Source organism: Diceros bicornis, chromosome 5 (genome assembly GCF_020826845.1).
Source record: "Diceros bicornis minor isolate mBicDic1 chromosome 5, mDicBic1.mat.cur, whole genome shotgun sequence".
Classification (NCBI taxonomy): Eukaryota; Metazoa; Chordata; class Mammalia; order Perissodactyla; family Rhinocerotidae; genus Diceros; species Diceros bicornis.
The window spans coordinates 93,777,739-94,056,118 of NC_080744.1; the positions used below are offsets into that span (position 1 = coordinate 93,777,739).

Genomic DNA, 278,380 nt, shown 5'->3' on the forward strand with positions numbered 1-278,380 from the left:
TGTCAGCTCTGTTCTTTAAAGATTCCAGATTCTCCTTTATCTCCTCCATTGTGTTCTTCATCTCCATCAGCCCTGATAGGTTTTTCTTTATGATTTCAATCTCTTTTGTGAAGAAACTCCTAATCTCATTTAATTGTTTGTCTGTGTTGTCTCGTATTTCGTTGAGTGTTTTTATGATAGCTATTTTGAAATCTCTGTCATTTAGTTTATGGATTTCTGTGTCTTCGGGGTTGATTTCTGGGTGCTTGTCATTTTGTTTCTGGTCTGGTGATTTCATATATTTTTGCATTGTGGTTCCTGTGTTGGTTTGGATTTTCCTCATCCTGGAAGTCTCTGGTTGCAATTTCCACCTGCCGCCACTGTGTGGTGGTAAAGGGCTGTGTAGTCTAAGCCCCCTGCGCTCTGCCCCAGTTTTTCTGCTGCGATCCGCAGTTTTGTTTTGTTTTGTTTTGTTTCTTTTCCCCACTGCGATCCACGGGTCCAGTCCAGTTTATTCAGGTCTGCCTCGGACCGCTAGATCTGGTCGAGCTGCAGACTCCGGGTTGCGGGGAGGGGGGAGCTCTCTCTTTTGCCCTCTGGGTCCCTGACGTGGGAGGCTTCTCGTTTGCCCCTCTTTATCCGCTCTCTGGGTTGCGCAGATGTTGATGGTAGCCCTGTGGCTCCTCTGAGCCCTCTGTGCAGGAGTTTCCCACTGGCTGAGAGCGCCCGAAGAGCTACAGTTTCCCGCCGAGGGCCGCCCCTCCCCCCTCTCTGGGAGCCGCGCGGACCGGATCGCTGATCTGATGGGGAGGGAGCGGAGTTCTCCTTACCTCTCCCCACTTCCTCTGGGGGCCCAGCACGTTCCGCTCTCAGATGTGCGGCAGTGTGGATCCCTCCGCTCCAGCTTTTGACTGTCTGGGATTCCGTTGTTGGTCTGTGGCTGTTACTTTTGTTGTATTTTGTGGGGGAAGAATTCACGGGAAAGCTCACTCCGCCATGATGCTGACGTCACTCCTCTGGAGTTGATTTTTGATATACCCTTATTTCAGATAGGTTAAAATGTGAAAAACCAAATGTATCCAAGAATTGATAAAATATGGTTACTTTTTAACTGTCGTTTTTTTACTTAATACTTTGCGGCATTTTTCTCTGCTATTAAACATTCTTCTACAAGATGTTTTTTTTAATAGCCACCTAATAGTCATCATGTGCCTCCCCCTAGAGCAGGGGCTCTGGAATGAGGCAAGCCTGATTCATATCCTGTCTTCTCCACCTACATCACCTTCACACCGTGTTGTGTAACTTTCAACAAGTTGTTTAAACACTCTGGGCTTTAGCCCTACTGGGAGGTGCCTAGGTCTGGAACTGAGTTGGATACATAGTTGGATTTCAGACCCTAGTTAATAATTAAAGCATTACATCAACTGAAACAGTGGATCATTAACTCAAGAGCAGTGTTATTTATTCATTAGTCTCCCACAGACCTGGGATAGGCCATATTTTGTGAGTCCACAGTTTGATTGCATGTGTCTAAGAACAATAAAACTACATTAAAATGAATGCCCTGTGGTAGTTGAAAGCTGACGTCAGGGTTGGCAGAATGAAGGAGTGGCATTTGAACCACTTAATCATATTCCCTTATCAGATGTCAGATTATTCTTTATCTCGTAGAGGTAGTGGTTAAGAAAGGATTCCACCCTTGTCTTAGCTGGTTGCCTTGGGTGAGAATTGCTTAATTTCTCTGTGGCCCACTTTATCATCTGTAAAATAGGTAGAGTAAAAGTTAGATACCCACCTCATGGTGATGGTTAAATGAATACTTACCTGAGGAAGGGTGTGACAAGTATTAAGTGATTGATAATGGCCACCATTATTCTCACCCTGGGTGGGGTATAGACCAGTGTGATTTGGACACATGAGGCTGTTCACTGCAATACTGAAGTGGGGAAACCCAAAAGGCTGGAATGGGACCTGGGTCCTGTTTATCTGGGCAGATGAGGAACACCGAAACAAAATTCCCAACCTCAGCTTGTCCAGTGAGGTACTGGTAAATGTTTTTAACAGGCAGCTCTATGTGGGTGTGGGTGTGTGTGGCTGTGTGCTGATTTCCTGAGGTAAATACTTCACCATGGCTGATTTCAAACTACCAAAGTAACATCACTGAACACAGAGTTGTACAGTATTTCCATTCTATGGTATTTCCACCATATAGATACAATGGATGTGAATATCCTCAAGAGAAAAGAGAGTAGGAAAATATAGTAAAATAAATAGGAAGTGATAAGTTTTGAGTCTTTTAATATAATTTACTTAATTGTAAGTTTATATAACTTAATTTTTAATAATGGCTCTATTTAACAACTGGCTTGTAAAATTCCTGAAAATTTAACAATTTAGTCTCATAAGCCTATATAAGCTGTCTCCAACCACGACTGAATTAGTTCTCACGAGTCCTCATTTGGAGCCTCTAATCCTGGACAAAGAGTAGCATTCATGTTTAGTTCAGGCTCTGGCAACCGGCCAGTGCTAAGTAAGGACAGGTTCAATACACCTCTAAGGACTAGTGCCAGTTCCCCTGGTAGCTGTGTCCTCTCCCCCAAGACACAGCCCAAAAGGTGACCTTTTCCTTCCCTGGCTCTAAGCTGTTTATCATTCTGATCTGCCAGCACCTCCCCCCGCTTCGGGATAGACTATCACGAGAATGCCCAGGACGTGCACGGAGGGCATTCAGCCACTTGCTGAGCTCGTGTCTGGTGCTCACAAGGTCATCCAGATGGCCAGAAGGTGAAGAGCAGCCTTGGGAAGGAGCCACCTGCTCCTTGGCTCTCAGCCCCATGACCTCTGTATTTGGGGGTTGGGAATGCCATTGGCAAATAGACCCCACTAGTCCACTGCCCTCATGTGTTTCAAAACATGGATCCAAACTACCATTTTTTAGTTTAACCTCATGTCTCCCCATTGCTTCTCTACCCCTGCAAATAACAGAGATGGTCATAACAGACTCCATGCACTGGGTGCTTGCTCTAGAATTATCCCACTTAAGCCTCATAACAACCCTAGGAAGTAGATACTCTCCTTATCCCAGTTCTGTGGATGAGAAATCCAGGACTTGTGGTGGTGTGCTAACCTACCCACAGTCGTATGGGGAGGACGCAGTATTTTTCCTTCCTCCCTCAACTGTCTTCCTTCACGTGGTATCCTCAGTTCATGCAGGATTATTTTGCATTTTTCAACATGTTGCTTACTACTGAGTGTTCTCATCACTGACACGGTTGTGGAAGCCATGGGTCTGAAAAGATGGCTCAAGGAGAGAGTGTGCTGTCAGGATGGAGGAGGGGAGGAGAGGAGGGATCATTGATGAGATCCTGGGGGACACTACCACCTAAGGGCCCCTGAGGAAGAGGAGACCCAGAAGGGCTGTCACAGAAGGTGCGACACGTCCAGGAGATGGTCTGCAGTGGGGAAGCTACAAAGTGGACAAGTAAATGAGCACCAAAAGGTGTCCCGTGGATTTAGCAATCCAGAGGCCATCAGTGACCTTGGTGGCAGCCTTGTTTTATTTCTTTACCAGGTGGTGAGGAGGCTGGAGCAAGGAAGGCAGGAATCCAAGAGCAGTGGGTTGAAGGAAGGCTGGGAGGTAGCAAAGTTGGGTCAGCCGGTGTAGACTTCTCTTCCAAGAATAAGAAAGCAGGGGGGGAGATGCTACATGGAAGGATGGCTTTTGGGATTTGGGTTTTAGGTTTTTGTTGTTATTTTTTTTTAAACTGGGAATATCCTTAGCAAATTTATATGCTGAGGAAAAGTAGTTGGCAGAGGTGAGGCTGAAGATGCCAGTGAGAGAGGAGGGTAAAGGCAAGAGGTGGCTGAGACCACACCCTGAGGGGTCCAAGCTACAGACTGGAGAACACCCACCTCCTCTCCTGGGGAGGAGGGAGCTGTGATGGGTGCTGCATAGTGGCCTCTATTTCCCCTGACAAGTAGGAGACAGAGAGTGAGGGGGATGAAGAGTTGGGGGCACTGAGGAGAGTGGTAGACTTTGCATCAATCAGTCTGGGAGAGCAGGAGAAGGAGGATGCCAAGAGACACAGCGAAGGAGGAAGTAATACACGTGCAGTGGGACAGGCCCCCACGATGTCATTGTCCCAGCAGCTATAGACTGAGACTTCTTTGTGAATGCTGGTTACGTCTATAGCCCCTAAGCTCATTAAGCTCATTCATCATCTCCTTTCTTACTGCCTTCACCACCAGGAGGTGACACTCTCTCCAGGTTCTAAGGACACCTCATCATGGTCCCCCAGTAAAAACTGCATGAGGGTATCTCTGGATTTCTTTCCACCACATAGGTTCCAAGATGCAGTTGGCTGTCCGCAACCTGGAAAAGGGCTCTCACCAAACACGGAATCAGCCAGCGCCTTGATCTTGGACCACTCAGCCTCCAGAACCATGAGAAATAAACGTTGTTTAAGCCATTCATTCTATGGTAATTTGTTATAGCAGCCTGAGCTAACTGAAAAAACATGCATAGTAATTCCATGTGCAGAATGAGGAAGTTAGTCGTTTTGCCCAGAGCAGAGCAGGACTTCCAGCTCCAGGTCAGCAATCTTTCCACTGCGTCACGGGAGGTACCACAAGGTGCTGTGGCCTCCTGAGGTCACCCTTCACTTGATCAAATAGAAAATACGTGCCTGGAACTGGCCTCCCTGGACTCAGCTCAGTTGTAGGAATTCATTGCAAGCCTTGGCCCTTTTCCTTTGAACCAGATTTACCTCTTCAATAATTTAGACCTGAGTTTCATTAGGAGGCAGACAGGTTTCCTCTCTGATCTAGGATAGGGGTCATACAGAGCCCACCTGGAAGGAATTCTGTGTTCAATTAGCCAGGTCTGCCAAGGCAAGGCAGGGGGAGAGTTAAGACCTGTGTGCTAAATATTTGCCCAAGCTGGTAGGAGGTGGGGTGGGTGATAATCATAAGGATTAGTTTTGCAGAAAAGCTTGGAAAAGGATGAGATTAAAGATTCTACAGAAGACTTGGTGTTTCAGTCTCCTCGCTGAGTAGTTTAGAGGGGCATGGCTGCTGACTGAGAATGTTTGTGTCTATTTGGGGGAGTCGAGGCAGGGGGTATGCAGAAGGGAAAAGGACAAGCAGCAGTTCTTGGATTGTGTCCGCCCCCACCCAGTTGAATCCCAAGCACAGTGAGCAGGGCAGTTACCACGACTCCCGGGCAGGCTGCCTCTTGGCACCCAGGCCTGAAAAAATTGGAGGCCCAGAGCCTGTTGAAATAGCCTGGCAGAAGGAATGCTGAGTTTGTCTTCCCACCAGAGGCACAGGAGGTACTACATGCAGCCTAGTCCTTTGCTCTGGGTACAAATGGATTTAGATTCTGCGGGGCCTGCAGCTTACACAGTGAGGCTGGCCAGACGGGGGGTTCCTTTTTAAGAAAAGAATATAAAATTAGATAGTCATCCTTGGAAGGGGCTTCTGCAAGTGAGGGTCCTTGAAGCTTAAGCTTCAGGAAAGGTCATGTGCGGAGAAGAAAATAAAATAGGAGGAGGGGAGAGCACGTAAAGGAAAGGAGAGGCTCTTCTAGGTTGGAATGGTCAGAGAACGTTGTCTTTTGAGCGGCAAACCAAATGACACAGAGCTGGTTATGGGGAGATCTATGTGAAAAGCATTCTGAGCAGAAGGAACAGCAAGTGCAAATGCCCTGAGGCCGAAACAGGCTTGGAATGCCAGAACCCGGAGAAATCAGTGTGCCTGGAGTGCGGTGAGCCAGGGAGAGGGACAGGCGGTGAGTTCAGAGCAGTGGGCGGGGGCCAGTTCACATTGGGCCTCGAAGGCCTGGTAACAACATCATTATTCCAGGATCTGTGGGAAGCCATTGAAGACCTTTAAGCGAGGCTAAATGTGAAAAGAGCATTGTGGTGGTGTGGCACGAAATCTCTCAAAGAGGGTGGCAAGTGGAGGTGGGGGGTGTCAGCAGGACCTGGTCCTCCTAGGTCTGACAGTCAAGAGGACAGTCACTGGGACTGAGGGCAGTTCCTCCCATTTCCTACAGAGGCTCCCTCTGAGAAATTCCCCCATTATTCATGGTCACCTCGCAGAGTACATCGGGAACAAAAGAGTTAATCCCTATCCGCGCTGCTGGACTTCACGGGTCTGGACAGCTTCAGAAGTTCTGGGTCAAACCCGTAGGAGAGAACCTCAAGGCACCCTTAGCAACCCCTAGGGACGCTAGGAGTGAGCACCCTTGTTTCCAGAATATCTGACAGCCACGTTTTGGGGGGAAGCAAGGTGAGCCCTCTGAGCACCTGCTGCGGTCCAGCTGGGGCAGCGGCCGTGCTCCCTCCTCAGGCTGCATAGTCCTTGGCCTCCCGAAGACGGACCGCCCTGGGAACCTCTGAGGGCCTCCTGTCTCCAGAGGGAAGCGTGTGGCACTGGGGGAAGAGGATGAGGGAGGAACAGTATTGCCCTGTGGACAGGGGGAGAGGAATGTGGAGTGGTTAAGAGGGCCTTCGAGCCGGGGAAGGGGAGCAGGTCAGGCCCTGTGGAGGATGAGCGCGGGCCAGGCTGGGATGTGGCCTCTCCACCATGTCCCCCCACCTCCTGGCTGAATCCGCGGGGACTATGGGCCTCCCTGGACAAGGCCAGGACAACGCCTCTGCAGCCCCTGGAGTCGAAGGCAAGAAACCACTCAACATGGTAGCCCAAGTGTGCGTCCCTGTCTGGGGCTTGGGAATGGGGAGATCCGGGGGGGGGAGCAGAGCTAGGGTCCCGCCGCTACCTGTCGTGGGAGGATTTGGGTTTCAGCACTAAGTCTGAGGCATGAAAACAAAGGGATTTGGCCTAGTGAGAGTGGTTCGGTTGGCGGGGGCGGGGGCAGGAGGAAAGCGTTTGCCCACAGTTCAGGTAATGCGAGAGAAAGAGAGAGGGTAACAAATTGTAAAAGGGAAACGAATTGTAAAAGGGAGGGAGAAAAACACCTCGAGAAACTTGAGAACCTGGTTAACTGGTTCCAGGGATCCCGGCAGGCCTGCAGAGAGGGAACAACAGTTGGGGAGGTGCTGGGGTATTCCCAGCACAAAACAACCACCCAACTGCCAAACAAAGGGACAGTGGGGACGGACCGGAAACTGGTTCCTACTAGCAATGGTGGCAGTCCACAGGGAGGCTCTGCCCCCAATCAACTGAAAACAGAGGCAAGTAAAGCTATCTTTGGAGAGGTAGAGCAGTGAGGGTTGTGTTAAGTCATCAGTGAGAGGAGACCAAAAGACTTGAAAGGTTGGGAACAGCCAGACTCTAATGTGGGTGACTTGGGTGGGGCCCCAGGAAGAAAGGACTGTAAGCAAGTAAAGTAAACTTCATCCCATCTCTTGTTTCTTAGGAGAAAGCTCTTCTTGGGAAGGGGTGGGACAGTCAGTCAACAAAGAGCCAGAAGGTGGCAGTGTCTACCCAGGGAGGGGCATCGGGCAGGGCCCCTGGCTGAGATGTCCCTCACCCACCAAAGCCAGAGTCACCAGGGGTGTAGCCCCATATCGCCCTCACCATGATCCAAGCTTGTGGGGCCTTCTTCCCGTGGCCTGGTCGGCCTATGAGGTAAGGCCAGGCAGGGACAAAGTGTCCAGGCAACGACCTGTGTGCCAGATGGGGTGGCCCTGGACTTTGAGATCTAAATAGAATCTCCTCTGACTCCCTTCCCGCAGGCAGTGCGACCCCCAGCATCCTCCTCACTGTTTCCAGGATTCAAGAGGGCTTGTTTTCTAGTCCCCTGGCTGGAGTCCTGCACTGCTGACCTCCTGAGCCCCTGCCTCTCACTTCCCGTCCCTTCTCTTCCCTCTGCTGTGTGCCCATCCTAGACTTGGAGTCAGTTTCGTATCTACGATTTCTCCTCACACAAGATACAGCTTGGGGCAATAGAAGAGTATGCCTGACAGGAAAACAAACAGTTTACAATGGAATATTACAGATCCTGGTCTTAAAAGTCCTATGGTATCAAAATCCCAATGATATTTTTTGCAGAAATAGAAAAATCCATCCTAAAATTCCTATGGATTCTCAAGGGACCCTGAATAGCCAAAACAATTTTGAAAAAGAACAATGTTGGAGGTCTTGCACTTCCTGATTTCAAAACTTACTACAAAGCTACAGTAATCCAAAGAGCGTGGTATTGGCATAAAGACAGACATATAGATTAATGGAATGGAATAGAGGCCAGAAATATACAGTCAAATGATCTTCAACAACGGTGCCGGGACCACTCACTTAATAGAGAAAGAACAGTATTTTCAACAAACGGTGCTGGGAAAACTGGATATCCACGTGCAAAAGAATGAAGTTGGACCCTTATTTTACACCATATACAAAAATTAACTCAAAATGGATCAAAGACCTAAATATAAGAGATAAAACTATAAAACTCTTAGAAAAAAACATAGTGGAAAATCTTCATGATGTTGGATTTGGTAATGATTTCTTGGATATGACAGGCAACAAAAGAAAAAATAGATAAATTGGACTTCATCAAAATTAAAAACTTCTCAGGGGCCAGCCCACGCTCTGCTTCGGTGGCCCAGGGTTTAAGGATTCAGATCCCGGGTGTGGACCTAGGCACCGCTTATCAAGCCATGCTGTGGCAGGCATCCCACATATAAAGTGGAGGAAGATAGGCACGGATGTTAGCCCAGGGCCAATCTTCCTCAGCAAAAAGAGGAGGATTGACAACGGATGTTAACTCAGGGCTAATCTTCCTCACCAAATAAAAACAAAAAAACTTCTGTGCATTAAAGGAAACAATTAACAGACTGAGAAGGCAGAGAATGGAAGAAAATATTTAGAAATCATAGATCTGATATGGGGTTAATAACCAAAGAATATAAATAACTCCTACAAACAACCAACCAATTAAAAAATGGGCAAAGGGCTTGAATAGACATTTCTCCAAAGATGATACATAAAGGTCCAAAAAGCACATAAAAAGTTGACCAACATAAATAATCTCTAGGGAAATGCAAATCTGAATCACAATGAGATACCACTTCACATACATTAGGGTGACTACTATTAAAAAAAGAAAAAAAGAACAGAAAATAACAAATGTTGACAAGGATGTGGAGAAATTGGAAGCCTTGTGCATTGTAATTGAGAATTTAAAATGGTGTAGCCACTGTGGAAAACAGTATGGCAGTCCTTCAAAAATTAAAAATAGAGGGCCGGCCCTGTGGCATAGTGGTTAAGTGCGCACGCTCCACTGCTGGTGGCCCCGGGTTCGGATCCCGGGTGCGCACCAATGCACCGCTTATCAAGCCATGCTGTGGCAGCGTCCCACATAAAGTAGAGGAAGATGGGCACGGATGTTAGCTCAGGGCCAGTCTTCCTCAGCAAAAAGAGGAGGATTGGCATGGATGTTAGCTTAGGGCTGATCTTTCTCACAAAAAAAAAAAAAAAATTAGAACCACCATATGATCCAGCAACTCCACTTCTGGGTGGATACCTAACAAAACTGAAAGCAGGGTTTCAAAGAGATATTTGTACACCCATGTCAGAGTAGTATTATTCACAATAGCCAAAATGTGGAAGCAACCAAGTATCTGCCAATGGATGAATGGATAAACAAAATGTGGTATATACATACAACGGAATATTATTTGGCCTTAAGAAAGAAGGAAATTCTGTCACATGCTACAACATAGATGAAGCTTCAGGACATTATGCTAAGTGAAATAAGCCAGACACTAAAGGAAAAATACTGTAATGATTCCACTTATATGAGAGGTCAAATTCATAGATTCAGAAAGTAGAATGGGAGCCAGCCCTGGTGGTCTAGTGGTTAAAGTTCAGTGCGCTGGGCTGGCCCAGTGGCTTAGCTGTTAAGTGCTCGTGCTCCGCTACTGGCGGCCCGGGTTCGGATCCCGGGCGCGCACTGACGCACCGCTTATCCAGCCATGCTGAGGCTGCGTTCCACATACAGCAACTAGAAGGATGTGCAACTATGACATACAACTATCTACTGGGGCTTTGGGGGGGGCGGAAAGTTCAGTGCACTCTGCTTCAGAGGCCCAGGTTCAGTTCCCGGGCATGGAACCACAGCACTCGTCTGTCAGTAGCCATGCTGTGACAGCAGCTCACACAGAAGAACCAAAAGAACTTAACAACTATACACAACTATGTACTGGGGCTTTGGAGGGGGAGGAGGAAGAAAAAAGGAGGAAGATTGGCAACAGATGTTAGCTTAGGGCGAATCTTCCCCTGCAAAAAAAAAAGAAAGCAGAATGGTGGTTGCCAGGGGCTGGGAAATGGAGAGTTATTATTTAATGGGTACATGGTGTCAGTTTGGGAAGATGAAAAAATTTCTGGAGATGGATGGTGGTGATGGTTGCACAACAAGGAGAATGTACTTAATGCCACTGAACTGCACACCTAGAAATGATTAAGATGGTAAATTTTATGTGTATTTTTTCTTTTTATAATTTTATTTCTCCCCCCCAAAGCCCCAGTAGATAGTTGTATGTCATAGCTGCACTTCCTTCTAGTTGCTGCATGCGGGACGTGGTCTCAGCATGGCCGGAGAAGCAGTGCGCCGGTGCGCGCCCGGGATCCGAACCCGGGCCGCCAGCAGCGGAGCGCACGCACTTAACCGCTAAGCCACCGGGCCGACCCCTGTTATGTGTATTTTACCACAATTTTTTTTAAAGTCCTCTGGTGTCCCTGCCACTGGAAACGTCTCACTGGAATTTCTCCCAGGCTGTGGCTCCTGCCATTTTGTTCTGTGCTGCACCCCAATCTTTCATTTCTCTGACCTTCTCCTCTGTCTTCTCTCTTCTGGGGGTCCTTTTCCCCCAAGTTCCTGTTAACGATCCCTGCAAAGCTATTTAGTTCCTCATGTGTTTAACCATCTCCCTTTAGCCGTGTCCCTGGCACCTCCCCTTCCTCAACCAAAGGGGCTGATGGAGATATTTTCCTAAACAAAACTGTTCACCCTGATAAATGCATTGAAAACTTGCCATCTGGTGTATACATCGGTCTCCTGAGAAATCAAGGAGTCCAAGTCCGCAGCTGAGACTCGGATCTCCTCTCCACCAGCTGCCAGGCTGACGGTAGATCTAGGGACCTCAGGAATTAATTTATCAGGGTAAAGGCCTCTTTGGGCAGCCTCTGGGCAGCCTGCCAACAGCGCCTTCTGGCAACGTTCCATCTGTCTGAGCATCACAGATCAAGCCTCAGATGTGCAGGGCCTAAAGAGAAAACAGAGAATGATGATGGCAGAGTGATCACCAAGCCGAGGTGAGGTGAAGTCAGCGTGGAACACAGAGGTGCTCGGGGGTCCAGAGAGCCACTGGGAAGATGGGAGGTGATGGAGGATTGGACGTAAAGAAAGTCTGCACCGGCATAGAAATCCTGAGAAGTGCGTGTGGGGTGTGTGTGTGTGTGTGTGTGTGTGTGTGTGTGTGTGTGTGTGTGTGTGTGTAGTCGCCCCTGGAGAGGTCTTGGGGGTGAGGAAGATTACAGGAAAGACCGGGAGCTCTTACCGTGGGTGAAGACAACTTCCCAGCAGAGATCTCTAAAGCAGAGGCGAGCGCGGGCAGGGTGAGAAGTCTTCAGAACCAAAACTGCCACTTGATGAGCACTGACCGTGGGCCGGGCACTAAACACTGATGGTGGCTACAGTTACTCTTGCTGTGTGCTATGGGCATGGGTCTAAAGCCAGCGCTGTCTGATAAACATGCAATGCAAGCCACATATGTAATTTTAAATATTCTAGTAGCCGCATTTTATTTATTTAAAAAAACAAACAGAAGTTTATTAACATGTATACCTAATGTATACATGAGAGAAACCAGGGGAAAATGAGTACCTCCTCTGCATTTTAAAAAGTTTTTTAAAAATGAAATTAATTGTAAAATATATTCTATTTAACCCAATAGATAAAAAAAATTATCACTTCAACACATAATCAATATAAGAAATTATTAGTGAGATATTTTACATTCTCTTTTCGTATTAAGTCTTCAGAATCCAATGTGCATTTACACTCACAGCACATCTCAGCTTGGACAAGCTTCATCTCAAATGCTCCATAGGTGCATGTGGCTAACGGCTACTCTATTGACAGAGTAGTTTAGATATATCAATTCTAAATGTAAGCACTTTAGATATATTAATTCATTTAGTCCCCATAACCATGCTTTTGTTGTGCTCATTTTACAGATGAGAAAAGTTAACCACAGAAAGAAAATGGCTGAGCTGGGATCTGAACCGCCAACCTTAGCCAATCCTGGGTCTGGAATCTGGGCTCCTAAGCACTGTGCTATGCTGTCACCATTATATGGCTCATCTCCTTTAGGACTTAAAGAAAAAGGCTGCCTGCTATTATTACCTCTGTTTTACAGAGGAGGAACTGAGGACTGGAGAGGCTAAAAGATCTTGCCCTTTAGGTGGCCCCATTGGGATCTGAACACATGTAGAGTGAAAACCTGGGAGACGTCATCTCACACTTGAGTGAGGGCCAGGGAAGGAAAGGACGGGCCTGGCCACCTGCATCCTACACTTAAGGTTAGGTCCACTTTGACAAGTTCAAAGGAAAAATGACCCCTGGCTTGAATGGGAGGGAAAAAGGTGTTTGCACCATCTTCTACACCATCATTTTAGATGGCTACCTAACAGTCTATCAAACAACGCACTGTAATTTATTTCAGCAGTCCCTATTTGGGGGCAGTTTTTCACTAATAGAAATAGCCCTGCAATGAACATTCTTGTAAGTTATATTTTCTAATAATCCATTGGACAGGCAAGAAGTTTCTATTCTCCACTACTTCCTTGTCTGGTGTTCAGAGTGTAGGCGAGAGCTCAGCAAACTCCCCAAACCTGGCATAACCGCTGCATGGAGTTGTCCTCGAACTTGGCCACTGAAAACCCTGGTGCTGTGTGTTCATAATTTCATTTTCTTGTCATCGAGACCCGTTTCATCTGTGTCCAGCACTTGCTTCCATCTCTCTTTCTGCTCTCCAATGAGCTCCAGCTCAACAGGAAATGTTTTTGGGGCCACAAGGTTGGCCGTGGCTGCCTCTCCTCTTGGCACATCATGCAAAAAGACGCTTCTTCAGGGCCTCCATTCAGCCCCTGCTCTCAGGAGAGTCAGGTGTAGAGCCACGGGGAGGCTTCCGCCCCTGCTTTGTGGAAATCTTGAGGCAGGTTCCTGGCTTCCTCCTGGTTTACATCTGACTACCCTTTTACCTGTCAGTCCGGGCTTATCTCTTACTTGGTGCCAGTTTTTACTCTGGCAGAAGTCTGAAAGAGTTCTGCAAATTGCGTTTTTATGTTTTTAACTAGAGCAGAGGTTTTTAATTAGGGTACATGAATGTTGGAGGGGGGAGGACACAAACCTCTTGAAGTAGTCTGCAAAATCTATACGTGTGCATCTTTCTAGGGAGAGGTTGCTTATTTTCATTTGATATCCAAGGGGGTCTGGGACCCATCGAAGGGTCACAACCATGCCTGGAGTATGTGGTGGGCCTGAGTGGCCACCAGACTGGACGTTGCCCTGTCTGTCCTTTTGAAGAGTTTTCTGGTCAAGGATCACCACTTCCCGACTCCTCCCTTTCTCTTACCCACCCCAGTAGCAGGCTTTCCATTCAGGACCATGCATCACAGACAGATCTACTTTTAGGGCTCTGTGAGCCTGAGTGTGTGTGAGTGGTGGCTGGTGGCAGCTCGTAGTGGAGACACGTCGCCTTTGCTCTGCTGGATCCTCTGCTTGCTCCCTGCCCCATGGGCTGAGGCTCAAACTCTAGCCACAAAAAAAAAAAAAAAGTTACAAATTACTTCCTGAACTCCTGGGTTTCTCATGACCAGCAAAAACTTTCAGTGTGAAAACTCGAAATAGCAATAGCTTGCTGTATCGCTTGCCTTCTCTCTCTCTTTAATTACATAGTGTATTCGTTGGCTGGGGCTTAAACAACAGAGGTCTAAAGTCTAAAGTACCTTAGACTAGGGGGCTTAAACAACAGAAATTTATTTTCTCACAGTTCTGGATGCTAGAAGTCCAAGATCATGGTGTCGGCAGGGTTGGTTCCTTCTGGGGCCTCTCTCCCTGGCTTGTAGATGGCCGACTTCTCCCTGTGTCCTCACATGGTCTTCCTCTGTGCGTGTCTGCGTCCTAATCTCTTCTCATAAGGACACCAGTCATACTCGATTAGGGCCCACCTTAATGACCTCATTTTAACTTAATCACCTCTTTAAAGACCCTATCTCCAAATACAGACACATTCTGAGGTACTGGAGGTTAGGTCTGCACCATACGAATTTTGAGGGACACAATTCAGTCTATAACACATATGTTACATTTTTATCATTACAAAAACAATATACGTTCCCCATAGAAAATTTGGAAACTACAAAAATAAAGAAACTAAGGTAGGAGTCTCTGCAGAAATCATTATTTTTCTGTTTGTTTTTTAAGTGTATAAAGTAAAAGTGAAAGAATACCCCTCTGTCTCCACTTCCACCCCCTCCTCCCCAGAGAACACCTGTATTGATATTCTGTAATAATGGGTTTGTGTCCTTCAAACCTTTCCTGCACCTGCACAAGCTGCTTCTAGGAACGTCCTTGTCCCTGCACGTCCACCTGTTCATGCTGGTGTCCTGGAGAACACACCCCTTGTGCTAGGGTTGCTGTGGATTAAATCTTTGTGCACATTCACATTGCCTCTAGAATTGATTTGTTGAAGGGTACACAAAAAATTAGACCTCAGATTTAAAAGGAAATTTTTAAAAGAAGGCACATAAAGACAAATGAGACCTCGGGCCGGCCCCGTGGCTTAGCGGTTGAGTGCGTGCGCTCCACTGCTGGTGGCCCGGGTTCAGATCCCGGGCGCCCACCGACGCACCGCTTCTCCGGCCATGCTGAGGCCGCGTCCCACATACAGCAACTAGAAGGATGTGCAGCTATGACGTACAGCTATCTACTGGGGCTCTGGGGGGAAATAAATAAATAAATAAAATCTTTAAAAAAACAAAAGACAAATGAGACCTGTCACAATAGCTTCCACAAGGCACTGAAATGTGAACTGAGCTTGAGTTTAGGTAATGGGGCAGCAAGTTATTTTTTCTTGCTTCATCTTCCCACTTAGCTAGATTTCCTACATTTTCTTTAATGAGCTTATATTACTTTTTATAATGGGGAAATAAACAACTGTAATAAAATACTGCCAGGAAGGACAATTAAAAGGAACTTTTAGTTCTGTTCAGAGCCAGAAGATGAAAGAAAGAGCAGGCCGCTGCTAGGAGCAGAGGGAGGAATGCTGGTGGAGGCCACAAGGGAAGATGGGAACCCGTCGGGCGACGGGGCCTTTGCCTTTCAGACCTGGCAGGGAAGAGTGTGTGTGAGCATTGCCAGGGAGGAACCGGCTCTTGGCTAGTCCAAGATGGGTTGAAGAGTTTGTAAATGAGCTCCTGGCTGCTTGAAATAAGGTCCTTTGGCCTGGACTAATTATATCCTGGCAACCGAGACATGGGATGCTGAGTCACTGCCAGTGGTCTTTGAAAAATTACAGCGGAAAATGACTGGAAGGTCGGCGAGGATCAAAAGGCCATTCCCATTTTTTGAAAGGGAAGAAAGTGGAGGCTTCAAATGTTGGGCCAGAGGGCTGAGCAAAATTAAAGGGGTGACTTGGGAAGCCTTCAAAAAAGAAGTGATGATACCTGGGAACCAGAATAGGTTCATCAGCCCCAGCTGCAGACCAGCCTTGGCTCATGATGGTAGATGCAGACATCCCGCATTTAGCAGGTCTCCTAACAAACCTCTTGTTATAGTCTCAGGGTCGAGATGGGGAAATAGGGAGCAAATCCTTACACAATTCGGTCAGATGGTAGCAGGTTGAGTGATCATAGCCCCCAAATCAGTGGATTGACGTCAAGGTGAGGGAGGTCTCTAGGGCTGTGTTGAAAGGCTCTGTCCCACTTAATGTTTTTTATCAATTGCTAGGGGTTAGGGATACAGCAGAAAACAAGAAAGTTATACCCCTGCCCTCATGGAGCTTATAGACTAGTGTAATCTATTCATTTATTAAAGAAAGTTTGTTTTTGTTTTAAGGAAATATAATTATTTCTTTGACCTCATTGAGAGAGGCTTAGCTCATGTAACTAACTGTTCATTCGTGGTTTAAATGACTGTTGCCCCACAGGTGGGATGTATTGCAAAGCTCTGCACACAGGTAGAGTCCAGTAGTGCCCCACAGCAGGGTGACTGGGCAACTGGTCGATGCAGCTGAGCCACAGATCTCTCCCCAAGACCCACACCTGAGCTGATGCCAGGCTCTCACTCTCTCACCACAGGAGCCCCTGCTGGCTCCTACCCAGCAGCCATTTCTCACTTCTTCCTTTCTAAAAGTGCCACAGCTCCCCACCCCTCCCCAGTTACCACCTCTCTTCCTTGCATCCATATGCCTCAGGGAATGCTGACTCCTGCATCCCAGGAGTCACCACATTCGCCTAAGGGGAATCCCATTCCCCTTGAGGGTAATTGGTTCAGGAAAGGGCATGTGACCCACTGTGACCAGTATCCTGAAGAGAAGTCCAGGGGGAGGGGAAGATGACTTCTGGGGAGTTTTCTCCCTCCTAAGAAAGCAATAGTCTATCGCTTAGAAATGCTTTTATCAGCAAGTAACAGAACCCCCACCCCCTCAACTACCACACCCTGACAAACAACGGTTTAAGAGTGAAGATATTTGATGAGCTCAGTACAAAAGTCTGGAGGTGGGTGGTTCCTGACATTGGTTTGGTGGCTCAAATAATATTAGGACCAACATCTCTGTGATTCTCTTTGTCTTTCATTTATGGTCTCAAGAAGGCTGCCACTCCAACCATTCTGTCCATGTTAAGGCAGGGAGAAAGGGACTATGCCAGTGACACCTGTCCCTTTTTTTTTTTTTCGCTGAGGAAGATTGGCCCTGGGCTAACATCCGTGCCCATCTTCCTCTACTTTATATGGGACGCCGCCACAACATGGCTTGATAAACGGTGCGTTGGTGCATGCCCCGGATCCGAATCTGTGAATCTAGGGCCACCAAAGCAGAGCAGGCGGACTTAACGATTACGCCACTGGGCCGGCCCCACGCCTGTCCCTTTTGGAACTGAAGCTTTTCCAGAAACTCCCTAGCACTCTTCCACTTTCATCTCATTGGGCAGGACTGTATCACGTGGCCACTCCTAGCTGCAAGGCAGACTGGGAAAGTGAGTGTTTAGCTCTTTTTGCCTGTAGAAGAAACAGGAAAGGGAGAAGGGGGCTGGGAACTGAAACTAGGTTAGCTACAGACAGGAAACGACACTCCTAATTTCTGGACATCTCAGTGTCTGGAACTGCTGCTGTCATCTTGGTTCCAGCCTGAGCACTGAAAATGTCAGAGCAGAAAGATGGAAGGAATCTGCATCCAAGACCAACAACGCAATGAAAAGAGAGCAAAGTAGGTGAAGACAGAGTTCACAGAAAAGGAAAAACGAGTAGCCCTTAAGCATATGAATAAATGCTCAACTTCACTCATAATAAGAGGAATTAAAATTGAAATAACATTGTGATACCACTTTTTACCTAACAGATTGGCAAAAATCCAAATGTTTGACAACACATTCTGTTGGTAAGGCTGTGGGACAACAGGCACTCTGGTGCATGTAGGGCAAAATGGCACAATCTGCTATGGCCGGGAAAGAGTAAACAAAGGGACATATGCACTAGGGTCTATATGTCCTCACTGAGATGCCATATCAACTGACGTGGAGCCCACCCTCCCACGGGACTGCCTATTAAATGACACAGTAGGGCCGGCCCCGTGGCTTAGCTGTTAAGTGCGCGCGCTCCGCTGCTGGCGACCTGGGTTCCGATCCCAGGCGCGCACCGATGCACCGCTTCTCCGGCCATGCTGAGGCCGCGTCCCACATACAGCACCTAGAAGGATGTGCAGCTATGACATACAACTATCTACTGGGGCTTTGGGGGAAAAAATAAATAAATAAAATTAAATGACACAGTAAATGTCCTCACTAATCAAGGCAATTTGAGTAGGGCTTCTGTTACCTAGAACCAGAAATATCCTAAGTGATGTCCCTAACCCCCACCCTAAGCCCAGGAGCAAAGTTGTTCTGTCCAGAAGCCAGATCACTTAGTAGAACTGGGTCATCCAGTGACTAGCCAAATCCAGACAGGTACATGTCCAAAAGCTGAGATCATTGCTGACAGAAGAATCCCTCCCAGAGAATGGGCCATGAGCCCATTCCAAAAGCAGTGGGTGGGCAACTGCCTAGGGTAATATTCAATCCTCGTGGTCATGAGAGAAGCTATATCTTGAGTGGTTAAAAGCCCTAATGGAATCCAAATGGAGAGATGAGCCTAAGGAGTTAAAGCTTGGGGTGGTAAGATGGCCACCTTGGTCTTTCTTGACCTGCTGTCCTGGTGTCTTGAGCTATTTGGTTCCCCTAATTGTCTTTAGTTGGATTTCTTATTCACTGAGCAACTTTCCGGTTCCTGCGTACTCCCAAACTGTGTGGCAATTGCATACCCCACTGGAAATGAGTAAATTGGTATTCTGGTTTGTTTTTGTTTTTGCTTTTTTGTGAGGAAGATCAGCCCTGAGCTAACATCCACACCATTCCTCCTCTTTTTGCTGAGGAAGACTGGCCCTGGGCTAACACCTGTGTCCATCTTCCTCCACTTTATGTGGGACGCCGCCACAGCATGGCCTGACAAGCAGTGCGTTGGTGCGCACCTGGGATCCGGGCCCGGGCCACCACCAGCGGAGTGCGCGCACTTAACTGCTACGCCACGGGGCCGGCCCTGGTATTCTGTTTGTCTTTTGAAAAATTACTAGTGAAGAATGGACAGGCCCCGTGGAATTCTTCAATTCCTGCACCCAACATTCCTCACTAATGACCTTCCTTCTCTGAGATGTCGTTAAAGACAATTGGCCCCTGCCCTCAAGCTATGCTGCTTCATGTACTGCATTTCCTAATCCAGGCCCTCTATGCTGAAGCCAATGACCAGGACAAACTTCCAGGCTATTCACAGTCAGAGTGAATGGCTGCCACTTGGAGGGTACTGCAGCTTCATCCACGTGTAGGCCTGCACCAATCCCACCCGAGTGTTGTCTGCAGCGGGAGTGAGTATAGCCAGCTGCTGGGGTTGGGAGCCTTCATGGCTCTGGAAATCCAAAGGACTTGGTTTGCTCCCTTCTAAGATGGAGGTAGGGCCAGGACAAAGGCATAACCAGTAGAACCTCAATGAGGTTGTACTGGCAAGTGGTACTCTGATGCCCCCAGGTACAGCCTTAGGTCTGCTAGGGGCAGTAAGAGGTGTACAAGTAGGTCAGGTATCACTGGTAGTGGTTCATGTTTGATCATAGAGTTATGTGGCAGCCCAATGGTGGGAGCAGGAAGGTAGGAAGAAGCGTGGGGTCTTTGGCCAGGGCAGAACAGTAAGAGGAGGTGCCAGGTGGGCTACAACGCCTTGGGGGCATAATGGTTGTATCTCCAAAGATGTGTAGATGCTGGCCTCCTCCTTGACATCTATCCAGCTCCCAGAAGGCCTGAATCTGTGGGCCTGGCATTCTTCCAGACTCCTCTCAAACCGTATTTCCAGCAAGTGTCCTGCCATCAGCCTTACACTCATTTTGATTACTGCTCTCAGCATGTGTATGTGTAGTTTATACTCTGCTGTTAATTTGTGATTGTTGGGGTTGTGTCATGTGTGTACATTGTGTCTAAGGTTGATATAGGCCCCTGAGATCAGGGTCTGACTTCTAGTCTTTTTTTGAATCATCATCCTCCTCCACAAACACCACCACCGACAATAACAACCAGCACCTAACACAGGGCGTTACGCAACACAGACAAAAATGCTTGTAAATGAGTTAACATCACTGACGCTCAGAGGTTTGCCCCCACTGTAAACAAACACTATGTAGGTGAAAAGCTGAGTTTTCAAAGCTGAGGAATGTTTAGAGAAGAGCTCTTTACGTTTACAGTTCATTGAACAGACCAAGTATTTGCCCTGAGAGGGCTGTGGAATTACAAAAGAAGTGGGAGGCATATTCCATAACCTCACGGAACACATTCACCTGGAAAGACTCTTCATAGAGCTGGCAAATAATTAGAACAACAATTTTCAGACGTCATATCCTCCTGCCTTAGCAGATAAATGTGAACAGAAATCAGAGTCAGAAAAATTTGCTTTGGCTTCGGAAAATCTAAAACAGGTTTTTTCAAAAGTCTTTACTATGAGATTCCTTGAGACGTCAACCTGTCTAACTTAAAGGATTTATTTGTGTTCTCAGCTTTTCAGAAATGTATTTTCTTTTAAAAAATAAAAAAATTAGGGGCCAGCCCTGTGGCACAGCGGTTAAGTGTGCGCGCTCCAGTGCAGTGGCCCAGGGTTCGCCAGTTCGGATCCCAGGCGCGCACCGACGCACCACTTATCAGGCCAGGCTGTGGCAGCGTCCCATGTAAAGTGGAGGAAGATGGGCATGGATGTCAGCCCAGGGCCAGTCTTCCTCAGCAAAAAGAGGAGGACTGGCAGATGTTAGCTCAGGGCTGATCTTCCTCATACACACACACACAAAAATTAAAGCGAAGGTATAAATTCTCGGTGTCCTGGAAGACAAGGGTGCTGGGTGGTTCCTGGCTGCGAGGGGGCGTGGTCTCCCTAGTCCTGGGCTAAGGAGCCAACTAAGGCGACTCCAGCTGTGCCCAGTCTCAGCCTGGAAGAGACTTTAGCCCCCTCTCTGTAGCCCTGGGTCCAGGGGTTCCGGTGGACATCACACCTCTTCTCCTATTTGGGCAGCTCCTGCCGTGGGTGCATGTCTGGGGTGCAGAAGGCCATGAGCGGTCAGGCTGGGGAGGAGGTCATGTTTAAATTACAGACTGGGCAGGAGTGCTGTGCTGGCAGCTTCGCCCAGGAGCCAGGAGGGCGGTGGTGTCTGGGGCATGACCTGGGGTGGCTGCGGTGCTGGTTAGGTGCTGGGCGGAGCCTGGCTGGCGAGGCCAGGAGAGCGTGGGTGTGGCAACCACAACAGAGATGGGGGCCACACAGGGCCTGTGGGATCCACTCTGTTCTCCGGCTAGCTCCTCCCAGCCCTGCCAGAATTGGGATAGTGTGGTGTGGCCCAGGCAAAGTCCACACTTTTCAGTGAGGTCCTCTGCGGTCTGGGTTCAATCTCCCTTCCTCAGCATTACCTTCTCTAAAAGTAGCTCTCCTCCAGCCCAGCTGACTGACCTGCCCTTCCCCCAAATGACTTGCACTTTTGTTCATTCATTCATTCACTTATTCATACACACAATAAACACTTACCGAGTGCCCATTGTAGCTAGGCATTATGGAGATACAAGACACTGACTGTGCCTTCATGGATACAATGGTCTTATCTTTATTCATGCTTTTCTCCCCACCCTTCTCTGCATGGCCAGATTTTACCATCCCTCAGTGACCTCCTCAAGCCTCACCAGCTCTAGGAAGTTCCTTCTGATAACTCCAAAGTGAGGACAGAGCCCTCATCTGTTATATTCTGAGTGCCTAATACTGTGCCTGGCACAAGTTGGGGCTCGGTAAATATTTGCTGACTTGAATGATTGAGGTGATTTTGTCTGTCTCTGATTTCAAAGCCTGGATTGCCTAAAACTTTCACTTGGCAAATCATTAAGTCCTGGCTGTGACATCTCTCCTACTGAACTGTCGTGATTACTACACTCGATGCTTGGTGATTGGGTTAGGCAGCGCTCTTGAGTTGCATGGGATGGAAAGGAATTTATGCGCTCACTGAACCACACCACCAGGAAATGGGCAGGAAGAGTTGAGCCTGCCTTAGGGAGACAGGAATCAGGGATTAGAATGTCAAGACACTGGGCTGGCCCTGTGGCTTAGCGGTTAAGTGTGTGCGCTCCGCTAGTGGCAGCCTGGGTTCGGATCCCGGGGGCGCACCAACGCGCGGCTTCTCCGGTGATGCTGAGGCCGCGTCCCACATACAGCAACTAGAAGGATGTGCCACTATGACATACAACTATCAACTGGGGCTTTGGGGAACAAAAAAAAGGAGGAGGATTGGCGATAGATGTTAGCTCAGAGCCGGTCTTCCTCAGCAAAAAGAAGAGGATTAGCATGGATGTTAGCTCAGGGCTGATCTTCCTCACAAAAAAATAAATAAATAAATAAACTATAACTTAAAAAAAATAGAATGTCAAGACACTCTGCCACTCATCATGCCCTCTCTCTTTGATGTCTTCATCTTCTGCTTCTGCAAACAAGCTTTCTCCACTCAGAAAATGTCTGTCAGCCAGTCCAGACTCACATCCTTCAAGCTCAGCAATCTAAGAGGAATAGGATTTTCCTCTCCAGCTCCAATTTTAAATTCCCGGTAAAAGCTCTGATAGGCTTGGTTTTTCCATATCACATATTCTTTCCCTGGCCCAATCACTGCAGCCAGGGGCAGCGATGTAGGATGATTGGCAGCCCCTACTTGAATTGGACTAGAGAAGGAGTGGTTGATCTCCCAAAGATGGATGAGAGAAACAGTCATGGCCATTGGGAAGAGCTGGGGCCACCACCCTGATGTATATCTACAACAGATGTGGTGCTTATGTTTTCATGTTTATTCTCTGTTATTGGGGACAGGGACCAAACATGCCCATAGTGCCTATATTGACAACAAGAACGATAAATATTGGCTGATTTATAGGAAACAGATTTTTTTTTTCTGGCTGAAATCTCTGGTGGATCTTCCCTACACTTTGCACGAGCCTACAACTGTCCATCTTGTTGCTGCGGTTGTGGGTGGGGTCATTGGTCTTGTGTCAAGGTGTGGAACTAGAGAGAATCCTGGTCGCCATGTTGTGACTTGACCTGTCACTCCTGGTTTTCCTTCTGAGAAAATCTTCTGAGCCCAGCAGGATGAGTAACACTGGCTTTTTGTCTCAAATGGGGACTGGGTCTAAGACTGGTTTTTCTATTTGTGTTTCTTTGTTTATTTTGGTAGAAGGCAAAGAGGGCAATTTTGTAAAATGGCATCTTCTCTGGATAGTCCCAGGAGAGTGGCCATTTCAAAAGATGGGGCATTCCTTTCAGAAGAGCTTCAGGCTTTCAACAGCTTTATGAGGTGATATTATTGTGCCTATTTCTTTGATGAGGAAACTGAGGCTTAGCAGTGGTAACGTGTCCAAGGTCACAGAGCTGTGGGAAGTGGCCAGGAGAACAGCGAGCTGTATCTGGGTTGGGAGCTGTGCACCAGAGGCTTTGCATGCCTCTGATCATTTAATCTACACGGCAGTCCTGAGAGGCCAGAATCAGATGACAGGCTTCGTAAAATCCAAATGCCTTGCCCAAGGTCATAGAGGCAAGTAGGGCTGGGATTTGCTGATTTCAAAACCCATGCTGTTTTCCCTTCCTTAGATTGTGTGATCTTGCACAGGTCACTTTACCTCTGTGTGCCTCCATTTCCTAATTTGTAAAATGGGGATGATAATAGTCCACATCTCCTGGGTTTGTTGTGAGGGTTAAATGAAATGACACCTGGCACGTAATAAGAGCTCCCTAAGTGGATGCTGTTGTTGTTGTTGTTGTTGTTATTATTGTACCACGAGACCTCCCTCAGGGTCACGGGTTGGGCCACTCCCTGTGGCAGGAGAACCAGATCCCGTGGGAGGCCCTAGCTGGCCCAGGTGCTCCTGAGGCCTGGCTGCAGGTGCCTGGGAAAGTTTGCAGTGGGAATAAAGGGAACAAAGGCTCCAGGTGCTGGGCTGATGCTTTGTCTGGCTGAAGGCCCGTTTCCTGCTCGATCAGGTTGCTCTTGGCTGGCTGGGCTCGTGGAGCTGATCCCTCCTCCTGCGCCTACCAGCTGAGGGCTGAGGGCTGCGCCTGGTGACGCAGGGCCAGGCCCAGTGCAGTTCCTCTGTGGAGCCTGGCCCTGGGTCTCACTGGCTGAAGCAGGAAGCCTTGGGGTACTGAGCCTCCCTTCCAGTTCTGTGGCCTCAGTGAACCCCTCCCAGCCTCCTGTGGTGGGATGGCCTTGGGGGCAGAGCCTGGGTTTCAGGGTCCAGGATCGGAGACCTGGGCTTGAGTGCCGGTCCAGGAATGGAGCAGCAGGGTGACCCTAGGCAAGCCTAGCCTTTCTCTCTGCGCCTCAGTTTTGCTAGTATGTAGGCTCAGGTGGTAGGGTTGGTGCATGGATAAAGCTCTTACAAGCCCTAAGAGTTCCCTGGGGCTCCCAACATAGCCTGTACGAGACGGAACTTCAAACAGTGGAGGGTGGTCTTAGTACAACACAAACTAGAGCCTGTCTCGTCTCTCCTCCAAAGCGCGGAGCACGGCTGCCTCCCGCCCGCCCTCTCCTGCTGTGTCCGAGCCAGCAGCTCCTTGCAGCTCCTTGAGCAGGAGTGTGTTCTTGCCTCGGGGGTTTGCATGTGCTGTCCGCAGCGCTGGAACACTTTGTGCTCCAGGTCTCCGCAAGGCTGTCCTTGTCACTCAGGTCTTAGTTCTCAGGGGTTACCCCCTCAGAGAAGCCTTCTGTGGTCACCCCTACACCAGCCTCTGCCTTGTCCCTCTCCATCAACCTCATCCTGTTTCGTTTCACTCAGAGCATTCACCTCTCTTGGAAGTTTTCTTGTTTTAATTTGTCCCCCTTTTTATTGTCTGCCCCTCCCTGGAATCTCAGCTCCGGGAGAAAAGAGACTTGTCTGTCTTTTTTTCCACTGGCTCCCCAGCCACAGAGCAGTCCCTGGTGCTCAGGAGTTCTCTGTGGATCTCCCCCGGTAAGGCCCACCTTCGAACGAACAAGGTCCTGGTGTTGGCTCCGGTCATGCCTCTCGGCTCTGGACAGGACTGGAGCTGTGACGAGGCTGCTCTGTGACATGAAAACACTGTAGATTTCCAAAACACTTTCACATGCTGTGCGTCGTATGTGCCTCATGTCACACCTACCTGTATGACAGGTAAGGCAAGATCAGGATCCCTGCTTTATAGATGAGAAAATTGAGGCACTTGCCTAAGGTCGTACTCGTCACAGGTGCAGAACCAGGACTAGCACTCGAGTCTCAGGAAGCTCTTTCCAGGTCTCCAGGCCAGACGTGGGAATGCCTTCAAAGAGAAAATCCACATTTCAAACTCATGCTTCCAATAGGTCATGTTTCAGACATAGAGATATTGAAAATTACTGCATGGGGAGATGTTACTCTGATCGCTGTGGTTCTTCTTTGTTCTATATTTTTCTAGGGCTCTATGATATATATGTTACCTTTAAGTCTCAGGGAAACTAAAATTCTTGCCCTCTTCCATGGCTGAGAAATCCCAGTTGCTTCCATGTTCCTCTTCCATGGCGTTACAGCAGTGCTTCTACATAGTACATAATACTTAGTACTCTGCATAGTCATAGTCACACATGGTTTTACAGATATTCAACTGCAGACGAGGTTCAGAGAGGTGAAGGCACTTGCTCACCAGGAAAGTGGCAAAGGCAGGTCTAGAGCTCAGCTGTCGAACCAGCCTGTCTGACTCCAACAGGTGTTCTTCCCACCACGCTCATCTGCATGTGAATTCACTTTCAGCTGCACGGAAAATGGAGTTCTTCATGGCATAAACTGTTAAAATCATAACACCATCTTTAGATGCCTTTATGAAGCTCATTAAGGGCTCATTAAGGCTTGCCTGGCCTTCTGCTAGATCCTGCAGCAGGAGAGGGAGGAAAGGAGAGACTCAGGGCTGCACCCTATGATGAAACACCCGGCAGCGCCTCCAAAGGAGAGCCGAGATTATACTCATTGGTAACTTTGTAAATGTGTGCCTGTGTGAGTGTGCAGGCATACACAGAGATGGTCTGGAAGGATGTGCTTCAAAATGCCAACAGTGGCATCTCTGGGGGTGGCCTTCAGGTAGTTTTCATTCTCTTTATGTTTTTTGGTATTGTCTGAAATTGTTTTTTTTTACAATGAGCAAGCATTTCCTTTGTATTCAGAAACAAATAATTAAAGCCATTTTCATCTTGAAAAGGAATAGAAAAAAGCCATTGAATAGAAATAAAGGAATGGGAAGAGGCCCTGATGCGTGTGTGACCAGCGTTTTCAGTCAAATTGCCCTGGGAATGTAATGCAGGTAGAGTCTGCGTCAGCCTCTGAGGGACCCTCTACTCGGGGGGGCATTCAAAGTATTAATTTACATTAATATTTTGGATTAATGTATTAATACATTAATAAGGGCTAACTGGACATCTTCCTAGGAATGAGGCCAACAATTACAATCCTCCTGGCACTCTCTTTGAACAGCTCTCAACTTTCTCAGGATCCTAATGATTAATGTCACAGGCCCTTCCCAAAGACTGTGGTGGTGCTGGAAGGAAAAGGAGAGGGGAGACGACCTGTGTATGGATGACTGTCCATGAGTCAGAGCTCATTCAGAGCTCTGGAGTTTCCAGGCCGTTACCTTATCTGCCTGAACCTGTGAGTCAGGGTCATCCAGCCTGAGGTGTGTGTGTACGTGCTTGCCCGCCCTGCTTTTCCGGGGCCAGCTCCCGGCCTTCTCGCATGCACCAGCCTCCTCATCCGTATCTCCTGGGAAGGGTGCAGGCATGCTCAGCTTATTCATCTGTCCACAGGAGGTGCACACAGCCCTCTTGAGTGCTGAGCTCAGGCTGTAAACTGCCAGACATGAATCAAAAAAGGGAAAACAAATATTAGTACTTCCTTTCCCATAAATGTTGCAACAGTCTAGCCATAGCTCAGAGCATGTATTTTGTGAGTAACCAGAAACAACCTACATGTCTGACAATAGTGGTCAGTTATAGCACATTATGGTATGTCCAGAGAATAGAATACTGGCAGCTGTTAAAAAGAATGAAGTAGATCTACGTAAAGTGACACAGGAAATGGATGGTCAGTTCTAAGAATAAGAGGGAAGTTGCATAGCAGTGTGTATATTATGCTCCCATTTGTGGGAATGTGTATTATGACTCTTTTTTGAAGAAGAAGAAGAAGATTGGCCCCGAGCTAACATCTGTTGCCAATCTTCCTCTTTTTCTTGTTTTTCCTCCCCAAAGCCCCAGTACATAGTTGTATATCCTAGTTGCAGGTCCTTCTAGTTCTTCTGTGTGGGACACCACCTCAGCATGTCTTGATGAGCGGTGCATAGGTCCACGGCCAGGATCCGAACAAGCAAACCCCTAGCCACCGAAGTGCAACACATGAAATTAACCTCTAGGCCACTGGGCCAGCCCCTATTATGATTCATTTTTTAAATTATAAATGGATATCTTCTCATTGTAAAAGGATAAAAACTACAGAAAAATTTAGGCTAAGACGTGAAACTGTCCCATCACAGTGGGGACATTGTGCTCTCCCATCAATGCTCCCCCATTGCATCAGCCAGGACAGGCCAGGTTATGCTGTGGTCACAAACACCTCTAAACATCTCAGTGGCTTAAAACAACAAAGATTTGTTTCTTGCCCATGCTCTGTTCCCAGCATAGCTCGCAAGGGCTCAGCTCACTGTAGTCAGCACTCAGTCACACAGCCCCACGGCCATCACATGACGCCACCCTCCCAACACGAGACCTCAGAGCCACCACTGTGAGGGGAGTAAGCACGAGAACCCCACACTGGTTCTCCGAGGCTTCCCACAGAAGGAACACAGGCCACATTTCCTCGCGTTTCACTGGCAAAAGCAAGTCACACGGCTACACCTAACTCCAGAGAGGGTGGAAGTATAACCCTCCCACGTACACAGAAAGGGAAGAGAGCTGGAAACTGAGCCCTGGTCACGGCTACCACCCATCCCAGACCCATCAGATCCTCCCAGGCCTTTTCGTTTACATTGATATACATAGTAGTTTTATAGTAATTTAAAAATATAGCACAGGTTTTGTAGTCAGACCTGGTTTTGAATCCCAAATAGGTCATTTACCTGCTGTGTCCCCTTAGGAACGTTGCTCCATCTGCCCAAGACTCAGTTTTCTCATCTGCACCTGCTTCCTGGGCGAATGTAGGGATTAAATGTGATAGTGTAAATGAAATCCTTAATAAACAGTAGTAACGTCTACATAGGAAATAGAGGGCTGGAGGGTGGTTGTTGAGAGGGCTGGAGGGGGTGGTGTACAAAGAAAGATGAAAAAAAGAGAACAAAGCCCCTTTCCTTCTATCAGCGTTTTCTAGGGCAATTTCTGGACCAGTTTCCCTTGTATCCCATGGCCTTGGTTGTGCTGTGGGCTGGGAGAGAGGGCATCTTTAGGGCCAGGCAGTAGGAGCTGCTGGTGAGATGGAATGGCGGGTCAGGTGCAAAACAGCTGCCCTGCGTCAACTGGCACCCGGGGGCTCTGCTCCTTCCCACCCTTTGTCTTCCCCAAGCTGAGTGTCCAGTCGAAGAGAACAGCTTTCTAGTTAAAGGAGGAGCAGTCTTCATATATAAATACGTTGTTTCAAGAAGTAACAATTATCTCAATATTTCTAGAGGACGATCTGGCAGCATGTGTCAGAAGCCTTAAAAATATACAGACCTTTTGATCTGACAGTCTACAGAGAGGAATTTATTCTAAGAAAATAATAGAACAAATGAATAGAGATAAATTTTTATTGCTCATAATGAGAAATTGAAAAGAACCTAAATGCTTAGCCATAGGGGATTAAACAAATGACAGAAGGCTATGTTTATCTAACTACATCTAGACTTGAAAGGATGTAAATGTCCACTGAAATGTCATAGAAAGAAGGAAAAAGCACTGTGTATATAGAGTATATACATGTACACGTATGTATATGTCTCCTGTGATCTCATTGTTGAAAAAGTGTATAAATATATACTTTATATATATTTTGAAAATACGAAATGAAGAATGCCAGACTATTGTGTTATTAACTCCAGAGGACAAGAATATCAATTTTTTTCTTAGTGCTTATCAGAATTTTCTAATTATTTTTCTACAAGAAAATGATTAAGTAATAAAAGACGTATGTTATTTAAATGTGTCTTCAGCTACTTTTGATTATTTACCAGTGCTCGAGGTAATCTGCTCACCTCTAGAGGGGACTGGGCCGGTAGCTGGGAGTCAGGAAACCTTGGTTTGTGCTGTGTGTGACCTTGGGCAAGCTGCCTGGGGTGGGAAGTGTCTGTATCCACTTTGCACAGATGGATACTGCTGCACAAGAAGGACCCACACGGTGCCCAAGATCCCATAGCTCATGGCGCCAGAGCTGGATTTTGAACCCAAGTTTCCTGATTCTGTGTCTGGGCTTTTCTACACTACGTCACAGCCACCCCACTCTGAGCCTCATCTCTAGAATGACAGGGTCAGAATACCGTACCTTCCAGCTGAAAATATTCAATGTCCACAGGAATTTGCCCCCTGGCCCCCATCATTCCTGGTGCATCACAGGCCCAAGCAGTTGGTGTGTGTGCCCCGTTTGTCGGAGCCAGCCTTCTCCAGGCCCGTGGGATTCAAGGCTGGGGTTCGGAGAACTCTGGCCTGCCCAGAGCCATCAAGAGGGTGGTGGCGCTCTTTGGCCCAGCATCTGGCTGGGTGCCTGCAGAACCAGGCGAGAGCTGCCCACGAGGGCTGGCTGGCTGGGGGCCCAGAACTCCTTGTCTTTCCCTTTAAACAGACACAGCCTGTCTGTTGAGATTCTGGAAACATCTGACCTTTTGCAGAGCATCTCGAGAGTCGTCAGGGAGGGCGGGAGAGAGGTCTCTGGCTTTCTGTAAATGCTTTAACTCTTTCCACACAACCCTTAACCACCACAAGAAAAAAAGGGATCAGTTTCTAAGGAACGAGAAAAATTTGTTGCACCTGTTTTCCTGCAGGTAGTCTGGGGACATGGATCACGCCTGGGGGCACAGAAGAGACTTTTAGCCCAGATGCCTCCTGCATCATTTTCTTAGTTCCTGGTCTCAGGGGTAGGAGGCCTGGGCAACCGGACAGAGGGCCCAGAGAGACGGGAGGGCTGAAAGGAGACAAAGGGGCCGCTCGCCAGCCCTGAGCAGAGGCCCTCCTGGAGGACGGGGTCTTCAGGGCGGAGCGAGAACTGCTCCTTTGACTGAACGAGCAATGTATTCCTCACTTATCCCGCAAATGTCTAGAGGGCACCTACTATGTGCTAGGCCCTGTGAGGTGCTGGCGACACTAATGGCAAGCAAACCCAGACAGATATGTCCCACGTGTTCCAGAACGCTCGTTTTATGGGATGGTAGATTGTGATCAAATAATCACAAGCACAAATGTCAATACCATCGGGTCAAGAGCTGGGAAGGAGAGACCAGCGGTGCCGAGAGTGCTGGATAGGCGTTAATGTGGGAACGTCCGGGGAGTCTGAGCACAGATCTAAAGCTTTGCTGCTTGAAGACTGAGCACAACATCTGCCTTGCATGGAAGCTTATTAAAATGCAGAATCTTCGTCCCCACTCCATACCTGCAGGATCTAAATCTGCATTTTAACAAGCTCCCCTATGTGATCTGTATACACATTAAGGTTGACGAGCAGTGCTAAGGGGTGAACTGGAGTTACCAGTCTAGGTACAGCTGGAAACTGGAGGAGAACCTTCCAGCTAAGAGCTCTGGGGTGTGGAGAAGCTTGCAGTAGGATGTGGAAATCAAGGGATATTTGTGTGTGTATGTAAATTTTTTTTTAAGTGGGAGAGATTTGAGCATGTTTAAAAGCTTTTAGGAATAAACCAGCAGAGAGGGAGGGAGTGGGAGACAAAGTACAGGGGAGGGATGGACCGGAGGACGTGCAGTTCCTACAGGGCAGCCTTCTCAGCCTCTGCTGCAAGCTGCAATCACCTGGGGAGCTAAAAAAGATACCGCTATCTGGGCCTCCCCCCAGAGACTAGGATATAAATGATCTGCAGGTGCAGCCAGCTCCCCTAAGTGATCCCAATGTGCAGCCAGAGTGGAACCACAACTGTGATGGGAAAATGGCTAGCAGGAAAGGGTGAAGGATTGGCAGTGGGTGGGGACTATCAGGGGCCCAGGAGGGCCCTGGGAGCTGGGTTTCACATTCGGGAAGGGCCTCAGATTGAGACTTTGGATGTTACTGGCGAATGTGTTTATACCAATAGCCATTGTATTTGTGTGGGCGTGTTAAAAAGCACTAATTTGTTGTGTCTAAACATTTAAAATAACTGCATTTTTTGTAACCTGGTTTTGGCATACTCTCTATCCCAAAACCACTACCGTTTTCATGCAAGTAGCCTGGGTCTCTCTTAATGCAAATAGAAAAAAGATAAGAAAGACCCCATTTGATCTTCTACTTTGTATGTGAAGTAAAGGGAGGGTGTTGGAAGGTTGAGGAGAAGGGAGAAGGTTTAAGGGAGTTGTTACAGACAGTGGTACAGGGAAGTGACCAGAGAAATGAGCAGGACAGGCAGGTGGTGTGGACGGTCTGTCTGAGACTGGTGACCTGGATTTGAGTGGAATCTTCCATCCTGAGTGACACTCCCCAGCCACCGCTCAGAAAGAGGTACGGAGAAGGTGGATCACAGAGCTCATCCAGAGTTTTTGACAGACAGTGAAAATACAGTGGCAAGAGAGTTCAGGGAATTGAGGCAGTAAGGTTGTTGGAATGGTGAATCATGGACTCTAAGTTAGGTTAGGAGGGAATGAAGAAAGGGAAAGGCTAATGGATGGGGAGAAGGTGGAGATGTTGGGGAGGTCCAAGGAGGGTCAGAGAGGGCGTGTTAAATCAGAAGCTGGAAGGAAAAGAGACTGTGGCCAGAGAGAGGGATGCTTGAATTTGGGATCTTGGTGAGGGAGCCATTCTTGGTGGTAAAATGGCAGGGCTTTAGATGGAAAGAAGGACTGGGAGCCATGTGCCAATGTCTCCAGTGATTACAGGGGAGTGGCCAGGAGGTGGGTGGACAACCTTAGGGTTTTTACCAGAGGATGGAAGAGCGTGGTTCAGGAGCGGCATGGGGATGTGATCATAGAATGTGGAGATGGAGCCCCAGGTCCAGGGAGACTTGGGGAAGGTGAGGGAAGGGGGGAGCAGAGCCAGGAACTACAGGGTATTAGGAAACATGCCAATGAGGTAGAGAAAAAAATCAATAAGGTTAAAGGTTTTTAGTTTATGGCAGTTGTTCTCCAAGTGCACTTTCTCCACCTGCATCAGTGGCATCACCGCATCACCTGGGAACTTATTAGATATGCAAATTTTCAGGTCCCACCCAGACCTACTGACTCAGCTGAGTGGGGCCCAACAATCTGTGCTTTAACAAGCTCTCTGGTGATTCTGATAGAGGCTCAAGTTTGAGACCCACAGGAATATGGTATTGGGAAAAGTGGTTCGTTTTATGGAAAAAATAAAACTGAATCCAAAACTTATCATCACATGAAAAAATGCACTCCATACAGATTAAAAACCTAAGTGTGTCCAGAAAACTATGACGTTAATAAGGTAAAATGTTGAAGAATATCTTTGTGACCTTGGGGCAGGAATTAACTTCTTAAAATTTCAAAAGCACAAACCATAAGGCAAAAAAATCGATCACTTTGATTAATCAGAAGTAAAGATTTCTGCCCAAGGAGCATACATTGACAAGGTTAACAGATGACAAGATTGGGAGACTATATTTGTGACATCTAAAGCCGACAAAGGACTAATATCTAGATTCAGAATATACTAGGAACTCCTGAAAATCAATAAGAAAAAGATGGGACTCAAATGGGGAAAAAATGGGAAAAGATATAAATAGGTGATTTACAGAAGGAGAAATTTAAAAGCTAATAAATATAACAGGAGATGTTAAGATGTACTAGAAATCAGAGAAACATAAATTAAAACAACAGTCATCAGCACCTTTAGTCATAGTAGCTCCAAACTTCCCGCACTGGAAACAATCCAAATGTCCATCAATAGATGAAACAAATTGATATTCATTAGTAAATACTACTTAATGATAAAAAGAATGACCTATTGATACAACTCTCCAAAACATTACAGTTAGTGAAAGCAGCCAGACACAAAAGAGTACAGACTGTATGATTCCATGCGTACAGATCTCTAGAAGAGGCAGAAGTAATTTATAGAGATAGAGATAGTGAAAGAAATCAGATCAGTGGTTGAGGGGGACAGAAAGGGGAGATGGAGGGCAAAGGGCACAGGGAAATTTTTGGGGTGATGGAAATATTTCATATCTTAATTTGTGTTGTGTTTATAGGTGTACATATTTGTCAAAGTGTGCATGTAAAATGCGTTAATATTATTTTATGTAAATAACACCTTGGTAATGGTGATTAAAAATAACAATGTTATAACTTAATATCATTTAAATTGGAAAAATTAGCTAAATAATGCCAGGAGTTGGCAGGCTGCAGGGGTCCACGGTTGGCGGGCATGTGGACACAGTGGCCTGTGACTCAGAGTAGTCATATCCTGCAAATAATCTCTGAGAAATTCTCACATGGCCCATAAGGCAGAGAGGCAGGAAGACACTCACTGCAGGGTTAGTTATGGGGGTGGGGAGCTGTAGGGAGTTGGGGCATCCATTCCCAGGGAGCAGGTGGATAAAATGTGGTGGATGCACACCTTGGAGTACCCTGCAGCAGCTAGAAGTAGCGGATTAGATGTACCCAGAGCAGCAAAGATGGGTCTGCGGAATAAAAAACTAAGAAATAGAAAGAGGTATGTAACAAAATGCCATTTATATACATTAAAAATACAAAACAATCCAGTTGGAAAATGGGCCAAAGACAAGAACAGACATTTCACCAAAGAGGAGATACGGATGGCAGATAGCACGTGAAAAGATGTTCAACATCATTAGCTATCAAGGAAATTCAGGGCCGGCCCCGTGGCTTAGCGGTTAAGTGCACGCGCTCCGCTGCTGGCGGCCGGGGTTCGGATCCCGGGCGCGCACCGACGCACCGCTTCTCTGGCCATGCTGAGGCCGAATTCCACATACAGCAAGTAGAAGGATGTGCAGCTATGACATACACCTATCTACTGGGGCTTTGGGGGAAAAAATAAATAAATAAAATTAAAAAAAAAAGGAAATTCAAATTAAAACCAGAAGATATCACTAAATACCTATTAGAAAGGCCAAAATATGAAACAGTGAAAACACCAAATGCTGGTGAGGCTGCAGAGAAACTGGATCTTTTATACATTCCTGATGGGAATGCAAAGTGGAACAGCCACTCTGGAAAACAGTGTGGCAATTTCTTATAAAACTAAACATGCACTTATCATTAAGACCTAGCAATGGCACTCTTGGGGCATATATCCCAAAGAAATGAAAACTTATGTTCATACAAAACGTGTACATGAATGTTCATATGAGCTCTATTCGCAATAGCTCAAAACTGGAAACAACCCAAATATCCTTCAATGAGTGAATAGTTAAACTCTGGTAAACCCATACCATGGAATACTACTCAGCAATAAAAAGGAAAGAACTACTGATACACACAACAACCTGGAGGTATCTCAAGGGCGCCATGGTTAGTGAGAAAAGTCAATCTCCAAAGGTTCCATTTATGTAACATTCTCGAAATGACAAAACTACAGAGATAGGGAAGAGTTTAGTGGTTGCCAGGGCACAGGGACTTGAGTGGAGTGTGTCTATAAAAGGTACCACAAGGGAGATCCTCCGTGGTGATGGTACAGTTCCGTATCTCAATCGTGGTGCTGGTTACACAACTCTATCCGTGGGATGGAATAGCATAGAAGTATACACACACACACAACTGGTGAAAACTGAATGATAAGGTCTGTAGTCTATTTAATAGTATTATACTAATATATCAATGTCTTGGTTTTGCTCTTGTACTACAGTTATATAATGTCATCGTTGGGCGAAGCTAGGGGAAGCATTCACGGGACACCACATACTATTTTTGTAACTTTCTGTGAGTCTATAATTATGTCAAAAAAAGTTTTAAAAAGGTACATATATACAATTCTACAATACACGTTTTAGAAGAACGCATATGAACAAAAGCATGTATATTAAACACCTTAGAATGGTAGCCTATGGGGGGAGGGAGTGGGAGGAGTGGAAAGGATAAAAGGAAATCCTACGGTAAGCAAGGAACCCTATGCACACCAATGGTGATAATGTGCTATGACCTGAGAAGGTGATTAACTCCAGCCTCTCTGCACCTGAGGTCCCACAGCCAGGAAAGAGTGTGGGGGTCGGCGTGGGGGATCAATAACATTAAAGGTAAGGCCTTTATTCTTTTCTTTTTTGTGTGAGGAAGATCAACCCTGAGCTAACATCCAATGGCAATACTCCTCTTTTTTTTTTGCTGAGGAAGATTGGCCCTGGGCTAACATCCATGCTCATCTTCCTCTACTTTATATGGGACGCTGCCACAGCACCGCTTTGTGCGTCACTGTGTGCCTGGGATCCTAACCTGCAAACCCTCCAGCCGCCAAAGCTAGCAGGCGCACTTAACCGCTACACCACTGGGCTGCCCCAGGCCTTTTTTCAATACATTAAAGAATTTTCCCCTATTTCATTAGAGGGCCAGAAGGTTGGAGAAGGAGGAGAAGCTGGAAAAGGGGGCAGGGAGAAGGGGAAGAAAAGAAAGGAGGGAGAAGAGAGAAGAAAGGATGACAGGGAGAGAGAAGGAGGGGAGGTGGGGGTGTGGATAGCATTCTTTTCCTGAGGGCTTGGGGCTGGTCTGGGGATGGAATAGGTCAAGGTTGCCTAAACCCTCTGGAGCCCTGAGGCCCCACAGGGCGGGCCTAGATTCCAGGAGCTCCATGCTGCTCAGCAGGACACAATGTGCTCTGTGTCCCGGGAACTTGGAAGTGCTGAATTTTAGCATCTCCTCCTGCCCCCAGTCCCCCCAGCACTGTTTGGAAGGCAGAGCCCATAAAATGATTGTACAAGTTTTAAAGCCATTTGTACAAGTGAAGGGCACTACCCTAGCTATAAACATAGTATGTTTTACTACTAATTGGATGACTATGAGGAGGAAGGAAGAATACAAGGAACAAAAGGAAATAATTGAGGAAATATGTAAAAGCTTATTGATAAGGACGCTCATCTGTACATTACTTACCATAAGGAACAACTAGCAACAAGTTAAATGTCCAACAGTAGAGACTTGGTTAAAAATGTATGCTACATTCACACGATAGAATACATTAAAAATGAAGGTATGTGAGAATTTTTAATGTTATGGAGAAATGTCTGTGATATATTGCTGTCCTAAGGAAAAGTTATAAAAGTATGTACTGAATAATCCTTTTTCTAAAAGATATAAATGTATAAGTATGCATAGAAAAGCGACATGAGGATGTTTACCAAAATATTAACACCAGTAGACTTAAGATTTGTGTGCTTTACTGCATGTAAATTATACCTCAAAAAACAGTTTTAGAGACTATTAACACTGGTGGTCTCTGGGTAAGGTGAAACTATAGGTGCTATTTTTCATTGTGTTTCTTTGTTTTCCAACTTTCTTGTAGTAAACATGTATTCAACTTTTGTAGACAGACAACAAAATAACCACTTTTTTCTTTTTATGGGGGAGCAGTCTCTTGGGGAGTCGAGCAGGACCGTACCCAACCCTGCGGTAGAGGAAAAGTGTGCACTTAAGCCCAGCCTGGCCGGGGAAGAGGCTGACACTTGGCCTCCGGTTTCTCCAGCCCCTTGACCAGCCAGCTCTGGCCAGCTCAGCCCCTGACACGCCCAGGACTGGTTGTTTCAGGAACTGCTCTGAGAGCCGCTGTTGCTTTCCTGGAAGATAGGAGAGCCACGGCGTAAGGGCCAGAGAGGGACGAGCCAAGGTCACTTGATAAATGCTAGATATTTGTAACCATCTCTCACCCCGCCTGCAGGTCTCCTTGTTTCGCCTCCCTCGCCCAGAGCGGCCCTTTGCAGGTTAAGGGGCGCGGTGAGTAGCGTTTACCGCAGACGGAGACGTGGGTGGTTTCGTGGAGGGTGCCTCTGCGCTCCGCTCTCATTTGCCTCTACTGTAAACAATACTGCCATTATTGAGAGCTGAGCATGCGCCAGGTGTGTGTCTGCATGATTCATTTCTCAGCACAGCCCTGTGAGGTCCCTACTGTTCTGATGCCCACTTTGCAGATGAAGAACTCGAGGCTCAGACAGGTTAAGGAACTCGTCCTAGGTAACACAGCCAGTTAGGTGGTAGTAGATCTAGGATCTCAACGCCGGCAGGCTGGACTCCAGCTAGTGAGACTGCCCCCCTGCGGGGCCCAGATCCGCCGAGGCCGAGCCTCCTAAGGTCTGGGAGGGCGCAGCCCCACAGACCCCGCAGCCTACTGGGGCCGCAGAGCCGTCATGGGGGCAGGTCCTGACGGAGGAGGGGGGAGAGCAGCGAGTTTAGAGTCGCCATCCACGCGGGGGGTGGGTGGTAGTGGCGGGAGGGCCCCTCGGGACAATTCCCTTAACCGCGGGCGGGGGGGGCGGGGCTTGGCCGCGGCCCCGCATTTCCGGGGACGCCGCGCCGGATCGAGGGTGTTCGCGGGGACACTCCGGGTCCCCAGGGAGGGCGTCGGGCAGGTCTGGCAGCCGGGACGAGCCTGTGGACGGTCCAGAAAGACAGACCGTGCCGCAGAAGTGGCCCTGCCGTGGGCAGTGGTCGCGCGCGGGCCGTGACACTCAGGTAGGCTCAGGGGGCAGGGCGGGCGGGAGCCTCGGCCGGGGGAGGAGGCGGACCACGGCGAGGCCAAGGAGGCAGCCCCTGTCCCCACCCCCACCCCCATCTCCACCCCCGCTCCAGCCAGGCCCCTCTCTAGAGAGGGCGCCGCAGGCGTGCTCTGATGGGCACCGGCGTCTGCCGCCGGGGGAGCCTGTTGCCATGGCAGCGGAGGAGGCTGGGCCCACGTTCCCATGGCCACTCGGGACCTCTGCTCTGAATCCTTTTGGCGGTGTCCTACACCACCCCTACTCCCAAACCTGGAACTGAGAGGTAGGAATCCTGGCCCGAGAGGGAAATCATTTAGAATTTGGGAAAGGCCTGGGCCCCTCCTCAGAATGGTCATGGGTGTGACCTTTGAGATCGGCTGTTTGTCATGGCTTCTCTCTGAATGACAAGGTGGATGTAGGGGTTAGCAGGGAAAGGACGTTGGGGTCCTGGAAAGGGGACTGCTCTAGTGGCCTCTCTGGAGCCATTCCGGTCTGGCAAACAACCTCAGGAGCCCTGGGTTGCCTGGGGAAGGTCATCAACCTCTGCTCACATTTCCTCACCTGTAATGTATGTCATTTGACTTATGAATCACAGGATTCTTGTAAGGATCAAATGCCTTAAGGACAGGGAAGCACACAATTAAAAAACTTGTTTTTTTCCGGAGATGCTTTAGAACTGGATGAAATTTAGAAATCCACCTGATCCCACCCCCTCATTTTCATAGGAGAAACTGGACCCAGAGAGGTTAAATTACTTCCTAAGATGGCACAGTGAGTTGGTGGGAAAGGTCAGGATTTGAACCCAGTCCCCTGACTTCCAGGCCATGGCTGTTTCCTTTGGTGATTATTCCTGGTGAAGCACAGGGAAATCTGGCATGTGTCTCCTTGCAACCGGGGCTCAAACTTTTGGTGACAGGTGATCTAAAGATGAGGACATTGGCAACAGGTGAACTAAAGATGGAGCATGGAGGCTGAAGCCTTGGGGAGAGTGAAAAGAGCCTTTCTCTCTGGATGTGTAGGTCCCGTGCCTTGGGGCTCTTGCTTTAACGTAGTGTCTGACAGTGCCCTAAATAAATCCCCAGGAGCCAAGCATTCAGCAGCTCTCCAGAATAGCATCTCTTCTGAAGCCAACAAATCTGTTGAGACAGTATGAGCAAGAAACCCTTTGGCTGCCCTAAAGCAGGGAAGCGGGACTTCCCACAGCAGTGAGGTGCCCTTTCCTTTGAAAAGGATAAGAGGAAGGTGGGAAAAGAAATCCAGGAAAGAAAACTTGAATGAATCATTCGGAAATGATTTGAGACAGTCAGCTAGAGCAGAAAACTCACTTATTCATTTAGTAATTCATTTACTGGGTACTTGCTATTTGCAAGCTCTGCACTGAGGCTGGAGATTAAAAACCTGAGTTAGGCAGGCCTGGTCTTTGCACTTGAAAAGCTTGTAGAAGAGATGGGAAGAGAGGGATGTGATGTGCAAATGAGTATTTCACTACAGCGTTAGAGGGCCTTAATGGTAATCTGAGCAGAGTGCAGAGGGAGCCCAGAGAAGCAACTCCGGAAATTGGTTGAAACCAGCCCGCTTCTAGCCTGCATGGTCTGGGAGCACTTCTGGGGCTCTGCCAGGTTGGCCCTGGCTGCTACCCTTGTTGGAGACAGAGGAATGAGTGAGTGAGTGTCTAGAGAAAGGTGGATGAGGCTAGGTATTCTCTGAAAAGAAGAGTTTAAGGAATCCTGATGCACTGTAAGCTCTGTGAAGGCAGCGGTCACATCCGTGTCCTTCGATTTCAGCAAGGCTTAGAAGCAGCAAGAGCACAAGAAATATTTGTTGAGTGAATGAAAGAAGGAAGGAAGGAAGGGAAGAAGGGAGGGAGGGAGGGAAAGAGGGAGGAGAGGAGAAGGAGAAGAAGAGAGGGAGGGAAGGGGGGGAGGAAAAAGGAAGGAAGGAAGGGGGGAGGAAAGGGACAGCAGCTTCTATTATCAAGAGGAGGATGGCTATAACCTGAGACAAAACCCTGGCTGAAACTGTAACTCTAGGTAGAGTGTCTCTGTGGGTTCTGGTCCTAGCCCTGAATTACCACTGTGCCGCGGCTTCTCATCTGTGCAGTTGGAATATAATCATTCCTATCGCACTCTGTTGTGAGAAGCACGTGAATGATGGACTGTAAAAAGCTCAGATCAGTGCTCACTTACAGTAAGTCTCAATAAATGTGAGCCTCATAGATGTCAGCTCTACTTTAGGTGGAATAGTTTGCCAAATAATTCGTGTCAAGGTTATATAACTACCCCAAAATGAGGTATAATTTCTTTTTACCTGATAAAGGCTAATTGTGAAAGTTTCCTGTGTCTGCAGATTGGCATACCTCAAAGAAATGGTGCTTCACCTTTTAGCGGGGGGAGGGGGCAACAATCTTTTTGAAATCAGGTGAAAGCTCTGCTCCCTCTCACCAGAAATGGCATATCATTCTTGGGGTTCACAGCTCGCTGAAGCCCACTCTGGGGGTTCAGAGGCTCCCTGCTCTGCTCTGCTGTTCACAGGCTGTAATAAAAGAACTAAGGCAGCAGTGGCAGAAGAGTCTAGGAGGAGCAAGGTGGGTCTCCTCCCTTTCAAGGGGTTTGTGTGGTCCCTATGGAAACCACAAAGTGGAGAAGCTGGAGATAAGCCTGTGCAGCTGCTGGGGGCCGGTCCGGTGGCATAGTGGTTAAGTGCGCCCGCTCCACTTCAGTGGCCCAAGGGTTTGCAGGTTCGGATCCCTGGCGCGCACCGACACACCACTTGTCAAGCCATGCTGTGGCGGCGTCCCATATAAAGTAGAGGAAGATGGGCATGGATGTTAGCCCAGGGTCAATCTTCCTCGGCAAAAAAACAAAGAGGAGGATTGGCATTGGATGTTAGCTCGGGGCTGATCATGCTCAGAAAAAACAAAAAAATAAAACAAAACAAAAAGCCTGTGCAGCTGGGTGGATCAGGCCCCAGGTGGGTCTGAGCCCCCTCCTCTGCTAGGGGCAAGCTGGGCCCACTCAGAACCTCATGGCATCCTCCAGCCCGATGCTCACTCACAGCATGTAAACAGTGCTGCCAGGAGTCACAGGAGTCTCGGGCCTGGGTGCCTGATGTGCAAGATCCCCATCCAAGCATGGATCTTTGGTGCCACCAACACACAGGCTTTCTTCGAGTATTGTCTCCTGATGTCACTGCTTTAGGATGGCAACTGGGCATACGGCCACAGATAGTAACTGGGCATACGGCCACAGATAGTATATTCCTCCCTGTACCCTGACAAAGCAGAGTGACAGTGCAGTCTTTGGAGCTGTGGGAAATCAGTGGAGCCCCCCGTCCATCCCCCAGCACCCGGATGAGCTCACCTGTCTTGGCCCACTCTCTGTGGGCAGCGCTGGAATCGAGAGCAAGGCTCTCTGTCTGAGAAAAAGAGTGGCAGCCACCAGCTGACCTCCCGTGAATGGGAAACTACGGGGGTCAAAAAGCCCCTCCTCTTTTGGAGGGGAGAGGCTTGGGCCTCTGGAAAGGAAGGTTTGTTCCTTAGAGTGGAGGAAGGGCCCTGGGCTGGGCCTTCTTTCCCTTCATGGGGCAATGGCTGGGGATCTGGGGCTCAGAGTGGGATTCAAGGAAGAAGAAGTTGGTGGCAAATGGGCAGACAGATTCCTGATTTCTTGAGACCTTCCAATGGAGGGCCCTCAGGTCTGATAAGCCAAACTGGAAACCAAAACTCTCTCCTAGACCCTTACACTTCTTGCTCCCCACCTTCACCTGGCCTAGAACACCTGCCTCCCACCTGTGAGTGGCTGCGGTGGTTTCAGAGGAAAGAGAGTCGCTGAGCAGTCATTGTGCGCCTTTGGCGTGACAGGTGCTAGGCATCAACCAGGCCAATTACCCATGCCCACGGGCCCCCTAGGTGAGCAGGCCTGCAGGCACGGGCAGACAGCCCCTCCTGAACTTGTGTTGGGGCAGGGGAGGGACAGTGGCAACTTGGTGTTCTGCCATGTGGGGGCAGGGACAGGCTGAGCCCTGCTGGTTGCACCACAGCCCTGTGGGGCAGGGGGATCGCCTCCCAGGGAGTGGCCCGCTCAGGTCCCAACAGGCCCCAGCGGGGGTGGCACTGAGGAGGGTGGCGGGCTCTCCGCCACAGCTGGTGCGCCTGGGGCCTGGGCTGGGCGGGGCGGTTCCTTCTCCCTGTGAGAGTTGCAGCCTCAGCACTGGGTTTTCAGGAGGCAGCTTAACATGAGGGACGAGCCCAGAAGGGGGTCCTCAGGGTTGGGCATCTAAGATGGTTAAGTTATTGAGGTTGTGGCAGCTTTCAGACAGGTGAGGTGAAGTGATAACAAGTCTGGTTTTGTCCATGGAGCATCACGACATGCCAGCGCTGCCCATCGCTTTGTACGCCCTCTCTCATCGGTTCTCCTAACGGCCCCATGAAGTGCTGTTAGTGTTCCCATCTCACAGATGAGGAAGCCGAGGTTCAGAGAGATTGTGTAGCGTGCTCACAGTCCACAAAATAACGGATGGGGCTGAGAGACCCCTTCTGACAGAAGAACTGGTGTGTGTAACCGCTGAATTCTACCATTTAACAGAGCAAGAAACACAAGGGACCCGTGCAGGGGAATAGAGTTTGGGGAACAGAGATGAGGCCATTGACATTTATTGCCAGACCCTAGTTAAAAGCTGCCTGTGAGATCTGAAGGCAGTATTCGTGCTGGCCCTGTGAGTGCCCTCTGCCGCAGAGGGCACTGCCCCAAGGAAGCTCCCAGCCCCCAGGATCTGGAAGTCATTGGCTGATTTAAAAGCACACACAGGGTGTGCCAGCTGGTGTCGCTTCCTCATCAAAATGTATTGATGCTGCAGCTGAGCCGCTGCCCAGCCCCTGGGGAGGAGACACCAGGAGTGTGCCCAGCTAGGGCAGGGTGGGGAGCTGCAGCTGCAGGTTGGCATGGGAGGAGGGCTCAGGGCTACGAGGGGATGGTGGCAGGGGGCCAAGGCCTGGGGAGCTGAGCCACAGCCAGTGCATGTCTGCGAGGCCTTGTTGGGCAGCCTGCCAGCCAGAACCCAGGACAGGGAGGAGTTTGGGTGCTACTCCAGGAGGGGGCGGGCGGGACCTTTGGGTTCAAGCCCCACTGGGCTTGGCAGGAGGCCCCTCCCCCATGGCCAGCAAACAAAGCAGTGACTCCCAGAGTAGAATTGTGGGATCGGAGAGCCAGGTTCCCTGGGGTGGGAATGAAAGCAGGCAGGCCTTGCTGGGGGCCACCTGACAGGAGCCATCCGTGCCCAAGGACATGGCCGGCTGGCCTGCACCTGGGCAGACGCTATATCTATAGATGATTAATGAGTATTGATTGCTCTAGAGGCCAACCATGGCCTGGACTGAGCAGTCCACCACCAGCACTGCCTTTTCCCTCTGTGAAGAGCAGGTTGGAGAGGCAGCGGCTGCGTGTGTCCATTTGCCCTATATTTTTAGCCATGCTTCCCTCTATTTTCTCTTTCTCTTATAGCCTTTCTTATTTCTCTTCATTCTCTCCCTCCTCTATAGCTCTTTTCATTTTTTTCTTCTTCCACCTGATCCTACAGGTGAGTTTTTTTTTTTACCTTTTGGCCTCTTTGCTTTTTTTCCCTCATGATAACAGATGTAAGGTATAAATTGATATACAGGAAAATGCACAAATCTTAACTGTTCAGCTCGAAACATTTTAACATTTGTATACACTTGGGAAACCAACACCTAGACTAAGATACAGAACATTCTGGTCATCCCTAGAGTTTCCTTGTCTGCCTACGAGACATGTGCCCCTAGTCTGACTTCTCTCACCAGAGAGAAGTTTGGTTTGGCCTCTTTGTATGTATTCCTGTGCACATTTTACCTCCTATTCTTGCATTTTTGTCCTTCTTGTGTGTGTGTCTGTGGACATGAGAGAGAGAACCTGAGAGAGAGAGGGGAGGTGGGTGAGGATGGGAGGAAGGGCAAGGACTGTGTGAGTGTGCATGCAGAGAGGGCCCGGCTCAAGGATGACTTCGTCTTGCGGCCGGGGGCACGGAGGAAGCGGAGGAAGCGTTGCTTTTCTCTTGTCTCTTTTTATCCTCTTTCCAAGCCGCCCCCTGGGCTCTTTATAAACACTGACATTCTGGCTGAGAAAGACTTGCCAACATCCAAGAGTAGCAAAGGGGAGCAGGAGACACAGCATTGGCATGGGAACCTCTCTCTAGCCCACAGGAAGTCAGCTCAAATGAGGTTTTTCTCAGTCATCCTGTTTTGTCCAGTCTGGGGAGAACAAATTAGCGCACTAACGGAAGACAGTGGAGCCCACAAGGGCCGAGGCCGCCATGCTGGGGGCATGGACGGGAGGGCTCTTTTCCAGGCCAACAGTCGGGTCTCTCGTTTTGTCAGCCCTGTGGAGCTCCTCTTGGAGTGCCAGGCCAGGCAGTGGGGGTTCCAAAGACAAGACCTGTCACTGTCTTCAATGGGCTTGCCACCCGGTTGGCATTAAGACATACTTGAAGCATTTGAGCAGCCATGAGCAGGACATAATTAACCACCAAGTGAGGCTGCATCAGCCCTGCCTCCTCTCCTCAGGGAGGAGCCCAGCAGTCAGACAACACGTGTGTGGCCAAGACATGAGGGCCAACCAGCCTTCCTGCCATTGAGGAGCTGCCTGGTGTGGAGGTTCGGGCACTCCACAGATACTAGTTGAGCATGTGCCACTCATCAGGCTCTGTTCTGAGTAAGAGCGGCAAGCAGAAGATAGAAGGAAATGCTGTAGTTAATACCTTGATTTGAACAAGATTCCTTGTCATTTTGTTATAATGTTCTTATGGATAATGTGGAGAAGTAGGGGCTGAATGGTGCAGTTAGCAGGACACACAGCTAGTCATTCAACCTACAAAGGATAGTGATCAGTGTCAACCCTGATGGAAGTCCCTAGTGGCACTGGGCTCTGTTTTTGGCCCTGTCTCACTCAGTTTTCCCCCACAAATTTATAAAACACCAACGGAAAAACACCCATAACTTTTCTATATTAACCAATTGTTAAGACTTTGCCACAGTCGCACCCACACCCTTTCTTTCTAACACACACATTTGTTTCTGCTGAAACGTTTGAAAGTAAGTTGCAGGCATCATGACAGCTCACTCTGCAACCCTCAGCAGGCATCTCTGAGGGACAGGACATTCTCCTAAGACCACACCATTATCATACCTAAGAAAAGGAACAGTAATGCCATAATATCATCTAATACACAGTGCATGTTAAATTTTTCCCAATTGTTCTATGGCTTTTTTTCTTCAGGATTCAATCAAGGTTCACATATTGCATTTGATTATCATGTCTTCTTAGTTTCTTAACCTCAAACAGTTCCCCTGTCTTTTTTCCACCAGATTGACCTTTGTGAAGAGTCCAGGCTAGTTGTCTTAGAGAAAGCTGGATGTGTCTGGTTGTGTCCTCATTATTAGATCTGGGTTGAACACTTTTGACAAGAATGCTACAAGGACTGATGATGTTGTATATTTCCTATTGCATCATTTTAGGAGGTAGATGACTTAGGTGGTTCCACTACTGGTGATGCTACTTTCGACCACTTGCTTAAGATGGGGGCCATCAGAGCTCTCTCTTAGAGATACATTTTCCCGCTGGTAATTAGTAAGTCATCTGTGGGACAGACTTGGAGACCTTGTTAATATATAGTTTCCTAACAATCTTCCACCCAACGGTTTAGCATGCATTGATTATCCTTGCTCGAATCTAGATTTTCTAAGTCTACCATTTCTTCTGCATTTATCAGCGAGCATTTTTCTAGAAAGAAAAGCTTCCTCTCTACCCCTTCTCTTTCTCTCACTGTGTTTCTCTGAGTTTCACTGCGGACTGATGGATTATTTTATTTTGATGCATTAGAATCCATTACTTCATTTTTGATGCTCATATTGTCCCAAGTTTGGCATCAAGCTGGCCCTTTGTCCTTTTGACATGACCCCATTAGTTTTTAATTGCTTCCTTGTTTTCTGGCCCAACAAAATGTCCCGGCCTCACCTTGTACTTTCCTTTTCGTTTTCCCAGGGAGTCCTGGTACTTTTTATTGAAGAGTGGTATTTAGAAACCAAGAACTGGGTGCTAGGTCTGCTCAGCCAATAATTTTATCAATGACTTGAATAGAGGCTAAGGAAAGCTTACAAATTTACAGATAACTCAAAACTGGGAGGAGAAGCGAAATGAATGATAATAGAATCAATATTCAAAATGACCTCAATAGGATGAAATCTGGACCAGAACCAATAGATTTAAAAGCGATCAATATGAAGTCCTGTGCTGAGGTTGAAAAAGTGAATTGCATAATTTCAGGTTTGGGGGAACTCTTTACTAGACCACAGTCAATATCAAAAAGCAGGTCTGATTGTTAGTTGACATGAGCCAGCAGTATTTGGTGAGCCAGCAGTATTCAGTGACTCTTAGGTTGTGTTCTTTCATTCATTCATTCAGCCAGTACTTACTGAGGGCCTATCACGTGCCAGACACTGTTCTAGAGGCTTCGGATATGTTCCTTAACAAGCCCAGTAAGCAAAAATCCCTGCCCTCCGCAGTCAACATTCTTGGAGGTGTGGGGGCCTGTGGGGAGTTCAGACAATAAAGAAAATCCACAACAAATAAGCAAATCACATAGTATGTTAGAAGGTGATGAGTGCTTAAAAAAATATCTCAGGGTCGGGCCGGCCCCAAGGCATAGCGGTTAAGTGCGCACACTCAGCTGTTGGCGGCCTGGTTCGGATCCCAGGCGCCCACAGATGCACCGCTTGTCAGGCCATGCTGTGGCAGCGTCCCATATAAAGTAGAGGAAGATGGGCATGGATGTTAGCCCAGGGCCAGTCTTCCTCAGCAAAAAGAGGAGGATTGGCATGGATGTTAGCTCAGAGCTGATCTTCCTCACAAAAAAAAATCTCAGGGTAAGGGGAATGTTGCGGAAGTTCAGATTCTTCTAGAAGGTGATCTTTGAGCAAAGGTTTGAAGGAAACATGGGACTCAATCATTTGGCTATCTGGGGGAAGAATGCTCCAGGCAGAGGGAGGAGCCAGGGCAAAGGTCCTAACGCAGCAGTGCCTGGGGTAGAGTGAGGGGGGAGGGGCAGTAGAGGATGCATTGGTGGCGCGTGCATGCATGTGTGTGTCACATAGGCCTTGCCGACCACTGTGAGGTCTTGGCTTTTATTCTGAGTGAGACGGAACCACTGGAGGGTCTGCGCAGAGGAGTGCTGTGACCCAACTTTGGTTTTGACTCACTCTGGCTGCTAAGTTGAGAACAGACTGCAGGGGAGCCCAGGTGGATGCAGGGAGACCAATAAGGAGGCCTTTGCAGTAAATAGGAGAAAGAGGGTGGTCACTGGGACCCTGGGAAGTGGTGAGTGGTCAGATTATGGATTTGCTAGTGGATTGGATGTGAGGAGTGAGAGAAAAGAAAGGAGTTCAAGTTTTTAACTTGAGCAACTTAAAGATGGACTTGCCATGAAATCACACGAGGAAGGCTCACACAGAGCACATTTTGGGGAGTGAGAGGGGAGCGATCAGGAGCTTAGTTTGGGACATGTTGTATTTGAGATGCCTGTCAGACAAGACAGCCTGGTAGAAATGTGGAGGCCATTTGGAGTTCAGGACAGAGGTCCTGGCTGCAGATAGAAGCTTGGGCATCGTTGGCTAAAGATGGATTGACACCATTAATAGAGGTGAGTGTCCAAGGCCTGGGCAATGCTAGAACTACAGGTGGTTGGTGCTGCCCACATCCCATGTGGAATTCTGTGTCCAGTGCTGGGTGCCCCTTTAAAAGGGGTGCTGCTAGCCTGAACCACGCCCATAGAAGGGTGTCAGGATGGTGGAGGGGCAGAAATCATGGAGCATGAGGAAACTTGGCTGCAAGAGAGGAGACCTAGGATGATGTGAGCACTGTGCCCACCCCCGACACCCACTCTATGGGAGAGGATGTGGCAGGCCCAGGGGTGGGATGAGAGCAAAAGGTGGTGGCTCTGAGCACGCTAATTTTTGCTGGGAGTGAAGGGCATCTTTCCAGCCATTGCAGCTAATTCCTGGAGAAACTGTCCCCACTGCCATGGAAATGACTAGCAGAGGTTTTCCAACTCCTTTTGACTCGAACCACAGGAAGAATTACATTTTACTGTGATCCTGTGCACACTTAGGAAAAGTTGAAACAGGTTTCCCAAAGCTTGCTTATCCTTTCTGTGATCATTGCACTTTGATATTGTCTATTCTGTTTCTTTTTTAATGCTGATGGGGATCCAGTAAATTGATTTCAGGACCCACTGAGGGGTCTGCATTTTGATACCCCTGGTCCCCGCAGAACTGAGCTCCCCCTCTGGGGATCTTAGGAGCTAGGAGGACTAGGGGTGAGTGCCTCTGGGATTCTCGTCCAGCCTGAGGGAGTCCTCTCCCCGGCACGTGCAGGTTGTGTGTACGTTAAATCCTATTATCCCACTTAAGCTAATCTTGCCCCGCGCTCCCACCCGAGGTTCGGCTTCGCGTGGACAGAATTGTAGACTAAGCGCCGAGCCTGCAGTGAACGGCGGCCAAGCCCTAAAGTGGGCTGTCCCATGCAGAAATGAGACTCAGAAGTACCGAGCCCCGGCGTCAGCACGAGCTCGGCCGAGTTCATTGGTCATGGACAAGTGGGTATCAGGAGCATTAGTAGGGGAGGCGGGGGGAGAAGCCCAAAACCTGACCCTCACCAGGCGCACAGTGGAGACACCCCCCACGTTTTCCCAAACGAACGCGCTCAGAGGGTCGCAGAGGAGCCGGAAGGGGCTGGGACGGCAATGGGAGGGTCTGAGGAGTGGGGGCGGGGAAGTAGGGGTCTGCTTTCCTCCGCGCCCCCGCGGCCTCGGCCGTTACTGATCACGGGGTTTGGTCCCCTGAAGGCGCGCCCCGAGCTAGGTGCACCGAGCGGGCACCCCTTGTGCCTCCCGCGCCCGGGAAGGAGGAAGGGGGAAGGGGCGGGTTGGGCAAGGAGCGGAGCAGGGAGAGGCAGGATTAACCGCCCAACTTCCTCCTTCGGCCCCTCCTTTTCTCCCTCCCACCTTCCCTCCCGCGCTCGCGGGCGAGCTTCGTCGGAGCTGGGCGGCCAGGAGGATTGCGCGGCTGGGGGCGGAGGGGCCAGCGCTCGCGGCGCCCACGTGACCCCGTTTCCCATCCCGACCCCCCCAGGTCCGGAGGCGGGGGTCCGCCGAGCGACTTCGGGGCCGGACTTCGGGGCGGAGCCGCCGCTCGAGAGTCAAGTTGAGCCACCTGAGCCGGAGGACGCCGCCGCTCCCGCTGTCCGAGTCAGGCGCGCCGCGATGGGCCAGGGGAGCCGGCCGGCCGCCCTGCCGCACCGGCCGCCACTCCTGCTGCTGCTCCTGCTGCTGCTGCCGCCGCCGCCTCCGACGCGGGCGCTCGCCCCTCGGATCAGCCTGCCGCTGGGTGAGTGCTGGGGCGACCCCGCGGGGGCGCGGGCTGGGGTCGGGGGGAGGGGAGGCGGGCGGAGAGGTGCCTCGCGCGGAGGTAGCGGTGACAAAGGAGGGAAGGAGGGAGCAAGCATGTCGGAGGGATGGGTTCTATTAGGACCCCTCCTCCTTTCAAAGCGCTGCAGGCAGGGAGGGAGAGGAGAGGGGAGCGCTGGGGCCGCGGGCCCCTTTTTTCCGTTCTTTTAATGGGCGGGGAGGGGGTCTCTCGCCCGCTCTGTGGCCCCTGCTCGCCCCTTGGTAGGGCGCCCTTTCGGCGGCGGCGGCCCCCCCGGGCTGGCTACTCGCCGGTCCGCCTGCCCATCTGCTTGTCTTTGATGCTCACCAGAGCCAGCCGCGGTGCCGCCCCCGAGGGCGGCGCGGGGTGGAGGGGCCGTGCTTGCAGTCCCGTAAACACTGGGGTTCTGGTATCCAGCAAGTCGCAGCAGGACTCCGGAGCCGCGGCCGCCCGGTGCCCAGCCTCCCTCCCCACCCCTTCACCTTGGCAGGCTGGCGCAACCCCCGGCCCGGACGTGGTGGGATTCCCCCCAGGACCTGGGAACGAGCATACTAGGGATAGGGGCAGCTCTGGGCGCCGAGACTGCCAGGCCTTGGAAGGGACTCCGTCTCGGAGTGACCTGGGAGTTCCGTCCCCATTGGCCGGGCCGCTCCCTGGTGCTCACAGCTGCTTCTGTGGCTCCTCGCTTTCCAGCCCTTAGCTCTCCCCTCTCCTTACCCCCTTTAATTTGGTTGCTTCTCCAACTTTTTGAAATCAGAGGGACCTGGATTCTAAGCCCATTTCTACTACTGGGCAAGTAAGTCCCTTCTCTCCGTGCCCCAGTTTGCTCATCTCTAAAATGGGCACAGTCATAGATAACCTTACAAGGCTCTCTGGGAGATTTCATGAAAGTAGGTGTAATATGTGGGCACCGTATATGGGTGCCCAATAGATGTTGTTTCTCCAGGTCCTTTTAACTTGTTGGTTGTCACGCTGTACGAATTAGAATAAAGGATGTATAAATCAGAGGTTGCAGACTAAAACTGTACCAGCCTTCCTTCTCTTTTACAGCATCGCCAGCCCTAAAATCATTCTATTTACAAAAGGAAAGAGTAGCAGAATTAGCACTTAATAAGTCAGGGCCTTAGTGGCCCTGAGAAACCCCATTTGAAACACTGCAGGATAGTACTGAGAAGATGGCTTGGGTTCAGATCCTGCCTCAGCCACTAGCTAGCCAGGTGGCCTTGAGCAAGCTGCTTAACCTCTCTGGGTCTTGATTTCTTCATCTGTAAAATAGGGATAATAATAGCACCTACCTCAAGGTTGTGAGGATTAAATCAGTTTATGTTTGAAAAGTCCTTGGGACGGTGCTTGATGCACAGAAACTGCTCAGTAAGTGTCAGCTGTCCTTGTTGTTATGTTAAGCACATGTTATGTTATGTTAAGGCTTCATTGTGGCACATCCTGCGCAGAGCTGGGGTGATTCTGCTTGGGTGGGGGCGGTACTGGTGTGTTAGTTTGACCTCAGCCCCTTGGGTGCTCCAGCTTGTTAAGTGAGGGTAAACAGGTGTTTCCGGACCAGGCCTGTTGCCTTGCTGCTTTTTCTCTTGTGGCCACGACTCCCTTTGCCCTTAGACCCTCTCAGCTTTGGGAGAAGGTGGTGTGAGGTGGGGGCACATGCTCCCATGGACTTCACGTGTGCCCCTGGGAAGGCTGGGCTAGCTCACGGGGCCATGTCAAATGCAGCAGGTCTTGTGTCCAGCTCTGAAACCGGACGGGGACCGCTCATAGGGTGACTAAAAGGCAGAGTTGGGGAGCTGCGAGGAGGAACCGAGAAGCCCTGCTTCGTGAGAGCAGCAAGAACACTGGTTGTTATTACCCACACAGCTGCAAGACCTGTCCTGCTTCCACAAATTCGTGACCATTGCCGGGCCGTTGTACAGGCTTCTGTCACACACCAGCACCCCCTGCACAGGTCACTTGGTGCTGTGGTTTTGGTGTGTGTCCCCCCAAAATTCATATGTTAAAATCCTGACCCCCGAAGGACTAAGACACTCGGGTTCACCTGTTAGGATGGCCATGGACAGCACACATTTTGCACACTGTGCAGAGGTGCGTAGCTGGGGGGTTGAGAGGACATGAAATGCAGTCCGTACTCTGCTCTCCAAGCTGTGGGTCCCAGAGAAAAAGACCTTCCCGCTGTGTTCTTGAGGCTGGGTCTGCCCAGAGGGGACCCCTTTTTCCAGTCCCACCAAAGCCCTGGAATAATTTAGTAGCACCCCAACTCCTGGACTTGTGAGCATATATCCATACTTCGCTGAGCTGCACCACACCCCGCAGTGCTCGCCTCACTGGGCTGCCTCCTGGCCCTGGTACCCACCGCAGGTCCTCCCAGCAGGCTGGGAGTCCCAGGGAGGAATACCCTGGTGACTGAACAGGCTCACTCTCCAAGTGTGGCTTGAGGCGGTTTCCTGCCTCATCCCTGGGGGCTTGTTAGATGTTCTGGCAGTGTGCCCATTCTGGGCGGGCCGGTGGTGACTATGGGATGCTGGGCATGAGGCACCAGGGCCCCTCCCTCACAGAACAGGGAGAGGCATGGAACTGGAGACTATACCCCTCTTTCCTGCCACCTGCCCTCCCCTGGTGAATTCCCACTCGAGCCCCCCCAGGGCCTGGATGCCTAGGGACTCTGGGCTATGTCTGTGGTTTAAGACAAAATCTGTGGAAGTGGAGTGTCCAATTTGTGCCTGGGGTCCTTTCTACGGAACCCTCATCATTGTTGATCAGCAGATTCATGGGGCCATCAGGAGGGGGTATCCCACTTGTGGTCTCACCCAGTGGCCAGGATGGGGAGGAGGACTGGGGCTCCAGGGTCAGCTGGACAAACAGCGGCCTTAAGAGGAAGTTACTTGTCTCTATGAAAGGAGTGCTTCAAAGAAGTGTGTGGAATTTTGGTTGTGTTGTATGGGAAGCTGCGGTCTGGAGTTCCAGGACCCTCTGCCGTGGTCAGGAGTGGGAGAGGTGCTGAGTGGAGATAATGGCCCCGGGTGGATGAGCTGCAAGGCCCACTGCCTCCCAGCCCACCGTGTGGAAAGAAACAGAAACCTGCTCATGAAAGTCTTATTGGGTCACCTTAAAAGGCATTACGAATTTCCCCCTGCCCCAGAAGTGCCCATCTGGAGAGCCCTGGACACAGTGTTTTCAAACCAGACTGGAAATAAATCTCTAGGCCTGCAAACTGTAGTCGACAAAAGCCCATTGAGCTGAGAGAACGGGGCCTTGGTGCGAATCAGCTGCTTGTCCTCTGACCCCGGAGTGGGCACCCAGGGTCGTGGCTGCCCTGAGAAGCTCCCAGTGCAGGCCGCTTTCAAAGCCTTTTCCTGGCTGGTTACTGGCCTCCCTCGTTGATGTGGCCTCAGTTGGACGGAGCGTTTGTCTGCAGCTCTGTCCTGTGGGCCAGTGTCTTCATGGCCCTCCAGAGCCGGGTGGAAAGAGCGGTGACTGTGGGAGCTAACCTCCTCCAGGGCTGTTCTCAACAGTGCCAAGATGGGAATGATGGCAGGACCATCTCACGGGTTCTGAGAGGGTTACGTGGAATAATGTATGTAAGTGTTTGGCACGGTGCCCAGCTCGTGCTCTGTCCCCAGTGAAAGGTAGTGGCTTCTGTTCTCTGTGGTGGAAATTCCCTGCCTTCCTTGCTTGGAGACGTTATTTGCATCAATTTGGTAGACACGGTCTGAGCACTGGCTGTATGCAGGCCCTCTGCTAGGTCCCAAGACCAGAGAATGAAGTGGGGCAGACCTCACCCCCTGCCCTGGGGTGGAAGACAAAGCTAGTCCCCCAAGGGCTGATTGGAGGTCATCCCCAGGGTCCTGCTTCGTTTAGTCCACTTTTCAACTGCTCCTGGTTCAGCCCTTTCAAAGTCCCCTGCCCCAGGAGCCGCCTCTGCCTGGGGCTGGATGGCACCTCTCCTTCCCTGCCCCTCGCCGGTTCCACTCTGCCCTCTGCATAACCCACATTCAGCTGGGTGTTGAATGCCTGTGTGCCAGCCCAGCAAAACTCTAAGCTTGCACAACTTTTGTGGCACATCTGGATATACCTGCATGTTCATCCTCCAGATAAGGTAGATGGGGAGGATGGCACCGGGCCTGGAGAAAAGGCTGGACTCAGGTCATGTTGTCAATCACTCCTTCCTGTGGCCCCACCCCCCACCCCTATGGGTGCTCAGGATGGGTGGAGAGCCTATATGTCGCCCTGGGAGCAAGGGGGAAGAGGAGGAACAGAACATGCGACTCCCATGGTCTAGCATGCCCCCTCTGCTTTGCCCCCCTAGCTCTCCCTGCCCCTCCTCCTTGCACGCCCACCTCCCTGTCCTGGCAGGGCTCTACTGTGTCCAGGATGGACAGTGGCTTATAGAGTTAACTGTCTTGGGACAAACACCCAAGGTCCCATAAGGGCCCCACTCCATCTGCTGCCATTCGCAAGCCTTTCCTCTGCTCCTAACCCTGCTCTCCCTAGTCACTCTTAGCCACCACTCCCATGTGACCAGCTCCGCTACAGGACAGGAGCCAACCCTCCAGCCCTTAGGTTGCACAGCTGGTGTCCTTATGTTTGTGTTCCAGTGTTCAGTGCCTAGAAGAAGGTAGAAGGTGAGGGAACAGATACAGAGCTACTGTGGGTACCAGACTTTGTTGTTGTGTTTCCACCTACATGGTAGATGGAGTTATCCCCATTTTACAGATAAGATAGCTGAGGTTCAGAGAGCTGAAGTATTTTGTCGAAGTCATATAGCTCTGCCTCCCAAGCCTGTGACCTGACCTGTTCTCCATGGGAGCTCTCTGGTCTGCCCTCATGGGTCCATCTGAGAAGCCCATCCTGAAAGCGTAGTGGGGTTCAAGGCAGGGGGCACTGTGGCAAGGAGGTTTCAGTGGGGACAGTAGATAGTAGACAGAAATGTGTTTTTTATCGTAACTCCTAGAGAGGGGCCAAGTGGACCCACTCTCTGCCTCTTTTTTGGCCTCCCCTGACCCGTCCTCCGAGAGAGGTGCTAGCAGGAAGAAGGAAGAAGACCACCCAGGATGAAGCACCCCTTGTGTGGCAAGCGCTGCTTTTGGGTGTGGAGGTAGTGTTATTCCATCTTGTACAGTTGCAGGAGCCGAGGCGCAGAGAAGCTGACTCATATTGTCAGGTTAGACAATATGGTTTGAAAGGTTTGGGGCCAAGCCTTGGACCACAAACTCTGACTCAAGAACCACGTTCTTGCCATTAGAACAGCTGCCTCCTGCTTCACCTGTGAAATGTGTAGAAGCAGCAAAACGACCCAGCTCAGCCCTTAGATAATTGATAGGTTATATACTCCATCTGGTAAAGAAATCTGTTGAGGTCACTCCCTGGACAGGACAAGGGATCCAGCTGAGGCTCCTGATGACACGGCCACGGTTGGAAGCAGGGCAGACCGGGTCAGGAAGGGGGTGCGCTGGAGACTGGGGACTAATGTCTCAGACAGAGGTTTGCAAATGAGAGAGCAGCGGGCCAGAGCCAGCCTGGAGGTATATTTTGTTTGGCCTCCAAGTGTTTTAGAAAAATTTTAATTAGTTGCTGATATTTATTTATTTATTTGTTTGTGAGGAAGATCAGCCCTGAGCTAATATCCATGCTAATCCTCCTCTTTTTGCTGAGGAAGACCAGCCCTGAGCTAACATCTATTGCCAATCCCCCCCCCCCTTTTTTTCCCCCAAAGCCCCAGTAGATAGTTGTATGTCATAGTTGCACATCCTTCTAGCTGCTGTATGTGGGACACGGCCTCAGCATGGCCGGAGAAGCGGTGCGTCGGTGTGCACCTGGGATCCGAACCCGGGCCGCCAGTAGCAGAGTGCGCACACTTAACTGCTAAGCCACGGGGCCGGCCCAGTTGCTGATATTTAAAACTCAGGAAATTTCATATAAAAATCTAGGTTTCCAGCTCTTCTGAAGAATGAAATGGCCCTTGTTCCATTTAGCAGCAAGCGTCTGGGGCTAAGTAGCAGCTACCTCTTCAGAGGGGCTCCTGCCTCCAGGCGGCTGCACTCGCCCCTGCCCTTGTCCCCTCTTCCCTGCACAAATGGGCTTCTGGTGTGGCCAGGGTGCTGGGTGTTTACTCAGAGCAAGGGTGGGGAGGAAGGAAGGCACGAGGAGTCGGGGTGCATGGGAGGGCCAATCCTGATTGTTGGTGACCCCCTAACCTGGGAGCGTGGCTTGGCACTTCCACATGCTGTGTTTTACTTGGTCTTCTCAGCAACCCTGTGAGGGCACTCTCTCAGAGATGGCAGGTACGTTGTCCAGGGTTGCACAGCTGGTCAGTGACAAAAGTCGGGGCTCATACACAAGCCTGTGACTCCCCTTTCTGGTCCCTGTGGCCTCTGTCCTGTCTCCTTCAGCACTTTCAGCTGTCACACTTCTGTCTGGGCCCTGGGGTTCTAGGACTGAGCGGTCAGAGCTTGCGGGCGGCGGGTGCAGAGCAGGGCGGTGCTTCTCAGAGTCACTCTTGCGAGCACGAGGCTTCAGGACCTCCAGACTGCCCCCTTTGAATCTGGGGCCCCCTCTGGACCAGAGCACCCCGAACCAGAACGTAGGACTCTCTCAGTCATTCATTCAATCAACAAATGTTCGTTGAACAATTTCTTGACAGTCACCTGGCCAGGTGATACAAATATGGGATATGATACGGATAAGACAGTCTTGATCCTCAGGGCGCTCTCAGGCTGTGGAAGAGACAGGCACTGAAAGCCCATCATCATCAAACAGTGTGGCCAGTGCACTGCGGGAGGTGTGACCGGGACATGATGGGTGCACAGAGGAGGGCCCTCGCCCAGCTGGGGGTTCAGGAAGTCCTCCTGGAGGAGGTGAAACCAAGTTGAGTCTCAAAGAACGAGTAGGAGTTAGTCAAAAGGAAGGGCATTCCGGGCAGAGGCCTGCCTGAGCAGACTGGAGATGAGAAGTAGGACCTTGGGTTGCAGTTCATTGTCACTCGGTTGAAATGGGAAGGGGATGTGGCAGGGGCTGGTGAGTTAGGGGCTTGGACAGTGGGGCACAATTGAGGGTTTCTACGGGACAGTGAGTCCCCAGAGAGCCCTCTGCTGCAGCACAGCAGCTGGGCTGGGGTGGGGCGGTTGGGAGGCTGCTACTGTGGCCCGTGTGAGAGGATGAACCAGGTGGCTGGTTCAGGACTATGGTAGCCAGGATAGTGAGGGGAATGAACTTGGAAAATATTGAGGAGGAAAAATCAGAGGGATTTGGTTATAGATTGGGTGTTCATGGTTGAGGGAGAGGGAGGAAGAAAGTATGATGTCCAGGTTTTTATCCAGGTGAGTGGTGCCACACAGACCTGCAACATCCCGAGCCGAGGAGTGGGGTCTGGAGGAGGCAGTGGTGGGAGGCACCACGGAGGGTCCCCTGCAGAGTGGGGTCTGGCATGTTAGAGGAAGATCTGTGCTGGATGAAGAGATTTGGGGGTTGCCAGCATCCGGATCACTGGAGTGCTGGGCGTGAATGTGCGACCCAAGGGCAGACCCCAGGGAACAAGAACATTCAAGAGCAAACCCTGGAGAGGCTGAAGGGTGGTTGATAACAAGACCCTGGAGCTGGTACCCCAGGTTCAAATCCCACTCCACCACGCTTCTTGGCTGGGTAGCCACGGGCAAGCTACTCCACTTGTGCCTTGGTTCTCTTACCTGAAGAATGAAGGTGGTGATGTCTACCTCACAACAACCTGGCTGGGATTACATGCGTGAATCTATGTAAAGTGCTTCGTAAGTGTTATAGCACCGTTAGCTTTTGGAGGGATGGAGGCCTGGGAGTGGGAGGAAGACATGAAGTGACCCTTGAGACCAGTGTGGCAGCCGCCTAGAGAGGACAGGGGACCTCCACAAGGCCGCCTGTGGCACAGGCCATGCCCCTTGGTGCCTGGGGTTTGGCAGTGAGGCAATGCCTAGGCCCTAGCGAGCGTGGGGCTGGTCAGCCTGACTCCCAGTGGAGGAGTGAGTGGGAGGCGAGGAATGGAGACGGCACCGGGCGGCTCTTCTCTTCAGGAGGTTGGCTGAGGAGGGGAGGAGGGAGGCGCACGAATTTCTAGGATGAATATTGAATGAAGAAACTGCTTTCTGAGAGGCAGAGGTTGATGACATGGGACTTGGTCTCTGAGGAACTGGGGGGCAGTGGGAAGTTGAGGTTGTTTATGCCTGATGGCCCCAATTTTCTCAGAAAAAGGAGAGACATCTGTGAGAGGAGGAGGTGGGCCCTAGGGCAGAGGCCTCAGAGAGAGGTCATTGGGGAACAGCCAGTCCCTGAGCAGAGGGCCAGAGGAGCTGACCTTGGTCCTGGGTGGGGCGGGTGGAGTTCAGGTTCCCAAGGTGATGGCAGCTCATGACAGGTCCCGGGTTAGAGCTCTGCTGGCAGGATGGGCACAAGGGAGAGGTTCTTTGAGGGGCTGGGGGACACCTGGTGATTCTGGCAGGGGCTCTTGGCCTGCTCGCTTGGAGCCGTGGCAGCAGACAGTGGGGAAGTGGGCTTTCCTGAGGGTGCCTGCCCCAGGAACACGGGATGCTTCTGGGCTGGGTTCCCTTGCCTTCTTGCCTCTGCCTTGTTTCCCTCAGTGTATAGAGAGGACTTTTGGCACAAAGCCCCTCTTCCCCCGCTGAGAGTGACCCTTACCCGGTCAGGGACTCTGCCCTGGCACTGGCTTGGTGACGGCAGGGTTTGTCCCGCTGCTTCCGGCACATCAGGCTGCCGTGCCCCAGCGCTTGGGCTGCGTGGAGGGAGGGTGTGCATCCAGGTCAACTGTGCCCTAGTTGGTTGCTGAGTCAGCACTCGTGTCATGGGGGTGGTGCTCCTGCCGGTACAAGTGGGTCCAAGGGTCCGGTGTGACTCCCTGGGGAAGAGGTGCCCCAGCAGAGCCTCCTGGGAGGCTTGTAGGTAGGGACTCCTCTGAGGCCCAGAGCCCTCTAGGGACTTCGTGATTCGAGCTGAGGGGCAGCCACTGCCTCCCCCACTGGAGACACCTTCCCGGCTCCGACTGTGAAGGGAAGCTGGTGTTTTCTGGTCTAATCCTGCTGGGGCCTGCGCCTGTAGAGGGCGGGATGTTGGGGCCAGGTCAGCGTCTGCTGTAGCGCCGGCAGCCACAGTGGAGAGAAGGGTGGGGTGGGGCTCTGAGTCATGGCCCTGCCACAGCTCGCTGGCTGGCCTGGGTGGGGACTGCCCCGGGTGTGGACAGTGCTGAGCCCTATTCCCATCTCACCCCAGAGAGCGCCAAGCTTCCGGCTGAGTCAGAGGGAAGGGGAGAAACTCTAGATGAGGCTGGGGGCTGAGTTGTTCCCGAATCACTTCCTGCTGAGAGCCCCAGCCCCGGGGGTGGGGGAGTGTGGCCCTGCCGTGGCTCTGACAGGCCCAGCCCAACTTGCCCTCTCCCAGGAGGCTTGATGCTGGACAGCCCCAGGCCAGCGCCCCACCCTGCCTTCTTGGAGCCGTGGAGAAGCCACTGGCTCAGGCCTGTCCAGGGCGGATAGAAAGGTTTCATCCCACCTGGGAGAACTGGCCACAGCCTCAGGCAGCCCTACTCTCTCCGTGCTGGACTCACCCGCCCGGCAGAGGACACGCAGGATGTCTGAGCAGCACAGGCAGCCCAGGAGCCCCCACGAGACACCCTCTGCCACAGAGCCACACAGAGAGCAGCGGAGAAGCTAAGATTGACCGTAAGGGGAGGCAGTACTCACAGGGAGCAGAGTGTACCAACACCCCTTCCCAGTCACTTCTACACAAATAGCACCCCAGAGCGAACACACAGGCATGGACAAGCCCTTGGGTAGGAGAGAGAGAGACACACACACACACACACAGTCCCTGTGGTAGGACGGACACACACACGCACACACATACGCACACACGCAAGCTCAGGCAGGGTCCGCACAGACGTCTGTGCAGTGACTCTGGAGGAGACCCCAGGCATCCGGGCGCTCAGGCAGGAACAGCACTCAGAATACCGCTGAACAGGGACCAGCTCATGCACACAATGCGTGCCTGTGACACCCGTCCCGGCTCTGAGCTGATGCTCTCTGATTGGCCATGAGACCTGTGTGACCAGGTGCAGGCGTGAGTTAGAATCGCCCAGGATGTGATTTTTAACCATGAGGACGAGGGAGGCCCAGCTCTTCTAAACAGCCCTGCTCCTCTGGCAGCTCTCACCGGCCTGGATTTTCCTATAGGGCCTTTGGATTTTATTTTTGATCCGCTCGAGTTTTGATCGCGTGCCAGACACTATGCCAACGCGGGGATAACGTGTGCAAAGTTGTTTTGAGTAAAGCTCTCAGTAAATGTGGGTTATTATGTATATTATTATTTACATACGTAATCTCATTTCTTCTCATAAAAACCCTGTGAGGCAAGGTGCTATTATCCCCATTTTACAGATAAGGAAAGTGAGGCTCCAAGATGTTAAGTGCCTTGTCCTGGTGACAAATGGCTAGTGAGTGACAGAGGCAGGATTGAACCAGAGTGTGCATTCTTAATCTGTCTCATCGAGACTCCTAGTTGGGAAGTCAGCCACACTGACTGTCCCCGGTGAAGTCCACAGGGCAAGGGGGATCGTGGGGTGCAAGGCCTTCAGGACACCATGGCTTTGAGCAGCTCAGGGCAGGGGGCCAGAGGAGGAGAGTCCCCAGAATGGGAATGCATGGTGTAAGGGGCCCCTCGCCCATTTCTCTGAGGTGTGTTGTCCCTCTGCCGTTTCATTGACGGTACTCCCAATATGACTGGAGGAGATGTGGGGAGTTCTTGAGCAGCTGGCTTATTTGGAGGGCTGGGCTGGCATCCTGGCTGCCGCCCCAGCCTGGCTATGCTCTATCTGCGTGACCCTTGTAGGTTTCCACCCCCTCCCAGGCCTGAGTGGGGCTGAGCTGCCACCTGGACTTCAGCTTATCTCTGACCTTTGGCATTTCTGTATCTGGACAGATTCCAAGGGCCACCTCCTGCCCAGACTTACAGGACCCGCCCTGGGGTGGAAACGCCCCTCTTCCGCAGGCCTATAAGCATTGGCAAATTTGAACCAGCCCTTGCTCTCAGAAAACTGTGGAGCGATGCAAAAGATAAGGAGGGACCGCAGTAGTTATCGCCCCGGTCTCAGTGACTCCTCATGAGGCCCCTGTGCGTTTTTTTTTTTTTTTTTTTTTCATTATCCCCGTGATAAACATAAGGGGAAACTACAGCTCAGTGAGATGACGTCTACACTGCCCTACAGGAGGGCCTACGCGGTGCTTCTCAAAGTGTGGTCCTTGGACGTCCTTCTTCAGAATCCCCTGGGAGCTCGTAACATTGCACATCCTCAGGCCCCGTCCCAGGTCAGCAGCATCAGAACCTCTAGGGGCAGGCCCTGGATCTGGACTTTAGATTTCCAGGTGATTTTGCTGCATCCTGCGGTTTGCAGAGCATGGGTTCAGGAAGGAGACCTCCTGAGCCGGCTTCCCACTGCACCTTCTTTTTTGCTGTGGGGCTTCGTGTAAGTTGCTTCATCTCTATGAGCTCTGACTTCTTCATTTGTAAACTGGGGATCCCACAGTACCTGCCTTGTAGGGTTATCATAGGCATGCAGGCAGTTGATATCCACAACATGTTTAGCCCAGCACCGTCCCAGGAGGTCCTATGGTGGCCAACGGGATGGGTCTCTTCCGGGTGGTGGTTCTTCCCAGGAGCAGAGGACCAGAAGGTCGGGCTGCTTGTTCCAGAAGTCTCCTTAGTACATTGGCACAAAGTACAAGCAACGTAATTGGGCCCAGTGTGCTGGGAAATTTTCTGCTTGGGAAGAGTGGAGGATGAGTGACGGAAACTTTCCTTGGGCCTCCCAGTGTGTAGAGTGCCAACAGGAAGTGGTGAGGATTTGGGAATTGGAGGCAAAAGACCTAGAGTCTGGTGTGATTCTGGACTTCATAGTTCAGAGAGGCCTTAACTTCTGCAACCACAGCTGCCCTGTATGGTTTCAGGAGCAGAGTGTGGGCTCTGGACGTGAGGCAGGACTGTCCCCTGTGAATTCTCAGTGCAGCCCCAGTTCTAACTCTGGTTCTAGAGTGACAAGCCTCCCAGCTGCAGAGCCACACACATTCCCCCATAGATTCCTGTACTGGTGACTTTATGTCACCGCCTTCCCTCACCAGGAGACAGTGTGAGGAATGGCCTTGGGAACTCCATCATCCTGTTTGCTGGTGGGATGCTATCCATCCCATATCCCATATATTTGCCAGGAATTCCCACCTGAGGGTTTCTTTCAGCATGAGAGGCTAGGTAAAAAGCTTAGCTTCCCCGGAAAGGCTGGTATGTGTTCGTCCTCTTGGACAATAAGGACAAGGTAACTTCATTTCCCTTTTCTCTTTGGCCACTGGGAGGCTGAGAACTACATGTGCAGCCCGTCTCTACTAGCTGTGTGAGGACCTTATGACCTGCTTGTGCAAATCTGTCCTTCCCTTCTGGTTTAGATGTTTTCTTCAGATTTGGTTTTTTTCTGTACTCCTGACTTTGGTGTTTCTATTTCACTACCTTTTGCTTGTGTTTCCTCACCGTTTGTGGAACCGGGCTGGGGTATGCAAACACACTCGCTGTGTGAACACGCGAGCCGTCTTCACAGCTGTTTTGTTGGCCCCTTGCGCTTTTTGCTTCCTCCGCGTCGTGACTGTTTGCTTGCGTGGCTGTCTTTCACTGGTCAGTCAGGGGCTGGGCGGCTGCTTTCTGCTTGATTTTCTTTTCTTATCAGCTGCTTAGAATTTTTAAAATAATTTCTCTCCAAATCCATTAGTCACTCAAAGCACAGACGGTGCCCTGGTGGATAGATCTGTGTGTTTCTTTCTTTTTTCTTCTTCTTCCTCTCCTTCTCTCTAATTTATTTCTTTAGCATTACACAAGTATAACCTGTAGAATCCAAAAATGATAACAAATGAAAAGGGAAAAAACCCCCTACAATCCCACCAGGGATACCCCTTTTCAGCGTTTTGTGATTCATCTTTCTGGATTTTTTTTCTATATTTTTATTTTTCCCTCAAAAAATTAGAATCTAACTATACATACTTTTTTTTATAACCTTCATTTTCACTTAGTGGTAGATAATTAGTATCTTTCCTTGTTACTACAACAAGGAAAGATATTTAAAATTTATATCAAGGATACATGCACATAATTTTTTTTTTTGAGTATAGAAGGACTTATGAAAAGCAACAACTGCCTCAGTTTCCCCAGCCCCAGGCCTGGTTAAAAGGGGCAACTTTTTATTTATTTATTTATTTCTTATTGATGTTTTAATGGTTTATAACATTGTGAAATTTTCAGTTGTACATTTTTGTTTGTCCATCACCATATATATGTCTCAAAAGCGGCAACTTTTAATCATTTAGACTTCTTGCTATACAGTGGTTTATTCTGTATTTAAGTAAATATTTAAGTAAAATGCTTATTTCTTGGCTATTTCTTTGCTTACCTGACTTACTGATTTGCTGCTGAGAAAAATAAGGCTTTCTATCACTTATATCACCCTTCCCCACCTCCTCCTGACATTTTCTGCCACTATATTTGGTTGCCTTTGCAATTTAAAATAATACACTGAAACCTCAGTTTCTTGTTCCATTAACCATTGACAGTATCTTGTGGCCCTCTTTGCTCTCAGAGGAAAATACGGAGACTCCACTGTTGCCTTAACTCCCCTCGCCCCCAGCATCGCAGTATCTGTCTCATACATTCAGGTTTCCGAGGTCAGGGTTGATAACATTTACATCCTGTTTAATACCCATAAATCTCCTGTGAGTGACTGTGGTGGTGCTGAGAGTTGAAGACCAGTGCCCTTTGTTTGCATTCCGCCGCCAATGGAAAGCGTGTTCGTGGCAGGGCTGAGGCTTGCTTGCAAGTCCTCCTCTTTGAGTCTAATGCCACTCAAAGGAGAGTGTTAAATGTACTTTCCTTTCTAATGTTCTGTTATGTGCTCAAAAACCATCTCTTCATATTTTGAGTGTGCCTTTCTTATATAACTTTGTTTGCTTGTTTTTCTGGGGTTTCTAGTACCACATTTTTACCAGCTGCATAGTATTCCATCAGATGAAGTATTAGGTTTTGTTTTCACCCAGTCCCCTGTGGTTGAACATTTAGGTTGTTTCAATTTTTCATTAATATGAATGGTGCTATAATTAATGTTCTTTTACATTCATCTTTGTGCATTTGTTCCTTATGTAGTGTTTGAGAGTCCAGGAACGCTGCTGCCCATTAAGCCTGAACCCTTGTCCCCAGCTCCTTGCCATCCACTGCCTTGCTGATCTACCTTCAGTCGGATTGGCCCATTCTAGAGATTGGTGTAAGAGGGTTCTTGTGGGAGGGGTGGTCCCCATGTAATGTCCATCTTCCTCTCCCCAGGCTCTGAAGAGCGGCCATTTCTCAGATTTGAAGCTGAAAACATCTCCAACTACACGGCCCTTCTGCTGAGCAGGGATGGCAAGACTCTGTATGTGGGTGCCCGAGAGGCCCTCTTTGCGCTCAACAGCAGCAGCAGCTTCCTGCCAGGTGGAGGGTACCAGCAGGTGAGAGATGAAGACCAGGGCTGGCTAGGCTGGGCAGAGGATGGCAGAGGGAAGGTGGACAGGAAGTTGACCTTCTGGGTCCGAGGATGATGCAGACGGGAGAAGGGAGAGGAGAGACTCGGCGTGTCCTCCGTTCCCCCTTGCACATTTACTTTCCCCTCTCTCATTCCCAGCTGCTGTGGAGCGCAGATGCGGAGAGGAAACAGCAATGCAGCTTCAAGGGCAAGGACCCGCAGGTGAGCGAGCACCTGGAGGTAAACTGGGCTGAAGGAGGGATGAGGGGTATAGACCTGAACCCAGGACGGAGGCAGGAGGGTGGGAGTGGATGCAGCCAGCCGTTATGGAAAGGGTGTAGGCTTCTAAGATGGCCAGACGTGAGTTTGAATCTCAGCCCTATACTCATCATCTCTGTGACCTTGGACTAGCAGTTTTGCCTCTCTGAACCTTAGTATCCCCACCTGTAAAATGGGAAAAATGATGCCTCTCTCACTGGGCTTACCCTAAGGATTCAAAAAACTAACAGGTATAAGGCACCTGGTACATAATAAGTTCCAAATAAGCGTCAGCTTCCAGCAGGAGCAGTGACCTGGTGGGCTGAGAGTCGAATCCCTCTGCCGATGGTGCCTGTCCTGGCCGGTCTGACGGATTCTCGTTGGGTTTTGGCCAGACCGTTAGGTGGGGTCTGGTCCAGCCTGAGGTTCTCCTGGAGGATTCCCTACCATCCCCAGGGGCCCCCTGGTCCTGAGTGCAGCGAGTGGTGGCTAAGGTGAAGGCAGAAGAGCACCAGACTTCGGGTCAGGACACAGGTTCAAGTCCTGGCTGTCCCTGGCTTCTTTTATTCGGCAAATGTTTGTTAAGCACTTGCTCTGTGCCCGGATGCTTTTAGACACTGGAGATATAATTGTGAAAAAGAAGAAACGACAGGCAAAACTGTCAGTTTAAAAAGTTGTCAGGTTACACTTCATTAAAAAGGTGACATTTGAGCCAAGATTAGAAGGAGGTGAGGCAGTTGACGGTGGGATACCTAGAGAAGGAGCAGGACTCTGGATTTTACTCTGAGTGAGGCAGTTGGGAGCCCCTGGAGGGCTGAGCAGAGGAGTGACATGTTCTGGCGTGTGTTTTAAAGGGGTCACTCTGGCCGTAACGGTGGAGAGCGGCCTCCGTGGGGCGAGAACAGAGGGAGGGAGACCGGGGAGGGGTGAGAGGGGATGGTGGCTCAGGTCAGGGTGGTGCCAATAAAGGGAGTGAGAAATGGCTGGATTCTGGAGGTATTGTGAAGATAAGGCCACCAGGATTTCCTGATGGAAAAGTGGGGGAGTGAGAGATAGGAGTTGATGCTGACTGTGAGGTTTGGGGCCTCAGCAACTGAGAAGATGGAGTTGCCGTTAATGGAAGGGGAAAGATCTCGGGGGGGAGAAGGTTTTGGGGGACGATCAGAAGCTCGGTTGGAGATGCCTGTGAGACACCCTCGCGGAGGTGGTACATGAGTCTGGGGCTTGGGGGTCAGGGCTGAGCATTTCTCCCTGCTCTGGGCTGGGCTCCCTCACCAGGCGAGTTTCCACCGAGGACCCAAAGAGGACCTTCGGGGGGCCAAGAGGGAGGGATTCTGTGCCTTCACCTCCCAACTGAAGGAAGGTTTGCCAACCACAGAACTGACTGAGCCCCAAGGTCCTCCTGTACACACTCTGTGGTCCTCGGTCTGCTCTGCCCCGGGAGGCTCCTGGCTTCTCATTTGTTCCTGGACTTGAGTCCACAACAGCAGAGGCCTCACCCCCGGGATTGGCCTTGGGTCTGGTGGCATGCTTGGCCTGACGTCTTCCTCTCTCCTTCCCCAGCGTGACTGTCAAAACTATGTCAAGATCCTCCTGCCACTCAACAGCAGCCACCTGTTCACCTGTGGCACAGCGGCCTTCAGCCCCGTGTGTACCTACATCGTGAGTGCCTGTCCTCGGCCCCAGGCTCACCTGCAGCTGGCCTGGGAACTGCCCCACTTTCTGCCCCAGGGAGCTGTTCTCTAGCACCAGTGCCTGGTGGAGGGCAGGACCAGGGGGTGGCTTCTTGGTAGCATTGGGCTCTGAGGGCCTAAGGCCCAGCTTCAGCCCTGATGCCAGATTGCCCTGCAGGGGAAAGGAGGGGCCTGTGATCATCCAGGCACAGAGATCCTGGCTGACCCACGACTCGTGCCCACTTGCTTCCTCCAGCTCCCTCCCCTGCTCTCACCCAGTTCCTGCTAGCCCACCTCGTACACCCCCTCCTCGACGCCTTCTACCCTCGCGTTTATGCCCTACACACACCTTAGCAAAGGGCAGTGTTTTGAGGCTGTGGGTTGGAGCACAGCGTTGGAGTAGACATACCTGGGTTTAAGTCATGTTGCTGCCCCTTCCTGGCTCACATCACCTTTCTCAGCCTTGTCTCTTCTCTGCCAACAGGGGCTAATAGTGCCACCGCATAGGGTGCCAGCACTGTGCCCTGGGTGCTGGGGTGGGGACGGCCTGCCCGACACCTCCTTTCTCTCTGGCACACCTTCCTCCTTTCCTGCTGTGCCGACTTGTTGCCTGGTATGCCCCTGAGCTTGCCTGTCTGCTCCCCTGCAGAGCATGGAGAACTTCACTCTGGCGCAGGACGAGGCGGGGAACATCTTCCTGGAAGATGGCAAGGGCCGCTGTCCCTTTGACCCCAATTTCAAGTCCACAGCCCTGGTGGTTGGTGAGTGTTGGGAGCAGGGTGGCAGGATGGATTCACTGAGGCTCCATGTGGGGGCGGGCAAGGTGGGCCCCAGGCCTGAGCTGGTGCATCCATGCCATGCTGATTCCCAGGGGGTGTGGAGTGACCCTGGGCTGCCCTTGGTTTTGGCTTTTCCCAGTTCCCACTTCCTCCTCTGCCCACTTCAAGCGAGATGGACAGCACTGGGGTCACTCCAGGTCCTGAGTCGGGAGAAGGGACCATTCCCATGGGAACGCTCTCTTGGCAGATGGCGAGCTCTACACTGGAACAGTCAGCAGCTTCCAAGGGAATGACCCGGCAATCTCCCGGAGCCAAAGCCTCCGCCCCACCAAGACCGAGAGCTCCCTCAACTGGCTACAAGGTGAAGTCCTCCCACCACCCACCCAGTGGGCAGTCACTGGAGCCCTAGGGAGGCACCCTCCCCCAGCAGAGCCTGAGAACAGTCTCGCCAGTCCAATCCCTGGGCTGACTCTGTACTCTCCACCGGCCCCACAGACCCAGCGTTTGTGGCTTCGGCCTACATTCCCGAGAGCCTGGGCAGCTTGCAAGGGGACGACGACAAGATCTACTTCTTCTTCAGCGAGACTGGCCAGGAGTTTGAGTTCTTTGAGAACACCATCGTGTCCCGCATCGCCCGCATCTGCAAGGTGAGGGGGTGGGCCACCCCAGAGACCCCGAAGCTCCATGGGCACAGAATCAGGACACGCCAGGAGGCCCCGCATCACTGCCCTCCTCATGTCCTCCAGGAGGATCAGCTTGGCTGATGGCTTTTCTCTCTCTTCTTTTAAGTTAAAATATCTCATCATTTTTTCTTATTTAAAAAATGTGAAAGTGCTGAAAAGTACACAGAAAAAACACTTATAAGATAAAGAGGCGGTATAGCATTGTGATTGAAAGTGTAGAGTCTGGGCTGGAACCCTGCTGGCGTGTGATCTTGGGCAAGTCCTTTCCCCCTCAGTCACAGCTTCCTCATCTGTTCAGGAGGAATAGTAACAAAACCTCCCTCTGAGTTGTTACGTGGATTAAATTAATCCACGTCAAGCTTTTAGAAATGTGGTAGACAACAGCTAAATGTTAACTCTTAGTGTTACGATCCTGCCCCCCTACCACAAGAAGTGACACTTAACATTTTACAATGTTCTTTGCTAATCTTTTTTTGCATGTGTGTAAATGTATATTTATATTATTTAAAAATTATTTACAAGCAAGAGTTGTATTGTAATGCAGTCCTTTAGCTTCTCTTCTTGTTCAGCAGTGAATGATATCTTCCCGTATTTGTAGACAGACTTCCCTTTCTCCTTTTTTCTGGCATTCCGCATAGGAATGGGCCCTGTACGCCACCTCCAAGTCTTCTTGATTTTAAATGGAACTCAGTCCTGGCTTTGCCTTGCTGTTCCTTCCTGGTGTCCGTCTCAGCTGCTGCTGGGGAGGGGACAGCGAGGGGCACCAAGCTTCCCCCCGGCCTGGCTCGTGCCTGGGCCCAGCCTCTCTCTCCCTCTGCCAGGGTGATGAGGGTGGCGAGCGGGTCCTGCAGCAGCGCTGGACGTCCTTCCTGAAGGCCCAGCTGCTGTGCTCACGGCCTGACGACGGCTTCCCATTCAACGTGCTGCAGGATGTCTTCACCCTGAGCCCCAGCCCCCAGGACTGGCGTGACACCCTTTTCTATGGGGTCTTCACTTCCCAGTGGTAGGACCCCCAGGACCTAGCTGGGATGGGAGGGTGAGGGGCAGCTGGGCCTTTGGGCCCAGCTGGCCTCGTCCTGAGCTCCAGGGCTCTTGGGTTAATCTGGCTATTTCCTTTGTAGGCACAGGGGGACCACAGAGGGCTCTGCCATCTGTGTCTTCACTATGAAGGATGTGCAGAGGGCCTTCGATGGCCTCTACAAGGAGGTGAACCGTGAGACGCAGCAGTGGTACACCGTGACCCACCTGGTGCCCACACCCCGTCCTGGGGCGGTGAGTCCCATTCCCTGCTGCAGGGCAGGGTGCTGGGACGATGGGTCCCCACACCGTGTGGTGGTCACTTAGCTTCTTCAAGTCTGTCTTCTCATCTTGAGTGTGGGGACAGAAGCTCAGGCCTGCTTGTCCTGCTGGGTTGGATGTGAGCCTGAGTGTCGGGATGCCTTCGGACCTGCCTCGGGGGGGCAGGTGTGTCCCCATCAGGGCACTCACTGCACACGTTTGTAACTGTCTGTTCCCTCATGCCTCCCCCACTGGGCTGTGAGCTCCTCATTTAGTTGTCTAGTGACCGCGTGGCCAGGCAGTGGGGAAATAGTCCTTTCTTCCTTCCATTCAGTCTAATGCTCCCCCCAAAGCAGACCTTGAGACAAGGATGTGAGGCCAGCGGTTGATTCGGGAGGGATCCCAGGAAGCCGCTTGAGGGAACTAGAAAGAGAGAAGGCGGGAGCAGAGCTAAGACATGGTGTGTTGGTGAGCCCTTACTGCTGTGGGCGCCCTAGGCCCTGAGAGGCTGTGCAGAGCACATCTCAGAATTGTCCCGCAGGAGTGTTTATCACTGCCCCCCGTGCCTCACTGGTTGAGGGTCACTGCAGGCCATTAACTCTCAGGCTCTTACAGAGAGCAGCCCCGGGCACTGTGGGAGCTAACTGCAGGCACCTTCATGCTCCTCCACTGGGAAACCTTGGTCAGCCAGGGCCTCCTGGGGGCACCGGTGAGAGGATGCTCTAGAGCAGGACGTGTGGTCGTGCTTCTTGAGGCCTGTGTGAGGGCAAGGGGGCGGGCAGGGAGGAGGCACAGTGAGGAAACGCTGCCAGCAGGGCCCTTGGGTGCCCCACACCTGGAGCTTTGCTCTTGGGCCTCCAGATCAGGGTTGGCTCTCTCCAGAACTGCAGGTGATGTGCCATGCCTGCAGAGGGCGGGGCAGATACCCCTGCCATCCACTGGGGAGGCAGGGCCGGCAGTCCCCCCAGGATCCTCAGGGCCCCTGTCCTGCTTGCCACCCTGATGTCGCTCACCTCCCACTGCCACCTTCTCCTTCAGTGCATCACCAACAGTGCCCGGGAGAGGAAGATCAGCTCGTCCCTGCAGCTCCCCGACCGTGTGCTGAACTTCCTCAAGGACCACTTCCTGATGGATGGGCAGGTCCGCAGCCAGCTGCTGCTGCTGCAGCCTGAGACCCGCTACCAGCGCATGGCTGTACACCGTGTCCCTGGCCTGCACCGCACCTATGATGTCCTCTTCCTGGGCACCGGTGAGTGCCTGCAGCAGGACAGGCTTGGAGTCAAGGGGGCATGGCTGTTGGGTCATGGGCAGCGGCTCTGCCCAGGGCCTGAGTGCTGTCCATGCTCCAGGTGATGGCCGGCTGCACAAGGCAGTGGGCGTGGGCCCCAGGATGCACATCATCGAGGAGCTCCAGATCTTCTCACCAGGACAGCCTGTGCAGAACCTGCTCCTGGACACCGACAGGGTGAGGAGGCAGAGGAGGAGTCCAGGCAGCCTGCTGTTATTGACAAGCAGTCCCCACCCAGGTTTTCCTCCCTTGCCCATCAGGATGGAAAGATCCAGGCTCATGGCATGAGCTATCAGAAAGTGGGGTGCCTGGGAACGTGAGAGGAGGCCCCTTGGGGAGTGGCTTTGTGGGCACGTGAGCCAAGTGCAGCTATGGGTGGTGGCTCTGGCTGCCCATGCCTGCCCCTCATTGCCTGGTGTCTGCGCAGGGACTGTTGTATGCTGCCTCACACTCGGGTGTAGTCCAGGTGCCCATGGCCAACTGCAGCCTGTACCAGAGCTGTGGGGACTGCCTACTCGCCCGGGACCCCTACTGCGCTTGGAGTGGCTCCAGCTGCAGGCACACCAGCCTCTACCAGCCTGATGTGGCCTCCAGGTGGGAGCTCCTGAAGGCCCCGCACCTCCACTCGTCTACCCTTGTGCACTTGGCCTCAGCACCTTCCCTGGGCCCTTGTAGAATCACCACGCAGCCTTGTTTGCATCCACTGTCTCAGCATAATTATTAATTAGCTCCCCTTCGGAGTCTCAAAAGTGTTGTAGTTCAGACAATAAATTATGTTTGCTTTACCCATCTGTAAAGAGGGACAAGACCTGGTAAAGTATGAAATGTCACAGCTACGAAAAACCTTGCAGGAGAATGTGGGTTGGCACATGAGTGTTTTCATTCAAAAAATAGTAACAAAAATTAAGGGCAGCACAACAGTCCATTAACAAACCCATTAACAAGTGTTTTCAGGGCCTGGCCCCATGGCATAGCGGTTAAGTGCACGCGCTCCCCTGCTGGCGGCCCGGGTTCAGATCCCGGGCATGCACTGACGCACCACTTATCAGGCCATGCTGTGGCGGCGTCCCACATAAAGTGGAGGAAGATCGGCACGGATGTTAGCTCAGGGCCAGTCTTCCTCAGCAAAAAGAGGAGGATCAGCATGGATGTTAGCTCAGGGCTGATCTTCCTCACAAAAAAAATAAATAAATAAAATGCTATTCATCTTTAAAAAAAAAAAAAAACAACAATTTTTTTTTCAGAATAACCTATTTGGATTATAAAATGTTCATTTAGAAAATAGAGATAAGGGGACCAGCCCGGTGGCGCAGCAGTTAAGTGTGTGTGCTCCGCTTCGGCGGCCCGGGGTTCGCAGGTTCAGGTCTCGGGCATGCACGACGCACCGCTTGTCAAACCATGCTGTGGCAGCGTCCCATATAAAGTAGAGGAAGATGGGCAAGGATGTTAGCCTGGGGCCAATCTTCCTCAGCAAAAAAAGAGGAGGATTGGCATTGGATGTTAGTTCAGGGCTGGTCTTCCTCACAAAAAAAAAAAAGAAAAGAAAATAGAGATAAGCACAAACAAAATAAAAACTATCCCCAATCCTACCACTTAGAGAGAATCTCTGAGATTTTGATATATGTATATCATCCCAGATTTTTCTAAATATGTGTAAAATAAATATTCACATATTTTAAGTAAAAATGAGATCTGTCCCATTTGTAATGTCCTTGCTTCACATAGAGGGACCCCTGGTGCTAGTTTTATATTTCAAAAAAGCACATATGAGTACACATATGTACACCTGGAGGGACACACTCCAAATTCTACCTGTGACGGTCGCTAGATGGTTGATTGTGTGTGATTTCTGTAGTGTCTTTAGCCTTTGTCTTGGTTGAGATTTTCAGGTTTTCTGAGTGTATCAAGAATTACTTTTCTTCCTTATTATGTTTTATTAAACAAGTCAGTGCATGTGCATTGCTTTAAAAGAGACGGATACGTACATATAGATCCAGCTGTCCTTCCAGACTTTTTAAAGGCTCATACTGCTTTTGTAATCAGGGAAGTATTATAGTAACTTTTATTGAAGTAAATACTGTGTAGAAAGAGACGCTGGCTCAAACCCTGTGAGGGTGGGGAATCAGCCTGGGGAAACTCTGCTTCTTACCCTGCTTCAGGCCTGGTGTCCCTGAGCCCCAGACCCCTCCCCAGGAAGCCCTGTGTCTGCAGGACTGCATGAGGGCCTGTGCTGTGCTGAGAGTGGGGGGATACGGGCTCACGGGGGGTTCCTGGCCTATCTCACATTCTCTTTGGTCCTCAGGCCATGGATCCAGGACATCGAGGGGGCTAACGCCAGGGACCTCTGCAACACCTCCTCGGCCAGGCCCCGGTCTTCTGCACCAGCAGGTAAGGTGCCCCATCAAAGATGGAGGCGAGGTGGGAGCCAAGTCTGCTTGGAAGGTTCCTGCAGGCACTGGTGGGTGTAAATGCCTTTCCTCACATCTTCATCCCTCCAGCCCTACAAGCAGGACCCTGGGAAGTGAGCCTCACAGTCCCTGAAGTCCCCAGAGTTGCCTGTCATGGCATAAGGAGCACAGTCCAGAGGGAGGTGGGTGAGCCTGGGGCTGCTATGGACACCAGCCCCCCTTTACCCTGTGCCTCTTCTGCCCACAGGCGAGAAGCCATGTGAGCAAGTCCAGTTCCAGCCCAACACGGTGAACACCTTGACCTGCCCCCTTCTCTCCAACCTGGCGGCCCGGCTCTGGCTGCACAATGGGGCCCCTGTCAATGCCTCAGCCTCCCGCCGTGTGTTGCCCACTGGGGACCTGCTGCTGGTGGGCAGCCAGCAGGAGCTGGGGGTGTTCGAGTGCTGGTCGCTGGAGGAGGGCTTCCGGCAGTTAGTAACCAGCTACTGCCCAAAGGTGGTAGAGGAGGTGGCAGACCGAGGGGACCACAGTGGCAGCGTGCCTGTCATTATCAACACGTCGCGGGTGAGTGCTCCAGCCAGCGACGAGGTCAGCTGGGGTGAGGACAAGTCCTACTGGACCGAGTTCCTGGTGATGTGCACGCTGTTTGTGTTCGCCGTGGTGCTCCTAATTTTATTCTTCCTGTACCGGCACCGGGGTGGCATGAAAGTCTTCCTGAAGCAGGGGGAGTGTGCCAGTGTGCACCCCAAGACCCGCCCTGTGGTGCTGCCACCTGAGACCCGGCCACTCAACGGCATGGGCCCCCCTAGCACCCCACTTGATCACCGAGGCTATCAAGCCCTGTCAGATAGCCCCCCAGAGCCCCGGGTCTTCACTGAGTCAGAGAAGAGGCCACTCAGCATCCAGGACAGCTTCGTGGAGGTGTCCCCGGTGTGCCCCCGGCCCCGGGTCCGCCTGGGCTCTGAGATCCGGGACTCTGTGGTATGAGAGCAGACTTCTAGAGGAGGCCACCCTGGCTTCAAGGGCCGGGAGTCCTCAGAGGGGGTCGGCTGGACCTCTGCTCCTCGTGGAACACAGCCATGGTGCCCAGCCCTTGGGATCGATGGGGCCAGCTGGCCTGCTGCTTTTCAGCCAAGTAGCGAGGTCCTCTCCAACCGAGATAGCCATGGTCCCGGAGGTCCTGGCTGAAGATGGGGGCCTGCCCAGGTGGGCAGAACAGTGCTCCTTATGTAAACTGAGCCCTTTGTTTAAAAGACAATTGAAAATGTGAATTACGAGTGAGAAGAGTGAGAGACAACACAATGCCAAGCAAACAGCCGCTCCAGTTCACGGCCCCCCAGCAAGGCCCTGCAGGGGCGTTGGAGACTCATCCAAAGTGGGTGTTTGAGACAGTTGGAAATCCCCCCCAGCTAGTCTCTTCCACCTTCTGCCTTCCCCGCAGAGCCAGGGCCAGCTCTGGCGCTGTGAGTCCTGCCTTGCTGACTGGCCAAGTTGTTACCGCCATCATCCTGTCACCTCAGGGACCAGGGAGCTACGCCAGTGCTGCAGCCCTCACCGGCCCCGGGGCTCGGACCCACCCGCTGGGCCTTTCCAGCCTATATCAGGCTGTGGCTACATGACAGAGAGGGCAGCGCATGAGCCCAGGAGAGAGTTGATGACAATTAGACCTTTCCCTCGGAACCCAAGGAAGGAACTGTTGCCTGCCTTCCTCCATCACAGCCGAGAGAACCTGTGTGTCCCTCTTCCCCACATCTACCCTAGCCTTGTCTTCAGGCCCAGTCCCCAGTTCACCCCCTACACATCACCTGCCTCCATCTAAGGGATACTGACACTGCCCAGCACAGGGGTCTTGAGTTGATGTGGGTTTTATATTTTTTAAACAAGACGCACTTTACTTTTTTTTTTTTTTTTTAATAAAATCTAAAGAATTGAAATTGAATTGTGGCCCTTCCTTTTAGAGGACTGTTGCTCTTTGAAGTTGGTCTAGTTCTCTGAGATCTGGGAGGTTCTGAGCCTCCTCTTTGAGGGGTTAGTGGGCCAGAGCCAGCCTAGCCTGGCTGACTGACTGTCTCCCCTGTGGAGCACGGTTCTTAAGGTGGTGAGTTAACGCACTATGGGGCAGGGGTGGGGGATTGTTCAGTTTACTTCAGCCCCTTTACTTTGCTTCTCTAGTTCAGTTCAGGGGTAGGGGCACAGGTGACAGGGTGGTTTGTTTTTTTTTAACTCTTCAAAAAATGTTCGTTGTGAAAATTATCACAGTAAAATTGATTTTTTTCTTATGGTATACAGTTCTATAAAGTTTAACACATGTAGGAATTCATGTAACCACCACCACCACCACCAGGATACAGAAGAGTTCTGTCCTGATGCTACCCTTCAGCTGCACATCCTCACGAGAGGGTGGGAGGGGTGGGTACAGTTTGACTTCCTGCTGGCCCTTTCTTTAGGTCCTACTTTTTCTCAATATGACCAAAGGCTGCTAGAAGTCCAGTCCTTCTTCATACCAGTGTTTGTAGTGTCACACACAGAGTCAAAACTTCTAAACCTTTATTATTGATTAGTAGAAACAAACAGTGATGACATTGGCAGTGAGAAGGGGAGAGGCCTTGACATGGAGGCCCCTCCCCTGCCCGGGGCAAGACTGTGCAGTGCCAGCTCTAGGCTGGGCCAGCTTGGCCAGCCGTGGCGACACAGGCATAACCTTGGCCACAGCTCAGGAGTGAAAAGGTTCTTCAACAGGGTGCTGGGACACATGCTGTGGCTCCTGTCACAGGACAATCTTAAAGGAGCTGACGAGAAGAGAGGGTTGGGTTTTTTGCTGGAAGAGAATAGAGACTAAACCCAAACTTACCCACCTCTCCCCTAAGACCCTTTGGAAGGGGCTGTGTCCCACACCTGGCAGTCCCCTGTAGAAGAAGAGCTACCGTGATACATTCAGAGGAAGCAGGAGGCTTTCTCTCAGACCGGGCACCACCTCCCATAATAACATCCAAGACAGAGATGCAGCAGATGGGAACCACTGTCATACCTGGCAAAGTCTGGTGAACGGGAGATGACATGCTGGAACTCAGAGAGATTGATGGTCCCATCCCTATCAATGTCAGACTCTTCCAGGATCTGGGAAAGGGAGAGCTTCAGGCCAAAGCCCCAACCTTTCCCTCCTGCTCCCTGGCCCGGCCCAGCCCCTCACATTATCAATGAGCTGCTTCATCTCTGAAGCACTGAGCCGGGTGTCCTCGCCATCTCCCGTGAGGCAGTTCACGAGCTGGCTCAGGTCTTCTCTGTTCAAGGTTCCATCATCATCAAAGTCTAAAGAGCAGACAGGAAGCCAAAAAGGATATGGTCAAGATGAGCTTCAAGGCTCCATGAATGACTCCCAGCTCCCAAGCGGTACCACTGCAAAGACCACGTGGGAAGGGGCGGTGTTCCACCAGGCTCCGCCTGGTCCTTACCAAAGATGCGGAAGGCATAGTGGGACTTGATGTCTGGGGTTGCTGTGTCACTGAACACACTGAGGAGGTCCAGGAAGTCCTCGAAACTCAGGCTGTCCCTGGTTGGGGATGTGGAGAAGACCCTGCAGATTCGCTCCTTGAAGGGGTTGGCCTAGGCAAGAGAGCATTCTGTGAACGCCACAGGACGCAGCCCAGGTCGCACACTCATCAAACCCTACCAGGAACTGGAGGGAGCAGGTCACGGTACTCGCACCATGAGCTCAGGCTCACGAGGGAGAACCTCAGTACTTTGGGGCCAGCATGGAGGGCAGAAGGACCAATGACCCAGCTGGGGATGGGACAGGATGGCTTCCTGGGAGTCGGAGTTTAACCCAAAGGCAGGCTGGGGGACAGAGAAGGAAGAGGAAGACATCCTAAGCAAAGAGAACAGGATAGGCTGGTTATTTTAAAAGACAGACATCAGGGCCAGCCCCGGGCCTTAGCAGTTACTGGCGGCCCGGGTTCGGATCCTGGGCGCGCACGGACACACCGCTTCTCCGGCCATGCTGAGGCCGCGTCCCACATACAGCAACTAGAAGGATGTGCAACTATGACACATAACTATCTACTGGGGCTTTGGGGGAAAAAAAAAGAAAGAGGAGGAGGATTGGTGATAGATGTTAGCTCAGAGCTGGTCTTCCTCAGCAAAAAGAGAAGGATTAGCACGGATGTTAGCTCAGGGCTGATCTTCCTCACAAAAAAATAAATAAATAAAACTGTTTAAAAAAATAAATAAATAAAATAAAAAAATAAAAGACAGACATCTACTTAACACTTACTGTTGGAAGTGCTAGCCCAGGCCCTTTGCATGGAAATTTTCACAGCAGCCCTATGGAAAGGCAATCTGCCTCTGGAATAGAGTTTCTCAAATTTTAACAAGGTAACTCCTCTTAAAGGACAAAACTTTGAACCTCCAAGAATATGTCCCAGAACCCCAGTTTGAAAAACACCATTCTAGATAATTCCATCAGGCGATTTTGGTAAAGCCCTTGCCCTCAGGAAATTAGGGATACACAGAGAAAAGACCAGAATGGGGAGCAATGAGTAGCAGAGGGAGGGTGGGGGGCTAGCACCTTGAGCTCTGGAAGGCTGAGGATCTGCTCCAAGGACACCCGTATCTGCAGTGACTCCTCCACAGTCCGGTGCTCCAGGGGAAGCAGCTCACAAAACCGCCTGTGGGCTCTGGCAGAAGGAGGGGAACCTGTTGGTGCGCCTTCTCGTGGGTGTTGCATCCCCACTCCTTGCCTTGCTACCCACTGCAAACCAGGTGAGGAGCTAAGCCACCTAAACAGAACTTCTGAGTCATCAGGCATGATAAGCCGAAGGGAGGGACATCACAAGACAGTACAGGCTGGGAGTCCATTCTTGCAATGGGTATGTACTGAGTGCCTGCTGTGTGTCAGGCACTGTGCTGGGCCCTCATTCCAGAGCTCCCTGAGGGGTGGAAAGTTTGGGGAAGGAGTCAGAAGTTGGCCCTGAAGAACAGGGAGAAAAGAGCAAAATCGAAATCTCCTTCTCATTTCACTCCAGGGATTTCCTGCTCCTCAAAGCCTCCCTCTTTTTAGCAGCTGCCCTGAACTATCTCCTCCTCAGCCCCCCACCTCCTTCCCACTGAGGTTATTTTTGCCAAGGGAAGCCCAGGAATCTCCTTACTCAAGTGCCCTGGCCACAAAAAGCTGGCACACGACTAGGAATAGGGTTCCAGCCTCAGTTCAAATCCTCTTACTAGGAGTGTAGTCTTAGGCAGGCGACCAAACTTCTCTGAACCTGTTTCATTGTCCCCGTACCTCTCCCATGAGAATTAAATTACGTAATGTAGGCAAACCACTTAGCACAGTTCCTGGGCAGGGTAAGTACTCAGTGAGCGTTAACGGTTACTGAATTATTCAGGTAAAGTTGGGAGGAGGAGCCAGGTTCCCCAAGGCTTCTGCGGCTTTGCCAGTAGGCGAGGTCGTCCGAGAGCCACAGCAGTTCCTGCCGGACTGGGGCGGAAGTTCGGTTTTGCAGAAGCCAGTGGAGCACAGGGTCAAAGAGCGCCTAACTTGGGCCGGAGGCTACGAAGTGGCTCCGCGGTGCAGAGCTGGAGCCCCGGGCGCGAGTGGGGAGGGCGTGCCGGGAAGAGGGCACACAGCCCAGGGCTCGGGGCCCTGGACTCCAGTTCCGGCTCAGCTGCTGACCTCAGGCAGGCCCCTGACCCTCCCTGTGGGGGGCCTCAGTTTGCCCATCTGTAAGAGCCCCCCCGAAGCCGCCTCTAGGGGGTCCTGGAGGTGAGGATCGAGACAGCACTTACAGGAGGATCTCCTGCTTCGTAAGGAACGTCAAGTCCTGGAAGGCAAACGAGAGCGGAGCTCAGCGGGCCGCCCGGAGGCCGCGCCGCCCTGCCCCCGGCTCGGGGATCCCGCTCCGGAGCGCAGGCCCGCGCGCAAGCTCCCTGGGGCCCGGCGTCCCGCGCACCTGGTACTCGGCCAGCAGGTCCTTGGACAGGCGACTGCCCGAGCCCCCCATCGCAGCGCCGCGCGCACAGCTCTGCCAACTCGCCTCGGGACGCCGGCAACTTTCTCACTTCCGCTCTCGGGCCGCGTCCCCGCCCCGTCCCCGCGGCAACCGCCCCTGGGGCCACGGCCCCGGCGCCCGCCCCCTCCTTAAAGCGCCCAGGCGCTCTCCGCCGGGCTCAGCAGGCCGGCTCCCGACTCCAGGCGGTCCCCGGCGAGCTGGAGGCGGGGCCGGGGCGGAGCCGGACGCTCCGGGGCGGAGCCCGGGCCGCACGGCCCCGCCTCCGAGGTGGGCGTGTCGGGTCGCGCCCCGTGCGTGCTTGCAGGCTGCGCATGCGTGGACGGCGCCGCGACCTCGCTATGGCCCTGGTGGGAGCTTGGGCGCGCTCGCGTGGTGAGTCCTCCTCACCTGCTGAAGGTGGCCGCGGATGCGGCGGCTTTGGGCGGGGTCCGGTAAGGGGCATCAGGGAAGTCTCTGGAATTAGGGTAACCGGGAAACTCGAGACTAACTGAGTGGCCAGAGGCGGTCGGCTGCCCCTCTGCCCGGCGAGGGCTTTTCCATCCTGGCGTTACCACCCGGCATTCGCCGCACGTGTTACAGCCCTAGTGCCGCCTCTCCAGAAGTCACCATAACCCTGCGGCCAGCTGAGGCCTTCTGCTGAGGGCCAGCTGTATGCCAAGCGCTGTGCCTAGTTATCTCCGGTTCTTACAACAGGCCTGCAAGGTCGGTTCCCATTTTACAAGTGTGGAAACGTTACAAGTGTCCAGAAGGGCTTGGTGAGTTGTCTAGGCTCGGGCATTGTGAAAGCGGTCGCTCCAGTGTGAGGCTCTTTTCGAGCCTCCCAACTGCTGTACTCCTCACTCCTGCCTGCATGCTCTCCTCTGACCCCCACCCTGCGCCCAGACTTGCGTGCTTCGGGGCGATAGGGACTGAGGCTGACCTGTTTGCTCCACCCCTACAACAATGCTTGGCACATAGGCGGCTCTCAGTAAATATTTACTGGATGCATGCATGAATGAATGAACCTACGTTATTTCAAAAGGAGAGGATTCCAAGCTGCTGAGAGGAGGAGGTGGAGGTGAGATTCTTTTTTTTGTTTTTTTTTCAGCTTCATTGAAGTATAATTGACAAAATTGTAGGGATTAGTTTTGGATTCTTCCAAGTCATTCTACTTGCTGATCTTTGTAAAGTCTAAAGCTGAGCATTTCGGTCTTAACCATTTAACCATTAAGTGGTAAAAACCCAAATTCTAGCCCCCTGTACTCTAACTCTGGCGTCTCCCTCTACTGGTTCCTCAGGCTCTCTGTTTTCAGCCACTCTGGGCTCTCAGTGCCTCTTCCGTCTTATCCTCAGGGAAGCCTTTCCCGATTCCCCAGACTAGATTGAGAATCTGTCTCACAATTGCTTCTTGACAGCATGTATCATGTTTGCACTTTATGTTTACTTGGGTGATGATTGAGTGAATGTCTGTTTCCCTCACTAGACTGGAAGCCCCATGAGCTTTGAGAATCATGATCTCCAGGACCTGCTATGTGGCAGTTGTTGAGTAAATGTTTGCTGAGTGACTAGATTTCCCAGCACTCAATAATAAAGTGATCATCCGAGAGTGACGTTAGTAAGATTCAATATATCAACATTGAGTCCCACCGTTGTGGAAATATTCCATTCCAAGAAGTGGAGGCTGCAGGGCAGTGGAAACACCAAAACCAGTCAAAGTGACTGGAGTATAGTGCTGTCCCAACATGATCATTTTTCTCTTGATAGTGGTCTCTTTCTGTCCAAGAAAAGGTTGGTCTTCAGTTGGTAAAAGGGTAGGCAAAGAGCAAGAAGCTGTTACTGTGTCTTCTGTACTAGACTGAGGAGAGGGAGCACTGGCCAGCCAAGGCAGATCCCTGGACTTCGAGGTGAGACTGTATCTCTTCACGGGAAGATGTGGGAGTCGGCCTTGTGCCGTGGTGACCAGCTGTGATCTAGATCTCCCAGCCACCTCACTTGGCTCTGAACCCTTCTTCATTGAGGATAATTTTGCTTCCTGGTAGATTTTTGTACAGAGGAGGGACTATACTGAGCAGCCAATAAGAACATTTTGTGCTGTTTGGCATGTTTCTCACTGTAAATTATTAAATAGGCATTCTGAGTCACCCAGCAGTCCCTGGCGAGTCTGGTTAGCATATTGTGCTTCTTGTGTGTGATCAACTCTTGATGCAGTGATAAAACTGAATTGCTGATAAACTTTTAAAAATAGCTTCTAGTGCTGCTTATTGTAACATTTTGTTTCTTAGGTTTTTCAAAGGCTTGTTTGTAGATCATATTTTTGGCAATGTACCAACTCTTGGATTTATGTATTCTCCTTTTTTCTTGTTTTCCAAGACATTTTTTTCCCTGCTTATAATATTGTTTCCTTCTCTCTGTTTTCCTTGGGTCATTAAATAGGGTGGCCACAGAAGATTTCTCTGAGGCAGTGACATTTGGTCTGAGACCTCAAGGACCCAGCCATGTGAAGAAAATCTGGGTAAAGGGTATTTTAGGCAGACAGAATAGTAAGTGCTGAGGCCATGAGCAGGAACAAGCTTAGTGAGAGTGAGGGAGCAGAGTAGGGAAGGGGAAGAGTGGTAGGAGATGAGGTGAGAGAGGGAGGCAGAGCTAAGCCTTGAGTGCCCAGAGGCCGTGCTAAGGAAATGAACTTTATTCTAGGGGTTCAAGGTCGCATCAATGAATGATAGAGGTAGAATTCAAACACCTTGTCAGCCTCTAAAACTAGTCTCTCACTCTTTTCCTGGGATGTTACCCACCTTACAGGCTTGTTGTCAGGGTCACCTGAGTGGACTTGGAAACCCCGCAGCCCATGCCTGGTATGAGATAGACATGCAACTAGTGTTCCCTTTCTCCTGGTTTTCCTATAAAGGTTGAATTCTGTCACATGGTCACTACTGATTTGTCACTCTAAAGTATTCCTCTTTATCCCTAGGTAATGCTTTTTGTGTACTAGTTCATTTTAATATAAATATGCCCATACCCACTTTTTATTGATTCTGTTGATTGATATGTCTTTACTCATATTTTTAGCCTTTTGGTGTCGTCTTGGTCCTGGGTCTTTGGTCCTAGCCCCTGGCTTTAAATGTTACTCCAATTTATATCTAGCCCAGACCTTACCCTTGACCTCCAAGTTTAACTATCCAACTGCCTACACCACTTCTCTTCTTGGATGCCCAGCTGCATCTCAACTCAATACGGTCATGCCCCATGATGACGTTCTGGTCAACGACGGACCACATACCTGACGGTGGTCCCGTGAGATTAGCACCATAGAGCCTAAGTGTGTACTGGGCTTTACCATCTAGGTTTGTGTAAGTACACTCTATGATGTTCACACAACGACGAAATCGCCTGATGACACATGTCTCAGAACATATGCCCATCATTCAACTACGCATGACTGTAATCAAAATTAAACCCTTGATTCCCCCCTTCCTCTAGTCAACCTCTTCCCACCCACCTTCCCAGCCTCTTCATCTCTGTAAATGCCAGTGCATTGTATCTAGTTCCTGGAGCCAAGTCGCTCCCAGTTCTTCCCTCTCCTTCAGTCCCCACAGCCAGCATGTCAGCAGACCCTTTTGGTTCAGCCTTCAAAACATGACCCACATTCCCTGCTCCTCTCTATCTCTATTGCCTACGATGCTGTCCAGTTGCCCTCATTGCTCACCTGGCTACCAGAGTGGCCTCTGAAATGGTCTCTCTCCTTCCTCTTTGCTCCCCTACAATCCATTTTCTACACAGCGGTTAGAAAAAGATATATAAAATATCAGATAGTCCTGCTTAGAACCTGCCAGTGATTTCTTATTCCATTTAGAATAAAATCCAAGCTCTTTGGGTTTTTTGTTTTTGTTTTTGTTTTTGTTAGGAGGACTAGCCCTGAGCTAACATCCATTGCCAGTCCTCCTCTTTTTGCTGAGGAAGACTGGCCCTGGGCTAACATCCGTGCCCATCCTCCTCTACTTTATATGGGACGCCACCACAGCATGGCTTAGCAAGCAGTGCATCAGTGCGCGCCCGGGATCCAAACCTGTGAACCCCGGGCCGCTGCAGCGGAGCGCACACGCTTGACCGCTACCCCACCAGGCCGGCCCCGCTCCTTGGGTTTTAAATAAATCCTTAACACAAGCATATTGTAGCTGGACTTGACTGCGTTGCACAAGGCCCTGCAGCTAACCTGGCTCCTGCCTCCTCTCCAGCCTCACCTGGGGCCCTGTTCCCCTTGTTGTCCATGCTCTGATGACACTGGCCTCCTTTCTGTTTCTCAAACAGGCCAAGTGCCTGCCTGGCTCAGGGCCTTGGACTTGCAGTTAGCTTTGTCTAGAACACACGTTCCTCAGCTCTTCACTGCAGGCTTCTTCTTACCCTTCATGTCTTAGCTCAGCTGTCATCTCAGAGAGCCCTGCCCTGCCCTCTTATTGAAGTAGGATGTCCTGATCCCACCTCTTAGTTACCCTCTATTGTATCACTAGTTTATTTCCCACAGAATGCTATAACCATGGGTGGTTAACATGTTCATTTTGGTAGTCGTCTGACTCCACCACAGGGTGTAAGTTCCATGAGGATAGGAACCTTGTTTGCCTTATTTGCCACTGTGTCTTCATTGTCTCATACGCAACAGTTACGTCATAAATACATGGGTTTTGTGGCTCAGCTGAACATGCAGCAGAGGGCACAGAAGAGTTGCTGCCAGAACATCAGGAGTGGGCCCGAGGTAGGCATTGACGCTGAATGAATGAATGAATTAATGAGAGAGTAATGAATACTGTCTTAAGTATAGCTCAGCAAATTGTTGGATTTCTCAAATCTATCATGAGACTTGCTTAAAAGAAAAAAATGTTTTTAATTGTGGTAAAATATACATAACGTAAAATTTACCATCTTGACCGTTTTTCATTGTGGTAAAAAACACATAACATAAATTTTGACATCTTAACCATTTCTAAGTGTACACTTCAGTAGTGTTAAGTATATTCACATTGTTGTGCAGCCAATCTCCGGAACTCTTTCATCATGCAAAATTGAAACTCTGTACCCATTAAACAACAAACAAGTCCTCATTCTTCACTCCCCCCAGCCTCTGGGAACCACCATTCTACTTTCTGTCTCTATGAATTGGACCACTCTAAGTACCTTATTTAAGTGGAATCATACAATATTTGTCCTTTCGTGTCTGGCTTATTTCACTTAACATACATATGTTCAAGGTTCACCCACGTTGTAGCATGTGTCAGCATTTCCTTCCTTTTTAAGGCTGAATAATATTCCTTTGTATGTATGTATCACATTTTGTTTATCCATTCATCTATTGATGGATACTTGGGTTACATCCACATTTTGGCTATTATGAATAATGCTGCTGTGAACATGAGGGTACAACTATCTCTTTGAAACCCTGCTTTCAGTTCTTTTGCATATGTACTCAGAAGTGGAATTGCTGAATCACATAGTAATTCTGTTTTTACTTTTTTGAGGAATTTTCATGTTCTCCATTGTGGCTGCATCATTTATATTCCTACCAACAGTGCACAATGGTTCCAATTTCTCTGTACAGTCATGTGTCACTTAACATGGGGATACGGTCTAAGAAATGCATCCTTAGGCGATTTTGTAGTTGTGTGAACATCATAGAGTATACTTACACAAATCTGGATGGTATAGCCTACTACACACCTAAGCTATATGGTACTAATCTTATTTTTTATTTTGTTGTGAGGAAGATCAGCCCTGAGCTGATATCCATGTCAATCCTCTTTTTTGCTGAGGAAGACCAGCCCTCAGCTAACATCTATTGCCAATCTTCCTCCTTTTTTTTTCCCTTTTTTTCCCCCAAAGCCCCAGTAGATAGTTGTATGTCGTAGTTGCACATCCTGCTAGTTGCTGTATGTGGGACACCTCCTCAGCGTGTCCAGACAAGCGGTGCATCAGTGTGTGCCCGGGATCCGAACCCGGGCGGCCAGTCTCAGAGCGCGCACTTAACCGCTAAGCCATGGGGCCGGCCCCGGTACTAATCTTATTGGACCACTGTCGTATGTGTGGTCCATCGTTGACTGAAATGTTACGTGGCACATGACTGTATCCTCACCAACCCTGTATTTTCTGGTTTTTTGATAGTAGCCATCCTGATGGCTATGAGGTGATATCTCACTGTGTTTTTGATTTGCGTTTCCCTGATGATTAGAGATGTCGAACATCTTTCATGTGCTTGTTGGCCATTTGTGTATCTTCTCTGGAGAAATGTCTGAGACTCACTTTTAATAGAATAATTTAAGACTTTGCATTTTATTGTCAAAATTATGCATAGCTTGACTTTTAAAAAACTTTTTTATTGTGGTAAAAAACTCATATAATTCATCATCTTAACTATTTCTAAGTGTGCAGTTTAGTGGTGTTAAGTCTATTCACATTGTTGTTCAACCAATCTCTAGAACTTTTTCATTTTGCAAAACTGAAACTCTATACCCATTAAACTCAACTTATGATATGTCATTTTGTATGTTTGTCATGTTTCCTTTCTGTTTTATTAATGTGAAGTTTCTGGACCAGCAGAGCTGAGGGAACGCAAATTTGGACTGAAGCGACTCTCCTGAGGTAAGCCACCTTCTGAAGTCTTATCTTGGCTAACAGTAGGACCCTCTCCCTGACACCTCTGGGTCCACAGGGCTCCAGGGGCTCAGTGGGAGATGAAGACAGGTACCGACTTCCCCCTGAAGGATTGGCCCTGGGCATGTATGCACACATTGGGCCATTCTCACCCAGATGGCTCCATGCTTGGCCATTTGGAATCACTATCAGTGGAAAAGCTATTCCCACACAGGAGTGGTCAGCTTTGAAACCCTGGCCATTCTCATACACTGAAACCCTGGTACAGTTTTCTGGAGGGCAGTTTGATAGAGTGTCCATCAAAAGCCTGAGCTATGAGCCTTCTCTGACCCAGTGGTCTACTAGGATTTTATTTTAAAGGAATATAAAAACACCTCTGCAAAGATAAATACACAGAATGTTCATCACAACATTGTGTATAATAATATGAACTTGGCAACAACTTATGTGTCCAACAGTTAAAGACTGGTTGAAAAAATCAAGATCCATCTGTACAGTCATGTGCCACATGACATTTCGCTTAACAACATATATGACGGTGCATATATGACGGTGGCTCCATAAGATTAGTACCACATAGCCTAGGTGTGTAGCAGGCTATACCATCTAGGTCTGTGTAAGTACACTCTATGATGTTCGCACAACAACAGAATTGCCTAAGGATACATTTCTCAGAATGTATTCCCGTCATTAAGCGACACATGACTGTATATGAAAATGAAGCTAAATGTAAATTGTTTATTTTCCCTGGGCATTGAAATAAGGATTGTAGTTTATTTTTTCTCCATTAAGAAAGTTTACTCAATATATATAATTTTTAGAAAGAAAAAAATTTGATATATACTTTTAATTCAGCAAAAACGTAGACTAATCTGCAGGTGACGGAATTATGAGTGATTTCCGTGTTTTCAAAATGGTTTACCAACAGCATACATTACTTTTGTAATAAGATCAAAAAGTAAAAGGTAATTGAAAATAAAAATAAAATCTCTGGAAATGGGATAGCATCGTGTGTTTTTCACCTCTATGATTGTTTCAGGTCAACCCCATGGCTATTCCATGTGATTCAAATGAAACTTCCTATTTGCTACCTCCAAACAGTGAGGACTGGGAAGGGCATGGCATTCCTGACTTTGTGTATCGGCAGGAGGAGCTCAGGCTGGAAGGGATTCAGTGGCCGGGGAAAGCACCCAGCCTCCCGGGCACGCCACCGCTGTCCCGCTTCGACTCTGCACTCTGCTCTGCCTGGAGGCAGCGGATGGAGCTGGGCTTGTTCCGCTACCACCTGGGGGAGCTGCAGACCAAAACCCTCCCGGGTGCTGTGGGGTTTGTGGCTCAGCTGAACGTGGAGCGAGGTGTGCAGAGGAGGCGCCCCCAGAACATCAGGAGCGTGAGGCAGGCGTTCGACCCTGAACAGTTTAACTTCAGCAAGATCCAGCCAGGAGAAGTCCTCTTCCGATTGCACCGGGAGCCCCATCTCCCTGGTGCCCTCCAGCAGGAGGACATCCTCGTGGTGATCAACGTCAGCCCTTTGGAGTGGGGCCACGTGCTGCTGGTGCCCGAGCCCGCTTGCGGGCTCCCCCAGCGCCTGCTGCCAGGGGCACTGCAGGCCGGGGTTGAGGCTGTGCTGCTGAGCTCACACCCGGGCTTCCGTGTCGGCTTCAACAGCCTGGGGGGCTTGGCCTCGGTGAACCACCTCCACCTGCATGGCTACTACCTGGCCCACAGACTGCCCGTGGAGGGGGCACCCAGCGAGCCCCTGGACCCTGGGGGTCATTTGCATCTGCTCCAGGCTCTTCCAGCTCCTGGCTTCCTCTTTTACACTAGCGGGCCAGGGCCTGAATTGGAAGCCTTGATAAGCAGGGTATGTCGGGCTACTGACTACCTGACTGACCATGAGATTGCACATAACTTGTTTGTGACTCGGGGGGCCCTACCAGGAAACACATCACCTTCCTCAGCCCTCACGGGGGTCCGAGTAATTCTGTGGGCCCGGAAGTCCAGCTTTGGGATAAAGGAAGGTGAGGCATTCAATGTTGCCCTCTGTGAACTAGCTGGGCACCTCCCTGTCAAAACATCCCAAGACTTCAGCAGCCTGACAGAGGCAGCCGCTCTGGCCCTCATCCAGGACTGTCTGCTGCCCCCAGCCCAGGCAGAAGAGGTGCAGGCAGCACTGGTGGCCTTGACAGCCCAGGAGGAGCAGTAATCCTTCCAGAAGTATTTATTTTCTAACTGATCTAAGTCCCTTTCCAGAGAGCTGTGTGTAATGGTCATTTTCATAACTGCCTTCTCATCTATCTCAGCCTAAGGGGAAGGATAAAGATCTGATAAGCGGTCTCTTAAAGAGGAGAAACCTTGGAATAAATCGAATGAATGAGCACTCATGGATGTATCTCCTGCTTCTCACCTGTCTTCCTGGACAAGCCCCAGGGACGTCAAACCTATTAAGAAGGGAGTGTGCACAAGAGTTACATACTCCTGACTTTATGTCTGGCCTTTTCTCTTCCTTTCTTATCAAATCTTAGCAAAATGATAGTTTATGTGCCTCTGGCATTGTGCCCCCCTTCCTCTGTTCTCCCCTCTGCTCTCTCTGCCTTTGCCCACCAGAGTTTTATTTCTTCATCTCTCCCCTACATTTGGCCCTGCTCCAGATGCCTGTTTATAGCACATTCTTCACCTACCTGGCCACCTTGAAGTTTCCTCCAGCCCCCAACACTGAGCTCAGTGTTCTTCACATATGTCATCTCATGTGAAAACAAGGTGTCCTCACAACTTCGAAGGTGCGGGTCCTCTTCATACTCCATTTAACAGATGAAGAGACCCAGACTGACAGAGATTTAAGAGCTTGTCCAAGGTCAGACAGCTCCTACATAGTAGCACAGGCAGGCAGACACCAGAAGCTGAGTTGGGTCTGTGCACTTGTGACTGTCTATCCAGGCAGTGGCTCCCATAGCAGTGGTGCAGTCCCTAACAGTTCTCGGGCCCTGAGCTGAGGCCCAGCTCCCCGGGTAGTTGGCTTTCTCTGCCCAGGCCTCTATGAAGCTCGTATATATAGGATTTTAGAGGTTTAGTATCCCAAAAGACATTATAAAGTCTCGTTGGGATAAAGTAGAATATGCACCATGACACATTTCATAAGAAAAACAGTTTAACATTTAAATGTAAATTTATATGTTTAATATTTAAATTTCTCTCCAAAAAACTGTCACCCTCGTGTTTTTGGCAATTGCAGTAATTTTAGCTTAATGCCACTTTCTGCACCCCTTTGCATATACAAGCTCCAATAACATCACTTGCTTTTGCTTGCTCACTCTCTGAAGGGAGTGCAGATGACCATTACAGCAGAGTGGATTTTGTGTCCAAGGTGATGAGCCCAAATATCAGGATTTCCTAGTTTTTCCCTAGGACTGATGTTCAGAGTAAAGCCTCATCTGGCCCAAATAAGTTTTCATAAAAAAGAGGAAAAAAGTCAAATAGGTTTTCTTTATGGTGGTACTTCTCAGCCATTTATATACTCTGTGAATCACCAACAAGGGGATTTAGACGGAAGCTTGAGTATGGAACACTGAGGGGACCCTTTGTTCTCCGAGCCCTGGGCTTTGAGCCTGGTCAGAAGGGCCGATCCTGTCCAGAGCCTCTGCAGCTCTTCGCTTACGTTTTGATGGAGGGCCTCATGTACTAAGGGGTTTTGGACTTGATCTAATGGAAAACCTTGAAGAGTTTTAAATTGGGGAGTAACAGATTTGCATTTTAGGAAGAATGCTTAAGCTGCCATGGATGGATGGATGGAGGGAAGAATTGAATCAGGGAGACCAATTAAGAGGTTGCTGAATGGTGGTAATTCAGGCAAGAAATGATGGTTCAGGTCCTAGAACAGTGCCTGGAACACTAAATATTTGTCAAAAGAATGAGAAAAATGAGTATCCTAGAAGCCAAGGGACTCCAAAGCATTTCAAGGAGGAGGTAATTGAGAGTATCGTGCTGAAGAAAGATCAAGAAGTCTGAATCAGAAAATGTCCATGTCTTTTCAAAGGAGGGAAATTTTTAGTGTCCCATAGGTTGAGCCACATGGTACTCTTAAGGTGACAAGTTGGGCTGAGTTTGGTGGAGGCGGCGATCAGAAGTCAGACAAAGTGGATGGACGTCAGGAAGAGGAGGCGTCAATGTTACCACAATAAACTGAAAAAAAAAAAGAAGAGGAGATAGTGAAGGAGCCTCTGATAAGACGGTTCTGTTATTCCTTAGTGGAGCTGGGTGAGCGCCTGGCGAGCATGTGTGCTAATCACGGCTGTCCCCAATGCAAGGACTGTGCTCAAGGTATGGTTACTAAAAAAATTAAAGGCAAGCAGATATTTTTCCCTAACACAGAGTTGGCCAAATTCTGGGCTTGGCCTGCGGGTTCAAGGAAGGATGAGGGTAGGGCTTGTGCGAACTGACCTCAAAGCGGAAGGACTACAAGTCCCATGATGCCGCCTGTCAGCTGCTGCTGGGCTGGCTTGCGCTTCTGCCGCCAGCCCAGGGCGAACGATTCCGGGCCCCGCCCAAGACGGCCTCAGCGGACGCCCGAGTGGGTGCGGTTCCCGGGGAGGCCCCGCCCCCAGAGCGCTTCTCCAATGGGGGCCGCCCTCGTGTCCATGGCGACGGCGGCGGCGGCGGCGGCTGCTGCCGGCTTGCGGGAGGAGGCGCCGCCGCCGCCGGGATCTTCCAGCCAGGAGTGAACCTCGGGTGGGGCGCGGGCTCCCCCTCGCAATCGGCGGTGACAGCCAGTCCTGCGGAACAAGGAGGCGGTCCCCTAGCCCCTGCAACGACCGAGAAGGAGCAGGAGGCGGGCTGAAGGCGGCCATGAGTGACTAGCTGAGTCCAGCCCCAGGACGCTAGAGGCGGACCCAGCAGCCCCTCCTCTCCTCCGAACCTCGGGTGGGCAGTGTCCGCCGGAGGCTCCCCTTCCGCCGTTAGAGCCCAAGGGGTCTTAGCCATCGGGTGCCTGGCCCCAGTCTGTACACATGGAGAAACTGAGTCATGAGACAGGGAAAGGGCCAGCCTAGGGGACCTTTGGTCTTCAGCTGTATCTGAAAAGCGAAGGTTCCCCCAGCGCTCCCAGCCATCCCCCATCCCGTTCAAGAAGAAAAAAGCTATGTTCATGGCCCTTGCCGGCTCTCTTCAGCTCCTGCATGCACCCCAGTGGGTTGTATGGAGTGATCTTGGATGATTGGGACTTGTCAGTAAATCCAACATCTCATTGGCATCCCATGGCCCCCATTACCTACTTGGGAACATCCCATTCTGCAGTGGGATTGTTCTGTTCTGAAGGAGCAGCAACGCTCTCTTATAGCACCGTGAAGGTCCTTTGGGTGGATTCCTGCAGGCCTTCGTGGGCCTGGAGGGAGGTCTGATATACATTTCACTCCCATTCCTCTTCCCTCAGAATCTACAAGGATGGAACCAAGTACCTGTAAGACCAGTGAATCTGAGGAAGAATATGCTGAAGAACAGGAATCGGAGGAGGAGTGTGTTAAAGGGGAAGCTACCATCCCTTCTAACCTTTCTCAGCAGGCACTCTCAAAGGCTGACTGTAAGGCATTTGGGAATGGAGTTCCCTTATCCATTGTAGCCAAGAAAATTCCCAAGAAAATCATAGCTCCAACTGACTCAGATGGCTTAGAAGTTGGGAGGAGAAAGAGAAGGCGGAAACACAGGTAACCATTCCCTGGACCCCCTCACCTGCCTGGCTCCAGAGAGTTGCCCCCTGGCTTCCCTTCAGCAGTTTGGGGTGCTGGGATCCAAAAGAGGACAGGGAATATGGGAGCATCATTAACCTTTTGGTAAACAAACAAACAAAATTCCAAACCATTTGGGCTGGCTTAGTTTGGCATTTCAGCACATTTATATCATCCTGGTCTTTCCTTTAGTGGCTTCTAGAGAAAATGAATTGTACTGTGAATTTGTTGGGTATCTCTTCATCTGGGTGTCTGGCAGCCCAGGGTCTGTCCTCTCCCACTCTGCCTGATTTCTGCTATTCCTCCATTCCAGACCCCTGGCCATCAACCTGACCAACTGCAAGTATGAGAGTGGTAAGCACCTGGCTCGTCACTCACACTACTGCATAAGAGGGCACCTACAGTTGTTGCTTTTCCTTTGGGAATGGTCCCCTAATCGGGCTCCCACCCCCTGGATCTAGTTAGGCTGGCCTGTCATCTGCACTGAGCCCCTTGGCTCAGCTCCTGGCAGCTGAGACATCACTGTTCCAGTTAGTCTTAGTGGTAGGGTGGGAGTCTCCACAATTAGCTAACAAGACAAAAAATGACTGGAAGTCACCATTGCCCCACTCTTCCCAGATTTTACCAGAGATAAGACAAGACCAAGTTAAAAGTTTTTTTCAAGGAAGCTTTTGAGGGAGCTTCAGCAATTTTTTAAAAAATTCACCAGCTAGGTCAGCCATCTCTTCTTCCCCTCTTATCCCCACTGGCATCTATGCAAGGGCCCACCCAGAGTGTGAGGTGCCAGTGTGACCCCTAACAAGGGTCAGCTCTGCAGGCCAGAAACTGTCCTAATTGAGAGAGAAGACTGACAGGAGCAGACAGCCAGGCTCTAGTTTGCTGTCACAAATTTTGGAAGGGCCCCAACAGCCTTGTGAACTTGGAATTTGTCATGTGGTAATTAAACTGCAGAGCTAAGAACCGCCTCGCTCGTCAAGCCACTCTCTGGTCAGGTCTGTTCCTTACCTGGCCCAGCTACGGTCCCAAGGCTTGCTGCTGGAGCCCAGGCTGGCACCACTGACCTCCCTCTCTCACAGTGCGTCAGGCAGCCCAAATGTGTGGCCTGAAGGAAGTGGGGGAGGACGAAGAGTGGACTGTGTACTGGACAGACTGCTCTGTCTCACTGGAACGAGTCATGGACATGAAGAGGTTTCAGGTACAACCTCCTGACCCAAGATCCTAAAGGGGCTGTAGCCTCAGAATGACTACTCCCGCCCTTCTGTCCAGGCACCTGAGGCTGCCGCCTTTGTGGCTATACCCCTGTGCAGAGCAGGAAAGGCCATGGCCAGGGGCTTCTGCTCCGATGGAAATATTCTCCTCTTGGGTCTCTGGAACTTCTATTATCTGAAGGAAGTGTCTGCTGGGCACATCCTATCTCAATATTTGCTGTTTGCCTTGAGGCGTCTGTGCCCAGCTGGCCCCCTCCAGGGCAGGTGATCCCATTTTAGGGGATCACCTAAGACTGAGAGGCAGCTTTGGCGCTAACAGCAGAGCCAGCTGAATGATCCAGCCTTCTAAGCAGTTTAGCCTAGCACCCCACACCCATTAAGAGTCAATGTGGGGTCCTGCATGGCAGCAAGAAAGTCAAGAAAGATGGACCAGGGTCTACAAGAAGAACATAACTTCTTCACAGTATCTTTGTTATCCTCTAATTGGGTCTTTGTGATAATAATTTTAAAGAGTCTGCAGGGTTATTGTGAGGGGAAGCTAGGAAGGGAGTTGGGGAGACTGTAACCCGTCCCACAAGTCATGGGCTGGGGGGACGGGAGAGAGAGAGACAGAGACAGAGACAGAGAGGGAGGGAGAGGGAGGGAGGGAGAGGGAGGGAGGGAGAGAGAGACATAGAGACAGAGAGACAGAGACAGAGAGAGAGACAGAGAGAGAAGAGCTCAAGAAGCTCCAAAGGGGCATGCAGGGAGCAGTTATGAGTGTAACAATTAACAGCATTTATTGAGGGCTTACTATATGTCAGACAATATGTTAAATGCATTTACATTCTTACCTCATTAAATCCTCAAAAACATCCTTGAGAGTGGGCCAGCCTGGTGGCGTAAGCAGCTGAGTGCGCGCGCTCCACTGCAGCGGCCAGGGGTTCGCCGGTTCAGATCCTGGGCGCGCACTGATGCACCACTTGTCAAGCCATGCTGTGGCAGCATCCCATATAAAGTGGAGGAAGATGGGCATGGATGTTAGCCCAGGGCCAGTCTTCCTCAGCAAAAAGAGGAGGATTGGCAGATGTTAGCTTAGGGCCGATCTTCCTCACAAAACAAAACAAAAAAACAACAACCACAACCCTGAATGGCAGACACCCCTTTATTAAGAAAATACCAAGGCTCAGAAATACTAGGTTCACACAGCTAGCAAGTGGGAACGCCAGTGAGAGAGCACTGAACCATGGGGAGATGCTGCCTCCCAGCACTGTGGACAGTCACGGAGGTTTCCAGCAGGCCGTGTGGCAATGCCACGCCCTTTGGGGCTGCCATGGCCATGCATTCCCTGGGGCAGGTTCCTAGTTTTTTCTTTTGGGAAATGTTTTCTCATTGGCTTTGCGCTATCAGGCACAAATTATTCTCATAGGACTAGTCTCTGGTGGTCTGAGGGATGTTATAAGGTGGCCAGAAGGCCCAAAGTCCTGGCTAGCCCTTCTCACTGCCCCTAACCTTGGTGTATGTGTGTGTTTGGGGAGAGGCCAAGGAGGGGTCTCACCTGCCTTAGGTAACCTTCCTTTACTCCCTTGGGGCACTAGGTACAGTGTTTACCTCCACTGTGACTTCCACTTGACCTTCCCAGTCCTTCTCTACTGCTTCCTGGGATTCCCAGGCCCCCGGAACTGCTGCTTGCTCTGGGGGATAGTATAACCAATTGGCTCTGTTTCAGAAAATCAACCACTTCCCTGGCATGACAGAAATCTGCCGCAAAGATCTGCTGGCTCGGAACCTCAACCGCATGCAGAAACTCTATCCTACTGAGTACAACATCTTCCCCCACACCTGGTGCCTCCCTGCAGAGTGAGTGAGCCTGGCTCCCGGGCTGAGGTACTGGGGGAGGAAAGAGTTCACCATCTCAGTTCCCTCTAGTCTCTGGCCTTGTTACCTAGAATGTCTCAGGGGGATGGCAGCGGAAGGAGAGTTTCAGCTAGTCAAAGAAAAGTAGGTCTGAGACTGAGTGCTCCAGGAAGAGCATGGACTAGATAGCAGGAAGAACTCCATGGGGCCGTGGGACAGCCATGATGCACAGAAACCTTCTGACCAGCCCCTCTCTACACACAGCTATGGGGATTTCCAGTCCTATGGTCGTAAACAAAAAACCCGCACTTATATCTGCAAGCCAGACAGTGGCTGTCAGGGACGTGGCATCTTCATCACCCGAAATCCCCGGGAGATCAAGCCCGGAGAGCATATGATCTGCCAGCAATACATCTCCAAGGTAAAGGGTGCCTCAGGACCACCAGGCCCCTCAGCCAGCACTGGGGTGCCTCCTCTCTCCTGAAGCCAGGGAGGAAGCCAGTTGTAGGCTCCTGCCCTTTCTGCTATCCCTGTTATCTTGGAGGCAGTATGCAGCCAGGGTTCAGAGGCAGCCTGCCTGGGTTTGAATCTGAGTTTTTCCATATCCTAGATATGTGATTTTGAGCAAATTTCTTACCCTTTCTGTGCCTCAGTTTCCTCATTTGTTAATAAGAATGACAGCAGTAACTACTTTATACGGTTATTGTGAAAATTAAATGAGTTATTATGTATTTGAAGCACTTACAAAAATAGTACGTGGTACATAGTAAGCACTTCAAAAGTATTGCTATTTTGACCTGGCGGGTTTGCATGCTCTCAGCCCTTCCTCATTGACGGCTTCAAGTTTGATATGCGAATCTACGTCCTGATCACATCCTGTGACCCTCTTCGGATCTTCATGTATGAGGAGGGCCTGGCCCGCTTTGCCACCATGCCCTATGTGGAGCCCAGCCATAGCAACCTGGTAAGGGGCCAGCCAGCGGCCCTGGGGGGCAGGGTGGCACCCTCTTCCCTTCCACCGCCATGAGGCTGAGGTTCTATGGAGAAACCAGGGAGAGAGGCTGTCACACAGCTAGCCTGTCACCCATGAACAAGGAATGAAGCCAGTGAGCGCCTCAGCACCTGGCTGGGAGGAGAGCATCTGGTGGGTAGTGATGGTGGAAGGTCAGAGCTGGAGGAACGGCATACCCTCTTCCCCAGGAGCTTACAGGACAGTCCTCGGGTGAAGAGGGACAGGAGATGAGCAGTCCTGGGGAGGGGTGGGTAATCAAAAGGCAGTGAAGGGCTGGAGAGGAGAGCTGCATGGAAGCAATCTGAGACCACAGGGCCGCTCTCCTCACAGGATGATGTCTGCATGCACCTGACCAACTATGCGATCAACAAACACAACGAGAATTTTGTCCGGGATGATGCTGTGGGCAGTAAGAGGTACTCTCTACTCTGTTTTCTCCTGCTGCTTCTGCCCCTTAGCCCCACAGTCTCAGCAGCCCATGAAAATGAGCTGGCTCTTGGGATGCTAGTTACTCAGGAAGACTCAACCTTTACAGATCCCCGTTCTGCGCCTGAGCTCTAAGCGTAGCCCCAAACCCCACTCTGAAGACAAAGCCCTGCTCCAAGCTGTTAGCAGCCCTTTAAAGCACAGGGGCCTAGGCAGGGAATTAGGGTTAGTGTTAGGGAGTCTCCTGCAGCCCGGCCCCACTGGCAGAGAAACTGGTCTTCCTCTGAGCACTGGGCCTCACAGGAAGCTGTCAACACTCAACGCCTGGCTGCGAGAGCACAGGTACGACCCCCGAGAGCTGTGGGGAGACATCGAGGACATCATCATCAAAACCATCATCTCAGCCCATTCTGTTCTTCGCCACAACTACCGAACCTGTTTTCCCCAATACCTGAGTGGAGGTGCATGTGCCTGTTTTGAGATCCTTGGTTTTGACATCTTGCTGGACCACAAGCTGAAGCCCTGGCTGCTGGAGGTGAGCATTATCTCCTGGGCTTTGCATAACCAAGGTCGAGGCCTCCTTGAACAGGACACCTGGGATAGGAGTGCACTCAGGTGGTGGAACAGAGTGGGGGACGCGGCAGCACTGGGGTGGGTGGGACCCAGCAGAAGGCATGTGATCTCTACACTTCTGACTTGCTGAGTCAAATCTTGGTGGTCTCTGGCCTCCACCATAGGAATCCAGGTTTTGGATACCAAGTGCTCTTCATGTAAGCCTTGCCTTTAAGGACACTATACCTGTAGAGTCAGGCTGTCTGGTTTGCTCTCACCAGCCTGTGCATTGGAGGGATCTCTGTGGCAGAGTCTGTGGCCTTGGACGTCAGAACATCCAGCCTCACTGGCTGAGGCCTCTGGAGGGGGATGTCTCTCCTAGACCCTCCAGTTAGCTCTGCAAGAGACCACCACCTGCTCAGGTGGTCTAGGAAGGGGGTGGATAATGACTCCTCCTGGCAGGTAAACCACTCTCCAAGCTTCACCACGGACTCACGCCTTGATCGAGAAGTGAAGGATGCACTTCTCTGTGATGCCATGAACCTTGTTAACCTCCGGGGCTGTGACAAAAGGAAGGTGATAGAGGAGGACAAGCGGCGAGTCAAGGAACGGCTTTTTCAGTGCCACCAACAGCCACGAGAAGCCAGGTGCTCCAGGTGTCTGACATGTGTTTAGTTGTGCACCTTGTCTTCTTTGTTATTACTTTCCTGAGAGTAAAAGTCCTCCTCTAGATGGAGAAGGCAGCCTGGGGCTGGTGAGCTATTAAAAACATTTTTTTTTGCATAGATAAAATATCACATATCATAGATAATATGTTCAAAATTCAAAAAAATACAGTGAATAGTCTCTCTCCTACTCTTCTCCAGCTACTCAGTCTTCCCCCCTGGAGCCAATCAATGTTCCTAGGGTCATGTGTATACTTTCACAAACATTTAATATACACGTACTTAAACAAATTGTTTTTCTCCTTTTATCTACCCAGACAGTAGCATAACTTTCATACACTGTGCACCCTGCTTAGCAATGTATTTTAGAGCTATTTCATATTGGCACATAAAACGCTTACTGTGGTTTGATTCCCTGTTTTTTTTTAACAAAGCTCCTCTAGAAACCATTTCCTAAGAAAGTTTATAAAAATGAAACACAGAAAACTGGTTAGTCATTCAATAGGGGATTGTTTAAATCAGTATTGTTCACTTACTGTTGTCTTAATTGTAAGATGGGTCACAAACATGGTAGTTTGTCCTGATACTAAATTACAATTTGTTAATGATACATAAAAATGAATTGGTTTAGGATTATTCCTATAATAACATCACTCTTCCCCATCTGCATTGCAATATGCAGGGCCAGTGTGTATTTGATCTGCCATGATATTTTGAGGGCCTGGCACACAGTAGGCACTCAAATGTTTGTTCGAATGGAAATGAAGCAGAACTGTAAATACCCTGGGGATTCCCACGAGATAGGACCATGCACATGGCTGGTATGAATCATGTCTTTCAATGGGGAAGAAAGGTTGAAAACTACTGGACTTAATAAACAAAAGTACAATCATACACTAGAATACTAGGCAGCCATTTAAAATGTTGTTGTATGACCCCATTTTCATCTAGAACAAGACAGGCAGGAATAAAGCAAGAGCAAGGTAGTGAGTGGCAAAGCCAGGATTCAAACTCAGGAGGTGCTGCCTGCAGGCCCTGCTCATAACCACTAGGCTAACTGCACAGTAAGATTAGCGGAAGTTTTATCTTCTTTTTGCTCTTCTAAATTTTCTATAATTAACATATATTCCTTTATAATCAGAAAGATTATAGATAAAAGATTATGATAAGTTGGAATGCTAGCTTACAAGTCGACCCCTTTGCCCTTAAGATGAAAACTAGACTTCTGGAAGTCTAGCGTATTTTCATGTCTACACACAGGTGGGACTGGCCACAGATGGGCTTGGCAGCTTTCACCACACGGGCAGGAGCCTGAAAGGCCATGCAGCTGGTGGGAGGTTCTCAAAGCCTTAGCTAGCCCTCACAGTCCTCCCCTGACTCACACTGACCTTGGTTTCAATAGGCAAGAACAAACTGAGTTGTCCCATGCAGCAATGCTGGACGAGGAACGCTATGAGGATACCCACCTGGGCGGGTACCGGCGGATCTACCCTGGCCCTGACACGGAGAAGTATGCACCCTTCTTCAAGCACAATGGCTCCCTCTTCCAGGAGACTGCTGCTTCCAAGGCCAGAGAGGAGTGTGCCAGGTACTTTGCCCTGCATTCTCCTCTGTCCACGTGGGTGGCGGCAACTCCTGAAGCTGAACTGCTCCCCAGCAGGGTGGAGAGAAAGCCAGACACTTGAGGAAAGAGGAATGGAGTTATAAATTCTATCAGACTCTTAATGACTCAGTTTAGTAGGTTTCCCATCTACCCCCTCATTCCTCTCCCATTAGTCCCCAAAACAGATCATAATTTCCTACTTGTTCCCCATCCCCATTTTTCCCTTACTCCCCTTCTCCCCCAAACAATTTCTTCAGTGTCTGAAGCTGCTGTGTCTTGTCAGGCAACAATTGGAAGAGATCCGCCTGAAGCAGGAACAGCAGGAGACCTTGGGCAATAAGAGGCGAAAGGAAAACAAAGACCAGAACCAGGGTGAATCAGCAGGGGAGAAGAGCCGGTCCAGGCCCAGGCTCCGGGGCTTTTCCTCCCACTTGGCGTACAGGATCCGGAACCGGGAGAAAGAGGTGTCAGGGCTTTTGTAGCTCTTGCCTTTCTGCAGGAAAATGGGTTGGGACTACTAGAGAAGGGAATCTCTGCTTTCCTCTCCTCTTCTTGCATAAGAGAGAGATGAGTTCCTCATGAGTACACTGACTCTGACCTTTTGGAACTGGAGGTGAGAGAATGGATAGCAAAGGTTCCCTTCCACTAGGGTCAGGGAAGGGATGGAGGTAGAGTGGGCAGGAGACCCACAGCCATCCTTGTTGATTGTTTGGGATTCATCCTAGGAGAGTTTCCCTTCATCTCTCATGTACCTTGTAGCTGCTACCGGTACACCTGGACACCATGCAGCCTCAAGAAATTGTGGAAGAGGAGGAGCTGGGGCGGATGAAGGCCCTGCTACAAAGGGAGAATCTCATCCGAAGCCTGGGTATTGTAGAGCAGCTCACCCACATGCTGCACCCTAACCACCAGGGCCAGAGAAAACTTCACGAGTATCGGGTAAGGGTCCCTACACAGCCTCTCACAGAACGGGGGAACAAGGGCTGTACTGGCACATGGTGGTGGCCACAGCACAGGAAGCTAATGTGATGGTATCTGGCAGTGAAGCCTGGGAAAGCAGTGTATGCTGGGCCTTGGGAAAGGGTCTGTTGGTTCCTTTTGCATCTGTTTCCAAGCTTCCATGTTTTTAGTAATGACATCCAGCAAAGTGCAGCTCCCAACCTTCTCACTTACAAGAGACTTCTTCTCTGTATTCCTGTCTTGCAATAACTCCAAACTCATGACTGACAAATAACAAGGCCACCACCCTCAGTGGCTTCTGTGTAATCTCTCCCTAGCCCTGCCAGTGCTGTAGCTCTAGCAGGAGATAAGTAAAAAGTCTTGGGCCAACAAAACAGCTGCCACATTCAATATTCCCTGGGCTAGTAGCAAACCTGTTGGGCCCTCTGTTTTTGTTGAGCCCCAAAGGAGTAACTGGTTAAACAGTGGTTATGGCCTAGATTTTTCAGTTATCTATTTCTTTTACAACTCCATCCAGTCTCACAAGAAATGTGGTAAGGGGCTGCTTTTCTCCTCTAGCCTAGATTTCACCAGGACAGGCTGGGCAGTCAAGAACTGCAATCTGTGAATCTGGTCCCATTGGTCCTCCTGAGGGGGACCACCAAAGAGCAGGGCCCTCCTCATTTCCTGCATCCAGTTCGGCCCCACGAATTGATCCCCAGGATCTTAGGGCCACTGCCAAGCATGAATGCTGCAGTTCCACATCATTCTCAGTGCCATCTACAGCCCAAGAACTTCAACTGGATAAGAGATCCAGCAGCCATCGGCCGTTGTTCATTGTCAGTGAAGAAATCTGGAAGGCGCTATTTTCCCAGCGCCAGAGTCAGGCTCACTAGTCGTAAGTATGCAAAACTAGCTTTGGTCATGCTGACTTGTGTAAATTCCCACTGGCAAATATTACACCTGGGATGCTTCCCAAATATAATATGGCACTTCCACCAGTGTGGGAATGGGGGAGGTAGTGGACACATTTATTTACTACCTCCTATGTACTAGACCCTGGTGACAGAAATGGCAAATACAGTCCCAGCACTCAACAAACCTAACAGGGAAATGGACAAGTAAACACACAAATTACAATACAGTGTGGTAAAGACGCTGGAGGGAAGCATGGGACGCCATTCCTCTGTGTTGGTAATTGGGCAACAGTTGGGAAAGAGGTGAGCAAATCTCTTCCACGAGTACCAGCTCAGGGGGACCCATGTTTCCACTGCAGAAGGCCACTCCAGCAGAAGGCTAGAAGCCATAAACCGAGCCCTGGCAGGATCAGTGCCATCCTCTTTAACTGCAAAGCAGGGCTATCTTCTGCAACCAGAAAGAGCGGCAAGTGGCTCATGGACCGAACGCGCCTTGCCCTCCATGGTAGACTCTGAACCCAAAGCAGCCAAGGCCCAGAGCCTCACCCTCTGCCCTGCCTCCGCACCCCTGCTGCAGCGTACCACTGCACTCCTCGACATCAGCCACCACAGGTAAATGCAGGAAGGAAGCCCAGCGCTCACCCTCTCCTGGAGGACCCCGTTTGGTTTCCAAAGGGGCAAAGGGCCTCCAATCTTTGCTAAATGAAAGACTGCCAGCAAGCTTGTTTGAAAATCCCTGGCCAGGAACCCTGTATGCATGAAGCAAAACACAAAGACACCAAGAATTCCTCAATACCCTAAGATTATTTTTGGATCGGTCAAGACTAGAAGATGAAGAGCAACCAGGGCCGGCCGTGTACTCATCTTCGCCTTCAAACTTCAGCCTGGATTTACCGCTAGGTGATGGGTCTGAACCCTGGGTGCGGCTCGGGGCTGGTCGTCATTCCGGCGGCCAAGAGCCCCTTACCCAGAGGAGCCGAGTGCCCAAGGCACGGGGCTGTCGCCGTCCGAGGACCGCCGAGGGGCCGTCCTTCCCGCCTGGACACGCCGGCCTGGGAAGCCGTTGGGGCGGGAGGGCAGCTCTTGGCAACTGACTCCATCTTTTTATTAAAGTTTATGCCGTTTTGCAGGAGCGTCTAGTCCCTCATTCCAGCCCTGGCGTGTCGGGAAAGCCCTCTCCACAGTCACAGCCGGAAAGAGGGGGCCCCGGAGGCGTTCAAGCCCGGACATCCCGCCCTCGGCCGGAAGCCGGGAAGACGAGCGACCCCTGCTTCCTGCCCGCCCCTTCCACCTCCGGCCCCGCCCTCCGGCTTCCGGTGTGGCCGCATGTCGGGCGTTTGAGGGTTGTTTGTCGACATGACCATGACTCTGGGCTTGTTGCTGGGCGGGCGTATCCGTGCTGCCGTCGCTCGCTGTGGGTTCGCGACCCGGGGGGTGGCGGGCCCGGGCTCTGTCGGCCGCGAGCCGGACCCCGATTCCGACTGGGAGCCGGAGGAGCGGGAGCTACAGGAAGTGGAGAGGTACCGGCTCCCTCCCGGGCCCTCGGCCTGAAGCAGGGCTTCGCTCTCCGGCGCTCCAGGCCGCGCCCCCTTGGCGCCGGGCGTCCCGCCGCCGCACCTGCCGCGGCCTTTGTTTCTTAGCCCTGGTCAGGGGCGCAGGGCAGGTGTTCAGCTCCCTTGGGATCACGGGTCCCTTCACCAGTGACGTGTTGCGTCCCCCGTTTAGAGAGTTCAGCATGTCTACGGGCTGTTGTTCTAGGTGTTAGGCTCCTGGGGCGGTGTACAGAGCAGGTCAAAGAGAAGGGGGCTGTGCGCTCCATGATTTAGCCCGAGGCTCCTCAACCACCCATCTGGCTTCCACGCATGGCTTCTGCTGTTGGTTTTCTCCTCCAGCACCCTGAAACGACAGAAAAAAGCCGCCCGGTTCCAGAAAATTCGGAGGCAAATGGAGGCGCCGGGTGCCCCGCCCAGGACCCTGACGTGGGAAGCCATGGAGCAGATCCGGTAAGACTCACGGTGGTTTGGGTCTGCTGTGATGAGACGTGGATAGTGGGACCTAGAATATTGCTTTTATATTTTCTTTTACTTTTTATCGCTTAAGATTTTTGAAAGAAAAGTAGAATAATATAGCGAACTTGTATAAGCCCATCATCTAGATTTAATAGTTTTTAGCATTATGACACAGTTGGCTCATTTTTGCTGAAATTTTACAATAGTAAATTGCAGGCATCAGACATTTAGCCCCTAAATAGTAGATCATGATACTCTTAACCTAAGGTCCAGGGATGGGGGCTTCCATGGTTATGTACATTTTTCTGAAGAGAGGATCAATATCTTAGAAAATCTGAAAGTGATCCTTTTTAAAATTTTGTTTTTTGTTTTGAATAGATAATACATTACATATGGCTCAAAATTAGAACAGTATAAGGTGGTATACAAATTGAGAAGTATTAATCCCAGCCAGTCTCCTATAGGTACTATTTTTAATACTTTTTTGTGCCTTTTCCCAGGTTTCCTTATGCAAAAAGGAGCAAATACGAATATAGATTTTTATTTTCACCTCCTTAATCACAAACAGTAGAATACTATAAATATTGTTCTACATTTGTTTCACTTAATGTATTCTATAGATCTTTCCACTTCAAAAGGGAAAGCTTCTCATTCTTTTTTATAGAAATCATAGTAAATCCTAGTTTATTTAACCAGTCTTTTATGATGAGTACTTGGGTTGTTTCCCCTCACTTGCTATCACAAATAATGCTCTATTTACTTTTATTTTTATTTCATTATTTTTTTAGGAAGACTGGCTCTGAGCTAACATCTGTTGCCAATCTTCCTCCTTTTTTTCTTTTTTCTCCCCAAGGCCCCAGTAGATAGTTGTATGTTGTAGTTGTACATCCTTCTAGTTGGAATGCTGCCACCGCATGGCTTGACAAGCGGTGCGTTGGTCCATGCCCAGGATCTGAACCTGTGAACCCTGGGCCGCCTCAGTGGAGCGTGTGCACTTAACCACTACACCACCAGGCCGGCCCCCCAACAAATATCATTCCACATATCTGCCAGGTGTATTTGTTTTGTTTTGTTTTTTTATTTACTTTTTTCCCCCAAAGCCCCAGTAGATAGTTGTATGTCATAGCTGTACATCCTTCTAGTTGCTGTATGTGGGACGCGGCCTCAGCATGGCCAGAGAAGTGGTGCGTCAGTGCGCGCCCGGGATCTGAACCCAGGCCGCCAGCAGCGCAGCGCGCGCACTTAACCGCTAAGCCACGGGGCTGGCCCTGCCAGGTGTATTGGTTGTATGCATTCCCAGAAGTAGTGTTGCTGGGTCCAAGGGCAAATGGATTTGTATTTTGATAAATATTGCTAAATAGCCCTCCAGAGGTTATGTACCATTTTCCCTTCCCGTCAGAGTGACTCTGGAGTTGAGAACTAGAATAATGGGGATTCTGTAGAGCTGATCGAGCTGATCAAGAAGATTTTGTGAGCCTGTAGCACCTGTCTCGTGTCAGCTTCCTCTCCTGTCTTGAACAACAGCTTTTTCAAACCTTCTAGCTTGCTAGCTGTCACCTCTCCTTTTGTGGTTAGTAAATATCCTTTCACTTCAAAGAAAAAACAGGCCATTAGGTAAGAACCCTCTAAAACTTCTTGGTCTTCCTCTTTACCTTCCATTCTCAATCTTATACTCTATTTACATCTCAGGGGAAGTGGTAGCTTCCCTTCCCCTTCACTTGTCTAGGACCAGTTGTCTGTGTGCTCTAGGTCAAATCCCTACCTAATTCCTCAGGGACCTACATCTGTCAACTTAAGGGTCTCCTTCATCCCTTTGTTCCCAGCTGGCTCCTCGGCTGCTTACCCTCGTTTGTTTGTTTGTTTGATCACTACAGTGAAACTGTTCTCCACAAATCCATCAGTGACTTCCCCAGTGCTAGGCATAACTGACACTCTACTCTTGAGCCTTCCTAACATTTCTGCAGCATTTGACCCCTTGTAGTCTGCTTCCTTGAAATTCTCTTCTCCCTTGACCCAGGATACCACTCACTTGTATTTCTAGGACCGCTTTTCTCAATTTTCTTCCTGGACCCCCCTTCTTCTTTCTGTATCTTAAGTATTGCTGTTTTTTTTGTGTGTGTGAGGAAGATTAGCACTGAGCTAACATCTGATGCCAACCCTCCTCTTTTTGCTGAGGAAGATTGGCCCTGAGCTAACATCCGTGCCCATCCTCCTCTACCTTATGTAGGACGCCGCCACAGCATGGCTCTACAAGCAGTGCGTTGGTGCGCACCCGGGATCCGAACTGGAGAACCCCGGGCCGCCGCAGCAGAGTGTGCACACTTAACCACTTGCGCCACCGGGCTGGCCTCAAGAATTGCTGTTTTTCAGAGTTGTGGCCTTCGTCATTTTCTCTCACTGCATATTTCCCTGCCTAATGCCAGTCACTTGCATGGCTTTAACCACCTGTGCTGTTGGCTTATGACTTCCAGATCTGTCATCTCCAGTCCATGTTTTTCTTCTGAACTCTGTATTCAGCTGTGCTCTAGACATCTCTGTTTGGATGTCACACAGGTTCTTCAAACTCAACGTGGACAAAATAGAATTCATCCTTGTTCCTTGACAACTTGATTCTGCTCCTATTTTTGCTATAACCCTGAATGGTCCCAACAGTCACCAAGCTAAAATCCTGAATCTTGGCCTACTTCTTCCCCTAATATTTAGTCTCTTACCAAGATCTACCATTAGGCTTTCCTAAAATATTTTTCAAATCTGTTACCTCCTCTGCTCTCATTGCCACTCAGTTCAGACTGCCTGGATTACTGTGACAGCCTCTTGCCCTATCTTTCCACCTCTAGTCTTGCCACTGAAAACTACCACTGAATTGAACTTCAAAATGAAAATTTGCTCATGACATTCCACTGCTTAAAATCCTTCCTTGGTTTGCTGTTGCTTTGGGATAAACTGCAGAACCCTAAGCATGACATGATCTTGCTCCTGCCTTCGCTGTCAGACAAGTTGAGCTGTTCCCCACAAAGGTGATGTGCTTCTGCATTGCACGTGCTGCTCACTCTGCGGTCAGTACCTTTGATCTCTTCTTCCTCTCCCCTCTCTGCCAGCTTATTACTCCTTTCCATCCTTTCAGACCAGCTCTAGTGTGGACTTCCTGAACAGTTCCTGGGCCATGCCGCAAGTGTTGTGATAGCCTGTCCCTGGGTCTCCCTCCTGGGTGCTCTCACAGCATCCTCTGCTTTGAGACTTGTCACAATGTTATAGTATGTTAAAGTATCTGTTTTCATCACCAGATTGTATGTTCTTTGAGGGGAAGCGCAGTCTTCATGCATCCCCAGGATCTAACTGCGGCATGGTGTGCAGTGGGAAGAGTTCAGCTGATGTGAAATAAGAGTTCAGCTGATGTGACCTAAGAGTGGCTGGGTGTTGCTGTCGGCACACAGGAATGGGACACGGCCATTTAGTGGCACAAGATAGAGACTATGTTTGCAGTTTTTCTAAGCCTTGTTCTTTTCACATATTTATCACTAGTATTATCAGTTAGCTATTCTGATAGACTTCTTCAAAACTTGAAAACCTGCTCCTTTTTCCCATAGGTATTTACATAAGGAATTTGCAGAGTCCTGGTCAGTTCCCAGATTGGCTGAAGGTTTTGATGTCAGCACTGATGTGATCCGAAGGGTTTTAAAAAGCAAGTTTGTACCCACGTTGGAGCAGAAACTGAAGCAGGATCGAAAAGTTCTTAAGAAAGCTGGGCTTGCCCACTCGCTCCGGCAGCTCCCCAGCTCTGGGGAGACTTTGAAGCTGCTTTCTGCAGGCCACTCTGTGTCAGGCTCTTTGCTGACTCCAAGGGATGAAGCCTCATCCAAAGGCCAGGGTCACAGCACAGCTTTGTTCACAGAATTGAACAGTCACAGTACAAATACACCAAGGAGACAGAAGGGAAGGAATAAAGGAATCCAGGTCCTGAAGGAGGAGAGCTTTGTGCCTGTTGCGGCAGCCCTAGGTCATTGGAGGGAGCTGCAGAAGTGCTCCACCAGTGATTGTGAGGGCACCAGAGGAACTGACAGTGATGGATTGCTAAGTGACAAGAAGCTGGAAGAATTGAAGGCAGGGGAGCCCAGTGACCAGAACTTCAGCAGCAAAGTAGTGCAGAGGGGGCGAGAGTTCTTTGACAACAATGGGAACTTCTTGTACAGAATTTAGCTGGAGCCTGGCTTGTGGAGATGCCACGTGAAACAGCGGGGCAAGTATGCTCGGAGCTGCCTGGATTTCTGTATGGATTATCCACCTTGGAATAGGAGAAAATGATGAGCCTGGAATGTGGGAGGAAAGAACTGTTTGGATTTGAATCTGACAAAGGGCAGTGAACTTCACAGGGCAGATGTGTACGGAGACAGGGTGAATGATGAGCTGGGTAGGTTCTAGTTTCCTGGAGCAGCTCCTGTCTGACCCATATGGATCTTCAGTACTCACCCTTCTTGCCTGGGCTCTCTGTAGTTTGAAACCAGCCCATGTTGCATGTGTTGTGAGGAGTTGCTGTGATACTCGCAATGTATGTTGGGAGGAAATGAAAAGTTTGCCTTCTGATCTCGTATACTTTTTGATTAACGAACACTAACGGTTCTGGAACTGCTTAAGTCAGTTGATTGTTTTCATTATGTGCAAAATAAAGTTAAATGTAGCAATCTCTGTTGATTGGTGCTCTCTGGGGTTAGAGGGTTTACCTGTGAACCTGGAGAGTGAGGGAAGGGAAGAGGCAAAGGATCCCTTATTAAACATTGGGAGAGAGATGGGGCCAGAGGAATCCCCAACAAAGGGCTCTGCAGATCACCCTGCTCAGTGGCGGATTTTGACAGCTAGAAACTGGACGTTAGGCCTTTATCACCTGGTGTAAAGCTGCTTCTTTTTCTGTTAGTTGCTAGGGTTCTGAAAAGAGATTGGGGTGTGGAGGTTTGACCAAAAAAAAAAGCAGGCAAAGGCTTTAGGGCCCTCAACATAATCTCCAGCCACTTTCAAAAGCTTAAATAGTATCTTATTTTATAGTTTTACAAGGGTGTTGTAATATAGGTAAGAACAGATAATAGGTCCCTTTTACAAATAAGGAGACAGTCTCAAAAGTTTCTGGATATGGTCAAGGCCACAGGGCTGCTAGTGAGTGACAGCACTGGGACTTGGACCCAGGTGTGACCCTTAATCCAAGGCTTCTAAAATTCCAGGAATTGAGCATTTTAACAATTTACCAGCAAAAATTGATTATTCAGAATTTAAATATATGCAGGATGTTTAATGAAAACATTGATATTCCAGCCCTGTCATTGACAGTCTGTTCATGAGTCTTGTTGCTATTTCAGATGTCAGTAGCAATTTACAGTATCATTGGTTACTGTTAAATTGAGTATTTGTTCAGTATAAATGGCAAGGCCCTCACATGCCAATCAAAGTTAGGGAATCCAGGGCTGGCCCTGTGGCTTAGTGGTTAAGTGCGTGCGCTCCGCTGCTGGCGGCCCGGGTTTGGATGCCGGGTACGCACCGATGCACCACTTCTCCGGCCATGCTGAGGCCGCATCCCACATACAGCAAGTAGAAGGATGTGCAGCAATGACATGCAACAATCTACTGGGGCTCTGGGGGGAAAATAAATAAATAAAATCTTTAAAAAAAAAAAAAGGGAATCCAGATTCTGGTAATACAGAAGTGGGCAGATAAGGCCCTTGTTCTCACTGCTCTGTCACTATCATGTAGTTTATAGTAAAAGCTAATCAGTACTTTTATGATTTAAAAAAATTTGGTAATTTGGCTTTAGAACCTTTTAGTTGTATAAGAGGTGCAAGATGCTATTTGACTATTTAAATTTGCATTTCTAACTCCTGCAAATCATTTGACCATGCTCTTTCCCCAGTGGTCTATGGGAAACTAGAAGCTGTTACAAACTTGGATATGTTTTCCATTTACCTCATGCTCTACCATCCTATTGCTCACTCAGCTTAAACCTTTTTATCATGGAAATGCTAGTCTAAGGCTTTTGCATTTACTAATTCTTTGTCCCCAGATTTTCATGTGGCTAGCTCCTTGTCATTCAGGTCTCAGATCAAATATTTTCTTAGGCCTTCTCTAATCACCTGATCTATCTAAAGCAGCTCCCTTCATGTTCCCACTATCACCACACCCTGTTTAATTTTCCCCAGTATTTGAAATATATTACTACTGTATTGTTGTCATCTCCTATTTTGCACCCATTAGAATGTAGATCCCATGAGGGCAAGAGACCTGTCTATTCATTGCTGTAGTTCCAGCTGCCAAAGTAGATTTCAGTTTTGGTTGCATGAGTGAAGAAATGTTGGGGAACCTCATACGAGTCAGCCAGTCCGCAATGGCAGAAAGCCCTGCCTTTTACCTTTGCCAGCCTACCCATCCAGACCTCAGCCAACAACAAGGCCTAAGCTTCCTCCAGGTTGACCTGTTCCTGCTCTATCCTATCAGTGTGTCTTGGGTCCTAACCCACCGACATCGAGGTGTTTCAGGAAACTGCTCTGCCCACCCAGACCAAGGTGGGAGGCTGGAAAGGGGGATGGGGGACTCATTTAGCCTGTGTTCCTTTGGTCTGGGGGTCATAGGACTCCGTAGTGCCCTATCCCCAGGCAGTCCTGTTTCAGGACATGATGAAGGACTTGGACACCACACTGCATGAATTGGAGCTGCACTTTAGGGCACAGGTGCAGCATCTGGTGGAGGAGGCAACAGATAACAAGGCTCTGCCCCAAGTAGAGAGAAAGTGGCTGTGGGTGGAATGAGCACCTCAGCAACTTTGGGGCCAAGCCCGAGAGGCTGGCAAACTGTACAACAGAAGGGACTTAAGTCCCTGAGCCCTGGAGGGAATATGTGTCATTCATTTGCTCAGGGCAGCCTCCACCTCTCTGCAGATTTGATCTAACTAAGGGAGAGTGGGGGAAAAAAGCTCAGTATAAAATACCAGATGAGCTCTTGAAAGCCAATGGGAGCACAAAGTTTGTTTTTGCTTAATCTTGTATTATAGAATTTTTCAAACATATGAAAATAGAATATTGTAATGCAATGAGCCCCTGTGTACTCATCACCCAACTTCAACATTTAACAAATGGCCAATCTTTTTTCATTATTCTGCATACTTCCTCACATCTCCCCCTGGCTTATTTTAAAGCAAATCCCGAACAACATATTATTTCATCTGTAAGTACTTAAGTATGTATCTCAAAGAGATAAGGACTCCTTTTTAACATAGACATAATCCATTACTATACCTTAAAAGTTTTAGCAATTCCTTAATATCAGCTAATATTCTGATAGTATTCTGATTGTTTCATAAGTGACTTTTACAGTTGATTTCTTTGAATTAGGATCCAAACAAGCTCCACACATTGCAACACTGCATTGTGTTTTGTCCCAGAAGTCTCTTTTATTCCAAAGTGGTTTCCCCTTCAACTTTACTCTCCTCGCTGTTTGACAGGTTATTTGACCCATATAATTTCCTGCATTTTGGATTTGGTTGATTTCACCCTTATGAGGTCTTTTATCATGTTCCTACTACCCTCTATATTTCCTATGAACGGGTGGTTAGATCTTGAGGCTTGATCGGGTTCAATTTTTGGCAATGGATGATGCTCTGTACTTCCTATGCATCTCACCAGGAAATGAAGATGTGATGTTACTGAAACCGAGGATGGAGTTCAAATCTCCCCAGATTAGAATGAAACTGTGCCTGCACCCACAAGGTTAATGTGGGAAACAAAGTAACCAAACTTTCTGAGCTTGCCTCCCAGAACAGCAGGAGGACTGCTGATAAGAGAGAGTAGCTTGCTGACAGCCTTCTGCCTGACTAAGCAGCACGCAGGAACGTTGAGAAGCTAAAATGACTGACTGTAAACTTTACACGTCATAAACTAAAGATCCATCACATGCAACACATAGAATCCCCCCGAATTTGCACAGGTGGCCCATGAAGAAATAGAAAAGACAACTGCCCCTGCACAGAGGACTCTTAGAACTTCAGCCCCCAAGGCCACATGCTCCCCTCCCCATCTCATTCTCACAATATGCTTTGGAAAAATGCTTAGAACTGTATGTAGACAAGCTAATCTGTGATGGGTAGAAAGAATAGCTTGTTAGCAGAAAATTTATGTCCTCTGCCCAAACTGTTCCTTCTGTCCCAGATAAGGAAAGAAGTGAGGTTTTCTTAAATTCCTCAGGAATGTTTCATTCAGCAGATCCACTATGGAGAGGCGTCAGATGATCTGTGGTCATCCATGACGTGACATTTCTGAGCCTCCTCCCCACTCCCGTTCGCTTTATGATTCGCATTTCCAAATCAGTTCCCTTTAAGATGGGTTTTTTAGAACGATAGTCCACCATCTTCCGATATGCTAGTTTATTGCTTATTAAAGTTCTTTGTCCACCACGCCTGCTTGGCCTCTTATCTTGCAGTGGGCAGATCAAGCCCTTGCTTGGTATCATTATGATTGATTAGTGAGTTCAGCTTTTGTCAGCTGGATCTATTCATTATAATGTCTCTCATAAGCTTTTTTTTTTAAACAAGGTAGATATAGATCAATACCATCACCCCTGAAAATTTCCTAATTTCTCTTCCCAGTCAATTCTCATCCCCAAAGTCAATCACTTTTCTGAAATGTTTTCACCATGGATTAGTTTTTCCTATTCTAGAACCTTATATAAATGGCACCACACAGATGCCACTCTCTTGTCTGGATTCTTCCACTTATTCAGTTTTTATTGTATGAATGTGCCATAGTTTATTTATCCATTTTCCCACAAAGGGCATTAATGAGTCAAAACTCCGGTATCCAAAGGTCACAGCGGGCGCGTCTTAGCTTCCATTGGCTTCTTCCACGTTCCTCTTCTCTCCTCTCACCATTTACCGCCCCTCCCTACCCCCTCTCTCCCCTAGGCTCTCCCCCCGCCGCCCATCTCTACGCGTCTCGCCTCCCGCAGCTGGGAAGCCAGAACGCTCCTAGCTCGCAGCTAAATGTGTGGAGCGGATTTGATCGACAGCCAAGATTCCCAGTGATCAGTGCCCTCCGGACTCCGAGTTGCTTTCGCTCATTTTACGAAGTTCTGAAAATCGAGCAAGTGCCCAATTCTCCCTTGAGTGAGCTAGGAGAATTCGGTGTTCGCTTAAAATTAGTTTAAGGTATAATTCTTTCATCCAAAGAACACCGCCTGTGGCCAGCAACGAGACTGGAACGTTGACGCGTTGCCTCCCGGTTTCAAACGTCCCTTCCGGGACGCCGTCCCCTTCCCGGTATGCTGAGCGCTGGGCGAGTGAACGGGCCTTCCGGGAGGTCTAGGAAGTCGCTTCTCTGTCTGGCAGGGGGCGGGGTTTTCCCTCAGGCTGCGCAGTCTGCGGGTGTAGACCAGAATCCTGCTGACCGGCAGAGTGGCACAGGGAGGGGCGGGTCTGGACACGGTGGCTGCAGGCCTGAGGCGAGGGCCGCTCAAGGCTGCGGCTCTCTGGCCGGGAGGTGGCCCTTCATTCCTCGAGTGTAGCTGAGGACCGAGGGCCTCTTCGGGGGCTCTTTGGAAGTCAGTGCCCAGGCCTGCAGGAGAGCCACCCTGCGCTGACCCAGCGCTGCTGCCGGCCTTCTCAGAGCAAGGAGCGTCCCCCTTCTTCCACCCCGCGGCTCAGGGGACCGCTGCCATGGCTTTTCCCCATCGGCCGGACGCCCCGGAGCTGCCTGACTTCTCCATGCTCAAGAGGCTGGCCCGAGACCAGCTCATCTATCTGCTAGAGCAGGTCAGTGCCCGCCATGCCTGGGGCCTTTAGTGCATCAGCAGTTCAACAATCACTGGACGCATAGTTCTTCTTTGCGGAGACGTCTTGATCTTATTCCTGGCCCTTGGTGGTGTCCTTGGAGCTTCTGCAGCAGGTCCAAAAAGCAGCACTCAGGGAGGAAAATCAGAGGGCAGTAAGAGCTGCTTGGGACCTGGCCTGAGAGCTAGTGGAAATCACTTTTTTTCATACAGGGAAGGGAAACACCACTAGTGCCAGCCATCACTGGGGATGGAAAGATGCTTAGGACGTCTTTGTCATTATGGATCTTACACTCCATTAGTAGCTGTGTGGAACACAAATTCCCACACCGGGTATCATGTGGTAAATGAGTGACAGCTAGGGTGCCTGAATCATTCAGAATAAGCCATCATTTCTGGCTAGAGTTATTTAGGAGTTTCAAGGAGCTGGAGTGTGAAGAAGAAGAATATTTTTCTGGGCCGGCCCCCGTGGCTCAGCGGTTAAGTGCGCGTGCTCCACTACTGGCGGCCCGGGTTCGGATCCCCGGCGCGCACAGAGGCACCGCTTCTCCCGCTATGCTGAGGCCGCGTCCCACATACAGCAACTAGAAGGATATGCAACTATGACATACAACTGTCTGCTGGGGCTTTGGGGGAGAAGAAAAAAAAGGAGGAGGATTGGCAATAGATGTTAACTCAGAGCTGGTCTTCCTCAGCAAAAAGAGGAGGATTAGCATGGATGTTAGCTCAGGGCTGATCTTCCTCACAAAAAAAAAAAAAGCATATTTTCCTTAGAGATGGGAGAGTGTGTTCCAGGCAGATGGACTGATAGGAGCAAAGTTGAGGAATAGGGAAGGGAAAGGCATGTTCAGGGACGAGAGCGATCAGAAGTTACACAGTAGGCATTAGGCAGCCACTGAAGATTTTTTCCCGTTTGTCGCATGGAGCAATACTCGCAGTACTTGAAGATGATTCTAATAGCCATGTGTGGAGTGGGGAAATGGGTGATAAGAAGGCCAGTTAGGGGGCCGGCCTGGTGGTGTAGCTCTTCAGTGCACGCACTCTGCTTTGGTGGCCTGGGGTTCACAGGTTCGGATCCTGGGCGCGCACTGACGCACCACTTGTGAAGCCATGCTGTGGCGGCGTCCCATATAAAGTGGAGGAAGATGGGCACAGATGTTAGCCCAGGGCCAGTCTTCCTCGGCAAAAAAAAAAGAGGAGGATTGGCATTGGATGTTAGCTCAGAGCTGATCTTCCTCACACACACATAAAAAAGGCCAGTTAGGAGGCCATAGATCAGACTGAACTAAGAAAGGCCCACACAAAATTAGTGGCAGTGGGAATGAAGGGAAGTGATGGATTTTTAAGTCATGGTGAAAGAAGACTCAAAGACTTATTGATTGGTTGTGAAGGTTGAGAGAGAAGCAAAGCTGAGTTTGAAATTTTGACTTAGGTTAATGGAAAAATAATGCTGTTACTATAATCGTAGTGGATTACATGTATAGTTATTTGTTTCACGTCCATCTTCCCCAATAGATTGGAAGGTCCTTGGGGACAAGGAGCATGTCTGTTTTGTTCAACACTGAACAAACTAAGCTAGGTACCCAGTGAGTACCTAGCTTAGAGTCGGGCATGTAGCATGTGCTTAATAAATATTTGTTGCATAAACATTGAAGAAAGAATTAGAAAGAGCAACGGGTTTGGTGGGGGAAGTTGATTAGTTTGGGTTTTGATAGGGTGAAATTAAGATACTGGTAGGAAATACTGCTGTAACATCCAGCAGATAGAAATGTAGAGCTGCAGCTGGGATGAAGATGGGGACTTGGGAGAACCTCAGAGAACCTCAGGAGATCTGGGACTATATTTTGTTTCTCTTTTATATGCCTCATAGTGGTAGCACAATGGTTTGCACATAAGAGACACTCAACAAATGTCTGAGGAACTGAAGAGAGATGCTAGTTAAAGCCACTAGTTCATGTGAGAATCACATGAAAAAGAGTAAATGAGACCAAGGATAGAAACTTATAAATGAAGTGTAGGTGAAGAAAAGCTTCCCACAAGGGTGACTCAATATGGACAAAGTGGATTTCCATGCAATAATATCCTCTTCAAACTAACTTCTTTTGACTTAATTCTTGTTAATGGTCACTGCTATTCACACTTGAAACCTCAGAATCATCTTTGAATCTCCTTTCTCCCCTCATACTTACTGAGCCAGTTGCTGCATCCTATGGATATTTCATTACACCTGACTTTTTAAATAGTGATTATAAAATAATACATGTTATAGAAAATATAGAAGATAAAGGAAAGTGTAAAGAAAAAAATCATTTATAATCTTACCATCAGATACAAGCACTGTTAATACTGTTAATTTCTTTCAAGTATTTTAAAAATTCTGGGGCCAGCCCCTTGGCCTATTGATTAAGTTTGGCATGCTCTGCTTCAGCAGCCCACGTTCGGATCCTGGGCATGGACCTACACCGCTTGTCAGCCATGCTGTGGTGGCAACTCACATACAGAATAGAGGAAGATTGGCACAGATGTTAGCTCACAGCAAATCTTCCTCGGCAAAATAAACTAAAAAATTCTGTTACATATTTCCATGTATCTCTTAAATAACCTATTTTTGTTCAGAGCACCACCAGCCTAAATCAGGTCCTCATTTAGTTGCCACATGCTTGGGCTGCTTGGACTGTTGCATTAACCACATAAGTGGACTCCTTGCCTCCAGTTTCTCATGTCTCCAATCTGTTTTACCCACAGTTCCCAGATTTACCTAACTAAAATTCCCAGCTGATTGGATGCTTCAGTGCACACAAGCTTTCTGTTTTTCCTTTTTCCATAGAAGATCAACTCCAAACTCCCTAACCTGGCATTTGGGGCCTTCATGCTCCATTTCTAGTCACTGGTTTCTGTCTTATTTCCCACCATTCCTCTACAGCAAGATTTCTCAACCTTGGTTCTATTGACATTTTGGGCTGGATAATTCTTTGTTGTGGGTCTGTCCTGTGCATTGTAGGATGTTTAGCAGCATCCCTAACCTCTACCTACTAGATGCCGGTAACATCCTCTGCCCAAGTCAGACAACCAAAAATGGCTCCAGATTTTGCCAGATGTCCCCTGTGGGGCAAAATCATCCCTGGTTGAGAACCACTGCCCTATATAAACCTTATGCATTAGCCAAACTGAATTACTTGTTCTGTCCTTACCATTCAGCCTGTTCTCTTTCCCTGGCCTTTGCTGGATTGCCATCTTAATACGTCACTGCCAACACCCTAGCCATGTGTCAAGGCCTAGTTGAGAGGAAACTTTCAATGACTTCCCCCTCTCTGCCACTCAGTGTGACCTCTCCTTCCTCTGGACAGATGAGAGAGCAGCGTTAGGAGTGGTGATGCAGGAATCAGATGACAGAGATTTGGGGTAGGAGAGTGGGTGGGTGTGTGAGGACTGTCCTGGGCTAGCTTTTCTGCATTGAACATAGGTTATTTTTGTAATTAGAAGAAAAATGCTACTTAAAAAGATATTTGGCAGTTAGTTGAGGGGTTGCAGGAATGCAAGGTGGGGTTTGGTTTGGTTTGGTTCAGCAGGAGATCAGGGTTATTGGGAGACAGAGTAGAGGAGGCAGTGGAGAAGAGGAGCAGTGTGCAGAACAAGGTCACAGGAGAGTAGAAGAGTCGAGTGACAAGGACTTAACCTTAGAAAGATGGTGAAATATCTTTCCACTGTTACGGAAAATGAGAAGAAGACAAAATAGGTGAATATATAGAGAAATGTCAACTGTGGATATAGACAATGAATAAGGTGCTGGGGTTGGTTATGTCTAGCATCTGGAGTTTCCATCACCTGAGCACATCACAGCCTAATAGAAGGACATAGTAAACATATACTCCAGCTCAGAAGCTGTGCTTCTATTAAACGAATGGCTGGATGAGCTCTCAGCCGAGGGAGTTTGTGTGACCTATGAGTGACCCAAGATACTGTGTCTCCTTCAGCTTCCAGGAAAAAAGGACTTGTTCATTGAGGCGGATCTCATGAGCCCTTTGGATCGAATTGCCAATGTCTCCATCCTAAAGGTATATACCCCTTTTCCCAGGTGGATGCAGGCCCCTCTTTCCTCATTAAGCAGTTTTTCTTTTGATGAACAATACAAATTACTAAAGAGTGACTATCCTTATAGGGTAAATATAGGATCGCTGAATCAGGTGGACAAAGGGGGACTGATGCTCTTGTTTGTATTGTTTTTGAATTGTTTTACTTTTGGTTTTTCTATTGACAGTTTGAGGAAGGTTCAGTGGGGTGGTTGTCAGGGAGGCAATTTGATTCCTAGAATTAGCATAAATAGGAGCCCTTCTAGAAGTCCCCTGTCTTTGTATCATGCTTTGTGGTTTCCAAGCACTCTTATGTCCATTGTCTTGTTGGATTTTCTCTATAGCAACACGAAGTAGACAAGCTGTACAAGGTGGAGAACAAGCCAGCCCTCAGCTCCAGTGAACAGTGAGTGTCTGGGAGAGTCCAGCTCGGCTCCAAGCTGGAGAAGGTCCCCGTACATTTGCCTTTGCTCTGTCCTTGGCTGAGATCTGGCACCATGTTTGTGATATGGTTCACCTGCCTGCACCTTCAGATTCATGCCTACTTTATGCTTTAGCTTCTTCATGGGTCTCCCTTTCTGCAGCTTCTTCCTCCTTTGGCTTCTTCTCTCTCTAACCCAGTCTACCATCTCTAACCAGATTGATTAATCTTTCAAAAATATTTTCATCATGGTCTTCTCAATAACTTTCAGGCTTTCCCATTACTTACTGGTAAAGTCCAAACCACTCATCATAGATTCCCAGGCTCTCTCCAGGGAGGCTCTTTCCAGACTGGTCTCTCACGTGTCCCCTCAAGCCTCTACATTTTTTTTTTTTGTGAGGAAGATCAGCCCTGAGCTAACATGCCAATCCTCCTCTTTTTGCTGAGGAAGACTGGCCCTGGGCTAACATCTGTGCCTATCTTCCTCTACTTTAAATGGGACGCCACCACAGCATGGCCTGACAAGCAGTGCATTGGTGCGCACCCAGGATCTGAACCCCGGCCGCCAGCATTGGAGCGCACGCACTTAACCGCTACGCCAAGGGACCGGCCCCTCAAGCCTCTACTTGACATGCAGCTCCATGCACTTCCCAACTATCTGCGTGTGCCTTCGCCCCTTTGGCCACTCCATTCACTCTGCCTGAGATTCTCTTCTGTCCTCGCTCCCCGTGTAAAAACTACGCAGTCTCCAGAGCCCTGGCCCACCTTCTCCGTGAAGCTCTCTGTTGCCATTCCCGTCCAGGGTGATTCCCTCCTCCTCTGGATTTCCATGGTGTTTAGTATTTGTCCTATTCCCTTGGCACACAGTCTATACTGCCTGTTGTCTGGTGGGGTTTTTTGTGTTGTTTTGTTTTAATATTTCTCAAACTTAAGTATTGTACACCCTGCCTTAGAGGAACAAATTCTCCTGGATATATGAAGAATACATCCATGGACCCCAATTTGAAAAACATTTTTTTCTTTAAAAATATTATATCAATTTATTTAAATTTATTTCTGTTGGTATACACTCTGAGTTGAGGAGGTTTCATGCTCCTTGTGATTGGGTTTCGCTGCTTAAATGCCTTCACAGATCTCCATGCTTTCCTCACTCTTCAGCCATCAATCGTAGACTGCAGGCTTGTGAATGGATGAAAAACATTATTTTATATTACTATTTCTTGTATTTTTTTTTGGCACTTGACTGTTAATATACTCCATACATATGTGCATCTTATTTTGCCCAATAGATTATAAATTACTTGAGAGCAGGGACTCTGGGTCCACCATAGGGCCGATAAGTGCCCCCAGCTCACCACAGTACACCTGTTGTATCTAGGGGAGTCTTCTGTGATCAGTATGTGGTAGGCCAAGAGAGCTGGCATAGCTTTGGCTAGGATGAGAACAGTAGGCCTGTCAAGAAGGGCAAATGGGGAAAGAGTTGGTATTGTTTCAGTTTCTTCTAAGCTGCTATCACCAACTTCATGATTTTTCTTTACTGAGTTGTTTTTTTTCCCCCTTCTCTCCCACAGATTGTGCTTCTTGGTCAGACCACGCATCAAGAATATGCGATACATTGCCAGTGAGTATGCCATGGTACTGCCTGTAACTAAGCCCTGGGAAAGGGTGGGCAAGGTCTAAGGGTCTTGGCCCTAAGGACTCATTAATAAGAAAAGAATTGTTGGAGTTGGCCATGCCACTTGTAGGGGATATCTGCTTCCTTGCTTCTAGTCTAACAAATGGACTGGGCCTTTCTGGGTTGCATTCCTTCTGTCTGTAGATCTTGTCAATGCTGACAAATTGGCTGGCCGAACTCGAAAATACAAAGTGATCTTCAGCCCTCAGAAGGTGAGTTTGGATTCTGGAGGGAGTGGGATAAGGTAGAACAGGATTGAGGACTAGGGAGGGGTAAGGAGTCAACATTTGTATCTCCCTCAAAGCAAATTGTATATAACTGAACAAAATACCCTTCACTGTCTTTTCGTTAGTGTAGCTCTGATTGTTTCACAGAGGGTTGGTCATCAAACTGCCCCGAATAAAGATTGTAGAATTGTGAGAGGTAGCGTCTACATAGATTTCTTTAAATGAAAAGATTCACACTTTTGAAGTAGAACTTGCTATATGTCCCTTCTAACACTAATTGCTATATAGTAATGGTGCACGATATTATGGCTTTTCAGTGACTTTATCCCTATATCTCTTTAATAATAAGTACAATAAATCATCACCTCCCAGGCTTATCCAAGGCATGTGGCTAGGCTGCCCCTGAGTTACTAGAACCATACCAGCATTCCTTGGAAGAGCCTTTTCTTACACAGGAAAGGAACCTTAGAGACCATTTTACTCCACCTCAGCTTTGAGCAAATGTGGGAATTGAAGCCCATGGTCACATGGTGAATTAGCATAGCCAGGCTAGGTCTCTTCCTTGTTTACCTCAGTAATTGCAGTAAGTATTCCGTGATCTGTATAGTATTCATTTCTTGATTATACCCAGCTCCTCTCTCCCCTCCACGTCAGCGAGGTGCATCTGCAGTCTCACTGATTGGAGGGAACAACGTACCAGGCCTTGACATTGCCAGCTGTCGGCCTGTAAAGCTATACCAAGTAGTGCATGCCACACTGAGAGCAGGCAGAAATTAAAGTTGAAAGGACAGGGGTTTATTCTTTTTCAATTTTTCTAAGAAAATTCTAGAGAAAATAGAAGCAGTAGCTAAAACTAAAGACGCTGATGTCAAACTGTCTGGATGTGAATCCTTGCTTTAGCACTTATTACCTGTGTGATCTTGGTAAGTTACTTAATTGTTCTGTGTCTCAATTTTGTCATCTGTCAAATGAAGTTGATAATAGTACTTATCTCTTTTAATTTAAATGAGATGACTTTCAGACTCTGTTAAGAAATCTAGTGGAATCATAGGCTTATGTTGTTTTCTCATCATGTAAAAGGAATAAAAGGAAAGAGCCAGTGACCTTCCTTTGAAGATCATTTGAAGATTGATAGCACAGTCTTACAGCCATTTATCCTTTTTAGGAATACAAATATATCAAGTATAACATTATTACTAGGACAAGAAATTATCGAGTAAGACAACCAATCAGAATTATATGTTACTTTTATTTTTTATTCAAGTATAATTGACATACAATATCCTATTAGTTTCAGCACAGGTTACTTTTGAATGTTATTAAAGGAGCTATGGCAAGAATTTCTAGTTTTTAGAGTTTTTAGCCTTTTTTTCAAATTACCCCTTCCAAGGACAGATTTGTTTAAACAGGGAATAGAACAAGTTGGTAACAGTTTCAAATAAGCTTCTGTATTACACAGAAAACCAAAATTGTTATTTTTATGAATTTTCTCCGTTTAACACCCTATCTAATAAAATTCTTTGACCTTAATTTTATATCATAGGAAGATCTCTCCCTCAGTAGCGGTAGGGAAGAGAAAATCACTATCTCTTCCTGAGACTCCCTTTGTTAATTGGGAAGATTGGCAGTTTTCAAACTGGGCTCTAGAATTCCATTAGTTGGCATTAAAAATTAAAAGTAGGCCTGTAGAGGGGCCAGCCCAGTGGTGTAGTGGTTAAGTTTGCACGCTCCACTTTGGTGCCCAGGGTTCACAGGTTTGGATCCTGGGCGTGGACCTGCACGCCATTAATCAAGCCGTGCTGTGGCAGGCATCCCGCGTATAAAGTGGAGGAAGATAGGCACGATGTTAGCCTAGGGCCAGTCTTCCTCAGCAAGGAAGGAGGATTGGCAACAGATGTTAGCTCAGGGCTAATCTTCCTCACCAAAAAAAAAAAAAAAAAAGTAGGCCTATAGATTTCAGTTTTACTGGCAGAAATGAGTGAGGGATGAGTCAGACTCTTCTTTGTAACAGTAAAATAAGCACATAGCATTAATCTTCCTCATAGAGTTAACCTCATAGAGATATTACGAGGATTAAGACAAGTAATCCTTGTAAAACACTAAGAACAGTGCCTAGCACCTGTTAAATGCTTAATGTACATCCACTATTATTATTGTCATCATCATTATCCAATGGGATGTGCTCAGCTTTCTTCCTCATTACCTCCAAATATTTCATCCTTTCCCCACTTGTCTCGAAGGAGGAAGAGACGCTGACCTTGCCTCATCTGAGATAGCCGATTCACCCTTGTTCTTGGCACTATCCTTGCATTCCTTCTCTACTCTTGCTTCATCAGGTAGACTCTTTCTCTTGTCTTCAACATGTCTAACCCTTCTAAACAATTCTCCCCGTTTCATCGCTTCAATCAGGGGATCTCCCTTCTTTCATGGCCAGACTTCTGTGAAGAATTATCTACTGCCACTGTTTCTGCTTTCTCCCTTCCACCTTCATCTTTTAATCTAGTCCCCTAAGACCTCTGTTGTCAAATCCAGGAATGTCTGTTTCATGCTCATCCTACTTAACTTCTCTGGCATTTGACACCATTGCCCATTCTTTGAAACTCTGACCTTCCCTGCTCTTAGAGCTGCTGTTTTCTCCTATTCCCGCCTCTCTGTGTATCATTTCTCAGTCTTTTCTGCCAGGTCTCACACTGTGTGTCCCTTTAATTTTGATGTTCCCTAGAGTCCTGTCCTTAGCTCTCTTCTCCTTCTGTGTTCTTTTCTCTTAGACAAACCACCCACTTTAAATACAGCGTGTGTGCCGCTGACCCCAAGGCTGTATCTCCAGACCTCCCTCAGTGTCTCCAGAGGTCCCATGGACATCTAACCAGAAACCCCTCTCTCCACACCCCTGCTCTTTACCTCCCACATGCTCCTCCTCCACTACTTCTATAGCACTGTCATGCCCCTCCTCCCATCTCTGCCTGCAGGACTCACCTGCAGTGACAGCTGAATACCTTCTCCTTTGTAAAGCTCTTCCACTCTCTCAGGGAGAAAAAAGCAATTAACTTAATAAATAAATTAAATGGATGAAAGAGAAGCAGTGTTGGGCTAGATGATTCCAGTGTTCCTTTCTAGATCTAACAGTCTAGAGTCTCTTGTCTTTTTCACTGGATTCACTAAGTATTGTCCTCCTCAGTGACCGTAGAGAAACTCTAGAGAAATGGAAAGAATAGAGGGGAAGGTAGTTACAATCAGCTTCCTTTTCTCTTTCAGTTTTATGCATGTGAGATGGTGCTTGAGGAAGAAGGAATTTATGGAGGTGAGAGGAGATGAATGTGAGTGGAAAGGGGGAGAACATATAGAAGAAGGAAATAATTGTTGCTCCCCCTGCCCCATCTCCTCCTTTTCCTTGTCTCAGTCCTGTTGGCCTAGTGGGAAGAGAGGTTCCTGAGAAGGGAATGGGAGTGGGACGCCCAGTTAGAGCACTAGCGGGATAGTGGGAAGGGGACTTATAGTTGGAAATCACCAACTGCTCTAGTCTTACCTTCCAAGACACCAGCAAGGAAAAATCGTGCCTTCCCTCTTCTGTGTTTTCCTCACTCCATTCACCGTGCAACACAAACTCAATCACAGGACTCCCTGCTGCAAGTCCTGCAGTGGCTCAGTATAAAGCCCAGAATCCTTGAGATGGCCCCCTGTGCCTTCACAATCTGGCCCCTTAGCCTCATCACGTGCCTCTCCTTTCTCCTAACTCACTACCTTCCAGCCTTGGTTACCTTGCCCATGCTTTTCCTGTTGCCTAGAATATTCTCTACCCTGCAACTTTTTGCCTACCCAAATCTTACTCAAATTTTAAGCCTAGGGGGCCGGCCCGGTGGCATAGTGGTTGTTTGCGTGCTCCGCTTTGGCGGCCCAGGGTTTGCAGGTTCAGATCCTGGGTGTGGACCTACGCACCGCTCGTCAAGCCATACTGTGGCGGCATCCCACATACAAAATAGCAGAGGATGGGCATGGATGTTAGCTCAGGGCCAATCTACCTCACCAAAAAATAAATAAATAAATCTAAGCCTAAATATCACTTCTTTAGGGAAGTCTTTTCTCATACCCCTGGTTGAGGGTGATCCCTGAAATATTTGTGCTCATGGACAGCTGTTTTACTTCTTTGGAGCACAACTATAATTAAATTTGTCTGGTGCACGTCTCTCCTACTAGACTGTAAGCTCCGGAAGGTTGGGAGTGTGTCTGTTTTGTTCACTACTGTCTCCCCATTGCTTCGCCTAGTGCCTGCCTATGTGCAGCTTCAGTCAATATTTGTCTGATAATGAATGAATGTTTCCTCAGCACTTTTGGTCAGCCCTCTAATGGAAACACACCCCTTATCACACTGTATTACAAGCTGTCGTATACAGGTCTCCTTTCGTTACCAGACTGTGAGCTCCTTCAGGGCACAGACTATGTCATTCATCATTGAGTATCCAGTGCTTAGTACTGTACCCGGCATGTGGCAGGCACAAGGAAATTTTTGCATGACTATGGTGGACCTTCCCTCTTAACGTGGAACTAAGTGCCTTCTGCAGGGAGGCTGATGCTCTCTGTACCCACAGATGTGAGCTGTGACGAATGGGCCTTCTCTTTGCTGCCTCTTGATGTAGATCTGTTGAGCATGGAACTACCAGAATTTTTCAGGGACTACTTCCTGGTAAATGTGGGGCCCTTGGTCTTGGCATCGATGGGTGGGGACAAACATGGGGTCCACTGGGCTAGACATAGATGTAACCTTCATCCAACTCAAATAATTTATTATGAGTGATGGTGATTTGGAGCTCGAGTGCTACTGATTGATGTCCATGGGGCTTCCTTTGGGGCCAATCAAAATGAACTTTCAAGCATTCCCCAGACCCTGCCTTCCTGCTCTAGGGCTTCTAGGGCTAGCCACTTTCCAGATGGATCTGTCGGGTTGATCCATATCTTTGTGCCCCATATGGTCCCTGCAGGAAGGAGATCAGCGTTGGATTAACACTGTGGCACAGGCCTTGCACCTTCTCAGCACACTCTATGGACCCTTTCCTAACTGCTATGGAATTGGCAGATGTGCCAAGGTGAGCACTAGCAGTACTGTTGTCCCGATAGCCCCTATTTCACCTGTTCTTGACCCACCAAGGATTGTCCATGGGCATCTGTGATATGAGGTATATTCTCTACTCTCCTTTTATTGCCCTAGAATAGTTCCTCAGAGAGGAGAATTTGTGTGGCTAACAGAAAGGCAAAAGCCAGGACCTCCTGGGTAGCATTCCTAAATCTCTTGATCTGTGGGGGTGGAGATACTCCTTCATTGGTATGGGGAGGGGCAGGGAGGGATAGGAACAGATGGGAGTAGAAGAGGTAATATTGTTAATAATCAGCTCCCCTCATGGGGTCAAGGAGAAGTGTCATATGGAAAGGGGTTGGCTTCTAAAGGTGTGGGGCTGCAGTAGGGACCTGGATACAAGATCGAGAACATCTTGGGCCCTGGCAGATGTCACATGAATTGTGGAGGAAACTGGAGGAGGAGGAGGATGGTGAAACCAAGGGCCGAAGGCCAGAAATTGGACATGTCTTTCTCTTGGACAGAGGTACATTATGCTCAGCACTCCTCTCGTCTTTGGACCCTAGAAGACATGGGAATATGGAAAACAGGGTGGCACAGTTAGGATCCTCAAGTTGGGGCTGTGAATGCCAGCCTTAATTGGAGCATGGGCACTTGGGCCTGTGGAAGGCACTTGAGCTAATACTGAGCAAATTGGGTAGAAGGCTGCATCAGGGAGGACCCTCATGGTCGGAGATCTTGGTTTCAGACATGGACTTCGTGACGGCACTTTGCTCCCAGGTGGTTTATGAGGGTCTGGTGGATGACACCTTCCGCATCAAGTGTGGTAAGTGGCATCTTGCAAGATGGAGGTGGTCCTCCTGGGCCTCCTGCAGGAGGGCAGGGCTTGTGGGAGAGACGCAGACTCTGAGTGAACTGCTGCTGGCTTCCGAATAGTTTGGGGGACCTTTAACAGAAGGTCAGGAAGGCATTGGAGAAGGAAGGACTCATTGGAGATCCTCATAGCTGTCCCCTCTGCTCTCAAAGGGAGTGTCGACTTTGGCCCAGAAGTCACATCCTCTGACAAGAGCCTGAAGGTGTTACTCAATGCTGAGGACAAGGTGAGGGTGTGGGAGCTGGCAGTGGATTTCCCCAGGGCCACTGCTCCCATGAGGCTGGGAGGGGAGGCTGAGTCCACGGGAGAGAGGGATGCCCCATCAGTGAAGAGCATATCCCAGAGAACGTAGCAGGTATTTGACATAGACTTATTGATACCAGCTCAGCGTTCTTTGTACTTTTGCTAGAATAAGTCTGAGCACTCCTCCTGCGCTATCATTACACTAATGAGGTAGGAAGGCACAAGTTATGGTTCTATGTAGTAAGTTGTTCCTGTCTTGTTCTCCTCACAGGTGTTTAATGAGATTCGTAATGAGCACTTCTCCAATGTCTTTGGCTTTTTGAGCCAGAAGGCCCGGAACTTGCAGGCCCAGTATGATGTGAGGCTCCAAGCCTGGGCTCCTCTGTTTTGTTTCCTCATTGGTTTCGCAAGGCTGCTGCCCTTCGGCTCCCCTTCTGATCTACGGCAGGCTCCCTGTCTTTCTCTTGGATGGGTGGCAACTGAGGGAGTGTAGTGGTTTCTCCTGTCTGAGGGCAGGGAGAGGCTGACCTTGTGGGGACTTCCCCATAGCGCCGGAGGGGCATGGACATCAAGCAGATGAAGAACTTTGTGTCCCAGGAGCTCAAGGGACTGAAACAGGAGCACCGCCTGTTGAGTCTCCGTAAGTTTCAGCTTAAGGGGAGGGTGAGGGGAATGCTACAGAGGAGCATTGCCTCTGGAGAGGAGATCCTCTTGTCTGCCAAATAATAATCTTATTTGGTCTAAAATGGGAAGAAGTGCTTCTGCATTTTGCTTTAGGAGGTTTTTACTCTTCTGGATAATAAAAAGATATCCTTCTAAAACCAGGACTATGTCAGCTCCCTTTTCATCCTGTCTTCAGATATTGGGGCCTGTGAATCCATCATGAAGAAGAAAACCAAGCAGGACTTCCAGGAGCTCATCAAGACTGAGCATGGTAATAGCCTTGCTCCGTTACTTCTCACGCTTCTGCTTCCCTGGCTCCCAGCCCCATCCCACCCTGAAAAGATGCTCTCTGGCTCTTTCCAGCTGAGGCTGGCTGTGTGGAATGCTGGTTCATGCCAGAAGTCCTGGGGGTCCCTTAACCCACCCCAAGGATGGAGGAAGAGATGGGGAGACAGGCACCTGTTAGCATAGATGGCAAGAGCTGAGCTGCTCCCAGTAACAGGCTCTCCTCTGATTATTCACAGCGCTGCTGGAGGGCTTCAGCATCCGGGAGAGCACCAGCTACATTGAAGAACACATAGACCGGCAGGTGAGCAGGAGGCGGGGGATGCTGGGAATGGTGTTTAGAGGTGGGGTCAGCCTCCAGCAAGAGGAAGAGAAGAGAAGAACGTGCCTTATGAAACTTGAATTCTCCCTGACTCTTTCTTCAGGTGTCACCGATAGAAAGCCTTCGCCTCATGTGCCTTTTGTCCATCACTGAGAATGGTAAGCCCCAGGGCCCAAAGATGCCAGATTGAAAAACTATACCCTGGGGATAGAAGAAATCATTCTGAAAGAAAGAAATAGCAGACAGAACGTTTCCCTATAATTTTGTGAATTCTTTTCCCTTTCGGAAACATCCCTAGGTCTTAGGGTAATTTACCATCCCTGCCCTAAGCAGGACCACATCCAGTCACCCCAGAACAAGGCCTGCCACATCTTAGGACTGCAGAGGGTTGGAGCTCAGTGGCCTTTCTTTCATCATTCCATTTCGCCTCCTACCTTCAACAAGATTTCATAATAAAGATACAGTCTAGGAAAAAGGGACAGCTAACCAATTTCATCAACATTTTAAAAGCCCAGATTCTGCAACCTTTTATGGCAACTTGTTTTTACTATTGAAGTCTTCCAGTTGGTGAATATTCTTTAAGGTTGCTTTCTGCCCAGAGAAGTAGTTCACTTATTCTAAATCTCCTTTATTGTAGTTGATTACCTCTGTGGAGAAAAACATTTAAGACTGCACTTTTGGAACTCATTTGAATACTCTTCCTGTTCCTCAGTAGCTGTAAAGCAGTTCCCAGTAGAATTGGCACATAGCCAGGAAGAAGTGCACAGGAAGTCCCTTCTCCTGCTGCATTCCACCCCAGCCCCTACTACAGTTAGTAGTTGTTTCAGTGTCCTTTCCTCAGCACCCTTATGGTTCAGGGCTCTTCCTTGGAACTCTCAGAACCAGGCTTTATCTTTCAATAAGCAAGCTTGAATTTAGGAGTCAGTTTAGAATCCACTGTATAGGATGCAAGGTTAACATCATTTACTGAATCCTTCTCATTAAGGTTTTTCTGTGGGGATAAGAGGGTTGGTTGCTTGGTTGGTTGGTTTGTCTCTACATTTCAGGGCACCACAACTCGCTCATGAACCTGTTCTCATGAACCTGTATCTTCCTTACCCTCAGGATTGATCCCCAAGGATTACCGATCCCTGAAAACACAGTATCTGCAGGTAAGGGCAGGAGAATGTATTCTTGAAGGAACTTGGTGGAGGGAAGTCGTTGGGCATTTTTGAAAGAGGCAAAAGAAGAAATGGCCCCTTTCCTGTCCCTGTCACTGTCCTGTTCCCATCTGGCCTCCCTCCTAGAGGTTCTAGGGATAGTTACCTTTCAGCACGCAGAGGCCCTTCCCACTGCCCTGTTCACTCTGCTCCCCTCACGTGGGTGGCCAGTGCTGAGAGAGTTTGAACAATTTAGATGTTGGACCAGTTCATGAGTTCTTACCCCTGGGATTCGCCCTCACTTGAGCACCTTGTGAGGCATTGATACGGCTTTCCTTCAGGTCTTTCTCAAGTCTTTCCTCATCTGTGAAGCCTTCCCCACCATCCTTACATCAGTAGCTTGCTCTGTTCTCTAATAGTTTCGTACTGCTTTTATTCTTCTCTTTGGTGTTTGGTTATTTCTGATGAAAATCTTTCACACATACAGTGTGAGCTCTTCAGAGCAAGACTGCATAATCCTCCTCTCCCTCACCTCCGTATTACTTAACAGTGCCAGACCCTTGGTGGACACTCAGTAAATAGCCGAATTGCATTTTCTTCAGAGCTATGGCCCTGAGCACCTGCTGACCTTCTCCAATCTGCGGCGAGCTGGGCTCCTAACGGAGCAAGCCCCGGGGGACACCCTCACAGCTGTAGAGAGCAAAGTGAGCAAGCTGGTGACAGACAAGGCTGCAGGTGAGCAGGGAGCACAGGTAACCCTTCTCCCTCCCTGGCTATTGTTCCCTCTTCTCTCAACAGGCAGAGCACCTGGGAGAGAGAGAGAATGAGCTGGGGGAGGAGAATGTGATTCCCTACTACTACTGTCATTACTACTACTGCTGCTAGTTTCCCTTTATTGAACACTTACCATGTGCTAGCCCTTTAGATATAGTTTCTCATTTGATCCTCACAAAGGTAAGTTTTATTATCTCCACTTTACAGATGAGGAAACTGAGGCTTAGAGAGGTTAAATGACTTGTTCAAGGTCCCTCAGTTAGTAAGTCAGATTTGAACCCAGGTCATTTTGACTCCAAAGCCTATACACTTAACCAGTAAACTAGGGTCACCCTGTAGATTGCATTTTGTAGATAGCTGGTACCCTGAAGGAGGGGAAGAAGCTATCTCCTGTGGGTGGGGAGAAGGATGGTGAATGTCTTGATCAGTTCCAGGGAATTGTAGGTGAACAGCTCTGTGGAGGGTCTTCAGATGTGATAGGTCCTGCTATTTGAGAAGAGGCGGTCCTGTCACTTCATGAATGGTATCGCCTGTGGCAGTGTCCTGAATCCCTAGACCTTAGATGAAACCTAGCACAGATTTCTTCCCCAGGAAAGATTACCGATGCCTTCAGTTCTCTGGCCAAGAGGAGCAATTTTCGTGCCATCAGCAAGAAGCTGAATTTGGTATGTAGAACAGGGATGGATAAGGGAAGCAGCGGGTTCAGTCCTTTGTGGAGGACACTGAATCCACAAAAACCTTTTTATCGTTTTGTTTTTATAAAAATCCTTTCACTTGGTAGCATTATAGCATAAGCTTAATTTAATAATGAGACAAGACACAAAGATTCATTCATTTAATAAACATGGAGCAAGCACTTACCAATGCCAGGGAATAGGCTCAGTGCTGCTTCAGTGACAGACATGTCCCCTGTCACTGAGGGGACAAATGGGCACCCTTCCCTCCAGCCCTTCAGTAGGGAGCATGGGGAACTCATTCAAGAGAATCGGCAGGTACTGAACAGAAGCTTTCCTCTTTGGTTACAGAGTCGTTTTGTTTTTCCAGGGCTATTGCTCGTTCTCTCTTTAGTTGAAATAAGAACTGTTCTCTGGGATACGGAGTAAAGGACTGGAGAGATGAGTTGTCACTTGCCTCATGTATTCTCTTTGCCCTCTAGATCCCACGTGTGGATGGCGAGTATGATCTGAAAGTGCCACGGGACATGGCGTATGTCTTCAGCGGTGCTTATGTGCCCCTTAGCTGCCGAATCATTGAGCAGGTGAGAACAAGTGACTCTCGTCACTCCCATTCATATTTCACTCTCTCTTGGTCCCTGGCCTATCCCAATTTTTAACTACCCTAGTAACTAGCAAGAAAGGTGACAGTCTGGCTGCTGTGACCTTCCTTTCCTAAGCCTGATACAGTCTTAGACTTGAAACTAGAGCTTGCGCCTTCCCAGGTGCTGGAGCGCCGAAGCTGGCAGGGTCTGGACGAAGTGGTGCGGCTGCTCAACTGCAGTGAGCTGGCATTCACAGGTGTGTGGCATTGACAAGTAGGGGCAGGGTGGAAGGAGAGGAGGGCTTGATGAATCATCCAGTACTCGTGTGTCAGTGAAGAGCTGAGTCTGGTCTGATCTTCGCAGACATGACCAAGGAAGACAAGGCTTCCAGCGAGTCCCTGCGCCTCATCTTGGTGGTGTTCTTGGGTGGTTGCACATTCTCTGAGATCTCAGCCCTCCGGTTCCTGGGTAGAGAGAAAGGTAAGAGAGAACAGAAAGGTGAGAACAGGCCTCCGTGGGATTTGGGGGACAAAGGGCAGCACTCAGGAAGGCTTCTCTACTGGCTTCTGGGTACCACTTGCCGTAGTCTTGCTGTGGGCTGAATAGCAGGGAGCCCAGTTCTACCAGGCGTGGCAACTCACTGTGCCCAAGAGCATGGCATGAATGCATCTATGTCTATAAACTGGTGCTCTGATCCAGCCAGGGCTATGGAACTGGAGGGGCTTTACATGCTAGTGTTGGGAGCCTGTGATCCACTCTGTCACGTATGCTAGTGCTTTTGATTCCTTAGGGTACAGGTTCATTTTTCTGACGACAGCAGTCACCAACAGTGCTCGCCTTATGGAGGCCATGAGTGAGGTGAAAGCCTGAATCTTCCCTGGACACGTTCCCCAGTGGGATGCAGGAGTTTGGCTCCCAGCTGCTAACAACATGTCCACCAACTACCCAACTAAGAGCTGGGGAGCATGGAAATTATTTGGGATTTAGAGAACATGTCTGAGGAGAGATTTCACTTCCTGCCCCCAGGTATTTCTCTTGTTTATGAAGTACAGCCCATGCTGATAAGATATGAGCAGGAAGAGGTATCTTTTGCTAAATCCTGTTTGAGTATCATTGTAAATAAAGCCTCTCCTCTCAAATGTAATATGTTTAGTTCTGGACATGCACTTCCACCTTGATGAGTGAAGCACAGGGGCTTTCCTGTGCTCCGTGGCCTGGACTCTGTCTTAGCTCTGGGCCTGGTCTGGTTCTTCCTTGAAGGTTGCCCTGTACCAGAGTTTCCTCAACCATAAAATGAGGGGGATGGATTAGACAGATGATCAGCAAGCACCCTCCCAATTATAAAATTCTGTGATTCATTACACTTTAGAAAAAATGAGTTTATTATTGTTTTAACTTAAGGAGGCACTTCAATTTTAAGTGTTTGTTTCTTATTGGAGAATGAAAGACTGTGTCCCGTTAGAGCAATTTCAGGCATCAGCAAACGGTGCTCCTATAAAGGTCACCAGTGCCCTCCTAACTGCTGATTCTAGTGGCCTTTCTCTCCCCCTTTACCTTTTAAAAATTGTGAACTATAACCACATCTATTAGTGGTCTCATTTTAGACCTCTTCTAACTTGATCTCACTGATAACCACCCTTTTCCTTGAAATTCTCGTATTCAGCTTCCAGGACACTCTTTTTTTGTCCTCCTGCAGTCTCCTAGGTTGTACTTCTATCTCTTTTGATTACTCCTCTCTGCCTATCCACATTTGTTGACATCTCCCCTCTCTCTGTCCTTGTCATCCACTTTCAGATCCCAGGCTTTTGTCTCACTGCTTAGCTTTACACTAGCATTTCCAACCTGTTTGTCCCACAGGCACTTCAAACTCAACATGTCTAAATAAACTCTCAACCCGAACCTCCTGTTCCCAGTTTGAATCCCTAAGCCTGCTCCTCTTCCTGTATTTCCTTACTTGACATTCTCATCATCTACCCAAGTTTTGTTTGTGCAAGAAATTATATCCTTGATCTCAGATTTTTTTCTCTTTATCCCCTACGTTCAGCTGGTCCCCCTACCCATTATTTCTATTTTTATTTATTTTTTAATTTTTTTCCCCCAAAGCCCCAGTAGATAGTTGTATGTCATAGTTGCACATCCTTCTAGTTGCTGTATGTGGGACGCGGCCTCAGCATGGCTGGAGAAGCGGTGCGTCGGTGCGCGCCCAGGATCCGAACCCGGGCCGCCAGCAGCAGAGTGCGCGCACTTAACCGCTAAGCCACGGGGCCGGCCCTCCCTATCCATTATTTCTAAATGCTTCTGGTTCATCCTCTCCTCACCCTCCCAATGGCAGAGGTACTTACTGGTTTTTGCCTGGGTTTTTGCAATATTGTCCCTCCCTGTTGCTCTGCCTATCTATTTCCCAATCCACAGTGCTGCAACTTGTCAAAAGACAGACCCAAACCTGTGTTGTTGGATCATCAAAAGTATTCTTTCCAAAGATGAATGGTAATGCTGTATCAGTGCTTATTCCAAAAAAAATGCATACCTTAAGTATCTAGCTAGAATTTTCACAGTGCTATGTCAAGCTAGTGTGCAAGATCAAAGACGGTGCTGATAGGGCTCTTAGTTTGTATAAAGAATATGTGGCAGTCAGAAAAAGATTCTATGGCCAAGTGAATAAACAGGCAGTGCATTGCACTTACATTCTAGAACGCTGTCCAATGGAAATATAATATGACCCTGTAAAAGGGTCATATACTTATACACACATTACACAGTGTTTTACGTGATGAGTATATGCTCTGAATGGTTATCTTCGAAAGATTCTATGACTTTGTTAGCTTCAGAACTACAGTGTAAAGGGCATGATAGCAAAATTGTGTCATCTCTGGATACTTACAATGCTGGCTCTGGGAACATGTCTGAAGATCACAAATGTTTGAAGCTTTCTGAAAACCTCTCACGTTAACAAAGAATGCAAGTACATTTAAAAAGTGGTGCCTGTGGTCCACTGTATTAGTGGTGCAGATGTTTGGCACCCTGCTGACAAGCTAAAGGATGTTGAAAGCACCAATGAAGTTCTTCTGAAAATGAAAAAAACTTGGTCCCGAAGGTGAAGCAAACAAGCATCCTTTACTTTTCCTTCATGGAAATGGCAAATGAAGAGAATTCACATAAGTTACAGTTGGCCAGTACACACGGGGAAAATGTACAATTTCAGTAGTAATCAAGCAAGTGCAAATCAAACAAGGAAATGCCACTTTTTGCCTATGAAACTAGCAGAAGTTTAAAAGGACAGTAGTACTCTGCCTGTTGAGGGTAAGAGGAGGGTACTCTTCAGTGAGGCTTCCTTGGTGGGAGGGCAAATTAATAAATACAGCCCCCCTGGGAAAGGAGCGTTCAGCAAGTGCACTTCTAGGAATCAACCCTAAGAAGACAATGCAAGATACAAAGATTTATGTATGAAAACATTTATTTGTAAAAATTATAAGCTATATATCTATCAATACCAAAATAGTTGAATTATGAGATATCTACAAGCCAGGACATTACACAACCATGAATTACTGAAAAAAAAAGTGATATATAAGCATTTAGGGATGTAGAATATTCAGTGAAAAAACGATACGAAAGTACTTTGATGTCGATTTTGAGTTTTAAAATTTTCAGAGAATAATTACATAAACCCTTGTAATTTAAAGGGAAGCCACGCCCAGGTGATCTCCATTTATTTACCAATCGTGTGCCTCAGGCAAGTCACTCCACCTTTTAGAGACAGTTCCCTCCTCTGTAAAATGGCGGTAATACTCACCTAACAAGACTGTGGCGATCAAATGGGATCAGTCTGGAAAGGCACCAGGCTCGTGAGCAGGGTCCTCTGTTCCGTCCCTTCCCATTAGGGTATGATTTCCTACATCTGGGGCAGATTGCCACGAAAGAGCAGTTCCCAGGCTCGCTACCTAGATGAGCGAGCGGAACAAGTTAAGGCGCCAGGCTTCTCTATTAAACCCGCTCCTGCCGCCCGGCCGGCTGCGGGCAGCGAGGCGGCTTCCGGGGAGGCCGGGCGGCCGTGGCTTTCTCACCCTTCCCGGCGGGCTCGGGGCGGCGGCGCGCGCTTCGAATCAAAACTGCGGCCGGGCGGGGTGGGGCTCCGACGACGTGGATAGCTGGCCAGTGGGGCGGGGTAATGTCCCTCCCCGCTGCGGCAAAGCGAGGAAAGCGACCCTCGCTCGGGCCCTGACTTAGCGCACGCGCAGACAGCGGCCACAGCCCCCACCGGCGAGCGAGCGCTTCCCACGCCCAGCGCGCGAGCCCCGCCCCGAACCCCGGCGCGCCGAGACCCGAGCGCGCGCTCGCGACCTGCCGCCTGGGGTCGAGGGGGCGGGGCTTCGCGAGGAGCGACGGGACGGGGCACCAATCGCGGGGCTGCTCCGCCCCCGGGTTCCGTTTGAAATTCCGCGGGGGCTTAACGGCTCGCGGAGCTGCGACCTGGAGCAAGATCGCTGCTGGTTGCGCTTGGTTACTACGCTCGGGTCCCCGTGGAGCAGGTCGGGGGCACCCGACGCCGGCTGCTTGGAGCGTCCGCCATGAGGAGAAGGTGCGGGTCGCGGGAGAGTCGATGGGGCGCGGGAGGGAGCGACGCCTGTCCCGGGTGCGGGGCCATGGCGGGGTCCGAGAGGCCCCCCTCGGCCTGGGGCTTGGGTGTCGTGTCAACCCGCGGCCGGGCAGGGCCGGGGAGCGGGTAGCCGGCGCACGGGCGGCCGGCCCCGGCGGGGCGGAGGCCTGGCTGGACCGCACCTTCCCGGCGGCCGCGGGCTCCCGCAGGCCCCCACGTCCGCCTGGGCCGGGGCCGAGCGCAGGTGCTCAGATTCGCGGCGGGCGGTGAGGCCAGTCGGGCCCGGGCGCCCCCGGTGCCCGCAGCGCCCCCCTGCCGGATCAGCGCCGGCGTCCGGGAGCCCCACCCTCCCGCCCGCCGCTCCTCAGGTGCTGCCTCTTGGCACCGACGGCTTATTCTAAGTCCTGAATCTTTTATGGTCAGGGCTTCTCGTTTCTCTCTAAGTTAAGCCGTGAAGCTTTTTTATTTATTATTGTTTTCCCATGTATCTGGACTCCAGTGTTAACATTTTACTTGAATTAGAAAGATAGCTTGTGATCCAGCTATTCCACTGTTGGGTATTTATCCAAAGAACTTGAAAACACCAATTTGTAAAGGTACATGCACCCCTGTGTTCATTGCAGCGTTATTCACAATAGCCAAGACTTGGAAGCAACCTAAGTGCCCATCAAGGGATGAATGGATAAAGAAGCTGTGGTGTATATATACACAATGGAATACTACTCAGCCATAAGAAACGATGAAATCCAGCCATTTGTGACAACATGGATGGACATTGAGGGTATAATGCAAAGTGAAATAAGTCAGAGGGAGAAGGTCAAATACTGTATGATTTCCTTCATTAAGTAGTGGATAATAACAACAATAAACAAACACATAGGGACAGAGATTGGATTGGTGGTTACCAGAGGGGAAGGGGGTAGGGAGGAGGGTGAAAAGGATAATTCGGTACATGTGTGTGAAAGGGATAATTCGGTACATGTGTGTGGTGATGGGTTGTAATTAGTATTTGGTGAACATGATGTAATCTATGCAGAAATAGAAGTACAATGATGTACACCTGAAATTTTTACAATGTCATAAACCAATGTTACTGCAAGAAAGATAGCTTGGTTTCCTTGCAAGTTAAGAAACTCCTATTAAGGAGTTTTTTTCCGAGCATCTTAACTCCTTCAGCCGTGCTGGGGAAGGAGTGTCCGACTTGATGTCGGGACCAGACTTGTCACACTGCAGCTTACCAGCCTTGTGACTTTGGGCAAGATGTTGCATGTCAGTTTTTCTCATCTCTAAAATGAGAATAGGGCCGGCCCTGTGGCTTAGCGGTTAAGTGCTCGCACTTCGATGCTGGCGGCCCGGGTTCGGATCCCGGGCGCGCACCGCTTCTCCGGCCATGCTGAGGCCGCGTCCCACATACAGCAACTAGAAGGATGTGCAACTATGACATACAACTATCTACTGGGGCTTTGGGGGAAAAATAAATAAAATTATAAAAAAATAAAGTAAAATGAGAATAATATCAGTGCATAGGACTTTTGTGTTAAGAGTGATACAAATGTTAACCTTAATTTCTGAAAGTAGTGGGTGAAGCATTGTGATGATGCATTACTAAATAATTTGTACTTATTGGTCAAACTGATTCCTGTATAGCTTTGTAAGGGTCATCGTTTCATGATTACTAATTCAGACCGTTTTTTCCCAAATGCTTACCTTCGGGAGAATGGGAATTGAGTACCAATCACTGGTACCATTGGAGAAACAGATCTTGGTGTAGGGTTGTGGATTACAAATATCTTATTATCTAAAGGACAGCATATTTAAGCTGCTGTGCATTTAAAGTAATCATGCATTCTGAGGACTAGTAAAACCTTAAATGACATTTTACAGGAAACTTATTCCAAATCCATTAACAGTTTTAAGATTGTTCAGGCACCTTCTGCTTTCAAGAGAGTGAATGAACGGGAGAAAAAGTTACCAATATATCAACAGATATAATTAGGCTTTAAAACAGCAACTGGAATTACTAACAAAACCAGACTTTTGGGTAATCTGGATTTCAGGTATTCATATTTAGAAAGGACTGTGAGAAATAAGCCTGAGAAACATAATGGTTATCAGACTGGTCACTGAATTAACTATTGGTTATTGACTTCTGAAACAGGTTGTACAGAAGGAGCTTAACAAAGCTCCTTTGGAGGGCTGTTTAGAAAAAAATAGGACAGTGGATCAGTGAATGCCACCCAAAGGTTGGGAATCATTTAGAGGACCATTTGAGAACTTTTCCAGTCCAGTGACTTAGGTTCAAGGGACTGGAAAAATTGGCCCTTTTTACAACCTTTATGTCCTTGGGCCATATTCTTGTAAGCACCCTCAGTTTTCCAGTGATGTCTTATAAGAAAGAAAGTTGCACCTTTTTGGGAATTACCTGATACCATTTAGCAAGGCAGTATATATAATTGTACCATGATAATTATTATTCACTGTGATTGTGCTGAGGCATCTTATGATCATACAACTTTTTTGAATTGTCAAGTTATTCATTCAAAAATACTTCTTGAATGTTTAATATATATATATATAAGGTGCCATGCTAAGTGTTGGGGGTTCAGCAGTGAACAAAACTGACATCTCTGCCCTTTTGGAGTTTACATTCTAATAGCAAAAGAAAGGTAATAAATAAGCAAATCTTACATTAAATGGTAATGAGTGCTATGGAGAGAAATCAAGCAGAGAAAGGGGATAAAGACTACTGAAGGTGTAGGGAAGGGGAATTGTATTTTTAAAGAGATTGGTCAGGAAAGGCCTCCCTGAGAAGGTGATCTTTGAGCAAAGACCTCAAGGAGGTAAGGGGACAAGCCGTGGGACATGTTGGGGAAGAGAGTTCTAGATAGAGGAAACAGCGAATGCTAATACTTGAGGTAAGACAGTGCCTGGTAGGTTCCAAAAAGAGCAAAGCAGTCCAGTGTGACTGGAGTAGAGTGTAATAGGGCTCCAGAGGCCTTTGTAAAGGCAGACAGGCAATCATTGGAGGATTTTGAATAGAAGATAGGATATGAAGCCTTGTGGCTCCTGTGTTGACACTAAGCTTAAGGAGGCCAAGGCAGAAGTAGGGAGATCAGTTAAAAGGCCACTGCAGTACAGGCAAGAGATGATGCCACTACTACCTGGACCAGGGCGGTAGCGGCAGGGCTAAGATTCTGGCTGTCTTTTGAAAGTAAGGCTAATGGCAGGAATGTAAGAAAGAGGTGTTAAGATGATATAAGAATTAAGTTCATACAGTTTGAATGTTGTGAAGAGTGGAACATTTTATTTTTTCTTTGAAAATTGTACTCTCACGAGAACTGTCTCTAACTTGAAGATTGGTAATTCCAAACACCTATTTTCCAACAGGCCAAATAAGATTTGTTAAAGTAATCAACTCCAAGGGATGGTTAACTTTTTCATTATAACAAATTATGTGCGGGCCGGCCCCGTGGCTTGGCGGTTGGGTGCGCGCGCTCCGCTGCTGGCGGCCCAGGTTCAGATCCTGGGCGAGCACTGACGCGCCGCTTCTCCGGCCATGCTGAGGCGGCGTCCCACATACAGCAACTAGAAGGATGTGCAACTACGACATACAACTATGTATTGGGGCTTTGGGGGAAAAATAAATAAATAAAATCTTTAAAAAAAAAAAACAAATTATGTGCATACTGCTTTCAGTTAGTGGCCCATCTGCTGGAGTTTAGAGGACCATTCAAATGTATAGCAGTCCATTTGCTATACAGATGCTTGTCTTGATTTTGATTGGATTTGCGATCTGCACATTTTGTCCCAATCTCATGTCGTTTTATTTTGTATAAGTAATTTGTTTGACTAAATTAATTAGTAAACATATCATACACATGATATATAACATAACATAGTCACAAATAAAAAAAAACTTCAAATTATGTGTCAGACTTTTAAAAATAACAGCCTTATTGAGATATAATCCCCATACCATACAATTCACCTACTCAAAGTTGACAATTTAACGATTTTTAGTATAGTCACAGAGTTGTGCAGAGTTGCTGCAATCAATTTTGGAACATTTTCATCATCCCTTCAAAAAACCCATACCTATTAGTAGTCAATCCCCTTTTCCCACCCTCCTCCCTCCCCCTACCACACCCCTAGGCAACTACTAATCTACTTCTGTCCATAGATTTGCCTATTCTGGATATTTCATATATACCTTTTTTTGTGTGTGTGTGTTGAGGAAGATCAGCCCTGAGCTAACATCCATGCCAATCCTCCTCTTTTTGCTGAGGAAGACTGGCTCTGAGCTGACATCTATTGCCAGTCCTCTTCCTTTTTTCCCCCAAAGCCCCAGTAGATAGTTGTATGTCATAGTTGCACATATGTGGGACGCGGCCTCAGCATGGCCGGACAAGCGGTGCGTCGATGTGCGCCAGGGATCCGAACCCGGGCCACCAGTAGCGGAGCGCGCGCACTTCACCGCCAAGCCACGGGGCTGGCCCCTCATATAAATGGAATCATATGATATGTTGTCTTTTGTGACTGGTTTCTTTCACTTGGCATAATGTTTTCGAGGTTTATTGCCAAATACTATTCCATTGTATAGATAAATCACATTTATTTATTCATTAGTTGATGGCCATTTGGGTTGTTTCCACTTTTTGGCTATTATAAATAATGCCACTATAAACATTCATATACAAGTTTTGTGTGGACATAAGTTTTCATTTCTCTTGGGTAAATACCTAGGAATGGAATTGCTGGCTTGTATGGTAACTCTAAGTTTAACCGAGGACTGCCAGATTTTTTCCAAAGTAGCTATAGCATTTTATATTTGCACCAGCAGTAGTTGGCAGGAATTCAAGGCCATTCATTTTACATTTATTGAACAATTACTGTGCATTAGGATCTGGTAAAATGAAGATAGATAACATGTGGTAGTCCCTACCCTTGAGGTTATGGTCTCCTGGGTTGGGGTGGGGGAATGACTGCGAGAAATCCCCAGCTGTCCAAAGGAGGTGGTAGCAAGTGGCAGATAATGTGCAGAAGCATGATGGCATCAAAAACTGAGAGCTACACATGGTTGAGTGAGGGGCACTGTGCAGGGAATGCTCAGGAAGTTCAGTTGCTGGAGTCTTAGGGAGTGAGGGGTGGGAGGGATTAAGAGACAAACCTGGAGAGAGGTTTTAGAAGTCCTTTCCTTTGAAAGTGGTTGAACTGTGTTTCCTGAGGGCAGTGGGAAGCTTTGAGGGGAGTAGTTAAGCAGGGGCCTGATTGGATTTTGTTTTCAGGTGAATTTAGCTGTCCTGTGGAGATTGGCTAGGATGGGATGGGCCAGCCAGATGGAGGAGACTGGAGAGCACTCTGAAGTCGTGACCCTCAGAGCGGTGCCCCAGGCTGGTCTGGCTTAACACCAGGGTTCTGTATTCAGATTGAATGTTGACCAGAGATTAGATCCTGTAGCTTATTTTTAATGAAATGCAAAAAAAAATTAGGATTTTGATTTGTGCATTCTTTTGTCTTAAAATTGAAGTGCAAAGAGATTATTCGCCTGGGGAAGCTCTTCAGTTGAGCTTTAGTTAATTGAGATTATATTAAATAAATGCCTTAATTACCTGTTAATATTTCTAAAATGAATGGAGTACAGTAAATTCTTTTAAACACTATTCATTATCTGGGTATTGATATCGGCCATTGGTATAGGCAACTGGTATTTGTGCAAAAGCTGTTCTTCAACGAGCACAGGCAACCTTTAAATTGGGGTTTCTTGGCTATGTGAATATATTAAAACCTCTGGAGAAACTGATGTTGGACATCTAGGCTGGTTGGTGACTGACAGAACCAGTGAACACACTGAGAAAGAAAGGGGGCCAGTGAGAGCCTCCAGCCCCATCATTTGTAGACAGCACACGAAGAGCTTAAGTGACTTGTTCCAGGCCTCACGGCTGACTGGTGGCAAAACACTAGATTGTAGTTTGTCTGGTGTCAGAGCAGTCTCTTTGTTATTCAGTTGTACCAAAGAAAGGAGAGAAAGTCTCTGTTCTTTAAATGTTACATGAAGCAGACTAATGGTTATCATTTTTAAAGTAAACTTTTTTTAAGATAAAAAACAAAGTGCCCGGTTAACTTTGTATTTCAGATAAACAATGAATAATTTTTTAAATAAACTTTTTGTAATTGAATAATAACATACATACAGAAATGTGCACAAATCAAGTTCGAATTCAGTGGATTTTCACAAAGTCAGCACACACCTGTGTAACCAGCCCTCCTCATGCCCTCTCCCAGTTACCGCGTCCCAGGACAATGGCAACCACTGTCCTGACTTCTGACAGCATAGCTTAGTTTTGCCTGCTTTTGAACTTTATATGAATGGAATCACATTGTGATATACGCTTGCTTGCCTGGCTTCCTTTCCTCAGACGATTTTTCCTCCTCTTCGCCAACTTTTTTTTTTGTTTTTCCACATTAGTTATTTCTCTTCCCTCCCCCTCCTTTTTTCTTTTAGATTTGAGGTATAATTTACATACAGTGAAACTGACTCATTTTACATGTACAGTTTGAATTTTGGTCATTGTATACAGTTATGTAATCACCATCACCATCAAGATCTAGAATCATTCAATCACCCGAAAAAAAAGTTTCCTTGAGGGGCCGGCCTGGTGGCGCAAGCTGTTAAGTGTGTGCACTCTGCTGTGACAGCCGGAGGTTCGCCGGTTCAGATCCTGGGCGTGCACCGACGCCCTGCTTGTCGAGTCATGCTGTGGTGGCGTCCCATATAAAGTAGAGGAAGATGGGCACGGGTGTTAGCTCAGGGCCAGTCTTCCTGAGAAAAAAGAGGAGGATTGGCATCAGATGTTAGCTCAGGGCTGATCTTTCTCACAAAAAAAAAAAGTTTCCTTTTGCCCTTTTACAGTTGATCCCCTGCGCTGATGCCAGGCAACTAATTTGCTTTCTTTCACTATAGTTTTGCCTTTTTTGGAATTTCATAAAATGGAATCATATAGAATGTAGCCTTTTTGTGTTTGACCTCTTTCACTTAGCATAGTTCGACATGATGGTTGTGAGATTTATCCACGTTGCGTCTTCATTGCTGTATTATTCCACTGTAGGAATGTACTGTTTATCCATTCTGTTGATGGACATCTAGATTGTTTCTACCGTTATGCTATTATGAGTGGTGCTGCTCTGATCCTTCTTGTACATGTCTTTGGTGTATATGTGCACGTTTCTGCTGGGTACATGTGTAGAAGTGGAACTGCTGGTTTCAGCTTAGTAGATACTGCCAACAGTCTTTAAAGTCGTTCCAATTTACACTCCAAACCAGTAGTATATGAAAGTTCTCGCTTTTCTGTATCCTCACCAACACTTGATATTTGTCTTTTTAATTTTAGCCATTCTGTAAGTTAGTAGTTGTAGTTTAAGAATGTAGGGGAGGAAGACCTATCCCCTACCCGCTCTGGGTCCTTTCTGGCTGGGCTACAAATTAAATTGACATGAGACAGAATAACAGGAGAAAATCAAACAAAGCTTTATCACATGTATACATGGGAGAGACCCAGGAAAAGCTGGGTAACTCTCCAAAATGGCGAAGCTGCCAGGTTAAATAGCATCTTCAGCTAAAGACAAAGGAGGATGTTGGGGGTAGTGGTTTGGGACTTCAGAGGGGAGGAAGGCAATTCACATGGAAATGGAAAAGCAAATGTTTGAGAATGTGGCCCAGAGAGACAGAATTTCGGTAAGATGGGCTTGTTGTTGCCTTTCTTATGACACCTATTTTACATTATACCATAGTTATCTCCTGGTATTAGCTCCTTTCTGGAACAAGCCTTCTATCTTAAATTCTTTTAGGCAGTTAGGGGGAAGGCTAAAGTTTCTTTCAGAGTCTTTTGAGCCTTTATTGTCTTCAGTTCGAAATAATCCACATACCAGAATGGCACATCTTGGGGCCACCTGCCCTGAGCCCCATCAAGAACAGCAGTAAAATTGTGGTAAATTGCCAGCTATTATATAGGAGCTTCTCACTAGCAAACTCCTTTGTTAGGTGGGAGTTTATTTTACTGACATTTTTGTCAGTGTTTTTTTTCTTTTTTGTGTGTGTGTGAGGAAGATTGACCCTGAGCTAACATCTGTGCCAATCTTCCTCTATTTTTTTATATGTGGGATGCTGCCACAGCATGGCTTGACGAGCAGTGTGTTGGTCCGCACCCGGGATTGAACCCATGAACCCCAGGCCACTGAAGCAGAGCACGGGAACTTAACCACTATGCCACTGGATGGCCCCTGTGGTTTTTTTTTGTTTTTTTGTTTTTTTTAATAAAGGGACTTATAATTCTGTGTTATACTACCACAGGTAGAATTGTTGATGAAAGTTCAGATTCTGAGTATTCAGAAGATTGAATTTCCATGATGTAATATGACACTGAATTTTGCTTTGCCAGTGTTATGGTGTTTTGGGAGAGAAGTGTAGGGCGTGGTTAGATGAATTAAGCTGAATGCTTGTTTTCTCCTTGAGGCCACTGAGAAACTAGTTTATTAAGTTCCTTTATTATTTTTTTTTTGTGAGGAAGATCAGCCCTGAGCTAACATCCATGCCAATCCTCCTCTTTTTGCTGAGGAAGACTGGCCCTGGGCTAACGTCTGTGTCCATCTTCTTCCACTTTATATGCGACACCACCACAGCATGGCCTGACAAGCGATGCATCGGTGTGTGCCTGGGATCCGAACCTGTGCCGCCAGCAGTGGAGCGTGAACCCGGGCCACCAGCCTCGGAGCACGCACTTAACCGCTACGCCATGGGGCCGGGCCCTATTAAGTTCCTTTAAATGCTGCTTTTAGTCTGGAGGCAGTGGCTCATGTAACTGGCTTCTCTTTTGCTTTTCAGTGAGGTGCTGGCGGAGGAGTCCGTAGTATGTCTCCAGAAAGCCCTTAATCACCTTCGGGAAATATGGGAATTAATTGGGATTCCAGAGGACCAGCGGTTACAAAGAACTGAGGTTGTAAAGAAGCATATCAAGGTGAGTTGAGTAGTGCTGGTCTTTTGCAGTGGGACAGGAATAAGACTGCTGGTGTCTCATCAGAGATAGCATATAGAAGTGACACTAGGATGTCAGAGGCTCTTCCTGGTTTTGTTTGTTCTTAAGTCCTTTCTTAAAAATTTGAAATTATGAAGGTTTTTGTGTTATTTGTTGGTTTGGGTTTTTATTTCCCATTGGCCCCCAATTTTTATGGGACTGTTTTCTCTCTTGTAGGACCTCCTGGATATGATGATTGCTGAGGAGGAAAGCCTGAAGGAAAGGCTCATCAAAAGCATATCTGTCTGTCAAAAAGAGCTGAATACCCTGTGCAGCGAGTTACATGTCGAACCATTTCAGGTACCTAGTAGGGTCTCGGGATCCTGCTTGGGTCTGAGATTTAGGAGGAACTTTGATTTGGGGCTGCAGGTGGAAGGCTTTCTTGTAGGGTAGGGGGCTGCTAGACATGAGAAGTGGGGGAAATGAGCTGCCTAGTTCATTAGTTCCAGCAAAGTAATTTTCACTTATGTAAAGAGTTGCCTGCCCTGTTGAGAGGTGAAGAAGCTAATAAGTGTTGCAATGCTTTTATCAAAAACAAGCTTTCTTTTGCTTTCAATTCAATTTGTAGGGCATATAGAAATTTTTTAACTCTGAGGAGAAGCTAGGCAAGATGGTACTATGCTATTCTTTCTTTGAAAGAAAATGAAAAGAACTACCTAGGAAGCAAAAATAATTAGTGATACAAAGGAAAGTTACCCCCAAACCTGCCTTTGTGGGTTTTTTCATACCCAGAAACTGCACATCACTGAACCAGCCAAAATGGCTACTTGAGAAGAAATGTCTCAAAAGCTGGATATCAGGAGAACGTGGTCAAGTTCAGAGCATGCCATGATTATCGTGTACCTAGCTGAGAGGCTGCTGTGTTGTGGTCCAGTGCAAGTCAGGGGCTTGAATGAGGACACCAACAAGGATGAAATGAATAACAGATGGGGCCCCAAAACATATCCCTGGTTAGAATCGGTAAAAATAGTATTGGGATAAAAAAAATAAAGACGTATGTGGAGCTTGGGAAGGTAATTAGAATAGATGTGAGTGCAGGGACAGCACACTAGGGCTGATGTGGTACTGATCAAGTTCTTAGGTCCCTCTCCCTGTTACAGGAAGAACTGCCTGGATATCTAGGTGGAGTCAGCCTAGGAGGGAGACTGCTTTTAAAGGGTTAAGGATAGTTCATACCTGGCAGCCAAGAGCAACCAGGCAGACCATGACATCAGTAGAGTTCCTGGAATTAACAGAAATGGCATAAATATCATTGATTTTGGACAAATAGTTTCTTTCTTTAGACTTTTTTTTTTTTAATTTCAATGTGAAATTTGGTGAGAAGTTAGGTGTCTATACAGTAGTCCCTCTCCCTTAAATTACATGATAGTTCTTAGTTCATCAATGTTGAATAGGACATATAATTGCCACTTTTTTTTTCTGTTTATTGTTAGGAGTAGAGCAAGGACTATTAAATTTTTACTGGTTAGGTGATGTTCTTAGGATTATTAGGTTGAGCATTTAGTTATGAGCTAAATATACCAACCACCCTATAGCTGATTTAGAGCAAGCTTTCCAACCAATTTTCTCCTCTTGCAAAAGTGCCCTGGTACCTTTCCTTATTGGAGACCTTCCTTAGGGGACCCTCTTTGTGCCATATTCTGTTGGCCATGAGTTGACTTACTTGTAAGTTTAACTAAAAGTCCGTCATCCTAGCCTTCTTCCATTGTCCTTCTCTTCCTTGGAAGAAATCCACTTGGAATCTTAGAACAATGGTACACTGTCTTATACAGGAAGAAGGAGAGACGACCATCTTGCAACTAGAAAAGGATTTGCGCACTCAAGTAGAACTGATGCGAAAACAGAAAAAGGAGAGAAAACAGGAACTCAAACTACTTCAAGAACAAGATCGAGAACTGTGTGAAATTCTTTGCATGCCCCACTATGACATTGACACTGCTGCAGTTCCCAGCTTAGAAGAGCTGAAGCAGTTCCAACAACACGTGGTGACTTTGAGGGAAACGAAGGTATACCGCTTGCATTCATACTTACTAAAAGTCAATCTGACTTGCCTCTGGGTATCTCGTAATCATTTTGTTTTATAGGCATCTAGGCATGAGGAGTTTGTCAACTTAAAGAGACAGATCATACTGTGTATGGAGGAATTAGATCACACCCCAGACACAAGCTTTGAAAGAGATGTGGTGTGTGAAGATGAAGATGCCTTTTGTCTATCTTTGGAGAATATTGCAACACTACAAAAGTTGCTGCGGCAGGTAAAGTCTACTCAGATTATGGCCTGGGATCTCCATAGTATCCAGCAATTTGAAAAAATGGACAGTTTTTTTCCTTCAGTCTTTTTTTTGTTTATTTTTTGTTTTTTTTGCTGAGGAAGATTCACCCTGACCTAATATCTATGCTAATCCTCCTCTATTTTATATGTGAGTCACCGCCACAGCATGGCTGACAAGTGGTGTAGGTTCGTCCCCAGGGTCTGAACCCACGAACCCCGGCCACCAAAGTGGAGTGCGCCGAACTTAACCACTAGGCCTTGGGGCCAGCCCCCAAAAAATCTTTTTTAATTCAAAATTTGAATCCTGATTCTTGGAGTTTGAGATCCTACCATAAAGATAGCCTTATAGTTTGTGGTCAGAAGTCATGAAAACACACCTCTTCACGATCTTGTAAAAGTGCTTATTCTCCATGTGGATCCAGACATTTCCTTGTGGGAGGCTGGAAGCCTAGGCTTTTTTGTGCTCCTGTCTTTGCTATAACCACTGGCTTTCCTTGCTACAGCTAGAAATGCGAAAATCACAAAACGAAGCAGTTTGTGAGAGTCTGCGAACTCAGATCCGAGAGCTCTGGGACAGATTGCAAATACCTTCAGAAGAGAGAGAAGCTGTGGCCACGATTATGACTGGGTCAAAGGCCAAGGTCAGGAAAGCGGTAAGAAACCCAGTGGCACTGAGTCAGCAGTCTCTGAGAGCAGAGTTTCTGTGTCAAGTCTGTCTTTACTGTTTCTGCCTTGAGCGAGCCTATTTTTAAGACAAGCGTCAGAAAAGGATGGCAGTAACCTGCTCATCTTCTGTCTTTTGTGTACATTTCTTAGATTTCTGGCTCCTATAGTATCATTATTATAGAGTATTGATTTACCTCTGTGGCTTTGTGTTATAATTTTATTTAAAAAGGGGGAAACTTTTGCAAACCTATGTGAATGTAAAAGTATGATGAGCACCTTTAACAGGTCTCTTTGTTTCAGCTGCAATTAGAGGTGGATCGGTTGGAAGAACTCAAGATGCAAAACATGAAGAAAGTGATTGAGGCTATTCGAGTGGAGCTGGCTCAATACTGGGACCAGTGTTTTTACAGCCAGGAGCAGAGACAAGCTTTTACCCCTTACTATTCTGGTTAGTATAGAAGCGGTGGTCTTCATGTGGCCTGCTCACTTGTCTTTTACAAGTGCAGACACACTCACTAGGAAGTATTTCCTCTACTGAACAGATATAGCTACCTTTTCAAGCCATTCAGCATAAATTGCCATTCCTGTACAAATAAGCATTTGCAAATGCTGTTAGGAAACAAGGGCTCTCTTGATTTCTGAAGTAGTATGTCACTGTAGCCTGTAGTTGTGAAGCTTAAGTTTATTAGGTGCTTACTGTATGCCAGATGCAATTTCAAATCCTTAGCAATATTATCTCACTTAATCCTCATGTCAGGGCCGGCCCCCTGGCTTAGCGGTTAAGTGCGCGTGCTCCGCTGCTGGCGGCCCGGGTTCGGATCCCGGGCGTGCACTGACGCACCACTTGTCCAGCCGTGCTGATGCCGCGTCCCACATACAGCAACTAGAAGGATGTGCAGCTATGACATACAGCTATCTACTGGGGCTTTGGGGGGGAAAAAAAAATAAAATTAAGAAAAAAAAATCCTCATATCAACAGATGAGGACACTAAGGCACATAAATGTTGAGCACCTGAGCCCAGAGGCACACAGCAGGTCATTGGCAGAGCCCACGTTTGAGCCCGCAGTCTGAGCCCAGAGCCCAACAGAATTCTAGTCTGACCTGAACTGAATATAAAGATAAGGCTGTCTTTACTAAATTCAACAAGTGTTTTTGGACATTATCTGTGACCCAGCCCTCTATTGGGCAGGATAGAAAGGAATAATATGAAAGAAACTAAGACAAGGCAAGAGATGACACAGTTTTGAGAATCTTAATCATTTTAGTCCACACCCTAGTCCCTTAGTCCCTAGTGCTCCCAGGCTGATGATGACAAACCTGGCTTTTACTATCCATGATGTATACTTATTTATTGTACCATTTTTACTATGAGGAAGAAAAATATTTCCATTTTAGGGGAAGAAGGATTAGTAAATTGGGATACTAAACACTAGAGGAATTTTTTAAAATGACTGGGCTTATATCTTGCAGAGGACTACACAGAAAATGTGCTCCAGCTCCATGATGTCGAGATTGTGCGGTTAAAAAACTACTATGAGGTTCACAAAGAACTCTTTGAAGGTGTCCAGAAGTGGAAAGAAAGCTGGAGGCTTTTCTTAGAGTTTGAGGTAGTGTCCTAGTTTTTGTTTTCCTTAGAGTACAATAAAGTGTTAAGAAAGCATGCCCTGTTTCAAGTCCGAGTCCAGTTTCCTTTACTCTTTACCAGGTTTCTAATACCCTGTCGTCATCATTAAGTCTCTGAATTACTGCTAACCTATCTGTATTTGTTAAGCTTATATGCGGGAACATATAAGAGAGAGACCCAAAATTAATGGCTTAAATAAGGCAGAAGTTTCTTGCATGAAGAAAGTCCAGAGATAAGCAGTGCAGGGCAGGTATGGCAGTTCCACAGTCAGTGGGGTCCCAGGTTTCTTCATCTCATGGCTCCCCTACCACTAAGGGGTGGGCCTTACCTCAGGTCCAGGATGGCTCTAGAGCTCCCACCTTAGCATTTCAGGCGGTGTGGTAGAGGGAAGAACACAGAAGGCATTGCCCCTCCAGCCACTCGAAAGGCTCTTCCTAGGCTCTCCTCATAGCACCTCTGCTTATATGCCACACCAGCTGCTGGCAAAGCTGGGAGAATTGCTGCCACAGGTAAATTTGGGTTCTGTTACTAAGGAAGGAGAAAGAATGGATGTTGGGGAGGCAACTAACATTCTCTAACACTCCAACTTTGTCTGTTTTCTTAGAAAATTGCCTGGGTATTGGGGCACATTTTTATACTCTGAATTCCTTTTCTTCTGATAGACTTAGTACAGACAGGTTCCCACAGCATTTTAGAGCTCAGGGCTGGGACTAGGATGAGGCAAGCGAGGCACATAGGGCACAGAATTCAAGGAGACTCATTCTTGGGTTCATGCTGGTTCTGATAGAGCTTGAAGGGGCCTTCAGAGAACCCTGAGTTCAACTCCTCCAAGTTCACAGGCAGGAAACTAGGACTCAGAAGTGGCGAGAACTGTGTGAGATCTTACAGCTGTTTAATAACAGATGTCCTAGTCCTAAGTTACTCCTTACTTCTGATTGACAGCAAGAAAGAGTAGAAGTAAGTATCAGTCAAGAGCCAAATAAGCAACTGTTGTAGACATGGCAATATTTAAGAAAAAATGAGAAAGTAATTACCATCCCCTTTAGTTATCATTTATAAGCAGTCACCAGTCAGGCAGTCTGGAAGGGAAATAGAATTTTTTTACAAGCTTGGCTCCCAAATTGTCAAGATTGTTTCTAAACTTTTCTGATTATCTCCCTCTATTTTTGAGTGTATACACCTAATTTATATTTACAAGCTATATACTTATATTACTGCTCTGATATACTGTATACATGTTAGAATAACAAAAAATAGAAAAGAAGAATAAGAAGCCTAACATTACATTTTTTCCTTGTCCATTTTGATGGTTAATTTCATAAAAACCAGATTATCTATAAACCCCTTAACTGGGCAAACGCCTTAATTTAAGCTGCATTGTCTCAATATGCCAGAAGTAAGTGGGCAAGTAGGGGTGCCACCACCAAGCCCTCCGAGTGTGGACCCCCTCTTGTCCCTCTGCGTACCTCATTTCCTGTAGGTGACACGTAGTCTTTTGACATCCAAACTAGGGAAGGGAGCCAGTGACGTTGTGCATTAAATAGTGAAGCCTTTCTTAGACTTGTTAGATTAAAAAGGAAACAAGTAGTTTTCCCGCACCCCTGTGGATAGTCTTGCGTATTCCCGGGATGCTCACCCACCACTCCCCTGCCTTAGAGTGCCACCATTTCTCATTGCTTAGAGTGGATGGGAATGCAAAGCTCTTGGAAAGTCTCCTTAATGATACTTATCAGTTTATGAGAGCAAGGAATCATAGCAGAAGTTCTCTCTAGGGGTTTATGCTAATTAAAATGTATTTTTCACAGAGAAAAGCTTCAGATCCAAGTCGATTTACGAACCGTGGAGGAAATCTTCTAAAAGAAGAAAAGCAACGAGCCAAGCTCCAAAAAACACTCCCTAAGGTAATCTTGTTGCTAAGAGTTTTTGGTGCTTGGCTACAAAATACCTCACTTGTTGTATACCTTTTGCTTTGAATCATTTTGCCCCAAAACTCTTTCAAAGCTTAGGCAAAGGTCTATACAGGGCCTTCCTAGTATAAGCAACTGAATATCAAGGTTTATTAGCTTTCTAGGGCTGCCATGACAATGTAGCACAGACTGGGTGGCTTAAACAACAAAAATTCATTTTTTCACAATTCTGGAGGCTAGAAGTCTGAGATCAAGGTGTCAGCAGGGTTGGATTCTTCTGAGGCCCCTCTCCTTGGCTGGCAGGTAGTTATCTTTTTGCTGTGTCTTCACATGATCTTCCTTCTGTATGTGTCTATGTCCAAATTTTCTCTTATAAGGCCACCAGTCATGTGGATTAGGACCTACCCTAATGACCTAATTTTAACTTTACCTCTGTGTCCAAGTAAAGCTGCTTTCTGAGATACTAGGGGTTAGGACTTCCACATACGACTTTGGGGGCACACAGTTCACATAAGGCAAGCTTTTAAGAAAGTGCTGTGGGCTTCATTACTGTCCTCTATTTTAGTAATAATAGCATTTATTGAATTAAGTGCCACAAACTATTTCAAAGTGCTTTCCATTTATTTATTTAATCGTCACATCATCCTTATGAGGTTGGTGTTATTTCCATTTTTACAGATGAGGAAGCTGAGGCACTGAGAACTTAAGTAACTTGCCCACCTTTTCATAGCCAGTAAGAGGTAGATTCTAGATTGGAACCCAGACAGTGCTGCTCTTTTTTTTTTTTTTTTTTTTTTTTTTTTTTATAATTTTATTTATTTTTTTCCCCCAAAGCCCCAGTAGATAGCTGTATGTCATAGCTGCACATCCTTCTAGTTGCTGTATGTGGGACACGGCCTCAGCATGGCTGGAGAAGCAGTGCGTCGGTGCGCGCCCGGGGTCCGAACCCGGGCTGCCAGCAGCGGAGCGCACACACTTAACCACTAAGCCACGGGGCCGGCCCAGACAGTGCTGCTCTTAATGTACACTGCCCATTTAATGTTGCTGATCTTCCCCAGTGCTGCCTCCAGCTTAGTGGTCAGAGTCTGAGTTCTTGCCTTTTCCCACCTTGATGTGTATTGTGAATGAACCATCCCTAGGCTTTGATTTCTGGCCACTCTAACCTGTACCCACGTGGGTCCAGCTACCTGAAGTTAGGCTAATGATGCTCTGAGGAGGGTGGGGTCATTCTTTGGGAGAATCATTTCATTTGGGCTTCACACCAAAGATTTGAAGTAATTAACATGTCCTTGTTTCTGGTCTCAGCTGGAAGAGGAGTTGAAGGCACGGATTGAAATGTGGGAAGAGGAGCATTCAAAGGCATTTGTGGTGAATGGGCAGAAATTCATGGAGTATGTGACAGAACAATGGGAGATGCATCAATTAGAGAAAGAGCGAGCCAAGCAGGAAAGAGTAAGTGAACACAATTTGGGAAGAGGGGCGAAGATAGTAATGTGAGCAGCCCAGAATCTGCCAGGGATTAAAGCAGCAGCCCATGGCAGCTCTTTTTAGCTCTGGGTGCAGAGACTTGGCACTAGATTTCTGGCCTTGCTTCTGTTCCCGTCTCAGACTTGTTCTCTTATTGTGATTTATCACTGTGGTTTCTGACTTTCACATAGCAACTAAAGAACAAGAAGCAGACAGAGACAGAGATGCTCTATGGCAGTGCTCCCCGAACACCCAACAAGCGGCGAGGCCTGGCACCCAACACACCAGGCAAAGTGCGCAAGGTAAACGTGAGGCTTTGTGAACCACTGCTGATGAGGGGTTGTTGAGGCTAGGGCTCTGGGCTGTCTCTTGCCTTCTCTCCTGCAGAGATGGGAAAGGGCTTTTCTGGCCTTCCAGGTTGAGTCCAGTTGAGAGGGTGAATGGAAGAGTGCAGTTTAATCCTGAGTAGAGACTTGATAGCAGTCTCTACAGTCAAGGAGTGGCCAGCTTTGATGTGTGCCAGTTGTTGAGTCCTTGGATTAAACTTAGGGGGGGCCAATACTTGTCAACATTCTGCAATGGTAAACCTTCAGAGGTTCATCCTATAATTCTGACAAGTGACTATGGTACTATGTGAAAGAGGACTTGCATGTTTTGTAAGTGGAATACTTAATACTCCTTAGTCTCTAGAAAAGGAAATTGGGAGTTTTTTCTTTCTTCTTTTTTTTAGTTTTTTCTTTGATAAATGAAGTGAAGCATTATTTCCCTTTTCCCTCCTCAACTCATGTTTTGTAACATATAAAATGCTTAAAAAATCATCTGTAATATAACTCTAAGAGAACCATTGAGAATATTTTTCTTTTTAAAAAAGTTTTTCAAAATAATGTATTTTTACAAAATAGAGATCATATTATAAGTTTGATTTCTGCCTTTTTGGTATTGGTTGTGAGTTTTTTGGGTTTTTTTTTAATTTTTTATTTATTTTTTCCCCCAAAGCCCCAGTAGATAGTTGTATGTCATAGTTGCACATCCTTCTAGTTGCTGTATGTGGGACGCGGCCTCAGCATGGCCGGACAAGCGGTGCATTGGTGCGCGCCCTAGATCCGAACCCGGGCCGCCAGCAGCGGAGCGTGCGCACTTAATTGCTAACCCACAGGGCAGGCCCTGTGAGGGTTTGGTTTTGTTTTGTTTTGTTTTATTATTTATTTATTTATTTTTTCCCCAAAGCCCCAGTAGATAGTTGTATGTCATAGTTGCACATCCTTCTAGTTGCTGTATGTGGGACGCGGCCTCAGCATGGCCGGACAAGTGGTGCAACGGTGCGCGCCCGGGATCTGAACCCGGGCCGCCAGCAGCGGAGTGCGGGCACTTAACTGCTAAGCCACGGGGCCGGCCCTGTGAGTTTTTTTTTAATAGCAGCAAACTTTCTTCAAATACCTGCTTATTATTAGCTGTAGAGTCGATCCTCTTGACACACTGTCATTCATTAAACTAGTTCCCTGTTGTTTGATGTTAGGTAGTTTGTCACATAATTTTTTATTACGAAAATAAACTTTTAAAAACATAACACTAAAATTCAATTCTAGAAAGGTTTGTTTTAATTAAAAGTTTGGGAATGTCTGCTAGACGCTGAGAATACAGAGATAAGTGAGCCAGCCCTTGCTCTCAAGAGGGCTGTATTCAGACACTTCTGAAGTCCTGGCTGCACTCATCTTTCAGTCTGTGCACCCAATGGGTTGTAATAATGTCTGCTTCCAGTGGCAGTGCCTCTTGTTAGGGTGGCTCCCGTCCTTGCCAAAACGTGATAGAAATCTTGACTTTTAAATTTTTGTCTTTTTGATGGGTATGAAGTAATGTCTCATGATTTTAGTTTCTATTTCCCTAATTACTAATGAAGTTGAACCTTTTGCCATATTCATTGGCAGTTATTTGTGTCTCTTGTGTAGCTTGTCTTTTTACTCTTTATTGTGTTTTGTTAATGAACAGAAAGTTCTTAATTTTTAATATAGTAAAAATGTTTTCAATCTGTTTTCTATATGGCTTGTGCTTCTTGTACCTTGTCATTAAGCCATCCATGACCTGAAGCCATACAAACATTTTCCTATGTTGTATTTCCTAGTTTGTGTCTTGTATTTTAATAGTTTTGCCATTCCATTTAAGGCTTTTAATCCACCTCGAGTTTTTTTTTTTTTTTTTTTAATTTTTATTTTATTTCCCCCCAAAGGGGGAACCCGGGCCGCCAACAGCAGAGCGCGCACACTTAACCGCTAAGCCACAGGGCCGGCCCCACCTCAAGTTTTTTTAATTAAAAAAATGTTTATAGCTTTATTGAGTAAAATTGACACAATATTTAAAGTGTATGCTTTAATAGGTTTGGTATATGTATACACCATGAAATCATCACTACAATGGGTGCAAGCAGATTAAGCAAACAATGATCATATCCATCGCACCCAAAGTTTCCTCCTGCCCCTTTGTATTCCCGTCCTCTTCCCTTCCCCCACCCCTTCCCTTTCCTCCTTCCCCCTTATCCCCTGGCAACCACAGATTTGCTCTGTCGCTATTGGTTTGCATTTTCTAACATTTTACATAAATAGAATCATACATTACATATTCTTTTTTGTCTGGCTTCTTTCATTTAGCATAATTTTTTTTTGAGATTCATCCATGTTGTTGCACGTATCAGTAGGTCAAGACTTTTTATCGTTGAACAGTATTCCATTGTATGACTATACCACAATTTGCTTATCCATTTGCCTGCTGATGGATATTTGGCTTATTTCTAGTTTTTTGGCTTTTTTCTATTTTTTTGGCTATTTCAGATAAAGCTGCTAGAAATATATATATATTTTTTTTTGTGAGGAAGATCAGCCCTGTGCTAACATCTGCCAGTCCTCCTCTTTTTTTGCTGAGGAAGACTGGCCCTGGGCTAACATCTGTGCCCATCTTCCTCCACTTTATATGGGACGCCACCAGAGCATGGCCTGCCAAGCGGTGCATCGGTGCATGCCCAGGATCCGAACTGGCGAACCCCGAGCCGCCGCAGCGGAGCGTGTGCACTTAACTGCTTGCGCCACCGGGCTGGCCCCAAAGCTGCTATAAATATTTATGTATTTGTATGGATATATGCTTTCATTTCTCTTGGGTAAATACCTAAGAGTGATATGGCTGGGTCATATGATAAGTGTCTGTCTAACTTTGAGAAACAAAATGGTTGTACCAATTCACAGTTCATCTGCTGGACAGAAACAGGCTTTGAACACTTTTCACAGGTTTCCTCAAAGCTATTCACCATGTAAACCCATCTTTCTTAGACTGCTTTCCCTTCTCGTTTCTCTGTAGTGTAGGGATGGGTTGCTGAGCACATTCTCACATCAGTCGTCTCTGTTCTTCTTAGCTGAACACCACCACCATGTCCAATGCTACGGCCAACAGTAGTATTCGGCCCATCTTTGGGGGGACGATCTACCGCTCCCCTGTGTCTCGACTTCCACCTTCTGGCAGCAAGGTTAGTATGCTCTGTGTGCAAGCAGATCCCTGACACTGTCCCAGCCTGTTTACCCAGGGCCCCCACCTATCTGTTCCAGTTTCTAAGATCCCTGGATTCAGTTATCACCAAGATGCTGAGTTGACAGACGTAAGCTAGCTAATCTGTCAAAAAACTACATGAGAAAGAAGAGAATGGTCATTCTAAGCCCCACTAGCATCATGGGAAGCACTGAGATGTGACTGGGAAGCTGAAGATCAGGTGATGGTGTCCGTAGGCTCAGTTTAAAGCCTAGTCTTCAGTTGCTGCAGAGCAAGGTCCCTGCATGTGGGTTCCATCCAGCCCAGTGACACTGGATCACTAGACACAGTTGGGTACTCTTGAATAGGTGGGGAGTATGTGCTAAAATGTGTTCAGTCTTTGAAGTATTTTACAAACTCTGCTCAAGATAGGTGTTCTGCAGATCATTTAGAATTTGTATTTTTTTAAACCAGAAGTATAGGATTACATACACATAAATAATATAAAGATGGTATCAGCCTTTGACAATTTTCATTTTTGTGTGTGTGTGTGTGGTCATTATAAGGATGATACATTGATCTATCTTTCCTTTCTCTACAGTCAGTCATCACTACCACCTGTTCAGGGAAAAAAACACCCCATGCTGGTAGGCATGGAGCCAACAAGGAGAACTTGGAGCTCAATGACAGCATCCTGAGTGGTGGGTACCCCAACTCGGCCCCCCTCCAGCGCAACTTCAGCACTAATTCTGTTGCCAGCACCTATGCTGAGTTTGCGGTAATTCACCTTTTCTAATATCTACCAGTCTCTGGGGAGCACACAGTTGGGGCAGAGTGGGTGTCTTCCCAAGGGCACCCAGGCTGTTAGTTAGGATGGTCCTTTGGAGGCTGAGAATCCCTTTCCTGCCTTGACCATGGCATGGGGTGAGGGGGGTTTAAGGGGAGTATATAGGAAGGATGTTGGCAGCAGCAACTAGACATTTAACTTGGATCCTTCTGCTTAAGAAATACCATTCCCTGGCTGCAGGAGGTGACCCTTCTAATCAACTGCCCTGGTGCTCTCTTGGTGGAGTTCTTGGTAATTGTCTTAATTCTTTGTTCTTAGAAGGATCCGTCCCTCTCTGACAGCTCCACTGTTGGGCTTCAGGTCTGTATGGCAACCCCTGCATGTCCCGTGTCCCTTTTCCAAACTGATCTGTCATCTGCTGGCTTCATTCCCATCTGGGCACAGGGCTACACTAACCAATAATCTCAGCTATACTATCATAGAACCTTTTTTACAAAGGAAGCAGAAAATCCTAATACAGACTTCAAAAATAATAAATATCTGGCTTAAGTTCCAACAGACTGACTAATTTGCTGATTAACAAGAAAACTTGTTCAGACTTGAATTGGATTCTCAGCCCCACCTAAAGTCAGGCAAAGTTTTTTTTATCATGTTATTTGACAGCTGAAAACCTTCACCCTCCCCGATTGTGACATCAAAGGCCTCCAATGTGCTGGAAAGAAGAGGCCCATCACGTGGGGAGGGGTGCCCCAGCTGTGTGCTGCCTGTGAGGTCCTTGGCCTGTGTGCTGATTATTTCCTGGAGTATACCCCTTACTAACTCTTCGGGGCTGAATCACCAACTTTATGTCTACTCTGAGCTAGCCAACACTCATCTCCTTGCCTTTGCCTATTTCTACCACATTGAGCTGTGAAAGCAGATATGAGGCACTGGAAGAAAGGAATTTTTCCAGAATGTTCTTCAGTGCCTAGTAACCTACTCCATATTTACTAACACTTAACTGTAGTGCCCTTTACTTAACCATGTGTGTTCCCTCTTCCCTCAGTATCTTCCTGTTGAGAGGTAAGGCTGCTCCTTACCCTTGGGGGGCTATTGAGTTAAAGCCTAGGGCGCCAATTCTCCTGTTGCTGCAGTGATAGAGAATGGGACAGTTGCTCATGGCTACAGCTCGTTTTGAGCATTGAAGCTAGCTTCATATGCTGGCACTTTTTTCAAATTACATGACTGATGTGGTTCTACCTATAGAAGTGAGTGCATGTCACTCTGGCTAGCTGATTGCTGGACAGAGAGTCCAGCTTTCTCTTTTTTGCTTGCTCACCCAAGCCCTGTTTCATCCACTTGGGGCTTAAATGTATCTGCTTGTCTCTCTGGGTAGGCCTAGAGAGGTTCATCTGGTTTTGGTTGCTATGACTCCACCAGGCAGCACCAAAGCCAGTAGACTAACTGCTACTAACAGCTATCTTTCTCACAGGTCATTCATGCTCTATCTTCTGCTTCTATACCATGTGCTCCAGCATGAGATCAAATCACCAGCAGGTTACAAGGCCCTCAGCCCCAGGGATTGGTAGATACATAGTCTGGCCCACTGTTTTATAAAGGGCTTAAAAGACCAAAGTTTGTTGCCTACCTAGCTTGACAACTCAGAGTATTTTGTGAAGTATAAGGGATTTCTCTTCTGTGAGGTTTTGACAGGATGGACTGGCTGAGGAAAGGAGTCAAGGGTATATGTGCACATGCTTAATCTGTGACTAATAGAATGGTGTTCAGAGTCCCTCACCTTCTGTTCCTAACACAGCTTGTGCTGGGCTAGGGACCTCTGTCTCAGAGAAACAGCCCTCAGGGGACCTTATGCTGACACTTACCCATGCTTACAAGGGCGGGGCATGCATGAGAGGGCAGTATTGCCACTGATGTTATTTATTTTTCAACAGCGAGAACTTTCAAAGGCTTCCAAATCTGATGCTACTTCTCGAATCCTCAATTCGACCAACATTCAGTCCTGAGAAGCCCTGATCAGCCAGCTGTGGCTTCCTGTGCCTAGACTGGACCTAATTTTGTGGGGGTGGTTTTAATTTTTCTTCAGTTTAGGTGTCCTTGAAACCCTGGAGAGGTCCCATTACCATGGGCCTAACTTACAGAAGTAAATGTGTTACAGATGCAAGTCCATCGTAGGCTTAGTGGGTCCTTAGAGACTTGGTTTTATTTTGATTCAGGAAACACATTAAAACTTATTTCATAGCAGTAAGTGCAAATTTTAGCATATGGAACCTAATTTCTTTCTCTACCCCATAATTCCACTTGCTAAAGCACAATCAAGGGCTTGTTCTATTTCACCATTGTATAGTAAAATGATTGACTATGCCCATCCTTGGGGTATGGGACATGAAGTAATTTTGGCTTGTACACTTATTAGCAATTAATATCTTTTTTGTTTAGGGATGTTCAATTAATGCTATAGCTATGATAGCTTTGCTCTCACCTAAAGGCCTGTCCCTACTACACAGGACAGCCTTCCACCTGATGAGATGTCTGTGTGTCACAAGTTGAGATGGCCTGACGTACTGCCAAAGAGGTGATGGGGAGGCTGAGAGCTCCTGTGTTACATTGTGTACAGTTCTGTTATATAGTGCAATGCCCTTGGTGGGGGTATGTGTATTTGAACACACATGCTTGTCTGAACTCTGTTTCTTCAGTTTTTCTCTGGTTCCAGTCCCCCCATCCCTGTACCCATTTTGCCTGAGTTCATCTACCCCCTGCAGTTGCCAGCCAGGTTGGGACGCTGTTTGGATGGGTTGGGCCATTTCTGTCGTGGAGATCTGGAACTTTGCACATGTCAGTACTGGGGAGTTGTTCCTGCTGTAGCATCCACGATGAGGCTCCTTTACCTATCCTGTCGATCACTACTGCTCTCCCCAAAGCACTATTTATTCTTACTCTGTCTGCGCCAGTACTACTGTCGGCACATTAAATGGTTCTCAAAAGCTTACCAGTGTGGACTTGATCTGTGTCAGCCATGCTGCTTAGTCATACGTATACAGGTCCTGTTTTTAAAATATAACTATATTCTTAAAAATAAAGTGTGTATTTACATTTCAAAAAGATACATTGTGGCGTTTGGTTTTTTTCCCCAAATCACTGTTTGGTTGGTTTGGTCTGTGGAAAACAGAATAGACTAAAAGAACATATGAGAAATTTTTAGTCAGGGGTCTGTTTTGTATATTCTTTTGTGCATTTCTTCATTTAAGAACATCTTTTATTCTGAGAGAAGTTTTTTGTGAGAAATAAAAAACCTAATTCCTAATGTATAAAGGAGCTGAGGTAATATTAGGAACTTCTGGTTTCATTGCTATTTATCATTAATAGGACTAGCTCCAATGGGGTGTGGCTGCCTGGCTTTTTAACGGCCTTTATTTTTATTATAAAATAAACATATTTAAAGTGTATACTTTGATACATTTTGACATAGTTACACCTGTGAAACCATCACCACAATCAAGTTACTGAACATACCTGTCACCCCCAGAAGTTTCCTTCTGCCCTTGATAGGTCTTTCCTCCCAGCCGCCCCCCAGCAACCACTGATTTGCCTGTCACTATAGAGGAATTGGCATTTTCTAGAGTTGTGTAAATAGAATCATATAGTACGTATGCTTTTTTGGTCTGGCTCTTTGACTATTTCATTATTTTGAGACTCATCCACATTGTTGCTTGTCTCCATAGTTCATTTCTTTTTATTGTTGAGTCATTCCATGGTATGGATACACCAGTTTATTCACTTAAGTTTATTCACATTTGGGTTGTTTGCAGTTTTTGGCTATTAAAAATAGAGCTGCGGGCCAGCCCAGCGCTGTAGCAGTTAAGTGCACGTGTTTTGCTGTGGTAGCCCAGGGTTCGCAGGTTCGAATCCTGGGCACACACGGATGCACCGCTTGTCAGGCCAGGCTGTGCCAGCATCCCATGTAAAGCAGAGGAAGATGGGCACAGATGTTAGCCCAGGGCCAGTCTTCCTCAGCAAAAAGAGGAGGATTGGTATCAAATGTTAGCTCAGGGCTAATCTTCCTCACACAAAAACAAATAGAGCTGCTATGAACATTCATATACAAGAGATATATGTATATTTTTTCTTTTGAGTAAATACCTAGGAGAATGGCTAGATCATATGTATGGTAAGTGTATGTTTAACTTTCTAAGAAACTGCCAAACTGTTTTCTGAAGTTGTTGGACTATTTTACAATTATTTATTTATTTTTCCCCAAAGCCCCAGTAGACAGTTTTCTGTCATAGCTGCACATCCTTCTAGTTGCTGTATGTGGGACGCGGCCTCAGCATGGCCAGAGAAGCCAGCGTCAGTGCGCGCCCGGGATCCGAACCAGGGCTGCCAGCAGCAGAGTGCGTGCACTTAACCGCTAAGCCACGGGGCCGGCCCATGGACTATTTTACATTCCCATCAGTAATGTGTATGAATGTTTCAGTTTCTCCACATTTTCTCCAACACTTGGCATGGTCAGTCTATACAATTTTAGCCATTTTAGGAAATTTGAAGTGGTATCTTGTGGTTTTAATTTGCATTTCCCTAATGGCTAATCATGTTGAGCATCTTTTCACATGCTTATTTGCCATCCTTTGGTGAAGTACCTGTTCACTATTTTTGCCCATTTTAAAAATTAGGTTGTGTTGAGTTTGAGAGCTCTCTATTCTGGATACAAATCCTTTTATCAGATATATGTTTTGGAAAGATCTCCTAGTCTTGGCTTTTCCTTTCATTCTTTTAACTGTCTGAAGAGCAGAGGCTTAATTTTGATGAAGTCTATTTATTCTTTGGATTGTGCTTTTGTTCTTCTAAGAAATCTTGAACCCAAAATGATAAAGGTTTTCTCCTATAAGTTTATTAGGTTTTACATTTATGTCTGGGATCCATTTGGCTCTATGTGTCTGTATCTATCTATATGGCTTCAGGTATGGCTTTAAGTTATTCTTTTTGCATACAGCTGTCCAGTTGTCCAGCACCATTAGTTGAAGAGGGTGTTCTTTCTCCACGCATTGCCTTTGCACCTTTGTCAAAAATCAGTTGTCCATGTACGAGTGGGTTTCTGTTCCATTGATCCATTTGTCCTAATGCCAATACTACACTGTCTTGATTACCGTAGATTTATACTAATTCTTGAAATCAAGTGGTGTTAGGGGCCGGCCCCGTGGCTTGGCAGTTAAGTGCACGCGCTCTGCTGCTGGGTTCGGATCCTGGGCGCGCACCGACACACCGTTTCTCCGGCCATGCTGAGGCCATGTCCCACATACAGCAACTAGAAGGATGTGCAGCTATGACATACAACTATCTAGTGGGGCTTTGGGGAAAAAATACATAAATAAATAAAAATTAAAGCAAAAAGTGGTGTTAGTTTTCCAACTTGATACTTCTAAAAGTTATTTTGGCTGTTCTAGATTCTTTCCATTTTCACATGAATTTTAGAATCAGCTTTTCAATTTCTACAAAACAATCTGAGGATTTTTATTGGGATTGCATTGGCTCTGTAATTTGGGGAGAATTGACATGACAACCCACAAACAACACATATCTTAGTTTATTTAGGTTTTTTTCTCAGTAATATTTTGTAGGTCATGTGTACAGATCTTTCACATCTTTGTCAGATTTATCCCTAAGTATTTCATGTTTCCTGATGCTATCATAAACGGTGTTTTTGAATTACAATTGCCAATTGTTTGTTGCCTGCATATAGAAATACAATTGATTTTTGTACATTGCTCATATATCCTGCAACTTTGCTAAATTCACTTATTAACAGAAAAACAAAAAAGAAAAAAAAAATACTCAGATCTTTACAGACTGGCTCTGTGTTGGAGCACTCCTTCAGTGCTTAGCCAGGCTGTTTACGACTCGGCCTTAGCTTCCATTTCTTGCTTGTGTGGAACCTGAAGGCTAGCCAGCAGTGAAAGCCTCGGGTTTTCTCAGGCTTTTCTGAGCATGTTTCCAGCCCTGAGCATGTGTTATGCTTTCTCAATTGTATACTGTGGGAGCTTTTAAAAGGCCTTTTCCCCTACATATCTCCTTTCCCAACCGTTTTCTTCCCAGGCTTTTCGCATGTCTGTTGCTTCTCCCAACTGTAGTCCCTTGCCCAGGCTGCTGCAGTCAATACTTGTGCCTTTAAATACATTCAGCAAAAGGTGCCAAGCCCTGGGGACACCGAGTCTGGAGAAACAAAGGCCAGCTCTTATGACGATCCTTCAGGGAGCTGCCAGATACATTGACACCCACAACCACAATTCTTTAAGAAGGACCTGTATTCCTCCCTCTGGTACTAGTAACCTGTACCAGAAATGTGAGCTCTTGTCTTCATAGCACCCCCTGCCAGTCTGGGGTGTGGGGGATGGTAGGTGGGCCATTTAAAATGCCACAGCACTCTTACCGCTAAGCAGCAACTTCTTTGTTCACCAAGGCTTCCCCTGGGTGTTGTAAGCTTTTGACTAGATTTCCAGAGTTCTGCAAAAGTTGATTCTGACAGTTTTTGCCAGCTCCTTACAGTAGTCCCTCCTTACCTGCGGTTTTGCTTTCCGAAGTTTCAGTTACCCATGGTCAACTGCGTTCCAAAAATATTAAATGGGAAACAATTCATAAGTTTTAAATTGCACGCTGTTCTGAGTAGCATGATGAAATCTCTGTCCCACCCGGGGCCGTGAGTCATCCCTTCCTCCAGTGTATCCATGCTATATATGCTATCCACCAGTTAGTCACTTAGTAGCCATCTCAGTTATCAGATCGACTGTCACAGTATTGCAGTGCTTGTGTTCAAGTCGCCCTTATTTTACTTAACAATGGCCCCAAAGTGCAAGAGTAGTGATGCTGGTAATTTGCATATGCCAAAGACAAGCCATAAAGTGTTTCCTTTAAGTGAAAAGGTTAGAGTTCTTGACTTAATTAGGAAAGAAAAAAAATCATACTGAGCCAACCTCATGGCCAAGTGGTTAAGATTCTGTGCCCTTCACATTGGCGACCCGGGTTCATGGGTTTGATCCTGGGTACAGACCTACACCACTTACCAAGCCATGCTGTGGCAGCGACCCACATACAAACTAGAGGAAGACTGGCACAGATGTTAGGTCAGGGCTGATCTTCCTTAGCAAAAAAAAGAAAAAAGAAAAAAAATACTGAGGCTGCTAACATCTACAGTAACTTATTATGGTATATTGTTATAATTGTTCTATTTTTTTATTAGTTATTGTTAATCTTACTGTGCCTAATTTGTAAACTTAACTTTATCATAGGTATGTATGTATAGGAAAAAACATGGTATATACAGTTGGCTCTCTATATCTGCAAGGGTCCTGGAACCAGTCCCCTACAGGTATTGCAGGACAACTGTATAGGGTTCGGTACTATCCACAGTTTCAGGCATCCACTGGGGGTCTTGGAACGTATCCCCCATGGCTAAGAGGGACTACTGTAGTTGCTTTTGTGGAGACACAGAGCCCTGGAGTTCCCTACACCATTTTCAGTGATGTCCCAATTCTAAATGTTTGTGCACCTAAAAACAGAACTGAAAGGAGAAATGGACAAATCCACAATTAGAGTTGGAGACTTCAACACTTTTCTCTCAGTAATCGATAGAACTAGGCAAAAAATGTTTAGAAGAACTTAATCCCACCATTAATCAGCTGGACCTAGTTGTAGAACACCCCACCCAGCAACAGCAGAATACATGTTCTTTGCAAGTGCACACAGAATAATCACAAAATAGACCATATTCTGGGTCATAAAACAAATTTTTTAAAAAATTGAAATGATCAAACTATGTTCTCTGACCATAATGGAATTAAACTATAATAATAACATAAAAACTCTCAGAAAATACCCAAATACTTGGAAATTACATAACACACTTTTAAATAACATAAGTCAAAGAGGAAGTCTCGAGAGAAATTAGAAGATACTTTGAACTGAAAATGAAAATAACAGCAAAATTTGAGAGATGCGGCTAAAGCAATGGTTAGAGGAAAATTTATAGTATTAAATGCTTATATTAAAAAAGAAGAAAAGTCCCAATTCAATAATCTAAGCTTCCACATTAAGAAGCTAGAAAAAGACAAGCAAAATAACCTGACAAGAAAGGAAGTAAACATAAGAGCAGAAAGCAGTGAAACTGAGAGGACAAAAATATAGAGGAAATTAATGAAACCAAAAACTAGTTCTTTAAAAAAAAAAATCAGTAAACCTCCAGCCTAACTGATGAGAAAAAAAAAAAAGATTAATAATGTCAGGAATGCAAGAAGGGATATCACTATAGACTCCACAAACTTGAAAAGGACAATGAGCGAATACTACAAACTTGATGCACAGAAATTTGACAACTTAAATGAAATGGGCAAATTCCTGGAAAGACACAAATTACCAAAACTTATACAAAAATAATCTGAATAGTCCTAAGGCAATCAAAGAAATTGAATCCATCATTGCGAACCTTCTGAAAATCAAATCTCCAGGCTCAGATGGTATTACTGGTGGATTCTACTAAACATTTAAAAAATAACACCAATTCTATACAATTTCTTTCAGAAAACAGTAGATGCAACACTTTTCTACTCTTTATGAGGCCAAAATGACCCTGATACCAAAACCACAGAAACACAAAATAAGAAAACTATAGACTAATATCCCTCATGAACACAGACACAAAAAAATCCTTAACAAAATATTAGCAAATTAAATCCAAAAATATTTAACAGTATATGATGATGAAGTGGGGTTTATCCTGGCCATGCAAGGCTGCATGGCTGGTGGGAATGTGAGGTGTTGCAGTTGCTTTGGAAAACAGCCTGGCGTTTCGTCAAAAAGTTAAATTACCATAGGACCCAGCAATTCCACTCAATTGGGTATTGAAAACATGTCCATATAAAAATATGTACATAAATGTTTACAATATTATTCATAATAGCAAAAAAGTGGAAATAATTCAAATGTCCATCAGTTGACAAATGGATAAACAAAATGAGGTATATCCATGCAGTAGAATATAATGCAGCCATAAAAAGGGATGAAGTACTGATACATGCTACAACAGATGAACCTTGAAAACATTATGCTAAGTGAAAGAACCCAGACACAAAAGGCCATATATTATATGATTCCATTTATGAAACATCCAGAATAGGCAAATCCATAGAAACAGAAAGTAGATTAGTGGTTGCCAGGGGCTGGGGGTAAATGGACAGTGACTACTAATGGGTGAGGGGTTTCTTTTTGGGGTTATGAAAATACTCTGAAATTAGATCATGGTGATGGTTGCACAATATTGTGAATTTACTAAGAACTACTAAGGGTGAATTTTATGGTATGTGAATTAAATACAATTTTTTAAAAAATCAGGGTAATCCACCATATTAACAAACCAAAGAAGAAAAACCACAGGATCATATCAATTGATGCAGAAAAAGCTTTTCACAAAATTCAGCATCCAATCATGATAAAAATTTCCAGAAAACTAGGAATAAAAGGGAATTTCCTTAACCTAATAAAGGGCATCTACCAAAGTAAACTTACAGGTAAGAGGTAACATCATACACAACAGTGAAAGAATGTATGCTCCCCCTATAAGATCACAAACAAGGCAAGGATGTCCACTCGCATGACTTCTATTGAATATTGTATTGGAATTGCTAACCAGTACAATGAGGCAAGAAGAAAGAAGTGACACACAGATTGGAAAGAAGAAATTAAATTGTCTTTATTCACAGACATGATTGTGTAGACTCCAAGGAACCTACAAAAAAGCTCCAACTAATAGTTTATTGAGGTCACAGAATACAAGGTTAACATACAAAATCAACCTTATTTCTACATACTAGCAATCAACAATTGAAAACTAAAATTTGCAAAACAGTAGCATTTACAATAACTCCAAAACAAGGAAATACCTAGGTATAAATCAAACAAAAAATGTATAGTATCTGTATGCTGAAAACTACAAAATACTGATGAAAGAAAAGTCTAAATAGACATACTGTATTCTTGGATTGGAAAACTCAACATAGTAAAACGTCAGTTCTTCCAGAATGATCTATAGATCTAACGCAATTCCAATCAAAATCCCAGGAGGATATTTTCTTTTATAGATGTAGATAAGTTTACACTAAACCTTCTTTGGAAACACAAACCAGAATAGCCAATTTTTATTTTTATTTTTTGAAGATTACTATTTTTTATTTTTATTTTTTTATTGAGGTAACATTGGTTTATAACATAAATTTCAGGTGTACATCATATTTTGATTTCTGTATAGATTACATCATGTTCACCACCCAAAGACTAATTACAATCCATCACCATACACATGTGCCTAATCACCCCTCTTACCCGAAAATTTTTAAAAGAACCAACTTGGAGGACTCACCCTACCTAATTTTGAGACTGGCTATACAGCTATAGTAAGACAGTGTGGTATTAATTGGTGAAAGGATGGAAACAGGTCAATGAACAGAAGAGTGAGTCAAAGAAGACCCACACAAATATGGTCAATTGGTTTTTGACGAAGGTGCAGAGGCAAGACAGGATAGTATTTTCAACAAATGGTGTTGGAATAATTGGATATTCATATGCAAGAGGAAAAGAAAAGTACCTTGGCCTATGCCTCACTCCTCATGTGAAAATTAATTCAAAATAGATCAAAGATCTAAATGTAAAATGTAAAACTATACAGCTTTTAGAAAAAAAATAAGAGAAAATACTCATGGCATTAGGTTAGGCAAAGGTTTTTAGTTATGACATCAAAAGCATGATCCATAAAAGAAAAAAATTAATAAATTGAAATTTAACACATTTTAAAACTTGCTCTGCAAAAGATACTGTTAAGAGAATGAAAAGAAACTACCAACTGGGAGAAAATATTTGGAAATCACATATCTGATAAAGAACTTGTATCCAGAACATATAAAGAACTCCCAAAGCTTAACAATAAGAAACAACTGGGCTACAGAAGGGGAAGGGGTACAAGCCCTATCAGGACAAATCATACTATAAAGCTTCCAAAATTAATGCAATGTTGTACAGACCAGTAGATGAGAACAGAAGGTCCAGAAATAGACCCAAATACATACAGAACTTAAGTATATGATAATGGTGGCATCTCAGATCACTGGGTGTGGGAATACTGGCTAGCCATTTGGAAAAAGATAAAAATTAGAAGTTAAAGTGGTGGTTGCCCCGGGGGAGGCGGGCGGGGGGAGGGGAGTATGAGGAGTTAATGTTTAATGTGTATAGAATTTCAGTATGGAGTGAAAAGTCCTGGAGATGGATGGTGGTGATGGCTGCACAACAATGTGAATGTACTTAATACCACTGAACTGTACAATTAAAAATGGTTAAAATGGTAAACATTAAGTACATTTTACCACAATAAAAAAGAAAAACATGTATCTTAAAGACCCCAGAGTCAGGAAAAATTTCTTAAACCACACACATACACACAAATTAGCCATAAAGGGAAATAATGATAAACGTGACTACATTTAAAGGGGCACATGTGTATGTTGATGGATGAAAACTAGACTATTGGCGGTGAACACGATGCAATCTTTACAGAAACTGAAATATAATAATGTACGTCTGAAATTTACACAGTGTTAAAAGCCAATATATCCTCAATAAAATAAAGCCAAAGAAATATCCCCAGTAGCCTGCACCATGTCTGCCACATGGTAACTGTCCAATATCTGTTAAGTGATGAATGAATAAATAAAAATAATATCAGAGGGTGGAAGAATGAGAATAAAAAATATAAAGGTCCTTAGAGGATACAGGAATACATTAAATGACACAATGGGGAGAATCAGGGAAATCCAGAATGCTAGACCTTCTTTAAGATCAATGACCCAGTTTTTCAAGAAATAAGTGGCAAGGAAAAAAAATTAAGACTATAACTACTATATATTAAAAACATTTAAGAGACATATCTCACAAATGTAATGTGTAGAACTTGTTAAGATACTAATTTGAATAAACCAAGTGCAAAGAGAACATTTATGAGACACTTGAGGAAATCAGAACACTAATTTGGTGATATTAAGTATCATATTTGGTGATATTCAGGTATTAGCATTAATGATTTTTAGCTATGATAATGATTTTATGGTTTTTTTTAAAGCCCTTATATTTTAACGGTACATATTGAAGTATATACAGATGAAATAATAGTATGACCAGGTTTTGCTTTAAAAATAATCCAGGGCCGGCCCCGTGGCTTAGCGGTTAAATGCGCGCGCTCCGCTGCTGGCGGCCCGGGTTCAGATCCCGGGCGCACACCGACGCACTGCTTCTCCGGCCATGCTGAGGCCGCGTCCCACATACAGCAACTAGAAGGATGTCCAGCTATGACATACAACAATCTACTGGGGCTTTGGGGGAAAAAATAAATAAATAAAATTATTTAAAAATAATAATAATAATCCAGTGGGGGTACAGGTGACGATGAAAGGGGATGGAGGCATACAAGCCGGTGGAACAGGATTGGCCATGTGTTGAAAATGGTTGAAGCTGAATAGTACATGGTGTACTATTCTCTCTACTTGTGCACATATTTGTATATATGTTTGAAACTTCGTAATTCAATGTTTAAAACACTGGTAATAAAGGGCCTTAGAGATTAAAAAAAACTTGACTACATTAAGAACTTATGTTCATTAAAATAAGTTGATATTTGTACAGCACTTTGGGCATTACTTGGCAGAATAAGTACCACATTTATGTGGTACTTACTAACACCAAAAGATACCATAGACTGAAAAAAACTACAAAAGGGCAGAAGACATTCTGAACACATAACTATTAAAGGACTTGTATCTAACATATATAAAGAAGACAAATCACTAAGAAAAATACAGAAAATTTTAAAAGGACAGAAAACTTAAACAAGCATTTTACCACAAAAAAACTCCAAATGGCCAATAAACAAATGAAAAGTTGCTCAACCTCAGTATTGGGGGAAATGCAAATTGAAAGCACTGCACATACACCTGATGTTTGAGCCACAGCAAACCCTACACTGCTGGTGGGACTATATAGTTATCTAGTAAAGTTGAAGATATCCTCACCCACCAATTCCATTCTGAATATTCTGCAGATGAACTTGTGTACATGACCAAAAATCAGCAACAATGAAAATGACCATTGGAGAGGATTCTGGGAAGATGGTGTTGTGGAAAGCAGCAGGAATCTGTATCCCGACCTAGACAACAATTTCACTTGCAGAACCTGTCTGATGTAATTACTCTGGTACTCTGGAGTCTGCTGAAGGCTTGCAACTTCCAGGGCAAGGCTTGGATGGTAAAATGTGGTCAATTTGGGGCAATTTCAGCTCTTTGCACAGTAGCAACTACCCATCCCCCATCCCCCACCTCCAGCCCCACGGCAGGCAGCTGTACACACGTTCCTGGAGCATCTTATGCACAGCTTGTAGGAGCCAGGGTGGGCAAAAAGGACCCTGTCTTCCAACTATCAGGGAACTGTGCTCTTTTTGCTGCTTCTGATCAGAGATGTGCAAAGAGGCAGGCAGCCATTGCTGTACCTCCCTCCGCTGTTGCAAGCCTCTCCCTTCTCCTCTCAAGTGACTTCCAGGAGATTTAAAGGGCTAGCACCCTTTTGTTCCCCCTTCGTTTTTCATTTTTCCCCTTTCAGTAAACAGACATTAAAGACTAGGACATTCAAGAACATCTGCACATATAGGGGAAATTAGAAAATGACTGTGTATGCCCAAGGAAAGGCTCAGAAAAGACAAGACGTTAAGTTTACACCTCAGGCTGATCCTTGGCACAGAGACAGCTTACAACAAGAAAACAATAAGAAAAAGCAAGCCCTGGGGAAGAGGGAGAATTGATTTCCAGAGTTACCACATTACTAGATTCAAATGTCCAGTGTTCAGCAAAAAAATCACAAGGCATACAAAGAAATAAGAGTATAGCCCATTCAAAGGAAAAAACAATTCAACAGAATCTGTTCCTGAAAAAGACTTGATGGCAGATCTATTAGACCACAATTTTAAAACAATGGTCCTAAACATGCTCAAAGAACTTAAGGAAGATGTGGAGAAAGTCAAGATAACGATGTGTGGACAAAATGGACACAGCATTAAAGAGATAGAAAACCTAAAAAGAAACCAAAAAGAAATTCTGGAGGTGAAAAGTACAATAACTGGAATGAAAAATTCACTAGAGGAATTCAAAGGCAGATCTGAGCAGGCAGAAGAAAGAATCGGTAACTTGAAGATACAACAATGGAAATTATCGAGGCTTAGGAACAAAAAGAAAAATGATTGAAGAAAAGCGAACAGAGCCTAACAGACCCATGGGACACCATCAAGAGGACCAACATAAGCATCATGGGAGTCCCAGAAGAAGAGAGAAAGGCACAGAGAGAATATTTGAAGAAATAATGGCTGAAAACTTCCCAAATTTGAAGAAAGGCAAGAATATAAACATCCAAGAAGTAAGATGAACTCAGAGACCTACACCGAGACACATTACAATCAAACTTTCAAAAGACAAAGAAAGAGTGAAACTTGAAAGCAACAAAACAGAAGTGAATCATCACATACAAGGGATCCTCCATAAGATATGTAGATTTCTCATCAGAAACTTTGGAGGCTAGGAGACAGTGGACTGATACAGAGTCCCCCCTTGTCTGTGGTTTTGCTTTGCATAGTTTCAGTTATCTGCTGTCAATGATGGTCTGAAAATATTAAATGGAAAATTCTAGAAATAAACAATTCATGTTTTAAATTGAGTAGTGTGATAAATTGGTAGTGAAATTCATAAGTTTTATTCTGAGTAGTGTGATGAAATTTCACTATGTCCCACCCTTTGTCCAGCGTATCCATGGTGGATGTGCTACCTGCCTGTTAGTCACTTGGTACCGTCTCAGTTATCAGATCAACCGTCACAGTACCACAGTGCTTGTGTTCAAGTCACCCTTATCTTACTTAATAATGGCCCCAAAGCACAAGAGTAGTGATGCTGGCAATTCAGATACGCCAAAGAGAAGCCGTAAAGTACTTCCTTTAAGTGAAAAGGTGAAAGTTCTCGACTTTATAAGGAAAGAAAAAAATTGTGCACTAACATTGCTAACATTTACAGTAACTTTTATTACAATATATTGTTATCACTCTTCTATTTTATTATTAGTTATTGTTGTTAATCTCTTACTGTGCCCAATGTGTAAATTAAACTTTATCATAGGTATGTATTTGTAAGAAAAAACGTAGTATGTGTAGGGTTTGGTTCTATCTGTGGTTTCAGGCATCCACTTGGGGTCCTGGAACGTATCTCACGTGGATAAGGGGGGACTACTGTATTCAGAGTGCTAAAAGAAGAAAACTGCCAACCAAGAATCCTGTATCCAGCAAAACTGTTCTTCAAAAGTGAAGGAGAGATCCAGACATTTCTAGATAAATAAAAGCTGAAGGAGTTCATGACCACTAACTTGCTGTGCAAGAAATGTTCAAGGGAGTTCTGCACAGTGAAATGAAAGAATACTAGACAGTAACTCAAAGCTGTATGGAGAAATAAATATCTCAATAAAGGTAAATACATGGGGAATTATCAAAGCTAATATTATTGTAACAATGTCTTGTAACTGTACTTTTTGTTTTCTACAGGATTTAAGAGACTAATACATTTAAAGAAAAAAAGAGTTATTAATGCAAAAGCTAGTATTACTGTAACATTGGTTTGTAACCCCAAATCTTGTCTTCTACAGAATTTAGGAGACTAATGCATTTAAACGAATTATTAGTTTATGTTTTGGGGCACACATTGTATAAAGATGTAATTTTATGACATCAACAACTGAAAGGGGTGGGGATGGAACCATAAAGGAGTAGAGTTTTTCTATGTTATTGAAGTTAAGCTGCTATAAATTCAAATTAGAATGTTATAACTTTATGATATGTGTAATCCCCATAGCAACTACAAAGCAAATAGCTATAGAATTTACACAATGGGAAATTAAGAAGGAATTTAAACATTTCACTACAAAAAAATCAACTAAACACAAAAGAAGGAATGCAGGAAATGAGAGACAAAAATGCTCTAAGGCATATAAAACACAAATAGCACAATGACAGAAGTAAGGCCCTCTTTATCAGTAATTACTTTAAATATAAATGGACCAAACTCTCCAATCAAAAGACAGAGATTGGGGGGCCAGCCCGGTGGCGCAAGCGGTTAAGTGCGCGCGTTCTGCTGCGGCGGCCTGGGGTTCGCCGGTTTGGATTCCGGGCACGTACCAATGGACCACTTGGCAAGCCATGCTGTGGCGGTATCCCATATAAAGTGGAGGAAGATGAGGCACGGATGTTAGCCCAGGGCCAGTCTTCCTCAGCAAAAAAGGAGGAGGACTGGCAGATGTTAGCACAGGGCTGATCTTCCTCACACACACAAAAAGACAGAGATTGGCAGAATGGATAAAAGACACATGATCCAACAATATTCTGTCTACAAAAGACTACAAATCCAAAGACACAAACAACTGAAAGTGAAAGGATGGAAAAAGATATTCTATACAAATAGTAACCAAAAGAGAACAGTAGTAAAATAAACTAATATCAGATAAAATAGACTTTAAATCAAAAAAGGTTACAGGAGTCAAAAAAGACATTATATATTAATGAAAGGTTCAATATAGCAAGAAGTATAACAATTATAAATGTTTATGCACCTAATGACAAACCATCAAAATACATGAAACAAAAACTGACAGAATTGAAGGGAGAAACAGTTCTACAATAATAGTTGGAGACTTCAATACCTGCTCACAATAATGGATAGAACAACCAGACAGAAGATAAGTAAGGAAATAGAGGACTTGAACAACACAATAAACGAACCAGATCTAACAGACATATACAGAACACTCTACCGAACAACAACAGAATGTACATTCTTCTCAAGTGCACAAGGGACATTTTCCAGGACAGACCATATGTTAGGCCACAAATTAAGTCTCAATAGATTTTGGGGCTGGCCTGGTGGCGTAACGGTTAAGTTTGCCCACTCTGCTTCAGCAGCCCAGGGTTCACAAGATCGGATCCCGGGCTCTGACCTATGCACCGCTCATCAAGCCATGCTGTGGCAGGCGTCCCACATAAAATAGAGGAAGATGGGCACAGATGTTAGCTCAGGGCCATTCTTCTTCAGCAAAAAGAGGAGGATTGGCAATAGATGTTAGCTCAGGGCTAATCTTCCTCACCGAAAAAAAAAAAAGTCTCAATAGATTTAAAAAGATAGATATCATACCAAGTATCTTCTCTGACCACAGTGGGATGAAGTTAGAAATCAATAACAAAACTGAAAATTCACAATATTGTAGAAATTAACACACTTTTAAACAACCAATGAATCAAAGAAGAAATCATAGAGGAAATTAGAAAATACTTAGAGACGAATGAAAACAAAAACAACATACCAAGGCCAGCCTGGTGGTGCAGCAGTTAAGCGCGTGCACTCCGCTTTGGCAGCCTGAGGGTTTGCAGGTTCGAATCCCCAGTGCGCACCGACGTACCGCTTGTCAAGTGATGCTGTGGTGGCATCACATATAAAGTAGAGGAAGATGGGCACGGATGTTAGCCCAGGGCCTATCTTCCTCAGCAAAAAAGAGGAGAATTGGCATCGATGTTAGCTTAGGGCTGATCTTCCTCAAAAAAAAAAAAAAAAAGAACAACATACCAAAACACATAGGATGCAGCAAAAGTGGTGCTAAGGGGAAATTTTACAGCTATAAATGCTCACATTAAAAAGCAAGAAAAGATCTCAAGTCAACAACCTAACTTTCCACTTAAGGAACTACAAAAAAGAACAAACTAAACCCAAAGCTAGCAGAAGGAAGGAAATAATAAAGATTATAGCAGAAATAAATGACATTGAGAACAGAAAAGCAATACAGAAAAATCAATGAAACCAAACGTTGGTTCTTTGGAGAGATCAACAATTGACAAACTTTTAGCTAGATGGACTAAGGAAAAAAGAAAGAAGGCTCAAATTACTAAAATCAGAAATGAAAGTGGGGACATTAATACTGATTCTACAGAAATAAAAAGGATTATAATACAGTACTATGAACAACTGTATGCCAACAAATTGGATAACCTAGATGAAACACATAGCCTACCAAGACTAAATCATGAAGACATAGACAATCTGAATAGACCTATAACTAAAAGGAGATTGAATCAGTAATCAGAAATCTCCCAAGAAAAGCCTGGGACCAGATGGCTTTACTGGTGAATTCTACCAAACATTTAAAGATCTAATACCAGCCCTTTTCAAACTTCTCCAAAAACTGAAGAGGAGGGAACGCTTCCTAACTCCTTCTCTGAGGCCAGCATAACCCTGATACCAATGCCTGACGAAGACACTATAAGAAAACTACAGACCAATACCCCTTTTGAACAGTGATGCAGAAATCCTCAACAAAATACTAGCAAACAGAATTTAGCAGCACATTAAAAGGATTATACACCATGACAAGTGGGATTTATTCCTGGAATGCCAGGATGATCAATTTAATATGCCACATCAACAATATGAAGGAGGGGATGGCCCCGTGGCATAGCGGTTAAGTGTGCGTGCTCCGCTGCTGGCAGGCCGGGTTCGGATCCCAGGCGCGCGCCGATGCACTGCTTGTCAGGCCATGCTGTTGTGGCGTCCCATGTAAAGTGGAGGAAGATGCGCACAGATGTTAGCCCAGGGCCAGTCTTCCTCAGTAAAAAAAGACGAGGATTGGCATGGATGTTAGCTCAGGGCTGATCTTCCTCACCAAAAAAAATAAATAAATAAAAGGAAAAAATCTGCATGATTATCTCAATTAATGCAGAAAAAGCATTTGACAAAATTCAACACCCTTTCATGATAAAAACACTCAACAAAATTGGAAAAGAAGGAAACTATCTCCACATAATAAACGCCATATATGAAAAGCCCACAGCAAACATAATACCCAACAGAGAAAGACTGAAAGCTTTTCCTCGAAGATCAGGAACAAGGCAAGGATGCCAGCTTTCACCACTGCTACTCAACACAGTACCAGAAGTTCTAGTCAGAGCCATTAGGCAATAGAAGAAAGAAAAGGCATCCAAATTGGAAAGGAAGAAGTAAAATTATCTGTTTGCAGATATGATCTTATATATAGAAAATCCTAAAGACTCCACAAAAAAGCTGTTAGAACTAATAAATGAATTCAGCAAAGTAGCAGGATACAAAATCAATACACAAAAATCAGTTGCATTTCTATACACAAACAGAACAATCTGAAAAGGAAATTACAAAACCAATTCCATTTACAATAGCATCAAAAAAAAAATACTTAGGAATTAACCAAAGAAGTGAAAGATACATACAAAGAAAACTACAAAACACTGCTGAAAGAAATTTTAAAAAAGACATAAATAGAGCCAGCCCTGATGGCCTAGTGGTTAAAGTTCAGCGCACTCTGCTCCAGTGACCCAGGTTCGGTTCCCAGGTGCAGAACCACACCATTCGTCTGTCAGTAGCCATGCTGAGGCAGCTGCTCACACAGAGGAACTAGAAGGACTTACAACTAGAATATACAACCACATACTGGGGCTTTGGGGAGAAAAAAAGAGAGAGAGGAAGACTGGCAACAGATGTTAGCTCAGGGCAAATCTCTCCCAGTCAAAAAAAAAAAATCATAAATAAATGGAAACACATCCCATGTTCGTGGATTAGAAGACTTAATATTGTTAAAACGTCAATACTACCCAAAGCAATCTACAGATTCAATGCAACCCCTATCAAAATCCCAATGGTGTTTTCTGCAGAAATAGAAAACACCCATCCTTAAATTCATATGGAATCTCAAGGGACCCCAGACAGCCAAAACAATCCTGGAAAAGAAGAACAAAACTGGAAGACTTACACTTCCTGATTTCAAAACCTACTACAAAGCCACAGTAATCAAAACAGTGTGGTACTGGCTCAAAGACAGACATATACATCAATGGAGTAGAATAGAGAGCCCAGAAATAAATCCTCACATATATGGTCAAATAATTTTTGACAAGGGTACCAAGACCATTCAATGGGAAAAGGACAGTCTTTTCAACACATAGTGCTGGGAATATTGGATATCCACATGCAAAAGAATGAAGTTGGACCTTACCAAATATAAAAATTAACTCAAAATGGATCAAGACATGTGAGACCTAAAACAAGAAAACACAGGAAAAAAGCTTCATGACATTGGATTTGTTAATGATTTCTTGAGTATGACAGCAAAGGCATAGGCAACAAAAGAAAAAATAGACAAACTGCACTTCATGAAAACTAAAAAATTTTTACATCAAGAGTCACTATCAACAGAGGAAAAAGGCAACCCACAGAATGGGAGAAAATATTTCCAAATCACATATCTGATAAGGGACTAACATCTAGAATATATAGAGAACTCCTAAAACTCAACAACAAAAACCCCGTTCAAAAATGGGCAAAGGACCTGAATAGACATTTCTCCAAAGAACATATATGATTGTCCAATAAGCACTGAAAAGATGCTCAACATCACTAATCATTAGGAAAATGCAAATCAAAACTACAATGAGATACTATCTGTCAGGACAGCTACTATCAAAAAAACAGAAAACAATGTGTTGGGTGAGGATGTGGAAAAATTAGAACCCTTGTGCACTGCTGGCAGGAATGTAAAATGGTACAGTCGCTGTGGAAAACAATATGCAGGCTCCTCAAAAAATTAAAAATAGAATTACCATATGACCCAGCAATTCCACTTTGGGTATATACCCCAAAGAATTGAAAACAGGGTCTCAAAGAGATATTTGTACACCCATGTTCATAGCAGCGTTATTCACAATAGCTAAAACATGGAAGCAACCCAAGTGTCCATGGACCAATGAATGGATAAACAAAATGCAGTATATATATGCAATGGAATATTTTTCATGCCTAAAAAGGAAGGAGATTCTGACACATGCTACAACATGGATGAACCTTCAGGACATTATGTTAAGTGAAATAAGCCAGTCACAAAAAGATAAATACTGTATGATTCCACTTATGTGAGGTACCTAGAGTAGTCAAAATCATAGAGGCAGAAAGTAGAATGGTGGTTGCCAGGGGCTAGGGGGAGGAGGGAATGGGAAGTTACTGTTTTTTGTTTTTTAGCTTTTGTTGTGAGGAAGATTAGCCCTGAGCTAACATCCGATGCCAATCCTCCTCTTTTTGCTGAGGAAGACTGGCCCTGGGCTAATATTTGTGCTCATCTTCCTCTACTTTGTATGGGACGCCACCACAGCATGGCTTAGACAAGCGGTGCGTTGGTGCGCACCCGGGATCCAAGCCCAAGAACCCCAGGTCACCGCAGCGGAGTGCGTGCACCTAACCACTATGCCACCGGGCCGGCCCCTGGAAGTTATGGTTTAATAGGTGTCGAGTTTCAGATTTACAAGATGAAAAGAGTTATGAGGATGGATGGTGGTGATGGCTGCACAACAATGTGAATGTATTTAATACCACTGAACTGTACACTTAAAAAAGTTAAGATAGTAAATTATGTATTTTAATTCAAAAAAAAATGACCATCAACAAAAGAATATATAACGAGGTATATTCATACAATGGAATACCGTATAACAATAAAAATGAATGAACTGCAGGACACAACATAGATGGATTGTACAGTGTTGAATGAAAAAACAAGACACAAGAGAACATACACAGAATGATTCCATTTACCTAAAGTTCAAAAGCAGACAAACTAAACTACGTCATATAATAATGCATACAAGGGTGGTTCAATTTTATTTTTTTTTATTGTGGTAACATTGGTTTATAACATTGTATAAATCTCAGGTGTACATCATTATACTTCTATTTCTGCATAGATTACATCACATTCACCACCCAAATACTAATTACAACCCATCACCACACACATGTGCCTAATCATCCCTCCCCCTCTCCGTCCCCCCTTCCCCTCTGCTAACCACCAATCCAATCTCTGTCTCTGTGTTTTTTTGTTGTTGTTTTTATCTTCTACTTATGAATGAGATCATACGGTATTTGACCTTCTCCCTCTGACTTACTTCACTTAGCGTAATACCTTCAATGTCCGTCCATGTTGTCACAAATGGCTGAGTAGTATTCCATTGTGTATATATACCACATCTTCTTTATCCATTCGTCCCTTGATGGGCACTTAGGTTGCTTCCAAGTCTTGGCTATTGTGAATAACGCTACAATGAACACAGGGGCACACGTACCTTTACGCATTGGTGTTTTCACGTTCTTTGGATAAATACCCAGCAGTGGAATAGCTGGATCATATGTAGTTCTATTCGTAATTTTTTGAGGAATCTCCATACTGTTTTCCGTAGTGGCTGCACCAGTTTGCACTCCCACCAGCAGTGTATGAGAGTTCCCTTCTCCCCACATCCTCTCCAACACTTGTTTCCTGTCTTGTTAATTATAGCCATTCTGATGGGAGTGAGGTGATATCTCATTGTAGTTTTGGTTTGCATTTCCCTGATAAGTTAATGACGTTGAACATCTTTTCATGTGCCTGTTGGCCATCTGTATATCTTCTTTGGAGAAATGTCTGTTCAGGTGTTTTGGCCATTTTTTAATTGGGTTGTTAGTTTTTTTTTGTCATTGAGATGTATGAGTTCTTTATATATTTTGGATATTTTTTTTTGAGGAAGATTGGCCCTGAGCTAACATCTGTTGCCAATCTTCCTCCTTTTTTTCTCCCCAAAACCCCAGTAGATAGCTGTATGTCATCGTTGTACATCCTTTTAGTTGCTTTATGTGGGACGCCGCCTCAGCATGGCTTGATGAGCGGTGCATAGATCCACGGCCAGGATCCGAACCGGCGAACCCCGGGCCACCGAAGCGGAGCGCGCAAACTTAACCAGTACGCCACTGGGCTGCCCTCTATATTTTGGATGTTAACCCCTTATCAGATATATGGTTTGCAAATATCTTCTCCCAATTGTTAGGTTGTCTTTTTGTTTTATTGATGGTTTCCTTTGCTGTATAGAAGCTTTTTAGTTTGATGTAGTCCCATTTGTTTTTCTATTGTTTCCCTTGCCTGGTCAGACACGGTACCTGAAAATATGTTGCTAAGAGGGTGGTACAATTCTAAGTGAAAACAGTTAAGTGGATAACGAAAGATGATCTCTAATGGTTCCCAATCTTGGCACTACCTCAAAATCACCTGGGCCGGGGCGGGGGGGCTTTAGAATCTATCCATGTCTAGGCCCCACACCCAGAGGGTCTGATCTCACTGTCTGCGGTGCTGGCCTTGGACATGTGTCTCTAAAGCTTTCTAGGTGTTTCTGATGTGAGGACAAAGCTGAGGATGCTGCTCCAGGGTGAAGCGAGAGGGCTGTGATGGGAAGGGGCAATGCGGAGCCTCTGAGGTGCTGGCAACGGTTTTCCTTGACCTGGGTGGGAGTTTCACAGGTGTTAGCTTTACAATTTTTTACTATACTGTACATTTATTTCATGCCCTTATCTATGTCTGTCAGCTCTTCTCTTTCTCCACAGCATACACGTAGGTGTTCCAGGGCCCACAGCTCACAGCCCTTACTTGGAGTTGCTTATCTACAAAGTATTCCACACGGCAGGGCCGATCCAAGCTGGTTGTGTCCTCGTGGCCGAGCTGTCCATATTTACCTAAAATGAAACGAGTCCTTTTGCCATCCTCTCCACTGGGCCATGAGGCTTTTCCCCTCCAGGAAGGAAAACCAGCCCATAGACCGAAGTGCTGAGTTTAAGCCACCACTCTGCTGCTGTCTGCTCTCTGAACTCAGGAGACCAGCACCACAGAGCCTCCAAGGCCAGGCAAGCCCACAGGTCCCCAAGAGGCAGTGGCCACCAGCCACTCCAGACAAGATGCACCTCCAGGTTCCTCGCTCCTAAGCCCAAATGCTCAGAGCAGAGATTTTTGTGTTATCTTTTTCTCTACCCAGTGCCAGACCAAAAGATGCTTCATAAACGCTGGCTAAATATTCCCTAAGACAAATACTTTTTCAGGAAGGTAGATGGGAAGTACTGGTATCCTCTCCTATTTCTCTCCTGTCTGATCTCTGACCTTCTGAGTTTGCCTAGATCTGTTCCACAGCAGGGACTTCACAGCTTTTCAGCCCTGGTCTTCCCGGTGGTCAGGCCGAGGCCCCTGCTTCCACTTGCCTGCATAGCTGTTGTCACCTGCTCTCAGCTCCCAGGTCTTTCCTCCCCTTGGTTTAAGCTTCACAAGAGCAAACCCTTTACTTACCCCAACCCCAAGAGCAAACCCTTTACTTACCCCAACCCCAAGTGTAGAGCTCCCCCATTCCTGCAACCAAAAAGAGAGTAGGGGCCGTCAGCACTGCTCTTTAACAAGGCATTTGTCTACCTTGGCCTGCCACAAGCCACAGCCAGCACATTACAGAAATGTGTCACTTGGCAGGGAAATGTTATGAGAAATTCGTCATTAGGCGATGTCGTTGTGCAAACACAACAGCGTGTACTTACACAAACCTAGATAGTACAGCCTGCTACACACCTAGGCTCTATATGCCGCCTGTCGTTGACGGAAACATCCTCACTCGGCGCATGCGTAATCTTCATGAGATTTGCTTGGCATAGCACAACACATTCTCTCTTCTTAACAACTGTCTAATCATGTTTAGGGGGGTAAAGGATCTAGACTGAAAAAGTTTACCCTCCTGTTTGCCAACTGATTGGCCTGCACCTCACAGCTACTGAGTTCAGGAGTCTTAGAAGCCAGACTGCGCAGGCGCTGCTGTCTGAGGGAGAGGCTGGCAAACATTAGTCCCTCCCCAGAAGGAAGAACCTTCTCAGCCTGACAGGCTGGGAGTCACTGTTAAAGCTACGTGGGGGTTAGGGCTTTATTCACTGAGGTAGCTACTCAGTACATGTCAAAGATGCTTAAAATAGTTTTTTAGGTGATCACACCCTCTTCTGCAGCCACCAGCTAGAGAGGGGGGTGGAGTGACCTCCTGCTCCATCCTGAACCAGCCCACCTAGCCCCACTCACTTGTCACCACTGCTGTGTGCCGGGATCCACAGCTGGCCTTGACGGCATCTGAGCCCAGGGGGAGATCCAATAAAGCTGGGAAGGGCTGCACGGCTATGAACGGGGAAGGGGTGCCATCCTCTCCTCCAGCTGTTCTCTTCACTTCAGAACCATCTTCATTCAGTCCAATTGCTTCAGAGAAGCAATAAGACATACATTAGCTCACTCAATACAACAGCTCAATGAAGCACATTATCCTCTAGCTCCAAAGCTGATGCTCCCAACCCCTGCATTCCCCAAGTGCTGGAGTTGACAAGTTTGTGCCGAGTGTAGTGCTGACACTGGCATCAGCCTTGCCATGCTCTTTCCCATAAGGGGCTCAAGTCCTGTGGGGTGTCTTGGGGTCCCAAGGATGTCACATGTCGCTTCTGAGCACTATAAACTCCAAGGCCGGCATATGGCCAGGAGTCAGGAACGACAGAAATGTGTGAAAGTCAATAGTTGACCCTCACCTTCCCCCGCGATTGTCTTTCCATCCTCTGCAAGGCTCCTGGCGGGCAGGGCCAGCTGTCCTGATTCATTCCAGCCCCAGATATATATATCTCCAGTCTCTGAAAGAAAGATAAAGGGGACCCATTAAACAAACTGTGAACCCCTACTCTGCCTAAGCCCCCTGCATCCCTCCAAACTCCCCTACACCCTACTAGCTCCCTGGGGACAACTAAGGCCTGCCCTGCCAAGTTTGCCCTCCAGAGTGCCTCCCTCGAGCCGGCAGCTTCCTGGTCGTCACAGGTTCCCTCCCCACCAAGTGCCTTCTGGTCACTCTTTTCTTTAAAGGAAGTCTCTCACTGGACATTCCACTCCATTTTCACTTTTCCCCTTTGTTGCTAAATTGCCCCCCTCTCCACCTCCTACCACACACACTTCGGAAATGTATCCCTGGAAGTTCCCCAACAGGCTCCTTTTCAAATCCACTGAGCCCATGGCCCTTTATTCAGCCCCACTCACCACTGGTCCTGCTGAAGCCTCCTGCTGAAGCTCGCACCTTTCTCGCCTCCCACAACACTACAGTTTGTTGGCTGGAACAACAGCCCTAATGCTAAAAGTTCACTAACAACAGTAGCTCATTTTTATCAAGTGTTTAATCTGTGCCAATGTTTTAAGCACTTTGCAAATATAATCATTTAATTCTCATAACAGCTCTACAGGGGGTTATATGACAATATCCCAATTTTACACAATATTCCCATTTTATTTACAAGACAACTTGAGGCATGAAGAGGTTAGTGTTCTGCCTGAGGTCACAAGGGGCAGAGTGATGCTTTGAACCTAGGAAGCCTGGTTTGAAGCATCTGTGCTCAACCACCATACCCAACTCAAGGCTTCAAATTCCTCCTCCTTAGTGTGAGACTTCCCACTGGGCTGTTTCCAGCCCACCCTTCTTTTCCCTCTAGCCCAGGAGTTCTCGAGCCTGGCTGTCAACCCAGGCCCATTACCTGAGAACATGAGAAGAGAGTGCAGGCACAGGTAGTTTTGAAAGCACCCTCGTGATGTAAGTGGCAGCCAAAGCTCCAGATGCAGATCCTTGCAAAGCTCATCTGCTCCCAGCACCCCCCAACAGCCTAGGAACAGCTGCACCTGGATCACCTGCCAGGGTGGGGGCCTCAACACAATTTAAAGTGAAACTCCTCATTCTGGGCACAACAGCAGGCCACACACTCACCACCATCTTCCTCCCTGTGGGGATGTGAGTGCCTACTGTGTGCCACACATCATGGCATGTGGGCAACTGCAGCCTTTCTTCTCCATTTTCCTTGGCTCGGCTGCCCCCTCAAGGAGTATTTTAGAAAGATAGCTCTGGCTGGGGGCGGGTGGATGGGAGGGCCAGTGAGGCCAGTGACAGGTAGGAACCACCTGCAGCAGCCCCCGTGTGAGGGGAGATGGCGGTGGCAAAGGCACTGAATCTGAGTGGCATTTAGGAGTCATGAATGACTGGGCTGGCTGATCTGGGATGAGCTGGGAAGGAGGCCTGGCTAGGCCACTCAGCAAAATTGGATGAGGAGGAGGAAGGAAGAGGAAGGGTTGGAGCCAACAAGACCCTGAGCTGGTTTAGAGAAGCCCTAGGTCACTCACCACTCACACACACAGAGTGCCAGCCCCCTGCGGCCACCTCAGCCATGGCCAGGCCCTGCAGCGCCTCCAACAGCCTGGGCTCCAGCTCTGCCTCCAGAGTCCCGTGGCCCAGCTGTCCATGCCTGAGCAAGGGAGACGCTAGTCAACTAGACACATCAAAGGGTCTCCCTCCCCTTCCCTCCCCATTCACATTCACCTGCCCCCATATGCTCATCTCCCACTCCTGCTACATTTAACCGCCCCCACCCCCCCCACCCCCCGCAAAAAGCCTAGCTGGCCTACACCTGGCCACACCCCCACTCACCTGCCGCCGCCCCAGGAGAACACTTGGCCCGTAGCGTCCAGCAGCAACGCGTGCTCGGCGCCCAGCTCCAGCCGGCGCGCCCGCAGCTCCGGGGCCAGAGGTCGGTAGAAGGGCGGCCGCGGGCTCACGTAGGCGCGGGCGCAGGGCAGCAGGGGCAGCGGCCCAGCCTGGGTCTTGCCGTCCGGTCCGTATTCCCTCTCGGCCTCCGACACCACAGTCTTGACCCAGAGGGGCTCCCCGCGCAGCGCAGACCCGGGCTCCCAGGCCTGCAGCTCCGCCCCGGGCTCGGGGCCCGGCCCCGCGCGCAACACCACGAGCAGCGCCTCCGAAGCCCACGCGTCTCTGCAGCCGCCCGCCGCTCCGCCCGCCGCGCCCGACAGCTCCACCTGGCCTCCACCTGCGGGGGCGGAGAGCGCGCTGGAGAGGGCGTGGGCCGCGAAACCAGCGCCGGGGGCCGGAAGGGGGAGCGGGGGGGGTGCTCACGGCTCACGAAGGCGGTGTAGCTCCAGCTGGCGCTCACGCGGCAGACGTCGAGGCCCGCGCCCGGCGCCCGCAGCGGCTCGGGACTGTGAACCTGGCGCCCGCGCCCCGAGCCCAGCGCCTGCCCGAAGCCGCGGAAACCGAAGCCGAACCAGGAGCCTGGGCGCTCCTCGGCCATGCCCTGAAAGCGCCCTCTGCTGGCCGCCCGCCGGTTGGGGTGGCGGCGGGACGGAGGGTAGGGCTAGAACCGGAGGAGATTCTTGGAGATGAGCCCCTTACGGGACACAGCAGCTGCCTTACCTGTAAAATGGGGAAAATACCATTCTCCTCACCACAGAGGTAGACGATATCCATTACACAAACGTTCGGTGGGCGGGAGCCTTGGCTAACGTCCTAGCAGACTCAGGAAGATTCTGAGCTGTCCAGAGCCGGTACCTTCCTTGTCCTTTTGACTCAAGCAAGCTCAGCGTCCCACAAAGGGAGCATGAGGTATTTAAGTGGCCTCTCCCTGGGGCGTTGGACTAGGATCCGAGCCCCTCCAGATCCAAATTCCCAGTGTCAGGCGCATTATCCCAAGCAGTCTTGGGAACTAGAATCGCCCCCATTTGACAGAAGAGACTCCCAGAGAAGGTAACCCTTACACAGTCACACAGCTTAGGACCAAGAGGGGCAGAGGGCCAAACTCAAGGCCCAGCGACTCCACATACAGTGCTCTTCCCACCAGTGGAAAGCAGAGCGTTGGGAGACAGTACCCCGCACGGGCCACGACCAGCTCCAGGGTTGACGTTTGCCTCTGCAGCTTTGTGTCCTCAGCCAATTCACTTAAGCTCTCTAGGTCCAATTCAGTTTCTTCAGTTTTACTAAGGGGGGGGGGTGTGTAGGGGAGGGTGGTGTTTGTACCTACCTTGTAGAATTGTTTGGAACAGATGCAAACAAAGCGTTCAAGTGCACGCACATACCATGATAAGTGCACTGTAAGTGTTAGCTTATTAAATCCAGTACTTAGAGTTGATAAAAACGACCACTAGTACTTACTGGTTTTCAGGGATCTAGATAAACATAATTTCAACTGGACCTCATCTAGTCATTTAATCGTTCTACAAGCATTTATTGATCCCTTACTCTGGACCCATGAGAACAGCTGTCTGCCCCCAAGGAGCTCACTCATAAATGGGGAGAAAGACGCAAAGTCTAGTGGTTACAACAGCAACGCTGCTTTCTCCGTACAGCATGTTTGGCTTGATCAGAATTCCACAGGCATTTTCAAGCCTCTGAAGTCAGATCCTGGGTCTCTTCCTCGACCAAAGCTCCTTGACCCGGGCCTGGGCTCCTAACCCCTCCCGTGTTCAATTCCAACCCAAGGAGGCCTCTGACCTTGATCTTCACCCTGTGCACCCCTTCAGGCAGCTCCTTCCGATGGGCAATCTGGAGGAAGGAAAGGCCGGGGCGCAGAGCAGCCGCCCGGGAATGGGTCTCCCGCCCAGGACCTGGCTGACAGCCGCCGGGGAGGACAGGTTTGAAGAGCCGCGCCCTGGGCGAGGCGCCCATTGGCTGCCGCAGCCTCCCCGGGGCCAATCGCCGGCGAGGGGGTGACGTAACCGCTCGGGGCGGGCGGCCGCGGGGCATTGCTCACCTCGCGGCTGCAGTCTCCGCTGCGGCCCGTCCAGTCCTACGGGCGTGGAGCCGGTCATCAGGCCTACACTGGGCCGCCGCGGGCTCGGGTGTGAAACTTCCGGTGGGCGCGGGCCCGGGCAGAGGTCGGACCAGGTGGTCCCTCTCCCCACAGGCACTCGCGGGACAGCGAAGCGCGAGTTAGAAGCACCTGGGGAACATTCAGAGCTGAGCTAAAGGGCACCTCCCCGTCACTCCCCTGGGCTTGGGACCGCGGCAGCTCGCTACTGGACATGCGCAGGACTGCCGCCCAACAGGAAGCAGCCATCCTGAGCGGGCGCTCGGCGGGTTTTACCTTCCATTGGCTCGGGACCTGCCACTTATCTCTGTCGATCCAATGAACTTCAAGCTGGGCGGAGCCCGCTATCGGGACGTCCAGCGCGGGCACTTGGGGTCGCCCGCCCCCGCTCCCACCCGGCTTAGCTGCGGGAAGTTCTCGCAGGTTTTTCCATGAGGGAACGGCATGCCCGGGCGACACACCAACCCCAACTCCGAGCACCGCCTGAGTGGAGGTCACTGAGAACTCCCAATACAAAGACAAAGTATTGAAGGGCCAGGATCTAGGAGTCTGTACCCTAAACCCATTTTTCCAGGCGACTGTATAGTTTTTTATTGATCAGCTTCCTCGGTTTACCCCTTGACCCTCCAACAGGGTTAGGACGCAACTCAGCGGGCTCTGGGTGGAATCCATCAGATTCCTTCCGTGGAGGTGGCTCTGCTGCTGCCATAAAGCTCCGCTGTGCTCCACCACAGCCCGCTCCTGCTCCAGACCAGGGCTCACGGCCTGCCCTCCCTGCCCACAGACAGGGCACACATTTGAGTTCCACACACTTTTATTAGAGAGTCAGAGGCAGGCCTGCTAGGAGGCTCAGGTGATGCTCAAGGTGGTGAGGCTGCTCGATGTGCCCTTCCCAGTGCAGGAATCCACAGGCTGAGTCCAGATGCACCTTCCCCATCCCCAGCTGTCTACAGTAGTACAGAAAGGGCCCTGCTGCGTGAGGCTGCAGGCAGTGCTGGCAGAGCAGGGCTGTGACTGAATGTGGCCCCTGACTCAGAACAGAAGACATCAAAGGGCAGCTAGAGAGGAGGCCAGAGTGTTCCGCATCCCAGCCCCCACCAGCAAAAAGCCGTGTCTGTCCTGGCTCCCTGTGCTGTGACAGGTAGCGTGTGCATTAGCAGCCCCTCAGTCTCCATCCTGGTTGAGTTTGATAAGCCCATATTCCACCGCTTTCTCTAGGCAGGCTGCAGCAGCCCTGGTGATGGGGCTCTCCTTGCCCTTAGCCAGCACGGACAGGATCTCCAGCACCTCGCTCTCTATCAGGGTGCTAGCGATCTCTCTCGAGGCCTCCACCATGTTCAACACCACCACAGCGCCCCGGTGCTGCAGCTCCTGGTTGGGGCTCAGAAGCAGGGCCTGCAGGATCTCCAGCCAATGTGTGGTCTGCAGGAAACAGGGCTGTGTGACCACTGAGCAACAGGCTAAACCTTGGCAGGGAACACACTCGCACACCCTGGGACTTCCCCCACCAACTGCCACCATGCTGGGGGGTCCTGGCCCACCTCGCCTCCCCTGCCAAGAAGAGGCACTGACCACTTGGGGGATGCGGCTGCAGAGCGAGGGCCGCATGGAAGTGAGCATGGCCAGGCCCCCCGCAGCCGCCTGCCGGAGCAGCTCATCATCCTCTCCACTGTACAGCACCAGCAGCTTCAGCCGGTCATTGCCCTTGGCTTCAAAGAGGTCCTGCACCTGTGGCCAGATGAGGGGCGTGGACTGAGTCAGCTGAGGCAAAGCCCAGCCAGGGCACAGATATTTCTGCAAGGCTGCCCACCATGACCGCCTGGACCAGCCCTCACCTCCTTGCTCATGGCCAAGTTACACATGCACTCCGTGGCTGCCCGGCGGATCATCTCATGCTCCTCAAACATGTAGCCCTCAATCATGGGCACAGCCTTCTCCTTCAGGATCTTCTGCCTGCAGGGCCGAGGGTGGAAGGCTCAGCATCGTCAGAGCCTCTGCATCCACTGCCCCCACCCCCATATCCCCATACAACCGAGCCCTGGGCTGAGGATTTCTCTGGGCAATGTCCAAAGGCCCTCCTGCACCAGGTATGAACTGCAGGGGTTTCCAGCCTTCTACCCAGGCCTAGGAGATGGCATGGGGCGTGGAATGCTTTCAACCAGGAGTTAGGAGACCAGGGTGGTGGTGATGGTGATGCTAACACCGAACATTTAAGCACTTCCCCTGACCCAGCACTTGGACTACCTTACTCAATCCTCACCACAGCCTTGTGGTGACAGTGCAGGTGTGATCAGCATGACTATTTTGCAAAAGAAGAAACCAAGGCTAAGTAGTGAGTAATGTGCCCAGGGTCACCACTAGTAGTAATAGCTAATATGCATCGACTGGGCACATCGCTAGGAGCCAGGTACCTATGCACTAAGTGCTTTTACATGTATTTTCTCATTTAATTCTCCTCACTACAACTCCATGAGGTAACTACTATAACCATCCCATTTCAGAGGGGGAAACTGAGGCACAGAGTGGTTATGTAACTTGTTTGAGGTTACACCCTGGTACCCAGTGAAGCCAGGATTTGAACCCAGATGGTCTGACTCCAGAGCTGGCACTGTTACTGCCCAGTGATGTGCTCTCTCAGGGAGCGCTGTCCAAATCAAACCGCCTGGCCTGTGTCCTCAGCTGGATGACACAGAGGACTCACTGTGAGGCTCAAATAAAGCCATGACCGAAGAGTGCTTTCCAAACTGTCAAGTGCTTTACTGGGGATAATCTAAACCCTGATGCCCTCCCTACCTGGGCCCCATGTCCCAGGGGACCTTACCGGAGCCTCTCACTGATGCCCGCCAGGTTTGTTAGAGCCATGAGCGCCTCGAAGTTCTGCAGCCCTGAGCAGTTGAGGTGCAACAGGGAGACAAGGGGCCGGACCACCTCATAGATCTGTGACATGCACCCCACCTGTCAGGGCTACTCAGCCCAGTCCCCACCGAGCCCACAGGCGGGGGTCCACCCCCTGAGAGAAGGCTGCCCTCCCCACCCTAGGGCTCAGCAAAGCTGCCACTTCCTATTGAACCCACGGAGGAGCCACAGCCCAGGTCAGAGACCATCAGGGCCCAGTGAGGGGGTGGAGGCCAGGGCTGGGGCAGGAAGACACGTACCCGCTCGCCAGGAAAGGTCATCTCTGGGTTGGAGGTGATGGTGAGCTTGGCGAGAGCCTGGGCTGCCTTTGTCTGCCCCACGTCAGTGCCTTCCAGGGCCAGCGGGAGCAGAGCCTGTAGGGACAAGCCCGTCCGTGTCCAGGATGTGCCCGGGAGCGTAAGGCCCGAACCAGCAGGCCCTGAGCTCTGACTGTCCACCCGCACCTTTCTCCTCCTCTCTCCTCAGGCTTGACAACACTCCCCGCTCAGACCCTCTCCACCTCTCTGAGGTCTCTCATTAAGCTACCCAAACACTTCCTGAAACACCTAGGAAGGGCTAGCCATGGATTGTGCCGGTGCTGGGGCCATGGAGGTCAACGACACAGGGAAAGGGGGAGAGCTCAGGACCTTAACAGGCACAAAGTGCCGGGGGCTCCAATGAACCCGCCCCGTCAGCATCCCTCTCTCAGCAGGAAGATGTTCCTGCCGGTCACTAATAATGTTTCCCATCCCACATCTAAAACTAATCTCTGGTGTGGCAGCCACTGAGTCATGTCTTGTGGACCATCAGGAAGGAGTCTGTAAGCCAGCTTACCTTGCCCCCTCCCTGAGCAACCACAGTGCCGCGGTCCTCCACCTCTTCCACCAACGCCAGGAAGACCCTGCAGAGAGAGGGCGGTAGTGGGGTGGTGGGTGAGTGGGGCCGGGGCCCTGGCAGGTAGACACTCCACTTCTACGCTCGGTGAAGGAAGGCAGCCAAGCGTGTGGCACCGCTGCTCTAGGAGGCCCACAGCACCAGGACCTGCTCCCTCTGTGGCTACATCGGCAGCCTCAAGGCTCAAGAGCTGGGAAGGTCTGGCTCCGCTGAGGCAGGCTCACCTGGAGAGCAGCTCTCGGCAGGAATTCGTCAGCACAGGGCTTTCGGTCTTCACCATGCACGTCATGGCTGACACCACGCCTGCTGCCAGCAGCTTCTTCACCCGAGCCCGCACGAAACTTGGTTTGTCCTGGGGAGGCAGGCAGCTTAACAGAGGGGCCTCGGCTGACTAGACAGGGAAAGGGGGACCCTCTTCACAGCACAAATTGATGAACATGAGAACAAAGGGCAAGAAACCCGCTTAAACAGAAGATTCATCTGCTCTGGATGCACCAGGTCAACCGGTCCCAGTGATACAGAAACCCCCAAACCCCTCCTAGCGGCCCCCTCACCTTCGGGTGCTGCTCAGGCACATGCTGCTTGGCATACTTGGCCAGCTCCACCATCTTGGGGTCGGGCTCCTCGTAGTCATAGCTGTTGGTGCAGTTCACCAGTGCCGAAGCCACCGCAAAGAGCACTGACCTCTCCTCGGACTGCCAGGAGCAGAGGGGCAGTCAGTCAGCCATCCCAGGGGGCAGAGCAGCACTGGGATAAATGCTGCCCAGGCCCCCAGTTCTACCCTCACTGGACCACCTGGGCACCAGGATGAATCTGGAAACCTCCCCAGGCCCCCGCCTGCCCCCGGCCTTTGGGAGCTCACACACTTGACCTCCAACTCCACCAAAGAGACAGTCTTTTCTGACACTGCTGGTGCAGGCCAGTCTGCCCACGCCACCCAGAGCGGCCACTCGGGCCACAAAAGCCACTGGCCAAGACCTGCCAAGAAAGCCAGGTAAGCTCTAATCCTAGGAAGTGTCCCCGGATGACTGGTGCTACCCTGCTCAGCTGGACCAGAGCCTTCAGGGCAGCCTCGTCCTCCACAAACTCTTCCTTCACATCGGCATCGAAGGTGAGGTAGGCCAGGCCCTCCACTGCCCAGCGCCGAGTGCCTGCATCAATCTGGTCATTGCACAGCCACCTGGGGTCATGCAGGGTAGTGGACAAGCATCAGAACTAGCGGGGCAGGAAGGGGCACACCAGGACCAAGGAGTCAAAGCTAGGGGCTTGGGCATCCCCGCCACATACGGAAGCAGTTCACATGGCAGGATCCAGGAGGGTCTGCCTGGGGGAGAGCAGGGCAGTGAGGAGGCCCCACCCTCCACCCAGACCCTCCTCTCTTGAAGTCTAGCTGACAGGTGGTGGGGGAGCCATGGCAACGCCAAACGACTCACTTTCGACACTGCTTAGCCAGTTTGAGAGTGGAGCCTTCAGCAAACTGCTTCATGCTAAAGTCAGTCCCTCCGGCCGAGCCGAGCTTACAGAGTCCCTGGAGGAAGAGGCAAGAACGAGCTGCTGGCCTCCAGGGATGGAGGCAGAGCCAGGCTCCTCCACACCTCGGGGGGTTCCCTCCCTGGCACTCTGCCGGGCTCTCTGGAGGCCACGCACACCCCCACCAGGCTACCACCTAGAGCGTTTGGCAGCAAAATCAGCTACTGGGGTAGCCACGTGACGCAGCCTGCAGCAGAGACTGACACGTGGGCCACTGTGCTGTCCTGGGCCCCACCCCCCACCCCCCAATCTGCACTGGGATTTGCTCTGTTGCTTTCCATGTCATACAAGAAAACTTTTTACAGGTGGAGCCAGAGCGTGTGCAGGGAGAAAACAGGAGCCTCAGCCAAGGCTCCTTACGGGATGGAGAAACCCAGGACTGAGTGCCCCAAGAAGGACCAGCTCCCCGCAAGGTGCATGGCTGCAATGGGCTCCTGGAAGCCAGCCGGTCCCCAAACCACCAGCTCCTGGGGCTGCCTGCAGGCCCAGCCTTTCCACACAGCCTTTCTGACTAGCCCAGCCCACGTGTCCTCCAAACTCCCTCAGCATCTCCTCTGGAGCTTCTCCCACCGCCTCTAGGGGGCAGCATGTGCCACGCTGCCTTCCTGGGTGTTCTCTCTGTAAGGCTCATCTCCCTGACTTGACCATGAGCCCTGTGTGGGAGAAGCCAGTGCCCATGCCTCTGGCCTTAACAAGGCCCTGTGTCGCCCATATTTTCACCCCGAGTGTGCCGGGGCCGCCCCCTGAGACACCAGCCAGCCCAGTACCCCTGCCTGGCTGCCCGCCTGCCCACCCAGCCCTGGCCTGCCAGTCTCACCACCAGTGCCCGGATGCGGATGCTGTCCTTCTCGCTGTGCTTGTACAGGTCCTTCAGCAGCGAGACGCCATTGGCAGTGATGAATGAGGCCCGCTTGGCCTTGCCGGCCGCGTGGATCAGGGCCTCCACAGCCACCAGCTGCTCTTCTTCCTGCTCAGAGGCACACAGAGCGATCACGCTCTCCATGACGCCACTCAGCTCCAGGGCCCGGTTGCCGGCGTCACATGGGCCCTGCAGGAGGCAGGACACCGTCTGGATGGCCCGCAGCTTCCCGGCCAGGCCGTGGCCCTCAAACCAGCTCCTGAGGGGCACAGGGTGACAGCTGTCATACCAAGGCCAGCATAAAGGGACTCTCTTTCCCTCCCTTCCCCTCCACTAGCCAGGCACCTGCGCTACCTGGGCGGGAGCAGCAAGGAACTGCCGACGGGCAGACGAGCACATTCCCCCCAACAGCAGGCACCCACCTTCCCTCTCTAGGCTTTCCTGGAGCCGTCCCTGACAACACACCACCTAACACAGCTTACTCTCACTCACACCACCCCGCTCATCTCCTTCCCTGTACTTATGAAGATCTGAAACTGTTCTGCCAATTTCATCATTTGTCATCAGCCTTCTCCCAGCTGTGAGCTCCCTAAGGGTAAGGACTGTCGTGCTGCAGCGCCGTGTCAGGACAGACACATGGTGCTCCGTAAACGCAGCATGTGCTTGAGAACAGTGGCTGCATTATAGGAGAACTGATCTGAGAAAGTGTGTCCCTGGGGACGTCACTTTGGAATAAGAACTGGGCCCTGAGACCACTCTGTCTCCCCCTGCTAGTCCTCCCCAAGGCTGCTCTCCTTGTGAAAACCTCTCACTGCTGTCCTTCCCAAGGGAGTCACAATTCTGGTTAGAACCCCTGGCGATGGGAGATGGGGCTGACTCCCTTACTTGATGTAGTTTTCACAGAGTCGGTGGAAATTCTCCCTCTCGGCATCACACTTCAGGTCATCGAAGAGCTTGCTGAGGAGAATGGAGGCGCTCATGCGGCTGTTGGCTGTCACCGTGAGCTCCCCAGGAGGGTCCTGCACGGAGCCCCCCACCTCCAGAATCTTTTTCAGACCTGAAAAGACACCCTATTTAGACAGCAGAACACTAGTTCCAACCCCTACAGGCAGATGGAAGAGGATGGCTGGAACAGAAAAGCAGGACCACCCTTGGATAAGTTACAGAGGGCAGACAGCTGTGTCGACGGCGGGCATGGAGAATCTGGTTGGTGGACCTGCTACCTATGGAGGCGGCTGTGGGGTCAGGGAAGGAGCTCAGCAGTGAGGTCTGCATGCCGGCCCTGCCCGTGGGCCAATGTTCTGGGGCTTTGAGGCTCCTCGTCTATAAAACTGAAGGGGTAAATAAGCCCCATGCCTCACAGGATTATTGGGCTAACGAGGGAAGAGGAGCACCCAGTGGGTGTGCTCATGCAGGGACTTCTGCCGAGCTTTCCTTACTTATCTTTTAGGGGAAAAGAGAAGTGTGAATTTATATATTAAACTTTATGGTTTTTCCTGAGTATAGAAGCAATACACGCTCACTGAGAAACACTTCAGATACAGAAAGCTGATCTTGCCTTCCCGTGAACCTGCTCGCAGGCCTGCTCGACGTGCGTGCACCTGCACACATTCACGGCTGAAGGGTCTAACTCTGCGTTCCCCGAGGAGACAGCGCAGGCCACTGGGTGCACTTCGGTGCAGACAGCTGGTGCAATCACTCCTGGGGATATGTAGGCCCAGCACCCAAGCAAAACACACACATATGCTCAGTCTCTTGCTTTCTCTTTCTTAAACAGTATCACCTACCTTGGTCAATGACCCAGAGGGTGAGGCTGTTGTTGGGGTCCTTCACAGACTTCCGGGGCACCACTTTAATCAGGAGGGTCAGGGCATTGTCTCGGCCTTGGCCCGAGACCCCCACCTCAGTCAGTAGCTCCAAGAGGTTACTGATGAGGACCTTCAGCTCCCGGGCAGGATCTGGCAACAAGAAGATATCAGTGGACTCCATGGCAGCCCAGCCCTGTCTGATCCTGAACTTCCCTAACAGGCTGGGGAGACATGAAGGCGACCTGCATCCTGGGCTCTGGGCTGGGTTCCAGCCTTCCCCACAGGTGCCCTGGCTACTTGGAACCTAGAGTAAAATACTGTCACCAAGCCATATTCCTGAACAACCTGCAGCTGCAAGTCTGGTCCCCAAAGAGCTGGCCTGGCTGGCTCAGCCCCTTCCCCTCCATGACAGCAACACCCAAAGGAGCACAGACCTGCTTCCACTCACCCACAATGATGGCGCCTTCTTTGCCTCGGAAGCCTTTCTTGACACCTTCCTTGAGGGCATCAAACATAACGTGCAGCAGGTGGCAGGCAGCCAGGGACACAGCCTGGTTTTCTACGCCCAGGATGGAGACCACCCGTCGAGTTCCCAGGACACTCAAGGTTGCCACTGTCTGGGTGGGAGAGAGGTGGACAGAGGCTCCAGCTGGTGAAGGGCAGCCATAGAGATCCCTAAGTGTGAGCCAGGGACTCAGGCCGAGGGGAGAAAACGTTTGTGGGAAAGAGCAGCTCCAATGAAAACCAAGTGGGCCTGCCTGAGGGTGTGGCCGGGGGGACTCCAGCATGACCTCCTTGGAAAGGCTTCCTAAAGAAAACATTCCAGAGAAATCTGTCCTCTCCTTGGCTCCAGAGAAGACAAGGAATACTGTGGCCCTGAAAGCAGCCGCTTTGGTCCATGTCCCCCCAGGAAGAACATTAGCCTGGACAAAGCTATCTGCCTACCAGGCCCAAAGCCACCTAGTTCCTCCCCAATATCAACCCTGAGGTTCTGTCTACACCCTGGGAATTCTGCAGACAGAATTCCCATGGTTTTACCCTTCTCAGTCCTGGGAGACCCAAAAATACAGCCAAACTTGGCCTAAAGACCTTTCATAGAGTATTTCACATTTCCACCCTCATCTAGGAATTGTGGGCTCCTCTAAAAGCAACCAAGGGTCACGTCCCTGTCTCCTAGGTCAAGCCAGCTCCGGCAAGAGCTGGGGCATGGACCTCATGACACTTGGACCAGGACAGGACTCTTCCTGCTGAACTGTCTGTGCTGGACACCCACAGTCTAGGCTGAGAATCATTTCAGGGTCAAGCCCCCCATATCTGGTCACTGTCTCAATGGTAAAGATGCTGTGGGTGACGTCACTGACCACATCCCTCGCTGTGAAGAACCCCCTCCAGGGAAACCCTGTCTGATCTGCAGGGAAGGACAGGTGCCTTTTTCTTTGCAACAGGCTTGCTTTCACCTCATGGACAATGAATGACTTGGTGACCAGGCATCTCTGTAGGCCGGCTCAGGGAAGCCCAGCTCAGGCCTGTGAGCCCACCCAAAGCAAGCATTCAGGGGGTCAAGGGCTGCTTTTGCTCTTTCCCAGTCCCAGTTCACCCCAAATCATGTGGATCTTTTTTGTCCCATTTAAATCTTTCCTCTCTTGTTACATGTCTCCTTGTACTCTGCCTTACATTTTTTTTGGAATGCGATGAGGGGTAGAAGGGTGGAAGGGTGAATGGATGGATGGATGGACAGACGGAGGCAGTAACTACACCCTCTGTCACACCCACCCGTGACTGGTGCTCAGAGCAAATGCCGACCAGCGTGCGCAGAGCTGCCAGCATCAAGTCAGCCTCTCCCGTGTCCAGCAGGCATTGCAAGAGCTGAACCCCATTGCTCCGGAAGATCTTCTCAGCTCCAGCATCCTCCCGGGCCAGTACCACCAGGTTCTGAGAAGCCTGTGTCAAAGGAAGTATATCACAATGTGGACACTGCACACAGCACGGGGCAGGGCAAGCAGAGGCCCTGAGCTCTGGACCTCACCACTTCCACTGAGCAGCTGAGTGACCCCTCTGACTTCAGTTTACTTCTCTGTAAGTAGAGGGAAGAGCTTGCTCTCAGGGTTGAGGGTTAGAGTAAATAGGGTCCCAAATCCCTGCCAGAGCCTGAAGGGCAGGGGCAGTCCCTCAGTCACCTCTGTGCCCCCAGCTCCCGGCACAGGGCCTGACCGACAACGTGCTCAGTGAACACTGGTCCCCTCTCCTCAGCCACACTCAGGCTCTGGGGTCCAGAGGCACGACCTCAGGAGGGACATGCAGCAGACCAGGCCAGCAGGGGCCTCTGGGGCCAACACCCGCACACAGGGAGGGCACTATGGAATGGCAGCTCTCGTGGGAGTTCAGCCCCACTCGCTCAGTCCGGGCCCTATACCTTCTGCTTTTTCTCAGTGCCTTTCTCTTGTGGGTCCAATAGTATCTGAAACATCTGTTCCACTTTGGCATCTGTTGAGGACATGTATCGCACCTACGACAAACCAACAAAGCATGAAGGAAATCACCTCTCTCGGCCAGAGACAACACGTTCCCTATTTGTTCTCTCTAGCTCCTCCCAGGGCCTGGCTCCTGTCTGGGAGACCCAGCAAGGACATTTGGGCTTAAAGCTACCACCAAGCGACCTTGGGCAGGAAGAGACTCGCCTGGCAGCTTCTCCTGAACTTCCCGAGGCTGTTTTCTTCTCTACTTCCCACTTGGGCGGCAGGGGCAGCGCCAATGCTGAAGGCAGTGCCATTCAGAAGGGGAGACATCCTGTTAGCCACGAGGCACCGCACTCCCAGTGGTGCCATCTCTGTCATGGCAGCATGGGTGCTCCACCCGTGGCACTGAACTCAACATTTATGCCTCCTGCAAGGGAGCCAGCAGGTCATGAGACAGTTGCTAACCTTCCCTCTAGCTCCAGAATTCTCTTTTTGACAGTTTCTAAAAATACTCTGAGTGATCAAGATCATCCTAGGCCCTCTCCCTCCCCAGGGTCCTGGACACGGATGGTGGGACATGCCTAGCACTCGTGCTGCCCCCCTTCCCCTCTTGCATCCGTGGCAGACATGACCAACCAGTCACAGCAGGGTCTCCTGCTAGGCCCAGGCAACCTGCGTCCCAACACTTCCGAACACAGTGCTCTCGGCAGCCCCTGCTGATCACACAGGGCTGGCACTGAGAGGAAAACTATTTTCTTTCCCAAGTCACAACCTTTCAATAAGGTGTTTGCCATCATATTACTTGCTTCCACTGTGTCAGCACTTTAACACTAAATTATCTGGTTAACTCAAGCTTCATAATGGTTCTTCGATTCTTTTCTCCTAAATTAATTTTTAAATAAACATACAACACAAATGATGTCACGTTATTTAAAAAAAACGGATGAAGCAAACTTTCTTTTGAAAAGCCCTCTCAATCCCATTCCTTTCCCCAGGAGTCACACAAAATCATATCATATCACTCATGTATGTCTTTTAAAATATTTTTCTCTGTATTTACACACCCAAGTGGACGCACAGAAAAAACATGGTATTGTTTTGGGTGTTTATGGGGGATGGTTTTAACATAAATGGTATCATACTATACGTGTTATTGTATACTTTGCTTTTTTCCATTTAAGAAGTGTTAGCTTTCCATGTCCACACATGTGGATCTACCTATTCTCGCTAACTACAACATAGAAGTCTGTAGGAAGGACATCACCCAATTTACTTAGCCATTCCCCTACTGCTGGTCATGGTAGGCAAGTTACAATTTTTCATTACTGCAAACAAAGCTGAAATAAACATACACACGCCTGCTGGTGTACATAGGCAAGGCTTTTCTAGGGCAGACAGCAAGAAGTAAACATACTGGGGGCTGCCCGGTGGCATAGTGGTTAACTTCACACTCCACTTCGGCAGCCTGGGGTTTGCAGGTTCGGATCCCGGGCACGGACCTACACACCGCTTGTCAAGCCATGCTGTGGCAGGCGTCCCACATATAAAGTAGGGGAAGATGGGCACGGATGTTATCCCAGGGCCAATCTTTCTCAGCAAAAAGAGGAGGATTGGCAATGGATGCTAGCTCAGGACTAATCTTCCTCACCAAAAAATAAAAAATAAAAAAAAAGAAGTAAACACACTGGATCACAGGATATGCTCATTTAAAATTGGAGAGACATGCTAAAGCACTCTCCAAAGGAGCTGTACTAATGTAGCTGTACTAATTTATATCCCCTCCAGGAGTCATGAGGGAACCTACGTCCCCCCAATCCTTACCATGTAAGTGTCTGTCTCCCTCCTTCTAGCAAAGTACACAAACTTTTTTTTTTTTTGGTGAGGAAGATTGGCCCTGAGCTAACATCCATTGCCAATCTTCCTCTTTTTGCTTGAGGAAGATGGTCCCTGAGCTGACATCTGTGCCAATCTTCCTCTACTTTGTACATGGGACGCCGCCACAGCATGGCTTGATGAGCGGTGTGCAGGTCTGCGCTGGGGATACGAACCTGCGAACCCTGGACCGTGGAAGCCGAGGGTGCAAACCTAACCACTACGCCACTGGGCCAGCCCCCAAAGTATACAAACTTTAAATGCCTGACAAATAGACCACCAAAAAAACAGCCCCTTGCTGTTAGTTTGCTCTTCCCTAACTGCTGGTAAGGTTGAGCATCATTCTATAAGCTCATTGGCCACAGGTATCTCCTCTCTGGAGAACTGTGTTTCCACCCTTAACCCAGACCCATTTACCAGAGCCCCTCTACCACCGGTCAATGCCTCACTCTCTCTTGGTCACTCACGTACCTTCTCCTGAATCTGGCCCCCGATGTTTCGCAGGGCCTCCTGGAAAACTTTGTTCTTGGGCTCCAGGCTCACACATCTCTGCAGGTCAAGGACAGCCTGGTCGAGGCGGCCCAGCTTCTCCAGGGCTTGGCTGCGCCGGTAAAGTGCTTTGACATCCCCACCGTCCTTTTCAATGGCTGAGCACAAACGGGAGCTCTGTCAGCAACCATGAAGCCACCATCTCCAGGCAAGAGCAGTAGGGAAAGATCTCGAGGGCCAGAGGAAGGTGGGGGGACGAATGTGGGGCTCAGTACTCCAGCCCCAGAAAGGGTGAGGGTAGCTGCAGAAAAGGAAATGCCCGAGGAAGTGGGAAAGAAAGAAGGCAGATGTGTTTCAGAGGCGAAAAGAAAAGGCGAATGTGAAGGTGCGGAGGTCCCAGCGTCCTTGTCTACCGTAGAAGCCCCCAGCTCCCCCAGAGGGCCCGCAGTCCCCTACCTTTGGATGCCTCCGTTTCCGCCTTGTCGTAATCTTCCTGTAAGAGAAGGCACAGCAGCCTGAGAGGCTGGCCATTTCCTTTTCCGGGCACTAACCGGACAGCAGGGTTGTTCTCCAGTCATCCGATCGCCCCCCTACACACCAAGAAGCCCAAAGACGTCTGACAAGTGTGGGTGGCCTGGGAAGGTGAATGCCCTGTCAGAGCCCAAGCAGCAGCGAGATGGGCAAACCGGGGCCAGCAGACAGGAGAAGAGCAGCCGCTCCCTCACCAGCTTGAGGTGGCAGGCGGCCCGATTCCGGTGCAGAATGGCCTGGTCCTGCGGCGTCGCGCCCAACCCCAGGGCCTGGGTGTAGGCCGTCAGGGCGCCTTCGTAGTCCCCGCATTTGAACAGCTCGTTGCCCTCCTTCCGCAGCTGCTCCACTGAGCTGGCCTGTGGAGGGAAGGGGTGGAGACGTCGCGGATGGGCTCAGGGCAGAGCCGAGGAGCTAGGGGGAGAGGAGGCTGCAGGTCGGGGGCGAGTCCCACTGAGAGCAAAGATTGAGGGCGAAGGAGGCCCAGGAATGGTCAGAGTTGGTGCGAAGTGGTGATGTCGCGGGGGTATGGGTACGCAGCCCTGGGACGACGGGCCGGGGCTCGGGAGACCCTGCACCACTCACAGTCATCGCGGCGCAGACGTCCCGGGCCCGCGCAGGCGCAGTCTCCGGGGCGGGGTGGGTCTAGGCTCTGGAATCTGCAGTCGCTGCCCCGCCCTAGTCCACCGTCAGAGGCGGGGGCAGAGAAGGGGCGGGGCCATGGTGGGGCGGGGCGGGGCCAAGACGGGACCGCACCAGGGGAGGGGCGGGGCGCTCCGCCCGGGTGCGCAGGCGCAGAGAAGCCCCGGGCACGCCTAGTCTGTTCCCTCCGAGACCTGCAGGGGGCAGGCGGCGGAGGACCCCGAGGGAGGCCCGCGGCGGCCCCGGCCCCGACCGCGGCAGAAGTGCGCGAGGTCTGCGGTGATCAAGCCCACCAGCAGCAGGCTGTAGAGGCCCAGCGCGAGGAGCGGGCCCCGGCCCCCGTGGGAAAGGCGAGAGCATCAGGACGCTGGCCCGCCGCGCTCTCGCTGCTGCAGCCCGTGGGTTACAGAGCCCCGGCGAGTCCGGAGGAAGCTCGGGACCCCCTCCTCTGATAAATGTAGAATTTGTTAAATACAAAGTCAGGGGACTCACAGGTACCCTGAGGCTATCTGGACAGATTCAGAATTGAAAACCCCGACTATGTGTGTAATCCACAGACTGCAAGATCCTCCTTAGTCTTGACACCTGCCCCACCCCGCCCCGCCCCCGTGCCACAACACAGGCAATGGCTCCCTGTTACCCCCTTTCACAGTCCCCTGAACTTTTCCTTCACAGAATTGTTTGTAATCATGTATTTACGTGATTTTCTGTTTGAGGTCTGTCCCTCCACTAGTCTATAAGCTACAAGCGTCCCAGCCCAGCATTTAGGAACGGAGCCCCAGATGCTGAAACACCCTGCCAGTGTTCCAGCGGCTCTGGGGCTGGAGTTCTCACCTGAGCACGGGCGGAGGCGGAAGGGAGGACAGGTTGACTTGGTACAGGGCCTCAAATTCAGCCCGGGTGCAGCAGGAGCCCCCTGCAGCCTGCAGGTGGCAGCAATAGGCTTCCTCCGGAGTATCAGACAGCCGAGGACAGAAGAAACCAGGGTAGTGGCGGCCATTGGCATCCCGAGAGGTCTGGCACAAGTGAGGGTAGCGGGCCAGCGCTGAGAGGATGGGTAATGGGGCTGGAGACAGGCAGGAATGGTCTACGCACACCCCACTCCACCCCTTCGGGAGAGTGAAAGGGATCAGCCATTATCAGAAGGGCAGGCTCCCTTCCTCCCGACCAGCTTCCCAGAGTAGCCCATGCCCTACTGACAGAGTAGGGGACCTGAAGCGGGGGCTGGGGGCAGAGGAGAGTGCTGTACCTGAGAGAGAGGTCGGCTGGGCAAGGGTCATCCAGCTGAAGAGCAGCAGTAGCCCCATAGACAGGCCTGTCAGCAAAGGGCCCTGCCTCCTCTGGAAGCCCATGAGAGGTCACCTCCACCTCAGCACTGGTCCTAGGAACCCCAATATCTCTCTTCCTAAGCCATGGCTGCAGACAGTAAGGAAAGAAAAATCAAGGCCCCTGGGCACCATTAACACAAACCCAAAGCTACTCCATCACAGACCTCCAGAGAGCCATGAAAGTGATTGAGTTTCTATCTTCTGTTGGAAAATGGGGACAGTGGCTCCAAGCTGCCTAAGATTTTCTGAGCTGAAGGGGAAAAGGCTCGGAAGACTACAGGACGGAATGAGGGAAGAGAGAGAAGTTGAGCCATTATCCTGAAGAACAGGTAAGCATTTAGAGCCAACTGTGTTTCTCTCCACCCACTCTCGACTTTCAGGCTGCTGTGGAAGCCCTGGGAATTCTGATTGCTCCATTTCAGGCCCCAGAGACCTGAGTTCAAGCATTTGGAGCTTCCCTCCCTAACCTCTGCATCACGGCAACCACCAAGACTAGATGAAAACCAGGGGCAAGTCCTTTTGTTAACTTTTCCCCTGAGTCCTCATCTGCCCCAGCTACCAGCCAAAGCACAGAAGCTACCCATCTGATTGGAGTATACTTAGCAACTAATGAACCCCATTTCACAGGGAATGCTCTTCTGGGGTCTCCAGGTCTCTCTGACCCCTCATACCTCATGGCTGCCATCCACTGAGACAGAGAATTAATCCAAAAGGCCAGAGGCCACCAGCCAGCAGTGTTGTGTTGTTCTAGTGCCTACGGAGGCCTGACAACGTCAGAATCCCAGAACACCAGTAGCAACACTCATCACCCCAGGGGCCCACGGCAGGTGCCTGGGGACTGAAGCAGGAACCTCTATGGCACAAGAAAGACATTTTGTCCCAGCACGTGAGAGCAAAGAAGATGGTTCTTGCAGAAACATCACTGCCACCTGGGAGCCTAAATCTAAAGTACTTAGGCAGGGCTCCCAGTGTAGGCTCCAATTTCTAGAAGGTCTGGGCCGAAAAGTGAGGCTGCTATGCCCAGAGCAACCAGGCCCATCCCTGCAGGGAGAACTATTTTTTAGAGCACTTTGAGAATTTTCAGACAGGTTGAAGATTGTGTTTTTGTGTTTGTTTGTTTGTTTGTTTTTTCCCCTCCTGAGAGAAGCTGTCTCTGACCCAGAGCCTAGGTGAATTGCCCTTCCTCCATGGTAACACAGTGCCCGGTGCCTTCCTGCCTTGGACTCAGCACACTATGAGGCCACTGTCTTATTTCTTGTCTGTCTTCCTTCTTCCTTCAGACCGTGGGCTCCTAGAAAGCCAGGCCATGTTCTTCTTGCACCCCCAGCAGAGCGCACCGAACCAGGGCCTGCGATGCTGAGAACAGCTCCCCAACACTAGTTGCTCTCTCTGCCAGGAGGGTCAGCCCTAGAGGAACGCATCTGGACCAGACCCCACAATGCCCGGGCCTCCGCGGCGCCAGGGGGCGCTGTGGACGCTCGGTCAGGGCTCCCCGGGCTCCTGGGACGGCAGTTGCCCTCCCAATTCGTGCAATGGGCTCCGAGGCGGCACGGCTGCTGGAGGCTGCAGACTTCGCGGCTCGCAAGCACGGACAGCAGCGGCGGAAGGACCCCGAAGGGACCCCCTACATCAACCACCCTATCGGTGGGCGCGCCGCCCGTGGAGCAACCGCAGCGGCGTCTAGGGGGTGGGGAACGGGAAGGGAACGTGGAGGGCTCGCACCTCACTGAGGACCTAACCTACCGTGTATCAAGCTTGTGCCACTCTTCGTGTTTAAGCCTCATAACATCCCTAGGCGGTAGGCGTGATTGTTCTCTTTGTACAGTTGACACCCAAAGAGAGTAAAGGACTTGTCCAAGGTCACCCAGCTAGTGAGGGGCCACATCTAGCTCTACAAAACCCACAACACGCCGCCCTGGGAGTCCCTCCGATCTGACTTCTTGCTTTGCCCCGTCAGGTGTGGCTCGGATCCTGACCCATGAGGCGGGAATCACTGACATTGTGGTGTTACAGGTAACTTCCTCCTTCTCTTCTAGGAGGCTGGGGTGGGGATCAGGGGCGCCATTCAGCTCTGGGCACCCATTGGCTGGCGGCGACACGGGGCTGAGTGGAAGCCTGTCCCCAGGCAGCCCTGCTCCATGACACCGTGGAGGACACGGACACCACCCTGGATGAGGTGGAGCTGCACTTTGGGGCGCAAGTGCGCCGTCTGGTGGAGGAGGTAACAGATGACAAGACTCTACCCAAGCTGGAGAGAAAGCGGCTGCAGGTGGAGCAGGCGCCCCACAGCAGCCCAGGGGCTAAACTGGTGAAGCTGGCAGACAAGCTGCACAATCTGAGGGACCTGAATCGCTGCACCCCAAAGGGTACGCGCCCCAGCCTGGTCTGAGGGAAAGGGGAGGAATATCCACATTCTGGAAGCACCGGTTGGTCAGTTCCCCTGAAAAAAAGCCTGGGCGTTCTTATTAATTCCCCAAACTAATCCTACTAGACCACTCCGATCTTCTTTTATACAGTAGAAATACGATAGCTGGGCCAGGGGGAAGTTTTCAGGGCAAATCAGGAACTCATCTTAAGGCCCTGCCCCAAGTCCTCCAGGAAGTGAGCACAATCCAGAGCTGTCTTGGACGTTACATGAGCAGTTTCCTGTCTGTTCTTGTGCAGGATGGTCCGAACAGCGAGTCCAGGAATACTTCGAATGGGCAGCACAGGTGGTGAAGGGGCTTCAGGGAACAAACCGGCAGCTGGAAGAGGCTCTAAAGCAGCTGCTTAAGGAGCGGGGGCTGACACTCTAAGATATTAGAGGCCCAAAACACTTGTTTTTTTTTCACGCGGAAGGTTTCCTGCCAACTAAGCTGAGCCCGGGATTGTGGGAATCAGATGCAGCCCATTCATTTCCAATGCATTCGCTGCCTGTCTCCCTCGGGTCCGATTGCTATTTTGCATGGTGGAATCAGGCCCCGCAGGGATTTGGGCTTATATAAACACTAGTTCCTGAGTCATTATGGAAAATAAAGCATTTGGGGTAAAGATTTAAGTCGCTGCTGCTCCTTCTCCAGCTTTCCGAGTGGGGAACCGGTAGGTGCCAAACCTGCCCTTTATCAGGGCAGGGTCCCAATTGTGTTCCTCCTGGGACAGGTCCTCAGGCTGAGGGCCTCAGCCCCTCTAAGCCTGGCTTCCTTATCAGTGAGCTAGGTTGTGTAATTATCAAGGTTAGATGATGCGACGTGCCTGGTGGAGCCTGACACGTAGGTGCTCAAAAAATGGTAGTAGTCTACCTTATTAAGAAAGTTGGACGGGATGACATGTTGGAAAGGAGTGCCACCTGCTTACTGGCAGCGCTTGCTGAGCATGGGAGAGACCCTAGCAGCCATATGATAGGGCCAGTGGGGGACTGCGGATCCCTCACACCCCAGATCGCAGCGGACACTGGCCGCGGTTCATAGCCCACTGCGGGTCTCAGCCCCATCACACTGTAGGGTCCTTTGGTTGCTGAGCGACAGGAATTTCCGGGCCCCTCCGGAAGTGGTCCCGCGGCGTCCCCGCCCATGGAGCCCGGCGGTGGGCGGGGCCTGGGAGAGGGGCGGTGCTTCTGGCGTCCGCGTGGACGGGTCACACGTGATAGGTTTTTGGTAGCTGCCGAGCGGCTGAGGCTTATTAAGTGCCTTTGAAAAGGGTACATCTGGGGGATGAGGAAACTGTTAGGTCAAAGGCCGCTTCGTTCTGGACCATGATGGTTACTTACCCAAAAAAGGCCCCAGTGCAGTTCACTGTGGGAAAAAAGATGAAGGGCAACAAAAAGGTGATTTTAAAAGAAAACGAGGTTCAGGACGGTCCCAGATGACGGATAGACAAAGTTCAAAAGTTTAATCCTCTTAAGGCAGACCAGGATTTGGTACATTTTGGAGGATTTTGGTTTTAATTTTTTTAAAAATTAGTTTGGGGGGGCGGGATTACAGGATTTTTAAACTTTCTTCCACTTTTTAAAACAATACTTACCAAAGTTTTAAAATTAATCCGCGGTTTTTAAGTGGTTTAAAATTAAAGTTTCAGGACATTTAACAAACATTAATCCCTTTTGTACCTTTAGACTGCAAAGAGAAAGAGATTGTCACAGGGGCTCCGTGTTTTACAAAACCTTTCACGTGTGTTACCTCGTCTGGTCTTTATAATAACCAGATGAGAGAGGCAGGGTGGGATTTTTATTCTCATTTTACAGAGAAGTAGTATGAGGCTGGGAGACGTGAGAAGACTTGTTGGCGACAGAATCAGGACCAGAATCCCTCTGGCTTTTTCCACACTGCCAGGCCTCTTGAACCAGACAAGGATGACCACTGTTGAGGTCAGCTCCAACCACTGCATACAGTAAAGATCAAGTCTGAAGTGGCTAATGGATCTGGATTATCAGTGTGAGGCCTCCCTAGATAACCTGTTTTGATTTGAGCCAATATAGTAGATATTTTTTAAATTCAGTAGCTCTTTTTAAACAATCAGAATCTTACAGAAAAGTTGGAATTACAGGATAAGTAACTTTTTTCCCTGAACCATTTGAGATTAATTTGCTGACCTGATGCCCTATCACCCCTAAATCCTCTAGTATTTAGACAAAGAAGTTCTCCTATATAACCAAACTACAACCATCAACATCAGGAAATTAACATTAATACATTACTACCTTAAGTCTGATGATAGAGCACCTCACAATTTACATGTATGTTTACTTGGGCTTTTGCTGGGCTGGGAACCAAAGGTTTTAATTCTGGCCTAGAATTAGAATGATAACAGAGAGATTCCTAGCCACCCTGGGGATCTGACTGTCCCTTCTAACAGCTGTTATACGAGAAGTGAGAGCCAAGGATCTGCCAGATTTCCAGGTTTTCTTTTTCCCTTGTGCCCTCCCTTTCTCTTTTTTCCTTAATACTATAATTGCATTTTTTTCAATAATTTTTTAAAATTACATTTCTATATTTGCATAAGGGTATAGAGATTAATAGTAGTCCAGTGGTTAAGATTTGGTGCTTTCACCGACACAGCCTGGGTTCATTTCTGGTCAGGGAACCGAGCCACCCGTCTGTCGGTTGTCATACTGTGGTTGCTGCAATGCTGAAAGCTATGCCACCTGTATTTCAAATACCAGCAGGGTCACCCACGGTGGACAGGTTTCAGTGGAGCTTCCAGACTAGACAGACTAGGAAAAAGGACGTGGTCTCCCACGGCTGAAAAAATGGGCCATGAAAACCCTACGAACAGCAGCGCTGGAAGGTGAGAGGATGGCACAGAAAGACTGGGCAGGGCTCTGGTCTGCTGTACACAGGGTCCCTAGGAGTCGGAACTGACTCCACAGCAGTAACAACAATAGAGATTAATGTAACAAACGTGTCTTCCCACTCAGAATTTATCCCTTTGTCATATGTGCATCAAATCTTTTTATAGATATATACACGAAAGATAGTCCTTTGATCCCATCCCCATTTTTCAGTGTCCCCTTCCACAATGTTAACATTATTATAAATGTGAGGTGTCTATTTCCAGCCAATTTTTCTGCTTTTGTAAATTTATCGATTTTTTTGTGAATACATAGTATTTGTTTCTTAAAAATGTTTTAAATTATGGTAAAATATATCATTAAAAAATTTATCATTTTAACCATTTTTAAGTTACAGTTCAGGGGCAAGAAGTACAGTAACATCATTATACAACCATTACCACCATCTATCTCCAGAACACTTTCATCTTGCAAAACTGAACTGTATACCCATTAAACACTGACTCCCCACTCCCCTCTCCCCCCAGCCCCTGGCAACCTCCATTCTACTTTGTCTCTATGAATTTGACCACTCTAGATAGCTCATATAAGTAGAATCATATAGTATTTGTTCTTTTGTGACTGGCTTATGTCTTTTTTTTGTGTGTGTGAGGAAGATTAGCTAACATCCATACTAATCCTCCTCTTTTTGCTGAGGAAGACTTGGGCTCTGAGCTAATATTTATCACCAATCCTCCTCTTTTTTTTTTTCCCCCCAAAACCCCAGTAGATAGTTGTATGTCATAGTTGCACATCCTTCTAGTTGCTGTTATGTGGGACGCGGCCTCAGCATGGCCGGAGAAGTGGTGTGTCAGTGCGCGCCCGGGATCTGAACCCGGGCCGCCAGTAGCGGAGCACGCGCATTTAACCGCAAAGCCACAGGGCCGGCCCCTATGTGACTGGCTTATTTCATTGAGCATAATATCTTCAAGGTTCACCCATGTAGCATGTGTCAAAATTTTCTTTTTAAGGCTGAATAATATTCCATTGTGTATATATATACACCACGTTTTGTTTATTCATTCAAAAGTTGGTAGACACATGGGTTGCTTACACCTTTTGGCTATTGTAATTAAGGCTGCTATGAACATGGATGTACAAATACCTCAAGTCCCTGCTTTCATTTCTTTTGGGTATATACCCAGAAGTGGAATTGCTGGATCATATAATTCTACTTAATTTTTTGAGGAACTGCCATACTGTTTTCCACAGTAGCTGTACCGTTATTCATTTCCACTAACAATGCTTAAGGGTTCCAACTTCTTCACATCCTTGCCGACACTTGTTATTTTCTGTGTTTTTGATATAGCCATCCCAATGGGTATGGGGTAGTATCTCATTGTGGTTTTGATTTGCATTTCTCTAATGATTAGTGATATTGAACATCTTTTCATTTGCTTATTGGCCATTCGTATATCTTTGGGGAAATGTCTATTCAAGTCCTTTGCCCATTTTTTAAGTTTTTGTTGTTGTTGAGTTGTAGGAGTTCTTTATATACTCTGGATATTAACCTCATATCAGATATATGATTTGTAAATATTTTCTTCTGTTCTGTGGGTTGCCTTTTCACTCTGTTGTGTCCTTTTATGCACACAAGTTTTAAATTTTGATGTTGTCCAGTTTATCTATTTTTTCCTTTATTGCCTGTGCTTTTGGTGTTATATCTAAGAAATCATTGCCAAATTCAATGCCATGAAGATTTCCTCCTGTTTTCTTCTAAGAGTTTTATAGTTTTAGCTCTTACATTTGGGTCTTTGATCCATTTTGAGTTAATTTTTGTATATAGTGTAAGGGAGGGATCCAACTTCATTCTTTTGCATGTGGATATCCAGTTTTCCCGACACCATTTGTTGAAAAGGCTGTCCTCATAGTACTTGCTTTTGAGTATTTTAATATGTCACAAGCATGTATCACTTTGCAACTTCCTTTTCCCTCACCAGTGTTTTTGAGATTTATCTATGTTGATACATGTAAATATTGAGATCATTTTTAAAAATCACTTTATATCTATTATATGGACAGTATTTTCTTTATGCATTCCCCTTTTGATAGGCAATTAGGTTTTGTTTCCAACTTTTCACCACACCAAATGGCGCTCCAGTGAACATCCTCATGAGATGTGCTTATATTTCTTCTGAAAAAGAAGAACCAGGGCCCGCCCCGCGGCACAGCGGTTAAGTGCGCGTGCTCCGCTGCTGGCGGCCCACGTTGGGATCCCGGGCACGCACCGATGTACCGCTTGTCAGGCCATGCTGTAGCAGCGTCCCATATAAAGTGGAGGAAGATGGGCACGGATGTTAGCTCAGGGCCAATCTTCCTCAGCAAAAAAAAAAAGAGGATTGGCATGGATGTTAGCTCAGGGCTGATCTTCCTCACACACACACAAAAAAAGATCCCCTGGAATAATGCCTTTTTTAATCTGTAAAATGGGGGAAACCTCACTCTTTCCTCCTCCACTGAGAGAGCATCTCAAGCCTTCTAGCCCTGATGCTTTGTCTTAAATCTTCAACCCTGTCACATTCCAAATGCTGAGAAGTCCTCACCCCCAACCCCACTCTTGCTTCCTGTGCCCAGACTACCTAATTACATAGAGTTCACTTTCCGTTCAGGTTTATTCTCAACTAGGGAGGTCCAAAGTCAGGAGCCAAAATGGATGGAGGCTCTTTGCAGATCCACTGGTCCTGGCAGCTATGATCTAAATTTATTTCCCACTGACCCTAAGTAAAATTGAGGTTTGCTGTGAAGGATTAGCTCTCTCTTCTGTCATCTCTGCTCACTATGAGAATTGCCCCTTGAAGTCTTTGTTCTTTATACACGTTTTTGTTAGGGAAAAACAAAGATGTTGATCAGAGCTCTCTATTTTGGATGGTAGGCCTCGTTCCCAGCGCCCAGACTGTTATTTTCTCCCTCTATGAGTGTCATTAGCCAACCACAGTCACAGAGTGTGGTAAGCAGGTCAATTTCAGATTAAAGATGTCACTCTCTCTACACGGGTGTTCAAGTTATGCCCACCTCCCAGACAAGCCAAATCAGAGTGCTGTCTGGGCCTGGCTCACCCTGCATGGGAGGACCTAATTCTTAAATAGTTTGAGTCTACCTTTCTCTCCATGGTTCCAGCTGGCCACACAGCCCTCCCTTCTTCAGCCCTCCCCAGAACTGGGATGGTTCTAGGTGGATGGAGGGGTGCAGGGAGGAACAGAATTCTATCCATTTCCAGTGGTTAAAGTTGCTCCTGTGTCATGTCCTGGTTCCCATTATGATTGTAACCCTCAGAACTGTGCGGCCTCAGGGCCAGAGCTCCGTGGTAGAGGGTTGCTGCTTGCCTTAAAATCACAGGCCCGTTTCTAAATTAAGTTTGCAAAAGAATCACCTGCGAGCTTGTTAAAAATGCAGATTCTTTGGCCCCTTCTCCCAGAGATTGGTTCAATAGGTTGTGCCCAGGAATCTGCGTTTCCCCCTACGTACTAAAGGAAGGTTTTGTTTCTTGCTCTTGTTACATGTCAGTCTCAGGGCGCTGTGGCTCTGCTCCACAGATCTTCGTTCCAATATCCAGGCTGAAGGAGCAGCCCTAGTCAAGACAGGCCAGAAAACTGGACTTGTAATAAGTAATTCTGGTGATTCTGGACCACACCTTGAGCAACACTGCCTCAAGTAGTTTTATTTTATTTTATTTTATTTTATTATTTTTTTGTGAGGAAGATCAGCCCTGAACTAACATCCGATGCCAGTCCTCCTCTTTTTTGCTGAGGAATATTGGCCCTGGGCTAACATCCGTGCCCATCTTCCTCCACTTTATATGGGACGCCGCCACAGCATGGCTTGATAAGCAGTGCATCAGTGCGTACCCAGGATACAAACCCGTGAACCCCAGGCCACCGAAGCGGAGCGCACGCACTTAACCACTGCGCCACTGGGCCGGACCCCTGCCTCAAGTAGTTTTAAAAGGCCAAAGTGTAGGATTAAACGTTATAGTTCTTGGCAGATGAATAATTCCATTGCACATCTAAGACCTCCAAAGATAAGAGCTTTTATTCTGCTAGTTTCCCAGGAGGTTCACAGATTCTTCCTTACCGCTTGATTACCAATATAGCAAATAACACCTGCTATAATGTAATTGCTTAGCATCCTTTACTAGTATGATTGTAGCTCACACTTCTCGAGCTCTTATATGTACCAGGCACTAAGCACTTCACATTGATAATCTTATTTCTTCCACTATGATACAGACAGGATTCCATGTGCCCTGGCCTAATGCTGAGCAACAACCCTGGATATCTGGAAGAACTCAGCTTTGTCACTCTTGAATCTTTAGGTAGCCGCTTAGCAGGCCCCGGTGACTTTCTCTAAGGACCCTAAAGCAAGCTTTTCTCCTAAAGGCATTATACTCACCAATTTTTTAAGTGCTGCAAATATTTTCCCCCAAGTCTGTCATCTGTGTTTTAACGTTGATGTTTTCCCTCATACAGAAACTTTCAATATTTGTTTGTGGTAAAATCTGTTTATCTTTTCCCTTACTGCACCTTTTAGGTTTCATGTTATGTTTAGAACAGAACTTCCCACCCCAGAGGTATAAAAATATCCTATATTTTTTCAGTAACTTTCTAGTTTAACTTTTTGTTTTTCCCTCAGGAACTAATTTTTGTGGAAACTGTGAGGTAGAGATCTCTTACTTTAATAGATAGCCAATTTACTACATAATCCATCTTTTTCTCCCACTTAAACACTCCTTTTATCCTATACTAAATTCCTGAATACCTGGACTCTCCCTTTTGTCCATGAGTGTGTTTATCTGATGCTGCTCCAGGTCACCCACCTGGACTCATGACCACTTGAAAGAAATCGGGAAATCCCGCAGGACAAGTGCCTTCTGCCCACCTCAGCACCACCCCGACTCATCATCATTCAGAATTCACTTAGGGCCGGCCCCGTGGCTTAGTGGTTGGGTGCACGTGCTCCGCTGCCGGCGGCCCGGGTTTGGATCCCGGGCGTGCACTGACACACTGCTTCTCCAGCCATGCTGAGGCCGCATCCCACATACAGCAACTAGAAGGATGTGCAGCTATGACATACAACTATCTACTGGGGCTTTGGGGGAAAAATAAATAAATAAATAAATAAAAAAGAATTCACTTAGTAGTCTCACACATTTACTCTTCCAAATGAACTTTAGAACCTGTCAGATTCCAAAAAGTATCCAATCTCACTGGAATTACATTGAATTCATGGGCTGATTTGGGGATAACCAAAATCTTTACAGGAACATGATAGGTATCATTTGGGTCGACACACAGAATGTTCTTAATAGGTCCTCAGTTGATTCTCTTAGATATGATAGGTCGGCCATTCCGTTGTCTACTCTTCCTCATCTCCCTCATCTGCCGTACTTCAAGGGTTAGTGGTGCCAGGACATCACTAAATAATAGCCTTTGCTTGGCTAGCTTCTGACTTTAATGCCTGTGGTGTCTGACTCTTTAGAATGCCATTAACTGTTGGTTTCTGATAGAGACGTTTGGATTAGCATGTTTCCTTCTAATCTTAACTTACTAAGAGGTTTAATAAGGGCTAGATTTTAAATTTTACCAAATATTGCTTCAGCGTCTATAGAGACTATCATAAATTCTTCTCTATTAATCGAAGCTGAAATGAAAGCTGATGAGCAGCTATACTGCCTCCCAATTTACTCTCCATAGCCGTGCTCCCTGTGCCAGGAAATGAATACTTCCGGAGAAGGATGTACCAAAGATGAAGCTTCATGGCCTGACTGTAGGGATGGTGCCGGCAGCTCTCTCAAGTTTCCCGTGCACAAGGGGTCTTGCAGGCTTCACTTTCTTTCCAGGGGAAGGAAGTTTTCCAGACCAAAGGCCCCCAGGATAGGAAGGAGCTCCCGGGGACAGTGGTATACAGAGTACAGGAACCCAAGAGGAGTCGGGTAGGGTGCAGGACCCCCCGCCCCTGCCATCATCCCACAAATCAGCACACAGACCAAATGCCCAGTGTGAGGTGGGGGTTTTGGTACCTGAAGTGTCCTATGACCTCTGGCCATGACACAGTCTCAAGTGAGTCCTTCCTGCCACACTGCAATCCCTCGTCAGGGCGTGCAGGCCAGGGAGCACTTAGAGTGCAGCCATCACAGAAAGCAGCAATTCCTTCTACTCCTCCACCCCACTGCTCACTCTGGGTCCCATTCCCTCCTCCCAGCCGTCAGTCTGCTCCTGCTCGTCACACCAGGACATGCAGTACCTACATACCCACAGGATTCCCCTAGCGCCTGCTCTCACCTGCAGCGACCCTGACCCACTCAGCCTCCCTTACCTCTTCTGCCCTGCTTCCCCTCCATCCCATTTTGGGAAAAGGATGGGTGCTTGAGCCTGTGCCCAAATGGGCGGCCACTCACAACCCAAAGCGGAGGCTGGCACCGCCCCCGCTGACAAGAGCTTCTCTCCTTGATCTCACTAGCATCTGCCCCATCACCCAGCACTGGGCTTGTGGGTTGCCCCCAAACACAGAAGCAACAATAAAGAGAAAATGAGGGCAGAGCCCAGTCTGTCACAGTTCTGAGAGGTAGATCGGGATGGGATACCCAGTGCGGCTTGTCCAGCCCGACCTTACGTTAAGAGGCAGTCTCTGTGGATGAATGCACTCTTCAGGCCACAAGAAGCCCTAGCCCAAGCGGAGGCGAAAGGTGGCAATCTCCATGGGCTCCAAATAGACGTCAGTGCTGTTGGAGGGTGACGCCAGAGGGTATAGTAATGTCAAGGAGGTTGGCTGCAGGAAACCCACATCCAGGCCATGGAAAAGGCTCCCCAGGGCCACCTGTGGAGAGGAGAGAAGGTGCAGGGCTGTGCTGGGTGCTGATACACCAGATAATGCAGCTCTTCCTCTATATAACTTGTCATCTCTTTAAGAATCTCACAGAAGCAGTGGTCCCTCTCAGTAGCAACATGTCTACATATACATAAGAGTCTGCATTCAGTCCCAGGGGCTCCCTGAGATTTGCTCGACCCCAAAGCCTGTCAATGGACCTCAGGGTGGAAACTGCTGCACTGAGCTGTGAGCTCTGCGAGGACAAGGACCATGTCTTGGTTACCTCCTGAATCACTGGTGCCCACAAAGGGTCTGGCACGGAGGCATTTACCAGGCTGGCTTAAACAATGGATAGAGCTTACAACATCATAGCATGGTGGTTTTTGGTTTTTCATTTCTGGCGTTTTCTACTTTGTTTGATAGAGGTCCCTCCCTTACTCATGGAACAGACATTCTCCAGCTAAATGCCTCGTCTGGAACTTGCCCCTGTTAGGCCTCAGTAGCTTTGAAAACACATGTCAACAGCCTCCCCTTTTCTCTCTAAAAAGCCCAAGTGACACCCCTCTTCAATGCCCGAGCTCACTGCAGTCTCCCCAAGCTCTCACACCTGCCACTCCCAGGGCCTCCTTTCCCTGCCCTGCTCTCAGCAGGGGCTCCCTTCCCACACCTGGGCCTGCTCACCTTGCCTTGGCTTGTGGTACAGTTGAAGCCCAAGTTCTTGGCCTCAAGGCCACAGTCAAAACCCTTGCGGTGTAAGATCAGTGCAGTTTCTGCCGAGGGCAAGGCATCCTCCTGGATACAGATGGTACAAAGGGCAGTGGGGGTGCTCCTCAGAGCTCACAGGTGAGCAGCACCTCTGCCTGGAAGGCAGTACTGGGACAGGGAGGAGTGTGGGTGAGGAAAGGCCAGAATTTGGTCCTGGAGATACAGAGCTGAGTGGGGTACTCACCTCGGCCTGGAGTGTCCGCAGGTTGAGCAGATGGAAGTCACATGGCAGTGAGGAAGCCAGAGGGTGAAATGAGCGCAGGCCAGCGGCTGGGAGCTGCCTCTTGGCTACAGGCATGGCAAGCGCTGGAGTATTCAGGTACATGGAGGTCAAGTGGCTGAGGAGGGACGGGTAGCTGGTGGAGCGGCCATCTTGGACCTGCAAGATGGGCAAAGATGTGGGTGAGGGATGAGGATGAGAGCATATCCAGTCAGCTCCTTTGGAAAGAGCTTCCCTGAGGAGTCTGGATACAGGGGTGCCTGGCTCTAGGACCCTTCCCATCTCACACAACTTAGCAAGGGCTATGTCACCAGCCTTCTCTCCTCTACTTTTTGTATTTTTTTGCTTCCATAACACTATCATGAGCAACACTCCCATCAGCAACCTCTCCCATCACAGAGAGAGATCTCAGGGCAGGGAGAAGAAAGGAAGACAGCCAGATGTGTGATTCACATGGAGTATGGGCCTCTGATGGAGACAGTACTGAGTAATCCTGTGGTTTTAAGTATGACTCCTTATCCACAGGGCCAGCTCTGATTCTCGGGCCCAGTGGTCCTCACAGCTGTGCCGACTGAGGACTATGCCCTGGATGGCTAACCTGGACGTCACACTCACAGGCCTAAGCTGAACTTTCCTCCAAGGCAGCTACTTTTCCATATTCTGGATTTCTCTCCCTAGCGCCACCCTCTGGAATTCCAATTGCCCAGAATCTCTCATTTCCCTCTGCTTTGATCTCCATTCCCACCTCTGCAGTGTCCTCACACCCACCCCTGACTTCTCCCTCCCATGGCTTGGTACAAGCCACCAACATTTCCTGCTTGAACAGCCTTTAAACTGTTACTCCTGCCTCCAGTCTCCCTTCCTGAAGATCCACCTACTCCCTGCTGTCAGAGGGACATGCTTAGGGCAGAGTCCCGACAGTGTCCCTCCCTGCTCAGATCCTTCACTGGCCTCCAGGATAAAGTCCAGACTCTTCAGCCAGGTATTCAAGGCCCACGACAGTCTGCCTAACCTACCCCGCGCCATGCTCACCCAGCAATGTCCAAGAGAACTTTCTGCAATAATGGAAATACACACTATCTGCAATAATACAGTAGCTATTAGCCACTTGTGGTCACTGGCACTCGAAATGCGGCTAGTATGAATGAAGAGTTGAATTTGTTATTGTATTGAGTTTTAATTAATTTAAATAGCCGGGTGAGGAGAGTGGCTACCACACTGGACAGGCAGCTCTCATCTAGCTGAGTGAAGTCACTGCTGTTCCCCATTCACGCTGTCTTTCCTGCCTCCCACCCTGTGCCTTGGTTCATGTGTGTAGATCAGACCCCCATTCATCAAAGCCACACTTGGCTGGCACCTCCTCCAGGAAGCTGTCCTTGATCCCCTAGGCCCACAGTGTCTCTCACTCCTCAGGACCAGTGGACATACCCATTTTCTACCTTATATTGTCACACACATAGCTTATCCCCCACCCCTACTCGCGAGTCAATTCCTAGGGAGTAGAGTCAGTATCCTAAGCGTTTGTGTCCCTCTCAGTCCTTACAGCACAGCGGGTGGTCAGCATCTATTTATGAATGAGTGACCGAGCCACAGACACGGGATATCGAGCAGCAGGCTCTGTCATGCGCAAGCTCCAGCCCCAGTTGCAACACCTCACTGCAGGCCCCACTCCCGGTTATTGCTCCCGCTGCTGTGAAAGATCAAGCCCCTCAACATGGCTGCCAGTTTGGAGAAAAAGCCAGGCTGGTGGAGGCAAAGAAAGCTGTGAGATGAGCAGGGCTCAAGTGGAGACGGTGAGAGAACACAAGGGCTGGGGGCAAGGTGGGAGATCAGCACGAGGGGGCACGGGCGACAAGGTGCTGCGGGAGAGGGAGGTGCCAGGCTGCATGAGATGGAGCAGCAAAGCGTCAGACTCGCCCCCCACCCAGGAATCAAGCCCTACTCTGGCTATCCCTCGCCCACCTCAAGCTGTGCCCCTCAAGCCCGAGGCTGGAACCCCAGGGCCACCCACAGGGACCAGCCCGACCTGGCTCCCTGGGCGGGAGGCCCAGACTCTACCTCACTGCTCAGGGTTCGCCGTTCCAACAGGAGGCGGAAACGGTTGTGAGTTCTCTTGTTGTCCTTGAGACCTTGGCCGAGGCCCCGGTTGTCATCCTGCATTAGCCGCCGGTCCAAGATCACCTCCAGCTGGCCTGGGGAAGGTAACTGTGAGCCCCTGGCCTGCCACCTCCTCCCCAAGCAGAGGCCGACCTGTGGAGGAAAAACCGCAACCACAGGCCCCGAGGGAAAAGCCCGGAGAGCTGGTGGAAAGCCATGGAGCCTAGAGCTGGACGGGGGCTGAGTGAAGGGCTGACTCCAGAGAGAAGGAAACAAGAGGCCCAGAAGGGGCAGGCTGACCCTGGCAGTTTACCACCCATGCTCCGAGACGCAGGAGAGGGACCGGCGAGGTGCCCCGGTGGGAACCATACCCGGCCTGGCCACATAACACAGAGCACATGCAACTCCCATCGATGGCCGTCAGCAGATGCTGCAAAGGCCCCAACCGGGGCAGGTCTGCTCAGCTTGGGCAGGTTTTGTTGTGACTAGAACACATGCTCTCCTGCCCTCGTTTTACACAGGGACAGACCAGCTCTGCGCCTCAACCGTCAAAAGGAGGCTGCAGAGAGGATGGCCAGATGGCAAATCAGGCAGAGGCTCAAATGAGGTGTCATTTGGGGTACCCTGGGGAAAAGCAATGGCAGATGATCACCTTCGCTCTCTCTTTAAAACATGCTTGGGGAAGGGGCTGGCTGCAGAGCCAGCATGTGTTGGGATGAGGCTCTTTCCCAGCATCTGTTTTTTAGGCACCTCTTGAGGGGAGCCACTCAGACGGCCCCAGCTCCCCTTCCACGTCCCCAGCCCTGATTCTGACCTCCCTAGTTCCTCAGTCTTTTCATCCTGAGGAATCACAGAAAGATAGCTGAAAATCCTAAAACAGAGCCCTTGCATGTAAAACAATCATTTCTTAGCACACTGTCTCCCAGAAGAGCAGAGAGAACTAAGCAGGGACACTGGGCTCGGTTAGGAGCCGATGGTGTAGACAGACCTGTGGGAAAGTTTCACAGCCGGGGTGATCCTGGGCGAAGGGGCAGCAGAGCCACACTTCTTGCAGTCGGGAGTCAGGTCCCCCTTGCACTTGCCACCGGCCCCCTGCAGAAGGGGGGCCTGAACAGGACACTCTCAGCCTAGCCCTGCACAAAGGCTCTGTCCCCAAGAGGGAAGATCTGAGGGCCTCAGAGGCCACAAGTACGAACTGTTCACTTTACCCTGAGGACATGGGAGCCACCTGGTCTTGCCCACGTGACCAGCTCCAGGCCAGTGTTCCTCATACCCTTGTATGAAGTCTTAAGAGTGTCCCTCTCTCTTTTAATGACCATTAATGGAAAAAACAGTATGTATTTTTCTTCTTTGCTAAATATTCATTATAACATCGAATGCACTTTTCCAACTGTCCCTACTCCCATCCCTGGCCAGGGGAAGCGGGTTGCACACGTCAACTGAGAATCACCATTCAACACCCTGATGCTTCTTGAAGGGATCCAACAGGGCACCCACCCCCCAGTCACCTCCACGATAACCAGGGGACAGGGTCAAGCATCGCCTCTGTCAAGCACCCATGTGTGACTGACAGGAGCTGTTAATGACCTGCCCCTTCTCTGAGCGTGGAGATGATGCAGACTGGAAGGGGGGCCCTGCAGAGTGGAGAGCCTTGGGGCGGGCATGGGCTTCTCTTTCTTCTTCTTTACCCTCGCACAGCTCCTGTTCTCCACTCACCATCATGGAGGCTGGAGACACCCAGGGCCTGGGCAGTATGCAGCGTGAGGCGGTTCTGTGCGTCCTGGATGTAGGCCATGACTGGCATGGGGTAGAAGTTGGCCTGCAGGGGCAGCTTCTTTAGATACCGCCGGGACTGCACCTGTGGGGGCAAGGCCAGCAAATCAAGGGCATCTGGGCACCATTTGGGCCCCAAGGGTCCCCAGTCTGAAGGAGTCCCTGATCACTCTGGCTTCTGGTTCCCCCTTCTCCATCAGGGCAGACCACCTCAGTGCCTATGACAGCAGCAAAAAACACAGTCCACGTTCGCTCCCCGGGTTTTCCGGGGCCCCGGGCCCCAGGAATCACCTGAAAGCCATTGAGGTCCGTGAAGAAGGTGCCCTGGCTGACAATGTCTGTGTGGATGCGCAGGGCCAGCTCCTTGTTGACGTAGTCCCGGATGTCCACCAGGGATGACACGTCCAGAGACAGCCCCTCCACCCCTAGTCATAGGGACACAGAGAGAGGGTCAAGAGGTTTGAAGATGAGCTACAGCCTGAGAAACTGGGCTGGGAGAGCCAGAGCCCTACTCCCCAGGCCATTCCCAGGCATCTTTACTCTGAGAGAATTAAGTGTCATCCCATCTCAAATGATTTATTGGGAACAGATGTATGAACAGAATGGGCAGAGGAAGAGCATGTCACAGCCTGTGAACCCACATGTCCTTTCTGACCTTCCTCATCTGCAGGGCGCACCTGGCAGATTATAGAGCCGGACCATCTGGTGAACGTGCTCGTAGTACGCAACCACTTCTGAGAAGAAAGGGCCTTCGGTGACACGCAGCACGGGAGGATCCTTGGGGACATAGGGCTGGGGAAAGAGCAGGCGGCAGCTGAACCCACAGCACAGAGAGCAAAGCAGGGAGGTAGCAGCCCGGGGTCGGGCAGGAGAAGTGCCTGTCCCAACAGGCTCTGGCCTGATGTCCCGCGCTGAGCCGGGCCTAAGAGCCCAGGCAGAGTTTCCCAGTCCTCCTCTCCTCCCAGAGGCAGCAGAGGCGAGGACCCCAGGCAGTAGGGATCACCCTGGAGGCGGGCCTGTGCCCTTCCTCGTGCCCTCCCTGTTAGCGAGGCCTCCCAGGGCTGTTGGGGATTGCAAGGTGTCCTTAGGTACCTGGGCCTCGCCGTCAGGCAGGAAGAGGTAGGCTCCACTCTTGTCTTTGGACGTGCGGGTGCCATAGATGAGGAACTCCACGTCCACCCGCTGCTCCTGCTCCTCGTCCACCCTTCGGATGCTCTGCCAAAACACACAGCCCTGACCCCTGGCCCCACACCAGCATGTCAGGCCTGCCCCCTGGGGGGACATGGACGAACTTCCCCAAGGAGCCTAGCCCAGTTTCCCCATGCTGTCAGCTCAGAGGCAACATGGCCCACTCCCAGGTCCACCGTCAGACAGGCAGCAGCCCGCTCACAGACCTGGAGGCAGCTCGGCACAACCCCACCAACACACATACCCTCCTCTGGCTCCCAGTCCCTGGGCCTTTACCTTGAGGAGCCCAGTAAGGCCTGAGAACCAGACCTGCATGTAGCGGTTGCTGAGGGCGAAGTCGCTGGTACCCGAGTCAATGACGCGTAGAGGGAACGCTTCGTGCCTGCTGACAGACAGCTGCCGGCCATGCAGGTAGACACGCACGGAGGAGGGCAGGGTGCGGTGCCCATCCAGGCCCAGCTGCAGCTGCAACACGCCGAGGCCCAGGGCCGGCAGGCGGACAGGCAAAGACACCTGCTGGCACAGGAGGGGTGAGGAGCAAGGGCCACAGCATGGGCCTCAGTTCCGGACGCAGGCCTGGGATTCTAGTGCTGGGGCATTCGGTTACTAACAGAGTCTGAGCAAGTCCCTGCACCCACTGGGGCTTCTGTGCCCTCCTGTGAAAGTGGAGGTGATATTACTTGCCCTTCATCAGACTTTTATGAGTCTCAAATGATATCTGAAAAACTATGAAGTAGTAACCACATATCAAGCTTTCAATAAATACTTGTTGAATGAACAATGGGGAAACATAACTGCCATTTTTACTATTATCATTCCCATACCAAACTTTACCTTCCCTTCAAGGAGAGATTCAAATCCCAAGAGTGAGTGTCTTCTGGGCAACCCCTCTCCCCAAGACTCCTGTCCCCAACCTGGGGAGTAAGCAGGGCCGCAGCAGGAGGGTGGGAAGCAGGTGTCAATGGGCAGAGGCCACAGATCAGCACACACGGCCGGGGCCCACCTGCCGAGCACCCCCTCACCTGGCAGACGTCGGGGACCATGTCAGTGGCAGAGCTCCAGTGTGCGCTGATCTGCACAGCCAGGGGCTGACCCTCCTCCGAAAGGACACGCACCCGGGGTGAGCTGACCAGCAGGGATACCAAGCTGAGCCGCTCCTGTTCCAGCGGGTTGAACAGCACCACATACCTGTGGGTAGAAGGTAGGCTCGCCCAGGAGGCCACTGCTCCCAGTTGGTGGAAGCAGGAACAGTGGCCAGGCTGAGGCCTGCAGTGGGAGGGTGCTGAGAGCCGGGGAGCAGCTTGGCCTCTGCACCTGGCTGGGCCGGCTCACCTGGGTGAGGAATCCAGCTGGATCACTGTGCGCTCTGGCAGGGCATCGTGATTTAAGCGGGTGTCATCCTGGAATTAAGTGGGCAGGAAGGAAAGAACCACCACGGGGCTCAGCCGGACTCCAAGTCTTACCTTCTCCCTCCCCCGGCCTGTCCTGGATGTGGACCACTAGCTGCACTGGGCACAGATCTTTCATCCCAGGATGGGGAAGGAAAAGAGGAGCAACACCCTCATACCACAGCTCTTGGGATGGGACCCGCATGCACCAGAGGGTCCCCCTGAGCAGATCCAGGGACGGGGCTCACCATTTGGAGGAAGGGCGCCTCAGGGTCAAAGCGGTAGGTCTCCTTGTCCCCCAGCACCAGATAGTGAGCTGCATTAATGATGACTTGCTTCAGGTTGACAAGGGAGCGCAGAAGCCTGGGCGGGGCGGGGGAGCAGGAGAGGGACCATAGAGATGACCACAGACAGATTATCCGCCTTGCAGCAGGACGAGCCCTCAGCAGGCCTGCCCACCACTGACCGCCCAGCATATCTGTTCTTTGGGACAGTGGGTGGGGGTGTGGAGCAGAGGGGGGAGAGAAAAGGGCTCCCACCTGACCCCATAGTCCACCACAACTGCCTCCTTGGCAGTGCCAGTGATGGCATCGTGGTGCTGGAAGAGCCCCAGTGTGCGCCGAGCTTCCGTCAGAAGGGCAAAGTTTGAGAGCGGGTACTGGCTAGCCAGTCCAGAGCGGCGAGCGTGAGTGACAGCCAGGCTATACAGAATCTCTGCCCCCCTGCCCAGAGAGAGAAGTCAGCCGCCTGCCCACACAACTCCCCAGGGTCCCACCCTCGCTCTCAAGGGCCACCCCTCTCCTTTCCACCATTTCTCCACCTGCCTTGGTCCCTGTGCCCTTCTAGTCCTGCCTGAGCCAATCCAGCCCCTCCTCAAACCCCAGAGGCTTACTCTACTCCCTCCAGCCTGGAAGGAGGCGGGTCTCACCGCAGATGGGCTTCCAAGACACGGTCCAAGTTCTTGTAGAATGGCCGGGAAGTGTAATAGCCCGTCCAGTAATGGTCCTCTCGGTCCGCGTAGGAGAAGAAGTCCCCACTCAGCACAGGAAACCCTGGAGGCCGGGCCCCCGGCTCCACCCCTGTCCTCTTGTACAGAGCGTCAAAATAGTCAGAGAGGGTGCCAAACTGGGCCTGTAGGGACCCCAAAAACCCACTTCCATCAGTTCCAGAGTATTCTAGGAATTGTGGCCCCCAGTGCTGCAGCTGAGGGCTAGGGGCGGGGATTCTGCCTACACAGAGGGCAGTCACTGTATGTCTCACCCTTCTGGACTTCACGCAGAAGCAGTGGAGCCTGGGAAAGAATCTGACATAAAAGGGAAACTTTGCCCAAGAGTTGGGAATAAACCCCTGCTCTGGAGCCGGTAGCGGGAAGCAGGCAACCTCAAAGGGAAGGCTGGGCTGCAGCACTGCAGGGCCCCTCCCCAGCTCAATGGTCGCTCACACCTGCACATGGAGGTCAGGCTTGCTGTTCAGGAAGTCAAAGAGCCGCTGGTAGTTGAAGAACTGGGCATCCCACTCCTGGGGCTTGTCATATCGGAAGTCATCGCCAAGTGGCACCAGGAGGACGTTGCTTCGGAACAGCCGGGACTTCTTCCGGTACTGGTCCAGGAGCAGGGCTGCTCTGCAGGCGGGAAAGGGCATGGGCCCGACATGAAGTCCTAGTGTTGCAGGATCTTGAGCAGAGCCAGCCTGAGGGAGGCCCCCCTGAAACATCCCCACCAAGGAGTCATTCAGCCTGCAGGTGGACACCTCCTGGGGTGGGAAACCTGGGGCCGGGAGCCCAGTGTTCTCTGGATGGTTCTGACAACCGGAGAGTTCTTCCTACACTAGGCTGCAATTTATGGCTTCAATTCCCTGACTCCAGTTCTGCCCTTGGACAGAACAAATCAGTCTTCCTTCCCCACGATTATCCTTCAGACATATCAAAGATGTGCTCACAATCCTCTGTGCTTTCCCTCCAGGCTCTACAATCCCTCCGTTTGGTCCCTCCGTAACAGTCCAGAATGTGCTCACCAGCAGTTCCCTGAACATCTGCCAGCGGCCCAGCGCTAAATACGGGGCTCCAGGGTGGGCTGACCGGCAAAGGGAAGACAGAACCACACCGCTCAGTCTGGCCTGGTGCTTCCATGGGAGCAGTGCGTGTTTACACAGGCCACCGTCACCCCACAGTGCTAACGTCAGTTAGTGTTTTCCATGTGCATGGCTCAGCAAGATCTTTTCTCCTCATCCTGAACTTGCCTATTCTGTTTTCTGAAGCTAAGGGTGGAACCTTACATGTATATCTAATAAATCCTATCTGGTTAGATTTGGCCCACATTGCCCCCTGTTGAGATCTTTTGGGATCCTGATTCTGACACTCCAGCTTCATTTCGCCCACCAGGCAGTGATGCAGCACAGCACTGGAGTGAAGAGCTGGACTCGGAGCCAGACTACGCCAACGCCAGCTCCACATGCACTAGCTGAGTGACCTTGGGCAAGTGACTTAATGTCTCTGAGCCTCAATTTCTACACAATGAGGATAACACCAGTTCCTACCAACTAAATGAATGAATATTTGTTAAACACTTAGAATAATGCCTGGTAGAGGAGGAAGTCAAGATGGTGGTGTAGGCAGACTCTGAACTCACCTCCTCCCGCGGACACAGCCAATTTACAACTACTCGTGGAAAAACTACCCCTGAGACAGCTGAAAACTGGATGGGAGGAACTCCTGCAGCAACGTACAATCCTAATTGAGGTGGAAGAGGCAGAAACTCCCTTCTGGAGAGAAAAAATGCCGCTTTCGCAAGCCGCGGCACTTCGCGGCTGCCCAGGAGCAGCGCACAGGTCCGCAGCCCTCCCTGGAGGAGCGGGGCCCTGAGCCGGGGAGCGGCCCCCGCTGTGGGCATTTTGTGGACCCAGCACAATCAAGACGAGTGGCATAATATCTGCCTTTGCCTGCTACTAAAACATTGGGGAGCACCCCCAGAAAAGCTGGTTCACAAAGAAATTAAAACCGGCTCTTAAAGGGCCCATGCGCAAACTCACCCATTTCAGAAAGCAACCTAAAATCACCATAAAGAAAGGTGCACAGTGCTGTGGTGAAAAGAGACTCACCTAATAGGCTCTGAGTGCATCTCGGTGAGGGGTGAGACCTCTCCAGGGACTGGGACATTGGCGGCGGCCATTGTTGTGGCCTGGTGTGGGCGTGCTGACACAGACGCCATTGGAGTTCTCCCTGGGGCCTGCTAGCCCAGGTCTGCCCCACCCGCTAGAGCACCGATTTAATCCAGCTCAGCCAGGGCAGGCAGCCCACCCTAGAGACTGGCCCCACCCAACAACAAGCCCTCAGGCAACTTGTGGGCCTGCATAGATTGGTGACTGGATTCTCTGCTGCCTGGCAAGTGAGCCGACTTCAGTGGGGCAGGACGTGCACAAGGAGCAGGTGGAGGGTGTGGGGCGGTGGTGGAGCGTGTGAGGCTCCTGCCGTGGAGAGACTGGGTCCACTTCGGGAAGTCGGGGCACGCACACGGGGCAGGACTGTGTTGACTGTGTGTGTGGACCTGTGGGCGGCAGGGCTTGTCAGCTGCAGAAGACTTGTGCTTCTCAAAGATCCACATAGGGGGTTTGCCCCACCTTCCAAAGCCTGAAACAATTGGGTGCTCCTGTGCCTGAGGCCAGCCCCACCCAGCTGCAATCCTCAGAGAGCTGACAAGAGACCTAAAGGCTGGAGGCTTATAGCAATTGTAAGGCCCTGAGCCTAACAACCTGCCACGCTGGGGACCTACTCACTTAAAAGAAATACTGCAACACAAATGTGGTATTAGAACTTGCAGCCAACTGTGCTGGGGCTCCCCACACCTGATAAAGAGACTTAAGGGCCCACAACAACTACAAGCAGCTGAGCATTACAACAGCTGGCCAGGAGCATAACTCGGCCTCCCTGGGCGCCTACAGGGAGAGCAAACAGGCCACAACAGAAGGACACATGTAGCCCACATAGGGGTCACCCCTGAAACATTGAGAACTGAGGGAAGCACACTGCAGGCCTCCTAAGCCATCACTTACATAAGGTCACCTATCCAAGAGCAGGAGACGTAGCTGACCTACCTAATACGTAGACACAAGCACAGGGAAAGTGGCAAAATGAGGAGGCAAAGGAATACATTCCAAGTAAGGGAACAGGACAAAACCCCAGAAAAGGAACTAAGTGAAACAGAAATGAGCAACCTACCTGACAGACAGTTCAAACAAAGAGTGTTAAGGATGCTCACTGATCTGGGGAGAAGAATAGATAAACTCAGTGAGAATGTCAACAAAGAAATGGAAGATATAAAAAAGAACCAATCAGAAATGAAGAATACAATATTGGAAATGAAAAATTCACTAGAGGGACTCAAAAGTAGAGTAGAGGATACAGAAGAATGGATCTGCGAGCTGGATGAAAGACTAGAAGAAATTACCCAAGCTGAACAGGTAAAAGAGAAAAGAATTAAAAAGAGTGAGGACCATCTAAGGGACTTCTGGGACAACATCAAGCGCACTAACATCCGTGTTATAGGTGTCCCGGAAGGAGAAGAGTGAGACAAAGGGGCAGAGAATCTATTTCAAGAAATAATAGCTGAAAACTTCCCTAACCTAAGGAAGGAAACAGACATCCAGGTACAGGAAGCACGGAGAGCCCCAAACAAGATAAACCCAAAGAGGCCCACACCAAGACACATCATAATCAAAATGTCCAGAATTAAAGATAAAGAGAGAATCCTAAAAGCTGCAAGAGAAAGTCAAGTTATATACAAAGGAAACCCCATAAGGCTATCAGCTGACTTCTCAGCAGAAACCTTACAGGCTAGAAGAGAGTGGCACGATATATTTAAAGTGCTAAAAGTAAAAAACTTACAGCCAAGAATACTCTACCCAGCAAGGTTATCATTCAAAATGGAAGGAGAGATCAAAAATTTCCCAGACAAGCAAAAATTAAAGGAGTTTGTCACCAAGAAACCAGTGCTACAAGAAATGTTAAAGGGACTGATTTAAGGGAAAAAGAAAAGACCACAAATAGGAAAAATTATCTATTTCCATGATAAGAACGTAATAGATACAAATGCACAAAAAGGAGGTTAGATATGATATCAAAAACATAAAAGGAGGGAGGAGGGGAGTTAAAGAGTAGAGCTTTCAGACAGAGGTCAAACTAAAGAGACCATCAATTTTGTATAGAAGAAGAAAGGAACAGAGAAGGACTACTAAAACACTGAGGAAAAAAAAAGTTAAAAAATGGGAGTAAGTACATACTTATCAATAGCTACTTTAAACGTCAATGGACTAAATGCTCCAATTAAAAGGCATAGGGTGGCTGAATGGATAAAAAAACAAGACCCATACAGATATACTCCAGATGGAAGAAGAGAGAGAACTAAGACTAAAAAGAAATGAAGAAAGACTCCGAGAAATATCGGACTCTATTAGAAAATGTAACATAAGAATTATAGGTATTCCTGAGGGAGAGGAGAGGGAAAGAGGAACAGAGAGCCTATTCAAGGAAATAATAGCTGAAAATTTCCCAAATCTGGGGAAGGAGCAGGAAATACCAGTAAGCGAAGCCAACAGGACGCCTATATATATTAACAGACAAAGGCCTTCACCACAACACCTAGTGGTAAGGCTAGCCAGGGTCAACGACAAAGAAACAATATTAAGGGCAGCTAGACAAAAACAAAAAATAACGTACAAAGGAACTCCCATCAGGCTCTCAGCGGATTTCTCAACAGAAACTTTTCAGGCTAGAAGAGACTGGAATGATATATTCAAAATACTAAAAGACAAAAACTTTCAGCCAAGAATACTCTATCCAGCAAAAATATCCTTCAAATATGATGGAGAAATAGTAACTCTCCCAGATAAACAAAAGCTAAGGGAGTTCATGGCCACGAGACCGCCACTACAAGAAATACTCAAGAAGGCCCTCAGGCCTGAAAACAAGAAGAGAAAGGGAACACAAAGCTTGGAGTAAGGAGAAAAGTAGGCAGACAAAATCAGAGAAATAGTAGATCTTTACCGGAATAGGTTAGCAACCACTTAAATACTAAACTCAAAGATCAAAGGAAGAAATTCACCAAAAATAAATTTAACCTCATCACTGTAAACACACAGCCACAACACAAGATAGAATAAGGTATAACAAGAGCAACTTAGAAGGGGAAGAGGAAAGTGACTGAATTGACTTAGTATAAGGAAATAGGAGGCTATCAGATAATGTATCTCATACAGAAGATTTTTCGCCCAAACCTCAAGGTAACCACTAAACAAATAATCAAATTAAAACCACATATGATAAACAAAGAGAAAACTAGAAGAATCATAAGACAGAACAACCAAACTGAATTGGCAGTCCAAAACAAATGGGACAAGAAACAAAGGAAATGCAAAAGAACCAGAAAATAAGTGACAAAACAGCAACATTCAACCCTCATATTTCAATAATTACCCTAAATGTAAATGGATTGAACTCTCCAATCAAAAGATACAGAGTGGCAGGATGGATTAAAAAGCAAGACCCAACAATATGCTGCCTTCAGGAAACACATCTTAGCACTAAAGACAAGCACAGGCTCAGAGTGAAAGGATGGAAGACAATACTCCAAGCTAATGGCAAACAAAAGAAAGCAGGTGTTGCCATACTCATATCAGACAAAGTAGACTTCAAGATAAAACAGGTTAAGAAAGACAAAGAAGGGAAATATATAATGATAAAAGGGACACTCCATCAAGAAGACATATCACTTATAAATATATATGCACCCAACATAGGAGCACCAATGTACATAAAACAACTATTAACAAACCTAAAAGGACAAATCAACAACAACACAATAATAGTAGGGGATCTTAACACCCCACTTACAGCAATGGATAGATCATCCAGACAAAAAGTTAATAAAGAAATATTAGACTTAAATGAAAAACTGGACGAGATGGACCTAGTAGACATATACAGAGCACTCCACCCAAAAACAGCTGACTACACATTCTTCTCAAGCGCGCATGGAACATTCTCTAGGATAGACCATATGTTGGGAAACAAAGCAAGCCTCAATAAATTTAAGAAGATTGAAATCATAACAAGCATCTTTTCAGACCATAAGGCTATGAAACTGGAAATGAACCAGGAAAAAAAAACTGGGAAAGTGACAAAAATGTGGAGATTAAACAACATGCTACTGAACAACCAATGGATCATTGATGAAATTAAAGGAGAAATCAAAAACTATCTGGAAACAAACGAAAATGATAACATGCCATATCAAACCATATGGGACGCAGCAAAAGCGGTCCTGAGAGGGAAACTCCTAGCGATACAAGCCCACCTTAACAAACAAGAAAAAGCCCTAATAGGCAACCTTAAATTACACCTAACAGAACTAGAAAAAGAAGAACAAACAAAGCCCAAAGCCAGCAGAAGGAGAGAAATAATAAAAATCAGAGCAGAAATAAATGATATTGAGACCAAAAAAACAGTAGAAAGGATTAATGAAACAAAGAGTTGGTTCTTCGAGAAGATAAACAAAATAGACAAACCCTTAGCCAGGCTAACTAAGAAAAAAAGAGAAAAGGCTCAAGTAAATAAAATTAGAAATGAAAGAGGAGAAATTACAACGGATACCATGGAAATACAGAGGATTATAAGAGAATACTATGAGAAATTATATGCCAACAAATTGGACAATCTAGAAGAAATGGATAAATTCTTAGACTTATACAACCTCCCAAAATTGAACCAAGAAGAAATGGAGAATCTGAATAGACCAATCACAAGTAAAGAGATTGAAATAGTAATCAGAAACCTCCCAAAAAATAAAAGTCCAGGACCAAATGGCTTCTCCAGTGAATTTTACCAAACATTCAAAGAAGATTTAATACCCATCCTCCTCAAACTATTCCAAAAAATAGAGGAAGATGGAACACTTCCTGAATCATTCTATGAGGCCAACATCACCCTGATACCAAAACCAGACAAAGACAATACAAAGAAAGAAAATTACAGGCCAATATCGCTGATGAACATTGATGCAAAAATCCTCAACAAAATATTGGCAAACCGAATACAACAATGTATTAAAAAGATCATACACCATGATCAAGTGGGATTTATACCAGAGACGCAGGGATGGTTCAACATCCGCAAATCAATCAACGTGATACATCACATCAACAAAACAAAGAATAAAAACCACATGATCGTCTCAATAGACGCAGAGAAGGCATTTGACAAGATACAACATCCATTTATGATAAAAACTCTCAATAAAATGGGAATAGAAGGAAAGTACCTCAACATAATAAAGGCCACATATGACAAACCCACAGCTAACATCATACTCAACGGGGAAAGACTGAAAGCCATTCCTCTGAGAACAGGAACGAGGCAGGGCTGCCCACTCTCACCACTCCTGTCCAACATAGTACTGGAGGTTTTGGCCAGAGCAATTAGGCAAGAAAAAGGAATAAAAGGAATCCAAATAGGTAACGAAGAAGTGAAACTCTCACTATTTGCAGATGACATGATTGTATATATAGAAAACCCTAAAGAATCTGTTGGAAAACTGTTAGAAACAATCAACAACTACAGCAAAGTTGCAGGGTACAAAATCAATCTACAAAAATCAGTTGCATTTCTATATGCTAATAATGAACTAACAGCAAGAGAGCTCAAAAAGATAATACCATTTACAATTGCATCAAAAAGAATAAAATACCTAGGAATAAATCTTACCAAGGAGGTGAAGGACCTATACAATGAGAACTACAAGACATTATTGAGGGAAATCTACGATGACATAAAGAAATGGAAAGATATCCCATGCACGTGGATTGGAAGAATAAACATAGTTAAAATGTCTATATTACCTAAAGCAATCTACAGATTCAATGCAATCCCAATCAGAATCCCAATGACATTCTTCACAGAAATAGAAAAAAGAATACTAAAATTTATATGGGGCAACAAAAGACCCCGAATAGCTAAAGAAATCCTAAAGAAAAAGAACAAAGCAGGAGGCATCACAATTCCTGACTTCAAAACATACTACAAAGCAATAGTAATCAAAACAGCATGGTACTGGTACAAAAACAGACACACAGATCAATGGAACAGAATTGAAAGCCCAGAAATAAAACCACACATATACGGACAGCTAATTTTCGACAAAGGTGCTAAGGACATGCAATGGAGAAAGGAAAGTCTCTTCAATAAACGGTGTTGGGAAAACTGGACAGCCACATGCAAAAGAATGAAAGTGGACCATGTGCTATCGCCATTCACAAAAATTAACTCAAAATGGATCAAAGACCTGAAGGTGAGACCTGAAACTATAAAACTCATAGAAGAAAATATAGGCAACACACTATTTGACATTGGGTTTAAAGGAATCTTTTCGGATGACATGCCTACCCAGACTAGGGAAACTAAAGAAAAAATAAACAAGTGGGACTTTATCAGACTAAAGAGCTTTTATAAGACAAATGAAACCAGAATCAAGATGAACAAACAACCAACCAGCTGGGAGAGAATATTTGCAAAACATACATCTGACAAGGGGTTGATCTCCATAATATATAAAGAACTCACATAATTGAACAACAAAAAAACAAACAACCCGATCAAAAAATGGGCAGAGGAAATGAACAGACACTTCTCCAAGGAAGATATACAGATGGCCAATAGGCACATGAAAAGATGCTCAACATCACTAATCATCAGGGAAATGCAAATCAAAACAACACTAAGATACCACCTCACGCCCGTTAGAATGGCTATAATCACCAAGACAAAAAACAACAAATGTTCGAGAGGATGTGGAGAAACAGGAACCCTCATACACAGCTGGTGGGAATGCAAATTGGTGCAGCCTCTATGGAAAACGGTATGGAGATTCCTCAAAGAATTAAAAATAGAGATGCCCTATGATCCAGCCATCCCACTACTGGGAATCTATCCAACGCACCTGAAATCAACACTCCAAAGAGGCTTATGCACCTCTATGTTCATTGCAGCATTATTCACCATAGCCAAGAAGTGGAAGCAACCTAAGTGTCCCTCGACTGACGATTGGATTAAGAAAATGTGGTATATATATACAATGGAATACTACTCAGCCATAAAAAAAGACAAAATCGTCCCATTTGCAACAACATGGATGGGCCTGGAGCGTATTATGTTAAGTGAAATAAGCCAGAAAGAGAAAGACAAACACTGTATGATCTCACTCATATGTGGAATATAAACCAACACATGCACAGAGAAAACTGGACTGTGGTTACCCGGGAAGTGGGGGTGGGGGGTGGGCACAAGGGGTGAAGGGAGTCATATATGGGGTGATGGACAAACAAAAATGTACAACCCAAAATTTCACAATGTTAGAAACCATTAAAATATCAATAAAAAAAAAAAAAAAAAAAAAACAAGACCCATATATATGCTGCATACAAGAGACACACTTCAGACCTAAAGACACTCACAAACTGAAAGTGAAGGGATGGAAAAAGATACTCCATGCAAATGGCAATGAAAAGAAAGCTGGGGTAGCAGTACTCATATCAGACAAAATAGACTTTAAAACAAAAACTGTAAAAAGAGACAAAGAAGGGCATTACATAATGATCAAGGGAACAATCCAACAAGATACTATAACACTTGTAAATATCTACGCACCCAATGTAGGTGCACCTAAATATATAAAGCAATTATTAACAGACATAAAAACAGAAATAGGCAGTAACACAATAATAGTAGGGGACTTTAACACTCCACTTACACCAATGGATAGATCATCCAAACAGAAGATTAATAAGGAAACATGGGCCTTAAATGACACACTAGAACAGACGGACCTAGTAGATATATACAGAGCATTCCATCCAAAAACCGAAGAATACACGTTCTTTTCAAATGCACATGGAACATTCTCCAGGATTGATCACGTATTAGGCCACAAAACAAATCTCCATAAATTTAAGAAGATTGAAACAATACCAAGTATCTTTCCTGACCACAACGGTATGAAACTAGAAATCAACTATAGGAAGAAAATCAGAAAAACCACAAATACATGGAGATTAAACAAAATGCTACTAAACAATGACTGGGTCAACGAAGAAATCAAAGAAGAAATCAAAAAATACCTGGACAAATGAAAATGAAAATACAACATGCCAGAATTTATGGGATACAGCAAAAGCGGTTCTAAGAGGGAAGTTTATAGCAATACAGGCCTATCTCAATAAACAAGAAAAATCTCAAATAAACAATCTAACAATGCACCTAAAGGAATTGGAAAAAGAAGAACAAACAGAGCCCAAAATCAGTAGAAGAAGGGAAATCATAAAAATCAGAGCAGAAATAAATGAAATAGAGACCAAAAAAACAATAGAAAAAGTTAATAAAACCAAGAGCTGGTTCTTTGAAAAGATCAACAAAATTGACAAACCTTTAGCTAGACTCACCAAGAAAAAAAGAGAGAAGGCACAAATAAGTAAAATCAGGAATGAAAGAGGAGAAATTACAACAGACACCACAGAAATACAAAAGATTGTAAGAGAATACTATGAAAAGCTATATGCCAACCAATTCGACAATCTGGAAGAAATGGATAAGTTCTTAGAATCATACAACCTTCCAAAACTGGATCAAGAAGAAGTAGAGAATCTGAATAGACCAATCACCAGTAAGGAGATCGAAACAGTAATCAAAAACTTCCCCAAAAATAAAAGTCCAGGACCAGACGGCTTCCCTGCTGAATTCTACCAAACATTCAAAGAAGACTTAATACCTGTCCTTCTCAAACTCTTCCAAAAAATTGAGGAGTGGGGGAAGCTCCCTAACTCATTCTATGAAGCCGACATTACCCTGATACCAAAACCAGACAAGGACAACACAAAAAAAGAAAACTACAGGCCAATATCACTGATGAACATCAATGCAAAAATCCTCAACAAAATACTAGCAAATCGCATACAACAATACGTTAAAAAGATTATACACCATGATCAAGTGGGATTTATTCCAGGTATGCAGGGATGGTTTAACATTCGCAAATCAATCAACGTGATACACCACATTAATAAAATGAAGAATAAAAATCACATGATCATCTCAATAGATGCAGAGAAAGCATTTGACAAGATACAGCATCCATTTACGATAAAAACTCTGAATAAAATGGGTATAGAAGGAAAGTACCTCAACATAATAAAGGCCATATATGACAAACCCACAGCTAATATCATCCTCAATGGTGAAAAACTGAAAGCTATCCCTCTAAGAACAGGAACCAGACAAGGATGCCCACTCTCACCACTCCTATTTAACATAGTACTGGAAGTCCTAGCCAGAGCAATCAGGCAAGAGAAAGAAATAAAAGGGATCCAAATTGGAAAGGAAGAAGTGAAACTGTCACTATTTGCAGATGACATGATTTTATATATAGAAAACCCTAAAGAATCCACCAGAAAACTTTTAGAAGTAATAAACGAATATGGTAAAGTTGCAGGATACAAAATCAACATACAAAAATCAGTTGCGTTTCTATACACTAACAATGAAGTAGCAGAAAGAGAAATTAAGAATACAATCCCATTTACAATTGCAACAAAAAGAATAAAATACCTAGGAATAAACTTAACCAAAAAGGTGAGAGATCTGTACACCGAAAACTATAAAACATTGCTGAAAGAAATTGAAGAAGACACAAAGAAATGGAAAGATATTCTGTGCTCTTGGATTGGAAGAATTAACATAGTTAAGATGTCCATACTTCCTAAAGCAATCTATAGATTCAATGCAATCCCTATCAAAGTTCCAACAACATTTTTCACAGAAATAGAACAAAGAATCCTAAAATTTATATGGAACAACAAAAGACCCCGAATAGCTAAAGGAATCCTGAGAAAAAAGAACAAAGCTGGAGGTATCACACTCCCTGATTTCAAAATATACTACAAAGCTATAGTAACCAAAACAGCATGGTACTGGCACAAAAACAGACACACAGATCAATGGAATAAAATCAAAAGCCCAGAAATAAACGCACACATCTATGGACAGCTAATCTTTGACAAAGGAGCCAAGAACACACAATGGAGAAAAGAAAGTCTCTTCAACAAATGGTGTTGGGAAAACTGGATAGCCACATGCAAAAAAATGAAAGTAGACCCTTACCTTACACCATACACAAAAATTAACTCAAAATGGATTAAAGACTTGAATGTAAGACCTGAAACTATGAAACTTCTAGAAGAAAACATAGGCAGTACGCTCTTCGACACCAGTCTTAGCAACATATTTTCAAGCACCATGTCTGACGAGGCAAGAGAAACAATAGAAAAAATAAACAAATGGGACTACATCAAACTAAAAAGCTTCTGCACAGCAAAGGAAACCATCAACAAAACGAAAAGACAACCTAACAATTGGGAGAAGATATTTGCAAACCATACATCTGATAAGGGCTTAATCTCCAAAATATATAAAGAACTCATGCATCTCAACAACAAAAAAACTAACAACCCAATTAAAAAATGGGCAAAAGACCTGAACAGACATTTCTCCAAAGAAGATATACAGATGGCCAACAGACACATGAAAAGATGTTCAAAATCATTAACTGTCAGGGAAATGCAAATCAAAACTACAATGAGATATCACCTCATGCCCGTCAGAACGGCTATAATTAACAAGACAGGAAACAACATATGTTGGAGAGGTTGTGGAGAGAAGGGAACTCTCATACACTGCTGGTGGGAGTGCAAACTGGTGCAGCCACTATGGAAAACAGTATGGAGATTCCTCAAAAAATCAAGGATAGAACTACCATATGATCCAGCTATTCCACTGCTGGGTATTTATCCAAAGAACTTGAAAACACCAAGGCATAAAGATACATGCACCCCTGTGTTCATTGCAGCGTTATTCACAATAGCCAAGACTTGGAAGCAACCTAAGTGCCCATCAAGGGACAAATGGATAAAGAAGCTGTGGTATATATACACAATGGAATACTACTCAGCCATAAGAAACGATGAAATCCAGCCATTTGTGACAACATGGATGGACATTTCGGGTATTATGCAAAGCGAAATAAGTCAGAAGGAGCAGGCCAAATACCGTATGATTTCCTTCATTAAGTAGTAGATAATAACAACAATAAACAAACACATAGAGACAGAGATTGGATTGGCGGTTACCAGAGGGGAAGCGGGGAGGGGGGATGGCAAAAGGGATAATTCAGCACACAGGTGTGGTGATGGGTTGTAATTAGTATTTGGGTGGTGAACATGATGTAATCTATGCAGAAATAGAAGTATAATGATGTACACCTGAAATTTATACAATGTTATAAACCAATGTTACTGCAATAAATCAAAAATCAAAAAAAAAAAAAAGAATAATGCCTGGTATATGGTAGTAACTACATACAAACATTTGATATTTTCTTTTTCATCCAAGTTACTGGTAAAATCAATAGAAAAACAGAGCCTTGTAGCATATCATTAAAGTCTCTTTCTCTTTTTAGGCCACCCTAGTAATTGGCATGTTATGGGTGTCACAGTTCAACCAGCTACTGATCTGTAATCATACAGTGCTGGTCCAGCCTGTATTTCTCTACTTTGTTCTCAAGAAACGACTCCTCGAATACCATTTTCCCTAATTTATCACCCTAGTAAGGCTTTCAAAGGAGAAAATGAAGTTATCTCAGACTTGCTCTCTGCAGACCTGGGCTGGCATCTATACACCACAGCTGCTGCTTTATGAAAAACCATGCTGTAATAGCCCTCGATTCTTGCCTGGGATCAGCGTTTAGATTTCTGGATTCTGGAAACAAAAGACCACTTTCTTACCCTTTCAGTCACGATTCACCTCTTGGACATCACTGAAATCAGAGTGCTGCAACATGAAAACCAGTTCAACTTGTTGTATTCTTAAGGCCAGTCCGGTTTGGCTAAATCGCTATTTTATATCACTCAATCTGCACTTTTCCAGGGGGGCCGATTTCAGCAACAGTGACATCTTTAGGGGTCCCTGACAATTCTCAAAGGGAACAGGTCTGTTTTCTTGGAGGCTGGAGGCTTCTAGGTGGGACGAATGTGCATCTGAATGGGATTCCAGGTCCACAGACAGCGAGGATCCTGGTTGACTTTGAGCCCCAGTGGGATGCCCGAGCTGAATGAAGGCACAGTAGGCTAAAGGTTGTGAGGAACTGCCCTGAACTTGAGAATCAGTCATCTCTGAGTCAGTCAACTGGCTTTGACAGTTTGTTAGGACACTGGAAAACATACTCATTTGGTAAAATAAAACCATTTCAGAAAAGGTGGTTCCTTAGAACCACTCGAGTTTTCCAATGAGACCCCATAAAGGAGCTGCGACCACAGCTGCCGTGGGCCCAAACTCACCACCCAAGCACCCTCCCCATTTTACAGATGTGGAACCCGAAGCCCCCCAAGCAGCAAGCCCAGACCAGAGGCCAGGTCTCCTGACTCCTCTATGGAGTGAAAACGGCACCCCACACCCAGCCCAGGGCTGGAGCAAATACCTCTCAGCCACATTGGCCTCTGTGATGGCCCGGGGCGGCACCTTCCACGGGCAGTTGATGCGCCCACCAGGCAGACGTTTGAAATCAAACTGGCAGCAGATCTTGGGATCCGGGCCACAGGTATGGGGGACGTCATAGCTGTAGAAGGGCATCATGTGGCAGAAGATGTCTGTGCTGGAGTCTGAGTCTGTAGGAGACAGACTGGGCAGTCAGCCACCAGCAGGCGGCCTCGAGCTGGGCACAGGGATGCCAGGAAGGCAGCATCTGCTGCGGCTAAAGGCAGCCCCGAGAAAGTGAGGCTTGAACTAGACTTGAGGCGGTAGAGGATGCGCAGGCCCCAGATCAGGTCACAGGGAGCTCTGGAGCCCACAGCTCCTCCAGGGGACGGCACGCTCAGACCCTCAGGACAGACAGCAGGCCCCACCGAGGCCAAAGGTCAGTGTGATCCCCACCTAATCTGAAGGAGACAGCACTTCTGGCAGTCTGCTTATTGGTCTGCTCTGAAGGACACTGGGGGGTCTTACTTCTAAGATCCCCGCCCTTCCCCAGTGAGGACTACTGCTGGGACCCCACGCACCCTACCTGGCCTTACCCCAAGTCTGCCTCCACATGAACTCCAGGCTGTGCGTGGCAGCAAAGTGCTTCTTGATGGCATAATGCACCCTCTGAATCAGCATGCTGGTCAGGTTGGCACGGCGCAGCAGGTAAGGCATGGTGGGGCTGTGTCCAAAGGGGTCTACCGCCCAGCCAGAGCGTGGGGCTGCACCTGGGCAGGAGCATGGAAGCCAGAGACCCTGAACACCTCAGGGCCTGGCCTCCCGGTACTGGGGCCCCAGCTCCCTTCTTGCCATCACACCAGGCCCATGCTGGTGAAATGAGTCTAGAAAGGAACAACTCCCAGGCAATCCCTGTGCCTCATGGCCCCCTGCTGTCCTCAGACTTCCGTTCCTGAGCCTGGACTCACCGAGGTTTCTCTCCAGCCACTGGTGTCCCTCGATGAGCTGGTCAATCAGTGCAAAGTAATGGGAGTTGGCCTCATCCGGCATTACCCAGCCTCCCGTCGCAATCTCCAGCTGCCCGTTTCCCACCAGCCTGGAGTTAAGGACTCACACTCAGTGTGGGGGGGTGGGAACCCTTGGCCCAGTCCTGCCAACCAGAAGATGCTGGGACCTGTGTGCACTGGCCTCACTGAGCCAGTGACTCGCCCAAACCCAGGACCAAGAAAACAGACACGCGCCTTCCTTTCCTTCCAGCCAACCTCCGTGCTGACCTGGCCCTGCTGACCTCTGTCTGCGCTTCCAGGGCTAGGCCCCAGGTTTTCTCTTCACTTGCGCTCACACAACTTTGATTTCTCCTAACACGAGTGACCCTCAAACCAGTTCTTGCCTTCTCATTCCCGGCCCCTCTACCACCACTCCTCAGCTCTGCCACGGTTCCCCTTTCCTCTCCCTGGCACCTTGGCAACCACAGCTTCAGGTGAGACCTTCACACCGATGCCAGGGCCCAGAGGATAGCCCTCCCACACCTCCCCGACTGGCACTGGCCTTCGGACTGTTGCTCTCTTTTGGGCATTGATGTTGTCCCACCACTTGGCAAAGAAGGAGACTTCCGCCCAGAGAAAGCGCCGCCGGGGGTCCTCCTGCAGTTTGGACACCATGCTGTTGAGGATGTGCTGGGTCTGCTCTGTGTAGTACTTGTCAAAGGTCTTGATCCAGCCTGGGGAGCCAACATACGGTCCCCTGAGGATGCCCCCATCTTCTTCAACTGTCCCCCCCTTACCTTAGTCATCAGAAAGCCCACTCCACACTCCAGCTCCCAGGGGTCTGCTGGGCCCTCACCTGGGTCATTGTGAGAGTGGGGCACCACAAACACCTGCAGATCTTCAGCATCCCAGTCGTGTGGGCTGTAGGAGATGTCAAAGCCTTGCTTCCACACACCACCGTCCACATTGTCAAACGGCAACTCCTCCGATACAGTCAGCATCTGCCAGGCAGGGGGGCAGCTCAGTGCCCCATCCAGGCCACCGTAGGTCCCTGCCAGCTCTGCCTCTTACCTGCAGCTCTGGCTTCTGGCCCCGGCCCCCCAAAGCAAACTGGCAGTCTTGAGGAGAGATGGAGAAGAAGCTGGGCCGGGGTTCTGGTGGCACCACCCAGGAGCCATTGGCCGTGTAGTAGGGCAGCAGGGCGGGCGGGCCCTCTGCATTGGCTGTCAGCTCCAGCACAGAGTCCTTGATGTGGCTGATGATCTCATGGTTCTCCTCCAACAGCTGCTCCAGCTGCTCAATGCGGTTCTGCAGCACAGAAATTTGGCTCTGCCAAAAAACCAGAAAGCAATCACCCACAGCTCCTATGCCACAGGGAGAATCTCTGCATGTGGCCCACCACCTGAGGACTGACTGTGATCCTTCCCTCCCACCATGAGCCTACAGTGGGGGATGCTCTGGTCAGATAAGGAAAGAGGTGCAAATCACTACTGCAGACTGCAATCCACTTGTGGTGGGAATACCCTCACCCTACAGCTCACAGATGGCAAAGATTTCATCTCGGGCCGGCCCCGTGGCTTAGCGGTTAAGTGCGCGCGCTCCGCTACTGGCGGCCCGGGGTTCGGATCCCGGGCGCGCACCGACACACCGCTTCTCCGGCCATGCTGAGGCCGCATCCCACATACAGCAACTAGAAGGATGTGCAACTATGACATACAACTATCTACTGGGGCTTTGGGGGGAAAAAAAAAAGGAGGAGGATTGGCAATAGATGTTAGCTCAGAACCGGTCTTCCTCAGCAAAAAGAAGAGAATTAGCATGGATGTTAGCTAAGGGCCGATCTTCCTCACAAATAAATAAATAAATAAATAAAACAGAGTCACAGTAACATTATTAAAAAAAAAAAAAAGATTTCATCTCACCTGCCTATTCTCAACAACCTATGTTGCCTGTCTGGAGCCCTGTGCTGACAAGGACTGCACTGGGCTTAGGGGGAAAGAACGTGGCAATCCATTAGCAGTGCCCGCCAAGAACTCATGAGGACAGAGCCGCAGTACGTATTGGATTTTTCCTTCCTTCTTTCTTTTAGCATCATTGTTTTTAGCTATGAGTTTCTAGAAAATCTGCCTATTGGGAAGGAATGTTCCTGTCCTGGGTTGACAGGGCTCTCCAGCTGGGGCGATAACCTGAGCCCAGATGACTTGTATAAGAAGAGATTAGCAACCAGGCATGACTCACCCGGGGGAAGTTCCCACCATTCTGGTGTCGGGTAGGATCATGCTGCACTCGGTCCAGCATGAGATAGAGCGAGAAGACAGCCACACAGAAGATAGCAGCCCCACACACTGTCACCTGCTTTTTCAGCTTCATACTGGCCTCCACACAGACCTGGCAGGAGGAGCACCATATGTAGCTCCAGCAGGCAAAATCCCTTTGGTGATCTTTCCACCAAATGCCCCAATGCATCCCTGAGGGCTGATCCCAAGGAACACTGATTTGCCTAACTGCAAAGAAAAGGAAGCTTCTAAGCACCACATCCGAGCACTGGCTGTGGATCATGACCCAGCCTGGATCTTCTTCTCTTGGCCAAGACACAGAAAGCACACAAAAATAGCACATCTGAGGCTGGCGTGCCGGGTCCTGGTAGCAGCTCTGCCCCTAGGGTGGAGATGCTCTCTCCCCAGGCTGGTGCTATAGAAAACCACAACTGGATAACAAACTTCCCAGCTCTGATTCCAGAGTTCACCACACAACCTCCTGCTTATACCAGCCGCCCACAGAGCTTGCCTACAAGCAAGACACAGCCAGTCAAAGGAGGTGGGTGTCCAGGCTCCTTACCCATGTGCTTCTAGTTTCAGAGGAATACACTGGTATCTATTTTGACTTAAAGAGTATAAATCTGGGCCAGCCCCGTGGCTTAGCCGTTAAGTGCGCGCGCTCCGCTGCTGGCGGCCCAGGGTTCGGACCCGCGCGCTCACTGACGCACCGCTTCTCCGGCCATGCTGAGGCCGTGTCCCACATACAGCAACTAGAAGGATGTGCAGCTATGACATACAACTATCTACTGGGGCTTTGGGGGAAAAAATAAATAAATAAAAATTAAAAAAAAAAAAGTATAACTCAAAGAGACCGACAGAGAAGGCTTTCTTCCTGCCCTCTTGGATCAGACTGGTACTCACCAGAGACAGTGCCTGGCACAGCACCTCTCTCATTAAGAAATACAGACGGAATTAAAAAAGCAGCAGCAGCTTATGTTTCTAGCATAAAGCGAGTCCTACGTCTCCTCCCTGTTAATTCTGATTCCTGCCATGGGTAACTTTCACCTCTGCTTGTAGAGTATTTAGGGGACCCCCTGGGAGGCCGGCAGTGATTGATGGTAAGGATCCCCTGGGTAGGCACAGCTACTGGGCTGTGGGGCAACTTCAGAGGACCAGTGCCCGCTGCCACCGCCCGCGGGTCCCCACTTGCCTGCTCGGTGGAGGGAGGCCGCTAGCTGCTGGGCCGAGCACGGGAGGGAGCCGCCGCTCCAGTATTCCTCGGGCCCTGGAGCCGAGGAGCTCTGTCGCCTCTGCGCGCGTCGTGCCCTACTTAGCGCGATCTGACTCTGCTCAGGAGCCTCCGGGCAATATTTTTAGCCCTTGGAGGCTGGGTCCGGGCCAAAGTGGGTGGAGCTGGGGGGAGAGAGAGGTATCGCAGCGGGGGCAGGCACCTGCCGCCGGGTCTTCGGCCGCCTGTCCGCCCGCCGGGCCAGCCCCGTCCCAGCCCTCCCCGACTCTGCCCGCCCTCCCCGACCACAGCGACAACTGCCCGGTGCGGGAGCTCGGGCCGCCTCCGACGCCGCAGCGCCGCTCGCGCTCCTGCCGCCCAGGCCCGACCGCGGTCGGGGCACTGAGGCCTCGCCCGCCGCCTGCCCGCACCTTACCGTCTGCGGCCGGCCTCCGCGCCGCTCCGGGCCCCGCCGGCCGAGCTGCGTCCCTCACATCCCCGGGGCTGGCGGCCCGCGCGGAGGCAGCGACACAGGCGAAGCAGGCGTCCGCCCACCCGTCGCCCCGGCTCGGCGCGCCGCAGCCGCGCTCCCGCGGGGGCCTGGGCCGCCGGCGCGCTCCGCTGCGCCCGCCCTACGCTGTCCCCAGCCTCTCGCGGCCGCCGGCCGAGCAGCGTGCGGGGCGGGGACAGCCGCGCCGCGCCCCCTCGCCGCCCCGGCCCCCCCTGCGGGGCACCCCGCCACCTCTGCCCGGCTCCCGAGGGCCGGTCCCGCGCCTCCCGCGCTGTCCGCGCCGTGGCCCCGGGGCGCCGGCACCGGGTCCGCAGTGCGCAGCCGCAGCCCGGGCCTTCGCGCGCTGCAGAACCTCGAGGAGGAGCGTGCAACTTTATTTTTTCTGAATCTTACGAGAGTAAGCACATTATCAAACAGTAGTAGAAAGGTTCCTCGTCCATTTCACCAGCTGCACGGTGGAGTACGTTTTCCAGGCCCCGCCCTGTTCTGGTCTAGGTATCCTTCGTTTGATACAGTCGTGCTCCTGAGGCAAAGGGGTGCTGCCCCCTGTCGGTCGGTGTATTAATCACCATCCCTTTCCGTGCCTGCCACCTAGTCAATGACACATCCTAATTTTTGATCTCCTTTTCCTGGGCATCTGGATTGTTTATAATTTTGCAGCATAATAAACCGTACTGCAATGAACATCTCCTTGAATTCTACATTCGTCTTTATAAATTATTTCCTTAGGACAAATTCACAGCAGTGAGGTTACCTGGGCAAAGATAAGGACTGGTATGACTGAGGATACTTGCGTTCCATTGTTCCGGAAAAGGACTGTGCCAGTTTCCACTGTCAATTACAAACTGTTGAATATTGCTAAAACAATTTTTTGGCTGATCAACCGGATTTAAAATGCCATCTGAGGGCCGGCCCCGTGGCTTAGCGGTTAAGTGCGCGCGCTCCACTACTGGCAGCCCGGGTTCGGATCCCGGGCGTGCATAGACGCGTCGCTTCTGCTGCCATGCTGAGGCCGCGTCCCACATACAGCAGCTGGAAGGATGTGCAACTACGACGTACAACTAGCCACTGGGGCTTTGGGGGGAAAAAATAAATAAAATCTTTAAAATAAAATAAAATGCCATCTCAGTGTTTTAACTCCTATTTCTTTTATCACCATCAGGAACATTTTTCTAGATTTATTGACTAACTGGAATGCCTGTTACTAAGGTGTTGGACCTAAGCTGGGTTCACCATCCTCTATGTCTCTTTGTGTTTTGCCCTGTTTTCTAGGAAATTAATCTTCCAATCCCCCTATTGAATTTCTCATTTTGGCAATCATAATCTTAATTTTCAAGAGTTTTTGTTGATTCTCTGGTATTTTTTATCATTAAATTAAATTAATTAATTAATTAATTTTTTTTTTTTGCTGAGGAAGATTTGCCCCGAGCTAACATCTGTTGCCAATCTTCCTCTTTTTTAGAAATTTTTTATGTGAGCCGCTGCCACAGCATGGCCACTGACAGACTAGTGGTGTGGGTCTGCGCCCTGGAACCAAACCCAGGCCACCAAAGCAGAGCACGTGGAACTTAACCACTAGGCCACCGGGGCTGGCCCTTTGTTTTTAAATTGAGATATGACTTATAGTATATGGCACAAATCTTAAGTGTACAGTTTGATGAGTTTTGATAAATGTATACACAAGTATAACCACCACTCAGATCAAGACATAGAACATTCCCATTACCCCAAAAGCTTCCCCTCTGTCAAGAGGCACAGCCTGGTGGCTAACAGGGCCATGAAGATCACTATGCAGCCGCTGGTGGGGCTGCCACACTTCCGTAGACTCGGCTGATAAGGAGATGACAACCCCCAATGGGTCCAGACAGCTTATTACTCACACAGACAGCAAAAGCACGACCAGCATGGCGTCAGCTTTCCCTAGTAGCAGGACAACACTGAACAGGAAGGACCAGAGGACGGGCGGCGTGGTGGTAGTTCTCTCTGTGGGAAAGAAGCCAACTCCGAATTGCAATCAGACAATTTTATGGCCTGCAGCTGCACTCCTAGTGGGGGGAGGGGCAAGGTGGAAAGCCCTACACTCAATTGAAATTAGGAAGGGGGATGAGAAGTGGCTTCACAGCAATCTCCCATGTGGTAGGGTGGCTCCTCCCCAGGCTGCTTATCTCCCCTTGTTCCAGAAGGAATCTTGGGATGCATGTTGCAGGAGGAATCATAGTGCGTTCTGCTGCCACTTGGGTCAGACTGTGGGCAAGCCTTGCCTACATGGCCTACAGGGAGCAGTACAAGGGGGTCAGGGTGTGTGTCAGTGCTGCTTCCTACAACTCCACCTCCTGCCACCCCAACCTTTTATGTATGCAGCTAAAAATTATTTTCAGGAGCATAAGCCACCCTATCAGATAGCCCAATTAATTGTACTGATGGGAGCTTGGACCAAATCCTTTCCATTTGTCTTAAGCAACATCATATGAGAGTAACCACAACCATGCCTTCCAGCAGGATGATCAGACTTGGAGCCTAGCTCCCTACCCAGAGTCAAACCATTATGTCCCAGATGCCACTGGAGATAGACCTTAGAGCCACCCTGATTATGAGTTGAGAGATAGATCACTCCACTTTTCCTGATTCATTAATCCAAGTGCAGCAAGAGGTGTTGGCTACCACATATGTGCTGCTTTGACTGGCCAGCATGAAGCCCGGGGCAATACAATTGTCCATCACCACTTACACTAGAGCTTAGACTGATTTGTGTTTGGCAGGCAAGTATAGGCTTGATTTCCACAGCACACCAGAGTGGTAGAAGGAGCATCAGGTTAGAATCTCCCATCCCCCAGTTCTTCTTTGCCACTGCGGGTTCCAATAGCCTGATTTCCTGGAGGTAGGCATGAGAGGGAAAAATGAAGAGGAAGAAGGACTAAGTATGTGGTTTGAGTCTCTTATAGCCAGTTGGGGGCCTCTTCTGTCCCTCCCAATCTTGTAAACACTCTGTCCGAATGAGAACCACCCTTCCCCGGAATTGCCACATTTAGCATCCACATTGCCTTGTCTCAAGTGTGTGCTCCACTGGGAGCTGAACTTCTGTTGTCCACTTGTCTATTTTAGTTTTTCCTTTAAGAGCACGTTCCATCTTTTGTCGGCACCTGCCACCTGTTGGTGATACAGGGCATGAAATGTCCAGGGAATGCCCCAGGTAGTTACTCATGCAGAGTACTCTTGGCTATAAAGGCAACACCATTGTCTGATTGGATGTGTTTGGAGAACCCAAATATGCAACATAGCCCCTTTAGGAGTTCTTGAATAGTATGGCCCACATCCACTGTGCAGTCGGGAACTACTGTGCCATACCCGGAAAAAGCTGTCTATCGCAGTCAATGCCCAGTGGTACCCCTGAGGGGAAAGTAGAAGGCCCATATAGTCTATTTGTCAGGACCAGCCAGGTTCAGTGCCCTGAACTGTGTGCCCCGGGGTTCTCTCTGCCACTCCACTGAGTAGGCAATAGCATAGGCACATTAGCCAGGCCCTGGATTACAGATGGCCTGCCAGGTACTGTGTGATAGTGTATCCAGCTGGCTGTGGTTCTTACCTGGGCAGTACAGTTCTGACCAGCTTGTTGGTTTCATTGATGTTCCATGGGCATCCCTTATTAGTCAAGATTCTCCAAAGAAGAATCGACAGGATGTGTATATATACAGAAAGATTTATTTTAAGGAATGGGCTCACGTGATTATGAAGGCTGGCAAGTCCAAAATCTAGAGGGTAGGATGATGGAGACCCAGAGAAGAGCCGATGATGCAGTCCGAGTCCAAAGGCTGTCTGCTGCAGAATTCCCTCCTGCTTGGGGGAGGTCAGTCTTTTGTTCTATTCAGGCCTTTAGCTGATTGGATGAGGCCCACCCACATTAGGGAGAGCAATCTGCTTTACTCAAAGTCCACCAATTTAAATGTTAATCTCAACCAAAAAAATCTTCACAGAAACATACAGAATAATGTTTGACTACAAATCTGGGCACCATGGCTCAGCCTAGTTGACATATAAAGTAACCATTATGATCGCCATGGGTTGTGAACAGGGGACATGTGTCCCACACAATCTGTTGCCATAATGCTCTTCCTACAGGGGTTGGAACTTGATTATCCAATTGTCCTGCTGCAAGATGCCGGGCTGCCAGCCCAGTGGCTACCGCCCAGAAGTCAGTGAAATATAGCAAGGTGCACTGTGAGCAGTGTTTTCCAGGGCAAGCACCATCGCCAGCAACTCTGCCCATTGCGTGGAGTTTTCCATGCAAAATCTTAACCTATGCTCTCTGTGGCTGCACAGCCTCAGCAGTTCAGTGCACTCCATTGGCTGTTAACTTGGCTAATCTGTCCACGAGCCAGGCCGAGGTCCTGAGGGACATCAGTGTCCTGAGGACCCCAAGAAATGCAAGGTGCTGTCACAGACTCTGCCTCTAGGATAGCCACACTTCATACCTGGGCGCCTTTTCCTGCAGGTAGGAGATTCCATTAATGCCTGGTTTACTCTGTTCTTGGATGTACCATTCATCTTTAATGATAAACGCTTGTTGGGCAATGCCCATTTCACTGGTGTTTCACTCCAGCCTCATCCCAAAATGAGGATGTCAAGTTGAAAAAACACCTTAGTCTCTCAGCGACCACCAGCACCTAATAACAAGTCAGTAATTGCCACTCAAACAGGGTCTACAGAGCAGAGTTGTCAAGCAAGTTCTATGTGTCCTAAAACCCAAGGGGTGCCTTTGCCTCGGGGCAACGTCCTTCTTCCATAGGCTCCAGTCTACGTAACTGGCAGTCGCTGACGCTTTTAATTAAAGAGTTCAACAGGACAAACTGGACCGAGGCAGAGGGCAGTCTCTGAGGCCTGTTGTTGTTCAGGGCCCCACTCAAAGATGTCTGCCTTTTGAGTAACCTTATGCAATGGGCTGAGACATAAACTGTCTCCAACACCCAGACCTGCCTATCAGATATTTCGCCTCTTTTTGGTTTATTGGAGGTTTTAAGGCCAGTAGTTTTCCTTTGACATGCCCAGGAATTGTCCTCTGGTTACTGGCTCACATGATTCCTAAGAACTCTGCTTGGGTAGCTGGCCTTGGTGTCTTATCCGAGTTCTTTTTCCAGCCTTGGGCAAGTATTGGCCCATCCTGTCTAGGGCAGTTTGCTCTAGTTAGTTTTTCTCATTAGGATTTCATCAGTATAATAATACCGAGACACTTCTTACTGGACCCCAGGCTTCTCTATGTTTTGGTCTATCCACTGGTGGCAAATCACAGGGGAATTCAGGTAGCCCTATGACAGCACTGTAAAGGTGTACTGTAACCCAAGCCAATGAAGGCAAGCTGATTTTCATCCGTCGGGTGTAATGGAATGTTAAAAAAAGGCATTAGCAATGTCCACCACCACATACCAGGTGCCTTCAGTCTGTGCATGGGCGCTGTGACTTATAATAATCTGTGAGGCACCACAGGCAATTGGCCTTTTTTAGTGGCTACTCAGGGATATTATAAGGAGATATCCTTTCCTTGTGTACCCCTAAATCCACTAGTTCCTGATCAAAACAGTAGTTCCCCCCTACTCCCTCTATCCTGCTCTGCTTCATGATAACCACTTGGCTAGGTCAGGAGAGGTGACCACTTGTCCATATCCTAATTACCACTATCCTAAACGTGACATTTCCCCATTGGGAACATCCCTTACGATCAAGAGAGGTATTACACATACTGAAAACATCTATTACCACAATTCATTCAACAGTGTTAGTTACAACCACTTGAGTATGTATTGGCTCAAAAGGACCTGCCCCAAAACTATATCAATCCATTGTCCAATTTGAGAATTATTTCCAAATCTAGTAAGAGTAAGCTTTCAGCCATGCCTGTGGGCATGTCCCAGTATCACAGTGGCCAGTGCCACCATATCCAGAAGGGCCAAGAAGGTTTGGTGATCTTGGTTCCAGTTCAGTTCCCCAACACACCTTGACCGTTGCATAGGGCCTCTGGTCTCCCCTGGGGATAGAGGGACCTTGGCCTCCCACCTAGTCATTTGTCTATGAAGCGGGTCAGGGATAGTGCTGAAAGTATTGGGTCAAACAGCAGTCCAGACAACATAACCCTCAGCTGGGAGGTCGGGGCTCTCTTGGTGTCCCTCCTGTCTGCCCACAGCAAATGCCAAAGATGGCCCAGATACAGCCCAAATCTTTAAGTCCCATGGCCCTCCCAGAACCCAATAACAAGAGAGAATTTTTCTTCATGGGAAGACTATCATTTTCCTCTTTGGGGACCCCCTGGCATAATAGCCAAGTCCACGTGGACTTATGGCTCGTTTCTCTCCCTGGCTTGGCCTCTAGTGCTTTATCTTGGCCTTTGCCAAGGCTTCCATTCTGGAAAAATTATTGCTCAGTGGCTGAATAGTTTCCCAGAGACAGCCCCAGAGAGCAAGAGAAAATTCAGTTTCGCCCATAGCCTGATGGTGTCGAGCAAATGTTTAATCTGACTTTGGGTGACTATTTCTTCATCTGGGCACTCAGGATCTCTATTATGAATCCAGGCTGAGGTCACAGCAGACTAAAAGCAAGTGACAGCCTCTCCCAATACTGTCCAAGAGGGCTTATCAGATGACAGAAATTCATCTTGAGTAGGCCACTGTTTCACCAGAGCTGTAAAGACCCACTGCAATAAGCCCTGATTTATCTTTATATTTTCCTCCTCCATATCCATGTCACTGGCCAGAACAGTTGTGGCCAAAGTGGCTTGGAGCATAGGGTCAGTTGTTAAGCACCCAAATGACTTCTATTCCTTGTCATCCAGCAGAACTTGCACACACCCTCATTTGCTAGTTGGATGAGCTGTGCTTCTGTGGTTTCATTGGACTTTTGTTCAAATCTATCTCTAATTTCCCTCCTCGCTCACTCATTGTAAGAGTGGATCTCATCATATTTCTGAGTGGCGGACTGCCCTTGATCACCAGGTAGTGTTCTATTTGTAGTCACCTACTGCGAGCAATACCACCATATGCTTTCTTTAGCTTTGCAAGACCCTCCCTCTTTGATTTCTAACTCTAAACACCAATGGAGCTTGTTGGGGATCAGGGACAATGGTCAAAGACCGCTTGTCTCTGATGTCACTAAACACCTCAGCACTAAATGGGCACTTAGTGGACACTAAGTCCACCAGAATGCTATCCCATACTTGACCTGACAGTCCACAGAGACTTGTCTCTTCTCCAAAAGGAGATTATGACCTTATCAGCCCCACATTAAGTGGCAAATTGGTCTAGTGGTCAAGCAGTCCCTAAGCGCAATGTGGTGGCTAACAGGGCCACAAGAATCACTATGCAGCCGCTAGGTGGGCCTGACACACTTTCATAGACTCAGCCAGAAAGGAGATGACAAGCCCCAGTGGATCCAGACAGCTTATTACTTACACAGACAGCAAAAGAAAGACCAGCATGGTGTCAACCTCTTGCATCCCTTGTCCCATAGGATGACACTGAACTGGAGGGACCAGATGACAAGAGGCATGGTGGTAGGTCACTCAGCGGTTAAGGAGCCAACTCCAAACTACAGCCAAGCAGTTGTATGGCCTATGGCTGCACTCTACAAGGGGAAGGGCCAGATGGAAAGCCCTTCACTCAACTGAAACTAGGAAGATGGATGAGAAATGGCTTTGTGGCAGTCTCCCTCAAGATAAGGAGGCTTTTCTCTAGGCTGCTTATGTCCCCTGACTCCAGGAGTAATTGTAGTGCACACTGTCAAGACCCAAGTCACACTGCTCAAGCCTCGTCTACATGGCCTATGTACAGACTTGCAAGGTTGTAAGGACACCAGGGCAGAGCTATTCCCCTATGTCCTCACACCCTTACGATCAGTATCCCCAGATATAACCACTACTTTGACTTCTTTATAGCTTAGTTTTGCCTGTTCTTGAACTTTATACAAAGGAACCATAAGTATGCACTCTTTCATGTTTGGCTTCTTCACACGTGTTTGAGATTCATCAGTGTTGGTGCATGCATCAGTGGTTTGTTCTTTTTTATTGCTGAATAGACGTTTGGGTCATTTCGAGTTTATTCTGGTCCTAACTTCTCTCTCTTCTTCTGGATCTTCAATTATTCATGTATCGGAGTCCCACATTTCTTAGGCTCTGTTCTTTCCATTCTTTCTTTGTTCGCTCTATACTTCAGTTTAGAAACCTTCTATTAATCTATCTTCAAGTTCAGTAGTCCTGTCTTCTGATGTGTCTGGTCTCTAACTATGATTGTGACTTTATTCTTTAGTTCTATAAATTTTCATGAAACCCATCCAATGTGTTTGTAATTTCAGAGATGGTATTTTTCAGTTCTACCTGCTCTTTTGATTCTTTTTAAACAGCTTCCAGCCCTGTTGAAATTCTCTTTATTTGCATCAATTTTGTCCATCTTTTTCTTCATTTAACATATTAAGTATAGTTATTTTTAAACCCTTATTTGCCAACTCCAATATCTGGATCATCTATGGGTCAGCTTCTATTGTTTATTTTTTCTCTTGTGTATTGGCCCCATTTTTTTCCCTTTTTCTGAATGTTTTATAATATTTGATTATATATTGCATATTGGGTACAAAAGAAGAGTCAAAGATTATTCTTCTCCTCCCTCCAAGGGTTCCCAGAGGAGCTAGTCATCTAGATGTAATCAAGTACTGAACTGAGTTATAGTTCTGATAAAACTCAGTCCTCCTCTAGATTGTTCCTATCCCTTATGAGTGGATTTGGGGCTGAAAGCCTAGCCAGTCTCTGTCTCTCTCAGCCCTTCAAATTCTTCTCTTCAGAGATTTTGAAGTTAGCTCTTTAGCCTCCCAACCCACACAAGTTCAAAATCTTATCTGTCTGTTTCAGGCCCCCTCCCTCTAAACACTGCAAGACTGGGACTTGCTTCTCCAGCCCAGCCCCTTCCCAGTTGCCCACACTGCTCTGGAACTCAGCAAATGTTCCATGGGAAGAAGTGACTTTGCATTTCAGGATCCACTAGTTTCCAATCCATAGCATAGTTCCTGCCAGCACCAGAAACTTCATTTCTCTTTTCCCAAGTAGACTCTCTCTCTTTGGGGAAGTTCTGATCATCACAGCTGTCCTGAATCAGCACGTCTCAGGGACGAAAACAGCCTCCCATCAGCAGTTCACCTTGGAGGGGTTCTTTCCTCCTTGGAATTTTAGTCCATCTGGTCCTTATTTCTTCCACCACTCTCCATTCTCTTTAAACATGGTTACTCTCATCTTATCTGTTTCCTCCTAGTTGCTGCAATGGGAGTGGTGGCCTGCAGAGACAGACCACAATCCTACCCAGAAGCAGAAGTTCTTCAGTTCTGCTTTTTACCGCTTTCAATGGAGACACGCTTTGACTTCTTGGAATTTTCATTTAGTCACATTCTAACCTGAGTTCCTCTCGTTTAAACAAGTTTTAGGGCTTTTGAAAAGAGATGTCAACTATTTCCTAAAGTCTCTTGAGGGATGGCCATTTTACCTCAAATTTCTTCCTGCTTTGTTCTTTAAATCTTTCCCAGTTTCTGTTTTTCAGTTTGTTCATGCTTCTTTGTCTTTTTGATCTTCACCGTTGCTGCCAGAAAAGTTTCAGATAATTTTGGGGGCACTCAGGGGAGGAGGTGAAGGCTCCCCGCTCTGCTACCCCATTTCTCAGTAAATTTGTCTTGAGAGAGAAACTCCCTGGGAAGCATTTTCTTTCTCTTCAGCCATCCAGCCTTTTTTGACTGTAACTCTAACTTTCCCTGACTCTCTTCTCATCTCTCCTGAATCTCATGTGACTGCTGTACACATCCATAGTGTTGGCTACTCTCTAACATGTGACAGCTAACGACTTTCTGACCTCAGTTTCAGCCTTTACTTCCATCTGGGCTTACGGACATATACGTCACACTTACATCTCCACAGCCCCCTCAAATGCAACACCTCCAAACTCCATCCTCCCCATAGCTCTGCTCCTCTGCCTGTGATCTGATTTCAGGAATGACACCACCATCTGGTCAGAAGCCTGTATATCATCCTGATCTCCTTCCCCCTTCCCTGTGTCTCACATCCAGCAGCTACAAACCATGCCAGTTCTGCCTGTGAACACTCCCCGTTCTCTCCCTTCCCCACGGCCGCAGTACAGGCCCTCTATTCCTCCTAACCCTGCCCTCCAGAGGAGCATACATGCTAAGAGCACTTGATGGGCACAAGTGGTTTTATTATTTCTGCCTGGAAGAGGGAGCCCTGGCAGGAGCAGGGATGCACAGCAGACATGGAGCCGCATCCCTGCCAGCAGCACAGATGCTGCTGGCTGGAGTCCAGGCCTGTGAACAGTGTCCAACGGTGAAAGCAGGAGCTGGTGAGGAGGTACAGCCCCGCTTGCAGAGGCCACTGGCTTGAGACGCAGCTCCCAGCCTCACCGATGCCGCTTTCGGATGCTCTGCAGCTCCTGGTAGATGGTGCTGAAGCTGGGCCGCTGCCCGGGCTCATAGGCCCAGCACTGCTCCATGAGCCTGAACACAGCGTCGGGGCACAGCTCGGGGCAGGGCAGACGGCCCCCTGTGAGGACAGGAACAGCACATCAGGCATGAGGAGGGAGTCTGAGGGCCCCTGGCAGCCCCAGGGGGCATATCATAAGCAATGGGAGGTGCTTAAGATGCACTGTTCTTAACGAGCTGCTCTTCTTCACCAAGGTCATAGAGGTTCTAACCTTAATCCCACCACATGCTTAGTTGTGTGACCTCTGCAAACCTTAGTTTTTCTGTCTGTAAAAGGGACGTATTAATTCCTACCTCACAATTTGTGAACAGTAAATGAGATAATGTATGGCTTGGTACATAACAGGTGCTCAGTCAGTGGGAGCTACAGGATCGTTATTATTCTGCCCCAGTGGAAGGCTGGAAGGCTAGGCAACCTGGGAGAGCCCGGCTGGAGCCCTGCGGAGAGTGCTCGGCTCTGAGGCTGCTGTCACACAGCAGGGCTGCCTTACCCTTTTCCACGAACTCCCGAGTCTGCTGATTGCTGAGGTTGGGGTAGGGGGAGGCCCCCAGGCTAAAGGCCTCCCAGAGCAAGATGCCAAAGCTCCACACGTCGCTCTCAGAGGAGTAGCGGCCTGCAAGGAGGTGAGGCTTCGGGAATGGGCTGTCCACGCCCATGGGCCAGAGTGAGGCAGCCAGCAAGACCCACGCCCAGCCTCAGGCCCTGCAGCCCACATACCATAGTTGAGAGCCTCGGGCGCGGTCCACTTAACAGGGACTTGTCTGAGGCCCCCTGAGGCTGCGTAGACCCCGTCAGCTTCCTCCCGGGACATCCCAAAGTCACTGATCTTCAGGACGTTCTTCTCCGTCACCAGGCAGTTCCGAGCAGCCAGGTCCCTGGGCGAAGCAGGGCAGGGGCTCACTCAGCCAATGTCCATGCAGCACCCGTCACCTGCTTGGCCCGGGCCCTCTAGACAGAGCCATGAACAAAAGCTGCTCCCTGCCCCTACGCCCATCAGGAGAGGCGAACTCCACCTCTGGAGCCCTGAGTGCTGGTGACAGCACCACCTGCAGCGGGTGCGGGTGGCCAGGGACCTGTGTGTGCTGCATGGGCCTGCCCTGCCCACTCACTCACCGGTGGATGCAGCACTTGCTCTCCAGGTACTCCATGCCCGCAGCCGCATCCCCCACCATCTGCAGCAGAGTCTTCATCCGCAGGCGGGGTCCCTCTGTCCGGAGGAAGGTCAGGAAATCGCCCCCTGGGGGTGGGTGGAGGAAGCCTCGTTGAGCCACCTGCGGGGGGCTGAGCTGGCAGGTCTGAGTGCCCTAGCCCTCGAGATCAGCTCCCCCTGCTCACCCTGCACAAGCTCCATGACGATGTAGATGGGCTGTTTCTGGGTGCAGACGCCAATGAGACGCACGATGTTGGGGTGGCTGTACTGCTTCAGGATCCTGGAGGGCACTGCTGCTTAGGATCCTGCCTTGGGGGCTTGCCTCCCCAGCCCCAGGAGCCCCAGGGAACCCGAGGGAGGATGGGAGAGGGCAGCAGGAGAGAAGAGCTTGGCATCTGAGGCCAGCAGTCCCGGATGTGTGACCTGGGGTGGGTCACGGAGACTGCACCCTTCGCACTATGTGGGGGGTACCGACATGGGGGACCGTGAGGATTAACGACTCCACGCAAGTCTCGTACTTCATGTGGTGCCACGCACAGAGGGATCCTAGTGTACGGTGATGGCTATTTGATCACCCACCTCGCTTCCTGGAGAAACTTGGCCTTGAGGTCTGGTGGGAGCGTTTCTCGACAAGATTTCACTGCCACCAAGGTGTTGTCGGCTCGCAGGCGTCCACTGAACACTTCACCAAAGTTCCCCTGAAATGGTCGTGGGCTCCCACCAATCTTCCCTGGATCGTGGTTCTCTTCTCTGCTCAGGGGACAGCCCGCCTTGTCCCCACCCACCCTCACTCAGTGCCCCCAATCCCAGCTCTCTAGGAGTCTCCCCCCAAATTGAGAGGGTACACATGGCATTGGCAGAGAACTTTCTCTCTGACTTGCCCCGTTCACTGAGAAGTGACATGGAAAATCCAAAAATCACTGTCACTTGGGTTGGAAAAGCATTCTGATTTTTAAGAAAATGACTTCTCTCCTAAGTATTTTACAGCTCACAGGAACAGGGTGTCTCCCCTCCCTGAGGAGGCGGGGTGGGGGTGAGGGACAGTGTATGGCAGCGGCTGGGCGGGGAGTCCGGGAGATGAGTTGGGAATCAGACTGAGGCAGGGAGCAGGGAGGCAGAAGAGTTCAGCGAGGGTGGGGCCTGGGGGCGACTCAGCTGTGGGCTGGAAGGAAGCAGTGCTGGGGGAGGGAAAACACAGGCAGCCAGGAGGCTGGCAGAGTCACACCCCACTCAACTCACCCGCCCGATCTGCTCGCCCAACACCAGGTCCTCGTGGTTTAGTGCCCACTTGTCCTGGGGAAGGCGGGGGTCAGAAGTCAGTGAAGGGAAGGCATGCTGGGCCCTGTGAAGGACCGAACAGCCCCACCAATGCTATGCCTTTCATTTCTTGGCACCTTGGTTTGTTGGTCTGTAAAATGGGAGGTTGGACTACGTCAGGATCACACTCAGGTGACGTCGGGGACCAGGCAGGGACACTAAGTGGGTGAGTGCCAGTCCTCTGTGTGTGGCCCACGGAATGGGAATGGTCTTGACATTCCAAACCTAGAGGGAGGCTGCCCTGAGGAGTGAGGAGTCACCTCATACCTGTACGTAGACTGGGGGCCTGGAAAGCCCCATGGGCGGCATGGGCCGGGCTGGGCATGGGCTCACCTTGGGCACAGCCCTATTCAGGATGACACCGCTCTTCTTGGTGAGGGGCTGCTGGGAGCGCAGCATGTGGTCGATGAGCAAGGGAATGCTGGGAAAGCTGTCACCTTCCAGTCGGTACAGGTTCTGCGGGACAGGGGGACCTGGGGTCAACAGCCTCACCGCTGAGGGGGCCTGAGCCCTGGGAGAGGAGAGGAGGAGCAGCAGGGAGAAAGGGCCTGCCTGCGACGAGAGGCAGAGGGACCTGCAGAAAAGGCACCACCTGAGGGTACAGGACAAGTCTGCTAGCCCAGCCTTAGGGGAGGACTCATGCTGAAGGCTTCAGCCTCTATTTTGTTACAGGGACTGGGTGGTCTCTGTGGCCCCTTTCAGCTCTGCCAGGGAGGCATCTAAGACACAGCAGCTCCTTCCTACCCTCTCAAGGGTGGAGGGGAGGGGAGCGGAAGGGAGGAGAGGGGATGGAGTCCAGGCCCCACTCACGTCAGCAGACTGGATGATGAAGTGCCGGGGCTGGCCATCCCACAGCACCGACAGTACGTACTCCTGCTTGCCCTGGCTCTCCCGTACCAGGAAGTCCCCAGAGTGTGTCAGCAGCTCAGCCACCTCTGCCCGTGGGATGGCCCCATGGTACCACAGCTGCTCATGCAGGGGCTTCTGTACCTCTGGAACAAGCTGCAGTGGTGGGGGGAGCTGGGCAGGAGCAGGGGTGGAGCGAGAAGGGGTTACTCAGCCAGCTCGTCAGGGGAGGCCACTAGGCCAGCCAGGGGTCAGTTGGGGGGGGTCTTTGTCTCTCTCTCTCTGTCTCTCTCATATGCCCCTCAGTCCTCACAAACCACCTGAATGGCACATCAAGCCATCCGCAGGCCCCTGGAGTGGGCACTAGACTCTCCCAGGCTTACTCTAGGCAAAGCCAGGATGGGAAGCCCAGGCCGGCAGATCCCAAACCAAGCTTTCGTCCTTTCTACCAGGCCACAGCCCCTAACCACTCCCAGAGCAGGGGGAGCCGTGGGTCAACAAGGCTGCAGGTCCCTTTAGCACACATGGTTATAGAGAGAAAGGAGGTGCAGGGGCAGCAGGATCTGGGGACATCTGCAGCCTGGAATCCAGGCAAGAGAGGGACTCCCCAGTAAAAGCAGCCTGGGCAGGGCCTCCTCTCTAGGGCAACTCAGTGACTGACCCCAAGGGCTTGCGGGGGTCACCTCTGAGGCCCCTGGCCTGACCCACCCCTTAGAGAAGGGCAGAGGTGTGGGCCCAGGCTGGGCTCCACTCACCGAGAACTTGGGGCGGAAGATTCCTGAGATGTGGCTCTTAAGGATCTCCAGGGTGGGCGTCCTTCCCCCTTCTCGCTCCTGCTCCTGAGGCCAGGGACAGACGTCAGCGGGTGGCCAGGCTTAGGGAGGGGGAGGGCGAAAATGAGGAGCGCAGCCCCGGGCAGGCAGGCGTGGCTGGCAGCGGCAGGCAGTGGGTAGGCGGCTCACCGAGGACGACGTGGAGTGGCGGTCATCCTGCAGGAGCAGCACGGGCGGGGGCTCGCCGGGGCCCAGCTGCTCCAGCTTGGCCTGCAGCAGCTCCTGCTGGGCCTGCAGCTTGGCCTGGCTGCACAGTGCTACCTGCAGCCCCTGCAGGGCCTCGTGCAATACCTGCTTCTTGCCCAGCAGCTGCACCCTGCAGGCAGGGGCAGGCGGGAGGTGAGGGAGAGAGAAGGGCTCAGCCTGTAGCTGGCAGCCAGCAGGGGGTCGGGCAGGCAGGAGGGAGGAAGGAGAGCCAGAAGGGTGCTTGGGTGGACCCGCTCACCGTTCCCGGGGGTGGGTGTTCTGTTCCTCGTTCCAGAGCTCACGTTGCAGCTGAGTGACCACCTCCTGCCGGCTGAGCACTGTCTCCGTGGCCACAGCCAGTTCATCTGTCACTGAGGTCAGCCTGTGCCCAAAGGAAGGGCAATATTAGAGCCATGCCCTTCAGATGCATTCCTGAAGAGCCAAGCAAGCCCGGCCACCTGGGCACAGCTCTGTATGGACAGTGTCTACCCCCCAGCACCCCCGACCCTGTGCCAAGCCACTACCCACGTGTGCTGCACACTCTCCACAGTCAGCTCATTCAGTTGCAGCTCCCCAGGCTCCAGCGGTTCACCCTCCTCAAGCAGTGACTCATCAAAGGTGACACAGGGTGGGACATCGGGTGTGGACCTGCGGGAGGACAGTGCCCTGTCAGTGAACAGGCCAGCAGCCTTGGTGGCCGGCAGGAGCAAGGAGGGGCTTACCCATACTGTCGCAGGAAGGCTTGGTACTCAGCCTCGGGCTGGATGCGGGCGGCAGCTGCAGCCATCTCCTGGTGAATGGCCACCACCTCGTCCTGCACCAGGCTGCTAATCTCCAGGTATTCCTGCAGGATCTCCTTCCTGTCCCCAGACAGGACCCTTGGTCACAGGGGCCTCAGGCTGGGCAAGGCTCAGGGAAGCCCAGGGCCCATGACACTGGGTTTGGAGTCAGCCCTGGCGTGGACCCCCACCTCGTCATTTGCCAGTCAAAAGACCATAGGCAAATTACTTAACGTCTCCCTGACCTTCGCTTCCTGATACGTATGATGGGGATGCTGGGAGTCTCAATAAGGACCCAGTGAGATCCTGTGTGCAGAGTGTGTGGTACATACGAAGTGCTTGCTAAACATGAGCTGCAATCATGCCTGCCCTGGGCAGCCAGCCCAACAGCTGGGGCTCTAGGGCTCCGATACACGCACACACCACTGAGGCGCTGCTGACCCCGCATTTACATCTCCGATCCCAGCACATACCCAGAGCTCCGGTCTCATGTATCCATTCACCTGCTCAAAACATTCTGTTGGACATCTCTTACACACCCAAACTCCACTACTTGAAAAATGAACTCCCGCTCTTGTCTCCTGAACCTGTTTCTCCCATAGCCTCCTCCACATAAGTTAATGACAACTCCATCTTCCAGGTGCTTGGGGCCAAATCCTTGGAGTCATCCTTGATTCCTCTATCTCACACCCCACTTCCAGTCCATAAGGAAATCCCACCGGCTCCACCTTCAAAATATATCCAGGACCTGACCACTTCTCCCCTCCACTGCCACTGGTCCAAGTGGTTTGGATTACTGCAATAGCCTCCTGTCCAGTGTCTCTGCCCCTGTCCTTGTGCCCTGAAGTCCATTCTCAACACAGCCAAAGTCCTCACAATGGCCTGCTGTATATCCAGCAGCCCCCCAAACTCTGCCCTCCCCCCACTCTGCATGGGCTACACTGGCTTCCTTGCTATTCCTTGATTTCAGGCACTTTCCCACCTCAGGGCCTGCATACCTGCTGTTCCCTCCTTCTGGAATGGCCTTTCTCCAAACCCCCCCAGCTCCCTCCTGCACCTCCGGGGCTCTCATCAGACCACTCTGTTTAAAACTGTAAACTCGAGTTTACATCAGCATCATGGCAGAGTGAGCTTTCCCCCTTAGACTCTCCTCTGCTAGGATACAACAAAAAGGACATTCATATACCAACAGAGGACGTTCACACAACACAAAAGAGGTCTGAGAAACCCACACAGCCTTACATCTGAAGGTGGAGGTGCTGGTACCCCCAGAGGAAGTGGAAGGAGGTAAGGAGAACTCCTCTCCTTCCCCAACGACAGCAACCCTGGGACGTGGACAGCGCAGCTCTCTGAGAGAGAGGGGGAAGGGATGGTCCTCCGTGGAAAAACTGTCCCTCTCCAAGTTCTCTCACAGCCTGTGGGAAATTCCCATATGGAGGGGACTGAACTGCTGTGGGGATATTTTCATCAAGCTAGCAGCCTAGGACAGCAGGTAGCAAGGGAAGAATGAGAAGCCCCCAGGGATTGGGCAGGTGAAAGAAAGAGCCCCTCCCCACCACCCGGAGCACCAGCACAGCCAGTCAGCCAGAGCACCTGCTGATCACACAGCTCTTGACTCTCACCTAGTGGCGGCAGGTAGAAGCTGCAACCAGATATTTTCAGAATGAGGAACAATAAGCCCAGTCTCATGTATCCATTCACCTCATACTGCCCTCAAGCAGTATGCAAAAATATATTAAATCTCCAGACCAGAAGGAAAATGACAAGCACCCAGAAATCAATCCTGAAAGCACAGAAATTTATAACCTAAACGAGAGAATTCAAAATAGCTATCATAAAAAAGCTCAGCAAACTACAAGAAAACACAGATAGACAATTCAATGAAATCAGGAACTTCTTCACAAAAGACATTTAAACTATAAAGAAAAAGCAAATGTTGGAAATGAAAAACACAATGGAGGACATAAAAAAAATCTGGAATCTTTAAAGAACAGAGCTGACAATATGGAGGAAACAATTAGCAATATTGAGGATAGGAATGCAGAGATGTTTCGGATGGAGGAGGAGAGAGAACCACGACTAAAAAGAAATGAAGAAAGTCTCTGAGAAACATCTGACTCAATTAGGAAATGCAACATAAGGATCATAGGTATTCCAGAGGGAGAAGAGAGGGAAAAAGGAGCAGAGAGCTTGTTCAAAGAAATAACAGCTGAGAACTTCCCAAACCTGGGGAAGGAGCTGGAAATACAAGTGCATGAAATCAATAGACCTCCTAAATATATCAACATGAAAAGACCCTCACCAGGGCATACAGTAGTAAAGTTGGCAGAAGTCAATGATAAAGAAAAAATATGAGGGGCGGCAAGACAAAAAAAATTTTTTTTAAAATTCAAAGGAATTCCTATCAGGATCTCAGCCAATTTCTCAGCAGAAACTTCACAGGCTAGGAGAGAACGGAATGATATATTCAAAATTCTGAAAGACAAAAACTTTCAGCCAAGAATACTCTATCCAGTGAAAACATCCTTCAGATATGATGGAGAAATAATAACTATCCCAGATAAACAAAAGCTAAGGGAGTTCATTGCCACATGACCCCCCCTGCAAGAAATACTCAAGAAGGCTCTCTTGCCTGAAAAAAAAAAAAAAGAGAAAGGGGATACAAAGCTTTGTGCAAGGAGAAAAACAGGTAGGCAAAATCAGGAAAATTGCAGCTCTCTATCAGAATAGGTTAGCAAACAGTTAATTATAACACCAAAGATTAAGGGAAGGAAAACACCAAAAATAAATATAACCGCATCACTTTAAACACAAACTCACAACACAAGATGGAATAAGTTGTGACAATAATTACTTAGAAGGGGAATAGGAAAGAGATGGCACCAACTTAGTCTAAGGAAATAAGGGGCCATCAGGAAATGGACTATCTCATCTACAAGATTTTTTATACAAACCTCATGGTAACCACTAAACAAATAATCAGAACAGAGACACATACGACCAATAAAGAGAAAACTAAGAAAACCACCACATAGAACTACCAAACTGAATGAGTAGTCTGAAACACATGGGAGGAGAAACAAAGCAAATGCAAAAGAACTGGAAAATGAGTGATAAAATAGCAACATTAAGCCCTCATATATCAATAACCACTCTAAATGTAAATGGATTGAATTCTCCAATCAAAAGATACAGAGTGGCACGATGGATTAGAAAACAAGATCCAACAATATGCTGCCTCCAGGAAACACATCTCAGCTCTAAAGACAAACACAGGCTCAGAGTGAAAGGATGGAAGACAATACTCCAAGCTATCGGCAAACAAAAGAAAGCAGGTGTTGCCATACTTATATCAGACAAAGTAGACTTCGAGATAAAATAGGTAATGAGAGACAAAGAGTGGCAATATATAATGATAAAAGGGACACTCCACCAAGAAGACATATCACTTATAAACATATATGCTCCCAACACAGGAGCACCAAGGTACATAGAGCAACTATTAACAAACCTAAAAGGAGATATTAACAACAACACAATAATTATAGGAGATTTTAACCCCCCACTTACATCAATGGATAGACCATCCAGACAGAAATTCATTAAAGAAACAGTGGACTTAAATGAAAAACTAGATGAGATGGACTTAATAGATATATAGAGAGCACTCCATCCAAACACAGCAGATTACACATTCTTCTCAAGTGCACATGGAACGTTCTCAGTGACAGACTATATGTTGGGAAACAAGGCAAGCCTCTATAAATTTAAGAAGACTGAAATCATAACAAGTATCTTTTCCAATCATAATGCTATGAAACTAGAAATCAACTCCAAGAAAAAAACTGGGAAAGTGACAAAAATGTGGAGACTAAACAACATGTTACTGAACAACAAATGGATCATTGAAGAAATTAAAGGAGAAATAAAAAAATATCTGGAGACAAATGAAAATGAAAATACACCATACCAGCTCATATGGGATGCAGCAAAAGCAGTCCTGAGAGGGAAACTCATAGCAATACAGGCCCATATTAACAAACAAGAAAAATCCCAAATAAGCAACCCTAAACTACACCTAACAGAATTAGAAAAAGAAGAACAAACAAAGCCCAAAGTCAGCATAAGGAGGGAAATAGTAAAAATTAGAGCAGAAATAAATGAAATTGAAACCAAAAAAACAGTTGACAGGATCAATGAAACAAAGAGCTGGTTCTTTGAGAAAACAAACAAAATTGACAAACCCTTAGCCAGACTCACTAATAAAAAAAGAGAGAAGGCTCAAATAAATAAAATTAGAAATGAAAGAGGAGAAATTACAACAGATACCACAGAAATACAAAGGATTATAAGAGAATACTATGAAAAACTATATGCCAACAAATTGGACAATGTAGAAGAAACATCAATTCTTAGACTCATACAACCTCCCAAAACTGAATCAAGAAGAAACAGACAATCTGAATAGGCCAATCACAAGTAAAGAGATTGAAACAGTAATCAAAAACCTCCCCAAAAATAAAAGTCCAGGACCAGATGGCTTCTCTGGAGAATTTTACCAAACATTCAAAGAAGATTTAATACCTATCCTTCTCAAACTATTCCAAAAAATAGAGGAAGATGGAAGACATCCTAACACATTCTGTGAGGCCAACATCACCCTGATACCAAAGCCAGACAAGGACAATAAAAAGAAGGAAAATTACAGGCCGGTATCACTGATGAACATAGATGCAAAAATCCTCAACAAAATATTGGCAAACCAAATACCGCAATACATTAAAAAGATCATACACCATGATCAAGTGGGATTTATACCAGGGACACAGGGATGGTTCGACATCTGCAAATCAATCAATGTGATACACCACATTGAATAAAAACCAATGTGATACACCACGAGGAATAAAAACCACATGATCATCTCAATAGATGCAGAGAAAGCATTTGACAAGATCCAACACCCATTTATGATAAAAATCTCAGCAAAATGGGTATAGAAGGAAAATACCTCAACATAACAAAGGCCATATATGACAAACCCACAGCCAACATCATGCTCAACAGGGAAAAACTGAAAGGCATTCCTCTGAGAACAGGAATAAGACAAGGGTGCCTATTCTCACCACTCTTATTCAAAATAGTACTGGAGGTTTTGGCCAGAGCAATTAGGCAAGAAAAAGAAATAAAATGATTCCAAATAGGCAACAAAGAAGTGAAACTCTCGCTGTTTGCAGACGACATGATTTTATATATAGAAAACCCTAAAGAATCCATTGGAAAACTATTAGAAATAATCAACAACTACAGCAAGGTTGCAGGGTACAAAATCAACTTACAGAAATCAGTTGCGTTTCTATACTCTAATAATGAACTAACAGAAAGAGAACTCAAGAAGAAAATCCCATTTACAATCACAACAAAAAGAATAAAATATCTAGGAATAAATTTAACCAAGGAGGTGAAAGACCTATACAATGAAAGCTATAAGACATTATTGAAAGAAACGGATGATGACATAAAGAAATGGAAAGATATCCCATACACATGGATTGGAAGAATAAACATAGTTAAAATGTCCGTACTACCTAAAGCAATCTACAGATTCAATGCAATCCCAATCAGAATCCCAAAGATATTTTTCATGGAAATAGAACAAAGAATACTAAAATCCATACGGGGCAACAAAAGACCCCGAATAGCTAAAACAATCCTGAGAAAAAAGAACAAAGCTGGAGACATCACAATCCCTGACTTCAAAATATACTACAGGGGCCGGCCCCATGGCTTGGCTGTTAGGTGCGCGCACTCCACTGCTGGCGTCCCAGGTTCGGATCCTGGGCGCACACCAACGCACTGCTTCTCCAGCCATGCTGAGGCCGTGTCCCACACGCAGCAACTAGAGAGATGTGCAACTATGACATACAGCTATCTACTGGGGCTTTAGGGGAACAAAAAGGAGGAAGATTGGTAATAGATGTTGGCTCAGAGCCGGTCTTCCTCAGCAAAAAGAGGAGGATTAGCATGGATGTCAGCTCAGGGCTGATCTTTCTCAAAAAAAAAAAAATATATATATATATACACATACTATATAGCTTTGTAGTAGCTGGTACTACTACTTTGTAGTAGCTGGTACTGGTACAAAAAAAGACACATAGATCAAGGTAACAGAATTCACAGCACAGAAATAAAACTACACATCTACAGACAGCTAATCTTTGACAAAGGAGCTAAGAACACACAGTGGAGAAAGGAAAGTCTCTTCAATAAATGATGCTGGGAAAACTGGACGGCCACATGGAAAAGAATGAAAGTAGACTATTTTCTTTTGCCACACAGAAAAATTAACTCAAAATGGATCAAAGACTTGAAGGTAAGACCTGAAACTATAAAACTCCTGGAAGAAAACATAGGCAGTACACTCATTGACATGGGTCACAGACGGATTTTTTTGAACTCCATGTCTACTTGGACAAGGGAAACAAAAGAAAAAATAAACAAGTGGGACTTCATCAGACTAAAGAGCTTCTGCAAGGCAAATGAAACCAGGATGAGAATGAAAAGACAACCTACCAGTTGGGAGAAAATATTTGCAAATCATATACCCGATAAGAAGTTAATCTCTGTAATATATAAAGAACTCACACAACTCAACAACAAAAAAATAAACAACCTGATCAAAAAATGGGCAGAGGACATGAACAGGCATTTTTCCAAGGAAGATATACAGATGGCCAATAGGCACATGAAAAGATGTTCAACATCGCTAATCATCAGGAAAATGCAAATCAAAACAACACTAAGATATCACCTTACACCCATTAGAATGGCTATAATCACCAAGACAAAAAATAACAAATGTTGGAGAGGTTGTGGAGAAATGAGAACCCTAATTCACTGCTGGTGGGAATGCAAACTGGTGCAGCCTCTATGGAAAACAGTTATGGAGATTCCTCAAAAAATTAAAAATAGAAACATCTTATGATCCAGCTATCCCACTACTGGGTATTTATCCAAAGAACCTGAAATCAACAATCCAAAGAGGCTTATGTACCCCTGTGTTCATTGCAGCTTTATTCACAATAGCCAAGAAGTGGAAGCAACTCAAGTGTCCCTTGACTGATGATTGGATAAAGAAGAGATGGTATACATATACAATGGAATACTACTCAGCCATAAAAAATGACAAAATCTTCCCATTTGCAACAACATGGATGGACCTGGAGAGTATTATGTTAAGTGAAATAAGCCAGACAGAGAAAGACAAACACCACATGATTTTACTCATATGTGGAAGATAAACTAAGACAAGGACAGAGAGAGCAGTTTGGTGGTTACCAGGGGGATGGGGGTTGGGGGGGAGTGGGCACAAGGGGTGAAGGGATCCATTTATACGGTGACTGACAAACAATAATGTACAACTAAAATTTCACAATGTTATAAACTATTATGACATCAATTAAAAAAAATCTTAGGAGTAATAAAAAAAAAATTGTTCAGGGGAAATATAGTATCCAACTGGCAAAACCGTAATTTTCATCCCTGCTTTTAATCAGACACGAAAATCAATTTCATATAAAAAAGGATTAAATGTGAACAAAATATACATATATCTCCTAAAAAAAAAAAAACTGTAACCTCCTCACCGGCCCTCCCTCCTCCCAAGCCCCTTTTCTTGTTTCATTTTTCTCCCTAGCACTTACCGCCTCTAACATGCTATTTTACTTATTGACTTTCTTTTCTCTCTCCACTAACATGAACAATCCTAGAAGACAGATGGTTTTATCTATGTTGTTCTCAGAGCCTAGTACAGTACTCAATAAATATAATAAAACTCGGCAATGATGGGCCCTGGAATAATGTATTTCAGATGTAAGTTGACTGGCTCCCGTCCTTGGCCCAGGGCCCGTTCTCACGTGATTACGTGACCGTCAATTTTACAGAACTGGATTTTCCGGACCCTGCCTCCAGGTGTGGCGGCCGGGCTTGAGGGCTGTGATGGGGCGTGGGAGGGGCTGTGGGCTTACAGGATGCTCGCCATCTCCTGGTGCAGGTCCTGCAGCGACTGGAGCAGGCTGGGCAGCATGAGCTGGTGGTGGTGCTGGTGGTGCAGCTGTGCAGCCCGCACGCCTAGCACGTAGCGGTTGTGGTGAGCAAAGAGCTTCCACAGGCTGCGTACATACTTGTCCCTGGCCCTGTCGCGATCCTTGTCTGCCACGGGAGGGGAGGGAGGTGTGGGTGACGGCACAGAGGCCTGGGCAGCCCCCACTCCCTGGGCACCTGTGGACAGGTCAGGTCAGGGCTCCTTTGGGATTCCCTCCCTGCCAGTGAGGGAAGCCACAAACCTTTGCTGGCCTCCTGGTACTTGCGCCTGGCCTGGGCGCTGTCCCGTGCCAGGGCTCGGTACTGGCTCTTCAGCTTCTCAATGTCCTGGCTGTGGGTCTGGGGAGAGAGGAGAGGCCAGTGTGGGGTAGCAGGTCCCCCGGACATGGGAGATACTCTCCCAAGGTGAAGCCCTGGACAGGTCCTGCAGTCCAGGCAGGCTGCACATCCAAGTCCATCCTCCAGGAAGGGCCTGGAGACCTCTGGGGCCTAATCTCTGCTGCTGAGGTTAGGGTCAGAGGGGCTGGGTTAAGGCTAGGCCCCTGGGAAGGCAGAGAGGTGGACTAGGCAGGCTACAACTGTCCCTCCTTGGCCCAGAGTGCCATTTGGTGGCAGGTGGGGCCCAGCTGCAGGCATGTGCGGCCTGTGCAGTGGTTGCACAGAGCTCCACACGTAGAAGGGCCCCGTGCTTGGTTTAATGCTCTGTTGATGCCACCTTGAAATTCTTTATAATTTTTTGACAGGGGGCCCTACAATTTCATTTCGCACTGAGTCCTGCAAATTTTGTTCCTGGTGGCAGGAACAACAGACGGTCAAGACCAGAGTTCTCATCCCAGTTCCCCTGTTGATGCACTGGGATACTTTGGGCAAGTTCCATCCCTCTCCTCTGAACCTCAGTTTCTCCATCTGTAACTGAGCTGAAAGTATAGACTTGATGAGCCTTTTTCTTAAAGGGCCAGATGGTAATCTGGCCTATAATCCTAGGTTTATAGGCCATAGAGTCTCTGTTGAAATTACTCAGCTCTGCCATTGTAGCTTTATAGTAGCCATGAGTAAAATGGAAACAAATGGGCGTGAATGTGTTCTATAAAGTACCTATAAAAACAGGCAGACCCCCGAATTAGATGAGCTTCTAGTGAGAGAGGAGTGGGTGGAGACTGGCCACCAGGGGCCGCTGTGAGTCTGTGGCAACGCTAGGTTTGCGCTGATGGGAGGGTTGTGGTGCAGGGGGCTGACCAGTACGTTGAATTAGGAGGCTGAAGCACCCAGATAAATAGCTCCAGTCAGACAACCTCTAGACTGAGGAGCTGGGCAGGATTCAAACGCAGGCAGGCCGACTTCACAGCCCCAGGCCTTAACCTCTGTGTCAGGGGGTCACACTGCTGCCTTGTGGTGTCTCTGGGGCCCTGGGGGGAGCCTGCCTAGGCCAAGGGCAGAAGACTAGCCCTCATTCCTCTCTCTGTCTCTCAGACCCCAGAGCCACCTGGTGCAGCGCGGGAGATGGGTCACAGATCTCGCGTTCCTCCTAGGGAATGGCTGGATCACTTGTCCTTGTACTCCAGCACTCTGCCCAGGCACATAGTACGATAGAAAATGCAGAGAGGTCCTGCTGCAGGCCAACCCAAGGGCGAGGGGAAGGAGGAAGCTGTGGCAAGGCTGGAGCAGGCCCTGGGAGCGGGCCTGCGGTCAGGACTTCCACTTCCCCAGTGAATCCAGCAGCTCTTGTGCAAAACCAGCCCTTTTAGTTTCAAAATTAAGCAGAAATGACCAGGTGAAGCCCCAGTGCCACCCACCCACCTTGGTGAGCTCCTGCTGCAGCTGCTGCCACTGCTCACTGTAGGTCTTCCGCAGCTGCTGCCGCTCCCGGATCAGCAGGCTCAGCTTGCTCAGGGGCCCTGAGTTCAGATCTTCTGCGTGCTGCCTCAGCAACCTGCTCAGGCCCTCCGTCTGGCTGGTGATCTCTGCCCAGGACTACAGCACAGGATGGGCGAGACAGGGAATGGGGGACAATGGCTCCCAAGCCTGGGCCTGCCAAATCTCCACCCTACCCAGTGGGATCCAGGGAAGGAAGTGGGCAGGCAGATAACCTGGCAACCAGAGGAATACCTCAGGCGAGGGTGGGAAGGTGGTGAGGAGGCCTAGGGCCCCATAGAAGCCCACCTGGCTGATGGGGCTCTCGGGGCTGATGCCCCGGCTCTGGCCCCCACTGTCCTGCAGGGACATGTGGTGCAGCAGCCCCGCGTATTCCCTGTCACTCTTGACGCGCTGGGCCATCCACTTCCTCATGCCCTCCAGCAGCCGAAGCTCTGACTCCTGCATCTGCTGCACTGCCCCGTGGCCCTGCGGGCTGCACAGCTCCGAAGAGAAGCCCATAGTGCCGTCCTGGGGACAGAGAGGAAGAGGCCACCACTGGGGACAAGGCTGGAGTTGGAGGGGCGGGTCAGGGAGGCTAGGGGCTGCCGGGCCAGGAGGAGCTGCTGACAGGCAGGAGGTGGGGTCCTGTCCTGCTAAATGCAGCTATAGGTACAAAAGAGCCGCCTGGCCTGGGACTGGGTCTCCTTGCTTCCTGCGTCCAAGGCCAAGGCCTGGTGCCAGGGATCCCCTTACCAGTCCTGGAACAGGAGCGGCCCGGAGCCTCCCTTCCACGGCCCTTCCACCCAGCACCAGTTGCCAGGACGTGTGTGCCCAGTGCCCTCGGCAGGCCAAGCCTGCCCCTGCCGGCCCCCACGCAGCCCCAGCCGAGCCCTGACACCACGGCCGCCCCTGCCCTTCCGCGGGCCCTGCCCCGCCCAGTCCGGTGTCCGGCTCTCAGGACGCCTGCCCGGTCCCCGCCGGCCGCCCCTGCCTCCCGCGCCCGCCCGCCCGCCGGCTCATGGGCCCCGGACAGGAGTTACCCGCGCGGGCAGCTGCTCCTGGGCCGCCGAGGACCGACTTAGGGCCGCGCCGACCCCCGGCCAGTTCCTGATTCGCCGCTTCCTCCTCCTGCGGTTGCAGTCGGCCCAGGCCCCGGGGCGGGCCCGCCAAGGGGAAGGGGCGGGCGGGAGCGCCGGGCGGCCCCGACGCCTGCCGGCCCCCCTGCCCAGCGCCGGCCGCCGCCTCCGGCCGCCCGCCCGGCGCGGAAACGGAAGGGAGGAGGGGGCCGGGGAAGAATGGCCGTGCCGAGCGGCCTGCGCCCGGCGGTCCCCAGGGCTCGGGCAGCGCCCAGGAACGCGGGGAGGCCGCGCAAGGGTGCAGCGGGGGCCTAGGCAGGGTGAGGCCGCAGGCGGGCTTCGGGCGGGGGGGAGCCTGGGGATCTGGAGGCTGCGGGCAAGCGGGCAGCCCTAGCAGCAGCCTTGGGAGGCCCCAGAAGAGGACGGGGGAAGCCTCGTCCAAGCCCCCCCCCCCCCCCCCCCCCCCCCCCCCGACACCACCAGATTCCCACAGGACAGCTCAGGCGCCAGTCTCCATTTGAATAAAATTTCCAAGTAAATATCCCAAGGAGAGGCCTGCTTCTTGGGCATAGGTCCTGGTGGAACCGTCACCACTCTCCTACCCCCAGGAGGGGGCTTCCTGTCCCAAGGGAAACCTGGGGCAGGTGAGGGGCAGAGGCAGGGGCTGGGGAGTGGAGAGGTGTGTAGTTTCCTCCAGGGAGACTCAGGCTCTCCCCTGTAGAAGCCCTCTTGGTTCAGTCAGGCCCCACTGTAGGCCTCAGCGCCACAGCAGGTGGCTGGGCTGCTTCAGCCAAGGGAGACCCTGAGCAACCAGGACACAGGCCATTCCTCTCCACCCTGCTGAAGACTAGGCCTGTGGTGGTGGATGTGCTCAGCTTGTCCCATGCCCTGGGGCTTGTCGCCAGCTGCTGTCTCCTTCCACTCCGTGCTGCTCCCTGAAAGAGGCCCTAGAACCACTCAGGAGACGTACTTTGGTGTCCTGCCTTGGGCCCACCAAGGGGCAGGCAGGACAGCCCATGGGCACCTAACTCACCCCCAGTCCCCACCCCACCCCCATCCTGGGTGTAGTCCCAGGGTCCTAGGAAGAACAATTATCACCACACTGGAGACCAGACCTGGTTTGCATAGTCTGCACGTTTAATCACTTTAAAATCTCTAACATTATCTCGTGTCCATTAAATAGAACCAACAATGCTGGGCCTGTTTAAATTACAAGGAAAAAAAATCACTGTGCACCAACCCAGTATCTTACAAAACCACCTGGGCCGGCCACAAGGTGGGGGGATGGGAGAGGAGGGGGCACCCCGGGCAGGTGGCTGGGTGCCAGGAGGGGCTGGGGAAAGAAAAGGGGGCTCCCAACTGGGAGGGGACTGATTGTCCTAAAGGGAGGGGTGCAAAAGGCACGTCAGAAGAGGGCGACTTGGGGGACAGGACAGGTCACTGCTCTCTCCAGCAGGGCACAGTGTTGGAGGGGGCTCGGGGCCACTGCCTGCCCACCCCTGGCACTTGGAGAACCAGTGACCATGAGCCCCTGGCACGATGAGCCCCATGTGAAACACGACAGCCTGCCCCTCCCACCATGACCCCCCTTTCCTAGGCCTGGCCTGCCTGCCTCTTCAGGACTTGGGGCTCAGCTACTCCTTACTCCTCAGCAACATGCTGCAGCCCCCCACACCTCAGGGCCAGGGCAGCTGGGGGAACAGCAGGATGAACAGTGGGTGTAAGAAGGTGGGTGGTCCAGCTGCTACCCCCATTAAAAATACCAAAACAAAACAAAACAAAACAAAACATCAGCATCTAAAGTGAAATAATCACAAAGTGAAAATATATCCTCAAACAGCCCCTGAGATCCCCACAGGGGAAAGCAGCATCGGGTGGGAGGCAGGAGAGGCTGGCTGGGCCACCGTCCCTCCCCACCACCCACCCAGGGGCTCCGGGACTGTCAGTGCCAACAGCCCAGGCAGCCCCGGGCTCAGAAAACAGGGACTTGGGCCCTGGCAGGAGGTGAGGGTGCCAGAGAGGGGAGGGGGTCAGGGTGCCAGCACGGGGCTGAGCCCGGGCCAGCCTCGCTCAGCAGGCAGCCAGCTGTGGTGGAGGTGGGCAAAGGGACAGACACACACGTGTACATACATGTGTACCCTGGAAGCACCTGCCTTGCCTTGGTCCCTTCCTTCAATCACCGCTTCTGCCCGAGGCTCACCAGAGGTGGGGGACAGGGTCAGGGATGCAAAAGCCCTTGGAGAGGTGGCTTCCTCCTTCAAATACCCCCTAGGCCAGCCTCCCTGCTGCCTGAATGGGGACCATTATTGCTTCAGAGGGACAGGGAAGGGGAAGAGCTGCAGCCCAGGGCAGGAATCCAGAAAGAGAAGGGCTGCCCCTCTTCACTCTGCAGGGAGCTCTGGCTGGGGCCTGGGCCTTGGAAAGCTGCCCTCAAGGTTTCACTCCTTTCTCCACACACGAGGGTGCTGGGGGTGGGACGTCACCCTCCCCTGCCCCTCATCTGGTCCTGGGGCCCCACCTCAGGCAGTCAGGTGGCCCAAGGGTAGGGTGGGAGGCCGTCTCTGCCCCTCTTGCCTCCCAGCTGGGGTCCAAACCCAGTCCCAAGATAAAAAAATACTTTGGTGAAGTAAAAAGTGCCCAAGGAAGGGACGGGCTTGAAGGGGCGGGCAGCAGGCGCTTGTCAGAGGGCGCTCTGATCTTTGATAAAGGCGGTCCTCTCGCCCCGGCCCTCGTCCTCTTCTGAGTCGGACGGGCACTCCTCCTGCCAGGCCTCGGGGGGCAGTCCCTTGTAGGAGATGAGGCCCCGGTCCATGGTGTACACCTTCACCCCCCGGAAGCTGAAGCCAGAGCGCAGCTGCAGGACCAGGAAGACAGTGACGAAGACCAGCACGATGAAGGCGCAGCTGAGCCCGGCCACCACCTCGGGCAGGTGTGAGGGCAGCAGCCCTGCCCGCAGGTGTGGCTCTGCCTCCACCTCTGGGGGCTGCCGGGGTGGCTGCTGCTGTGGGGACTCGCGGCTGCTCTGGCTCTGCCGGGAGCACGTCTGCTCCACAGGGTCCAGGGAGGCGTGGCTGGGGCAGCTGAGGCAGTCTGTGGGGGCCGGCCCCTGGCATGTGGCACACGAGGCGTGGCAGGGGGCGCAGACGCTGGCCCGGATGGTCTCCACGTCATTCTCGGTGCTATAGTGTGTATTGAGGACTTGGGGAGCGAAGCCTGGTGGGCAGCGCTGGACACAGCTCTTCTGGTGCAGGGAGAAGCCTTCCTCGCACACTGCCGGCATAGGAGAGAAGGCGGGTGTCAGCGAAGCCGCCCACGGCCACGGGCCGTGTGAGCCCCAGGAGAGGGGCAGCCCTGTGGACCTGCAGCTCCAAGCACGGTCATCACAGTCCCCAGGAGCTCCCAGCCCCAGAACTGTGATCATCCCAAGGACCCCAGGGTCTCTTCAGACCCCTTTTTCTCCTAGAGCTGGGTTTCTGGACAGCCCTCTCTGTCCACTCCCGTCTCAGGCCCCCACACCCCAACAGCACCCACTACTGACCCACACAGGCCTGGCTGGACGTGAGGGTCTTGCAGCCGCTGCTTTCAGGAGGCATGGGCAGTCCCTCGGGGGCCGTGCCATACAGCACGAGGGTGAACTTGGTCAGTGTCCCTATTCCGGGGTGGGGGAGGAGGCAAGAGTTAGAGGGCAGTGGGACCCCTCCTGGCATCCCAGACCCCTCCAGCTCTCCTCCTCGTTCCCTCCAGCCCTCGAGCGCCCCAATACCATAGTTGTTGGCTTCGCTGGTGTTTTCAATCTCTAAGACCCACTCGCCAGAGGGGTCCTCATCCCAGGAATGGGTCGTCATGAAGGCCCAGTCATTAAACCCATCTGCAGAGTAGTCATGTGGCCTGAGGGAGGAGGGTACACACAGCCATCTGAGGCCTCTGGGGGACCCTAGGACCCAAGTTGTGGCACCAAGCCCACAACACATGGACAATACACCTTCCCCCAGTGCAGCACCAACCCCACGGGGCTAGGAATGCTTATTGGCTCTGTTTCCCAGTAGACCAAATGTTGTCAACCAGAAGATTCTAGAAATGTACAAGGGTGCTACACATGGGAAGGCACACAGATGTGGCATTTAATGGGCAGAATCAGGGATTCCTGCAATATGGAACAGTCCCATAGGCAAAACCATCTCTCCCAAAATGCCAACAGCGCCTCCCTCATCGAGAAGTATTTGGTGACCATTTGGGCCATGAGAGTGAATGAGTGAATGCATGTGGGTGGGAGGGAGAGGACGAGCTGGACAGGGGACAGGGCAAGCACCTGGCAGCCAGCAGGGTGGAGCGGGTGCCCATGGGGCTGACCAGGTGGATGGCCAGGTCGCCGCGGCGATTGTAGGACAGGGTGAGCCGCGCCTGAGCATGCTCCAGCCGTGTGATATGGCTGGGCTCCCCCAGGCAGGCGGTCACAGTCTTCCGCACCTCTAGCCGCTTCCCGATGTCCCTGTGCAGACAGCACCATGAGGGTCCGTCAGCCTGGCCCACAGGGACCAGCAGGCACCCCTTGCGACCCTCAGGTTCCACTTGCCCCCTCCCAGCCAGGGTCCAGCCCTCACTTGGGTTCAGTGAGGATGTCGATGATGCACTTCCGCTGGGGGGCCACCGTTGTCCAGTTCTGGGCCAGGGCCACCATGGCACCTGCGTCCAACAACCCATAGCCATATGAATGGCTCACTGTGGGGCAGGGAAGGCAGGGTCAGCTGGGATGCACAGAGTGCCTCCCACCAACCCCTAGTCCAGCCCACTGGACCACCCTGTCTTCACCTTTCCGGCCCACACCATTAGTGGCCCAATCGTTAGCATTGAGGTGGGCTGGCTTTGAGGTCTGAACCACCAGGTGCTGCATGTCCCGCCAGGTGAGGTTCTTACTGCAAAGGAGGGAGAGGCTGGGGGCTCAGTCTCTTTGGAGAGACATTGGAGACCAAGGGCGGCCCTGCAGAGGGCGCAGGTGGGGACCCACCACTTACTTGGCCTCCAGGGTGAGAGCAATGATGCCGGCTGCCAGAGGGGCAGAGGCTGAGGTGCCCGTGTGAGACTCTGTACACTTCTGCCGCAAATCAGTGGTCACCTACCAGGAGAACAATGGTGTTGGACCTGTGATGGGTGGAGAGGACCAGAGAGGCCACCTGCCTGGCCACCCTCTGCCTACAGGCCCTGAATACCACAGATGGTGTGGTGAGCCAGGGCCAAGACACCTCAGTCCCAGGGACTTACTTGCTAACTTGCTGTGGACAGGCCAACGCCTGGCCCTTTCCAGGCCTGTTTCCCAAGGAACAAGGGGGTTGAACTAGAGGTTGGAGATCATTAAGAATAATGCTTGTTTTTGGGGAGAGCTTTTATTTCTCAGGGGCTTCACAGAGGGCTCCATGGCCCCCAGGAGTCTGAAAGCCCTCAGCTCTCATTCCATGATGCCTGCACCACTATCACCCAGCGATGTGTGGGTGGGAGGCAGACGGGGTCAGAAAGCAGGCAGAGCCAGCCACCAGCCCATTTCCCCACCCCCCACCCTAGCCCCTGCCCGGGGCAGGACTCACAATCTGCTTCTCGTTTTGGTTGCCGCTGCTATAGGTCGTGGCCAGTGTGGATGAGCAGGCCTCGCTGTACCAGGGCACATTGCCGAGCTGCGTGGCACTGCTGATGGACAGCGTGTAGATGCTGTTGGTGTAGCCGTCGCAATTGCAGCTGTCGTGCTCCCGGCCCCCGTTCCCTGAGGCCCAGACGAAGATGGAGCCTAGCCCCCCACGGCCCTGTGGACAGAGTAGGGGCTGAGGTCACTCGAGAACAGGACTTGGGGGAGGCCTGGCAGGAAGATGCTGCCGGAGCCTCGTTCTTGGGGGACCCTCTACCCACCCCCGGGTTCCCCTGTGAGATCCCTGCTGGATCAGGTATATACACAAATATGTCTATGCCCAAAAAAACAGACCTGAACCACCACCAAAATGCTCAGAGTGGTGATCCCAGGGGTGGAATTATGGGTGATTTTTATTTACTTTTCTCTTTTTCTGTCCTTCTGGTCCCTTAACATATTATTAACAGGCTTTGCGTAAAATTAAAATTAAACACAAGAATAAAGAAACAGGAGCAGAAAAATACAAGGAAGAAAGCCATGGAAAAGACAGCACCCAGCTTGCCCCCAGAGGCAGGGCCTGGTTTCCAGGGCTGGGCTAGGACCCTCACCTCACCTGGCTAACCCCTCGCAAGAAGGCCTCCTCGGCGAGGCGGGCTGGCCCATCCACAGTCTTGCCGTCGTCTTCGGGGCCCCAGCTGGCGCTGTAGATGTGGATGTGGTTGGGGTTCAGGCCCAGCGAGCGTGCCTCCACTGCATCTGTCACTTCGCCATCTAGCATGCGCACCCCTGACCACACAGGGGAGCAAGGAGAGGGATGCTGCATGGGTCCAGCTGCCAGGGGCATCCCCTAGAGCACACCCAGCCCTGCACCCAGAGGATGGGCAGGGGAAGGTAGAGGCTGGTACTGAGAAACCCTGGGCCCGTAACTGGCCTGCCTCTGCCTTTCAAAGACAAGATCCAGGGAGGAGAAAAGAGGAAAACACCCCTGCCCTCAACCACACATTCTGGACTAGAATGAGGCTCTGGGTTCCCAAGGGAGTGAGGTGATCAGGCCTGCCATGTAAGGACTCAGAATGAGTGGTGAGGATTTGGGGAAACTCTTGCTAAGAAACACTCACGCCACTCCACAGCATAGGCCCACCAGCACTGGTGGTTCAGCATTTGAGTTGCTAAGAACTCTCTACGGAATAGCCACGTGGTCAAAATGATCCACAGTGGGAAAGTGACAGACACTGGCTGGACGGAAAGTGGGTGCAGAAAAATGCCACCCCAAGGATCTCCCAAGGACAAGGTGGCCAAGACCCACACCTACCTCCAATACGGGCATTGTAGGCCACGCCTACGCCACAGACGCCATTGTTGGCCACCGCAGCCACCTCGCCCGCACACCGTGTGCCATGCCTGCCAGGGCCAAAAGCATAGCATTACTGGTGGACAGAGCATGGCAGGTGCAGCCTGAGGAGCAGGAAGGGTCTGTGTGCCTCTCGACCCAGGACCATTGTCCCACCTGTGTGCACAGTCCCCTCCACACATTCCACTTGGCCTATGGCCATCTCCGCTCTGACCAAACTCTCCCTTGGAGCTCCAGCTGGACCAGGACTTGGGAAAAGACTTCGGCCTCTCGGGCAGGACATGTCTTAACCCAGTCTCAGCCCTGCTTCCTCAGTGGAAAAGACAAGGAGGGAGGCAGAGGCCAGGGACCTGCTGTTTCTTACCTGTTGTCATTCATCTGTGTGTACCGAGGCTGGGGGTCAGGGTCCTGGTCATTGACATCGAAGCTGGCCCCAGGATCCTGGAAAGGACACGGCCATCATCAGGAGCAGCCTGACTACACTGGCACAATAGGACTGCCCCTAGACATCCCTTACCAGGGATGGCTGCCTCCCTCTCCCACCTCCTCACATAATTGCCTGCCAAGTCTGGGTGGTTCTTCTCGATGCCATCATCCAGAATGGAGACCACAATACCGTGTCCCGTGTAGCCCTGGGCCCAGGCATCCTTCACGTTCAGGTCCCGCTGGGTGACGCCAGACTGCAGAGACACCCACCCCCATTGCCCCAGCACTTACAAGATGTGGTTGGCTGCGTGAGGTTAGGGGTACCTCAAAGAATGCCTTCACCACCCCAAAACCTCCTTTCTCCACCCAGCTCTGCTCCAGAAATGCCACCATTGGTTGTCTGGGCTCCCTGGGAGGGAAATCCCCAGGCCTCACAGGATGGGCTAGGGAGATACTGCTCAGCAGACAGAAAGAGGAAGAATGAGAGGAGGCCTCAAAGTCAGCCTCATCCACCCACGGGAGGGATGGGTGCAGCTGGGGAGGAGGAGCTGGGATCCAAGGAGGCAACGTACCAGGTACCACTGCTGGGGAAACTTGGGGTCCGTGGGCTCCTGGTACACGTCCCGTTTGGTCCGTTGCTTTGCCACCTGCTGCTCCAGCCACTGGACCTGTGAGGGAGTGAGGGAGAGACGGTGTGGGCGGAGGAGAGAGAGGAAGAGACAGGCGCTCCTGAGAGCAGGAAGGGAAGAGTGGCAGTAGGAGGGGCTGGGCTGCACTCACTTGAGGCTCCCTCTGCAGCCGGCTGTGCCGCAGGCGGTGAGGTGACAGGGACCGCTTTGTCACTGCTCGATGCCAGAAGTGGTAATAGTCGCCGAAGATCTGTAACAGAGCAGGAAGACTGAGCTGGGCTTTCCATCTGTCAGTCCGCAGGGAGGCGGGGGATGGGGGTGGACAACCGGCTGCAAGGGGAGGCACACAACGGCCGGGGGTGGAGGTGCATCTGCTCCCTGCCCAGGACCCAGTAAGAAGGTGCAGGGGATCAAGGGGGACTCACCCCCCTGCCCTGGTATATGCTGGTCCTCTGACTGACCTATGCTAGAGGCCCAAGGGCAGGACAAGCCACTGCTCCCATCCCCCTGGCCACCCAGAACATGCCTACTACCCAGATGCCCCTGAGAAAACCAGCCCCACAGTGCCTGCTCCCAGTGCCGGAACCCTTGCCCACCCTGGCCCCACCCCCTGGCAATGTCCTATGCTTAGGCAAGAGGCAGTGAGAACACCTACCTGTCCCAGGTTGAGGAAGCCATGCTTGCGTGCCACGCTGTCAGCCACGGCCGGGCCTCCAGGAATCCGCACGGCCCAGGTGTTGGTGAAGACTTTCTGACCACGGGCATCGGCTGCTAGCAGGACCAAGGCTACTGCTGCTGCTACCACCCATAGCAACCAGGGCCTCAGCTCCATGGGGGGCACAGGTGGCCGGGACCCCAGAGCCCCCGTCTCCTTGGCCTGGTCACAGGGCCCCGGCTCCCGCGTGCCTGCTCACTGCCTGTGGCCCGGGGCTGACTGGTGGGGGCATGGGGCCGAGACAGGTAAGGCTGTGGGGGGAGGATGAGGGCTGCTGGCTCTGAGAGGAACAAGAGAGGAAAAGGGAAAGTCAGTCCCTCCCCAGCCATGTGCTGAAGCTGCCTTCCCACCCAACTGGTCAAGCCAGGCCTGAAGGGGCTCTGGGGGAGACAGGTGAAAATCCAGCCCCAAGGTCAGCTGGATAGATGGACAGATGGACCCCCCCCCACACACACACACAGCTCCCAAGCCTCTCTCCACACAAGAAGACGAAAGTAGGATGAAGAGTATGAAGGCTTGAGTCACTCAAAATTAGAAACAAGAACTGAATACACCCTCGCCAGAATCTAAGTAAAAAAGATGGGGTATAAAGCAGTATGCACACATGACCCTCTTTTGTTTTTAAAAAACTATTTATACATGTATATTTATATATAACCACAAAACAAAATCTGGAAGGACACACGCTACAACGTTAACAATGGTTCTCTCAAGATGGTGAGAATTAAAAGTAATTATTTTCTTCTTTGTGTCACTGTATATTTTCCAAATTTTATAAAGGAATATATATATATATATACCTTTATATATATATATATATATATATATAAAGGTATATTTTATAAAGGAATAAAATGTTGGCTTTTTAACGTTTCTTTTTTATTTTTTTGTGAGGAAGGCCAGCCCTAAGCTAATATCTGCCAATCCTCCTCTCTTTGCTGAGGAATACTGGCACTGGGCTAACATCCATGCCCATCTTCCTCCACTTTATATGGGATGCCTGCCACAGCATGGCCTGACAAGCGGTGCGTTGGTGTGCGCCCGGGATCTGAACCGGCGAACCCCGGGCCACCGCAGTGGAGCGCGCACTTAACCACTTGTGCCACCGGGCTGGCCCCTTTAATGTTTCTTAATAGGTGGCATCTACACAGCTCACTAGGGTTTCTTGGTTCAGCAAAGCAGACCTAGCCACAGGGATTTATTTGCAAAGACCCACAGCCCCTGGGAAGAAAGGGTACGTGACCCCAGGTGGGACAGGGGCTTTGGGGGCCAAGCACGGGGGAGCGCAGTGGCTTCACCTCCCTCTATGGCCCAGACTGGTGGCCATCAGCAAATTCAGGGGCCAGGCTCTTGTTATGCTGTTTCCTGGGGAACACTGGGGCCACCCAGCCCTGCCTGGGCACCCCCAACAGCCCCCTTGCTCACTCCACGCGCACCAGCCTTGCGTAACCCGAGCCTGGGCAGCCAGGGCAAACACCAGCTGCTGAGCCAGGAGCGCCAAGGTGAGGCTGAATCAATAGTCCTCGTGTTGTTTTTCCTCCTTCAGCAAACAGACAGCGGGACCTCTCTGCCCAGGGCCACATAACTGTCCCCACATAGGGCCCCTGACGAGGCAGAAGCCAAGCCCCTGTGGTGGAGAGAAGCTGGGGGATGTCCCAGTGGGGACCTCTAGTGCCAAGCTTGTTGGGCAGAGCACCTGCCCACAGGACCCTGGATGCCCCACCACTCCCAGGGGCCAGCCCCAAAGGAAGCCACTCTACCAGACGGCAAAATGAAGCTCCCCAGCTCACCCAGGAGCTGGGCGGGCAGGCTCACCCCTGGGAACCCTCGCTTCTCCCAGGACTGCTATCAGCCACAACCAGTCTCCCTGGCTGCTCCTGCTACAGTCCCACCCTGCAGGATAGGGGCACTCAACACACAATTCCTGTAGTATTTTCAGTTTACACCAAAATAACCTGACAGCTGATGGCAAGAGGCATCCACAACGCAGCTCTCCTCACCCCAACGGGCAGAGTCCACAGGACTCCCAAACAGGCCTGGAAGCCACAGCCCCATGATGCCTCCAGCGCCCAAGTCTCAGAAAGCTGGTCTGAGCAATGGCCGGGCAGCTAGATATCTGGCCCTAAGGGATGAAGGGACCCCTAAGCCCCTTATTAAACAGAGGATGTGGGGCCCTCTGGGCAGGGCCAGTTAGGAACAAGGCCTCTTCTCCCCTTCTTGCCACCACAACAGCTGCCTCTTGGGTCCAGATGTCAAGCAAAGCCACCCCTGCTGGAGCCCTCAAATCAACATTGGGTTCATCCGGGTCTAGCCCAGGTTCCGGCACACAGAGGATCGAGCTGCAGCTGCTTGGTGTTAAAGTGATTAACCAACTACTTAATTACCTCGCAGCACCCGGCAAGAAAGCAGGCTTCAGGCAGAGGCCTCCTCCCTCTGCCCAGCATCCCCAACCATGGTGAGCAGTGTCTATGGCTTCCACAACGCCCTGAAGCCCCCTAGACAGCCCTGCCTCAGGATCCTGGAGGGAGGGAGGATCCCCGTCCCAAAAAGAGCAGGCGCTGAGAACAAGGAATGAATGGGCTTCCCCCCACCCCCATCCCAGACTCTGACTCATCCTCTGAGTCCCAGTTCGGCTTAAACCCAGAGGCTTGCTGTATCTCTAGCCTCCAGTGATGCCCTCTCACATAAGACTCAGCACCAGCTGTGGCCAGAGAGAGAACCGTGGGTGCTCTTCCTGGCTGCGTTCTCGGTCAAAGCCCTTTCCTCCAGCCTCAGGAACCTCCCGACACAGAGAGCCACTCCAAGGCACCCAAACTGAACCTACCCCCGGGTCCGGCTGCTGTTTCCCAGGCACTGGGGGTCTGGCGGGGACGGGGCTGCTCAGGAAACCCGGTCGGTCTCTCTCTCCAGCAAAGAGACACCAAGCCAGGTCCTGTTCCAGGCACTGAAAGTCTCCCCTGAAATTCTGCCTTCCAGTCCCTGCTCAACTACTCATCTGCTGTGTGATCTTAGATAAGTCACTTCCTCTCTCTGGGCCTCAGTTGCCCTGGTGGTAAAAACTGCTAGACCAAGGCCGGCCCCACGGCCTAGCGGTTAAGTGCGTGCGCTCCGCTACTGGCGGCCCGGGGTTCGGATCCTGGGCGCGCACCGACGCACCGCTTCTCTGGCCGTGCTGAAGCTGCGTCCCACGTGCAGCAACTAGAAGGATGTGCAGCTATGACATACAACTATCTACTGGGGCTTTGGGGGGAAAAAAATAAATAAAATTTAAAAAAATGTTTAAAACAACAAAACAAAACTGCTAGACCAGAGGTTTTCAAACTTTCTTTTAAAGCCACAGAATCCTTGTTAAAAAATCAAATCTTAGGCAGAATCCCAATATAGGAAATAGTAAAACATGGGCCGCCCTGGTTGAGACAAGTCAGGCTTGACTACTCTCCTATCTTGTGTCCACACCTGTCCAACCCTTCCGAGGCCACAGCACCTGGGTTCCCCTGGCACTTCCCAAGTCAGAGAGAGAATTCCAACACCCTCAGGAGGATGAGGGTCTGCACCCCCAGGGGCAAGGGGAAGGGATGGCGGGAAAGCAGGTACTGACCTGACAAGTGACTGCTGTCAGACCTGTCTGGCAAGCAGGCTGCCCCTCAGGGCAGCCAGCCCACGGGGGCAGCAGGGACCTCGCACGGCCTCCACGGGAGGCAGCCCCGCAGAGCCCGCACCTGAGTCTCGGGTCGCCCAGG

The 278,380-nt window shown here is 48.9% G+C and overlaps 13 protein-coding genes across 31 annotated transcripts in view; 7 read left to right on the top strand and 6 right to left on the bottom strand.

Moving 5' to 3' along the window:
- Positions 1-36,696: 36,696 nt before the first annotated feature.
- On the top strand, positions 36,697-72,991 carry SEMA4B (semaphorin 4B). 6 transcript variants are annotated; one of them, XM_058542468.1, is made up of 15 exons: positions 36,697-36,821; positions 48,774-49,028; positions 63,456-63,619; positions 63,793-63,855; positions 65,455-65,553; positions 66,214-66,325; positions 66,591-66,704; positions 66,839-66,990; positions 67,848-68,029; positions 68,148-68,298; positions 69,343-69,553; positions 69,654-69,769; positions 70,020-70,186; positions 71,895-71,980; positions 72,248-72,991. In XM_058542468.1, the coding sequence occupies exons 2-15, from the start codon at positions 48,905-48,907 to the stop codon at positions 72,985-72,987; spliced, it is 2,481 nt and encodes an 826-aa protein (XP_058398451.1). In that variant the 5' UTR covers positions 36,697-36,821; positions 48,774-48,904; the 3' UTR covers positions 72,988-72,991. The 6 variants fall into 6 exon arrangements, with proteins under 6 accessions (XP_058398451.1, XP_058398452.1, XP_058398448.1 ...); XM_058542469.1 differs by lacking the exon at positions 36,697-36,821 and adding an exon at positions 37,449-37,556; XM_058542465.1 differs by lacking the exon at positions 36,697-36,821 and adding an exon at positions 37,734-37,862.
- Positions 72,992-73,123: 132 nt separating this feature from the next.
- On the bottom strand, positions 73,124-78,063 carry CIB1 (calcium and integrin binding 1). 2 transcript variants are annotated; one of them, XM_058542472.1, is made up of 7 exons: positions 77,946-78,063; positions 77,782-77,816; positions 76,565-76,673; positions 75,453-75,603; positions 75,191-75,309; positions 75,029-75,117; positions 73,124-73,241 (listed from the first exon to the last, which is right to left on the bottom strand). In XM_058542472.1, exons 1-7 carry the CDS (start codon positions 77,994-77,996, stop codon positions 73,226-73,228), a joined length of 570 nt encoding a protein of 189 aa, XP_058398455.1. In that variant the 5' UTR covers positions 77,997-78,063; the 3' UTR covers positions 73,124-73,225. The 2 variants fall into 2 exon arrangements, with proteins under 2 accessions (XP_058398455.1, XP_058398454.1); XM_058542471.1 differs by lacking the exon at positions 73,124-73,241 and adding an exon at positions 74,531-74,789 and having other exon boundaries at positions 77,946-78,061.
- Positions 78,064-84,545: 6,482 nt separating this feature from the next.
- On the top strand, positions 84,546-87,004 carry GDPGP1 (GDP-D-glucose phosphorylase 1). Its single transcript, XM_058542479.1, has 2 exons — positions 84,546-84,608; positions 85,660-87,004. The coding sequence occupies exon 2, from the start codon at positions 85,669-85,671 to the stop codon at positions 86,824-86,826; it is 1,158 nt and encodes a 385-aa protein (XP_058398462.1). The 5' UTR covers positions 84,546-84,608; positions 85,660-85,668; the 3' UTR covers positions 86,827-87,004.
- On the top strand, positions 84,560-100,744 carry TTLL13 (tubulin tyrosine ligase like 13). The gene is made up of 15 exons (XM_058542487.1): positions 84,560-84,608; positions 90,046-90,316; positions 90,651-90,691; positions 91,414-91,532; positions 93,254-93,384; positions 93,646-93,802; positions 94,202-94,345; positions 94,724-94,809; positions 95,123-95,354; positions 95,834-96,018; positions 97,439-97,624; positions 97,923-98,103; positions 98,399-98,578; positions 99,158-99,476; positions 99,855-100,744. The coding sequence occupies exons 2-15, from the start codon at positions 90,057-90,059 to the stop codon at positions 100,109-100,111; spliced, it is 2,478 nt and encodes an 825-aa protein (XP_058398470.1). The 5' UTR covers positions 84,560-84,608; positions 90,046-90,056; the 3' UTR covers positions 100,112-100,744.
- Positions 100,745-100,806: 62 nt separating this feature from the next.
- Positions 100,807-106,185, top strand: NGRN (neugrin, neurite outgrowth associated). The gene is made up of 3 exons (XM_058542486.1): positions 100,807-101,015; positions 101,388-101,498; positions 105,092-106,185. Exons 1-3 carry the CDS (start codon positions 100,852-100,854, stop codon positions 105,699-105,701), a joined length of 885 nt encoding a protein of 294 aa, XP_058398469.1. The 5' UTR covers positions 100,807-100,851; the 3' UTR covers positions 105,702-106,185.
- On the top strand, positions 101,438-130,380 carry VPS33B (VPS33B late endosome and lysosome associated). The gene is made up of 24 exons (XM_058542478.1): positions 101,438-101,498; positions 110,437-111,282; positions 115,274-115,354; positions 115,714-115,775; positions 117,362-117,411; positions 117,610-117,677; positions 120,948-120,993; positions 122,279-122,373; positions 122,669-122,773; positions 123,190-123,286; positions 123,509-123,586; positions 123,787-123,860; positions 124,149-124,235; positions 124,427-124,517; positions 124,737-124,811; positions 125,065-125,129; positions 125,251-125,305; positions 126,252-126,298; positions 126,889-127,021; positions 127,652-127,725; positions 128,217-128,318; positions 128,499-128,574; positions 128,682-128,798; positions 129,109-130,380. The coding sequence occupies exons 2-24, from the start codon at positions 111,187-111,189 to the stop codon at positions 129,186-129,188; spliced, it is 1,854 nt and encodes a 617-aa protein (XP_058398461.1). The 5' UTR covers positions 101,438-101,498; positions 110,437-111,186; the 3' UTR covers positions 129,189-130,380.
- Positions 130,381-132,792: 2,412 nt separating this feature from the next.
- PRC1 (protein regulator of cytokinesis 1) lies at positions 132,793-157,315 on the top strand. Of its 4 annotated transcripts, none has more exons than XM_058542474.1 (15): positions 132,793-132,897; positions 141,794-141,926; positions 142,161-142,283; positions 143,756-143,989; positions 144,068-144,238; positions 144,759-144,908; positions 145,222-145,369; positions 146,393-146,529; positions 148,352-148,447; positions 149,759-149,905; positions 150,112-150,222; positions 153,318-153,428; positions 154,029-154,205; positions 154,533-154,574; positions 156,146-157,315. In XM_058542474.1, exons 1-15 carry the CDS (start codon positions 132,887-132,889, stop codon positions 156,215-156,217), a joined length of 1,863 nt encoding a protein of 620 aa, XP_058398457.1. In that variant the 5' UTR covers positions 132,793-132,886; the 3' UTR covers positions 156,218-157,315. The 4 variants fall into 4 exon arrangements, with proteins under 4 accessions (XP_058398457.1, XP_058398460.1, XP_058398458.1 ...); XM_058542477.1 differs by having other exon boundaries at positions 154,029-154,128; positions 156,146-156,208; XM_058542475.1 differs by lacking the exon at positions 154,533-154,574.
- An 18,462-nt stretch (positions 157,316-175,777) lies between these two features.
- On the bottom strand, positions 175,778-184,254 carry RCCD1 (RCC1 domain containing 1). 5 transcript variants are annotated; one of them, XM_058542481.1, is made up of 8 exons: positions 183,812-183,874; positions 182,182-182,478; positions 181,699-182,095; positions 181,395-181,516; positions 179,774-179,872; positions 179,283-179,453; positions 178,548-178,577; positions 175,778-177,916 (listed from the first exon to the last, which is right to left on the bottom strand). In XM_058542481.1, exons 2-8 carry the CDS (start codon positions 182,354-182,356, stop codon positions 177,765-177,767), a joined length of 1,146 nt encoding a protein of 381 aa, XP_058398464.1. In that variant the 5' UTR covers positions 182,357-182,478; positions 183,812-183,874; the 3' UTR covers positions 175,778-177,764. The 5 variants fall into 5 exon arrangements, with proteins under 5 accessions (XP_058398464.1, XP_058398465.1, XP_058398466.1 ...); XM_058542482.1 differs by lacking the exon at positions 183,812-183,874 and adding an exon at positions 183,553-183,788; XM_058542483.1 differs by lacking the exon at positions 183,812-183,874 and adding an exon at positions 183,083-183,544.
- A 175-nt stretch (positions 184,255-184,429) lies between these two features.
- Positions 184,430-197,882, bottom strand: UNC45A (unc-45 myosin chaperone A). Its single transcript, XM_058542473.1, has 20 exons — positions 197,785-197,882; positions 197,397-197,558; positions 197,128-197,164; positions 196,654-196,829; positions 194,268-194,360; positions 193,628-193,795; positions 192,303-192,471; positions 191,834-192,004; positions 190,932-191,103; positions 190,005-190,305; positions 189,091-189,185; positions 188,696-188,837; positions 188,212-188,352; positions 187,882-188,009; positions 187,598-187,664; positions 187,024-187,137; positions 186,690-186,805; positions 185,704-185,821; positions 185,441-185,596; positions 184,430-185,290 (listed from the first exon to the last, which is right to left on the bottom strand). The coding sequence occupies exons 1-20, from the start codon at positions 197,788-197,790 to the stop codon at positions 185,033-185,035; spliced, it is 2,790 nt and encodes a 929-aa protein (XP_058398456.1). The 5' UTR covers positions 197,791-197,882; the 3' UTR covers positions 184,430-185,032.
- Positions 197,883-200,641: 2,759 nt separating this feature from the next.
- Positions 200,642-202,206, top strand: HDDC3 (HD domain containing 3). 2 transcript variants are annotated; one of them, XM_058542489.1, is made up of 4 exons: positions 200,642-200,813; positions 201,127-201,182; positions 201,295-201,535; positions 201,686-201,827. In XM_058542489.1, exons 1-4 carry the CDS (start codon positions 200,702-200,704, stop codon positions 201,697-201,699), a joined length of 423 nt encoding a protein of 140 aa, XP_058398472.1. In that variant the 5' UTR covers positions 200,642-200,701; the 3' UTR covers positions 201,700-201,827. The 2 variants fall into 2 exon arrangements, with proteins under 2 accessions (XP_058398472.1, XP_058398471.1); XM_058542488.1 differs by lacking the exon at positions 201,686-201,827 and adding an exon at positions 201,834-202,206 and having other exon boundaries at positions 200,652-200,813.
- A 7,402-nt stretch (positions 202,207-209,608) lies between these two features.
- On the bottom strand, positions 209,609-238,990 carry MAN2A2 (mannosidase alpha class 2A member 2). Its single transcript, XM_058542490.1, has 25 exons — positions 238,726-238,990; positions 237,496-237,645; positions 236,329-236,586; positions 236,114-236,258; positions 235,820-235,991; positions 235,240-235,367; positions 234,868-235,041; positions 234,276-234,462; positions 220,153-220,330; positions 219,638-219,840; positions 219,249-219,431; positions 218,958-219,072; positions 218,654-218,721; positions 218,344-218,509; positions 217,598-217,834; positions 217,226-217,348; positions 216,811-216,925; positions 216,425-216,558; positions 216,077-216,218; positions 214,322-214,455; positions 213,933-214,006; position 213,557; positions 212,228-212,422; positions 211,960-212,070; positions 209,609-211,287 (listed from the first exon to the last, which is right to left on the bottom strand). Exons 2-25 carry the CDS (start codon positions 237,625-237,627, stop codon positions 211,135-211,137), a joined length of 3,528 nt encoding a protein of 1,175 aa, XP_058398473.1. The 5' UTR covers positions 237,628-237,645; positions 238,726-238,990; the 3' UTR covers positions 209,609-211,134.
- Positions 238,991-249,430: 10,440 nt separating this feature from the next.
- FES (FES proto-oncogene, tyrosine kinase) lies at positions 249,431-266,025 on the bottom strand. 4 transcript variants are annotated; one of them, XM_058542493.1, is made up of 19 exons: positions 265,870-266,022; positions 265,136-265,357; positions 264,773-264,946; positions 263,218-263,314; positions 262,900-263,083; positions 254,816-254,953; positions 254,622-254,741; positions 254,353-254,475; positions 254,037-254,223; positions 253,830-253,913; positions 253,039-253,248; positions 252,562-252,684; positions 252,151-252,204; positions 251,491-251,609; positions 251,097-251,191; positions 250,875-250,998; positions 250,479-250,636; positions 250,252-250,374; positions 249,591-249,821 (listed from the first exon to the last, which is right to left on the bottom strand). In XM_058542493.1, exons 2-19 carry the CDS (start codon positions 265,346-265,348, stop codon positions 249,679-249,681), a joined length of 2,469 nt encoding a protein of 822 aa, XP_058398476.1. In that variant the 5' UTR covers positions 265,349-265,357; positions 265,870-266,022; the 3' UTR covers positions 249,591-249,678. The 4 variants fall into 4 exon arrangements, with proteins under 4 accessions (XP_058398474.1, XP_058398475.1, XP_058398478.1 ...); XM_058542491.1 differs by having other exon boundaries at positions 249,431-249,821; positions 250,252-250,636; positions 265,870-266,025; XM_058542492.1 differs by lacking the exon at positions 254,816-254,953 and having other exon boundaries at positions 249,431-249,821; positions 250,252-250,636; positions 265,870-266,025.
- A 994-nt stretch (positions 266,026-267,019) lies between these two features.
- FURIN (furin, paired basic amino acid cleaving enzyme) overlaps positions 267,020-278,380 on the bottom strand; it is a 12,012-nt gene continuing 651 nt past the window's right edge. Inside the window, exons 1-16 of one of the 2 annotated variants that reach the window (XM_058542497.1) lie at positions 278,239-278,380; positions 274,581-274,920; positions 274,077-274,175; positions 273,869-273,964; positions 273,422-273,550; positions 273,235-273,311; positions 272,832-272,920; positions 272,133-272,305; positions 271,485-271,697; positions 270,918-271,018; positions 270,715-270,818; positions 270,507-270,624; positions 270,215-270,394; positions 269,669-269,793; positions 269,444-269,554; positions 267,020-269,175 (exon numbers count right to left, since the gene is read on the bottom strand). The exon at positions 278,239-278,380 is cut by the window's right edge and continues 454 nt beyond it. In XM_058542497.1, coding sequence (XP_058398480.1) covers positions 268,586-269,175; positions 269,444-269,554; positions 269,669-269,793; positions 270,215-270,394; positions 270,507-270,624; positions 270,715-270,818; positions 270,918-271,018; positions 271,485-271,697; positions 272,133-272,305; positions 272,832-272,920; positions 273,235-273,311; positions 273,422-273,550; positions 273,869-273,964; positions 274,077-274,175; positions 274,581-274,757 — 2,382 coding nt within the window. In that variant the 5' untranslated portion in view covers positions 274,758-274,920; positions 278,239-278,380 and the 3' untranslated portion in view covers positions 267,020-268,585. The remainder of the gene's footprint in view (positions 269,176-269,443; positions 269,555-269,668; positions 269,794-270,214; positions 270,395-270,506; positions 270,625-270,714; positions 270,819-270,917; positions 271,019-271,484; positions 271,698-272,132; positions 272,306-272,831; positions 272,921-273,234; positions 273,312-273,421; positions 273,551-273,868; positions 273,965-274,076; positions 274,176-274,580; positions 274,921-278,238) is intronic. The other variant, XM_058542496.1, reaches the window with a different exon arrangement.

Excerpts from the sequence above, each read along its gene's own strand:
- MAN2A2 (XM_058542490.1), bottom strand. The coding sequence starts at position 237,627 with ATGAAGCTGAAAAAGCAGGTGACAGTGTGTGGGGCTGCTATCTTCTGT. Across the intron at positions 234,463-234,867 it reads CATGTGGAGGCAGACTTGGG|ACTCAGACTCCAGCACAGAC; the intron begins GTAAGGCCAGGT and ends TGTCTCCTACAG. Across the intron at positions 217,349-217,597 it reads GCCTTACTGGGCTCCTCAAG|AGCATCCGAAGGGTGGACGA; the intron begins GTAAAGGCCCAG and ends GTGTTTTGGCAG.
- SEMA4B (XM_058542464.1), top strand. The coding sequence starts at position 48,386 with ATGGGAGGGTCTGAGGAGTGGGGGCGGGGAAGTAGGGGTCTGCTTTCC. Across the intron at positions 48,504-48,773 it reads GAAGGCGCGCCCCGAGCTAG|GTCCGGAGGCGGGGGTCCGC; the intron begins GTGCACCGAGCG and ends CGACCCCCCCAG. Across the intron at positions 66,705-66,838 it reads CTCCCTCAACTGGCTACAAG|ACCCAGCGTTTGTGGCTTCG; the intron begins GTGAAGTCCTCC and ends CCGGCCCCACAG.
- UNC45A (XM_058542473.1), bottom strand. Across the intron at positions 187,138-187,597 it reads TTGCTCAGGGAGGGGGCAAG|GCTCTGCTCCCGCTGGCCCT; the intron begins GTAAGCTGGCTT and ends TTGTCCCTACAG. Across the intron at positions 185,291-185,440 it reads GCAGCCGCATCCCCCAAGTG|ACCACACATTGGCTGGAGAT; the intron begins GTCAGTGCCTCT and ends TGTTTCCTGCAG.
- FES (XM_058542491.1), bottom strand. The coding sequence starts at position 265,348 with ATGGGCTTCTCTTCGGAGCTGTGCAGCCCGCAGGGCCACGGGGCAGTG. Across the intron at positions 263,084-263,217 it reads GTACCAGGAGGCCAGCAAAG|ACAAGGATCGCGACAGGGCC; the intron begins GTTTGTGGCTTC and ends CTCCCGTGGCAG. Across the intron at positions 252,685-253,038 it reads TCATCATCCAGTCTGCTGAC|AACCTGTACCGACTGGAAGG; the intron begins GTGAGTGGGGCC and ends CCTGTCCCGCAG.
- TTLL13 (XM_058542487.1), top strand. The coding sequence starts at position 90,057 with ATGGAACCAAGTACCTGTAAGACCAGTGAATCTGAGGAAGAATATGCT. Across the intron at positions 93,803-94,201 it reads GCCAGCAATACATCTCCAAG|CCCTTCCTCATTGACGGCTT; the intron begins GTAAAGGGTGCC and ends GCATGCTCTCAG. Across the intron at positions 96,019-97,438 it reads CAACAGCCACGAGAAGCCAG|GCAAGAACAAACTGAGTTGT; the intron begins GTGCTCCAGGTG and ends TGGTTTCAATAG.
- CIB1 (XM_058542471.1), bottom strand. The coding sequence starts at position 77,996 with ATGGGGGGCTCGGGCAGTCGCCTGTCCAAGGACCTGCTGGCCGAGTAC. Across the intron at positions 75,310-75,452 it reads CTATGCCTTCCGCATCTTTG|ACTTTGATGATGATGGAACC; the intron begins GTAAGGACCAGG and ends TCTGCTCTTTAG. Across the intron at positions 75,118-75,190 it reads TGAAGCAGCTCATTGATAAT|ATCCTGGAAGAGTCTGACAT; the intron begins GTGAGGGGCTGG and ends TCCCTTTCCCAG.
- RCCD1 (XM_058542481.1), bottom strand. The coding sequence starts at position 182,356 with ATGGCCGAGGAGCGCCCAGGCTCCTGGTTCGGCTTCGGTTTCCGCGGC. Across the intron at positions 179,873-181,394 it reads GCACTCTGTGTGTGTGAGTG|AGACTGGAGATATATATATC; the intron begins GTGAGTGACCTA and ends TCTTTCTTTCAG. Across the intron at positions 178,578-179,282 it reads GCACACAGCAGTGGTGACAA|GAATGGGGGAGCTCTACACT; the intron begins GTGAGTGGGGCT and ends TTTTGGTTGCAG.
- NGRN (XM_058542486.1), top strand. The coding sequence starts at position 100,852 with ATGACCATGACTCTGGGCTTGTTGCTGGGCGGGCGTATCCGTGCTGCC. Across the intron at positions 101,016-101,387 it reads GAGCTACAGGAAGTGGAGAG|CACCCTGAAACGACAGAAAA; the intron begins GTACCGGCTCCC and ends TTTCTCCTCCAG. Across the intron at positions 101,499-105,091 it reads GAAGCCATGGAGCAGATCCG|GTATTTACATAAGGAATTTG; the intron begins GTAAGACTCACG and ends TTTTTCCCATAG.
- GDPGP1 (XM_058542479.1), top strand. The coding sequence starts at position 85,669 with ATGGCTATTCCATGTGATTCAAATGAAACTTCCTATTTGCTACCTCCA.
- HDDC3 (XM_058542488.1), top strand. The coding sequence starts at position 200,702 with ATGGGCTCCGAGGCGGCACGGCTGCTGGAGGCTGCAGACTTCGCGGCT. Across the intron at positions 201,183-201,294 it reads CTGACATTGTGGTGTTACAG|GCAGCCCTGCTCCATGACAC; the intron begins GTAACTTCCTCC and ends GCCTGTCCCCAG. Across the intron at positions 201,536-201,833 it reads GAATCGCTGCACCCCAAAGG|GATGGTCCGAACAGCGAGTC; the intron begins GTACGCGCCCCA and ends GTTCTTGTGCAG.
- VPS33B (XM_058542478.1), top strand. The coding sequence starts at position 111,187 with ATGGCTTTTCCCCATCGGCCGGACGCCCCGGAGCTGCCTGACTTCTCC. Across the intron at positions 125,130-125,250 it reads AAGAACACATAGACCGGCAG|GTGTCACCGATAGAAAGCCT; the intron begins GTGAGCAGGAGG and ends CTCTTTCTTCAG. Across the intron at positions 126,299-126,888 it reads TGAAAACACAGTATCTGCAG|AGCTATGGCCCTGAGCACCT; the intron begins GTAAGGGCAGGA and ends CATTTTCTTCAG.
- PRC1 (XM_058542474.1), top strand. Across the intron at positions 142,284-143,755 it reads TACATGTCGAACCATTTCAG|GAAGAAGGAGAGACGACCAT; the intron begins GTACCTAGTAGG and ends TGTCTTATACAG. Across the intron at positions 149,906-150,111 it reads AGCGAGCCAAGCAGGAAAGA|CAACTAAAGAACAAGAAGCA; the intron begins GTAAGTGAACAC and ends ACTTTCACATAG.